This window comes from Aphelocoma coerulescens, chromosome 1, assembly GCF_041296385.1.
Source record: "Aphelocoma coerulescens isolate FSJ_1873_10779 chromosome 1, UR_Acoe_1.0, whole genome shotgun sequence".
In the NCBI taxonomy this organism is placed as follows: Eukaryota; Metazoa; Chordata; class Aves; order Passeriformes; family Corvidae; genus Aphelocoma; species Aphelocoma coerulescens.
Window position 1 is genome coordinate 7,529,236 of NC_091013.1, and position 288,358 is coordinate 7,817,593.

Consider the following 288,358-nt stretch of genomic DNA (forward strand, 5'->3'; position numbering starts at 1 on the left):
GGAAAGGGGAAAGGTAGATGCTGCTTTGCATGTCTGGGCTGGTGTGAATTCATCACGCTCTGGGTTTGAACGGGAGCCAGGTACAGCGCACAAGTAACTCCTGTTTGCTGTGCATGACCTAAATCCAAGTGTTGCTTTGTCAGGTTTTAACCAACACGTGTTCTGTTTCCCTCCTGTGTGGTAATGCTGCTGGAGACTGGGTGTTAGCACTGGGAACCTGATGATTCAATCACAAAGTATGAGGGCTGTATTGCAGCAACAGGGAGGAAGCGGGGACATGGAGCCTTGCTGTGTATTTTGTGGTGGTCAAAGGTTTCAGTTCACATCAAGAGAATTCTTACCTAGAATGTTTCAAAGGACTAAATATAGAGCTCACATGCTAGATGGCAGTGAGGCTCTGCAAGCAACCCACTTCCCTGCTAACAATGCTCGTGGGGATATCATGCCTTGTTTGTTTGTTTGTTTGTTTATTAAATAATCGTTTTTCAGGATAGACATCAGTCAGAGCCTGCAACTCCCCTGTTTCCCATTCCTTGGCAATGGGCCCACCAGCAAGAATGCACAGCCAGCACAAGTCCTGGAGCTGCCCCTGAAGCCTTCATCCTCACTCTCACTGGCCTGGGGGAAGACAGGAGTATTACACAAGAGGTCTTGGAATGATAAGATAAACATCTGCTATTTGAGACTCTGCCTTAAACCACCACAATGCCATGAATGACATGTTTTCAGTAGCAGGAAGCCAGGAATTACTCAATAGGAAGACCGAAGACTGCCAGCACTTGTGTGATTCCTGCCTCTGGCTGGGGCATGAGGGAAGTCCTCCTGGTTGGATGTCTGTGTGAACACCAGATCTCACTCACTGCAGATACCCATTTCAAGGCTGGACAAAGCAAATGCACTCTTGCAGATGATCCCAACGTCCTTTACCCAGTGGAAGAACAGCAGGTGAGCTTGGTGTTGAAGGCAGAGAGGGTGAAGGTGTCATCAGTGAGAGATGAGAAGACTACAGCAAATTGAGATTGTTGCTGTATAAGTCCACCAGGGCCCCAACCATTGGAGGTGAGATTTTTCCAGGCAGTGAAGACAATTTCAAAGATCCATATTTGAACTCTAACCAAACAAGCAATTAAATAAAAAATAAGCAGCAATGGAAGGGAAAAGAAAAATCTGCTTACAGGAGATTTCAAGAGGACATGGCAAAAGTGAATTTGTGAGAACATAGAATAGTCTACACCTATAAGCAGTTTTCAGCTTTAATTAGGACAACACTGCTGTCCTGCTGGAATTTTCCAGGGACCTGAGTGCATAATAGCCCTTAGGAGCCCAATCTGGGACCCCCATCCCAGCACCTGCTGGCCTGGGAGTGCCATGCCTGGCTCTGGACTGTGGCAGGAAGGGCAGTGCCCATCTGCTGTGCAGAGCACCCTGCTCCCACTGCTCCCTGACATGCATCTAAAGGAATAAAACCAGAACCATCTCAAAAGCAGAGACTCTATGAATGCTGTCATACTTTCAAAGCAAAATTAAAATTAGTGCTGCTGCAGAATGACAGACGTGGAATAATACACCAAAAACTAATTCTTGAAAGAAAGGAGGTATGTGCCTGCAGTACCTGAATCAAGAGCTCAGTGTACAATGGCACAGGCAGAGAGGCTGTCCAAAATCTTTAGAGATTTAACCACTTGTGAGTGTTCCTGTGGGAAGGGAAATGACAGATTCGCTTTCCTGTGGAGGATTCATTAGTATGCTGTGATTGGTGAGTCAGTATTTTTAGCTTAGTGAGCTCAAGATGTATTGTGATTTAGGCCTCAGAAGTTACCAACTCTGGGTAACGAATTAAAACAAACAAAAAAAAAAGGGAGTGTGTTAGGAACAGTAGAATGATTTTCCAAGTTCTTTCATGAACGATCCTCCTCACTTGTTTAGCATTAAGTGCCTATTAACTCCATTTCGGGAAGGTGGTGATTAAACTGGGTCAAATGGAAGTGATTAGCTTGGATTATCCCTGTCATGGAAAAATTCACTGGAAGATCTAAGAGGAAGGAAATTGCCACACAGATCCCAGCAAGTTCTGCTGGAAGGTAGATGGATTTGCTTTTTTCCCTGCAAAAGAGCTTTGGCCCACACAGGATCCCTCTAAATACCTCAGACTTGCTTTGAATTGAGTTGTTTTAATCTTGGAAAGTTCCTCAGGACTGGTAGGAAAGCAGTTGTCCCAGCATTGCTCCCACTTGGGTGTGTCACCCCAGGTCCACCTTTGCTGAATTTTAGAAGCATTCCTGGAGACACTGAAGCTATCTTTCCTCAGGAGTCTTTAAGGGAAAAAAAACCCTTTCATTTCTGGTGCTAAAAATTACTAAGGAAATGTTCAGATGGACAAGGCATAATAACAATAATAACAATAGTACCACCATGCATATTGGGAGAGCAAACTGCAAGGCCGGCACCAGGGCCCAAAATGGAGAAAATAAACCTTGTACTTGAAACTGGGTTGGGAATTGGGAAGAGACATACCCTGGCAAGCCTCTGTCTCAGCACAGCTCCAGTTTAAGGCCACCCTCCATTGTGTGATCCTGCCACAGAGAAACAAGTATTTTGTGACTGCCGTGATTACTAAGAAATAAGCAGTATTTTATTGCAGGGACTGATACGCAGAGTTTCCTGCTGGCCCAGGGGTTGCTTCCTCCTGATGACATGCTCCCTGCATGCCTGGCTCTGCTGCTCTGATTTAATGAGGTTTTCAGCTGACACCATTTAATCGACCCCTCTGCCATAACCCTTCACCTCTCATGCTGTCACAGAACTGCCCTGGGGAAACGGGGCCGAGTCCTCTGTGTGTGCACAAACAAACGTGTCTGTGCACCAACATGTGCCTGTGCTCATAGCTGTGTTTATTTTATGTTGCATATAGAAGAAAAGAGGATTATTTATGATCTAATCGTGATGTGTTCCCCAAGCAAAACATTTTCTGCTCTGATTTATTGCTCACTTTAGGCCTGCCCCCAAGCATTGTTCTTATATTTGGAGTCAGTCGCATTTTTTTCCCATTTGGAAATGGAAATCCTAAATGTAATGGCATATTAAATGAAAGAAACCCTGACAGTTACTTGGAGGGAGGAGGAATTTTACTTCCCTATTTTCCCATTTTATGTTTGTTTTCTTTCTTACCTCTTTCCTTTTATTCTTTCTCTTATCTCTGAAAAAAGGAAGGAAAACCAGTATTTGGAGACAAGGCAGGAGCAGTATTTTGTCCTCATTTTCAGTTAAGAGATTAGAAAAGTTCAAAAGTTTTACTCAGAAAAAGTCCACATGAAAAGTACCTGTCATTTTCTGATTAGCACTGTGATACTATTGATCAAAAGTATCCAGCCAACAAACCCGTGTAAATTAAACATGCTTGTGCACTATATGGTGCCAGCATTTCTTGGTAACTACAAAAGAAATGCTTTTTCTTGTTTAATTCAGAGAGCTTTACAAAGCTTATGCAAGTGGCCTTAGAGCTTGGGTTTCTTTTTATCTCACAAATATCAAAAAAGAGAGGTTCCCCACCCCTCCCAGCCTTCTCTTGCTGAAGGACTTCTCAGAGGACCAACAAAATCAAATTAGTTTTGTAGGCTGCACTTAGAAGATAGAGGAGAATGCAGATCTTTAACAAATTGAGCTTTTCTCCCATGTGTTTCACAGGAGTTTTGATTCAATCAATCTCAGTTCTGAGTTTTTACACAGTCTGAATAAAAATTATTTTAAAATCCTTTTTTAAACCTTTCTCCCTTCCTCCATTTTTAATTCCCCTCAGTAGCTCAGGATTCCTTTCTGTTTTGAGGCATGAAATCCCTTTAGCTCTATTGCCTTCACAGCAAAGGAGAAGAACAAAGCAAGAGAATATGAAAAAAAAACCACCCCCAAGAAAATAATTAAATTTTCTTTTTTTTTTCAAAAAGCTTATCCATCATTATGCCATGAGAAAAAAACAACAACAACAAAATACCAAAACATATACTTTTTCCCTCTTCTATGGGTCACATCTATGAAGCAAGAGAGAATCCTGTGCTATTGTGTTTGGTTTCTAAGATGGATGCACAAACTGCCCTGGCTGTAGCCTCCAGTAATGTTGTCACCAAACAAATGTTGCTATTAAAGTGTTGGTAAGAGGTCCATTAGGAAATGCAAAGAGAAAAACTTTTTGGTTTTTTTGGGGGGGTGTTGCGTAGGAAAAGCAACTAATAACTAAATCTGGAAGTACAGCTGGGTGCTCCTAAATTAGAAATCTTTAGGAGGTCTCCCACACATCCCTGCAAGTTTGCTAAAGAGTTTTATGAGCTGTGCGTTGCTGCAGATATGTTTCACCTCCTCCAGCTTTTCTATCTGTTTCTTGCTAAGCTTCTCCATGGCTTTTAGCCTTCTCTCAGTTAACTCCCCAATGTCTCTCTGGCCAGGGTCTCACTTCTCTTCCATCTCTCCTTCCAGTTCTCCTAGTTCCTTGGTATGGTTTCAATCTTATATCTCAGCTGTTCAAGAGGACAGAAAATTGGCTCAGTGGATTTCTCCCCTTCTCCATCAGCTGCCCCTGTTGTTTATTTCATTAAGAAAAAAATAAGCTGATCCAGATGTATAAGTAAAAAACCACTTATTTTCTTATCCATTTTCTTGCATCACTCTTCCCTGCAGGCAATTTTATTGTTGTTTTACAATACAGGCAGAAGGTAATTTTCCTAAATATAGTGTTGCTTGGCCCTGAATCTGGTGGATTGTTATTTTTTTTCCCTGTTTGCAGCTGAGAATAATTTTTCAGGAAAGATCATACTCTGAGACAACCAGCACAGGGTTTGAGCTCTGCCTTGCAAGGACCTGTGCACAAAGGCTGTGTTCTACAAAGACTCTTTAAGTCACCCCTAACGCCTGGATCTTAAACCCACACAATTTAGATACTTGTAAGCAACGGGATTATCTCACCAGAGAGGTGGGCAGTTTTTCCAGGATCAGTGATTAGATTAATATATCGTTTGAGATAAGGGAAAGAAGTAGTTCCTCTCTTACTGACGATGCACAAAGCAAATTTCTTTTAAAATGTGAATACCTACCACAGTTACTGTGCAGGCTTTGAGGCTGCTGCACACAGGGAATTATTATTACCACGTTTAGTGGGAGGAAAAGAATAACAAGAAAAGAATAATAATCAATTACTGTTCCTCAGTGCCTTGCTCGCTAAGGCTAAAATGAATCTTGGTTTGAAACTAAAATAAAGCAGAATTCTCGTGCTCATTGTTTCAGGAAAGATCCGCAGAAATCAGGTGCTTTGGGCTCAGGGCCTCTAGAGGTCACCAGAACCTAATTAATGAGCAGTGCTAAACCCGTCTGTGAAGTGCAAATTGCTTTGTTTTGATTGGGATTTTCCACCTCTGCGGCTCCGGGTCTCCCCTCTCCCGCAGAACCCAGACTGTCATCAGCCGGCGAATAACAGGAAACGCCTGCGAAGCCATTCCCTGCTGGAGAGCCTGGGCTGCGCAGGAGGCAGCTCCCTTGCAGGGGCGAAGGCAGAGACACCTAATTGGCTTTTTCCCTCTGCACACTGTTCCGATTTTATCCCGTGCTTCTGTGATAAATCCTGCCCTGGCACAGCCGGGGTCCCGTGTGCCCCCGGGCAATGTCTTTGCCACACCTCTGCAAGCCCAGGGAATTCCAGGGGTATTACCAAAGGCAGGGACTGCCGGCTCTTTCTCCTGTGCAGATGCATGAAAACAATAACAGCGAGCACAACCTGAGCGTGCAGACTGGGGACTTGGCAAGGGCTCTTCTACCTAAATTCTTGCCTAGCAAATTACGATCTGCAAGCAGAGGACACCCTGTAAAGAGCATGGTTTCCTTCCAGATCACCCCGTGCTGTATTTACAGGGAAGGTTTAGAGGAGAGCTGCAATTATGATGGAGTGGTTGTCATGTGGTCAGGGACCTCATGTGCTTCATGCAAGAGCAGAAGGGAAAGCTCAAGTAATTTTCCTGGAACTCCCTCTGGGGTTTAGGAATGAGACAGGCTAGGGAACTTGGTACAGTCAAAGGAAACTGTTTATTTCAAGGCAGCAAACAGAAGCTGATCCTTTCAGGAGAAATTCCTCTCCTCTGGAGAGAGCCAGGATATTTATTTTGGGAGCAGTCAGCAGAATGGAGGCCTGTGGTGTCTCTGGAGAGGGATTTTTCTCTCTGGAAAGCCAGGAGTGTCAAATGCAGACAAGTGGCCTTTGCCCTGCCAAGATGCTGAGGGTGGTAGGGGGGGGCTGCTGCAAGGGCATCCTCACAAAGGGCTCCTTTGCTTTTAGATACAGGATGCTGCAGGCCCAGGACCTTTCCCTGGAGTCCAAGGAGTTTTTCTGGATGCAGAGCAGGAGACAAGGCTTTGCCCCTTTAGCAGTCTGTACAGTAGCTCCTGTGTATGGCCCTTCCCTTGCCTCAGTGGCAGCAGGTGACTCCCCTGTGCCGTGCTCTGGAGCAGCAGTAATAGGATCTCCCCGAGGGTGTTTGCTGGGATTAGCAGGTGTGTTATTTTTGCAGACTGGAACTCTGACGCTGCAGCTTGGCTGGAGTCCACATGTCAGTTCCTAATCCCAGGCAAAGCCCCTGAGAGGTCAGTAAGATCATAAACAGGGCTAAGTGCCCATCTAAAGGAGGTCAGGATTATTTTTTTTTGTAGCATACCATTCCCAGAGAGAAAACACTCGTATGAATCTTATAGCCATCCTTTATTTCTTTCCCTTTCAAAAGATGCACAGAGGTAAGGGCTTCCCTTCTCAGTTCCCTCTCAAGGCAGGGTCCTGGAGAAACCTTGTTGTTTCTTCCCCCTTTCCAAACAGCAGTCTCATCAAAATTTCTTGGTGGCTGCCATCTGTTGCAAGCAGAACACCACCCCTTTTGCTATTTACAGTGCAATTAACCTTCAGCAAATTAGCTTGTGACTGTCACGAAAGGATTAATTAAGGCAACACACCCTTGACTTGTTCCCACCGTGCATTTGCAGCAGTGTACCCACGGCTCTGCCAAAGCCCTTCCAGAATTGGGGGAGTAGTTTTTATCCTTTCTCTATTATCCCAGCAAATTTGCCAGCCAGGGGAGATGTGTGAGGATGGGCTCCAGCAGCCACAGTCCCATGGAAGTAGCTGTGGAGATAGAAGACCTGGCCTTGCCCAGCAGTGCGGGTGCCTCCCCGCTGCCGAGTGTTGATGCCCTGGAATCAGGATGTGGGGCCATGACTCAGCCAGCTCAGCTCAGTGCTGTAGTTGAAGCAGCCAAAGGACGAAGCTGCTGCCAAAATCTCAGGCTGTGATGTGCTGCAGCCATGCTTTGGAAGCACACCCTATTTTGCCTAGCACCATCAGACTTCCATCCGGATTCCGGTGCCTGGGAGGCATGTGAGGCCAAGGCTTCCTGAGAGCCCCAGACCCCTGATCTGTGCACATGTGCAGGATGTGTCTGGGTTATCCAGACAATCCTGTGCTTGCTCCAGGCTTGGAGAACCCTCAGAGAAATAAGCAAATTCCCCCAGCTCCAGTGCAGCCTGAGTACTGGTGGAAAAATAGGCTTTCGCCAGAGAATTCCAGCACAGTGGCCCTGCCTCTGCTCCTCTTCCCACAGGCTGTAACTCGTGGCAGAGAGGCAGCGAGACTGGTAACAGCTGTAATGTCTTTCAGCAAAGCAGCTTCTTGTTGTTTAATCCCAGATGGCAACTAAGTACCTGCAGCTGCTCACTCACTCGCCCACCTCCCGCTTCTGTGGGATGGGGAGGGGAATTGAAAAAAGGTAAAACTCATGGGTTGAGATAAGAACAGTTCCATTGTTGAAATAAACAACAACAACAACAACAATAATAATAATAATGATAATAAGAGAGAGAAGTAAACCCCACGTGAGACAAGTGACAGTACAGCTCACCACCTGCAGACGGCTGCCCAGCCTGTCCCTGAGCAGTGGTCAGCCCCTCCTGGCCAGCTCCCCCCAGTTGATATACTGGGAATGACACTCTATGGTATGGAATATCCCTCTGGCCAGCTTGGATCAGCTGTCCTGGCCATGCTCCCTCACAGCTCCTCACTGGCCGAGCATGAGGCACTGGAAAGTCCTGGATTTAGAGTAAGCACTACTTAACACACTGATGTTTTAGTTGTTGCTGTCAAAGTTGTTCTCATACTGAATCCAAAACACAGAACTGTACCAGCTACTGGGAAGAAAATTAACTCTATTCCAGCCAAAAGCAGGATACAACTGTGAGAGAGGATGTCCTGAAGGCAAAAATCTCAGGGCTCAAAGCTGCACGAGAGCAGCTGCTGCACAGCAGTGCAGATGGTAGGCAGTGCCAGGGAATACCTGTATTGCTGGGAGATGCTTTTGTTCTGCCATCAGTACCCCATGGCTCACCCAGCATGGGCTTGTCCTGCTCTGGCACTGCCACCTCCTCCTCACACTGAGAAATATCCCACAGATCGGATCTGGGAGACAACATCAGCCCAGGGAATGGCGGCCTCTTTTCAAACCACAGCACCACCTCCACTCCTCAATGTTTAAGAGAATAAAGACCACTGGTAGTGTTCAACACTTGTATTTCCTTGTCACTGAGATTCTTAGGGCACAACCCACAGCCACACTGTTCGGACAAACCTGGGCAGTATTTTTAAATTGCCATCCAATGTAAACCACTTGCTTGCATTTCTTTGGATCCATGAATTTTGAAGGCACAGCTAAAGTAAATAATTAACCTTATTTTGAGCTCAGTCTGTGCTTGGATGGGCCAGGTAATACAATGTTGTTATGAAAGTGTTAACTAATGTTTTCTCTTAAAAAAGAAGAAATCAATTATAAAATTACACCATCATTAATGAAGTCCTGTTATCTATTTGCACGTCTTCTCTGATTTCTAAATGCCATCAAGTCAAGAAAACTTGGAGGCTTTCAGGGTTTTGCATCCATGTGTGCATCCTAAGGAAGCTTGAGTGCATAGAGACCTAGATGCATACTATTCCCAGCCTCCTCCTGGTTTTCTCTGATGGAAAAATACTTAAGATCAGCTGGGATGATACCAGCACTGGAGCCCTGGGCAGCAGCATGCTCTGATCCTGAGGTGTGCATAAACACAGCCTGTGGTGACACAAATAGGTGACAACCACTCAGCACTGCTGGGAGGAAAGGCTGAAACAGCCTCTGATGTGGTGATGGTGAACTCAGAACTCTTCACACTCTTATGGAACAGACATTTCTAACCATATTTAGGACACCAAAAAAACTGACAAGGATGAACAGCTAAGGATGATCCCAGTTCCAGCCTTACCCTGCTGTGTTGCAGCAGTACCTGGGCAGGGAGGCAGCTGGCCAAGCCTATGACAGAACCAAGAGGCTGCAGCTTCACAGATGATGACAGCAGTGTGGAGGCTGCACCATGAATTAAATAACAATAAAATGAAAACAAAGTATAGTTGATACAGGATAATAACACCAATGAGTGTAGGAAATCATTACACAACTACTTCTTATGAATTGATTCCTAAGTCCTTACTAAGAACATGAAAGAACATGAAATTACCAATGTAATTTGCTGGTTTTATGGGCATTATTTGGAAATTCAGATAGTTCCTTAGAGATCTGTCTCTTGTCAGATTTAGTAGCAAAAACTAACCAGACTCCTGCTGCCACAGGAACCATAAATCAAAGTCTCGAGATGTTCCCACTCAGTGTGAACATAAACTCAGTGTAAACCAAAGTAAGTGTCAGTTTGCCACCCTGCACTGAGCTGTCACGTGGGGCCCAGGCTGAGCAGCTGTCACACTGTCTGTGTGAGGGACAGTGATCTCCAGCAGATGGGCAGGGGGGACTCCTGGTCATGCTAATCCCTTTACCTGTGCGGGCTGAATCCGACAAGGATCCCGGCTCAGAGCCCTTGGCACCAAGGGTTTTCGCATCTTACCAGAGGGTGAGTTCCACTAGTCCTGGGAAGGCTGTGGTGGGAAAGCTCATCTACCAAGACATGGTGGATGTGTAGGTCCTTCAGCTCAAGGTGAGGAGCAATGGCATGTGTGGGTCTGATGAACTTTTCCTCATTTCCAGTGAGTCAAATAAAGTCAAATAGTCCATCTTCAGTGAGGGTCATCAGCAGTGACCTGTTCTGGAAGAGTGGCCTCTGATGCAGAAAACCTGGAGCACTGTTAAAGAAGTTAAGGCACTTTTCATTTCCCCTTCCAGGGTGTAGTGCAAGTTGATTAGGAACACTGAGACAATTACCTCTGCTTTGCTGTATCTCTCAATTATGCCCTAATTAATATTGATTAAAATATGGCAAATGCAGCTTAAAGCAACTGCAGGGGTTTTATCTTCAGTTACTTCTTCACCCAAAAATTACAGCTCTTAAACTGCACAATACAGTCTGATTATTACAGATCCAGCTGTATCTGTGATGGCTGGAGCCTCACCCTGCAAACTGCATCTTTGGTCCAGCTAATTAGGAAAGGATTTGGCATGGCAGCTTTTGGCTCAGGGTCTCTAGTTGTTTATATGAGATCCCAAAACAACAGGCTGTCAGTCCCCCGGGGGTTTAAACTAAATGCCTCTCCCCCTGTACTGGGCATTGGTGAGACCACACTCACCTCAAGTGCTGTGTCCAGTTCTGGGCCTCTCAGTTCAGGAGGGACACTGAGGGGCAGGACTGAGCCCAGAGAAGGGCAGCAGAGCTGGGGAAGGGTCTGGCGCACGAGTCCTATGAGGAGAGGCTGAGAGAGTTGGGGGTGTTTAGCCTGGAGAAAAGGAGGCTCAGGGGTGACCTTATTGCTCTCCACAACTGCCTGACAGGAGGACATAGTCAGGTGAGGGTTTGTCTCTTCTCCCAGGTAACCAGTGACAGGAGGACAGGACATAAAGCTGCTCCAGGAGAGGTTCAGGTTGGACATTAGGAAGGATTTCTTCACAGAAGGTATGATTAGATATTGGAATGGGATGCCCAGGGAGTCACTGTCCCTGGAGGTGTTTAAGGAAAGCCTGGACATGGCACTCAGTGCCAAGGTCTGGTTGACACAGTGGTGTTTGGTCCTAAGATGGACTCGATGATCTCAGAGGTCTTTTCCCAGCATAATCCAATCTGTGATTGTGCAAAGAAAGCCCTGGAGAAGCAGAGCCGTGAACTCGGAGCCCCTCTCTGCCCCACTTCCTCCCTGGAGTGTGCCAAGCAGCGTCTGGAGACACAGAGAAACAGTCCTGGGACACCAGGGGGGCACTGCCCAGGGACGGGCACTGCCCAGGGACGGACACTGCCCCGGCTCCCACCTGGACCGGGACCTGCGGGTCTGGGGCGAGGGGAAAACAGCGCCGTTCCCCGCGGGGTTTCTCGTGGGATCACGCGGCCACGGAGACAGCAATGACTACTATGTAATATTTATAATTATCTATTTTCTGCATACATATATATATATATATAATGTATAGGTTTTGTTTCTATTATCCACTGAACCAGATGCTGGGTGTTTCAGACTGGGGTTAGTTTGTCGCTGCTTTTAATGTTGCAAAATCAGGCTGTCAGAATCTAGAAAAGCTCGCCAGCGCAGCCTTTGTTTTCCTTTATGCAGTGAATGTACCGACTTGCATTCCAAGGCACCATCCAGATTCCAGCCCCAGTCACTTGCACAGCCTGACCCTTCCTATCCCAATCTCTTGACTACTCCCCTTTGCCCATACCAGCTCCCAGGAACCTGGCTGTGCACGCTGCCCCTCTGCCCGCGTTCCCGGCCGTGCCCCCGCACTCCCGGGGCTCTCCCGCACTCCCGGGGCTCTCCCGCACTCCCGGGGCTCTCCCGGACCTCTCCCGCATTCCCGGGGCTCTCCCGGGGCTCTCCCGGGGCTCTCCCGCATTCCCGGGGCTCTCCCGCACTCCCGCGGCTCTCCGGGTGTCCCGGGGGTGTCCCGGGGGTGTCCCGGGGGTGTCCCGGGGGTGTCCCGGGGCTCTCCCGGGGCTCTCCCGGTGTCCCGGCCTCGGGCCCGAAGGAAATGGGCGGGCACCGCAGGCCCCCGCCCCTTCCCGCGTGACGTCACTGTGCCGGAAGAGCCTCGGCGCGCCGGTGACGTCAGCGCTTCCTTCTTTCCGGGGCAGGCCGGAGCGAGGTAGGAGCGGGGAGGCCGCGGTCCCGATCCCGATCCCGATCCGCCGCCATCCGCGCCCCGGCGGCCGCGGGAAGGGGCAGGGCGGGGCCGGGGCAGGGCCGGGGTGCCGCGGCTGTCGCTGAGCGTGTCCCCGGTGTCGCTGAGCCGTCCCCGTGTCCCCGCAGGGCGCCATGGGTCGCGTCATCCGCGGGCAGAGGAAAGGCGCGGGCTCCGTGTTCCGCGCCCACGTGAAGCACAGGAAGGGCCCGGCCAAGCTCCGCGCCGTGGACTTCGCCGAGCGGCACGGGTACATCAAGGGCATCGTCAAGGTACGGGCGGCTCCGGGTGCTTGCTCGGGGGGACGTTCGGCACCTCGTCCCCGGGGGTGCCCGACCCGCCGCTCCTCCTGGGCTGCCAGCAGTGCCCAAAGCCCTTCGGCTGTCCCTTATCTCGTCGGTTCCTTATTTGGGTTTCTCTGCTCTTAAATAAATCGTATGCCTTGAAAAGTTAAACTTCTTCAGGTTTGTGAGAACATCTCAAGAGAGAGGGCACCTTTAGCTAGCAGTTGGATTTTCTGGTGGAGCTTTGCTAAGTGTAGCCGTACCTGCGTGGTTTTATGTTGCCTAAGAATTGCCTGTGCTTTGGGAAACGTTGGCTGGGCAGTTTCCCATGTAGTTGAGTGCATATTTAAAAAAAAAAAAATCAGATCTTTGAAAATGCCAAGTGATATCCATCATTTTAGTCTTGAGCAGTGGGGGCAAGGCAGTTCCTGCATTTGGGATGTGATACGGTGGTTCAGGGGTGCTGCAGGTACTTTTTTGGGTGTCAGGGACTTCAGAATGCAAACAGTGCCAGTGGTTGGATGCTCGGAGCAGCCCTTCAGCATTTTACAGCACGGTCATGTTCACATTGTAGAGAGGATTTCCTTCACCCTCACCATAACTGAGTTGATGATAAAAGGTACCTAGCAAGGTTTGACTTGAACTTGAGTAATACACGGGGGATTTGGCCAACAGGGTTGGAAAACATCAGCAGTGGACACCAACAGCTTATGAGCTGTCCTAGAAAATAGACACGTCTTGGAAATGTGTCACAGTCACCTGTGTGTAGTCTGTAAATACACAGTTGGGTATTTCAGTCTCAGAGTGCTGCAGGAACAGAATGGACATGTTTCTCCAAGTGTAAAAGAAACAACAAGTCTGTGTTCCTTATGTAGGGGCTTCTGTAACTTTGTTGTACCTGATTTCAGAAGGTTAGAAATGCTTCAATCCCGAGGAAACGCACAGAGAAGTCACTGCCTGTGCCCAGCTCTGTCTCTGCCCAAAGGTGGCTGGGAAAGTGAAAGTGGATTTCTTTGAATGGAGAAATGGATACCTGCAGAATGTCAGGAGTAAGACTGTTCAGACAGGATGAGCTACAAGCAGCACACTTAACCAGGCATTATTTTCTGATCAGTGATTGATTTGGGTTGGAAGGGACCTTAAAGCTCATGCAGTTCAACACCTTCCATGTGACCAGGTTGCTCAAAGCCCTGTTCAGCCTGGCTGTGAACACTTCCAGGGATGGGGCTTCCACAGCTTCTCTGGGTAACCTGTGCCAGTGCCTCACCACCCTCACAGGGAAGACTTTTTCCCTGATGGGATGTGATGTAGGTACTGGAGCTTGTATTCTTACAAATGTGAATCTTCAGCTCGCTCACGCTGGGGGAAACCCAGATCCCCCTGAGAAGTGTCCTGGTGAGAATCAGCCCAGAGTAACCATCCCCAGTTCTCCTAGCTCTTGGATTCCTGCAGAACCCCTGGCAGAGGCTGTGTCCCACCCTAAAGCAGCTCTGCATTCCCACAGGACATCATCCATGACCCCGGCCGGGGCGCCCCGCTGGCCAAGATCGCCTTCCGTGACCCGTACCGCTTCAAGAAGCGCACGGAGCTGTTCATCGCCGCCGAGGGCATCCACACCGGGCAGTTCGTGTACTGCGGCAAGAAAGGTGGGGCTGGGCTGGGCTGGGCTGGGCTGGGCTGGGCTGGGCACTGGGTGTCCCAGCACCTGGAGCTTGGGGTGCTGCAGTGCAGGACCCTGCTGCCACAGGGTCTGTGGTGCCGCCGTCCCAGGTTCAGTAGGGCTGTAACCCCGGCCCGGGGCCCGAGTGACGCTGTGGCTGCTCTCCTTGCTCTTTGCAGCTCAGCTGAACATCGGGAATGTCCTGCCCGTGGGCACCATGCCCGAGGGCACCATCGTGTGCTGCCTGGAGGAGAAGCCGGGTGACCGCGGGAAGCTGGCGCGTGCCTCTGGGAACTACGCCACCGTCATCTCCCACAACCCCGAAACCAAGAAAACCAGAGTGAAGCTGCCTTCCGGCTCCAAGAAAGTCATTTCTTCTGCAAACAGGGCTGTTGTGGGTAAGGAGCAATCACTGTGGACTTGTCACCGAATTTTCCAAACAGGGCCCCACTTTTAATAACCATCTTGAAAACAGTGTCATGTGCAGGCTGGCCTTGGGGTTACACACCAGGACAGCCTGTGCTCAGGTGCCTGACTTGTATTTCCCACCTGCATTACTTTTAGGTGTTGATAACCTAAGTTTGGAGGTGATTTGACCTAGTGAGAGGACAGAAAAGTAGATGCTCCTTGTCCTCAGGCTGTAGTGGAATTGCTCAGCCTGTAAAATCTGCAGTCCTTGGAGAAGGACTTAACATGGAAAATGCCATTTTGATTTCCTGCCTTCAGTACACTGAGGGAGCCTGGCGGTGGTGTCAGGTGGGTGGGGTGTCCTGGGAGGTCTGACAGGGAATGACAAAGCCACTGCCAAGAAGCAGAGGCTGTACCAGGTTTGTTGTGCACCTGACTGGCAGCTGAGGTGGCTGCTGGTGACACTCGCCTGCTTCTGCCTGGAAGACAGCAAAGTGAGTAATCTGGTGTGTTATTCCAGTAAAGTTCACTCGGTAAATCATGAAGCAGGTAGGTCCTCAAAGTTCTTCACACTCCTATGAGCTCTTTCAATTCATACTTCAGTTGAAAAATTTGATGTTACCCAAGTATTTGTAGTAGTGAAACTGGCAGCGCTTGAGAAGGTGTTAAGCTCAGTCCTGTGTGTGTGGATCAAAAGGAAGGCTGTAGCTCAGCTCTGGTCTCACTGTTGGTGTTGGCTTTCCTTTGTGATCCTGTGCTCTGTTTGGGTGTCACCATTCCTGCCATTCCCTGCAGGAATCGTGGCTGGTGGAGGCCGTATTGACAAGCCCATCCTGAAGGCCGGCCGTGCCTACCACAAGTACAAGGCCAAGAGGAACTGCTGGCCACGTGTCCGTGGTGTGGCCATGAACGTGAGTCTCTCTGTGATTGGGGTCACCCCTGTCCCTTCTGACAGTGCAGAAAGGATTTGTGGGATATGGGGACAAGCATGGCATATATCTGGGAGGAAACCTTCCCAGATAAATGTGCAGTCACAGGGTAAATTAGCAGCACTTGATAGTTGCTGCACCACGTAAAAAGTGAAGCACTTACTCATTTTTCCTCTCAAATCAGTTTACTCTGTTGAGTATCAGTTTCTGTGGTTACATTGCTGTCTTGCTTTCCTCCTGCCCAGCCTGTGGAGCATCCCTTCGGAGGAGGCAACCACCAGCACATCGGGAAGCCCTCGACCATCCGCAGGGACGCTCCCGCGGGACGCAAGGTCGGGCTCATCGCCGCGCGCCGCACGGGGCGGCTGCGGGGCACAAAGACTGTGCAGGAGAAGGAGAACTGAGCTCCCACCCTGGGTGCCACACAATAAATTTGTACAACAGAGCTCGTGTGAAGGTCGTGGTATCTGCCGCTGCAGTGGGGAGAAAACTGGGATAATGTTCAACATGGGAAGTTGTGAGTGGAGATCTGGGGTTTTTTCCCCTTGCCTTGAAGAGCAGGGATCCTCTGAGCCAGCACTCGCAGTCTGTAAGCTGATCCTTCCTACAGGCTGGGGTAACACTGGTGTGGCTGCTCGTGTGCCCTGGTGTGGTGTTCATGTTGGCCTGGTTGTGTGGAAGCTGAGGCCTGACAAAGCAGGACAAACCTATCAAGGAATCCATTGGTCACCTGGTTAATTTGGGAATCAGGCTGAAAGGATGCTCAGTTTTCTAAGTTCATAACCTCTAACCCCTCTTGGAGGGATAAGCTTGAGAGTTGTAGAACTTACAAAGTATTTCAGCTGCTCTCACTGCAAGGTTTGGGCTTCCTTTTGGAACTGTCAGGTTCCAACCAAATGAAAGGTGCCAGAAATTTGAGGTATCACACAGACTGCCCCCTCTACTCATCCGTGTTAGGGAAGGGCAAGCAGCTTCAAAAATACCTGCTTTGTAGGTTGGTCATGATGGGATATTCCAGGGTGCTGCAGTAGCGTGGGCAATAGCACTCATGTCCACTAGGAAGCTGTGTTCTCATAGGAACAGCTGTCCTGTGAAAAGCCAACGTTTTGTAGAGGGATGAGAGAAAAGTCATGGGGTTTAGTGCAAAATGGCTTTCTCTACAGCTTTTCTGAACTGGCCTTTGGAGGGAAAAATCGATGAAAGCAGATGGGGCTCAGCTTTGCGTTTGAGCACTTGCAAACCCAGGGCTCCTGTGGATCTGCAGCAGCTCTGGCTGTGCTGGAGGCGTCTGTGCTGAGGGCCAGACTTCCATGGATGGGTATGACTTCCACTGATGGAAATCCAGTGGAATGCAAAGCAGGAAAAGTTGTTTCTACACCCACCCACAAAACCAGTACTGCAGCTGGCTGTGTGTGTCTGGGGAGGGAAAAGTGCTTTAAGAAACCCAAACCACACCTTGAGGAAAGGCATCAGATCCCATTGGGGAGAAACAAAGCAAAGCAGTGGCAAGTTTTGTTTCTGTTCCTATTGCTTGAATTCCAGCGAAGTCTGAAGTTCACATCTCTTTTTGCCATGAGGTCAGAAGCTCTTCTGTGCTCTCCTGACAGGGACCAAAGTGTAACACTCCTCCCAAACACCCTCAGAAGAGCAGCTGACGTTTCACAACAGTTTGCACCTAAAATCGATGTTTTCTGTCATGTATTTCAGTCTCCAACAGTTTCCAGCCACGTTTGGGTCTGTTGACCCCATCTGTTTTCTCGGGAAGGGGGAGATGGTTACTCACTCTTGGCTGCCTCTGCTGCTGTTCCAGGTGCTGACAGTGCCCACAGGTGTTCGCAGCCACAGGGTCAGTGCACCAAGTCTGTAGGGAGTAAACCAGGAGTAGGGAATAATTAATACAAATTACTACAAATAAATAAATGCCATATTACAGTGCTTAATGCAGCTACAAACACATTTAGTGTAAACATACAGGATGCAATGCCAGAAGTCTCTAAATTCACACAGTAGTATGAGGCTTTCAAAGATTCTTCTCCCTTCACCAAACTCCAGTTGCAGTTACTATTCCAGTACAGTCTCCTGTTACCAACACGGAACACGGAACTTAAAAAGCCACAGTGATACTGGCAAATGACCACAAGACAAACATTCTCCAGGGGCAAAATGCTCCTCCAGCCCCAACACCTCCAGTGCTAAAAATCTGTGAAAAATATGAGGGAAGAGGGAGTAAGATAAAGCGAATAAAAAGGAGAGGCTCTTAAAGAAACCAACCTTGAATGAAAAATTCAAGTAAACAGAAATACATTTTCCAAACAGAAGGTCTAATTTAAGCTGTAGAATAGAGGTGAACTCCAGCAGTTTACCTGACAGGGGAAGTTAAGACAACTAACAATGCAATAAGAATAAAAAAAAATACCCATAAAAATATACAAGTGAGTTCCTAACAAGCTTAACTTCAGGCTGGGAGGCTCTGTGAAAGCAGTGAACAGAAAACAAAAATGGGGCTGAACTTAAACCAGTCCCTGTCCTCTGTGTGGGCCGAGCATCAGGCAGGAGGTTCAGCTGAGCAGGGCAGAGGCTCCCTCTGAATCCGCACTGAGAAATCAGAAATTAAACAGGACAGGGCCACTGCAGAGGAGCAGGAGCTGAGGGGCTGCTGACCACAGGAAAGCACAAACCTGGCTGTGAGGTGGGCGAGTGTCCTGGCTCGACTGAAGCAGCTCCAACACAAAAGCACAAATGTAAATGAAGCAAACCACATTCAATAGAAAGCACGCGGTTCCTTCTGTGGCCTTGCACTTCTGCTGCCCCACAACTCATTGTATGGAAACATGAGATGGTTTGGGGTTGAAGGGACCTTAAAGATCATCTAGTTCCAACCACCCTGCTGTGGGAGTAATTATGTAATGTGTTGTAATTATGCTTTAATTGTGTACCATAATCAGCAACCTCCTGCTCAAACTGACTGTTTTAGCAGCATGACAGAATACCCAGTTGATTTCTTATATGGCTCATATCCAGGATACTTCACTTCATGGAGGAGCATCTCAATTCCCAAGCCTAATACTGCACAGAAGACATGAGCTACTATAGATACAGTCAAACTTAAAAAGCTACAGCCATGCTTGTTAGTAATATAATAATAATTATAATAATTATGATAATAATAAGTATCATTATTGTTATTAAATCCCCTCACATAAAGATTAGCACAGTTACAAGGACTGTAAATCTTGAAATGAAGCAAACTCTTTTAAAGAAAGGTGTTAAGTGTTCCTGCAGTATTCTCAGAGGTTATTTCCAGTATAAGCTTTTTTTTGCTAAAATAAAAAAAGAAATTAAAAATAAAAAAAAGAAATACGTACCAGAGAAGCACTAAAGTCTTCCTTTAGAAGGGCTTCAAATTTCCATCTACTGAAAGACCAAAAAGCATTTTCTTTATACATTTTTAAGGGTGTGTTGAGGAGCACCAAGTGCTACCTAAACATCGACAGGCATCACAAATTCCTTCACAGTAACAGAACCCTCATTAACATCATTATCCCCTTCCAGCACCTCCGTAGCTGCTGCACGGACCAAACAATTCAGCCTTGCGCTGAGCCAGCCACAGGAGAAGCAGGACTTCACCCAGAGAGGTCACTGCCCCAGGGCTTCCCAGGGCTCCATCTCCCATCCTGACTGCCCAGCCCGGAGAAAGCAGAAAGGGGGAGCAGGAGGATCCACAACGTGCTACACACCGGAGGCAGGGAGGAACTGCAGAGGGAGATGCAAGGAAACAGTGGGAGGTAGAAAGAGGCCAGAGCAAACCCCTCTGGGGAGTTTCCACAAAAAGATGAGCAGGAAATAAACTCCAGCAGCAAGAAAATGATCCTGGCTGTTATGCTGAAGTTACCAGGTAAGTATCTATCAAATCCAAGGGAAATGCTTTGGGCTGTATTTTCAGCTAATGTAAAAACCATAGGAGCCCAAATTCTAAAAGGTTTCAGGGAGTTGGGTGATCAATAAATCATTACAGCCTCCACAGAAGTTAAATTTAAAAAAAGGCTTTTTTTGTCCTGTGGCATTAACAAATTCTCAGAAATGTGAGAACAGAAACATTCGTGGGAGTTGTTTTACATTTTTGCTGTCTTCTTCGAAAGCTTTCTTCTCCCAGTTTACAGCACCCCCCACCTGGCAATGCTCTGCTGGGATACATCCAAAGTGTATCCTGAAGTCTCATGTTTTGCCAACATGTCAATGTCCAGAGAATTCACTCATGTCCACTCAGATGGGCGACATCAACTGAACTGACCAAGGATAAACTCAGGTGCTACAGAATTGTCTGGGTTGGAGGCACCTCTGGAGATCACCCAGTCCAAGCCCCTGCCAAGGCAGGGTCACCTGGAGCAGTGACACAAGGACACGTCCAGGTGGGTTTGGAATGTCTCCAGGGAGGGAGACTCCACACCCTCCCTGGGCAGCTGTTCCAGAGCTCTGCCACCTTCACTGTAAAGAAGTTCTTCCTCATGCCAAGGTGGAACCTCTTGTGTCACCTGCTTCCATGATGTCTTCTAAAATTTTTTTAAATTTAATGTTAGTATCACAATTTGCCACTGTTTTCCAGTTTCATTTGTGTATCTTCAAGAGCAAACTTGGGGAACCAGAGGTTTCCAGCAGCTCTCCATTACACCCACCTCACATTCCTTTGGGTGATGGGCCTTGCTGTGGCAGAGCAAAGCAAGGGGCACGTGGCAGGCACAGGGGTCACAGCAGCTTCCCAACAGCTGCAGCGGCTCCTCTTGGCCTGGAATGTGACAGGACACTGTCCCTGGAGCAGGCAGCCACTCGCTCCGAGAGGCAGCTGCCACTCCCAGAGCCTCTGGCCCTCACAGGCACGAAGGTGATGCCAGGAGCAGTCCCAGCCCCTTTCCAGCCACTGCAGCTGGTCTGTGGGTGCTACAGGAGGTGCAAAGGCAGCAGCAAACCTGGCTCAACTGGAGGATGCCCCAGCTTTATTTCCCTGTCTTCATCAGAACGAGTCTCCTCCAACAACTTCATTATATTGTATTTTAATAAATTCAACACAAGAGGCCTCCACTAGCCCGTTCTTCAATTAAGTCCACATTTTATTTATGGTTTGCTGTTGGTACTTCAATCAGATTTATATATACATAATCTAAAACCTACATCAAAACCATGTTGACTGCTCTGAAGACCGAGAGAAGTGACACGATTGAAGTTTTCTTCCACAGCTCTATGGTAAGTCTACATTCCCACAGCAGGTTTTTGGTTCAGGTTGCAGAAGTGTTCAGAAAGCCAATGCCAGGTCTCTCTCAGACTCGGAGTGGGAGGGTTACAGTTCTCTTTCATCATTTCAGTCTTACACACAACCACAGTAGCAATCAGTAACATTTCTTTGTTCTAGATAAACACCTGGGTTGATCTGCAGAATCCTGGCTTTTCACATTCCCACATCTCTCCCTTTCTAAACCCTCACTGACACAGCTGGAAAACCAAGTCCCTTCCTGCGGTTGCTGCGTTATTTGAACATTAATTGTGAGAGGATTTGATGCTGCTTCACACAGGAGGCAGCACGAGAGGCTGAGAAAGTGTTTGTGAGTCCTCGCGGAGCCACCTGAGAAACGCCAGTTCCTTCACCTGGATGCAAACATAGGTACCTCGAACGCTTCCATTTATCCCCAGGGAGGCGGGGACTGCCCACGCCTGCCCAGCAAACAGCCCCACCAGGAATTTGTGCACCTCGGCCTGGCCCAGGGCAGCTCTCACACGGCTGGAGCCACTCCCGGCGGAGCCGCCGGCAGTGAACGACAAGAGGTAGAAAGTATTCACAGAAGCAGCTTGCGAAGGCCCTCGCTCAGCCCACTCCCTGTCTGTATTTGCTCAGAGGATTAGACTCGGTACAGATCTTAGAGAAGAAGAAGAATAGAAAATGCTTTACATGCTACTTAGTCTGAAGTTCCTGCTCGGAACAGTTCCTGGTGCCCAGGGAGGCCCCTGTGGTTCAGGACAGGTCACACCGGGAAGGCTCACGAGCTGCTGCCAGAGGGGTGTGTGGGGCCAGGCAAAGCCCATTTCCAGTTCCCCAGGGATTTCACACAGCATGACCTCTCCCTTCAGCAAAATATTCTCATTTCTGCTATTTCACCAGTCCTTAAGTCACTCACAGGGCAGGCAGATAAAATTGGTGAGTTATCAGTAAGTCCTAAGAACTAATCTTCACATTTCTAAGCTTTGGAATTTCCTTCCAGAAGATCTTTCAAGGACTTTAAAGCACCTACCAGATATTTAAATACAATCAAGTATATTAAGTGTCCAAGTTTTCAATCAGCCTTCTTTTCCAGAGTAGATTCCAGCAAAACCTACTGTTTTTATTCACCTGTAGAATAATGGTTCAAGATAGAAAATGAAGGGAAAAAATACCCCGAACAACAAGCAACCAATGAAACCCAATAATCTACAAGCTATTAGAATTCCAGACTGCCATCAGTAGCACAAACTCTCCTATCCCATGTAAATGATGAGAAGATTTAAGAGATGACGAAGCCCACCCGGTCAAGGCTGTGGCTGCTGCTACTGCACTGTGAAAAGCTCCAGGCTGCCTGGCAAACATGGGGGTTTTTGGGGGGTTTTCTTGCAGTAGCAAACAGCAAGATGGCAGGTGTAGGTAAAAAACAGGAGGTAAACAACCATCATGGAAAGTGAAGGGATTTGATTCCAAGAAAATACAAAAATATTGACTATAAAAATGATCCTTGCAATCCAGAGTGAAAAACTCTGTAAGAAAGAATCACAAGAAATGATGGACAGGAATTTAAGAGTGAGGGACAAGAACTGAGCAGCATTTCAATAAATAAAGCTACAAAAAAGGCCAATACCTTTAAAAGCTGCACCTACAGAGGTATCACTACAGCAAAGGAACAGAACTGCTCACTTAATGGCTCAGGTGAAACCACACTTGGAAAGCATTCATCCAGCCCTGGGCATTGTTTGAAAACATGAACAGCACATCACCACAACAGAAATGTGGATTGGGGAATGGCTTATGGGGGAAAAACAAACATTTAAGGATTTTGCTCTGGTACAGACTAAAGGGGACGTCACTGCAAACCCACACGGAAGCTGCAGACTGTGCAGCTCACACCACTTTGGGCAAAATACACCAACTCCCTGGAATAGCAGTGGCAAATTAAGGAAGAAAATTATCAGACATTTTAAATACTACAGAAACAGAGAAGGGGATGATCTTATTTTCCTGCACTGGATGTTTTTCTATGGTCAGATTGTGGGTGAAGTCATAGAACCTTTTTCCTCTTGTTTTCATTACTCAAGGTTTTCTCATGGTTAAAAACTAGAAGACATTTTTTGCACATTATTTTGACCAGTGAACAATGACCCTGTCATTTCAGAATTGTGCTGATGTGATTTAAGGCTATATTAAATTCTTCCAAGGAAACAGCCTGTAGGTCAGTTTTATTATCAAAAAGTGGCTTCAAGAAGTTCTAAAGCTAAAAAATACAGAGTTGGGTATTTAAAAATCTGATGAGAAGTTAGCCCTTATTCAGGAGTGTTTTCCTCCTTCAGAAACTGGTTCCCCCGTGCTTGATTTTGATTTGTCTGCAAACAAGAGCTGTCTTCTGTGCCACCTGCTGACTGAGCTGGCTTGACCCCCACCACACGTCACCAACTTCCACTCTTACAGTGCTGAAATCAACTGAACTCGTGCAAATGCTGCCGAAATCCATGGACCCACCACAACTTGCATTAGAAAATCAGAGCGAAGGACGAGGATGTCTGAATTTAATGGCTGGAATCTCTGTCAACACACTTCCAGGGACAGCCTACCCTAACAGACACTGCAGGGGTGGGGCTGTGCACTTGCTCTTGTAAAAAAAGACACAGGTATGGTTATTGGACACTTTAAAACAGCCCGGGGGAGACTTTTATACCTTCGAAATAAAAGGAAATTTACGGTATGAACCTTAGAAGTTCCACAGTGTGAAAAGTGACAGTGCTCGGGTTGGGTTAAAGCCCTTCCTCCAGTCTGGAATGGAGGGCAAGTCTCAGCCAAGTGACTGTGCTGACACAGCAATCCCCAAAGACCACTGGAAGGCAGGGACAGGACACCCTGGAATGGCACAGAGGGCACACAGAGATTACTCTGACCCCAGCTGCCAGCCCGGAGAAAATGCACTGAGTTCTAAAGAGTGGTTTGGTGTCATGTTCCTCAGACCACCTGCAAGGGGAGCAGGAATCTGCCGCAGGAAGCAGCTGGGATCCTTTCACTTTGCTTTCTGCCACTGCAGCACCACTGTGCAGCACAGGGTTTGTACAAGACACTTCCTACTGCTCCCAGAACACCTCTTTTTCCTGGCTCTAGGCAAGGCAGGTGCAGACTTTATTCCCAAGACCTCATGGCTGTGAGAAAGTGGTGTCATGAACATGATGGAGAGCATGGAAAGACAGGGAGCCAAAACTACTGTTTGTCCTGATTATGCTGTGCTGGAGCAGAGCTACAAATGGGAAACTCCCACACCTGCCCTAAGAAATGTGAGGTTGGCATCAGCATCTAACCCTACCAAAAATTAAGGTGTGTCTTTCATCACAGGGGAGAAGAATTTGCTTTCAATGTGGATTTGAAAGTGTGGGCTAACCAGGTTTAACTAAGATATTTAAACGCTTAATTGGTTACTCTGCAAATTTCCTAACATGCCACTTCTTCCTCTAATTCACGAAGTCAGACTTTAGCTTTCATTTTTAGTTAAATCCATTGCACTGAAAGCTTCCCTGCAATGCCCAGTAACTGGAACTCATGCCAACAAAAACATGGAGCCACTTTGCCCTGACACAGTTTATCAGCCTATTCATTTCTGGCAAAAGACTTAAGAGGTAGACAAAATTTATTGAAACCAAAAATGAAGTAAATTGCTACAGCAGCCAATTTTTGCCCATTTTAGCTTTGGCAGAATGGCTAATCTCATTCTCTCCTGGATCTCAGGAAATATACAGGAAGTTTTGGAACCATAAGTGCTTTTTCATGATACATATGCTAAAACACAAGCTAGGCACAACAGAGTGGCTGAGAAGGCATAACAGCAAATACGGTAACACAAATCTCTCATGTTGTCTAAAGTTTCACTCAGAAAAAAAAAAAGTCAATGGGGAATTTAATTTCTTTCTGGCTTGATTTCAGCAAGATACGCAAACCTGAAAAACAGAGAACTCAAATTTTCAGAGCTGGTAGTCAGCAGGGAAAATAACGTGAAAAATTCCAAGTCAAGCAGAGTCCTGTTCTGCTTGTCCATCCCCACAAGTTCAGGTCCTGCAGGATAAACAAGCTAAGACTGAACCCTGAGCCATCTCCTTCTTGTCAAAGGGGTAACACAGGTGCAGGTGACCAGCTCTGTGACCAAAACGTAGTACATTTACTGATACACAAACAGTGACTGAAGTCTTTTCATATATGGCTGTACTATTTTTAACACTGACAGTAGCAAGTGTTAAAAGCTTATTTTAGTCACTAAACAACCACAATCCAAATGTACAAGAGGGAGAAATTCTGCTCAGTAAGGTTATGGATTTCCCCCAAGGTCAAACTACACGCTAACCCCGACTCAACATCACCTATGGATTTTCAGTTTCTATGTATTCCACGTTACATGGCCAGGAACATGAGGAATTGCTTTACTATTTATTGGCTCATTTTATGGAAGACCAGAGATTCCTTAGAAACTGTTCTAAACAGAAAACAGGACTGAAATCAGTGATGGGGGAATTAAATCTTTAGGCACTTTGAGGGCTACTGCTTTAAAGTGTGCCATCACCAACGAGGTATTGCCAGGTGCATCGCCTGAAAGTCACCTGCCAAAATGCTGCGACAGAAATGTGCATATCAAACTTTTTGCTTGTACAATATTTGTTAAGAAGTACAATTCAAAATGGTTTTGCCCAGAGTGAAGAAAACATTGCACCTTATACTGGAGCTACCTGTTTAAAAAGCAACAGCTGCAGCAAACAATATGGGTTTATCCTTCTTCATGTCACAAAGATGCACAATATCCTCAATTTGCGGCCTGGAAAACAACTGCCACTGCAGCCATTCCCAGTTCTGGGGCAGGGGTGGGTATGGCTGAAGAAAGCCACAGGTTAAAGTGTCACAGGTTTGACATGTCTCTACAATCATTGCACTATTGAAAGCAAACACATTTGGCAAGGCTGAACTAGCACATTATATATTTTACCTATATAGTACAAAATACGTAATAATTGCCTCTGAGATAGCTTGTAACAATTACTGGTCCAAATAAATATTTCAACTTGAGAACTCAGGGTAGAATTTTTTTAGTTAAAACCTCCAACAAGCATCCCCAAACATAAATGGGAACACGTTATCCAAATTTACTAAATCCAGGTAAAATGGTATTACTAAAAAACTATGAAAAAAATCTGAATTAACTTGAGCACTAGGAAAAACATGGAAGCATAAAAGTGATCATTGCTACACAGCATATTCAAAAATCTTCTGTGTCCCTCCCTTGTTACACTAAATGCCTAAGAATGCACTTGGACTGAATTTTCCATTGTTCATTTCAAAACTACAGACCTTTAATTTGATAAGCAGCTTTGTTTCTATCAACTCATTTGTAAAAAACACCATCAAGCTTGTGCTCTTAAATATATATATGTATATATAAAAACATACAAAAAGTACAAGATAAATCACATTAAGAAACTTTTACAGTGTAATTGTCCTGATTATTTTATTCTTAAGGGCCAATTTTTTTTTTTGTGCACAGAATCTCAATGTGACTGTTGTTCCAGAATTCAGCATAGTGCCACTGCACAGAATTCACCTTCCTGTGCAGTCCATTAAAAAACAAAACCCCAAAAAACAACACACACCACAGGACAAAACATTCTTCTTAAATCAAATTCTATTTGTGAATTCAGCAAAATAATTTCTATAAAATAAAACAGCAAAATATTTAAATAGTATAGGGTGGGCTGTATCTGTTTTGCAGGGGTATTTGGTTTTTAGACAGGTTCCAAAAAAATTACACACATTCAAGTTACCAATTTTCATTTAAATACAGTATTTACTGATGTGTTTCTTTAAGTCTTTAAACAAATGTTTATTCTGGAATAGAGATACCTCAGAATTGTATTTGACTAACCAGTAGTTTCTTTTATATTTAAACCCTGCTTCTAATGTTAAGATTTTCTGTATAATGGATAAAGAGCTAAGACAATTCTCGCTTTCAAGTAGAACTGTGAACGAGCAGAAAACCAGCAAGTTAACTTGGTGCAGTGGCACTCACAAGTACTCTGTGATTTTGTTGACTTCCACTTCACTGGGATGCAGTAGAAGGAAAGTGTTAGAAGTTTATCTAATAAGCTCTACCAAAGAAACAAAACAAGCACACCAAATACAGTCTATTATGCTCCAGGCATCCTGGCATAGCAAATTTTTGCATATTTGTTTTAAATCTTTTAAATTCCTATTACTGAAAACTAAGTGTTCTTTATCCCACCCAGAGAGAGAACTGTCAAACATCAGATGTGAGGAACATATGTGAAACTGAAAACCACTTGTTTGTCACATTTTCCCTCCCCATTTTATAGTCTAGGTGTAAGAAGAAAAAGTTCTGAGCAATACAGTTGTCACATTGGGACAACTGCTGTCACGTTTGTTTTTATTTTTTTTTCCCCTCATTGGCTACACTAACTTGGTGTGAAGCCATGCTAAATGTTACAGCATAACTATAGCTTCAAAGTGATTAACCTAATACCAGAATGAAAAAGGCAATGAAAAAAGATCTAGAAACAATGTTACATCACCAATTTTCCACATCAACCAAATAATTAAAAGGTTACCAGCCATTATGTTGCTCATAGTAAAATCGACTCCAGTGGCAAAGAATTAACATGAAACTATTTTTGTGGTTGACATGGATAGGCTTTTTTGTAAAGGAGTTGATCCAACTGCCATGAGGCAGGCAACACTGGTTGCAGAGCGCAGCAGATATATCAAGAAATTATTTTTTTGTTTTTGTAGATCTGTGAGTCTCATCAAGACAAAAAAAATGCTTCTTGCTCAAGAATTAACAGTCAAACATTAATATACTATATACACCTTTGCCATTTACACATTAGCATCAGGCCATTTATTACAAAACACTATACACTTTCCACTGCAGGCGGGTTATATATTGACAGCAATTTTCTGCAGATAAGACAGTGAATAGACTCTCCACTCCATGTTGATTAGGAATAGTTTTTCTAGTTTTAAATATTAGCCAGACACAGAGAAAGGTTGGACTGTAAGGCCTGGGTGCACAGTCTTGATGGAGCAAGTTAATTGATTATGTGCATTTCACTAATCTTTTGTCTGAGGCGGGGAAACTTCTTCACTGCCTTCGTAGTTTTCTTGTGCTCGTTGGCCAGTTCGCTGAGGGTTGTTCATATGATGTGCTGCCGGGCCCGTATATGGCTGTCCATGCACGTGGTTATTCTGCAACAAAGCACACACATTTCAAAGGGATTTAACCTGTGGGCTGCCTCCTGACTTCCTGCCTTCCCCCTTTCCACTCAGACCACTGCAAAGTATCCTCAAGGACACCAACTTCTCATGTACCTACATCTCTGTGAACATACATCCCAGTTGGTTCTCTGATTCACACCTTTCACTTACCTTGCCGATTTACACACAAGGGAAACAAACTTTCAACTTGTAAAGATAAAAGGATCAGTTGAAACAGTAGTCTCATCTTTTGAATCACAAACAGTTACATGCAAAGCAAAAGCAGCAAGAAAGGAAAAAAGGAGACCAAGAGAAGTTGCCTATGTGCTGTCACATTAAACCGTGCACACATTTTATTAACAGATTCAACCAGCTTGATTTTTTTCCCTAAAACAATGGAAAAAGCAAACCTGTGTTTATGCAGCATACTTTAATTTTTAAGGGGGAAACCTCAGTGTTACAGAACTGAATGAAATATAGACCAGCAGTTTTCTGCAAATGCTCTGCCCCAATTAAAAAAGTCACACACAGATCTGGCAAACGAAAACACCTGATTTATCTACTGTTTTGCAGAATTTGTGGAGAAACTAAGAGTATGAGGACTGTGTGTGTGTTAGTGAGAAATGCCATCTCTTGCAGGAAAGTGAACACATGACAAAGGCAATGGTGAGGTTACGGAATGTGTCTGAGCTCGGGAGTTCAGGAAGGAGTGGGAAAATCTGCATGACTTACCAACTGCTCTGCTGAGAACATCAAGTAAGGAAAGCAAGATGGAGGGGAAAATGGATTTGGGCAGGAAAGGAAATTAAATTAGCAGATTTGGAATATACAAAATGAATTGGAACAAAAAATGGCAACTAAGTGAGGGATCTAAAATTTAGTCAATTCAATAAGAAGATCCTAGTTATGATTTCTTCCAGATCTGGCTTTCCACTAGAAAGTATTAACAAAACAGCCATTTAACATAAAAAAACCAATCTGGATTTCATATGCACTTAAGATTTAGAGATCAGTGTTTATAGCACGAGTTACATGGCAACAAAGCCATCTGCTTTTTTCCAAAAGCCTTCCAGTTATCCAAATTCAGGCCTTGAGACTTGATCTTATACTTGAAAACAAGAAAGCAACTCACAAAATATTATCAATACCAGTAGATACAACAGAATCCAATTCAGTATGCACTAGGCTGTGATAGCATCAATCTCTCTGCTCTTTCTGTGGATGATTAATCCCTAATCTGTTAAAATTGTCACCTGAAGCTCTGATGGTGAAACTGCTCCTGGTGAAATGGAGGTGTACCTTTATTCCTCCAAATATGGTATTTGACAATAACATGCTTCTGGCTAAATGTTATAATTTAGGTCACCATAAATGCTAGAAAAAGCAAACCTGAAACTCTGAATAAATAGTTTAACTCAGAGCTTTTACCTGTTGATACTGGGAACCAGGTGAATGGGGATACAGAGGGGCATCTTCAGGTGGAGAAGACTCATGTTCATCTGGGGCATCAGGATCATCTGGTTCCTAAAGTTTGAAAAAGCCCATTTAATCTCCTTCGGTAAAACATATTACAATTACTCTAGCCAGAACCAATCCTATGTGGAAGTGATTGTTTCAGACATGCCAGTCATGTTTTAGACATTTAGAGAAAAAATCCACCCCACTCTGTCACCTACAGCTTGTATTGTACTGAATAAAAATTTCCTCTATCAACGTATTACTGGAAATATACACCCATTCAATCTACTTTAAAGGGTCAATTTCAATTCTGTAGTGCTAATTCTGTAAGTGACAGATGCCTATGGGAACAGTAATAAAAACTGAAAAATAAAAATATAAATCCATATTTATAAAATACTTATGAAATGTTTTATCTCTTTAATGAGTGGAGACTGTTGCCAAGGCTAATTATTTACAGGAGCACTTTACTCAATTTTTTAATTGAAAGTCAAATTAATTCTTTACCTCCTCTGGACAGAGTTCACAAGCCTTTGCAAGAGTCATTCTAGCACTGTGTGACCTCTCTAGGAAGTAGCCATTTGATGTTTCATTGCTCTGTATTGGTGGAGACCAATTATTGTAGGTGTATTGGGGATTGCCAGTGTATGGTCTACGCTCCAGCTCATCTCCAAGCCATTCCACTGCCCAGGTCCATTTTCTCTTCAAATCGCCATTGCTCTGCAGATGAAATGTGAACAATTCACAATTATTTCCTCTATTATTGAAAACAGAAGTATTTTTCCTTTCCTATACATCAGCTGTCAGAGAAAAGACCACCAACCTATCAGCTGCTGTTTAAAAGAGCTGCTGTTTATTTTTTCCCCAAAGAAAACTTCAATTTTGAAATGAAGTCTGCAGATTTGCAGCTGCATCACAGCTGCAAATGAGTGTGAATTTAACCAAACTGCTTTCAATCCCATATAATGACTTTCTGATACAGGAGGTTCAAATGAGTTGTACCTGGAAGGTGTAATTTAATCAAGGTGCTAAAAACTATAGAATGGTGGGGTTTGATTTCGGCTTTTTTTGAAACATAGAACTGGGAGAAAAGCAGCAAGAAACAGAATAAAATGTATCACCTGAAGGATCTGGTAAGCTACAGGGCAGTTGCTGAAGAGAGCTACCATGCACTTTATACACTGGTAAGCTCTTTTCTGATAATGATTCTTCGAGCGCTGAATGGTGTCGAAGAGTCCATCCCTGTCATCTGGGATTCCCTTAAGTGCATTGTGAATCCTAGAAAAAAACAAACCAAAACAACGACAAAACTTTAAGTGTTAAAGAGTTTTAGGATTTGAATTAAGGCTCTATATACAATGTAATTATAAAAGGGACAGTTGATGTTCTGACTTCTGGTGCTAGTCAAGATGTTTTTTTAAAATCAGAAAATTAACCTGGCATGTCACATATATATAACTTAGTTTAAATATTACCAAACATGCTAAAACTATAACTGAACAAGATATATAAAAAATGCAAGTATGATTAATTCTAGTCACAGTAATCAACTTTAACAGTTTCATTTTTATTACTAAGTATCTACTGCATTTACAGACCAGCCCTGTTAACCCAGTAGGTCCTTACAGAATTGGAACACTTAAATCCACAACAGAATGATTAATTACACTCGATTATGCTTCTCAAAGACACCCTTTACAGGCAGCTCCTCTGAAGGGGAATGAATGGTACATACTTGTGCATGGGGATAAGGGAGTTGGGCATCCCTAGAACTAAGCCCAGTTTCTGTGCCTTCTGCTCTTGAACAGGACAGAGGAATTATTTACTACCCTGAAACTGTGCAAAAACCCAGAACTGACATACTTTTGGCTTTGAGAAAAAGTCAGAGGGGGCACAGAAATTATACTGATGTCTCAAAGAGCTACACGCATGACAGGGAAAGTAACTGCCCTCTTTCCTCATAGCCTTGGCAGCAGTCAGCCCAGGCTCCATCTGTAAAGCAGTGATGAGCTTTACTTCAGTTAATTTAATTTAATGGTACTTGTACCATTATTATTCCAACCTTGGCACTTGAATTTGTCAAATCAAGAGAAGTTTAAGAGAGTGGGTCTGAAGCCAAGGGCCAGCAGCAGTGATCTTGCAGTACCAGAAGACAAGTTGCCCCAAGGGATGCACCCTGCCCAAGGTCAGATCAGGCTTGTTTTCCAGGAGTTATGGGACACCATTTACCATGCACAATTTCACTGTTTGGTGGGGTTTTGTTTGTTTGTTTTTTAAAGAGAAGACAAAGATCATTAAAACTCTCTGATGATCACAGCAAAACCAAGAACAGGGCAGAGACAAGTACTTCAAGCTACGGCCAGAAGTGGCAGCAAGAAGTCAGTGGATGACTGGAGCTGGCCATTTAATACCCTCTGCAGAAGCCTAACACAATTCCATACAGCAGTGCTACTCCTGACACTGCAATGGAACATGGAGTGATGTACTTCTCCAGGGAAGCCATATCACAACATTCCACCTCCATCATACCCTGTTATTCCAAATATAGCATTATCCCCAACAACCACTTCCATTATTTCTCACTTCCAGTTCAACCCTAAAAATCCATTATTTTACTTCATTTCTGTTAAACTATGCCCATCCTCCAACATTCTGTGGACTTATTTTATGGAATTATTTGTTTATGCAGAAGAAAAAGTTAAGATAACTGCATTATTTATGCATAGCAATTCCCATAAAGAAAATTAAGAAATCCCTACAACTCAGTCACCATGTTTTGGAGTGTGGTTAAGCCAGACCACCATCTCCTTTGAGTCCCTCCTAAAATAAGGCCAGGCAATTGCTAACATCCTAAAAGAGCAGCCTCCTTCCACAGCTAAGGACAGGAGTGCACATACCCAACAAGTGTGCTCTCACTTAAAGTATTTGAAATGTCCTATGAGACACAGTTGGAAATGATTCAGTAAATGCCATACTACCTATAACTGCTTATTATGAAACAGTGACATTCTGGAACACTGACAGGTAGCATATTGGTGACATTTGTGTTATCTCACCTACTACTTCTATAATAAAATTCTGAAAAATTGATAACTTTCAAAAGCTTTATTTTGTAGACATATAAAAATTAGGTTTTAAACTGAATTAATGTGTAATATGCTGAAGTTACAATTCTCTTGAAATGTGATCATATAGAGAATACTTATGTGTGAAATATACTTTTCTGCATGTCTTGGCACCACTCCTACAACTGATGTGCTCCTGAGCAAGCCCAGGCTGTCACTGACCCACCTGAAGGGGATGTTTCTAAGAATCAATCTGAGCCCCTCACAGGGAGACCACTGAGGTTAACCTAAACAGCACATTCTCTTGTATGTGAGAAGTCCTGGCTTTATAACAAATTTCTCAATAGTAAGGAAAGTGAAAAATTGTACTTATCTCAGAATTTCAGATAAAAGAATGAAAAAATGCTTTATTTGTGAATTTTTATTTAATACCTATTAAAAACAAACCTATGTAAAGATAAAAGGATCATTTGAAAGGATTAGCAACAGAACCACTGGAAAAACAATCTGCACAGAACAATATTGAACTATAAAAAGACAGGTAAATACTGACCTGTGAGTTTGCCAAGAGTCCTCAATTAACAGGATTTGCAGAAGCAGATCCAAATAAGGTCGAAGCTCGTATGTGTATGAATATGCAACCTAAAAAGTGAAAATGCAGAAAACATAAGAAAGCATTCCTGGAGGCATGCAGCTTACACAGTGAAATACAAGTACACAATTCATTTGAAGTCTACTCTAATTCAAAGGATATCTCAAGCTACAATACTTATTTTCTAGAAAGTGTTGGTTGTGTCAGGAATTTTGCGGGTTGCAATTTTGTTTTGTTTTGAAATATAGTAGTTATGTAAAAGCCAAAATGTTTCTTTGTGACACAGGGAAGCCCCACATCTGAAGCCCCAAGCACGATATGCTGAATAAAGTACCTTAAAAAATACCTTCAGAAAAGGAAAATTACAAAATGGCATTATGCACTGGTATTGCTGCTTTTAGGCAGTGTTCACAGGTTATCTTCAAAGGTTATTCTAAAATGTGAAATACATGGCTAGCAAAATATCAGTAAAGTGATTTTTATGATTCTTTCAAGTGTCAAACAAAGGGACATAGAAAAATGTGATGTTACATGAAAATAAATGTGCAAATATACACAGAAGTATATATATAAATAATAAGTAATATAAATAATAAGTAAATATATAACAGAAGTAAAAAATTTTATTTGCAGTGGAGAAGTGTAACTGACCTTACAGAGATTACAATGGAAATATAAGACAGTATCAAAGATTATTTGCTGGGTCTGAAACCAAGTATGTTCTGCAGACTTGTTAAAAGAACCTTATGAACATACTTGACATAAATACAAGGGAGTTTTTAGGAAATTATTTCAACTTCCCATGCCATCTACGAATCTCTTTTATGGATAATGACAGAAAGCTTTAACAGATGCTGTTGAAATACACAACCACCACCTCGGTCTACTCTCCACACTTAACACATCATTCCTGACTTGTTAAAGGTTGATTGCTTCCCATAACTCATAAAGCACTTCCCACAGTACTCCAATGTGATGCACAGACCCAAGACTGTAAATACTGACAGAGGATGCCATCTTGAGGAAAGTTTATAGATCAAGCACCTGTTCAGTATTTAATACAACATTCTTACACATAAATGCAGAATCATACACATTTTTAATCCCATCTTTCTCATAGCTTTTTACTTTTACCTGCCAAAGTAGTTCACTGAGGACTGTGGAAGAGAACTGAGGATTCTCCCAACAGCAGAAACGAAGCAACTTGATGGTCTCCTCAGAGTTGCTGCAATCTTCAATAATTTTCTTTACATAACTAGTTCTCACAAACAGAATGTCTGCTACATTCTGCTGAAGTGCCATTATAGGTTGAGATAAATTAGGATCACCATAAGGGTTGGCAAGTGGGGGATTACCTGGAACAAACAGTTGTCAGAGATTAAAAAGTGCTGAAGTACTTTTAGTGTAGACACTTCAAAATACAAACTGGTGTAACTTATCAAAAAACATAGGTGGAGAAAAAACACAAACACTCTCTTAACAGCTGACTTTCTTTGAAAAAAAAATGGTATGAAATAACTTATTTTTATGTTTGTGAAGCTTGACACTTGCTGCCTGAGAGAGCTACTTCTCCCTCTCTGATAAGATTATGCAGTGACAATCAAAGCAGAACAGCTGGAGACATGTTCATATGCAAGAGGAGAAATCACTGAGATTCCTCAGAGAAATCCTCTTATCTCCCAAATTTATCTATTTCACTGCTTGTGTAATACAGCCCAAGTAATATTTTAAGTGTCTGTTTACTTCACAAGACAATGCAAAAGTGTTCAGAGGAATATCTATGTTAAAACGGTCCCATCTGAATCTCTGGAACGTAGAGAATAAATACACTTTTGTAATTAATATATCTTTTTAATCAGCTTCATTTTGTGTAGTGAAAGAATGCTGATTTGCTCCTGATGTTTCTAAATTTAGCAGTGTTTTGAGTTATTGTTTGAAGATGCCCAGAAGTCCAAGGGAGAACTTTTCCAGCTTAGTAAGCTGAAGCAAAAAATAACTTTATTATGCAAATAGTAATCATAATTAGTAGTCAAAGTAAAGTTCATACAAGTAATCTTTTTTAGTACAATATCATGACTACAGTGAATATACAACTATTTTTCACAGGTAGAATATCTTTTCAGTTTAAGCTTCAAGTAATGCACTGGAAAAAAACACAACCAAAATTGCCACATGATTCTGAAGCTTATTACAGCACAGTAAAGTTTTCAGTTCATTAATCTCACTATAGCATAGTCTAGCCTATTGACTTTATAGCCTGACACATCAAGCTGTAATGAGTTTGCCATTAAATAGCTTCTCTACAGATTTCTAATTAGGTTTTCTAAAATATGCTTAGCGGAACGTGTACAGATACAGGCTATAAAGTCCACATGGCCCAATATTCTGTCACCATTTCTCAAAAATAACTCCACTCTATTCAGCTACTGGAAATGTTAATGCTTTACACTCTGGTTAATCAATTTCTAGCTGATTCTTTATCTTTTATAAATTGAAGCGCTGGCTTCTGTTCGCTGTCTTGAGTTTAAATGAGCACCAAATCATAATCAAGAGCTACCTAAAACAATGCAACATCTCTTCACTGGTAAGCACTATTAGTTATCTCAAAACCTGCTATGGTGATTTTCCTGTACATATTATTTCTGTAGTCTATTTTTTTATCGCCTACACAGGATAAAAGCATCTTTGGACAACTCTTTACAATGGGCTTAAACTATTCTAAAAGCATTACTACTTTGTAATGAGCAACCTCATACTTCACAAAATATTTCCCAGTATTTTTAAGGAATAAGCCAAGCAGCACAAAATACAGAACAGATTTCTGTCTTGGTCTTTTTAGTATAACAAATCAGTTTTGCTTCTGGCAAGCAGATTTGTGTCTTTAAATGAAAGATGCTGCTACACATAAAAGCAAAACATTTTTCCAGCTAATCCACTTTATAAATAATTGCTAAACATGCACAAAAAGACGTTTACTGATATAGCCAATGGATCTAAAGCAAACTTAAAATTTACTGTACCATTGATAGAAGACTGCATCCGTGATGAGACATTGCAACAGCGGATCAGTTGTGACACGACAGTGTACAGCTTCCCCAGCTCAGCATACTGGTATTTAATTGGAGGGCCTGGACCTTCATCCAGAGCCACCAGCATGAAGGTTGCAGGAACATTTAGTTTCAGAAGTTGTGTCTTCTCTGCTACACCTTTATGGGGCAGGGAGGGGAAAAAAAAATCTTGTTTCTGGCACTGAAAATACATTATTTTTAGAATTTTTAAAAAGAAAAATAACAAGAGTTTACATGACTTGCAACTTTTTAGTTCTATTAAACCCTCATTCATACTTTCTGGGGAAAAATAACCAAATCAATAAAGATGCACAACATAACTATATACAGCTGAAAAACCACACTGAAGGAGAGTTGTAAATTACTAGTTTCAGAAGTCTCGTGGACAATGAATTGTCCTTTTGTTGTGAGGCCCAGCATATGAAAAACACCCACCACACCCCCCCCCCGTGTATTTTGCTATTTTTCTATCATGTCCTAGATACATCAATTACAAACTTAAGACATTTCTAACTGTGGCATACAATGTAATAAATGCAAATTACATTACAAAATCAGTAAGAAAACCTCCAAAATTCCAACCAACCAAAAAATCCAAACCTACACCTGGTTTTACTGCAAGAAGAATATCTTGCACATAATACACAAGTACTTACCAGGAAATTCACTATGTCCCTTCTTGCATTGTGTTTCTTATTTTGGTTAAAAGTAATAATTTTTCATACATTTCCAAGTCTTTTCTTATTCTGAAACACAACTGGACCTTACCTTCCATCTTTCTGATAAGAAGAAGTGTAAGTGCTTTTTTTATGGCATTTTTTCTGATTATGCTAGATAGTTTTGTAGTTGCATCCTGTGTAGAACTGATCTCTCACTTGCTTTGATGTGAACAGTTTACTATTTGATTTCTCAAAATGTCAGACAATTTAATCTTTTTCACAGAATGCAGGAATGATGCTACTGTGGTTTTTGATGAATGAACTCTACATCCATACAGAAGCCTTCAGGTAACAGTAGTAAGACAAGGACAACAGCTTATTGTATTAGTATTTCCAGGTTTATCTCTGCAGGGTAGATTGTGACAATGATCAGACCCACAAATAAAATTGTATTTTCCTATCTAGTCCTGAGTGCTCTCCTACTCAGAGGCCTGAACTGCACTGACTATGAAAAGCTAGTGAAGAAGAAAAGAGAAGTTGGAGTAGAAGATTTGCATCTCTCTTCTCTGCAATAACATTAATTCTACTCTGGGGGTCATGGCAGAAACCTGCCAGACAGATAATACTTTGGTAGGCAAAGTATATGAAAGCAACAGACATTACAGGTGTAATTAAATTAACACAATTGTCTAGATTAATTTTAGAGACAGGAAATTAAATTCCTTTAAAATGGTCCACTTCCTGCATGAGCTGATAAACAGCAATGGTCAAATATTTTACAAAATTTCACCCCCACCCTCTATCAGCAGGACACTGTCTTACTGCTTCAAGCTTCTCATGTTTATCTTCCAAGGATGATAGGGAGACTGAAGCCCCACACTCCAAAGAGGAGGAACACAGATGCTAGGGAGCATTTATATGACATGTAATGATAACAATCTCCCTAAGGATGGAAAACTGGATTCTCCTGCTGTTACCTCTGCAACTGGATCATTAATAAAGCCTCAGTTTATTATAGTTTCATCAGTTAAAGCAATATGCTTACCTAGATTGGCATACATCACAAACAGATTGAAATACTGCTGCAAGTGGCGCCCGTGTTCGGATACTTCCCTTCTTAGAAGATTTAGTACCGCCCTCAGTAAGTGATCACTTAAACTTAAGTTATCATAAGCCTACAGAAAGAAAAAAATTCTACTGTTAGTGACTGAACCTATCATATCTTTATTTAGTTTATACTTTTTACTATGATAGAGAACAGAACTGGTTAAAAGGTATGGGATTCATACAAGCTCCATACAAGTACCAGCAGCTGGTTAGTCTTCTGTGTCTCACACAGAGAAAAAGACAGACAGGGAGTAAGACTCCCATTACTCAATACCATGTAAATCCAAGAAATTAGGCAGCTATAAAAACTTCTAACTGGGCTTTTTTTTCCAATAGCAGACAGGCCTAAATACTCAAGAAACACACATGCAATTCCATTGTTAACTTCATAGACTAAGACAACCAAATCACCTCTACAGGTGTATCTCAAATACCCTGTGATACAAAATACTTCCTAAGCCTGTGTAACTTTAATTTTACACAAATTCTTTTGCTGGACACAGTAATGAAAACATTCTGAGAAGGTGAGTAAAACCATGTAAGCAAAAAGTGCCTCACCACAGACATTACAAACATGACAAAGCAAAGGCTCAAAAAGGTTATCTTTTTTAACAGAGTCCAAACAAAGCCATTGTTATCACAAGTATTACAGTAAGATATAGGCGTTTTTTTTTGTTTGTCAGTTCTAGGTGTGTAAAATCAGGCAATTCACTGTCTACTCCTACACCAAGTTACAATTTTTGACAATTTCACTGTTGCAAGATACATGGGATTAAACTTACTGAACTCCTGCAGATTTTCAGGTTAGTGTTAGCTTGTTTGCGGGGGCTTGTTTGTTTGTTTTGAAGTTCTAAATAAAAACAAGGGTTCACTTCCCTACACATTACTTCACTAAAATAGCCACTGCTTTTATTTTGCAGGTTTCACACTCCCAACTCAAAGCTCCCACTGAGCCTTCACAGAGATTTACAAATGAGGGGAAACTGAAGCCCTCTGACAGCAACTCTCTCACTAACTGGTTGAGTTATATCCTGTTTTGTAGTGCAAAATGGGCTGTACAGCTTTCCAGCCAACACTGATGCATCTACTCCAGAGTTTACTTCACACTAAATGCTTATGATGAAGAAAGAGTAAGTTTCAAAAGCTTTTCGTTAGAAAATTAAATACCTGACTGGAAGGTCCAGGAGAGGCAAAAGGTGATTGACATGGTCCGTCTTGCAATGAAAAATGTGCAATAAATACTATAAGTTTTGCAAATGCACCCCTCACTTCTGCACTGGGGCATTCCAGGAGATACTCAGAGAAGCGGTTTGAAACATTAAAAAGGACGTTGTGTGCAAACCAGAAGCGTACATTCTTGCTGTGACGGAGGAGGATGCACAGGGCATCATACCTGAAACAGGAGATGGCACCATTATGACCAAATGCAGACATCAGTGAATTCTGGCAGACATGTTCTTTTGCAGAGTTTGAAGAAAATACATGTTACAGGTGATCCGCAAACATTTTTGTTCACAAAATGATTCTAATCAGATAATTTGTAGTTCTTATAGTGATACTCTTATGAGCAATCACAAATGGAAGATAACCTTCAATTAAAAACCTAACACTTAACTGTAGCATTTTACTTCTATCACCTGTAAGAATTAAGACAGCATTACACCCCCTAAACTACTCCTCAAAGCAGGTCCTATTTTGCAGCCACCATTCTCTCTGTACTGCAACTGGGGAAGAGGGTGAGCAGCAGAGAACACAGGTGGATTTCATAAGCTGTGTATACAACACATAATTAAATATGTAACCTAACAAGAATTTATAGTCTCATTTACAGATCTTAAAAAACCCCACAAAATGAAAAACCAATACCCAAAGACTAAAATATATTTCAGAGAGGGTCTTGCATTACTCTGTCCTTCCAGCAGGAATATTTCAACTATTTTTGATCTCTTAAAATAAAAGGAGTAACTTAAGCTACTCTAGAAGTTGCTACTGGAGGTACAAATTTGCCATGTATTACACAACTACTTACTAGTAACTAGCTGGTAAACTACCAGCCAGGAATAATAGATTTTCTCTCCAATTTGACCAGTAGTAAGGCATACTCCTTTCCCCAGCAGAGAATAACCCAGCTTAAGGACTAAAATGACTAAGATAGGACTGTTTGTCACAGTGTGGATTTGAATTACAGGCCCTGTAGCAATGTACATAAAATACCCTGCCAACAGTGTCTCAGACACTATATACATGTTTCACAAACAGAATACAAATATACGCTGCAACAATGGGCTGTAAAGAGCATTGTTAAGAACTACTCAAACAATGTAAAAACCATTCTGAATTTGTCAGAAAACATAACCTGTTAGTTCTGTGCTAGTGACAGCTTCCATTCTTTTATTCTTTTTAAAAGACAGACAAAAAGACACATTTAAGCTCTGTTGGAAAATTAGATTTGAAGCTGTTCAGATCAGCCGGATGTTTTAAGGCTCCAATTCTTCCCAGTATCTTCTACTCAAATTTTCCCCCTTTACATGTGCACCTTCACCATGTATCTAAATGGGATCTTTTAAGAGACATCAAACTTCCAAAATTGTAATTATTGTTAAAAGACAAAATACCAATCACTAGCAGGGCCACGGACTATTTTCTTTGTATGAAATCCTGTGGTGAAGAGAAATCTAGCAGCAAGCTGAATACTAATCATAGTTATTTCTTCTGCTTCAGGCAACAGATGATCTTGTCCTAAAGAAAAATCAGAATACTCACATGTAGACAAAGTAAAAGCAACTTTTAATAATTTAACTGATTTCAGATTACTGTTTTGTCTGACATGGTGTCCCAATTTTAGAAGAAACTGGATCAAAATAGCCTCTAGCTTCTATAATGTATCATTTGAAAATGTAAGCTTTAATACAGGTACCTGGAGGCTAACATGTCTGACTTTTATAAATTCAGCATCTCACCTTTGAGAACTGTTTTCAACAAAAGAGCCCTCAAACTTGAGTATTTTAACTTGATTTAGTACAGCAACTGAGTAATAGCTGATAGTTCATCAAAGTATTTTGTGCTAAATATGCTGGCAAGTTTATCACTGAGGAACAACTGAACAGCAAGTGTCTAACTGCAGAAGTCCATAAGGACAAGAGTATTCAAAGCAGGACACACCAAATTTTCACTGGCTAGATAAATCCTTGGCCACACAAACCAAAATTCTTCTTGCAAGAAATGAATCCATAATTATCACACTACCATACTAACCTGGAGGAGGATTTAGGTAGACACTATTACAAGTAAGCAACTTCTTTATGAACTGGAAATATTCCAGGCTGTACTGCATCCGATTGTGCATGAACTGCACGTTCTGCTTCCGCACGCTTCGCTCAATGGCTGAGGGCATTTTAATCTGGTGGGGTTTAGTGGTGATAGCGATTTCTGAAATATATTTTATTAGTTCATTGTCTTTGTCTATCGTGTCCATGCGTTCATAAAAAAGAATGTAAGCATTCCACCACCTCTTCTGGCGCCTGTAGGACATTCGTTTCATCATGTGGTCAAACACTTCGCCCATGTACTCTCCCCCAAAACACTGGTTTTTCATTTCTTCATCGTCATCCATTTTACACTCTGTCACATCTCCATCATCAAATTTGTACCACCGATTCTTCTCACCATCTCCACCATTCCTCTGGATAATGTAGGAGTAGTAATGTCCACCGCTGGCCTGGCCGCTGTGCACAAGTACACCCACAAGTCTGTACTTTGTGCTCCCAGAGTGTTCATTTTCTGACTGCTCATTTTGTATTATCTGATTTTCAGGATTCACATCATCCCCTTCCAATTTTGCTACACCTGCCACCGTGTAAGGTTCCATGTCCAGTTCTCGTGGAAATTCAAAATAATCATTGAATTTGATTGCACATTCCCTTTCCCAGTCATAATCAAATCGTTTCAACTGGATTGCAAGAACTGGAGGCAACTTCTTAATCAACAAGCGTTTCACTGTATCCACCTAAAAAAGGACGTGAACAGTTACCAGCTCTCAAATTTCCATTCATTTACTCTCACCAAATACCAAACTGAGTAATGAAAAGACGACTTTTCTTCCCTGAACGTGAACTAAGGCTGAACATAGTACAGCTGTAACATCACAGTTGCATACAAATTAAATATATAAGGAAGCATTACCTTTTTGTTGCATTTTTCACAATGATATGCATTTGCACCTTCCAATAAATCTCCTTTGACGTACTGTTCCAAAGAATCAAGAAGGTTTTGGTGATTCCTTATATCTACATTCAGAGTTGTGAAGGATTCCTCACATTCATACCTAGGAATGAATAGGTAAATGCATGAGAAAGGTAGGAACGTGTTCAACTTCTTATGTTTTACAGGTGCTACAGTGCGTAAGCAGTACAAGAACGGAACTCTTTTTTACTGCAGTTTTCCTACAGTTACATTACAGTAGCTGCACACCACATTTTTATGGTCAGGAATTAGACTGATAAACACAAATACTGTATCACACCTAAAGACAACAGTTCAAAACAGATGCCAATTCAGCAAAAAACCAAACAAAAAGTCTTTTTATTTTCTATGTAAAAATCTCTGAACCGCCATCTTTATAAAATCTTTTTGCATGTTTATGACTGGCTTTCACACTGTGTTCTAAATATAATCCACAAACAGATCTCTAGCAATGAACTAGCAATGCTTGAGAGACAACCAGCTGATACATCCTGGAAACAACTTTTTGTTTTTAAAGATAAAGAAGTGATGAATAAATTTAAAAAGCTGCATCTATTCCAGTGTAACCCTGAAGGGCTTGTTTTCCTGATATGCAATCAAGCCTTCAAAGACTGAATAAATAAATATTTAGAAACACTTCAACCAACAGCAATATTCATTCATCCATTAAATAACTTACAAAATATAGAAAGGCTGTCAATTTGCCATATACAAATACACAGTTTAGTTATCATGAGTTTTCTCCTCCCTAAACTACAATCAGGGTAACATTTTTATTAATAAGCACAACTACGCAAATCCAGTAGAGCTCCAAAAACACAGAAAATACTTCAGGATAGTACATAATATCAGGAATGAATGGTAATTCATGTTGCTTCTCCTCTGCATCTGCCATTTAATTACCCATTGCATATAAAGTAAAATCAGTGCTATCATTTTACCTTGCAGTATTTCAATGCACTTCTAGTCACTCATTGTAGCCCACGAAACCTAAGATGTTCACTTTACAAATTCTTCTTATTCATACATTAGCTCAATTGAAGTTGAAAGATTATCTCAATAAAATCCTTTTGTATCATTTTCCCCTGTCTTTTAATTGCTAACTGAAGGCTAAAGGAAATGGTCAGCTTTCAAAATAGAGACTATTTGCAATGGCAATATACAGAGATCTGTATTGTTAAAGAATCACGCATGATCTGAACAGTAGGAAGGCCAACTGATAGTGACAGAAATTAAATACAATAATAAAACAAAGCCAGATGTAAAAAAGCATAAGTTGATCATTAGGCCATCCTGAATCTTGCATGCAATTTTAACCATCCATCTCAAAAAGAGAGATAGATTAAAAAGTCTAGGGAATCACAACTTTACAATGCCTAGTTCTATTCCTTCATTAACAACCATCATCAAAACAGTGAGCTACAGACCTGCAGTTTGATTTGGCATGGGTGATTTCTTACACACCTTCTACAAAGCTGAGTTTCAGTATTCACATTTAAAGCTAACTACAAATACAGCAGGAACCTTAAGACAAAGATGAACCTCCTATACCACTGTCCTTAATTAGAGGTTAAGTAAGTGAGTATGTGAGTATGTTCATAGTGAGCATGAAGAGTTTTACTCACTGGAACTCAAGATTCCTACTTGGCTCAGCTCTAAACACACACTATGGAAAACCAAAGACAGAAACAATTTTTGGCCAGGTATTAAAATTTTCTACATTGCATTTGGCCTCTATAATTGTTTTCACTTTTAACATGAAAAAGCTTTTTTTTTCCTGCCTTGATCAATACACAATGCTTCACATACTATCTGTGAAGTAGAAGCAATAATGACTAAGTAAGTGCCTGTAGACAAATGAATGTTCATCTGCAGAAAAAAATAAGGTAGCAAAATCTATTAGCTTAAAAAACCCACTCTTTGACTTTAATTGCTTTTATAGGGATACAAACATGGGCTGTTTTTCTGTAAAAAGGATTAAAATCTTCAACACTTACCGATGTGGGCATCCTTGACAAATCTTCTGATCAGCAAAGGACCCTCCTAAAACTTTACTTAACATTGCTGGATGGCCCAAAGCTTTTAAAGCTTCATCTAAGCTGTCCACCAAGGAATTAAAAAATTCTAAAGCATCGTGTTGTTCACGTAGATTTACAGGTTCACCCCAAAGTCTGAAAATGAAAGCACATTTTGTCAAAATTTTTTTGTTTTGTTCACCAATAATTTCTTTTAGGAAAAAAAAAAATTATTCAAGCTACTAATCCCTCCTCCTTAAAGAGCCAAACTACTGGTTTTTGATGTACTATACGCCCTGTTGTTCTGTCCCCGACACTTTCTGGTAAGTACAAAAACATGGTCTTGTGTATAACTTTATACTTAATTCAGTGTCTCACTATCAAAAACTGCTAAAATTCAAAATAACCATCCTGCTGTAAACCTAAATGTATTAATAGACTTCTACAGAATGGTGAAAAAGCATATGAAGTTGCACAACTTCTGCTAATTTACACTTTACATCACTGCCATTCTACTATGATTAGTTTTGTTGTACTTAGTGGTCCAGTGAACAAACATCAATACTCAATTTTCTACTTACCTAAACTGTTTCCAAAATCCTCTTGGTACATAGTACTGTAGCCTGGAAGCTGCTAAATGGCCAAAAATTACTTGGAGATGCCTCAAAACTCCAATATTGTACTCTTTTCTGTCTTCAGTTTTGCTCAGTGCTGGTTTGTCTTCATACTGATGTGGATAACCAAACACATCATCTCGCGGGTCAACATTGCTCTGAAAAGCAGAAGAAAATTTGTGCAATTCACTTTCATATGTAGCTGTCCCATAGTTAGTTGCATCCTTTGTTTAATTCGACAATCTGAGGTGTTTCACACTCTCAGCTGAAAATGCAAATACTGTCTTTGTTTGCATTAACAGAGTTGCGGTGGCAGAAATAAGGTGCAGTGCTCTCCAGTACAAAACCACGAGGAGGAATTCTGGAAACACTGCTACCTGGATCTTCTCAAGTGCCCCTCTGACAGTGAACCTATTCAAGTATGAAATATTATCCTATTTTCCCCATGGATATCAGTGGAAATCAAAGTAATTGATTGGCAACAGAAATTCATTATGACCTTTTCATAAAAAAAAAAAAATTACAATTTAAAGATTAGGTAATTCTATCTAATTAAATTTACCTCGTTGTCCTGCTTTTCATCCCCAGACATATCATCATCTACATCACTGCCTGTGCCTTCAATTGCAAGAATCCCATTCCTGATGGCTGGAATCATGTACAGCTGCTGAATGACAGAATTCATGTAACAAGTGGCACCAGCATTTTTCAGTCCCACAAATCCCTTTGGCGGTCGAGGCCCAACAGGTGGCAGATATTCCCATTCTGTGAGCGCTTCACAGGCTAAGAGAAAACAGCAGAATGTGGTCAAAGAACTGTTTTGTTATAAAATAAAGAGGACATTAATGCAGTACAAAGGGCAGTTGCATAAAATTATTTTTAGTCTGTATCACACTGCAATTTAATAAAAAACAATGTTCCATCAGAAAACTTAATTGCTAAAATTAACCCAACTTCTATGAAGGACAGTTCTATATGTAATCTTAACATTGTAGCATTTTCTTCTACTGCAATAACTAAAGAGGTGGCCAGACAAAAATTTAGTCTATTTATATGTGAAACAGAAGTCTTTCCTCAATATCAGCAAGTTTTTTAGCTGAACAATTCAGCTGAATGAATACAGAATATATAACCAGTTTATAAGCCTTTCAAAAATTATAATACTCTCAAAAATTTATAATCCTTAAAAAATTTACATTATTTCACTTAAGCCCCACTTCTACTTGCCAGGATGGGAAACAATTTTAGCAAATGCTATCTATATAACTTGATACATATTTTTTCCTCTTGAGTCTTCTCTCTCAGGTTCCTGACATCTCTTCAAGAACATTTACAATCACAGGTTTCCTATGCTGCTGTTCTGCAGTTTTAACACAAGAAGTTCTGATATAAGAGAGCATGCATATTTACAAGCAGACTTGGTATATGAATCACAGAGCATGCACAGTTCATACATGTGTTCTCTCTTCTGTCTGACATACCACAGAGATCTGCTGTTCTATTGTGCTTATCAAATACTTGAGTGGAACGAAATGCCATGAAATCCTTCTAATTGTGAGGTGATAAGAAATATACTACTTCCCAGCAGAAAAAAAGGGTGAAGAAGAAAGGATGAGGCAGAGGGGAAAACCATAAAGCTATGCTTTTAATTTATTCATCTGAGATGGAACCAAACAGAAGAAGATTGAAAAACCTCAAACAACTCATTGATAGCACCATCCAAGCAAGTAGCACTGCCATTCGGAGAGGTAGTGGACAACTTCCACCTTGGGATACTATTTTTAATTGCTTAGGGTTTTGGTAAATGTTATGAGTTTAAACCTTCTGTTAAATCACACAGTGGTTTGGGTTGGAAGGTCCTTTAAAGATCATCCAGTCCAACCCCCTCCCATGGGTCAGGACATCTTCCACTAAACCAGATTGCTCAGGGCCCCATCCAACCTGGGCTTGAATACTTCCAGGGATGGGGAATCCACAATGGGGCAACCTGTTCAGCATTCTCATAGTGAAGAACTTCTTCCTTGTGTTCAGTCTAAATCTACTCTCAGTTTAAAATCATTACCTTGTCCTCTATAACTACAGACCCTGGTACGAAAGTTTTCCTCCATCTTTTTTATAAGCCATGTTTAAGTAATGAAGGTCACAATAAGGTACCCCCAGAGGCTTCTCCAGGCTGAACAACCCCAACTCTCCCTGCCTTTCTCACCATATGAGCTTGGGTTTTCTTGGTTTGATGGTGTTTGGATTTTGTTTGGTTGGTGGTGGTGGTTTTTTTCTGTTTTCTCTTTCCCTGCTAGTATTACAGCAAAACATTTTTGCTACACCATATAGAGCTGGAGAAAATATGCTCCTGCTTGTTCATTTTTAAAAAAGTCTTACATGATTTTAGTGATAACAACAATCTATGCTAAAGATGAGCCTTTTGCCATCCTTGTGAAAATTAGCCCAAGTCTCACTTGACTATTGGGTTTTGAAGCACTAACAGACTGCAATCACTACAATCTTCCTCCACTGAGGGAGAAGGTTCTTTCAGTGCAGGGCTGTGCTGAGACAAGGCCAAAATGGAGCCTGAAAAAGGACTATGACAAGCAGAGAATGACTTCAGAACTAAAAAGAGAAACAGAACAGTGGACCTGTGCCTGTGTGTGGACAATGACGACAAATCAGGTGAGCAATCAAGAAATTGGCACTAAAACTAAGCTGAAGATACCTGGTGAGGCTCTGGGATTGGTTAGGAAGAGCCTGAAATGATGAGACAGAAGTAGAAGATACAGATAGAAAGAAGTTCCTGGGAGCTGTTATGGACAAAGGGGAGTAGTCAGAGACCGAAATAGGAAGGGTCAGACTGTGCAAGTGACTGGGGCTGGAATTTGGATGGGACCATGGAATGCAAGTCGGTACATTCACTGCATAAAGAAAAACAAAGGCTACACTGGCAAATTTTTCTAGATTTTCATAGCCTGATTTTGCAACATTAAAAGCAGCCACAAACAAACCATGAACTAAAAAACCCAGCATTTGGTTCACTGGATAATATAAACAAAACCTACACATGACATATACATTAAAGAGTAGAAAATAGATAATTAAAAGTATTACATACTAGTGATTGCTGTACCTATGTAATACATTTCAGTCAACGTGTCTACTATCTGTTTGAGATTTCGCACACATCCAACTGCTAGTGCAACTAGGAGCTCAAAGCCAGCATTAATAGTAGCTGGTGAACTACAGACTGGTATGGCCTGCTCAGCAGGCAATTCTCCATTTCTCATGTATTGTAGATAAACATTGGATGCTGGAAAGATGAAATCATCTATCAACTCCTGAAAAAAAAAGACAATAAATCACCTGTTACCATGGAAATTATTTTACAACAGAGTAAGGGCTATTACATAAATGAATGTCTGAGAACCAGAGGGGTACTTAAAAACAAAGTAAGAGTAAAAACTGAGACCAACACCACAATGAGCTTTTAAATTCAGAACAGAAGAACTCCATTCTAAAGTGGTTCCCTGCAAACCACCTCCCCACTTAAAGTTAAAAATAAATCTGTACTATTCTTGATGGATAAAAAAATTCTTTTGCAAAACCAGTATTATCTACAAAGCTCTTTATCAATTAGTGCTGAAAAACCAACACTCCTGTTCTATAATATCAGAGGTACAAACGAAACAAGTCTGATTAAAGAGATGCTCAGATGTGATGCATTTGTTCAAACCTGCCCTAAGCATTAATAGCACTAATTAGGAACGTGTGCGGGAAAGACATTACAGGGGTAATGAAGGAAAGCAGTCCTGTACAGGACTACCCTGTATCTATCTATCTCTGTGTGATGTTTGTCAAATACTGGAATACAGTAAGAATGAGAATGTTAAGTACACTTTATGAATGAAACACGGAATTTTAAAAATTATTTTTGAAGAAAACATTAAACTTCAATTAAAAGTATTTTTATGGATACAGACCATGAGATGTGAAGCTTCTTTTTACTTATTTACAGGTAAAAACAAACAACAAAAACCCCCCAAACATCCACCCCCCAAAAACCCCCCTAAAACGTCACAAAGACAAAAATTCCCCTCCATAGGTCAAAAAACTTGAACTTACTTTAATGAGATTAGCACCTCCTTTTTCACAACCAATATGGTATTTCTTCTCAGGTGTCTGGAATGCTAACAACTCTTTTGTTACTCCAAGGTGACCCTCTAAGATAGTTTCTTCAACACCTGTCTCCCCTGTTCTTTTTACTTCATCCTGCCATTTAAGAGAAAGTTAGGATACTCCAAACAGCAAATATTTACCAAGCTCAGAACTGTACTTTACAATAAAGCAGCAAAAACCTAATTATCAGGAATAAACTGATCCTAAAACTTACCCTAATCCTCTTAAGCCAGTCAATTTCATTATTGAGAAGAACTTCAGCATTGGGTACATTAATATTACTGTTGTAAGCATAGTTAAGAAGATGTCTTAAGAGGGTGAAGTAGTCTCCAGAATGCTTAGCTCTCTCTCTTGCAGTGCTCTGTGTAAACCAAAAGCAAATGAGAATTTATACACGCTTCTACTTACAGTGCAACACCAACATATTTCCCCTAAATCTGGCAATAAACATAAAAGAAAACAAGTGTAAGGTAATTTTTAACCTTTTAGAAGTTTACAATAGTATTTAGCTGTTAATGAATGACTTCTCAACTATTTTAGTAGCAATTTCTATACCTGAATGGGAGAAAGAAAACCAAATCAAAACTTATAATCAAACATTCAAGAGAGGCATGAGCATGGAGAACTGAAAAGCCCTGGCAGGACCAGTAGGAGAAGGCACTAACTGTAGGTATCTCTCTAAGCTGCTAATGTTTTTACTTAAAGGTTAGCAATCACCAAAGATCAAATGCAGACATTAAAGCCTCTTGTTCATGTTCTTATCAGAAAATACAAGAGAGTCCCTTTTCCCCTGATCTAGCTCAAATGGAAATCATCTGTGCTGCTTGCCTGTAGGTCAGAAGGAATCTATATTTCAGTGACTGTTGTTAATAGCAATTTGTCTTTTCTTGCAGGTATTTTGCCCTATTACTTTTTACAGACACTCCCATACTGAAGACTTTACCTCTGAAAACTTACCCCTAGAACAGTAAACAGCAGGGTAATGAAGAAAAGAAGAGGTCTCTGTCCCATGCAACACCTGGTAGCCATTAAAAAGAATTGCTCCTGTGCCATCTGACGAACGGTTCTGGAAATAATTTAATAGAAACATTAAATTCAATCTCCCTATCCAAACAGGACATTAATTAAATTTGTGTTTATCTGCTTAATGCCATTTTCTAAAACTGAACGTAATGTAAGAAACAGGAATAGTTTAATTATTCACTACCCATCACATTGTTTCTCCTTGCAGTGAAATTTCAGATGCATTAATTATATTACAAAACCTGTTCCACAAATCAAATATTTAAAGAAAAAGAAACTTAGAAACACCTAACACCACTACACCTTCACAACTGCCAGCAAATATTGCATAACACAACCATTTGCAATCCCAAATCATTTTTTTTTCTAATCAAGCACCAGTTGTACTTGGTAAGACAAACCAGAACTATTCCAGTAAAACTGCTTTTATGTGTCGCTGCAGCAGTTTGCTGAGTATCTTTGAAGTGATCAAAATTTATCATTAGTAAGATGTGAGAGATGATGACCTTCCTGAAAATTCAAGTGGCTATAATTAAAGGAAATTTTCCACCTCAGAATCTAATCTAATCACTGGAGCAATGCGGGAATGGATAAGGTTCAGTAAAAAAAAAAACTTAAGGCAAATCCCAAATCCTGTTCTTTCAAGTTGTAGGATTAATTGTCTGAGCAGTATGCCTTGTAAAAACTGTTAGGAAGAACTTTGTTTGTGTGGGAAGAGACTACAAATGAATGCTGAATTAATGATTTTATCAAAGTATCTCAGCATATGAAAAACTGAGTTTTGCAGAGTCTGGTTGGTGGGGCTGTCTTTGTTTTGTGGCCATGGAGTCAGGGTGGAAAGCACACCAAAGAATCCTATTCCCTTCCGAGTTTTTTCATGTGTGGTTAACTGTGGTTTCAAAGCCACATAAGGATGACCTTGAGGTCAGAGCAAAGACGCACCTGGCTGAGCACCCCATCTCTGGTACCATGCACAAAGGGAAGTGCACAAGAAGAAGGAATCATGCAGTGACACTTCTCCAGAATGTTCTCTCAGCTTCTAACAATCTGTGGTTCAGGAAGATTACCAAGAGCAGTATTTTATAGCCCTCACTGGACAAGTTCACAAAAGAACCCCTCAAACCATTTCCAAACTGAAGGGTTGCACTGCTTAAGTGTTATGCTCAAGAAGGTCTTACACAAAGAAACACAGTTCTCCCTTTGTTCTCCCTTTGCTACTTCTGATTTTAAGGGGTCTCTGTGGTATTCTCCTCCCACCATTCATCTCTCCTCCAATATGAAGTGCCCCCAGCTATTCAGCTGTTCCTCAGATGGAAGTCATTGAAGAGCTTTGATCTCCCTTGTCACCCTTCTCTGATCTTTGCAAGTTCTCCTACTCTGCTCTGAGTTGCAGCAGACCGTGTGGCAGGGCTGGTCTGTTTTGTTCTTAACAATAATTGACATTTTACGAGGTCTGATTGCTGAGCTGACATTTTTGTAGAACATCTCACAAAAAGCTATTTTAAGATACAATCCGTCAGCTGCTTGGGACACATCACACAGACACTCCTCAAGTCCGTGCATTTAAAGGCAGAATGAAATAGATAGAGGTGATATTTTCCTAATGTGAGAAATGTAACCAAGCGAACACGTGCCTCACACTGTTATGTTTCTGAGGAGCATGCAATGTTTGAACACAAGTATTATATTTTTGTGAAGCTGTAACAATCTAAGAGCTCTTAAGGAGTCATGAGAGGGATGCAGCTGCCTAAGCACAGGCATCTTGTGCTGTTTTAGACACATGATGACAGCACAGAGCTGGCACACAGGACATGAGCTGCATGATGAACTCGCACTCAGCAGGTGGAACAGTTGGAGGTCAAGCACCTCCCTTAGAGCTGCCAACCTGAATCCTGCCCTGTTGAGTGCTCCAGGACACAGGTTTCTGTATAGTTAACAGACAACAGTCTCTTCAGTGGGTATAAGTGCCATTGCTTTACACCAGCACAAAGAATTTTATTTATTTGGGCCACATACATGTGGCCACCAAACACTTTGCAGAAATCAGCAAAATACTTCTGGGTTCCAGGATTATTTAGGACTAGCTGTTCAGCTATCTCCTCTTAACTAAGGAGATACTGCTACAAAATCAATTACCTTGCACTCAGGGGACACCACTACAAAATCAATTATCTTGGAGGGGAAAAACTGCCCTAGCACTTAGTATTAAACATTTTGCATTCTGTTTCTCAATTTAGAGGTAGCATGGTTATGCTCTGAGGAAACAGAAGTCCCAATCTCAAACTCTGAAAAACAAACAATCCATCTGATCTTTTCTAGAAAGATCCTATTTGTGAGATCTGAACTTGATCATCTTCCTTGTCTTTTATGGTGCACCAAAAATATTTTCTCACATGCATATTTTTGCTCACATTGTTCTCTGATTGAATGTAGGAGATTAGAGAACAATTGTCATGGAAGGATATTCAGTTCTGTCTGGTATTTGCTAAACCTCCTCTGCATTACAAACACTGATTTGTTTCCACATTAATCCAGAAGAGGAACTTTTTAGCACCTTAGTTCAACTTCACCATCTTCTTTTACAAAGCAGTCTTCTGTTTCTACTCATGTTTATGCTATTCTATCATGTAACAATTAACAGCTGCACCATTCTAAGTGAGATTATCATACATATCACAAGTTTTACAGGCATATGAGAGAAAAGAGCTCAGAGCTAGCTTCTTGTACTGACAGTATAAATTATTTTTCCATACAACGCGTGATACAAGCAAGCTTCAGTGAAACTGAAAATTCAATACCCTTTTCCACAGGCTGCAAACTAATAAAGCTTGTGGTATTTCTGGTAACCTTCCACAGTTTCACCAGTGTGTGCAAAGAGTTCACTGTAACGAGATGCTCTGACGATACCATTGATCCTTTTGTTACGGCAAATATTCCTAAATGTAAGACTTTTCAACCTGTTTATCTAGAAAAGTCAAAAACTCCAAAACACAGTGCTCAAATTCACAGTGCTCAAATTCTGACCCCATTCATCTGAGAGCACCACAATCTGAATCCCTTTAAAACGTACCGAAAGGCTTAAGACACTACTAATTTCTGATCTCTCGCAATGAAAAGTTAGAATATTCATGAAACAACAGTAAATTAAAATTAACTCTTTAGTCACAGATAAAGCACCAGCAACCAAATTTAATAACATATAACAACTTTCCACCTGGATGGTTTCTGTAAACATCCACCCCAATGCTTCACGTGACAACTTCAGATGGGCTGAAGCCACTGCTCTGCATTTAGGCTTTATACTCATTATGAATTGTCAAATAATAGATGTGATACAAAAAAGAAAATAAAAGAACACCACCAAAACTTACTTGCTGTGACAGTGCAATAGTAAATCAATGATAAACGTCTGCCATGCCTTCTCTTTACTGAGTGCGTCCAGTGCCGTTGGAATCAAAGCAAAACACAGGGTCATCACCTCCAGTGCTTCACAGCAAACTTGTTCATCTTCCATGTCTGGTTCATTTCCTGCATTTGTCTGTGAAAACAAACAAGAGTGCACAAAATGGGTACAGCAAACAATCCCAAGAAACCCAACTGGCTCCAAGGTATATCACTAAAAACAAACACAAACCACAGCTTTGTGATTAGTGACTTAGTGATACTAAGTGATTATCAGTGCCAATTATTTATGCACTCCACTTAGATCCAAGCCAAAGCACTATGTGGGATGACTCGAACTTCCAGAACTGTGCTTCTCAAAGGAGGATTCCAAGCGTGAACTTATGGAGACAGAAGTTAAATAGGAAGCTTGTAGGCAACAATTACATCAGTTAGTACTGTTGGGAGTTTTTTCTTGGTTTGCATCTGGGTTTTTTTTTGTTTGGGATTTTTTTGTTTTGTTTTGTTTTTCTTTACTACTCAAAACATGGAGTTTAAAGCTTGGAAAACTCTTACTACTCAAACAGAGGAAGGCGCAGTGCTGTAAAATTCATCAATCCAGTTTTACAAGGCTTTGACACTCACAACTTATTTGACCAAAAGCTTTTTAATACTTTTAGAATTTATTAATCACTTTGCTATTTTTCAGAAACATGAAAGAGCTGTTTAAGTTTTAAACACAGCTGCTGTGGTGATTTTTGAAATAGAAAATAATATTACTGCTAATTGGTGCATAGGTTACTTCTTCAACTAAACACTTGAATTAATTGAGTTGATTTTGGCACATTTTTTCAAAATAAAAAGGAGAGGCAAGCCCTCTCCTCCATCTAGAAGTAATTACCTTCATGAAGTTCTGAAGAAACTGAATGTGAGCAGGTCTCAATTCATCATTTATAAATCATGAGTGCAGGTTTGCAACATTAACTAGAGGCATTTAATATTTGTTTTATATGTGGAAAGGTATCAAGATTAATTAGGCAGAAAGAAGGGATTACAATGCAGAGGAGAGAATTAATTGTGAACAGGCCAAAATATGCCTCACTCTGGCAACAAACACTATTTTGTCCATGCACAACAACTGAAAAATCAGAGGCAGTCACTGCACTGCAGCAGGAGGATGTGGCAGTTCTGACACAACTCAAGATCAGAAAGCAAATGCAGAATGCCTTCAACAAGTCCAGAACTGCACCTGCTCTGCACTGAAGCCCTGGTTAGAAAGGAAAATTATTTCTGCACAGCTGCAGGGATCCAGGAGAAAGGCAAAGAACATTTTATATTCAATGAAGTACTTCCCTGCACTCAGGCACCCAGAGCTGGGGGGTCTGTACATCATTATATTTAATCTTTATAAAGCTATCATAAAATTATTTCCTCTCATCTATAACCAGATACAGTTCTCTTAAACTGTGTCCTTTCTTCCACAATATTCCTCTATTTCTCGGATACTTTCCTCTCTTTTAATGTTATATTAACAAAGAGTACTTTATTTTCCCTGCTTATTTCTGCAATTCCTTCCTCTTTTGAATTTCCAATTTTTCCCCTTCAAATTTTATTTTCCTTTTGCACAGTATAAACCAAATGCAGCTGCCATTTATTACAAATGTCCATACAGGTGTCAGTAAGAATTAAAAAAAAAACCAAAAAAAACCACAAAATCCTTTGAAGGATGACTGATAATGCACAGCTTAAATTTCACCTTTTTAAAAACTCCAATTATTTTAAAGTATTTTTACAGAACTAAAATGTACAATTATTACCCAGAAAAAAGTTCAAAAAGTACATTTAGGTATGTTTTCTTTTAGGTATATCTTCTCTTGTGCACTACTGCTCTTAAAGCATCCTATGTATAGATACAAGCGCTTTTCTTTGTGTGCCTGGACTGTCACATGAACTAAACCATGTTTTATATGCAAGTATCAGCTAAAAAAACCCCCAATCCCAACTTTATTTCATGAAGAAGTCATGCTCACAGCAATAGAAGCAGATGCCATTAAAACACTATGAAAGCTAATGGAGAGGTGTTGCATTTTGCTGAAGTAAATATCCTTTCAATTGATCATTCAAGCACAACAGTGAATACACCAAGAATTAACCCTCCCTACATATTCCTTTTCCTTTTACTCTCAGGCAAGTATTGATGAGTACTAAACCTGATTTTGTAAGACAGAAAAAGGAAGATGCTTTTTTAAAATCACTGTCAAAATACAGATTATTATTTCCTGTAACTGTAAGCAACACTACTTAAACACAAGGTGTGTGATAATGTACTGATATAAAACTCCCAACTCCAAACTATTTGTGTAAACCACATGTGAAACAATGATTAAAAGAAAAAAGCTATACAGAATTAGCAATTATATGGTTTTTTCCAATTCTTCTCACATCATTTTGCTCTTCTTTCTCATTCTAGACTGCACATATGCCTTGAATCACTTCTGTAGAACAGACCTTTTAAGTTTAAAGAGTGGACAAATCAGCACTGCAGGAAATGCTTATTCCTTATTTAAATGCAGAACTAACTGGGCTGAAAACATGTTACAGCAGTTACAGAACTGGTGCATTTTTGAACTGACACCATATTCAAGTTACAATTCAACAATTACCAAGAAAAGGAATTTGGAATAGAAAATTAAGCTGTGTTATGAAAATGACGTGTACTAGATTCTGAAATACATCATTGTATCCACCTAAAAGCTCATCACACTGTAAGCCTGACCAGGTCAACATTCCCTTTGGTACACAAACAAACAGTTATTTAGGAAAGTAGTTGTTCAGGAGTTCTTACCTTTTCATAGATTTTACTAATTTCCTCATTTGAGCTGAAAACCAGCTGAACTGACCCACAACCTGATGCCCAAACAATTTTTTGTACTGCCCTGATAACACAGATGTCAGGGATGTATTTTGAAGCCTGAAAAAAAAGAGAAATTAACTAAAGCAACATTAAAATGCAGCTGCAAATAACACTACAATGGATTCTAATTTCCCACAAATGTATTTCATATAAAATTTAGGATTTAAAATGTTAAAACAAAGAATTTTTCCTTAAATAGGAAACAGGTGACATATCTTGAAGAGTAATTATACTTCAGTCATGTAAAATTTCATTTTTTAAAGTAGGATGTATGCAACTCTGATTCTAAGGCTTAGCAGAAACTACCAACTTCAATGCTAAAACCTTCTTTATTTAGGAAAAAAACCCAAGAAACTGCCAAGCATTCATCTGGAAGGCAGCCAGCCTCTTAAGCAATGTAAACTCTGATTCTAAGGCTTAGCAGAAACTACCAACTTCAATGCTAAAACCTTCTTTATTTAGGAAAAAAACCCAAGAAACCGCCAAGCATTCGTCTGGAAAGCAGCCAGCCTCTTAAGCAATGTAAAAAGTTGAACTTATTTTAGGGTTTCTCCCCATGCTGTGCTAGCTGATAGCCAGCTTGACAAACGGATGCTTATCAAGTATGTGATCATTATATAAAGGGATTGCTTCATGTCCAAGATACAGAGGTTTGAACATGAGTAAGAACACAGCTCATGTATCTTAGGAATGCAGAGTCACTCTTCAGTGTTTTGTGCATGGTCTGAGTTAACATCCAATGGTTTCTACTGATAAACACACATTACAAAACATACTACAACTGCTATTCTTTATAGTTCACATCAACTTTCAAAAAAAATACAAAACTTATCTGAAGTCTATATTCAAAATAGAATGTCCAAAAAATAGGTAATCTCTAAAAGCAGATGGCAGACTGTTCCCAAGGATTTCAAGTTTCATTTTTCTAAAGCTCAGACAATAAAAAAACGTGACTTTAAGAAGCTGAGCCAGTGAGGTATCTGCATCAGGAAACCTGAACAATGTGCATTCTTGTACTGATATGGAGTTTAACAGTCGTTGAAAGAAAAATAAAAGACATTTTATCTTTATTACAAGCAAAGCAACCTTACAGCAACAGTGCCACGAGAAAAATGATGGGGTTTTTTTAATCTCATTGTAGTTTCCAACTTTAAGTAGCAACATTTTTTAAAAAGGTGTAAGATTCCTCTGTGTGCTAAAGTCTTCTCTCTGGCCTATGGAAACTGTGTCAGATTAATTTTTTAAAATTGTGAGATCTGTTGAAAAGTGTTTTTGACCATTGAAACATGAAAAGGAAAAAAAAAACCTTTCAAAGGCAAACTACAATACGTAAGAAATTTAGATCTACAGCAGTATTCATAATTTCAGAAAATTACAGACAAAACTTCCACAGCAATACTGTTAAAGACATTCAGATTTTGTTTGCTTTGATGTGCTTGGTGAAAGAAAAATAGTATGTATTTATTAGCAGGCCTCTAAGAAAGACAAAGGCAGAATTCAAAAACCTTTCCTCACATCTCACCTCAAAAGACATTTCTTCTATGGAAGAAATTTAATTAAATCAGAGTTCAATTGGCTGATTTTACACCTATGGATGCAAAACCACCACTGACAGAAGGCAGATGGCTCAGTCCTGCAGTGCAGCACTTTGTGCTTTCTTTAGACACTGTCCTTGGTTCTCAAGAGACAGTGCACTTGTCAACACCAGGATGATAATACAATAATATCTTCTATCTAGACACCTCAGAAACATTTTGGACAGAGTTTTGCAGATATGCTATATGGTACAGAAAACCTGTATTTATGGCTTCCACTTTGGAAACTGAGGGATCCTGATGCACATGGAAGAGGAAGCTCAAGCAGTTGTGATTTTAGCTCCTGCTGCATTCAGCCGAATTCACTGATGTGTTCACTAACATGACTCATGATTCCAGATCCAAATGAGCTTTGGCCACACCACACAGATAAGACCACTACGTTTGCAAAGCATATTCTTTAGCCTTACTGAGGTTTTCATTTGAATCATTAATGTATCTTCAATATATAAAGATACACTGGCAATGATTTGAGACTTTTCTCTTTCATATGAAGATTACCTAAAACATTTCACGACATTTTAAAAGGAAAATCCATGTCTTACAGAGCATTAAATTTAAGGATTAAAAATATAGAAAAGATGCTATAAGGAAAAAGGTGATACAGAAAGGAATTCACCAACCTCATCAGATATTTGCTGTGCAAGACGTATTGCTACATTTCTCAGCATGCATTCTGAAGTTGGATTAGGAATGTTTTGTAGGGCATTTTGTAGCACCACTGCCTGGTCATGCGTAGCCTGGTTTATCTGGAAGAAAGTATTTCTCATACTTACTTTTACATGAGAAAAAAAAGCAAGAAGATATGAAGATCTAAAGTAACTAGGAAAGATTTGGTAGAAGTAGGTAAGATGTTGGAAGGAAAACTACTTAGTGCAAATGCCAACAGAAATAAACCTTCTCATTTTCAAACAGATACCATCACACCTGAAGACACTATGCTGCAGTGTAGGATCACAGAGTACAAGCAGTTAAGAGAAAAGGCACTTGCACCAAACTTATTAGGTCTGGGGGCTTGTTTATTGATCAGATTATTTTAAGTTAACAGAATTTTTTTCTGTTACAATGCCTCCTTCCCTTTCAGTTGATGTGGGAAAGAAAGGGTTTGGCAATACACTGGGCCTCCCTCTAGATTAGATAATAGTGTCCAGACAGAACATGGCTGAAGTTTTTATTATACTGAAATACATTTTAAAGCATTTGAGTTAGTTTACTCTTGAAGAATTCTGTTTGAAATTATCCCTCCTGTTTTCGATAACAGTTTCAAAACAGAAACAGCAAGACAAGTTTTTATCTTTTCTGTATTGGTTTGAGCATAGATCCCTCTCTCCTTAGTCTGCCAGAGCTTCGTAGTTTTGACAGTTCAAATCTGAAATGGTTGTTTCCTTGTCACAGACAAACAAAAGATGGTTTGCTGTGGTTTCAAGTTAAAACAAAAGAGTTTCTTCATTTTCCTGTACCAGTTAATTCAAAAAGCCCATCTCAAATGCTGCCCAAAAGACACACTGTGAGGTTGCTGTGTAAGGTCTGGTGTTGGTCACATCCCTTGTTTTGTCAGCTTCACTATGACACTTGATTCAGGGAGCAAAGTTACAGAACCTCCACTGAAGACTAACAGAGCTTCCACAGTCAATCAGCTATTGGATGCTACTGGAACTGATCGACAGCAATATATGGGGCAAATCAGGTTCTGTGTACCATAACACTGAATTTAACAACATTAGTAATTAAACGTTCTATGAAAACAAGGAAGAAAGTAAAAATTTTAAAGGTATTACTGACAGCAAAAGACCAATAACTGAAAGATACAGACACATAACCTTGGCTGCCTCCTCCTCTTAAATACTGATGGAAAGCCAAGAGAGAAAGTTACGCTTTGGGGCTTATGCGTTAGGTAAGAGAAATGAAAGGCTTTAACAAATCTCACCTGCATCCCAGGGGAATAAAAAATACCAAAGTCCTTCAAAGAGGATGATGGTGACAAGAAGAATAACCATGCTTTTCCCAACAAATCAGTTATTATTAAATCAGATGTTTGCAACTCTAAATAGTGAAAGTCAGCAATTGTGGACAAATGTTGCCTCTTCCTAAGAAGTCAGCCTAAGTCTGTTTCAAACAATACTTCAAAACTCAAGTGATGTTATGTCTGATGCACTTTACATAAGTGTTGTAAGAAAGCAGGGCAGTAAAATTTACTCATTTAAAATAGATGAGATACAGGGTGGCAAACATGTCTGCCTTAATACACTCCTATTATACTGTAACATGAGACATAAAAAGGGATCTTCACTTCTTTGTAATCATTAAGAGTTATGATTTACTTGAAAAAGAATTAATTATATCTCTTCCAATAGATGCAGCTAACCAGCACAGGTATTTATTTTTGATGTTTAAGGGGAATGTACTTCTCTGATTCAGAGATGGATCTTAGTCAATATTGTGGAACAAAGGGCTCTGAAGTGGGGCACTCTGTGTATTATTGAGTACAGGTTGATAGATCAAGAAACTACTTGGGATGGAAACTCACAAATGGGGGATTCACATTTATCACAGAATATGCTGAGCTGGAAGGGACTCACAAGGATCATCCAGTCCCACTCCGGGCCCTGCACAGAACCATCCCCAGGAGTCACACCATGTGCCTGAGAGTATTGTCCAAACACTTCCTGGTGCTGTGACCACTGCCCTGGGGAGCCTGTTCCATGCCCAGCCACCCTCTGGGGGAAGAACTTTTTTCTAACCTCCCCCGACACAACCTCAGGCCATTCCCTTGGGTCCTGTCACTGTCACCACAGAGAAGAGATCAGTGCCTGCCCTTCCTCTTCCCCTCACCAGGAAATTGTTAACTGCAGTGAGGTCTCCCCTCAGCCTCCTCCAGGCTGAACACACCAAGAGCCCTCAGCTGGTCCTCACACAGCTTCCCCTCAAGGCCCTTCACCATCTTCGTTGCCCTCCCTTACATGCTCTCTAAGAGCTTCGTATCTTTCTTATATTGTGGTGTTCAAAACTGCCCCCAGCACTCGAGGTGAGCCCCCCGCCCCAGAGCAGAGCAGAGCAGAGCAGAGCAGAGCAGAGCAGGACAATCCCCTCCCTTGGCCGGCTGGCGACGCTGTGCCTGATGTCCCTCAGGACACAGATGTCCCTCCTGGCTGCCAGGGCACTGCTGACTCATATTCAACTGGGCATCAAGCAGGACACCCAGGTCCCTTTCTGTGTCACTGTTTTCCAGCATCAAATTCCTCAGTCTGTCCACATATCCAGGGTTGCCCCATCCCAGGTGCAGAATATGGCACTAGCCCTTGTTGAACCTCATATGGTTGGTAATTGCCCAGTCCTCTCACTTTTTGAGGTTTCTCTTCAGGGTCTCCCTGCCCTTCACTATAACCCCTTGTGCCTGACCTGTGAACCAGCTGCTCACCCACCACATGATGTGTTTATCCTGCTGTGTGCTGGACATTTTGTCCAGAAGGATAAATATAATTAAAAATGAGAAGTTACCTGTACTAACAATCATGCAAACCATTGAATATCATATACAGAGCAAGTACATCTCACACCTAACTTTTTACAGTCACCAAGAAATAGGATTTGTTTAGTAAGTTGATCTCTTTTTTAGAATTGCAAGACAACATTATCTGAAAGTACTCTGAGTTCTTGACATGCAACGCACTCAAAGAATAGACTGTCAATGAAAAGTAGAGATGTTACTGCAGACATTATAAAACACAGAGCACATTCCTATTTGCTGCAAGGAAGATTTATATTACCGGTGAAATTGTACTTGTGCCTTCCACAACTGGCTGACAAGCTTCTGCCACAGCTCGAACATGGCCATATCCAATTGCTGTTAGCAATAATTTGGCTATTTTTAGAGCGTTAAGGTAGGCACCCCTTCGAGTTTCCATATCTGCATTTGGCAGGAAGTTATTTCTGGTCAGCATGCTCAACACAAGAGGCAAACCACCACTTTTCAAGAAGTTGTATTGGAAATCACTGGCATCTTCTCCCAGAGGTGCACTGGCAGGCATTAACAAGGCATAAACTACCTGTAGAACAAAATACAGAGTTAACTAATGGAAATGCACCAGCTTGGATATAGATGACTTAACACGAGAATTTGTAGCAATACTACATATGCAGTGTTTTGACAGCACTGGCCATACATATGTTTATTCCAGTAAATTGTTAAGTATTTTCAATTGTTAATTTCAAACCAGAATTTGATCTTAGGCTTCCATAATGTTACAGAGAGGATTGCCACAGACAGAATTGACAATTTTTAAACAACAGGCAAAGCATCACAAACCTCTGTTAGGTACAGCACTTGTGAGGCAGAAGGACCAAAGAATAGAGAATCAAGGGATGGACTAAGGCTGCTTTCCCCAAGCTTTGCATGATCTAAACAAATTGCTCTTAGTTTCTCAACTGTAGTGTTATCTGCAATAAAAAAACAACTTATAAGCATTTTGCAGCAAAACTACTCCACAACAAGTCAGTTATGTATCTGTTATATACAGATATATACAGTTATATATCTGAAAAATTTTAAGTGTATCAGAATAGTTGCAAAAAGTTACAGACAAAATCAACTATGAAATGTTCTGCAATGACTATTACCATCAAAACTGATCCCATTAAAGCAGAGCTGCAAAACCACTTTAAAATACAATACTTCTCCCCATTTTCACTGCACTGTGGCACTGAACCCCAGTACCAACTGCAAACTACACAACTTTATATAGCAGACAAGAAATTATTACTTGGGAAATCTTTTACAGTCCTAATCAGGATAACAGTAATGAATTACAGTACCAATAAATTACCAGAAAGTAGAAAATACTCCCTATCTTCATTTTTATATATCAGGTGAGAAATTATTATACAGGATATTACAAGATAAAGAACAGGATAAAGTTAAGTTTTACCTGGTGGCATGAGCTTCATAAGAACACGAGCTCCATCTCTAAGAGGTGGCATATTTAGACTACTGCCCAAGTCTGCAACTTGCCAAAGAAAAGAGATGTATCGAGGATGCAGTGACATGATCTTAAAATAAGCAAATTTAAAAAAACCATAAAAATTGTCAGCCAAATACAAAGTGTAAGAAAAAACATGCTTGAACTGTTAATTTCAGAAAATGCTTACCACTCCAGGCAAACAGCTTTCAACTTCTGGATTTGGACCATCACTGTAGTGATTGCCATGGTTGCCCGGAGAACCAGTTGAAGAGTCAGAAGAACTATCTGGACTTGAGGGCATATTAGAATTTATCTGTGTAAGCTTAGCTGTAATTAGCTGAAAAACACAATCATAGTTTTAATACTCTGCAAAAATGAAGATTCTTTACCAAATAAGCATCTGATACAATGTTAATTGCATAATATAAGGAGGAAAAATGGAACTATTTCATAAAAATAAATGATCCCATGCATGGTATTTTTCAAGCATTTACAAAAAGGAAACAGTATCTGAATTGATGTAAATACCCAGCCTGCAACACTTACCGTTTTATCTTTGAGATTCAGCTGCCCAATTAATTTTCTGTCATCTGCAGGGTCCACCAGCTCACCCCCAATGAACAGCTCTACTTTTGTGTGTGCACTGTTGGCTTTAATGCGATTGAGGATGCAACGGCGCACTTGGCCAATTGTGTCGTTTGTGTGAGACCAAATATCCAAATCTTCCACCTGCCGGCCTTGGTTTGGAAAACGAACTACAAGTGTGATATGTTTACCACGGAAAGCTCTGAAAATAAACAAACCAGCAGAAGTTACTTCTGGCCTCATGAAATAAATTCTTTTCCCTGCTGCAATTTTTGCTGCAGGTATTTCAACATCAAATCTTTACATGGTATTTTCCAGTGTTAAGATTTGTGAAAGCTCCAGCAACTATGGCAACGATATCCACAGAATCTTTCAAGAAGCCACACTCAGAACAAATGCATTACTCATATGGTCAAATTTACAGTCTGGTTAGGAATTCTTATAAAATTTTAGATCTTTTCTCTGTCTTGTAATTTCCTGATAAAAATGTGCACACAGAGCTTAATCAGACTGGCAATGTTTTGCTCTTTTAGCAAAGCAACTCAGCTTTAAATACACCAAAATCAGGAAAAGCCATCAGGTCACCGAGCCTTAATACCCTCTGTCAAAAGCTGTTATGAGTTTTATATCAGAATTCCAGGTTTTAAAATCACAACCCTTTAAAAGAAATTTTTAAGTGGTCATAAAAGGAAGAAACGGTTTCACATTAGCAGTGATCACACTCCCCACAATGGCAGGGAGCTCATTAGGAAAGATGTGCCCAGATAAGCCCAACAAACTAATCCCATGCAACAAAAGGCAAAAACTCCTCATAAAGCTCCTTGCTAACAAGGCCTGTGAAAGATTAGTCTAATCAAATAAGCAGCCCATATAAAAAAAAGATGTACCCACAATCAACAAGAGAACTTCATTAGGACTAATCAATCAATATATACAATAAAAAAAGCTGTAGGAACACTGCAAATTACTGACACACCATAAAAAACCCGCAATTGCTTCAATTTTTTTGACAAAAAGTGCATTTAAAATAAGTGGACGAGAAACCTCCACCATGTTTAAAAATATGTTAGCTGCATCATAAATCCATAGAGAGAGATAGGATTTAAGTTTTCACTCAAGGACAAGTATAAGAAGAGTGAACGTATACAGAAAATAAATATATTTCAAAGCATAGTTCTCTTATTCCCTTTATTATGAGGAACTTACAGAATATTTCACTTAGAGATAATTAAAAATTTAATCTTGCAAAGTACAATTATGATCTCTGTAAACAATTCCGGAAGGTGAATATATACATTTACAACATGTTTTTGTATAGTAAGACCATGAAAAACAAAAAAGCTTTGCCCATGCTAATGTAAAGAACAGTACTGCTTTTAAGTCATTATCTGAAATAAAGAACTATATCCAGAACAACTGAACCTCAAGGTACGTTGCACTTGTTATAGAAAAAACCACCAAGTTTATTCTTAGGTCTGCTGTCCCTTTCATATATACCTGTATTTGCCTGATCTTTCAAAATATTTTTTTTTTAATAGGGTTTCACATATTAGCAAAGAAAATGGAATTCTGAAACACAGTGAAACCACTTCCTGCATAGAAACCATTTAGAATGTAAGAATCCTGAGAATATTAATACTATTTTAGTTTAACAGAAATCCAAATCACAATACTGCTTTTCCACACATACCTTGACATAGGTAGAATAGTTCTCTCTTCGTGGTAATCACTGTCACATTCATTTATATACTCTCTTAAAACAGTCAACACTCTCACCATCCTTATTGCTTCTTGTCTTGCACAATTGATACTGTCTTTATCTCCATCCAACACACATAAAGTATCATAGGAGGCTTTTAGACGATCGAAACAGGACTGAATGAAGTCTTCATGAATCACTACCTAATTACATTAAGAAAGTGGTGCAATTACAAGACATATTAAAATCCAGTTTTTCAGAAGGATAACTGAATGGTAGAAGAAAAAAAATCCCCCAAACCAAAATAGGTAAGTTAAAAAAAGCTCAATAAAGCCGTTTTATTTCAGCAACTCCCATCAATAAATAGTTGTAATTTAGTGTGCACTTCAATAATCTCACATCAGCAGCTATAACCATACTGTAAGTAAATGGAAAAAGTGAAAGTTTGGACAGAGAACACTAAACTGGACTTTCACTTTCTCTTTTTCTCAGACTACGTTAAAGAATTCTTGTATGCATGTAAATCCAACACTTCTGCAAGTATCAGAGCTAAGCATGGGCAGATGGACAGATCGAAGTGTGCTTAGTAAGCCCAGACCTACAGCAAGACAGAAGCCTCCAGCCATCTGCCACTGCAGTAAGATACAGCTTGAATGGCTGTAAATTCACCACCTAGAGCAGCTGTGCTGGATCTGGCAGACTGGCAGCTCTGAAGATTATGAAAGTGTTTTTGAAGACAAGTAGAATATTGGAGTTTTAAGAAATACACCTGGCAAGTTATCAACTGGAGATTGTCCAAAGGACAATATTCCTCCACTAAATTTGTGCAGTCACATAATTACAGAATGGTTTGGGTTGGAAGGGGCCTTAAAGATCATCCAGTTCCAACCTCCATGCCATGGGCAAGGACATGTTCCACTAGACCAGGCTGCTCAGAGTCCCATCCAACCTGGCCTGGAACACTTCCAGCAGTAGGACACCTACAGCTTCTCTGGCAACCTGTGCCAGTGACACAACACCCTCATAGGAATAATTTCTTCCTAATATCCAATTGAAATCTACCCTCTTTCAGTTTAAAGCTTTCCCCTTGTCCTGTCACTACATGCCTTTGTCAAAAGTCCCTCTCCAGCTTTCTTGCAGCCCCCTTTTAAGTACTAGAAGACTGCTCTATGGTCTCCTCAAAGTCTTCTCTTCTCCATGTCTACACAGCAGAAGTGCTTCAGCCTCTTGATTATTTTCATGGCCTCCTCTGGACTCACTCCAGTAGGTCCATATCCTTCCTGTGTTGGGGACCCCAAAGCTGGATGCAGCACTGCAGGTGGGGTCTCACCAGAGCAGAGAAGAGGGGCAGAATCCCCTTCCTGGACCTGCTGTCCACGCTGCTGATGGAGCCCAGGAAACAGGTGGCTTTCTGGGCTGCCAGTGCATGTTGGGCTTCATGTCAACCAGTAACCTTAAGTCTTTCTCTGCAGGGCTGCTCTCAATCTGTCAATTTCCCAGCCTGTATTTGTGCCACGGATTGTCCCAACCCAGCTGCAGGACCTTGCACTGGGCTTTGTTGAACTACACAAGGTTCTCAAGGGCCCACTTCTCAGCCTGTCAAGGACCTGTGGGTGACATCCCTTCCCCATACCTTACAGAAACCCAGTATCTCTTCTCTGTCCACTGAACCACAGCTCCCAGCAAATATTAATGCAGGGAGATAATATCTGATTTGCTAGACTTCAGCTTGACCATTACATGGAAACTCAGTGACCCTTTGTAAGGAGCACGACAGAAAAAAGAGATTATGTTAGCTTGTGACAACACCCCACAGACCCAGCCACTGAACATACCAGTATGAGTAAGTGCCACAATTCAAAGTGCAACAAACAGCTTTCCTCACAGGGCATTAACTGTTTTCTGAGCAGAAAGAGCAAATACAGCAGATGAACTTACTATGAAAAATGAATGAGAGTTCAGTCTGCAAATATGAGAAAAAACTTTAGTTCTGCATCTGCCCAGAATCTGATGGCTGTCCTCACCCTCCAAAACATGGAAACTATTTTCTGATTTCAAATCTTTCAACAATAAAAATAGAATCAAACTGCTTTTTAAGACTATTTTTCTAGTATATTCCAGATTTCTTGTTGCTTTTTCTTACCTGATTAACTTGTAACCTTGGGCCAAGATTAGTATAGATCTCTTTAAGAAGGTCTATTGCTCTGTTTGCAATGTCATCATTTCCCTGAATCACAACCTAGCAAAATTTAAAAAAAAGCATTAGCTTATCTTAAAACTTGCTGGTATAAAAATGAAAACCAAAACCACTACATAAGTATCTCAACACAATAGTATGTCTAATTATCTTATGAGGTAAAAGGGACTAAAATGCTTAGTAACAAAACAGAATCAATACAACTTACACTTAAGGTGATTACATGGGCAAAAATTAACTAATTTTGAAGTTCAGAGTTGGCAAAAAAGATGTTTTATAAATAGTAAGAGTAGTTTTTATATATTCATGTTCACATAATATTCCAAATTTTCTCTTGTTTCAGAGAGTAAGAAAACAACTTCTTCAGATGCTTCAACAATTTGCATCACCAGACAGAATTTTCAAGTATTTAAATGGCTGTGAACAGGTGGAAGGGAGACAAGCAAATGAATTCTGCTTCTAATCTGAGAATCTAAATTTTAATTACTAGTCACCAGGTCTGACAGCAGGTTTTACAGACAACCCTTGCAGGGTACTGAGCTGAAGCTTCCTGAGTTTTGTCATGCTGATTAGAGTAAGTTGATTCCCAAAACTAGAACATGCTAACCTTCTGCAGGGACTCTGTTCACAAACACTGTGTGAACTTATTTGTATAAAAAACTAGGGTCTACTTTGGTTTTAACTACTATCACCAGGATTAAAATACCTAACCCTTCAACAAGCCACAACCAAAATTACTGAAGACTGCTGCTCTATACATTTTACAAACACACAGCCATGATAATCATGTCACAGTGCACCACTGTGGGCTCTAATGCAGCTCTTGAGAACTAGAAATAGTCTGAAAAAATTAAGCTACAGTTTAGATACTGATGTTTTTCACCAATAGATCTGGCAAAATTCAGAAAGCTTCAACCTTCCTATTGAAAAGGAACATTTCATATATAAAGAATCAGTGGTTATATGGAATCCACAGATCCTAGAAAACCACCATGTTTAGCCAAAAGGTTGTGGTTAGAAGAAGAATAATCAGACCAGCAATCACTTGGTCTGATCTAGAATCACTCCAGTTTACCACTTTGGAAGGAATGCTCTGAAATATCTTATGAAGTGCATGAAACAAAGTTTAATTATAATGTGCATGTGGACAAAAAGATAAATCTACAGATAATTCACCTGGAAGGACCTTTTCTTCTTCAACAGTATAGGCAAATTTTTAATTTCATGTGCATACATAAATATACTTATGTTTCAAATAACTTTCCGTTAAACATCAGTCTGCAAAGTTATCAACTTGCATACTCGCTGGGAAGACAGTGGAGTCAAAAGCCATGCATTTAGTTTGAAGCAGTAGATTTTTGTAATTTCAGTCCATTACTAATAAATTACACATTCCTAAAAACATAGAGACTGAGAAAGTCTTAGCAGTTAACCTTTCAGATGCTTCCTTCAATTAACTCACCCTCCAAAGGTAGTCTAGTCCTATTAATTCCAGATCATCCATCATATAGGCTCGTCTCTTTGCTACTAGCTTTCCTTCTCGACAGTTCACAGCTTTGAAGAAACGTTCAAAACATTTCATTCCATTTTCTGTTAATAGGGAAGGATCCAGCTGAAGCACATTATTTTCAAAGAAGTCCTTATTAATGTCAGGGTCTAAGTCTGGTTCATCCCCCATTAGTTTGGAATACCATTTAAAACAGGCTTCGCGATCACAAAGATAAACCGCATTTTCAGCTAAACACTTCCATATTTGCTTCGCCTGAGGGGCACAGAGCCACAGCTGACCATCCTTCAATAAAAATCTTGAGCAAAACAAAGAGACAATTAACAGCACTGTCTAATAGACATCCAGAGTTACAATTCAGTAAAAAGTACAGGCACAAAGGTGGATATGCACATTATACATGTATGTATAACAAGTATGAAAACTTTATTTATATCATCAGTCCACTCATAATTAGCACCATGATTTCTTAGTAAGTTTGAATGGATCAAGAACTTATATTCTAAACAAAAAAAGAACACAATTCAGTAAAAAAGTGCCTTATACAAAACTACCAAGCATTGTTTACATTTTATATGAAAAGAAATGTACATTTCCTAGTATAAACTATTTAGTTTAAAAGTCAGGTGACAACATATGATAATAAATTAATTTTGCAATCATTGACTATGGTTTAGCACTTGCTTTAACAAAACTGCAAAAAAGGTATCAATGCCATGGAGCAGAGCCAGAAGCAGAAGTCAATGAACTGGAAATTTTTCCTTTTATTTAAGCAAGTCTTTCATTTGTGTTCAATTATTATGAAACAATTATTAAGAACTTCAGTTCTGAGAACTAACACTAAGAATGCTTCAGGAGGAACAAATGATAATCAAAGTTCTTTAAAATAATTTTTCTGATTCAAAATTTTTTTATGTGAAAGAAATCAGGGACTAAGTTACGGCACTGCTTTTCAGCAATTGCTACATACATATTCTACATCAGACATCTGTGGGACTTCATAAATTTCTGTACATTAACAAATAGTGAATTTAAGTCTAAAGAAGTTACAATTCTTAACATGCAGGAATGATGAATTAAGTGTGCTATCCATACGCTATTGTATAATTTCATTAAACAGTTAACACTTTAGCTTAATTAATGAAAATTCTTGTTAAATTTTAAAAAGTAAAAGAACATCTCCATTTGCAAACAAGGAAAAAATAGTTCAGAACTTGACGGTTCAAGTATTTTTACTCATCTAAAAAAAGGTTAAAACCAAGCAGGAAAAAGCTAAGAGAGACTTAAAAAGCACCAACATTCTGCAGCTCTATGCTGAGCAGAGATCTTTTGTTTTCTTATTTTATTCAAACAGGAGCTGGCCAAAACAATCCAAATAATTTTTTTATTGCACTTTCTTTCTAGGGCTCAGTTGCTGCCACCAAAACATCAGTGACTGACAAAAGTATATGTCAGTTTATGATCATGGATTTAAATCTGGTGTGATACAAGCAAGGACACATGGCCATATCCCCACTTGAAATACTTTAAATTTTAAACTAAGTTACCCAAATAGGAATGTAACTGTATCCAGTGCACATTGTATTCAAGTCAGTAAGATTCTGCACATAGACAGGAAAAAAGCCATACAAATCTAAGTGCAGAATCAGAACCTTGAATTCCAAAGGTCCTAATAAACTTTACTTGAATACTCCAACAGTAGCATAAAAGCCCTCCAGAAAAAAAAAACCAAACCAAACCAAAAACATTCAGTGTATATCTGCATCTGAGTTTTGGAAGAGTTAACAAAACAAATTACAGCTATAGAAGAGAAAGAAATGCAAAGGGTTTCTTGTTTTAAAAAGTATGAGAAGTATTCTTACAGAAGTTAAACAATGTTCAAGCTCAAACTCACCGTAAGAAGTTCAGTCGCTCCTGTACTTCCTGCACGTGACTGTATCGGCTTCCCGGTCTCACAGTTTGAGGATCATATTCACCATGCTCTGCAAATCAAAAGTTTTATTAGACAAGACATTCAGAAAAGTGATGCTAACTCCAGAAGACAGGATGTACTTGAAGACTTGTTACTCTGAATAGAATCCAAACCCACTACATTTTCAGTGAGGTATATGAAAAGAGTTTTCAGCAGTCAGCTACCAGTTAATGCTTCCTCCTAAGCTGAGCATAGGCAAAGACTACTGAGGTCTATAATCAAATCAACAAACAATTATGTGCAGATACGTGTGCTCATTGCTCAGTATAATGAAAGTGTTACTGAACAATTAAGAACTTGCACTCTACTAAATCAAATCAATTTTTCCTAATTTCAAGTAGTCAGTTCGAAGTCAGAAGTCAGTTGAAAACAGAAGCATACCACGCATATAACTCAATTATCCAGTGCTTTTTTGCTGATGATGCTTTAGTTTTGTTACACAGCATCTTTTCCCAAATTTCATTTTTCTGTTTTTTAGACTTTTTTCCTCTCCAGAGGAAATCATGACTCCATTTCCCTACCACCTTTATACACAGTTACATACACAACAACACTCAGATGAAGAAAGTATAAGACAACTTTATATACTGCAAGTTTCCAAATATAAGCCCCAAATGCCTGTAATACTGAAAAGCTTGAAATGGAAGAAGTAACTTGAAAGCAAGGCAAGAAGTCAAACTTTTCCCTGCATTTTGTCAAATCTCAGTATAATATATTCTTAACAAACAGCAATTTTGTTTATAGGAACATGGTTTTGGTGCGGTTTTGCTTGGGGTTTGGTTGGCTGTTTTGTTGTTTAGATTTTTTTTTAATTAAAGTGATACAATCTAGATCTGCACTTGCATTACCTTCATCTGTACTAGCAGTATTTCATCATCACACATATTCATTATGACAGCTCCATTATGAACTAATTAATGCTGTACTTCTAATTTGCAAAGGCGTACAGATTGCCTTTAACTAAGGTGACCCAGCCATGGTAGACTATCTCATGACAGGACTAATACTAAAATTTATCTTCAGAGCTGAAAATCAGTACCTCCTATTACATCAGGGAGAGGGGAACATAAAAATGCATCAGTGTTTCAAAATAAAGAGAAAAATAATTGTCATAAATCCTGTTCTCTATATCCAAGTGTAAAAGGTACATTAACTTAAAAATCAAGTAACAGGGGAAACAGAAGACCAGTAGTTAACTGACGTCTGCAAAACTGGAGACATTATGTTCATCATAAATCCTTAAAAATTTTGAATTACAACCTTCATGAAGTGATCATAAATGGGCAATTAGCAAAAGGAGAAATGTGAAAAAAAAATCTGAAGAAATAATATAAAAGTATCTGAACAAAAATTCTTCAAGAATTAGAAATAGAAAACCAGTAAAATATGCTGTGGCTCCAGCAGAAAAAACCCAATTAGGGTAGATAAGCATATTGCAGAGAAATTAAAACTGATTACTTGAAGTGTTGGGTGTTCTGGGTGGGTTTTTTGTTTGATTTTGATTTGTTGAGGGGGAGGTGGTGGTGTTCATTTATTTTCACTGTGGGGACCATCTCAGCTGTTTCTTCCTGACTGGAGTTTAATTCACAGACACAACATCAATAGAGGCAATGACAGGCGAACTCAAGTATTCAAAGCCAGGCAGCTGCACAAAGGCAGTGTGGATGTACTTCAGAAATCCGAAAAACTCCGAACTACAGAAAAATTCCACTTTCCTAAATATTTTCTAGATCACATTCTTTCTACATCTCCCAGATTTATTTTCTACTCTGTGCATCCCACATCAAGTCAAAGCATGATCTCCTTAAAAATTCTTTTTACGTACTGGAGCAGAGAACAACTGGTTGAACATTTAAGTATAATTAGTGATAAACACACAGACTATTATATGGCACAATTTCTACAAATAACTACATTTCACTAACACTTTGGATTTTTTAAGGCTTCAGAAAAACAGAAGATAAAGGAGAATTGATAGCAATCTTCTAAAATTTTCAAATGGTCTTTGATAAATCATCAAAAATATGAAACTGTGACCTTCTTCAAAACTACAAAATGCAAGAGCAGTTGTCTCATGTCATGGAGGATTTTGCAGAGCCGGAGGAAAGGATGAGTTTAGTAGAAGGCCAAATCATAGAGCGTGGGAAAAAATTCAGAAACATCGATTAGGCTTCTCTTCAACCTCAAGAAGGCAAATATATAAAGGGGAGTATCCCAGAAAACACTATGCATTAGTGAGTAACAGGACAATAGGAACACTGTTCTCCATCACTGAACGTAACTAGGGAAGACTTCAAGGGAAACAAAAATATGGCAAATTCAATAATAATTTTAAAATATCCAAATTACATAGTAATTGCAAGGTTAACTGCCAAGCATATCTGTGGACAACAGGATTTTTTATTTCTATGGCATTTGTTTGACCTGTGCTGTTTGGATATTTGCCTTGAAATTTCTCCCTCTGTCTCATTCACCTTCTCCAGCCAAGCTTAATTCTACAGCTTCCAGATCTTTCTGTCCTCACATGCATAATCTTTTTTTCTTCTCCTTTCATTTATCCCCTTTCACTTATATGGCCCCTTGGCATATTTTCTCCCCCTCCATGAAGGCACAGAAGACAAAATTTCACAGTACCCTATGTTCTGCTCTATTTAGTATATAAAACTGAAAATTAAAGAGCTGGTGCATAAGAACAGTCTTAGCACAATATCTGGAACATGAGGAATATTTCCTGGTTGCCCTTAATAATGTAATAAAGCACCTAATAAAAAACCCCACACTATTATTCATCTGTTTTTGTACTCTGATACAAATGAGAAGTTCTGCAGTAGCTTCATATGAAGAAAGAGCAATTTAATTGCTTTGTAATTAGATTAAATTTAAACCCTTTACATACTTGTAATTCCTATACACTGAAGATGTTTTTATTACTGCTTAACTGAGTTACTAGTGTTGGGGAGGGGCAGGGCAATGGGATGTGGGTTTTTGGCAAAAGAAAAGAATCATTCAAGACATCAGCCTAATTCTTCTGCCCTCAACAATTTGATAGGTAAACAATGTTTTCAAAAACGACCTTTTGGCTTGAGAGTTAAAAAATAATCAAAATTAACGACAAACAGTTCCTATACTGATAGTATGTGTATCCTAAGACAGCAAAGCATTAGAATACAGCTGTTGATTCTGTTTCCTTCCTAACTCTGAGGTCAAATCCCAGATTTCACAGCTGGCCAAAGCCCAAGAGAAAGAAGAATAGAATCATAGATTATACACCATCAATATAGTTAAAAAGTAATGTTCAGTACAATTAAAATTTCATTTCTGCCTCATTTTAGCAAACTTAAAGAGCACTCCAAGAGATTACAGAAGTTACATGACGTAAGACTTGTTCTATTCCATCTTTCAGTGAAGACAAAGCCTAAGACACCATAGTTTAAGAACAGACCAACAATTTGGTATTATTTTAACATTAATTAGTGCAACACTACCATTAGTTAAGGAACTTACATTAGGGTAACCCCCCACCATGTATTCCTGAACAGAGAAATACAGCTGCAGTATCTGAATTTAACTGAATATTATTATCACTGACCTACACCTTGCTGAAATGACCATCTTCACAGAGCAGCACTATTCACACAAGTCCTCAAGGATGTATTTTGGATATCTTTTATATAGAATATGTATATTTAATACTCCAACACACACAAATTCCAAAAGGCAACTTTCCTGTGCACTGGCCGATACAAGCTTTCCAACACGCAAATATCCTGCTCTCTCTGAGCGACCTACATTGAATCCCTCCAGAACACACTGTGTCATTTTTGAGATGCAACAGAGAGGTTGGCAGGCTGTTAGGAGGCCAGGGTAGAACAGTCCCTAGTTCCAGTCAGTAAAGTCAGTGGTGGGAAAGAAGGGGTGTCAATCTCCTCCTTTCACTTCTGTAGGCTTAATTTTATATTTAAAGAACTGTGGTCCAGTGTAAGGATGGTTCACCATTCTCCTTCACTTACCACGTTTCTACCCCAGTAGTTTGAAGTTAATCCAGAGTAAGAGGGTAAAGTCATCAGCAATGGGCTGGATTTAGCCTAAACATATAAAAATACTAACACAATGTGCTGCCCAAGTGCTGCTAATAACAAACGCAGTGAGAAAGCCTGAACAGAAGTGGGAGGCACATGGGAAAAAGAAACGGTATGCCTGTGGTTTGAAGTCCTTCTCCCTGACAAATTCCAAATACTGGCTGCAAACTGAGGTGACTAAAAAACTTCTCAAAGGAGCCTTCAAAATTCAAAACTAGAAGTTTTACTACCAGGACTTTCCACAGAAATAACTACCCTAGTCTAAGTAGGGCAAGATAATTTTTATCAATCCACAGATAAGCAACGGCTGCCACTTTCTCGTATTCTGCTGCAAAACACACATTTTCAATTATAAAAAAGAAAAAATAAGTATTTTAAGCTTTTCTTACCCAAGCAGTCACCACAAAGGCTATTAACCCCACAGATGCTTGAAAATTAAACAAATAAACTTAATAGTTATTTTATTATGGGAATTTGCTTCTAGCTCCATTTTTGACTGGAGTTCTCATACACGCCATGAAGCAACTTTGATGTTAAAACTCACCTTTAGCATACTGCCTCATGCTTTCCATATAGGCAGAGAGGTTTTCTGCAACCAGTGTAACTAGGGCGTGATTGTGCTGAAGTTGATTGATTAAGTCATGTCGGTAAAACACATGAGGACTTCGCTGAGTTTGACTGAAATTAAAATACAAGTGTTAGAGGAAAAGAAAGAAGCTTTGCACCAAATAGCTCAGAAATCAAATTAAGAAACCCATCTTTGATGCAAGATCCAAGTTTTCCTACAACATCTCGAACAGAACACAGATTAAGTTTCTGACAATATTTTTCTATCTTCTGACATATCAACAGTTCCTACCAGTTACTAAAAGCAGCTAATTTATGAGGATTACACAGTTACAATATATATGGGAAACATCAAAGCAATGTGATGTCCCTCAGTGTGCTGGAGGGAGAGTATCTGCAGCAAGACAGAAGATAAATAAATACCTGCCCAAAATGCACAGTAGAGACCCTCAACTACAGTGTAACTACAATACACATAACTGCGGTTTCTTCCACAGCCATCTGATATTCTTTTCTATATTTAACATTAAAACACCAAGTAAAACTCAAGACCGTAGTGAAAGTACACTAGCCAATAATCACACTAATTATTTCAGTACTTAAAAAAACTAAAAACAGTACTGATTTTTTCCTAACAATAACTATGTGAAAAATGTTGGTACAAGCAAAAAAAGCTGTTACACACAGCATACAACCTAAAAAACCCCAGAGAAGTTCAAGAAAGGAAATATCACAAATAAATAATCAGACTAAGTTATTATCAAGACCTGACCAAAAATGCTGCTCTTAAACAACACTAGAAATATTCAGATGACAAAAGTAAACTGCAAAAGAAAACACAGAACTTGTGTCCAAGACCCACATGCCAAGAACACTATCAGGTTCTAGAGCTTGGGGACTTATCACCTCTGCAGAACACTCTCAAAATGTCTCAGCTGCTGTAGCTGTAGATCAAAGCAATGATCTTGACTGCATAAACCAGGCAAACAAGTGCTGCTCTTCCATGGTAAAGTGAGAAAAAAAGAAAACAAGTGGGTGTCAGGGGGAAGAGCAGCATTCCTCATTGCCACTCAGCTGATCCCATAGCCTGCCCTGAAGAAAGAAAAATGTAATTTCAGGATTGTTCTCCTTTCCTCCAACACTTAAAAAAGCAGACCTCAGAATTAGCTGAATGGATTACAGGTAGGAATTCCCATCCTTCCTGGGAAGCAGGGACTCCATACCATGTGGCCTACAGCACTCCACAGTGCTGCCAGAGCTTTAGAGAACAGTGGGGAAGGCAAGAAATCCCAGTTCCAGCATCAGCTGACAGTGATCTGCAGCTGATAACCAAATTTCACTGTAGACGTAACAGCAACAGATAAATTGATTCACTGGCCAAAGATCGGTGTCCATCTGGGTTTAAAGGACAGAAGCCATCAACACTCTGCAATAACTTTGTTATCTGCAACCACCAGAATTTGGCCTGCTAAGCACTGCGGGTTTCTGAAGATTAAATTTCATAACATGCATAATTTTCTAAAACGGTCTGAAAGGGGCACTTCAAACACAAATAGTGTTAAAAACACCCAAATACCCAGACATTTGTCAGAGAGAAAACAAAATGGATGGAAGCATGAAAAAAGAAAACATATAGGACTTCATATATTCAGAACATTCTCTGTTTTCACTTTAAGAAACTTTCTAATTATGTTTCATTCCATCTCCACCAACCTCCTTACTCAGAATAAAACCGCAGCAAATCTAGCAAAAGACTGGATGTCTATTTTAGTGGCTACCCAAGATGTTACCTGTAGACAGAGAACTGCATTCACAAAGGGTAACAGTAAATAAGAACACGGATTATTTGGGAAATACATATTATCAAACAACTAAAGACACAAACAGAACCAAGATGGGGTGTTTTGTGGAATCAAAGACACTGGAGTGTGTATTTATATTCACAATATTATGCATTTGTACCAATCTCACACAGTACAGCAAAACCAAAGCTATATCAGCAGAAGGCTACAATGTTTTGTGCTAGGTATTTTTTACTTCTCTCCTTTCTCAATCATGTGCACAAACAGTACATTTGCACACAGATTCATCTTGGTTAGCAACAACTTCTAAAAGCTTAATAATTGAAATAACTAGAGTTATGAGCTATGAGTTATAACAGTGATTGTGAGCAACACTTCCGATGTTGTTTTGATCCACTGCTAGGATGGGCTTAAAGGCAAAATGATTGTCTTTAAGCACAGGAAAAAAAAAAAAGTTGATCTGATGTTTTCTAGTATTAAGGCAAAGTCTACATGCAACTGAAATTTTCTTTAAGCATCTAAGGTTACACTAATATGATGTTGCCATTGGGACACAATCATTTAACTGCTAAAATTATTACACACTGGTTACTAGACACTCACTAATGTGCAGTAACTGAGGAGCTTGAAAAATTAAGTTAACACCAAAACTCATATTTTCATTGTGTTTATTCTAAATGGATACCAAAAGTCAATGTATAAAAAGAAAAAATAGCATTTTGAAAGGGATAAGAAAGTATTCTGGATTATGAAAAAGGACATAGCTAGAATGCCTATTTGTTAGAAAAATACTGGTAAACTAGCAAAGGCAAAATTCCAAACTTAATTTAAATGGATTAAAAAGAATTATTTATCTGCACATATAACTCATCCAATATAATACTACACATGTAACTCAGCTTTTGAAGATGACAGTTGTGCTACCTGAATAAATGCTATGTACCACTAAAAGAGTGCAGATTATTTGGATTAACAATCCAAATCGCAGCGACCAATCCCCACAAATTCTACTACTTCGGCTAAAAGCGACTTGAAGAATCATTGTTGCCTTAAAGCACTAATGAAACCCCTGAACTCTCAGTGATCAGTTAATTCTTCTGGGCAAGTAATTTAAGAGACTGATCTTGTCCTGCTCAGGTAGGTACAGGTCAAACTTAAGATTTGATACTGGTCTACAGGAGGCTCTACCATCCAACACAGACAGAATTAAGATGATTCGTTATCTGTAAACTAAAGGTCAGTATTTTGAGTAATGAAGTTGACTATTCCTAAGTATTAATAACCATCCGTGCACCCGTAAGAGTCCTTGTACTTACATAAATATTATTGTCTGTTACAATTCTGGTTAAGCTGAACTTCCTGACACATGTAGCATTTCTTTGTGGTCAGGGAGCTAAATTTTGCCACAGCAATTGTATAACCAATTCATCACTTTGTTCAACTGCATGAATAACTAGCAACAATTAAAACCTCCCCCTCAAAAGAATTTCTACAGTGCCAATGGCATAAGATAATTTATACATATTTTTGCCAAGAATCAGCAGCGTTTGCTGATCTGGACTGAACTTTCCATTGCCAGTGCCAATCAGCTGACCCACCTCAAACAAGTAGCGTAAAGAATATGTGCTCTGTGCCATGTTTTTGAGGCAATTGTCACAAACATTGGTTTGGACCTATTTTCACTCCAAATTCTAGAAGGATGCTAGAAATTAAAGGTTTTAGTCAGATAAGATAAGCTGACAGTAAGAGGTATTGTATGCATGCATTGCAGTTTCCAAATTTTATCAATATTAAGAGTTATGAGAAAATTCAGAGACTGGAGAGTCACTAATTATTTCAAAATGATGTTTTCACTTAGCAGGTTTCCCAGCCACCTGGGCAGTAATACCACCTGACTAAAACAACTCCCTCAACAGTTATCTTGCTAATAAAGGGTCCTCCACAGGAGGAAGTCTTTTTAAGTTACTTGATTAAAACTTCCAATTCCAAGTTCACTTTCCTGCCATATTTGTTTTCAAATTCTGCATAAAAAATGAGGTGCTATTACATACTGCAATGCAGACTGCCCTGAAATCTGAGGAAGAGATGGCCAGACAAAAAAAGAGAAGAGACATTCAAGCCATCTAACTGTATACAGACCATATGGGAAACCTACACTTCCACAATCAAAAGAAGTTTGGTTCCTCCCAAAATTATTTCAGAGCAGAAACCTAAATCAGTGCCTTGAATGAGCTCTGCTTCAGTAATTACTTAAAGCAAAGCATCTTTGTTAAGGCACTGTGCTAGAAGCATTCAACTTGAGTAACCAGGTAGCTTGATTTGCCTGGATCTTACAGCATGAAAAAGGTTAAGGATTCCAAGACACAGGAAACAGATTTTTCTGTGAATTAGCAAGTAACTTTGTGACCTTGTTGGATAAACCTCAATCAATCATTAATGTAAAACTGTAAAGGATTAAAATATACTGAAATTTTGAGAAGTATGTTGCAAACTAAATGAATAAAGAAAACTCCAAAAGCCAGGAATGTTTTCTCACAGCTCCTGAAAATGGTATCAGTAAGAAGACAGTGTTGTGCAAACTGTGGCTTCTTTTCCTCAGCTTTCCCTGATTTGATCCTTCTTGTGAGCCGACTGTAACAGCAACACTGATTTGAATACTTTATCTGCTTACAAGAATTAAAACAAAGCAATGGTCCAACACTGATAAGCCAACGATATTTTTCAGGAGTTTGTAAAAATTCTGACATGGATACAAATACTGTTAGGGGCTCAGTCTCAGCTATTTCTTACTAAGAAGACATTTAAAATAATTAAAATAATCATGTATACTTTAACAAGTCCAAACTGATAATGACTTCTCATTATTTCTTCCTTTTAAAAACAAACATCAAATGAACCCCCCACAAAACAAACAAAACCCTTCACCCCAATAAAAGAAATTCCACACATTTCTAATCTATTCCATTCAGGAGAGAAAATCACTAGAGAAATTCTCCCAGACTACAAAGTCACCTTTGATTTCAAGCATATGAACTAGATGACCTGCAAGAATTTATCATCAAAGAACAAGGATGGGTGGGTGTGTTTGTGTGCATACGTGCATGCATACAGCCATATATGCACGTAAAACATATTTATGCTTTGTAAGCTAATTCCATTGTTAGGCAGGGAAGTCCATGAATAACTGAAAAAGTAACTCAGATTTTCTACTAGACTACTGTTATAAAAATTATTAAAAACATGTTCAAAGAAGTAGTTAACACTCTCTTACTGAACTTAGGTGTCTGAATTTTTGGAGATCATTTAAACACACTAAAATAAACTAAAGAACATCTTCCAACCCAGGTTACGGTTTTACCTAGAGTTTCCTGACCTCTTGTAAAAAAAAATTTACATTTGCCGCATTCCAACCCATCCAACTTTTAACAGACAAAATTTTATCTCAATTCCATTCTTACCTCAAGTTCTGTGGTGCTTCACCAAACAAACTGCAAATTTCTCTAATTTGTTTCAGTGCAGGAATGACCCATTTGTCATTTGTGCGAAGTTCTTCTATAAAACGATCTATCCACTGGATCTTTTGTGTATCTCGATCCTTAAAGAACAGCAGTTTATCATCAAAATCAAGTATAGTGCAGTGCTATCAGAATTCCCTTTCTTTGTTTCCAACACAGAACATACAAAGTCAAACAAATACTAGATCACCTGAGTTCTGAAGCATAAAAGCATAACAAGTATCTGAGCAGCAGCACTACATGCTGAAAGAAGCTACCAGGGTGTTACAAACTCAAGACTCAGTACTTATTTAAGAAGTGTTTAATTGCTCTCTCTTCTTTCATTTATTTCTACTCTCTGTTATAAAATATCAAGAAACAATGAGAAACTGTTTCTTGACTTAACAAGATGGAAAATGGATTCATTTCAAACCATAACAAATTACTACTCTGGCAGCCTTCCACAGAAGTTTGGGTGGGGAAGGAGAATGTCCAATATCTGAAAAGGATCATGCTAGGTCCTTTCTAAAATTGTACAAAATAGATAAGGACTTACTGGCACAAAAAAACTCAACAAAACCCACTGAAACAAACTAACATGATTGAGTTTGGGAAAAAGCAAAGGGCGGAAGGCGCTGCTTTTCCTTTCTCCCTATTTATTTTGGTAGGGTTCTTTTCCAATTCTTCCAGTATGCTAGTTACAGTATGTCACCGTGTCCTGTAACATTTCAAAAGTACCAGGATGTTGGTAGAACCATAAAAATTTATGTAAGTAACACTTTTGTTAAATTACCCAATACCTTGAAGTTTTCGTGGGGAATGGAAGGAAACTCAGTGACTGATTTCATACTGGATTACTCACCTGTGAACAGCTGTAATCTAAGATTTTAATATGGGCACTAAGAGCCTGGTCCATGATATCAACTGGCACATCATCACTGTGAGCCAAATTCCATAGAAGATTCAGCACTTTGTGTGCCATCACACCATCCTTGTCATCCTCTGCAAGGCGACGAATTAACTCAAGCAGTTTCTCACGCTGTTTCTTGCTTGCATTCGTCCAACTTGCCTACAGCAGTATTTTTAAAAATATTATAGAAGTCTTTTTTTAAAAATTCCACACATAACCTGCACTGTTAACAAACAATGCAACAATGAAGTGATGCAACTACATAAAGAACTTCCACATTAATTCCTGTCATTAATAATAAAGAGCAAATAAGAGCAATACATAAGCCAGACACAACTGAAGAGCTCTTCTAGTATTTACAACTACACCATATTCAACTTGAGGCTTAAAAAAAGATGGCTCTTTGTTTTAAAGATCACAGATGGGCTTGTAAGAGTTAACATTATTACCACTGACAATTTCACCAACAGTCAGACTGGACTCAGCTGTTTCTTTCAAATGCTTTCACAAAACTCTGGTGCTTACACTTAAAAATATTTCTTAAGTAACTTATAATCACTACATAAGTAAAACTTTAGTATCACTCGTGCCTCTGCATCTGACTGAAACAAGCCACCTGCATTTAATTAACCTTTTCCTATATAGCAATATAGGAAATATATATTCAAGATAACATCACTTCATATTCAACTCTCAAGGTCAGACACAGCAGTTTAAACACAGAATTTATGAGCACTACACTCAGTATCTGAACTACAGAACGTTAGACCCACGTTCACCAAACTGCAGGACCACACAAAACAAAGCACAAGTTGCATATAAGCCAAAATATGACTACAATGCATTTATCTAGAAGAAGAAAACAAGAGTCTACAAAGCTGGCTTGCATTTTCTAGTAGAGCAGACCATGTCCTGAAAGTGAAACGGTGAAACAAGCCAGAGAGCACCACTATTGGAAGCTGCAAATGTTACATGCTATACATAAAAGCCAGTGAGTAACATAAACTTTCAGAAACTAGTTGTTTTGTCATTTCAAACAAATCACTATGTGTTTATAAACATTCAACTTTATCTTCCTGAGACTGTTTCATTTCGTATGTAAGCTAAACAGAGAAAAGTTATTACATGATAAAGAGGAAGCTGGGGGAGCAGGGAACGGAAGTCCTTGATCTCCTCTACTTAAAACATCAAAAGTAGCACTGCCCAGTAAACCTGACAAAACCTACTCTAGTGCCAGGAGAAAAAACATAATTTACTAAATTACCAACACTTCTTAATTTGGAACAAACGCAAAAAGGTATTTAAGATAAATAACTTATTTTATTTGGAAAATTCAATATTCCTGGCATTGCTAAATGTAACTAATACTACAGGCTCCAACAGACCTGCATTATCCTGAAGTGTTCAAACCAAAAAACAAAACTGTCTACTACTAAACAAACTTAAGCAGCCTTTGTTTTAGACAGGAAGTAAACAGAAAATCTCGCAAGGAGTGCTCACTAAAGAACAGCCTTTCTAGAATTAAGTATTACAGACTTGCTACACATTAAGAAGTCTTTTAACACAGAGAAACTGAGCAAATCTAAAAGAAGTAGGAAGTAAGACTGAAAAAGCCACAGATTAACACACTTCCTCACAGCCCATTTCCTGAATACAGTCAAAACACATAATTACCTTAAAACAATCAAACAGGTGATCAAGCTGTTCAGGAGAGAAATCCCAAGCTAATTTTGCGAGGAGATCATGTACATTTTTTACAATGGCTTCATGTTTTCCTGCCTGTCAGGAAGAAAAAAAAAGAATCCACCAATAATTCATATTAAGTCCAGCAGCAAGACATTCTACATCATTTTTACAGGAAGACTGTTAGAGGTGGCCAGCTGAAAATCTGATGCTGTGGGAGCAGCACAGCACACTGAATACTTCACTGGGAATTCAAAATATTTAGATTTTCCCTTTAAGTGTAAGTATCTAAGTGTGCTTTGTGTGTGTCAGCACACAAGTATTTATTTAGAATATAAATACTGCAGCATCAAAATATTTATTTTCTTGTTCCTGCTACAAAATCAAGCTGGGATAGCTGACAATAAAATCTAAAAGGATATTGTAACTTACAAACTGGTATTTTAATGTTTTGTGTGGGTTTTTATGGTTTGGGTTTTTTTTAATAAGAAATTACTCAAAATCCACTTCTAAATTTCACTGAGGTGTTTTAAGGTGGAAACCAATTTTAAGTATTTCCACAATTTCTCAGGCTGAAGTACTTCCTTTGTGTTAGTGGATTCACAGACAACTAAAGCCTTCTATTACAAGCAACTTCTTACCAGACAAAATTTTGAAGTCCAGCAGCTTTTAAACTTACAAACCCAGCAATGAAACAACTACGAACAAGATGCTGAGTTTTATATTTTAACTGAAAGTTTGGTGTACATCCCAATTTTGACATTTAAGGAGGAAGACAATAAGGGGGGGAAGCTAGTTCCATTTAACTCTGAGCATGAAGAAAATTTTCTGTCCAGGCTGGAAAACACATCCTGTACTTTACATCTGCACTCAAAACCAAAAAATTGGGACTATGTGTATCAATAGCTGATTTACTGCAGAAAACTTTTCTCTAAGTGAGGAATAAAAAAAGCAAAACATATACCTAGAATACATATTCTGATGTAATTAATCTTGTACACTATTAAAAATACATGTATAAGCACTTTTGAAATTCAATTCCTACTAAAAATTTTCATAAGTAATTTAAAACCAAAACTAAAAACCCAAATCAGACTAATAGCTTTGTTACATGCTATGCCTTAAATTCTTTATAGGGTGCCATAAATTTTTGTTTAAAAAAAAGTCATTTTAAGTAGTAATGTTTGTTTTCACATTATGGGCGAGATTGCAAGAGGAGGAATTACTAAACCCCTTTTCCACTTGACTTTGGAAAACATCATGTAATTTTTTTCCTCTTACCAGACCATTTCCTGGATAGAAAGAAAAACTGAGAGCATGCAGGGCAGAAAGAGTATCTATAATATAACAAATAAAATGAGAAGTATGGCCAGTTCCTGGGGAGAGCAAGAAGAGCAAGAATAAAGTATATAACAACCTTGGTTTGGGAGGTTTTTAACAGATATGGGGAAGCCTTTAAGCACTGAAGAGTTTGGGGAAGCAGAACCAGACAGTGGGAGGAGGTAAGGAACCTGGTGTGTGACCAGCTTGCTGTGTGGAAACAGGGAAATGCCTGTAAAGTACCAATTAAATACCCCAGAATGTAAGTCATGAGACCTCAACCTCTGCCATTTTGCATCTTGTACAGCTGGATCTTTCCCTGCAACTCCAGAGGCTGCAACTTAATGCTTGCATTTAGAGACTTCCAACATTATTCTTTGAATCAAATACACCCCTATATTGTGAGCACTGGCTTTGTAAGACATGAAAACACTTCAAAAAATTAAAACTTAGGTCATCTTCTAAAGGCAAAAGCAGAATGATTACATTACCTTTAGTAATACTAAGAGTCTTAGGTGCATGCTCACCCTCTAAACCCAGGCAGAAACACAAGTGCTCGAGCCTGAAAGCAAAACCCCCCCACTGCTGCACTGAGGCTGAGCTAAAATAGCCTGTTATATAAAACTACACAGTAAATCAACTCCTCACTACTGAATTTCATGCCCCAGCTGCTCTTAGGAGCAGTCATTTAATAAGAACTTCTAAAAACTACTATACACAGGGAGTAGTGAAGTAGGTGAAAATCATTCTGTATTAGCAGATTTTGGTATTTTCAATTTTTAGTCCATTATAATCCCATGGTTAAAGCCACAGTGAAACCATCTGCCTGAATAAGTTACTTTCACACAAAAAAAGTACAGGACAAAACTATAGCAAGAGCAGTGCAGTAGCCACCTACTTGAAAGCATAAGAAGTGAGCAGAGCAAATTGGGTATTTAAGAACATGGAACATTTCTTCTGAAATTACTCCTATTTATGCCTAATTTTTTTTTCAACTGTTGGGGTGGACCCATTTTTTAAGGGTTGCATCACATATTCACATTTTTCTGGAAGGGTAGAAAGTTTGACTTACTCTAGCTTATCCATATATCCTGTTTCCAAGCACTAGGAGCAAGGTAATTGCTTGGAATACTTTCTTCCCCCCAAATTTCAGATTTTTTTATCCTCCTGTTAAAAGTGAGGCTCTAAAATAGGTAAAATAAGCCTACTAACAGCAAACTGACCTCTCAAAATCTTTCCCCATCCCCCCCCCGCCCCCAGGTATCTTGCAGTCTGGAAAGATCTACAGACCACAAGCTGAAAACCAACAGTATGATTCCAGACCTTAATTCAAGTAATATTCAAGTGTATTCCTGTGCTACATGATGAAATTTTCTTAACAAGACTTTGGGATAATAAGAAAAAACTGTATTGACTTTCAGTCTGTGCAGTTACTGCCACGCTGGAATTGAAGTCTGGACACGATAAAGTTATTTACAACACCAGAGATCTCAAGTCAACCCTCCCCTACATTACCTGCAGTCCCAAGTGTTTTAAATGTAACCTGAAGATAAGTCCACTTAAGCAAAACTGTTACAGTCTCAGAACAGCATGAACACATGTAAACTGTGTTACCCTATTAGCCCTTGCCCTGCTATAACCCAGCTGGCAACTGAGCACCACAGAGCTGCTCACTCACTCTCCACGCCACAGTGGGATGGGGGAAGAGAGTCAGGCCAGAAAAAGTGAGAAAACCCATGGGTTGAGATAACATAGTTACTACAGAAGCTACTATGAAGAAATTAAACTCTATCGCTGACCAAACCAGTACAGCCCTCCCTCCCTGTCTTGGAAACCAGAGTTAGCCTTCCCACACTTGAAAGACTGGCCCCTGAGGACTTACTTGTACAATCAGAGTTTCACTACCCATTACTTATGTTTCTATCCTAATTTTTATTTGCTATATACTCAGTAGTTCTTAATGATTTCGTCTCTCCAGCTGCCCATTCTGTGTGTTAAACTCATGCAGCCCACAACTAGGAAGCCCAGCCCCCCCAGTCATGTAAGTAAAAAAGTCAATATTGCACAATTTGTAATTTTTCAAACGTAATTATTGCAACACAAAGGAAAGAACTTGCAGTTAAACAACTTCTATAACAGCCATTATTATAAGTCTTACTAATCACACTCTGCCCAGGAAAAATTTACACAACTGTGGGGAGCTCAGAGACTACCAACACATATTTCTTAATGCATTTTAAAACACTATGCTATCACATATCATGTCTTTGCTCCATGTTGAAGGTTCCTTAATACTTAAAAATTATCATCTCTGCACCGTGTTCTCAACTGTTCCCTCAGGCTTTACATATACATGTAGCTGACCCCTTCAACTGAAGACATTTGAGATGACAATTTTGAGCTCCAGGACCCCAAAAAGGCACACCATTTCATCTAAATTTTTTCTTTAGCTTTGTCTAACACAGAGCAGAAGCAGCCCAGGTTCTCTTCTAAACATGACATACAAGGAGATGCCTCCTGTGCAGCAGCAGACAAGCAGCTGAATTATTTACCTGTGCAGCCCAAATGTTGTCAAGATCCTGCAAAGTGAGAGCTTTCTCTTTGATGACAAACCGGAGGATTTTCTCTAGTTTTTCTACATATTGAGGTTGATGAAGACTATCTCTTAATACAATTGATAAAATGTTGTTCTGCTGGATCCATTCCTGAATATAAAAAGAAAGTAGTGTCATCTCAAATTATTCAGGCGCTATCATTAATATTTAAACTACAAAACAAAAATCTAACCTGTTACAGATTTAAAAAGATGAAGCACAAGAGGAAGGTTTTTATCGCTAACTTTAATTTCCTCTCAAAAAAAAAAAAAATCACCATTTAAAATAATCCAATATATTATTGGATTATTACTGGAATCCTCTTCACTGTGATATCTTAGGGGGAATTTTTTTTCAGGCATATTAAGATAATGAACTCAGAGCATAAAGATTTTCAAACAATTTCAAACATAAGAAGCCAATGTGAAGAAGAGTTAACTCTTCTATTGAAGAAACAAAATTTTTATCTTCCAATTCAGAGTCATTAAGTATCAAAACCAAGTTGTTTAAGACAATTCTAACTTTGCTGGTACACCTACTGCATATCCCATAAAAAGGACCCTAAGCAAGGACTGAAATATGAAGAAGATTAGATTACTTAAGTACTGCCACTAATAGGGGTTTTGAAATGCTTCTAACTGAATCAGAGGCAAATATTCAAGCCATATTTAAGGAGATGCAATTTTCTCAGTGGTGTCACAGACACGGTCAGACCGCTTTGTTCCAAGTGAAGCAAAGCAGGATGTGCTCTGAGCACTAAAAGAGAAAACAAACATCCACAGCATCATAATTTCCAACTATGTCCTTGATTAGACTTACAATATTCAAGCTGGTCTCATGAAATAATGAAATCTAGAAGTTTTCAACTAAAAACACAGGTCTTGTATGAGATGCCAAACTGTAGGGAACATGTAAAAAGGAGACCTATTTCCTCCTATTGCTTTAAAAAGTCAAAACTGCGGTTATTCTTTCTTGTCAGATGTCCTTTTGTCTTACAAATTTCACAACAGGTGGCCAGTCAGAAAGACAGGACAGAACAATGTAAAAATCACTTAACACAACTAGATTTCACAAAGATTAAGAGAAAATAGTTCTTATTTTAATTTTATAATTGCTCATTTTCATAGTTCCCTATACATACATTCAAGAAACAGTATTCAATACAAAAATATTAAAACAAAAATGTGGTATCTAGAACTTTCTGTACCAAAGCTTTCAGTTTCTGAAATGTGAGAAGCAGAGTGGACACTTAGAACTCTCGTAAGAAAAAGCTGAAGCGCAAAACTCAGACAAAATCCTTATTTAAATGACCATTAAATTTCTAGTTACTGTGGCACTGAAGTTGCAAATGAATCAGACTTGTTTTATCTAGGTTTCTCTGGGTTTTTTAAAACACTATATAAAACCCACACTATTCAAGGATCCATTTTTGAGTCATGTTTTTAGCAGCACTGAAAAGTAATTCTCAACAGCAGCTTTGACACAAATACAGCATTTTTTCACAGAAAGGCTACTATTAAAATGCTTTATTACCACTACATGATACCTAATGCTTCTAACACTATATGAAAATAAACAGTGTGTGCTGGATCCACGATATAGAGCTACTTCTCCAGTTAGAGTACTAAGGAGAAACAAAATCTATGCAATGAACTTCACTGAAAAGGAGCACTTACTGCCATTCTTTCAGCTGTGAGCCACTCTTCCTCTTCAGGATTACCATGTCGATGAGTGTAGTATGACACACTGGATATTACTTTGTTAACTTCATTTAGTGCATTCATTTTACCATTGAAAGAGGAAATTTGTAACAACCTGTGAGAAAAACTGAATGTAAGAAGTGTGGAAAAAAATGTCACCAGTGGCATACTGTATTAGGAGTAGCATCTTACCTAAGTATCATTTTTAACCTAAATATTTCTAAATTTTTTACAGTTTCTTCTTGTCCTGGAACTCTTGAAGCTAAGTTCTTTAGAGATTTGATTATCATTGACAGAGCATCATTTTTGGCTTCATTCTTTGCTTCTTTTTTCAGTTCATCATCTGTTAAATTTTCTAAAAACTGTGGAACCATTTCTATAATTGGAAGGAAGTATTTCTTCACTGTATGTAATGTTAAAAATTCAAAACATTGTCCAAATGGCCTAAAAAAAAAAGGAAAAGTGTCATAATCAGTAGACATGCATATAATAAGGTGCAATTAATTCAAGAAACTCATATCTACTTAGAAGCACATGATATGGTGAAGGTAGACACAACCAGCTAAGAGATGCAGTGAAAGGAAGTGCTTCAATGAAAGTCCAAGCTTTGTGCTAACATAGTATTTTACACTGAGTCCAACTTTTCCAAATGCATAAATCATTATTTAGAAGAAAAACTTACTTGATGAGAGCTGCAATGATCTGAACATTCAATGCTGATCCACTCATGAATCGATCATGCAAGATCTGAAATCCATTTAATGTGCCAAACTTGTTGATAAGATCTACTAGCCAACCCTGCAATAAAAAAAAGTTATTTTCTGATATTTACAATGTACCATCCAGAAATAGTTTCAAGTACCTGTTAATAACAAAATTTGCTTTTAAAAAGTCTTTACACAATAGCTTACATACTCAGTTTTAAGGAAATGCTCAGAAACAGGCAACAAGATCTCTTCTGTTATCATGTCAAAGAGCCGATGCTGTATATGAGCTACTCAAAGAAATTTATCAAATATATAGGAATAAAATTGACTATAATTTAGGTCCAGCTTTGGCTGCTATATTATTACAGAAAGTCTGACAGTTCTGGTATTTTTTCTTTGCTCTGGATGCAATAATGCCAAATATAAAAACATTAAGAATGCAAAGTAACATTCTTCTAAACACAACTAGCAATGCAAGGGGAGTCCTTTTTTTATCTTTGGTTCTTTTAAGTCAATAGTCAGCAGTTCTACTAAAGAAAAAGAAAACTTTAAAAAACTAAAATACGTATATAAATAATTCAGTTAGCTCCTGAAGTCTTATCAATACTATTTGGAGATCAATTCTGAAAACTTCAGACTCAAGAACCAGAATGGAATACTAATCTTCACTTCCAGTTAAAAAAATAAAACAACAACAAAACCAAAAGCCCAAGAAACCACAACTACAAAAACAAACAACAAAAAAACCCAAACAAACAAAAAACCAAAACCAAACCTTCAACATCCCCCCAGAACCAAACCAAACCAAAACCACCAGAAAAACCACACTGACAGTAGTATCTCATGACCAATTAAAAACATCTCTTCGACCATTGGAAACTGGAAGGAAGAGAAAATTCCTACTTTATCACATAATCCCCTCCTCAAAATGTGTCACCTACAAAATCATGTTAAGTGAGAAGGTAAATCCATCAACTGGCAAATGCAAGCAAGCCAATTAACACAGTAGGAATGGCATTCCAACAGAGTTGTGCCAGTTTACCACAGAAACACATGACACAGTTTGATAGTGGACCAAAGACAGGAATAGTTAGAAGGGGAAATGCACATTTCTCCTTCTAATCCAGGGGAAATCAGGAGTCTAAGCAGGAGTCTCTAATCAGGAGTCATAAGCGGCAGAACACCTTAGTGATAGAGAGAATGAAGAGGGCTTTTTCTCCATGCTCTAAAAAACACTTCTCTACAGCTCCTGTGTCATTATGTAACACTGCACAGAATAAAATACACAGGTCTGAAAAGGTTTTCATACCTTTGGTGATCGTGGGTCAGGAGGACGGGCATAAAGTTCATCTTCAGCGAGCTGGACTCCTGCAGGAACTGTTTCTGAGGGACGAGTACCATTGTATAGATGGAATTTGCAGTGAGGATTTAAGGCCATGGCAAGAAGTTCAAGAAGGGGAAACCAATCTTGGGACAGCTTGGCCACACAGAGTTCCACTAGTCGATGAGTGTTGTTAATAATACATCTCTGTTAAGAAAGAAAACAAACAAGTAAGAACGTGGCAGGGGACTGTACAATGAATATGAACCACAGACTCGGAACATACATGGTTCCCGTCCTCCTCAAATCATCTCTCAAGTTTTATTTCCTTCCAAAACACTGCAGGCAATAAAGTCAAAAAATGACAGAAAGATGTTTCCCCACTGCCCATCCAGATCCATGTATACAAGAGTTTTCTCACAGCTCACTACTGAGTTTCAAAGATTAGATCCAGCTCTTACAGTCTCCCCCTAATGACAAAGGCAGTCTCCTTCCTTATTTAAATAACTATGCTCTTCAGAAACACAACTTTAAAAACTCACATGAATCTCAAACTTCCAGCCGCTCACTGCCTCGTCTGTAAGGATTTTTGTGAAGGATATTGTTAACCCATCTCGAAAAAATCGCTGGCATGCTTCACTTTTGACATCAAGGCCTATTTAAAATAAGAAAGAACAACAAAGCATTAGACATGGAATTTCATTAGTTGTTACATGAACATTTTAAATGCTGAAAGCAGATTTGGTGTGCTGGTGTTGGTTTCTTCTCAGTAGCTCATACAGGGCTGTGTTTTGATTTGGGCTGGAAACAGTGTTGGTTAACACAGGGATGTTTTTTTTTTACTGCTGAGCAGCACTTACAGATCCGAGGTTTTCCTGCTTCTCACACCACCCTGCCAGGAAGTAAGCTGGGGGTGCACAATGATTTGGGAGGGGACACAGTCAGGATAGCTGAGCCCAAAGAACCACAGGGGTATCCCAGACCATATGGTGTCATGTCAGCCTATAGAGCTGAGGAAGAAGGAAGAGGGAGATATTTGAAGTTGTTTGTCTCCCCAAGCCACCGTGTGATGGAGCCCTGCTGTCCTGGGGATGGCTGAACACCTGCCTGCCCATGGGAAGTGGTGCATGAATTCCTTGGTTTGCTCTGCTGGCACACAAGGCCTTTGCTTTACCTGTTCAACTGTCTTTATCCCAACCCACGAGTTTTTTAACTTATGCCCTTCTGATTCTCTCCCCAATCCCAGCAGAAGGGCACTGAGCTGTGTGGTCCTTAGCTGCTGGCTGGGGTTAAACCACAACATTTGGACTTCAAAGGTTTTTTGTTTAAAGTTTCAGAATTGACTTTAAACAAGTCTTGGATGAAAACAAACTTACATAAGCTTAAATGGACAAAAAATTTGATGGATTAATATTCTAGTAAAGCCATCTCAAAAAATTACACTCCTTTACACAATTTTTGAATTGTTTTTTAAAAAGTGTGATCTAGATTGCGTTTTTCCCCCCATGTTTACAACAGGCTTTGATAGATACACTAGCAAAAATAACAATAAATACAATCTTTATCTTCCATTCTTCTTTATGTTCTCTCTTATCTACTTGCTAACAGCAAAACCAGTGAGTGAAGAGGGGTAAAAATAACCATTTCCAAAAAATGCAGAAGATACAGCTTCAGTAAGGAACTCAGTAGTGGTCCCATAGAAATGCAGACAAATCATCTTGAGAGAAATGGAGATGGTCTTTGAGGGTACTGGAAACAACTCCCATAACTGGGCTGCCTAACTTTTGGATGCATATGTGCCCATGCACATACAAATTTAATTTTTTTTGTCACTAGGGCCTACCTCTCTTTCCCACTCAGTGCAATTCATCAAAAACACAGATCTGGGATCGAGTCTGAAGGTTTATATTGTGTAGTGAAATCTCATTTCAGTTTAAGTAAGGTATAAATTCCAAAAGTTGCCTTGTATCTTGCTTGTGTGTGTCACATTGGAAAGTTCTGGCAGCATGTTAAAAACTGAGTGTAAATATTAGGAGCAATAAAATCCTTTTGAAATAAAGACTGGAGAATATTCTTGCCTATAAAAAAAACAAAACCCTAAAATAAATCATTTTTTTATCTTTTAAATTTATAGCATCCAATTCACTATGACATTTATTTCTGGAGCAAATCTCATTACTGAAAATACTCCATAAGTATTAAAGAATTATTGTGAAGATAAACATGAGTCTAGCTATTAAATGCTATTTTTCAAATAGGTTTTCTTCTATTAGCAAGTAACTCCACACTATCTGTTGATAGTTGCATGGCTCATTGTTTAACAAAGAATAATGGATCGATGCCTACACATAAAAAGAGAATTTTCCATAAATGAATGCATCTGCCAGGAATAATGCAAGTCACAGTCTAACAGGATTCACACTACTCTGTCAAATTTGCTCCCTTCACTTGAAGGTGGTAATGTTGACATTTCCTTCTCATATGTACCTTCAATTAGTTCAGTTATGTCCCTTTCAATTGTAGTCCCTGAAGAGATTTAAAGATGATGCAAGTATCACTCTTATTTTATAGCGAGGGTCACAAAGAAGCTGTTACCCTGCAGTCACTCCACAATGCTGATGGCCATTGGCCATGTGAGGAATAAAAGCTATTTAAGAGCCCTCGTCACAAGAAAATGGTGCTTGACAAAAACATGTAGTGGGGTCTTTCTAGGTTTTGTTGCTTCACAATTTAAATAAGATACAGTGAGAAATACAGAATTTATGCAATTCAAATGCTGGTTATTTTTCAATTTATCCTTTCAGTTCCTCCTTTTGGAAACAGATCTTGTCAGAATATGAAAAATTCCCATAGACAGGTAGCAAGGAGTCCAATTCTGGATGTTACTGACATAATGGAGCACAGTTTAATCTATTAAGAAATGTACACAACAGAACCATTTCTATTACTTCTCTATATATACCCCACTCTCAAACAGTGTCTGCCAAGCTCTGATCTACCAAAACAGTGTCAGTTACACCAAGTTACACCCTATCATATTCCCTGGGAACTGGAAGTTATTGAAAAGGAACCATGGTAGCCATCATGTAACTTCAAGTTGCAAAAAAAACCCCAAAAACTAGGATGTAGCTGTAAAGGTAACACATAAGAGCTTTCCTTGTTTTCTCCTTATTCAATAATCCTTGCATACACACATGGGAATTAATCTAGAGGGCAGGAGGAAACATAACTAAGTAGCAACGCAGAAGTACTTTTTAGAATTGCACATCACCAACTTAAAAATCAAAATGCAAAAGCATATGAATACATTTCCACTGTTTTTCACAACTTCAAGAGGAAAAATAAGCTTTTTGTGGGGGGGAGAACTTTCAACTAAGCCTGATGCTTTGGGGAAGTACATTGATGTCAGGAGTAGCTAAATATCTTCATTCTACTCTTATTACTTCACTGCATTGATAGCTTTTAGGTTTTGGGTTTTTTGGGGTTTTTTAAAGATGACTTAACAGCTGGCAGAACATACATCTCCTCTCTCACAAATCACAAGCAGATAATTCCTTTTTACTGCACTGTTCCAACAATGCAGACACAAAGGTGGCTACATTTTCTTTTGAAAAGATGGCATTTTTTTTTTTTTGCTTCAGAACAGATGTGATCCCTTCAACATCCTACACTTGCCTGAGGATTCCTGCCAGACCAAGCTACACACAAAGCCACCAATTCCAAGCACAACTACAGCTGATAAATCAGTGTTGGCAACAGTATATCATTATCCTATGCCAGATCACAAGGATGCACCCTAACTTTGGTTCTCCACAGAGTGCTCCAAAGCAAAAAACACTTAACAATCAAAATAACCCAGAATATCAGGACCACAATCATCTTTTTAGTCTTAAAGCTGCCTAAGAATAACATTTATTAACATGGAAATGAAATTGTCCTGGGCCAGCACCTATGCAGAACAAAGAGCAGGCACTTTGTATGACACTGTATTTGAAACACAACGAGCTTGTAAGTGCAGATATCGAAAAAAATTATTTTGATGTGACTTCCACTATTACTCAAGCACAAGGAACCTCCCAGGAGAACAGAACTTTCCAGAACAGATGACAAACTTGTCAGTCTGACCAGTACAAATTAACAAACACATACACAGTCCTGATAGGGAACCCTCCTACTCCCAAGTCAGACACAGCAAGCACTGGTGGGACTATTAGTCTAAGCCATGCTGTTTAAAATGCTAACTTTTCTCTGATACTCTTAGAAGTATACGTGTGCCAAATCTGAAGAAAAATTTATGGCAAGATATTTGAAAACTAGACTAGAAACTTAGTTAAAAACAAATAGAATTCTTTGAGTTTTAGTATCTGCTATAAAGACCAAACCCACTAGGTCTGATATCAAAGTGAATACAGAAAACAGGTATGACAGGAATGACAGGATTTTTATGTCTGTGAGCTTATTCGACTTCCCTACTCAGGCTAAGGCACCTATTTCTAACTACATTAATGGCTTTTTTAAGGTTCTTATCTGTGAAGATTTGGCATAGCACTCTGACACAATCTTCAAAACCAGGGCTGTAACAGAAATTATTAACAATTTTTAAGCCTTCCCCAGGGATTCTAAAGAAGAAGAAAAAGTTTTACACACCAATCCAATAATGAAATGTCTTTCAGCTTACCTTTTTTACTTAGGTCAATAGCAGCTTCTAGAAGAACTTCTAATTCCCCCTTCGGCAATACAGGAACAACCCATCGAGGCCTATATTGAGAAACAAACCAACCCAATTTCAGTTGTGCTTCTGAAAAATCAAGAACTCTTGCCCCATTGTAATGCTTTTAATATAGGCTCAGGAAACAGATTTTTAAATGCCTTAATGAGTATTACACTGACCAACCCAAACAAAAACTCATTCTGCTTGAAGCCTCTTTCTCTTTACAACTTTAACCCAACAAAAAAAGCATTTCAAGAAGTCCAGTGAAACAAAGATACAAAAATTCTGATTCCACTATCAAGATGTTTGCATAAATCATCTACACCTTGTCAAAAAAGTGTGAAAATACCTGTTGATCATGTCATCCAACTTTGCCAGGTCTGTGTGTGGAAATGCAGGCTCCTCATCTTCAAGCTGGGGTGGAGCATCAGCTTGGCCCTGCTCATCAGGCGGGGTAGCTGGGGAGTTCTCATTGGAAGAATCAGGTGAAGAAGTCTAAAATTGGGATGGAAAATACTTTAAATACTGCCTGTACTTGTGTGCCACTTGTTTTGGCATTTTTCCTTCCTAATGTATGCCAAAGAATTATCTCAAGTACATATCAATATAAAATAATTTGATTTCAGATTTATTAACAAAAAACAGAGCACAAAATGTGCTATATTCTTTCTATGTTGGCAGTTTAAAAATCAAGCTACTTTCCCAGCGAGGGAAGTGGGGTTTTTTTGGTAACAGCTTCTACTGTCAGCAGACCATGTTTCCAGACCGTGAAATAAATACACTAAAGCTCCAGTTTTTACAAATCTTGTCCACAGAAGTTGATTATTAGAGACATAGTTTTCAACAAAAGCACAGAAGAAAACAATCGTGGAAAACATTTTCTTAAAGAGTTTGCTAAAAATGAGTGACCTACTACGTTAACCATCTACTAATCAACCTTGAAGAACATGATTGTTAAATCCATTTTGATGGGCCATGCAAAACACAACACATTTTTCATATGCCACTTATTATTCATATACAGAAATAGTATGAACCAACAATAATAATGGCTCAAATTGGAAGAGCAAGACTTAGGAAGACAAAACCTCAAGAACGTTTTTCACCTGCTGTACCAAATCTGTCTTGGCAAGGAGTGTTATTTTCTTCACAGCAGCCTGTAGGGTGCTGGGTTTTGGATTTGTGACCAAAACAGCACTGGTAACACACCAGTGTTTTGTCTGTTGGTTAACAGGCACAGATTCAAGGCCTGTTTTTCTCTTTGGTATCTCCTGTCAAAACTCAGACATAGGCAGGAGATACCATGAGCTGGAAGCAAGGAAAAGCCACCTGGGATGTTGTCAGAGTATGAAGAAATGCAGTGAGGAAGGCCAAGGCTCACCTGGAATTAAACCTGGCTAAGGATGTCAAGGCTAACAACAAGGACTTCTTCAAATACATCACAACCAAAATAAATGCATGGGAAAATGTGGTCCTGCTGCTGCTTCAGCCAGGAGACTGGGGAGGAGATCTAGAGGAAGGAAGTTTCCTTTGGTTGGGAAGACTGGGTAGAGACCATGTAATTAAACTTCGTATCCACAGGCCCTGGTGGGATGCACCCACAAGTGCTGAGAGAAGTGCTGGAACCATAGTGAGGCAGGAGAGGTGCCTGAGGACTGGAAGAAAGCAAATGTCACCCCAGTCTTTAATAAGGGCAAAAGGAGGACCCAGGGAACTACTGGACAGTCAGCCTCACTTCAACCCCTGGAAAGGCGATAGAACAGCTCACTCTGGAGGCCACCTCCACTCACATGGAAGACAACATGATGTCAGGAGAGGTCAGCATGGATTCACTGAAGGTAAATCATGCTTGGCCACCCTGATTACCTTCTACGATGAAACAAGTTCAGTAGTCTGAAAGAACTACCTGGATGGATGAGGGGAGAGCAGGGGATGTTGTCTGCCTTGATTTCAGCAGGGTTCTGACACTCTCTCTCACAGCATCCTCATTCACAAACTCAGGAAGTGTGGATGGGATGAGTGGACAGTGAGGTGGATTGAGAACTGGCTGAATGGCAGATCTCAGAGGTTGGTAATCAGTGGCACAGGGTCCAGCTGGAGGTCTGTCACCAGTGCTGTCCCCCAAGGTTCAACACTGGGCCCAGCAGTGTTTACCTTACTCATCAATGACCTGGGTGAGGGGCAGATGCCTCCTCAGCGAGTTCTCTGGTAACACAAGGCTGGGAGGAGGGGCCAACACCCCAGAGAGCCGTGCAGCCCTCCAGAAGGACCTCGACAGGACGGAGAGATGGGCAGAGAACCTCCTGAAATCCAGCAAAGGCAAATGCAGGGTCCTGCATGGGGAAAAACAACCCCAGGCACCAGGATGGGCTGGGGCTGACCTGCTGGCAAACAGCTCTGGGGAGAAGGACCTGGGGGTCCTGGTGGACAATGAGCTGTCCCTGAGCCAGCACCGCGTCCCTGTGGCCAGGTGGCCAATGGGATCCTGGGGGGCATTAGGAAGAGCACTGCCAGCAGGTCAGGGACGTGATCCTGCTGCTCTGCTCAGCCCTGGTGAGGATCACCTGGAGTGCTGTGTCCAGTTTGGGGCTCATAAGTACAGGAGAGACATGGAACTCCTGGAGCAGGTCCAGCAGAGAGCGGCAAAGAAGATGAAGAAACTGGAGCATCTCACTGAGGAAAGGCTGAGGGAGCTGGGCCTGTTTAACCTGGAGATGGCTTAGAGAGGACCTCATCAATATCTGCAGGAAGGTGTCAGAGGATGGACCAGGCTCTGCCCGGTGATGCCCAGCAACAGGCAAGAGACAATGGGCAAAAACTGAAACACAGAAGTTCCACTTGAACATGAGGAAGAACTTAACAGTGAGGCTGATTAAGCACTGGAACTGATTGCCCTGAGAGATTGTGGAGTCTCCTTCTCTGGAGATTGTCTGGTCACCATCCTCATTAAGGTGGTCTAGGGAACCCTGCTTGAGCAGGGAAACTGCATTGGATGACCACCAGCTGTCCCTTAGAACCTTACCCATCCTGTGATTCTCACTTTGCCCCCAGCAGTTAATAGGGCAAGAGGCTGGGAGGGGACACAGCCGGGAGAGCTGACCTGAAATGACCCAAAAGATACTCCATGCCACAGAGCATCACACTTGGCAATAAAACAATGAGGTTTTTTTTTCCCAAGGCAGCTGTTGCTTGGGGAGTAGTTGGGCATCCATCAGCTGGTAGTGAGTGATGGCACTTGCATCACTTGTTTCCCCCTACCCCTTCATTTATTAAACTGCATTTATCTCAGCCCAAACAGCTTCTCACTTTTTTCTTCCAATTCTCTTCCCCATCCCACTGAGGCAATGGGAGTCAGCAACAGTGGAGACTTCCTTGGCAGTTCAGGGTCAGCCCACCACACATTTCAAAGTACAGCTCATTCTCAGGAAGGAGCAATCACTAAACCTTCTAGTATTAAAAAAATATCATCTTCATTCTTTAATATTAATTAAATGACAAAGTGTGGCTCTTCTCTTAAATGGTTTTGGCTTTAAATGGTATTGTTTAAAAGCATTTTCTCTGGTATTTTTTCCCCCAACAAAAAAGAATCATTACACCATGATGTAGTATATGAAAGCTTTTGCTTGTCTTCTGAAAGCAAGAAACATGTGAAGCTGTTCAGGAAGTCTAGTACAATGAACGGAGACCCAGACACAGCTGCTCTGAAAGAGCTGATACCTGGGTAAGCTGTTTTATCCAAGAAGTGCTTTTGCAGAACTGAGCAGGAACCGAACTCACAGATGTAGCACGGTTTCACCGATCTGTAGCAGGTAAGTCTACAATGTGGTTTTGAGGAAGCTTCTGGTATTATTCCAAGAAGGCTTCTTATCCAAAATAGGTATGCTTGAAACAATTATGCCACTGCCTGAAAAGGGAGCATTTTTTGCTATGCAGTGCTCTCCAACCACATTTACTTTGCCAATAGCATTGCCTTCAACCCTCAAAATATTGTTGTACTTCCAGACACACACACAAAAATGTCTAACTTAACTAGAGATCTCCACAAATACACAAATTCAAACAATTCAGGAACACTACTTCTACAGAACAAATTCCTTTATTTTTAGATGAACTGATTGTTAATATCATACCTGATTCTGCTGGAGGGGAGGCTGGGACTGTCCATCAGGAGCCTGGCCCTGGCTATCATTCCCTCCTACCGGAGAGCCACGAGTCGTGGCTGTCATACTCGACACAGGGCAGATCTTTGCAATTTTGTCTGCTTATGTAGTTGATGTAAGAGAAGAAATTATAGTCCACTTAGTAAAGTTGAAGTACCAGCATATGCTTGCCTTAAAAAGCTCCAACTCAAGAACATAACATCTTGCAGAGACCATTGCATAACCTGGAGGGGAATAAAAAGACAGTATCCTGTATTAACACGTGCATGGAAACACAATCCACACTGGGAAAAGAACATTACAGAAACAAATACAGTGCTATAGAGAATCTTCTATATTATACTTAGTGTTTCATTTTATTGAATACAACTGACCAAGTCACATTTGAAATATTTAACATGATTTTAATGTTCTAAGTAAAAATTACACTTATAATCACCTTTATACCATTGAGAAACTGACACACATCCAAAATGGGTGGCTATTTACTCTGTGTTCAGAATAAATGCATGCAGCGGTTTACTCTCTTTTGTGTCTGAATTGCCACAGTAAATTCTCCATCTGAATTCATGGTGCTGCTCAAGGTCTATGTAGTAATGACCTGATTAAGAGCCTAAAAAGCCAAATTTGTAATCTTTTCCAATACTCTCCACCTGACACTGTCTTAACTGCAGATGTCAGACAGAATTAAGAGACTGATTCTATCTCAGCTGAGGCTAACAGAGACCCTGCAGCCAAACTATTAGCACATCAGTATTCACCCAGGGAATTTGATCTGTATTCCCTTTATCCAGCACGTGCCTATGAAAGCCTGGGTCCACTGGCCTTTTGGCCCCACTATGAAGCTGATCCCACCCCCAACAAGTGGTTTAGCAGATTATATGAAGAAAATTGTGACATCAGATTTGTTGAAATTGTAATGGTATACCAACAGTTCAATATTCACTGTGTTTCAACTTCACTGTATCATATACAGACAAAAACAGTTGCATTAAGTTAAAACAGCAATTCCACATTGTATAACCACAGAAGCTGAAATGTAATTTCCCAGAGCAACTCAGACTTCCAAGCACCATGTAAAAGAAAAACAGTTCTCAGAAAGTTAAAAAGACAAGTAAGGTGATAGAGTTGTATGAGCTTCCAGCAAGATGCATTTGGCAGTGCTGTGCTCCTGATCCAATCACCAAAACCTCAAGTTAACAACTGGAGTGAAATCTCTGTTGTAACACTATGCATATTCCTAAGTGTTTTATTATGATGTCTCATCTCAAGTTTCAATGCTGTTATCTTTCTCCAAGACACTTTAAAATCTTTTCTTATATTGTGTGAATTTGCAAGGCATTACATATACAATAAAAACTGACTGAATACAGTCCAACTCCTCTGCCCAGTCTCCAATATTAACAGCACCAACAAACTTGGAGATCTTTAATAATGTCACTAAAATAATGTTCGCTTCTGAATAAAACTGTATTGTTTCAAAACACTCAACTGCAATCCATCTGTAGCTTTCATAATTCACATTCATAGGGCTTAGTAAGCCTAAGTCCAGAAAAAATGCATTACCAACTCAAAACTTTCTTTAGGAAGACACTGATTTTTGAAATGCAATTTTTAAAATTAATATATTTGGTATTTAATTTGTGGTTTTTTTAAATGCCCTCCTGAGTATTTGTTTTCTACTGATGTTTATAAAGATCACTAAGTAGAAAGTACTAGCAAGAGTAAGTTTCCTGCCACATATATATATACACATACACACACTGCAGTCTACTGCAGTTCAATGCAGTCAGTTCCCCTGCACTACCTGATGGAGATTTCGAGGTACCAGTGAAATCAAACTGCTGCCAATGTACACTGCACTCTTCTGCAGCCCTAAGCCAACCACCATCACCACCACAATAAACCTTCTTTAATCGCCACTATTCTTCCTTAACAGGGCTGGTTCACGAAATGGCCACATAAAAAACTTGTGCTGGCACAAGGAGTAAGGTAGCATAGAAGCAGGAAAGGGGTAAAAGAGCTCATTTCAACAGCAATCCTGGTCCAGGCTGGCTTAAACTGCAGGCAGAAGTGTCCACCGGCAGCTGCAGTTCCACAATAGCTGACACCAAGGACAAGCTGCTTGATCTCATCCTTTCCGTATTCTAATGCTTTGGGCTGACTTATCATGAAGTGAGCTGGTTCGGAGTACTAAAGGAAACAACAACAAAACCCCACCAAATGTACAAAGACTGATTATTTTTCAGTTTCTTTAATTATCTGAAGTGGAGCACTGCAAGGCCAGAGAGTATCACCCTAACGCCAGCAGGAAGCCAGGACAAACTGCAGCTCTCCTGTCACACTGACTGACACTAGTGTGAATTTACCCTCAGATTTTGTCTCTGTGCTTAGCTGAAGGATGTGGGCAAAGCATTCTTGTAAATTCCATTCTGCTCAAGGCAAGTAACACGATTTAACCAGGAGATACAAGAAAGCTAATACTGAAATAGCCAACCTACTCAAAATCTTGCAAATTCACAGAATGAAACAAAATCTAAGAAAAATATTATGAATTTTGTAGATACTAGTAAATACAAAACATTTACATGAAGGACTAATCTGGTTTTTTCTTCCTCTTAATTTAGGGATTGTTTGCTTAAGAGTCTAATCATGATTCTCTATGCATATTGCTTAAATTACATTCCCAGGAAAGCGTAGTGCAGGGCTTCCACAATTTCACTTGTCTTAGCCATGTGCATTAGACAAGGCAAACTGCTTAAGTGAGTTCATCGCCTCTCCCTCCAAATTTGTGTGATGTCCTCAGACAGACAATAGTAACTTCAAGTTATGCTGCAGCTAACTAAAAACACTCCATATCCAATAAATCATCTGACTGCTTCTTGTAGTATCTGCACATTCTCAATTGCAGGGATATTCTTGTTCAGGTATTTTCCTTTTAATTACAGAATATACAAACATACTTTTGTAAATGCAATCATTATCTAATTCATGCAATTTAAACAGTATTAGAAGGAAGTGGTTTACCAGTCCTGTTTTCAGCCATTCATTTACCATTTATGTTTCAGAGAAAACAGCAAACTGCAAGCCCACGGAGAACACACCATTGCTTGAGTCTCTCTAGAACTAATTAACCATGAAATTTTGAATTCCCATCACTTCTTTAATTCAGACTATTCAATTTCAATTTTTTAGAGTTACAATGCACCAAGGCACAGTTTGGCTCAGCTCAAGAATAGCCTTTTTACCTATTTATAATTAATTTGATAATTTATAAACAAATGTAAACTGATGCAGCGACATAATTGGTTTTAAGTGTACAGACAGCCCAACATAAACAATTCAAATTACCTGTATCCAGCTGAATTCTAATGGATACTCTATGTTAGTTTTTATATACATCTCATTTCTACTATTTCTGATTTTGGATTCAGCATACTATCACAAAATACACCGAATTGGAAGGGCCTCACAAGGATCATCAAGTTCAACTCCTGGCCCTGCACAGAACCATCCCCAGGAATCACACCATCGACCAGGACTCCCAGGTCCCTTTCTGCAGCACTGCCTTCCAGCACCTCATTCCCCAGTCTGTCCATACAGCCAGGGTTGCCCCATCCCAGGAGCAAGCCACATTGAAAAAAATTATCACCTTTATCCAAAGCTTTGAATGGACACAGGGTCAAGATGCAGATAGATCCCTGTTAAGTGACAAACTAACTCCTTCACTGCTAATCAAGCAGTGTATGAGGCTATGAAGCCTGAGTCAAATGAATCCCACTGACATTTGCTTCTGATGCCAACTGAGAAAATTCCTATTTGCCATGTTTTTGCCATCTCCTTACGTCAACCTGATCCACCAATAAACTGAACGTGAAAGCCAGCTTTTGCTCCACCTGACTCCTTGGAATTTCAGCAGCACCAGAAAAAGACAACTATAGACTTTTTGACTCCATATGGCCCCCTTTAGAAGGCACCATCCGGTGGGAGCAGCATTCCGACAGAGCCCCAGCTGCCCAGATGGAGGACACCAGGCACGGCACTGGCCTCCAGGAAGGAGCGGTCTCTGCTTCCAGGCTCAACCACCCATTACAGCTGCACACCTGAACCTCACCCCAGCTTCCACAGTCTGCAATCTCATGCCTATGTGGCAGAATAGGTTAATTTTGTTTTGGGGAGAAATCAAGAACCTTTTCAAAAGTCAGGGGAAAAAAAATTAGAGGTAGGTTCCTAGATAAGTAGTAAGTAAGAAGCAAGTATGTACACAATAGTCTGTTACAGGATAACATGTCACAGCAAACACAAAGGATGGCATGTTACCATATAATGATAAAGGAACAAACACAATTTTCCAATACAGCTGACTTCCCAAACAGCCTTCATTTGAGTTTCTCCAAGTCTCCTCTTCAAAAGTAACTGAAATACCCCAACACATACAGCCCTTTTCCCTAAATTAGTTACTTATAATACAGAATCTCAGCAAAAAGCAAATGCAAGGTGCCAGATGACACGAGGCAGACCTCAAAATACACTTTATTATTCACGAGCATTACTTAAGCCCTATCTAGGGGGACAGACCTATTTTTCCTTTAACTAAAGTATTCTGGTTATATATAAGTGACGACATATGTCACAAAATCTACTTTGCCATGTGGTAACAATGAATGCCAGAGTTAAGAGTCTGCTTAACATGTAACAACAGAGCTTTCTAACAACCATAAAGCAATTTATTTACAGAATGATGTTCCTATGAAATGGGAGCTCACAGATGTGCTGCTCCTTCATCACAAGCGCTGTACTGCAAAAAGACTTAACAGCAGCAATACAAATTTGGGGCTGAAAGGTATCACTGATTTGTTTCATACAGGATTCTAGGAACTGCATTCTTAAAACCTCAGTAAGTACTGAATCATCACAAGGATTATGATATGATTCTAGTTTAAAAATTCTAGACTTCTACCCCATTCCTTTATTTCAACCAGAAGGATTTCTCAACTAGAAACACCTCCCCCAAATCTGTAACACTGACCTAATTCAGTAGTTACAATCTATACACACCCCCACACATTTTCCATTTTCTTTCCTCCCTGTGCCTTGTATCTTTCAGAAAGGAGGAAATTATTAACATAATCAGAATAGAGAACTGGAGGTCGCAGCATTTGCTCATTAGCACTGACATGCACTGAGAGTGGCATGCATTCGATGATTAATGCAAAACCTGTCATTAAGCTACTATTCAATAGAGCAAGAAGTATCTTTCAACATTTAAAAAATACCTGATAAGCAGCAATCAGAAAATGTTATCTCAAATAGCACATATTACAAAAAAAAAACCCCTTTGAATTCCTTCTCCTCCTAAACAAATGAGTGTATATGAGACTTAGTCAACTGCATCAGGTTCCAACATTAGTTCAAAGCAATAAATGTCTTAACATCACAGTACAAAGACAGAATTTGAGTAACTGTAATGGTTACAAACTGAAACTATTCTCTCTGAAAAATATGTTACTTCAAGTAACTTTTTTCAGTCATCGTTCTACATCATATACCTGAAATTAAGACAACTGGGAGCAGAAGTTTCTGGAACACTGAGAACATCTATGTAAACATAGAATTCTATTTGCCCTCAAATTCATATAACAAAATAAAGGGAGATTGCTCTGAAACATACTTCAGTTCTTTGAGGATTCTTTTCTTCTTAATTTCAAAACTTGGTGTTGAGACTAAGCTTAGTCTCAACATCTATTTAACAGTACCCAACTTCACCTCGTACAAGATGCTCCTACACGGAGCACTCACATGAGTTTAAGCAAGAGGAAGAGCATAGAAAGTGAACTTCCAAACTGGGAGCCCAAGAAATCATGATCAGAACAAACTGTATTCAAGCCAAGGCTGACAACAGTATTTGGCTCTGCATATCAAGGCAACAAAGCTGACATACTCAAAACATACTAACTTCTTGTTTTATAGCATCTCAAAATGGTTTGGGTTGGAATGGACCGCAGCGATCATCCAGTTCCAGCCCCCTGCCATAGACAGGGACACCTTCCACTAGACCAGGTTGCTCCTTTGATCCAACCTGGCCTTGAACACTTCCAGGGATGGCGCATCCACAACTTCTCTGGGCAACCTGTGCCAGTGCTTCACGACAGGAAATCATTTCTTCCTAACATCTAATCCAAGCCTACTCTCAGTTTAAAGCCATTCTCCTTGTCCTGTCACTACATGCCCTTGCTGTTAAGTCCCCCTCCAGCTTTCCTTTAAGCTCCCTCTCAATACTAGAAGCGGTTCTATGGTCTCCCTAGAGCCTGCTCTTCTTCAGGCTGAACAGCCCCAACCCTCTCAGTGTGCCCTCACAGCAGAGGTGTTTCCACATGGAATAACTTCCCAAAAGACTTAAATAAGAAAGGAAACACTTTACATCAAAGAACTACCTTACTTCATCCAATTCATCCAATTACACCTCTGCAAGCTATGGTGCGAAGTTCACCATCCAATACACTTGAGCACAAAACATTCCCAGTGTTCTGGGAATGCATTCAGCATCCTCCCTTTTCACTTGGTACACAGAACACTTTTACTGAGTATGTTACTCTTTATCATTTGTGCTTTAGGAGTTATGTTTAAAGATGGTTTCTCTGTATGTACACTACTTTTAATTGAAAGTGTATCTATATATAGGTGGTAGTGGTATCAGCTGCTTTTCTTAGCTCTGTGCGCTAATTCAAGCAGTCAAGAAATGTTTTATTGCATCACAAGCTAAAAGACCTGCAAAACACACATTTTAGATGTATTGGTTCTGTTCTTGAAGTCTACAGCTTAAAAGCTCCTAGCACAAAATAATGCCTTACTGTATTTATAATTTGGGGCTTCAGAAGTAAGGAGGAGATACTATGTCATGTCTAGGAAATGGTGTACCTCTTCTAAAAAGCTGGAGGAAAAAGTAGGTTCTCCCTGCTCTTCCTGATTTTGTTTGTATGCCTGACCAGCAGTTCTGATTTTTTTAAAGAAAAAGTGCCAGTTAAAAGTACAGATTGTGTTGCTGTCTGCTGATTTCTCAATTCTTTTTCTTGTTTGACAAGCCCAAAAGTCAAACAGAATAGAAACAGCAATCTTAAAAGGACATCTTTATTCCCTAACTGCAAGGGAGTAGACAAATAGTTGCAAACCCCAGAACAGCGAGGCTGCCTTGGCAATGGATGGTCTCTCATGTTCTATAATGGGCTCAGATACTTGATTCCTCCCACTGCGTTCTCATCTCACTGGGGTAGCTAATTTGTGAGGAGGGTTAACTTTTTGGCTACTTACTATTTTTCTAGATGTAAAAGTCTGTAATTCACAAGTTTCTTATCAGTTCTGTGACCAAAATGATATGTTTCTATTAAAAAGACAGAAGTGCTGAGAGTTACTCTTGCTGCAAGCATACAATTGTGGTGTTCACTGGCAGTTGCTTTTGTAAAGTAACTGTGCTTTTTGTCATGTTCACTAATATATACAAAGTTTTCAGTATGCCCCTTTTTCTAGGTAAATGACCTGACACTTGGCTGTGTTAGTGCACATTTTATTGTGCCAAGCTTACCAGATACCCCACATTACTCTGTGATGTGTTCTCACTGTCTGTCACCCCATTAGTTTGGGTGCCATGTGCAAGATTATTAGTAATTTTATGGTTTTATCTGTGTAATTGGTAATATATTAATAGTATGAAATTGTGAATTGCTAGGTGAAGGGTTTGGCTAGGAATATGTTCCTATTTGTTAAAATCATGTTAATAATTCTGGTTTCACTCACTAAAGATTCATTTTTTTTAACCTTTTTTTTTTTTCCTGTAAATTTAATCAGACAAGCATGTTAAAATGTAGTACAGAAATTCAGGTAGTCTCTAACATCTTTCAATTCTCCTCCTCTACTCTGCTCTGGTGAGACCCCACTAGGGAGTGCTGTGCACAGTTGTGGTGTCCCCAATATCAGGGTATGGAACTGTTGGAGCAAGTCCAGAGGAGGCCACAAAGCTGGTAAGAGCATTGGAGCATCTCCCTAATGAAGACAGGCTGAGAAAGTTGGGGCTGTTCAGCCTGGAGAAGAGAAGGTTGAGTGGAGACCTCACAGCAACTTTCCAGTGTCTGAAGGGGGCTTGCAGGGAAACTGGAGAGCAGCTCTTCATCAGGAATGCTGGTGACAGAAAAAGGAGTAATGGGCATAAACTGAAAGAGGGGAAATTCAGGTTAAATATTAGGGAAAATTTTTTAGTTTGAGGATGGTGAGACACTGGAACACGTTGCCCAGGGAGGTTGTAAATGCCCAACCCTGGGCAACGGCACCAGTGTTCAAGGCTCCTTTCTTCATTATCAAATCCTTGGATCTTTACCTTGGTAAAAATGTTGAGGTTTGTATGAAATATTGTGAGAGAAGTGGTGAAGACATCCCAAACTTCAGTTCTGCAATTTATGCAGGAAGGCTTTATTGTTATTTTAGGTTGCATTGGAGACTACAATGTCTAAGTCAGGTCCTACTTTTAACTAAAGAATATGAGTTTTGTAAATTCCAAAAAACATCCACAGAGTATCTCACTTCTTTTCATGAGTGGGGCTCAAACCCTTAATAATTGTTAAGAACTTTTGTACCCTAACTCTAGCAGAGGATAAACAGAAGATAAACCTCTGAAATTTCCTTAGATGTTGTTTTCTTCTTTTGCTGCAAAAAGGAAGAAATCTCAGGGTTTTTTAAACACAATTTCATAGGCAGGACTGATGAAGCTAAAACTATGAGATATCTTCTTCCTCCTCCAATTACAGGAATACTGAGGAATAGAATTATTTTGTTCATCTGCAAGGGACCTCCAACGATCATCTAGTCCAACTGCCTCAGGATTACAGATAAGACTAAGTGCAGACAAAAATCTAAAAAAATTAACTAGGAAAGTTTAAATCAAAACACTCCCTCTGAGGTAACTAAAGCCATTTGAACTTCAATTCTTCCTGTGGAAGGAAGGAGACGAACCTACGGTAAAAAAGGAAATAACCCTTCAACATTTTATCCTTGGAAGACGGTGCCGAGCCACACTGAGGTCCAAATCCTCACTGATGTTCAGTGGCATCCCTAGCCTTGGTTTCTTCCTGAGATACACAAACACATTGTGGCTTCTGTGATTTCTGATGAGGTTCATGCATTCTACCAGGCCACTGGTAAGTGCTGAATGGCTTTTGCTACCTTCATTCTTTCTCAAGTACCTGTAAGGAAGGATAATGGCATCTTGCAGATTTGTCCCACTTGCAGCTTTAAAACATGGCCTTATTTATAGTATATATACTGCACTTAAGGCTTTGCAAAACTCAGGACTATAAATATTTGAAATGTTAGCTAAAGTCATTCAGCCAGTGAATTACGGATGTTACTACAATGTTATTTTTACATGTTACCTACATGCCCCTGACGTGTCACTGTAGTGTGCAGCACCTGAAGCCAATACTGCAACTGGACTGTAAGGATTCCAGTAGAAAAGTGGAGTTTAAAACTGGCCTGCAAAAACCAGGCTCAGCCCCTCTGGCTCCCTTCATGTTCCCTATCAAAAACTTAATGGCTTCTCTAAACTATGCTAAACACTGCACTAAAGAAAATTAATTATTAATTAGTAGTAGTCTTCATGTCTAATATTCTGTGGCATTATCAACACATTATGGAAATTTTCACACAAAGTATAAAATCAACCCAACTTACTGCTTGTTAATTGTAAATAATTAAAGCATGATACAGCACCTAACAGAGATATTAAGCTGGAAGCAGATTACATTCTTGAATCGTGACAAAAATGACTTTGTGAAATACCTAGATATTTTGAAATGCAAGCATTCCCATTACTGTACTAGTTTTAATTTCACTTTTTTTTTAGCTCTGCTTTTCATGTAATGTTCAATCAGCACAAACTAAGCACAGGAACCCAAACTCTACCATCAACATTGTCAAGTGTCATTTAAATGTCTCTAATACAGAAGAAAGTGATACCAGCATTAAAATTCATGTTTCAATAAGCTTCTTCACAACTGTTTAACAAACTCATCCAAACTTCCAACTAGTTTCAACATATCAACTGCCTACTCAGGCTGGCGATTTTGTACTGTTCCATGCCAGATAACTGCAAGTAAACATTTTGACATTTTCTGCTGCCTTACAACCATTTCAGTAAGAAGATACTTGTCTGAAAAATCAAGCTTGCACAAGCTCCCTAGAGGGGCTACAAGATGATAGCTAATTTCTTTTAATATTGTCTGCATTAAACATGCTTCATTCCAACCCAATTCATACAAGCCCATCCTCCTAAGCAGACTGAATGCTCCAGAAATCCCTGAAAACTAGCTACCTGCTCCAGAGAACTTGTGTAACAACTCCCCTTAAAAATCTTGGTCTCTCTACAGGGAAGCAAGAAGTGGCAACAGAACAGAAGTTTTGTCTTTTGTCTTTATGTTCATTCTGCCAACTCAATGAAGGCTGAGGTTTAATATAAAAGCAAAAAGATAAATAGCAGAGGAGGTTGGAAAGGAACAAGAAGCCCCTAGAAAGTACACTAAGAACAAAGCAGGGCTGGAAACAGAAGAATTATTTCCACTATATCCTCTCCCCCCCCCCCTAGAACCAAGAAGTGCCACCACTGCCCCAGAAATACACTATTCCTGGATCCATAAAGCCTATCAAAAGGCATGTCATGACCTTTTTTACTGAGAAATGCAGGAGGAAACAATCGACTACTACCACATCCTAAGGACTGAGGATGGGTTTAAGAACTCTGTTGCAGCTATCTGAAAACCAGAAAGTCATTCAAAAAAAACCACAACCCACCATACACAAAACAAAAAAATCCACAACACACACTACTGCTGTTCTCCCTGCACTGAAATAATCCCATAAACTGCCAAACCCATAAGCCCCCTTGCTAAAGAGCCCTCCCTTCAGTCACAAAACCACAGTGCATGTGTGTGTGTGTGTGTGTGTGTGGATCGCTACTGCTTCTATTGTTGGAATCTCAGTGTGAAACAGCAATCTCATCCACCAGTACAAGTATTGTAGCCTGATAAATTTAGAAAGTAAGTCTCACTGTACTTCTGCATGTGGACAAGCCTAAGCTCAATGTAAAGCCTCTCAGTCTACTTGAAATCAGGGAACTCTCCACTGGACAAGAAGGGAAGGACGGTGATCCTGCTGGCTTCCATCCTAACCGCTTTTTCACCACTATGGAATTAGCCCTTGCATCACCACATCACCAGCCAGATCAAGAAGCCAATCTGGCTGAAAAGTAACTGGAGGAATAAAATCATTTTAGTTTTCAGCTGCATCACATGCCATATGAACACTCACAATGGCAGGAGAAACAGGAAGAACACATAACCACAAACAGAACCAACTCTTTCAGCATCACTGCAAATCTCACATGAAATACACCCTAGAAGAGCAGGGAAAGGGAAGGAAACAATACAGATCATTACAATTAACACATATTTAACTAATATATAACCAAGGTTCACATACATTATAGCACAAATGAATCTTTACAACATAGCAAAGTCAGAAAGACCAAAATTTTTCCCAAGCATGATGGATATCACAGGAAAACGCACACAGAGAAAGCTTTTTAGTAGATGATAAATGCCAGGAATGTCAGTTCACCAACAGCACAAGTTCAGTCATGAAAGAAATATTAAGCAGCCACAGCAAATAACGCCAAGTGCAAGAAGTCTCAGAAAGTGAAGACAACAAACTGTCCTGGAAATTATGATAAAGGCAGTGAAATACTCAGCAGATCGCAATGAGTCAGGAAAATTATTTGGCAGTAATACTTTGAATAATCTCACTACAAGAAGACAACTTAAAGCTACAGCAAGTAATACAGAAGTTGCAAAACACAGAAAGCTGGCAAAAATTTTACTTTTGATGACAAAAAAAGAAAAAAAAAAGGCCAGAGTTATAAAACTGTAAGCAAAACTCTACAATTCAAACATTACCTGGAAACTCAGGTTAAAAAAAATGGAGCTAGAGATGACAGAGCATGAGTAGCTGAATACAATAGCTGCATGCACTGTGACAGTCAGCATCTTACGACTTTTTCACAAGTTTTCATTTAACAAAATTTTGAGTCTGCATGAGAGACAGACACAACATGCTCTCTGTATTTGTCAAGGGCTCAGTTTGTCATTTTTCTCCAACCTAATTGGAATTTTCAGAGTAATCTGGTTTCCACTGTAATTTCATTTCCATCAAACTGAGTCCCCTGGGTAAACAGTAATCAACTGAGGCACCAGGAAGAAAAATTGTCCGTACCTTATTTGTCACAGAAGTTAAATTAAGTTTTATAAGGAAAGAAATATAACTTCAGAAATAAAAGGGAAATCTCTGGCTTATAAGGCAGCTATACAGAACTACCAAAAAGTTAATTCTGTGTCTTGTTCACAAACATTGCTGGAAAACACACAGGTCTTTTTCAGATTAACCTTTTCATCCTCCTCTCATTCTTCTGGGTATTGAGAGAAAGAGAAAACTGAGGGAAGAGTGAGGATGTACAACAGCAACTTAAGCCAACAAAACTCTGTAACACCTGACTATCTAACAAAAACCCACTGAAAAGTTATGACAAGAGGTAGGTTTGAAGTTTACAGCCTCTATGTCTCAGTTCTTCATCAACAACACAAAGACAATGCAAGCTTTTTGATTATGTTTGGGCAACGTACAGGATGAGAATGGAAAGAACCTAAAGAATCTATCAAGCGTATTAACAGAGGAATAATTCTACTCAGTATTTAGACTGATGTCACACATGCATTTACAGAAAGAATTCCAAAGATAAAATACTGAATGACAATCCAATCTATCTGACTGAATGAGTCAAGGATCCAATGGGAGTAATAGTTCCTAATTAAATGGGGGGGTGGGGGAAACACTAGTTTAATGACAAGCTTCATTCTCCTATTTCTCCATTTTCCATGTTTATGTAAACTCAGAGGAACCTGAAGTTCAAGACCTAGTGCAAGGTCCTACACATGGTTCAGAGCAATCCCAAACACAAGAACAGGCCAGGTGAAGGATGAAATGAGCAGCTCTGAGGACAAGGAGTTGGGCGTGTTGGGGGACAAGAAGCTCAACATGACCCAGGCAATGTGTACTCAGAGCCCAGAAAGCCAAACATGTCGTGGGCTGCATTCAAAGCTGTGTGGGCAGCAGGGTGAAGGAGGGGATTCTGTCTGCCTACTCTGCTCTGGTGACATCCCACCCACAGTGCAGTCCCCAGCACAAGAAAGATACAGACCTGCTGGAGCAGGTCCAGAGGAGATCAGGAAAAGGACCAGAGGGCCAGAGCAACTCTGCCATGAAGACAGGCTGAGAGAACTGGGGTTGTTCAGCCCAGAGAAGAGAAGGCTCTAGGCAGACCTTAGAGCACCTTCCCATACATAAAGGGGACTTAGAAAAAAGCTGGAGAGGGACTTATGACAAGGGCATGTAGAGACAGGACAAGGGGGAATGGCTTTAAGCTGAAAGAGGACAGGTTTAGATGAGCTGTTAGGAAAAAAATCTTTACTGTTAAGGTGGTGAAACACTCAAACAGGTTGCCCAGGGTTGTGGATGTCACATTCTTGGAAGTTTTCGATGCCAGGTTGGATCACAGGATTCATTACCATAACCCTAAATGGTAAAATATAACAGACCATGATCCTCAATCTTTTCTCAAGGCTCTTTGCATCATTTGTTTTTAACCACACACAATTTCAAAGCAACTTCACTGAGCCATCTGACAATTTGACTAAAAAACTAATAATAGAGGCACTTTTAAAAATAAGCTTTTAGTTCTGTTGAGAAATCCACCCTGAAATACAAATCTCATGTCTTGATGAAATAATATGGAAAAAACAAACTTTTCACTTCCATTTATCAAGAATCTGCTCAAGAACAAGGCACCTCAAACATCAATCTCATATGTACAAATGCAGCAAGGCAAAGAAAAAACCCAACTGATTATATGCAGCCTGTGACAAGCTGTTGTTTGTCGACACTTTCTCAGCTAGAAAGTGTCTCCAAAGTATACACCCAGCATCACCAAGTCTGGGGAAACAGAACATTAGCTATTCAGTACAGACAAGACAACTCTCCCTGAAAGCAGATTACTAACACGTAACCAAGTAGGCAAGTAGGAGCAAACTACAAAAATGTTAACAAATTTTTTTTATTAAGAGAATATCACCACAAAAATCATGAAAGTATCTTAAGAGTAAACAAACACTTCCACAGCCTGTGTAAGAGACAAAGTTTTTTATACCTACAGAAATGTATCCCCAAAGTAATGTCTTCACAATTCCTATCAAAGGAAAATCATTACAACTGAACTGTTTAAATGTCAACATGGTTGCTCAGGCTTCTCCCCCTCCCCTCCATTTCTGGAAAGAAGTTCTAAGACAAGAATTTAAATTGATCAAACACACTAGAGAAAATGATTATGTCAAACACATGGAATAAAGAATTCTAGTGGACAGCTGCAATTCAGAACTTAAATGACACACAATGATAAACTCACATTTAAAGCAAATTTTGCTGTCAGGCTAACTTAAAGTAGAACTAAAGGGTTAGTCTTCATTTTAAGTGTGACCTACTACTTATTTATTATTTTCACACCCACAAAGAACTGCAATGACTCATCAACACAGCCAAATCCTCAAACTGTATTTCAGGTGTAGCACAGTGTAAGCACTGTTACAGAACTCATTTAGTAGCAGTGTTTTAAAACACTGTTAAAGACGGAAGAGCCGATTTGCATCTCTGGTATCCACCAAGGTTCAGATAAATTACCCTCATAGTTGTTTGTGTCTTTCTGTTTTCACCTTTCTCTGAAAGTAATCCCAAAAGAAAAGAGCCAGACTAAGGGTTTTTCTGACCTTTGGAAGAGTGTACTGAAGAGAAAGACTTTAATAACTTTAGTGCTGCTGCTCAGACTGAGGAAGTGGAGAACTCAGACCTTAGAGAAGTTACTACACAGATACTTTGATTTAGTTTGTGCTTCCAAAAGCTGGACATGCACTGTTCTAAACAAATCCTTTGCTGTTTAAAGAGCTTTTCAGTATAATTTAATACCTCAAACTAATTCAGTGCCTCTGAAATTGTTAGTTCTATGTATAAATTGTTAATGTTACCTCGGGAGGAAAGAGGTGGAAAGTAAAGACCTAAAATGTCACAGAGGAAAAGATCAGATCAGCATGAAGCAGGAGAGATTTTGATTCTCTGCTCTCAACTGTTGAGTCACTCACTGCTGGCCTAGATAATGCCCATAACCTGCAAAACACCTCAGCCTTCAGTGTGATCCTTGTACCTGAGTAAGTGTGACACATATAAACAAACAATGCATTGAGTAGAGGTACAATTTCAACTTCAGAAAAAGATGATCTTCTGAAGTACCATCTAAGGATCAACCAACACAGTGCACTGCAATCTCCAATTAAACTCTTGTATCAGCCCTTAGTTGCCAACAATGAAACTAAACTAACCACTATCCTCCTCCAGCTGCCTCCAGGCAACATATCCAGAGTTCTGCTGGTCCTAAATATTCATATCATTATCAGGAAAGTGATAGAAAATAAAAGGAACATTCATGACAGGATGAATTACCAAAGCCTCCTTCATCTAGCCAAAAATCTCAGAGTGGTGCAGGTACGTAGAAAATTCCAGTCAGACACCTGCTAACCAGAATCTGGGACTGATTGGGATTTTTTCATGGCTGAAAACACATTAGGTTATAACAAGGTTTCAGTACCACTGAACTCACCTTGCTGCAACCTCCATCCCCATATTCAAAAAACCAAGCAAAAAAAAACCCTCATTTTTCCACTCCTATACATGGAAGGAAAGGGAAAAAAAATAATGGCTTCCCAAATGGCAACAAGGGGAACTAACATTTTCAGCTACATCTCACTAGACATGTAACAAACTGTCACCCACAGCAACCTGGCTGAACTGCTACAAGAACACAAACTGGAAGCATTTTCAGGTTGTGTTCCAGCCTAATTACCAAAACTATCATGAAGACATCACGACACAGCAAGAGAGCTATTAGGCACTTTACAGATCTGACATTACCACTTCACCTAGGGAAAAAAGTAAGTACGTCACCCTAGAAAAAGTCCCATTGCATGAGTGTGTGCACACCCACCATTATAAGCATTCAAGGAGAAGCACATGGGATTTTAAGGTCCCACTGTGGCTAATCAAACACTGTCTGAAAGACAGGTCAAGACATATGGAGGGCTGTGCAAAACTGGAGCCTGAAACTGTAGAACCAGCCACTTGAGTTATATCTTCAAGCTCCAGAGAATTTATGTCACAATTTAAGATTCCAAAAAAAAAAAAAAAAAAAAAAAAAAAAAGGAATCCTCACAGCTAAAGGATTCAGGAAAACACATTAAAAGGAAACATCAGAAATCATCAAACAATTAACATTCTATTTCTAAATCAGAGCTCTACAAAGTCTAAAATTTAGTTTAAACTATAGTTTAAGGTTTTAGTTTATCAAAATTTTAGTCTTTCACCAGCCTATTCACCTAAAAATGAAGGTAAATGGATACATCTTTCTTATTTAACTTTCAAATTCATGGACTTGTCCTGTTGAAATTTACTAAAAAACACACTGAAGTATTCTATTGCTAAAACAACAGAAAAACAAAAACCACAGATGACTCAAGGCTCATTTACCAAGATGCCAGTATGTTTTGACAACAATGTTCATTCTCATCTTATATTAAAAAAGAGACTTTTCCTCCCCTCACTGTCAAATTTATTTCTGGACAAGAAAACTCAAGTTCCACCCACAGCCAACATGGGCCTGTCCCCACTATCCCACACCACAGTGTCACCAAGCACACGCCCCTCCAACCAAAAAAGCCTCTCTGGTAAGAGAGAGATCATAATTGATGCACATCACTGCTGATTTTTCTTACTCAATGCACTTCTAAACAATCTTTTTTTCCTTCATGTTGTTACAGCTAAGACCACCCTAACACAAAATCAAACCTTTTCCTCCTCCCATACCCAGTCCTGCTGAAGCTCGAGAAAAGGTTAAGCAGCAATTAAATGACTTAAGGATTGAACCCTATGGAATTTGGAACATACGTTTTTCTGTCATTCCGTGTTGCCATTCAATTGTTAGAAAAAAGTGCTACTTGTCTTAAAGGGTCTTCTAGGGACAATTTTCTATTACTTGAGTTTTGGGTATTTTACATGAAAGCTTAATGAAAAGACAGCCCTGAAATTCCCTCTGCATACTTTTCATTACTTTGAAGCAGTAATTTGAACACTCCTGTTAAAAAAAAGTCTTTTGCAATTTATAGCAGAGAGGACATGAGCAAACTCAAGCCACAAGGATGTCTTGCCTTCAACACAGTCTTGAGTCTCAGCTTAAAAACGGAATTTGGAAAAAAAAGCACATATCTAAAGAATGATGCAATGTGGAATTCCCCTCTTCTGACTGAATCCACAGCTAAATGCTAACTACCAAACAGCAGGATTTGCTGAGATGTTCATGCAAAGATCTACATGCAAGAAAATCGTATTTTTCTGTTGGCAGCTACATGTGTAAGGAAAACTAAATTACTAAATAGGGTTACATAGTGATTTTGTAAGCAGATCAAGGACGCTACAAATAAAAGCTTCCCACAGTTACTTTTCTGATAGTTATCCATTACTTCTAAAACAATCTTCAATTTGACTTCATGAGAAAGAGTTGCTAACAGCAGCGTTCAAAATACACCTAGATCTTAAACCAATATGCCATGGATCTCATTTCATGCATCTCTTTTTTTCTTGTGTGTACTAACACAAGGTTAACCAAAAGCAAGTAATCATTCTCATAGTCAATAATAACTAATCCTTTCAGAAAACTATACATCAACAATGTTCTTTTAAAAAGCAAGCTTGGGAACATACCTGTGTCCCAGTGGTTTTCATCCCCAGCATTATAATTTTTATTTGAAAACACATCAACAACTGGCAAACAAAAAGCCTTGATAATAAGCAGACTGAATTCAACTCTCAAATAAAATGAATAGCTAATGGCTTCTTATAAAACAAAGCAAATACTAGAAAAGTCACAACAGAAAATGCAAAAGAAATTGGTTGTGCTGTCAAGCTCCCTTAAGAAAAAAAACACAAAAACCAAAAGAGAAGCAAAAAGATTTCATATTAAGTCACAACTGGCTACTCTAAGACCTTATTTACTTTCCTCCTATCCTCTACAGTGCAGACAGTTATTAACAGCTCTCCTGTAAGGTTACCAACACCCCATTTTAAATTACTTTACCAACCCAGATCTACAGAATGTGCTCAATGCACTGATGGGCTCAGGTGGACACTGCAATGTATCAGAAAGGCAGCAGTTGACATTTTGAGGGTGCAAAGTCATGACAGAACAGCTTTCTGCCCTGCCTATCTACTGAAGACTCTAACCAAATACCTAAATCACCAAGGGCAGGAGAAACCTCTGTTAACCATTCTCAAGTCATGTTCTAGCCTGAAGCATACGAGAGCCAGCCAATACAACATAACTGTTCTAAAAAGGGAACTTATAATGAATTACAGTTTCATAATAACAGTGGGAGAACTTTCAGACATTCCTACATTAGTAACAGAACAAAACCTAGATTTAATACATGGAAAAAAGTCACTGCGTTTTTCTAACACGTGAATGCAAAGTAGCTCAAACTTCCCAGGTAGAAAAATTCAAGTCTCACTGCATGCAAGTACCTGCTTATAGAAGACCTTTCCCTCCTTCACCTCTGCTATGGAATACCAGAACAACATTTGGTAATGTAAAAAATAATGTTGTGTGTTTACAGATCACAGATATCACGTGTGATGTAAGACAAGTCTACAGGAACAGCACACAACATTGCCAGCTTTGCAAAAGACAAGGACTACAATGCAAGACAGACATTACCAAGTTGTGTTTCCAAAACACACCTCGAAGTACAGCTTTAAATTTAGAATTCTGATTTTAAACAGGGGTGATCCAGATAATAAAACTGGGTGCAGCTACACAGAGGTTGAAGGGAAGACACATCCATGTAAGAAAAACTTAAGATACCTGCACAAGAGAAATCATGTCCACGTGTTCAGATTACGATTAAGGCTACCATCCAGGAAACAACTGTCTACAGGACACAAAAGCCTTCACATTTACAACTTTTCAAAGGAACGAAAAATCCAGCGAAGTTTCTTACATCTTCAGATAACCACTTCACAGTGGTCTCTGCAAGTGCTGGATAAGCAAGGCTCTTGTGATTATAAGAGAAAGAATTAAAGTAAGTGCTACAGCTTCAGGGGTTTTGAAGGGTTAGGACTGTCTTCAAAAAAAAATCCTGATTTAAATCAAAAACAGTAAGGGATGCCTTTAATTAATCTACTTCACAAATGAGGCTATCCTGATCCAAATGTTTTCAACATATACTTATTGTTGATCTCTTAGAATAGATAAAACAGTATTTCTTAAAAAAAAAAAATGAGTAAATACATACACATGCATGTACTTATATATTTATATACATATATATAGATATATCTCTACACTCAGAGTATTGCCCAACACAAAAGTACTTTCCATTCAAATATCTGAAATAAGTTCTGAACTTGTCTAAAACAGAGCAGGAAGGGCAGAAACACTTTCCATGGAATTTAATATATTTTCAATATGCGCCTGACAGAAACAGAACTTCAAAGCCATTTAAAAATGAATTGTTCAAAATAATAAATAAATTAATTCCTATCCATTCCTACCCAAGACTGTATTCATACTGGAAGGTCCTAAACTAATTTTAATTTCAAATATAAGATGTCTTGGAACAAAGATATTAAAGGTACCTTTATTTCTTAAAAGTCTATTTAATTTTACAAAATAGCCACTAATCACTATTTTAGTTTATTTTGAGTGTCTCATCTATGAATTTCATATTATTAATAAAACGCATAAACATAAACATGTGCCTTTAGAACACAGAGTAGTTGCACTGGTCTGTTTCTGAGTACAAATGCACCACAATGTGGGGAATATAAACGTTTATGTAAGGGTGACAGTGTTCCACAGAGACAGAAAACAGTTTTGCTACCACTGTCTTTATTGATTATCACCTCCAGATGCAGTCTTCCTGTCAATTCCATGGGCAGAGAAATTGCCACAAGGGCAAATTCTGCAAGACATGAAGCAGCAGCCAGGCAAGATTAAGACAAAAGCTTCCCAAACGTAACATCCTGAAGACAAACTACACTAAAGTAAAGTACAAGACCCACTGGAGAGGGAAAAGTTACTATGGTACAATCTTACATTTATTTCTGGTTAATTCCCTCCCCAAAAACATGCTGATAATTTGAGTTTCTTCCACTGCAGCTTTATGATTATGTTTTTGGGTTCTGTACACAGCTATCATTAAGCATCACTGTTGCCCAGGGTATTGCAACAGAATAATCAATACATGTTCTTCGTATTAGCTACTGTAGTTTGCTGGTTCAAAGAATAAACATTATTTCAACTCCAAGAATCAAAAGCATTATTTTAGAAATCAAAACAAAAGAAGCCCAAGCAAACAAACAAAAAAAACCCCAACTCCCTCGTGTATGACTTGGCTTTTGCAGAAATAAATATGCAACTTGATCAGCAACATTTTCAGTGGGGAGGCCTGACAATTTCTCAAGTAAAATATGAAAAAAAAATTTCCAAGTATAATATGAATAATAAAGTTAGCTGCCTGCAGCTTTCAGTCACCCCTAAATCTTTCTTACTAGGCACACTGTTTCAATTTCATAATCAATAAAGGTCAATCCCCCAAACACCCATCAACAGCTCCTTCCTAAACGTAACAATTTTACCACCCATTTGTCATTCATCTGAGAAGCTGCTGAAAAACACAGGTTACGTGGTCTGCCTGTCATAGCAAGTGTTGCCACAAGTATACTGAAGAATGCATAATAGTATCCCAATTCAACAACTTTTTATAAAAATACAGGCCCCAGTTCTGCAAGTAGGTCAGCAAAAGCAGGCCTTGTGCTGGCTTTGAGCCTGCGACTTCAGAGGGTCTTTGGACTGATACAAACGTCCAGTTATATGAACACAACTGCAGAACTGTGAGTATAAACCGAGTTGTACTGATAACATGAAGACAGCTGAGACAGACACAATATGTCTGCAGTGAGCCTGGGAGTCCCTTGAACATTTAATTAGAACAACTCTTTTCTGAAAGGTTCTTTTTTTCCTGTACAGTTGCAAGCTACTGCAAATCTTCAAAATACCTAACTGGACTTCTGAAAAAGCAACCTGAAAATGAAATATGGCATCTTAAAAACTACCCCAACATTTTTGGATGCTTCTACAAGAAAAAAAAAAATATCACTTAACAAAACAAATAATTTTCAAAAGCTATTCCCACTGTATACAAACAAAGCTGCACGAAGTGGGACGGCACATGTTAACACGGTGGTAACTAACACACAAAAAACCCCAACAACCCATCCAACTGCTGAAATCCCGTTTTCTCGAAGACAATAACAGAGAGTATCTACGGCCAAACTACACGCAACTACCCCTGCCGCACACGTCGGGCAAGGGGAGAGGGCTGTACCGCCTAAAATAAATCGCTACAGACAAGCCCTAAGACACAACTCCGAGGAGAAGCAGCGCGGTGAACTAGAGGAATTAGATGAAAAGCCACGAACGTTTTTCGTACATGGAAGCCGGGCCGCTGGAAGCCGAGGCCAGAGGAGTGGCCTACGTGTTAACAGTGTTTACAGCGGGCGTGAACGAGCTGGTGCTGGTGGATTTCATTGAGACCGTCGGGAAAGCGCCTCGGCAGGGCCTGATTTCCAGGCGTCGCCCGGGCCTACGCGGCCCCAATCACTCCACCTCAGTAATGGCGTTCGGGGCGAAGGGAAGCGAGAACCAGGGGAGGCGATGCCGGTGCAGCGCTGTGGAGACGCACCGGGCCCTCCTCACCGGGGGGGCCCGGCCAGAGGGGCCCCGGCGGGGCGGTCAGAGCCCCCCGAGGGCGCCGGGCGCTCCCCCCCGCCGGCAGCCAGGGATGAGGAGCCGTCAGCCATTTTCCCTCGCCCTCCAAAACACGGCGGTGCGGGGCCGACACGCCGGGGCTGCGAGGGAGGCGCTGCCGCCGCCTTACGCCCCGCGGCTCCCGGGGAGCTCCGTCCTTCCCCCCCGCCGCGCCCCGGCCCGCGGAGCCCCATCCCCGGGGAGCACAAACAGCTGCCCGGCCCCGCCCGGGCACCGCTCCGCACTCACCCCCGCACCGCTTCCCCTCGTCCCGCGGCGGCTGCTGCGGCGGCCCAGAGCCCTCCTGGGCGCTGCCTCATGCCCGGCGGCCGGCGGGGCACGGTCTCATGCCAGGCCGCGGCTCTGAGGGGGCGGCTCCGCTTTCCCCGGTTCCCACTCGGTTGCGCTGCGGCGGGAAGCGGGAGGGCAAATCCGGCGCCGCTGCCCGCGCTCCGGGTACCGGCCCTGAGCGCTTCTCTCTCTCTGGGGCGTTTTTCCTGCGTCACCAGCTGCTGCCCGGCGGCGGCGGCGGCGGCGGCCCTGCCTGGGCTCGGGCTGGGGCTGGGCCGGGGCCTGCGCGTTCCGCTCCGCCCCGTCCGGGCACCGGGCGCACGCGAGGGGGGGGTGGGCGGACGCGCGCCCGGGGCTCGGCCGGGCGGGGGCGGCCGGGCCGGGCCGGGCGGCGGGAGCTCCGCGCTCAGGGCTCGGCGGTGCGGGGGAGGCAGCGCGGAGGGAGGCTGCGGCGGCGGCTCCTCGCGCTCCCGGCGGCGGCGGCGCAGCCGCGTCTGGCGGGGCCCCGTGGGCAAGATGGCGGCGCCGGCAGCGCCTTCCGCACCCGGCCCAGCGCGGCGGCGGCGGCGGTTCGGCCACCCGAGCGCGGCGGTGACGCGCTGCCCGTGTGCCCGCCCGGGGCTGCCGCTCACGGCCGGCTCCCCTGTGTGTGCGTGTGCGGGGCGGGGGCGGCGGTGAGGGGATGGACAAGGACTGTGGGGGCACACACACGCACAGACACACACACGGCCGGCGGCGCGCGGGCGCGCGCGGGGCCTGTCTCGCGTCGGTTGGGCGCGCGCGCGCTCTCCATTGTGGCCCGCGCCGCCGGGCGCGCGCGGGGGCCCGGATGATGACGTCAGGACGGTGACGGTGATGACGTCAGCGAGGCCGCCTCCCGCAGCGCTGGGGACGGGACGGGACCGGGACGGGACCGGGACGGGACCGGGATGGGACCCCGGGGGTGCCGCGGCGGCGGCTCCGTCCGTCACCGCCAGCAGAACTGGCGCCCGGTTCGGGGACATCGGCGCTTTTTAAAAGCCAAACGGAGCTTTTGTTCCTCTTCCAGGCTGCCCAGGGCAGCGGTCACAGCACGGAGCCTGGCGGAGCCGAGGATGCGTTTGGACAACGCGCTCAGGCACGTGCGGTGACTCCTGGCGTGCCCTGCGCAGAGCCAGGAGCTGGGCGCGATGATCTCGATGGGTCCCTTGCAACTCTCAGTATTCTGTGGTTCTTTGGTTCTTTTTCCTTTTTTTGACACATCTGCATTTACATGGGCACGGTGTGAGATCAGTAGAACCCCAGCCTATGTACGTGCTTTGTATAGTGTCTCGGAGGAGTTTAAACCTGGATTTAAAACCTGAAAAAACGGGGAAGGATGCGTTGTGGAAGGACAGAAGTTTGGCAGATATGGGGAACTCGGACTTCAGGAGTACCTGAAGTGGTGTTTAAAGTTATCTTAGTCCGTATTCCAAGGTCAAAGTATTATTTTAACAACATCATTCAAGAATTTTGGAGAAGGAAGTGAAAGATACGGTACTGAGCTGAAAACACAGGAGGAATTTAGGCTCCGTGGGTTGAAATTTGCTCAAGAGGCTCAGGCCAACAACCATAACTCTTGTGCAAAATGTTTTATCTTTTGGACCATGCAGCGACAAAAGACTAAAAGAACGATTGCTCATTGCAGGAGTTAGAACAACATTGGAACTGGGTGGGTGTTTTTCAGTAAAAAGCTAGAGCTCAAAACCAAGTGGTGATAACTTCTGATATTTCCTAATTTAGCAGAGTTACTAATCTTTTTTGCTGATCATTAGATGGTATTATTTGGGAAGGAAATCTGAAGTATTTTTCTGCATTAGCCACTCAGTAAACAAAACGAGGGATGCAGCTGCTTCATCACTGTACAAATGCAACAGTTTGTTTACTGAAGGAATAGCTTTATGTGCATTTTCATCAACAATAAAAACAAGCCATAACCATGGTGAAAGTCTGCAAGTGTGAGCCTTTCGTGTTTGGGTTAGAAATACATGTAATCATATCAAAACAGCCCTTTTCATCTCCCTGATTTTCATGCTTCTGGGCATGTTATTGTGGCTTCCTTTTCTGTCCCTTATCAACTACCTTCAGCTTTTCCTCCTATTTCCCATTTATCCAGTTGGTTTACCAGGGAAAGCATTTTAAATTACTGCACCTATAATGCTTTTACCTTGCCTTGCTCCACCACAGTATTCTTCCTCAAGCCCTTCACTGTTTATGATCACCTACAGACCCCTCAAACAATTGTCGTTGTCTATATTTTGACACTTATCTTTAAAAATAAACTGCTGTGTTTGTTGATGGTCATTTCTTTTTATTGTTAAGTAGACCTTTGTTTTAATGACAGGCCAAATACTGTGTTCCTTCTAACTACCATGGCTTTTTTTGGCAGAGCCCAAGAGTGACACATTGGTGGATTTTTATAATGTGGGCAATTGTCCACCAAGAAATTGACTGTCAGTTCATGTAACAGTCTACAACAACAACAACAACAAGATATGAACAATAGTTGTGGAAACAACGGTGGTACAACTTGTGGCAAGTATTCCCTCTTGTGAAGAAGCATTCCTTCAGCCAAGAGAAAGAGTGGAAGCTTTGGTTATTTTAATTGAAACCTTAGGCTTGGAACAGATGAAGAACCGATTCACCTTCAACTCCCTGGGACCTTGGTGGTATTTTTCAGGTTTTTAGATTCTACTTCATGTACATTTTGCAGGAGTACAGCAATACTAGAGGAATTTTGCATTTGCATGGGAAAAAAACCAAAACTAGTGGTGTTTATATTTGACCTCCTGCCTGGTCTAAGGGTGTATTCTGGAGTGCCTTGACAGACCAGCAGCTGCTTGAAGCCATGCTAATCAAAGGTCACAATAGGCTGAAGCACACAGCTATTTATGGCACCAAATAAAAGAAGATACTGGGTCTGCAATGACACTGTGTGGTTCCTGAACCAGTGAATTGCACACTGACTTCTGGCTGGGGAATTCTTCCTGCTCCCCCAAACAAGAATCCATGCCAGCCCCTCTTTGCTCAGGCTTCTGCTGTTCTGTGGGGGCATTGCTGTGGCTCACCTTGTGCTACACTCTTCTGCCTGAAAAGGTTCACACACCCCAACACTGCAAGTAAACGTTACTGGTTTGTCTTTGTGCAGCAGCTGTGGAAACAAAAGGATACAAGTGAGATAAATTGCTGATTAAAGAACACCCCTGAGATGGGGACAGAAGTCAGTAGGCATTCACAAATCTCACTAAGTGCTCCAAAGTAAGCATCCACACAGAGAACTGTGACAGAATTCTGGTTAATTCCCCGCTGTACACATCTGTTGGTATGACTAGAAATTGTTGGTATGATTAGAAATGCTTTTCTGACATCTTTAATTCAGTGTGAAAATGTGGGGAAGGAAAACATTTCCCTGCAGGCTTCCCTGCTCCAGCACTGCAGCCAGTCCATTAAACAAAAAGTGAAACCAGTGGTGAACTAGCTGAAAATGAAAAACAAAACATTCTGGTGAGGGAATTACTCAGAATTTAGAAAATCTCTGTTAATGGGTGTGTTTATCCCCAGTTCTTAAACTCTGGTTGACGCTGCACTGCTCTATGAGTAGACAAAAATGAAACTTATAACGCTGCTGATGCAGAGTAAAGCTGTGGAGCTTTGCAGTGGGGAAGCAAAAGGGGGAATAACAGATAAGAGAAAGCAGACTTTTTCCACAGCCCCACAAAAGATCATTTTTTTCTCCTGGTTCAGCCCCTTGGATGCTGCATCACACACTGTCCACCAATGCTCAGGAAACAACAGGTTGTGTGGCAGTACTTACCCTGCATATAAATTAACATTTAAAATTAGGGGGAAAAAATTCCCGTGATAATGACATATCAAAAAGTTGCAAATACTCTTCTGAAGTCATGCTCTATCTCTTTTCTGCTGCAAATAAAGGTCAAGTACAGACATTTCATTTTAGTTTCTCCTGAGGTGACTGCTTTTAATTACCATTCCTCACATCAGTGTAAGACTCCTCTTCATAGTGGTAACTTTCCATCTTTCAACTTCTGTTTCCTGACTGTAAGAGATATTAACAGTGATGCTGGAGTGGGCATAATGTCACTCTTGAAAAACTCATAGAAGCAGTTAAATCTCTGTAAGTTTGTGCTCCATACTTACAGGTACAAGAGAATGATTGCTTAGGTAGAAATCACAGAAATTTTGTAAGAAAAAGATTTTGTGTGGACCCGTGGTCTCTCACATTGAGGAAAGGATGGTATCTGATTAGGAGCAATTCTTGTGATAAGAGAAACATGGTGTGGCATTTTCATGTTATTCATTTAGTTGTGCACGTATGGGTTAAATGAACAGCACAAACAGAAATTCTCAGTGTGACTACCACATGCTCAGATGTTGCAGAGACCATTTGTCCAAAAGTCTGTTTACAGGCCTAAAAGAGTATCTCGTCTATCTTTTGGAGAGGGAGAAATTCAAAATATTTTTCCTGTCTAGTTCGTTCCTAGCTGAACTGTCCTCAGATAAACCATGTGGTGTCCATGTGAAAAGCATCCATCTTGTAGGACTTGGACAGAGTTCAAAAAATTGATTTGACAACCATATGGTGCTCTTCATCCACATGAACCTTGAAGAAGTTTGACTTCCTTCCATCCTTAAGAGTAGAGTGAGGGAAGAAGGGAAACTGTTCTTAAAACTTGTCAATGTTGTTCCTAAATATGCTAGATGAGGACATTGTCCAAAAAAAAGGCAAGAAATTCTGTAGATTTGTGAATTACTGCAATTTCCTCCATTTTTCTGCATGCCTCTCTGCACACAGAGTGTTTGTCATTGCATGGGTAGGGATTTGAGGGAGCCTGTTGTGCACAAACCCCATCCATCACACGTTATACGATGGCCATTTTCTCCTCAGTAGGGTTTGTAAACACGAGCATTGCTATGGGCACAGCAGAACAGCAGCAGCTGGTTTTCCCAAGGCTGAGCATCCTACATCCTTCCAACCCTGATCTCCCTCCAACCCTGAATTACATCTCTCATGTGCTGGAGTGCCTGGTTTATGTTGAATATGCTGGGCTAGTCAGGATCTTAACTATCTAATAGCAAGCAGGAGGAATAATAACTGAGTCGTACTTCCCTTTCCAACAGTGGGCATTTCTTTGGCATTTCTTCCTCCTCTTGCTAGCAGTCTTCCTAAAATTTTGTAGGAGTTAGTATCTCTTTGAAAGCCCTTTTTCCTCATTCAGGGTTTACTGAAATTGGCTGAAAGGATCAAGGGCAAGTGATAGGCAGAGGCACAGGCAGGCAATGGGATCACATGAAACCACTGTCATTAAGAAACCATGAGAAGTTTCAAAACTTCAAAAGAGGGTAGTCTGATAGAAGGGTTACCACTACACTTTTGGAATGGAAAAAGAAAAAAAAGGTGTGATCAGAAACAATAGGAAAGTATTATTTAAGAGTAAACCACAATTTTGAAACAAACATGCTAACATGATTTGAACTAAAACAGAGATCCATTTCAGATCTTGTATCAATGGTTTTATCTCAGCTTTAAAAATAGCTTCTGAGAAAGGCTTAAATCTAAAAATATTTACAGAAAGGAAGTTTGCAATTTTGTAAAGCCAGGGTTTTTTTCTTTCATGTGACTAAAGATGTTCTTTTTTCAGTCTAAAGAGGGATTTCATAGAGGAGCATGCAGACTAGCAGGATTTTGGAACCTTTAGTGATGGGTGTTCACTCCATTCTTCCCTGTTTTTCTTTGTTCAGAAGTTTTTCTCAACTATCTATATTTTATTGCCAGTTACCTGCAAGAACAATTCCCATTGTCAAAAAAAAAAAAAAATCATTATTTCTCATTTGATGAAGGGCTACAGTAAGCAAATGTCAGTTGACATGGATGATTTGTAAAGACTGAATTTTGATAACTGCTATTGCTATTCCATTATCTCTCTGTGACAGGTCACTTCAGAACACAATGCAAATTAACTGCATGCCATGCTGTATTTTACATAGCCCTGTAGCCTTTCTGAGAGATTGCATTAAAGTACATTGGATAAATGTGAAGTAACTCATACTAGGACTTTTGCAGCAGTAGTGTTATTTCAGCTGGAAGGTTCACAGTAGTAATAATGTTTGAGCAATAGCTCTGTCTTTGTAGCCAGAATGGTATAAGGCAGTAAGCAAGCCAGAACTTGTAAAGAGGGGCAATATCTTTTATTAGATCTGAAAACAGGCTTGTATGCATCAAAGCTTGTCTGTTTTTACTAGACATATCAGTTGGTCTACTGAAACAATATTTAAATAGATCCTTTATCATCCAGAGGCAATCTGCTTTTTCTCAGCACACTAGTTCTTTTCCATTTATTTTTTTCTATCCCATTATTTTGAGAAGGTAAATGTAATTCAGAATCTAAATATGTGGAAATAACATCAACGGACAAAAGCTGAAGTCTATGCTGTAAACAGAGGTTTATTTCTGTGGTTTGACTGTCTTTGAATAAGAAGCAAAACGCTCTTTAGAAGTCCAATTGACTTGTCACTACTTCTGTAGTTTGCACTGCTCTCAGTTACAAATTGAGACCAAATGGACAAATCTGATATCTACAAGTTAATTTTCTTTTTGAAGTCTAAACTACTATAATTCTGGAGTTGTTCTGCTTTTAAACTTATTGCTGGTTATTTCCTAGGTTAAAATGAGAATCAAATTTCATATCATAACATCCCTTTAATTATTTGCTTTTTCCTTGTGTTTGTACTTTTGCATGCACATGTAGTAAGGCATGGTTAGACGTACTTCTGGTTTTTTAAATCTGTAACAGAAAATCTTAACATCTTTAACAAAAATATAAAATAAAACAAAAATGGACAAAATAATGTGTTTTAACTTCCCAGAGACAAGGTAATTATTCCTTTATTTTCTGAAATGACAGAAAAAATCTGAAGTCATCCATATTTTGTGCTCTTCTTTTTTTTTTTTCCCCTCTGAATAAGATGGACCAAATTGCCAGCAGCTCTTAAGGATTTTAATTTGTGACTATACATCATTACAAAAGACTAATTCCTTATTCTTCTCAGGTGGAGAATGCAACTGAAGTCCACAGATCAATGCCACTAATAGTATTAATTTCACCAAGTAATAGTAGACTTTGTAGTTTTCCTTGAACCTTAATTTGAGGAATGTTACGAGTATCAAAACCATATGGCTGAAAGACTGTGTCCAACTGCACAGCTCTAGCCTCTACTTAGTGAGCTAAATCCATCATAAGTCTGTCTGTATTTCAAAGGAGAGTGAGGCTCCTAACATGTTAAATAATACTCATTTCAGCTGGATGCATCTCGCTGGTTTGTAACCACCTACAAATGGGGCACCGTGTCAGCCGTGGCTCCCTGGCATCTCTGGGCAGACCATGGCAAAAGGCAGCATTCCCTGAGCACAGCTTGCCCCATTCCACCTTTTCCCTCCAGAGCTGCTTTTCTTTCTTCAGTAGCTGCAGAGAAAAAGTGAATGGCTACATAACTTTCAGCCTGGCTGTGTCAGGTGATACGAAATTTGGGTTCTCATCCAGTGGGGTGTCTGCCCAGAAGTGAGTTTGCAGCTGCAAGCAACATGAGCAATGGCCCATTAGCCAGCAGGAACCCTGTGTTGGGTTTGTGTGGCCAGGTTTGGTACTGAGGGGCTACAGGGGTGGCTTCTGTGAGGAGCTGATGGAAGCTTCCCCTGTGTCCTATGGAGCCAACACCACCCAGCTCTGAGACAGAGCAGCTGAGCCCGCCAGTGATGATGGGAGCACCTCTGGGATAACTTAAGAAAGGGAGAAAAACCTGTTGTTCAACAGCAGCCAAAGAGAGGAGTGAGGATATGTGAGAGCAACGGCCCTGCAGACACCAAGGTCAGTGAAGATGGAAGGGCAGGAGCTGCTCCAGGTGTTGGACCCAAGATTCCCCTGCAGCCATGGAGAGGGCACAGGGAGATTCCCCTGCATGGAGGGCACAGGGATACAGAGATCCACCTGCAGCTCGTGGAGGACCCCATGTTGGAGCAGGTGGATACCCAGAGGAGGCTGGGACCCCATAGGAAACTGCACTGGAGCAGGCTCCTGGCAGGAGCTGTGGCCCCATGGAGAGGGGAGTCCATGCTGGAGCAGGTTTGCTGGCAGGACTTGTGACCCCATGGGGGACCCAAGTTGGAGCAGTCTGTTCCCAGAGGACTGCACCCTGAGGGAGGGTCCCACACTGGAGCAGTTCATGAAGAACTGCACGGGAAGAACCCGTGTTGGAGCAGGGAAGAGTTTGAGAAGTCCTCCCCCTGAGGAGAAGGAAGTGGTAGAGACAATTTCCAGTGAACTGACCACAGTCCCCATTTCCCGTCCCTCTGCACTGCTTAGGGGAGGAGGTAGAGAAGATCAGGAGTGAAGCTGAGCCCAGGAAGAAGAGAGGGGTGGGGAAAAATGCTTTTTATTTGGGTTTATTTCACATTACCCTACTCTGATTTGATTGGTGATAAATTAATTTCCTGAAGTTGAGCCTGTTTTGCCTGTGACAGTAATTGTTGACTGATCTCTCCCTGTCCTCATCTCACACATGAACCTTCTGGTGTATTTTCTCTCCCCCATCCAGCTGAGGAGGGGAGTGACAGAGTGACTTTGGTGGGCACCTGGCACCCAGCCAGGGTCAACCCACCACAGTTTCCCTCACGCAGCACAGGGACAGCAAGTGGGTCACAAACTGCCTGGGCCACAGGAAGAGAAACGTGCTGCCCAGAGCATCTGAAGTGCTCAGGGAGCAGATACAATGGGTGCTGCATGTAGTGGGCTTGATGACAACCACTTATCTGTTTTACCAGACATCGATGAGGTGCCACAGCAGCCAATGGGAGAGAAAAATGGGGTGGTAAAGGAGATGCGATAATGGGAGTCTGACCACAAACAAGTCTTTCCAGGAATGGTTTCTTTAACTTATCCTAAACAATGGGCTACACTGTCCAAGTATTACCTACACAGTACTTGAAAACCCCCACTCTAATAGCAAGCAGCTGTTTGATTGAATCACATTTATGCCCTTTGCTTAGTGTTCCTGGACATTTGTGTGATTCCAGCTTTGGTCAGCTGTTCTTCTGGCTGATCCTCCAAGTGAGTGTCTGTCTTGCACATGAAGATCCTCACTGCTTGACTTCACTATTGCTCATTTCCCTCCTTGAAAGGCTTAATTCATTTTATCAGGGAGTAGAAATTACAAGACAACTATTGCTTGATGTGTTGATTGAAAATTTTGTGTCCAAACTGTTCTCTGGATTCACACATAAGTGTATTCTTCAAAGAATTGCTTTAAAATTTTCAAGTGGACTCAGGGAATGTGGGACTTACCACACTGCACGTATTTTTCAGGTGTAGATCTTGGAGTTGCCCTAAGAATGCTGAATTTAGATGCTGATGGTGCTTGCAAGAACAAATAAATTACAGACTGGCTCAGTCTCATACATATGAAGAATTCATCAAGATCATACCTGGGTTTTTTTTCAATTTCTACATGAGGTTGATCGGTTTTTGCATATCTTTAATAGTGTGCAAAGATCATCTTTCAAAGTTATACAGATGCCCTCAATGGCAAAATTTAGTATCAAGTATTTTAACTCATGTCAGTCTATCTTACTATCTGGGATAAGCACCTGATTAATTCAAAACCCTCTGGAAAAGAGTTTTCTCAAGCTCTGTTCTTTATTTTTTCGAAGGAATATTGTTTCCTCACTATTTAATCTCAAAAAGAGACCAAAAAGAGAGATGAGAAGTTGAAGATTGGTATTTTAACACTACTGAAGTTAACTTGGAGCACATTTACAGACTTCATGTTGTCTTCATGTTATACAGAGACATGGCAACAGAAGCAGAGAAACAGGAAGAAATGCATTGTTGCCTTCCTCATTTCCCTTTCTTGTGTTCAGGAAGGACCATCTTAATTCCTGATTAATGATATTTACACTCATATTGGCTGGATACAAAAATTTGAAGTAAGAAAAAGTTGCCGGTTTTCAATGAATATTGTTTGGAATATCTCCAATTCCATACATCAGGACAAAACATGCTGAATTTTGAACATGCTAGAAAGCTCTGTTATTCTTGCTAAGTCCCTTCTTTCTTTATCTGATTAAAGAAAAATTCAAGTTAAAAGTTGTAGCTAATATAAAATCTGAAGCTTAATACATATTACAATTACCTACATAACTGTTTCCCACATAGCTGTAATACACCAGCATTTTTTCCTCTGTTCTGACACATCTCTTAAGGAAGTTTCTCTCACTAAACCCTACTGGACAGTAAAGGGAAAGAAATTACTTACCATTAAGTGCATTACTCAGCTTCTATGAATGCAAAATTTTAAAGCCAACAGTCTTGTACACACACAAAAAATAAAGAGTATTATTCTTGCCTAAGTAAACACCACACATTCACTTAGGGAACAACTGCATCCTAGTGTGGAAATATCATTTAAAACACATTGCAAATGAAAGTGTACCATCCACATTGCAGCTTGTCACACAGCACTCACTGCCTGATCAGCTCACCCAAGATGTAGAAAATTTCAAAGACAGGAAGCAACTTCTCCTCCCAGATTCTCATTGCATTAATTAGCTTTGACTTGTCATTCCTTCCATGTATGCAGAGAACTTTAACTTCGCAGAGATCCCTAGCACTGCAAGATGAAATAATCTGTAAATTCTGGGGGTTTTGTACAGCAAAAATGGGTTATGTATTCAACACAGGCAAATTACAGTTAAAAGACCTATCCTATGGTAATCAAAATATGAGCTATCAGTGTCAATTTTATTAGAAGTACTAAATAAATATATAGAAGTGTTTAATGCAGTGGTACAACTACACAGCTGTTCACACAGGAATAAATGTGAAAAAACCCACACAGCCTTCAGTCCCTCCCTGTCATACATGTGTATGCAATGTATTGTTAAGTGATGGACAAATTGTTCATGCTTAATTAAAAACTAAGAAATAATTACAAAATTTAGTACGGCTTTTCTAGCACCTTAACAAGGCATAGATATATTGATTGTGGAACATCAGATAGTGTGGATTATTTTGCTGCAGCTATGAGGCTTGTAGGAAGAGGGAATAATTTTCTAACATGCTCTCATAGTTGAAGAATTGAGAGATGATCTCAGACACACAAAGCCATTGTTCTGAAATAAAAAGCAAGAGATTTCAAAGATCTGTGGGTTGGACTGGGTGATCTTTAAAGACTCCTTCCAACACAAACTATTCCATGATTCTCTGAGTCAGTAAGATAAAGATGAATGGGGGATGATGGCTCAGAGCTTAGCTGGGTATGTACCAATTCGATTATTTGGGTTAGTTGTGCTGCTTAATAGTGCAGGTGATGGGTCCCTGTGGAGAATGGGGCTCCTCACTGCAGGAGAGAGGAGGATGCATGGAGAAATGTCAGGTTTACTTCCTCCTGGGGCAATAAAAGAGAGAGACTTGTACTTTATAACCTGTACAGCAGGGAGAGGTTAGCAGTGGACAAGAGAGTTTATAAAATGTCAAAAATATGTCCCTGTCAAGCCTCTTATTTCTGGGATTGTGCAGAGTATAGATGAGTCCATAGTTACTAGGCTCATCCTCAGAAGGTTTCCCCTCAGGGTCCAGACTGAGGATTAGGATGAAATGACCCTTTTGAGAAACGGCCACTGACTGCCAAGTAGGTGTTTCTTCCCCTATGGGCATTTTGTGTGAATTCTTCCTGAGTCACAATGGTTATTTACTTAACTTTCTTGCAGTCATGCACTGGAGGAAGCATATCACGTTCCTGGACACTCAGGGATAGGATCCAGGATTGTTCTGCTGTAGTTGGTATTTCCTCTGCTGTGGTGATGGGCAAGAGTTGCTGAGTTTCACATTGTTTAACTGGGTTCAGTCTAGATGTGATTGGTTTTCTTTAGACTGAGTTTTGTTCTGCTCACACACTTGGTGGGACTGGAGAATGGTTTGGAGGCAAGGATGGACAGGTCTGTCCATCTTTCCAAGTAAAAGCTCCTCCTCTGTGGAATGTTACACCTTTATGATTTTCTGCATAGATTACTGGGCAAGGTATGCAATAGTCAGAAGTGTATCACCAACTGGAACTCCTCACATTGAGTGTCTCTTTAAAATGAAACTTACTACTTTAAAGAGCTATTTCTGCTTGAGAGTGAAAGTAAAACAAAGGGGTTTGCTTAAAACCACCAGCTTCACTCCTGCTGTATTTTTGTCAACAGTAAAACTTATAAGAACAGTATGTAACATGAAAAAAGTTTGTATTTCCAATAAGAACTGAGATAATGAAGGAGAAATAAGTAACAAATGCAAAAAATAAATCTCTCTAATGCAACCAGCAAGAAAGTTTGTTTCATTTTTCTTTGTCCTGGAGAATTCATTCCAAGATCATAAAAGGAAATGTATTTTATTTTATTTTATTTTATTTTATTTTATTTTATTTTATTTTATTTTATTAACAAAAGCATTAAAAAAGCATAATGTGATGGACTTGCAGATGACAAAATTGCCTCTCTTAAAACATAAAAGATCAAAATGTTTGGTACTAGGGAGGAACTGAACAACAACCAAACAAACAAAAAGAAGTAATTTGTTCTAAAATTTCTTTGACTCTTGCTAACATAGGAAAAGATGAAAGAAAAGCATGAGTAATTAAGATTTTCATTAAGGTGTTATTTTATTATGTGAAAAGGAGCACTTCAAGACAGCTGGAGGTGTCTTGTATTTTGGGATCAGGAAGATCCCTTGCTCCCACAGGTATGAATGACTGGGTAGAAGAGAGTGTCCAGCTCAGCATCCTGGTGGGAGGCAGGAGCAAGTTGTCACCACGCCAGGCTTGAGGCACCACCAGTCCCAGTGCCCAGCTGGCAGTCCCTGGGGAGTCTCTTTAGGAGAGGTGTAAACCAGGGGACAACCTGCCTGAGTTTATCTCAGTGAGAGAGGAGGACACAAACACAAAGGAAATCAAATTGCCTTAATTCTCCCAGTTATTGCACAAACTGCACACTACAACAAGAAGACAACAGCTCATTGCCTCTGCATGGTGGAGCAGGACTAGCAGTCTCTAAGAGTCATGGTTTGAAAGGGGGTGAACACTTGAAAGATCTAAGAAATTGTCTTGACAGGTGGGATCTGGCTTGGAAAGAGGAATAGTATTATGAAAATATAAATGTTTAATATTTTATGCTGTGTTAGGAGTGCATTCCAGATTAAACAAAAATTCAAATTTTCTTCAACATATGTACAACAAACAGATCATGAAATCAAACTCAAATAATAGTTACAATTTTTTTTAAAAATCACTCTCTGGATTCATTTATTGCCTCTAGGAAGGCTGTTTTATACATGAAGCTGTTTCTCATCCTTAAAGGCTGGTTTAAAATGTTACATTGGGAAAAGCAGCAAAATAAAGAAAAAATACTAGAAAAGAAAGGGTTCATTTCTTTCTTCTGTGTTAACAAGGAGGATACCATATCAAGAACATTGTCTAAGACTTAGCAAATTGAATTTCTGAGAGTCTGACTGCTAAGATTGTTCAGTCCCCAAAGACTGTGGGAAGATTATTCAGCCATGAGTAGACTGTGTCACTGTTTTCATATCTTATCTGTGAGGAGCCAGCTCGACTCATGAGCATTTGCAAAAACTGGAATGTGCTACAGAGATGCCAGAGTGACTCTTGAGTCTGCAATAGTTCTGCCACTGGGTTTTCCTGTCTATAGTGTCGGGCTCAGGCTGTCCTAGGTAGTGGAGACCTGGTGGCATAAGGAATATATCATGTGGATAAGGTTGGTGCTATTACTCCTCTTTTTATTCTAACCTAAACCCCATATTATTACCTGACAAGTGGTGCATGATTCCTAATCTGTTAATCTAACATGATTTAAAGGGATGATAAAAATAATGTCTTGCTTTACAGGCATTTGTTTATAAAAGTAAACTTTATCTAATGCACAAAAATTAGTGTGGATAATTCCAGGCTTACATTTCATACATCCCAGTTCTTAGAATTGATGTTTTTTAAAATAAAATATTAAGATGATGTGTTTCTGTAACATGTCTTATTTAGCAGTTTTACTGAATCATTGCAGTAAATATTGATTTAGGCAACCAAGTCTCCTGAGAGAAATTAGGCACCGAGGAACAAACTCTGCCTACAAAAACAAAATCAGATGTATTTAGAGGTGAGTAGTGCTTGTATTAGAGACTTAGAATGGCAGTTTTCTGATGTCTTATTGAATATTTTTATTCTATTTGGAGGCTGGACGTTTCAGAAGTTTTTGTAGGAAGCTCAGCACTGCAATGATGGCTGAGCTAAGTCACTGGCTCTTCAGGAGTTCAACTGCTTTGATCTGTTCAGATGTGAATTCTTGGGTACAATCTGGAGGACAAAGGTTTGGATTCTGCATCAGGATCACGCTGCCCATCACATCTACCAGCCACGTCCAGGACATTTCTGAGAACATGATTAACAAAAAACAGAGGAAAGATTGTTATAACTTGTTCTAGAGGATCTACTTTTCATCCACTGACACATAAATGAATGGATATTTTAAATTTTCATAGGTGAGCACTTAAACACATTATTGGGCTTTTGCTGAATAATTTTACTAGTGATATTTAATATTCTCTGTTCTGAGCAATATAAGTATGATTTTTTTGCTTATGAAAAAGGTCTTTTCTTCAAGAATAACCATCTTCAGCATATGTTAGAAATGGGGTGACAAGTTAGGATAAGAACCAACAATTCTCAGTTTCTGTATGTAGTGAAATACTCCTAACAGGCATCTTTGCTTTTAGCCTACTTTTGTCTGCCTACAAAGAACTTTGCTTGTCAAGAATTGTAGGTACCTACTCTTCAAGTGGAAAGAATAGCTGGCCTCCAGCCTCCCACTGGGAGAGCTGAGAATTAAAAAGCTCTTTTAGAGAACCTAAGAATGGCTTTAGCCCCTTCAGCAGCTGAATAAGGTTTTATAATAGAAGTGCAAACGCACATTCTGCAACTCTCAGTGAAAAGCTGTCATGATACCACAGTATTTGCAATCTAAACCTCAGCTTTTCTAGGCATTCTCCTGCACTTTATAAGTGCTTCTTATGTACAAATAATTTCTGGCATGGCTCTTGATAGTTCTTGATAAATATTTGAAAATTATAATCTCCTGTTACAAATGTGAATTAAACGGGTGTGCTGGGAGCTTTCTCCTCAGTACACAGTGTACAGCAGAACGGGCAGGGGCTGTCTCAAATGAGCTACAGAATTGTTAGCAGTGAACATCACACACCATAGGCAGGTGTGCACCTGGCTGCCTCAGCTCAGTGGAGCTCCTGGCATGCTTGGGTACTGCTGTGGGTGGGGACCTTTATAAATGCACATGACAACAGCTCCTGCCAGTGCCAAACTCCTCAGCATGAGCAGCAAGAACTTCTGAGCTTCTTTGATGCCTAGAAGAAATAGTCACTACTCAGGACACAAAGGTTTGTACATCCAAGGCAGCATCAGCTGCTGCATGAGAGTGCAAGTCATGGAGCTGTAAATCCCTCCCAGAGGGCTGTGAAAGCCACTACCCCAACCCCACTCATCTTTCCAGGGAGATCTCATTGCCCAATTCTTCCTGCATATTCTCCCCTTCCTTCAGTCCTGCTGGCTTCTCTTTGCACTTGTCCTTTTCTTCTCTGACCTTCAATGACACAATACCACACCATCCATCATAACTTTATCTCCCATTCTCCCCCTTGCCCCTTCCCTTGCACCCTTCTGCCTCTGCTCCTTGTGGCTCACTGGGAGATGCCTTTTCTCTCTTTGGTTTCCCTTTCTTCACTCCAGCTGCCCTGGACCTTTAGTTTCTGATGTCCTTCTGTCCCTCTGTGCCAAGGGAGGGACAGTGCTGGAAAGGTGTGCCTGTTTAAGAGGACAAGGGATAGTTTGCTTTCAGAATGCTGTGTTTTTAGGTCTGAGGCATTTAAGACATATGTATTTTATAGAGTCAGGAGTACATCTAACCCCATTGCATGCTCCTACCTTGTCTTCTGTCCTGACAGTTTAAAATGGGTGACATTTCCATTTATCCACACTGTATCATCCCATATGTTCTCTGCCTGGTCTAGCTGCAGTCTCTCCTTGGGCATGTGCACATGCAGCCAGAAGTTGAGGGAGCATAACCCAGTTTCTTGCTGTCCACCCCAGGGGGAAGAGAGGAGAAGCTGAGACCAGAGTGACTGCACAGAGGATTCAGTCAATTCCCAGCCTCACGCCTTCCCACTCCTCCCCTGTTCTAGGAACTCTCCAGCTGTCTCTGTGTTTACTTCTGCCTTCCCTGTGGCATCTTCTTAGAGCCTCTGTTCCTCTTTTGTATGCCGGAGAGAATGTCATCTGCAGCCCTCTTTTTTTCTCTTCTGCTGGACTGGGCATGCCTGGGCTCCTCCAGAGCTCTTATCCTGCCAAGGCAATGAAAGACAATGCATTCATTGCTTCCCCTCGTTCATGCCATCCTTAACAACAGCAACAACAACAAAATCCTTTCCATCCCAGCCTGGTTCCTCTGTGCAGTTCTCAGCTGACTTTTTAGTAGGCCTGTGTTTGTCATTCTGAGATTGACTGCACAAAAACTGTAGGTGTAAATTTAATAAAAATACATCTGTAAACATTACAGCACTCAGCACCATGGTTTTAAAAAATGTAAAGTAAAGCTGGCTGTCCATATCATAGGTTTAGGGTGGTAGCTAGCTTGGCTCTATTTCAAGGTTATGTTCCTTGATCCTTTTCCAGGTGAGACACTAAAGAAAAATACTCATAACATTTCTGAAAGGAAAAGAAGAAGCATCTCAGACTGGTGTGGTGCCCTATTGTAGCACTCAGGATTTTTTAGAGCTAGATGAAAGCAGGAGAAATTGGTGACAGGAAGGGTCAGTCAGTTGCAGGGGGAAAAAACCCACAAAGGTTGCCCTCCTGGCTACATTCATGGACTGGATGACATTCCTGCTGCACGACAAATGTGCAGGCATCATCTTCCCAAGCTGGAAGGAGATACAGCAAGAATGTGGGAGAAACCAGATGAAGCCAAGAGCATGATGGAAGGATTTAGGAAATTAACCCCTTCTTTAGGGAAGGAACTAGGCTAGTGATAAATATCCGTAAGGGGAGGGGTGGTGAGGGAACAAAGATGGGAAACGTGTCAGGCATGCTGAGAGGAGGCAGGACAGCAAGACATGGGATGCAGACCCCCTAAAAACTTGTGCAAGTTGGTCTCTAAAGGCTTATGTGACCTTTTACAAGCCTTTAACCTAGACATTGCTGAATCCTCATTGCTCAAGTCTCCATGCTCTTGGTTTTGTCCTCTTTCTGTCTTTTCTGGGCTGTCTGTGATGCTTTGGTGTTAGAGCAGGAAAGCAGCCCAGTTTATGGCTTCTACCTTGCAGCATTGCTGCCCAGCATATTTACTCCTCTAACAGTGCTGACAGTTTGTCCTATCAATAGTCTGAGGTGCCATTTCTGGCACAATAATGGTGAACAACTGTAGTGGTGCGACAAAAAATGAGGTTCCTGGAGCCTTTATTCCATGCACCCTTGCAAACCTCTGCATGGCCTCCTGACCATCTGCCTGCATGAGCTTGGCAGAGCCCAGGTGGGTTGTGGTGTTGAGGACCACATAGAGTGAAATAAAGCATCCCAGCTCCCAAGAAGTAGAGCCTAAGGGGGAGCATACAGCAGATATAAAGAGTGATGAAGTAACTGCATTTGAGCCTATTCTACTTCCAAAGTATATAGTGGATAAGTGGGAAGGCAGCTTACAGTGGATATGGAGTCATCATTAAAGCAAGGCTGCAAGTTCAGCTTGTGTACATCTCCAAACAAGGGAGGGCAGCAGCTTTTTTCATAGCTGGGTTCAGCTGTCTCACACATCCCTGTCTCACCCCTCCTCCCACTCCTGCATCCTGAGAAACACAGAGCTGTGCACCTCCAGATGAAGCTGGGAAAGGAGGGAGGTTGATCATTAGGCTTTCTAGATTCCTTACTGCCAGACCCTCCAGAATCTGCCTTGAGCAGCAGTGCCCCCCAAGCAGCCTTTCTGCAAGATATCTTGGGAAAGCTTGAGGTGTGGAAGCAAAGCTATGGGCATGCATGGAAACAATCCAGGTTATGCCATCTCAGCTAAAGGATCCCTCAGGATGCTCCAGAGCTTGGTAATTTCAGAATCATGGCTGTATTTGACAAAGCAAGCCTGGAAAGGTATCATCAGCTTTGTCTGTGTCTTCTCTGAGAGGCTCAGTCCACTGTGGCAAGGCCAGTGTGTGATGTTCCCTGCGGCTCTGAACAAGTCCAGCATGCACATGCAAATGGCTTCTACTTTCAGTCTGATGTAAACTCTGGATAATGTCTACCCAAGTAATAGGCAACTGAATAATGGACAGTTTCAGGCAGTCGTAATGTAAATGTCTATACTACTTGGCATATATCTACAAATAACATTTATCTTCATTGTAAGCTTACTGAATCAAAGTGCCTACTGGAAAAAAGCTTGGAAACATGCAAGGAGCCCCTGAGATCTGCACCAAGCTGGACCAGTGGAACAACAGAAGGTTTTCTTAAGCTTATTGGCAGTTGACCCTAAAATAAAAAGCTACAGTTTTAACAGTTTACAGACCACGATAGAAAAATAAGCAAAACTTTCATGGCTATGTGCTCGATTTCCTTGTTTACCACAAGGCTGTATCTTGAACAGTCACATTTCAGCTCTATTTTTAGGCAACATTCATGGAGAGGAACCACAAGATCCAGAGCTCGTATGGGCTGTGTGTTTCCCAGGGAGACCTCAGGGAGCAGCTGATGTCTTGTTTGCTCTTCCAAAGCGGGGGGGCTCTTTCCTGCCACAACTCTTTCCTGCTCCCTCTTTCCTGCCACAGCCTTCTGAGAAGGGCAAAGGAGGCCATTTCTTCCTCACACCCCATGGGATGTGGCAGGGGCATCCCCACAGACGGACAGTGCTGCCAGCACTGACTCTGTGCCACATAATCCCAAAAACAACCTGCCAAGAGTTGCTGGATGAAGCAGAAATTGCATGTTGCAAACTAAGCCCAAAGTTTAATCATTCCTGAGGTAATGTACATAAGAAGGAAATGAAACTCCTCTCTAGAAGAGTGATATATTTGCTTATTGTCTGAGGAACTAAATACTGTGAAAAGGAAAACAGAGTCTGTAAAGTGTTTTAGCCGTTTTTTGTGCAGCTCAGAGGGCAAAACCTTGCTTTTACTGACTATAGGCATAGTGGTAGAAACCATCCCCTGGTGAAAGACTGAATTTAAAGTAGAAGAGTTGATATGATTATACCATAAAATTCAGTCATACTGAAAATGAAAGCAAAACCCATGAAGGATTTACATGAATCCTTAAAGTGACATTAACTTCATGAAAAACCCACTTCACTTTGTCTGCAAGCATCTCGGAGCAGGAGGATTTAGTGCTGAGGAAGCACACAGTTTATTTAAACTTACCCTTCAGCAGCTGCAGAGGGAGTTGAAACATCCCCACATCCCCTCAGGGGCTCCTGGATGAAGGTGATGGGTTTGGTTCAGGACCATAGGGGAGGTGCAGCTCTCATCGCTCTGTTAAGAGAAATAATCTGGGAATAACTGCTGGGATGCTTATATGGCATAGCTAACACAAATAAATCAATTTAGCAAATGCTGCTTTTCCCTTTCCCCCTAAATGTGTTCATGGATCCTGTGCAGCACTTACAGAGGTCAGGCAGAGCAGCAGTTTCCCTCATAATTCCCCCTTTTTAGTCACATTTGACAAAACTGTGGTTTTTCTCTCTTCTTGGAAAGACAAATGTCTGATGTCTGCTCAAATTTACTGGGTAAATAAAACATCGGGTGGTGTCCCTGTGTGCATTTAGGAGTGTAAAAAGCGGCAAAATAGGTTTGTTTGGGCTGCTCTAGACTAAGGGCAGTCATTCCCACAGCACCCACCTCTGTGCTGCCTAAAGGCAGCCAAAGGGCCTCTCTCTGAAAAGGCCACACATTTACCTTTGGACAAGCAAATCTCCCACCTTTTAGCTTTTATTCCATTTGCCCCCTTCAAAGATAGACCAAATATGATGATTTGCTGATAAGATTCGATTATAATTTTAACCTGTTAAATAAAATTTGTACAAGCACAATATAATGGTTATAATTATAAAATATAATTTAGTATCATTATTATCAATATCTGAAAACAGAGCTGGAATAATACCAGTATGACCAGCAGCAGAGAACCCATGTCTCAATGCTGAGTCTTTCTAATGAAGATAAATTGCATTTAGATACTTTCATGCATGCTTCAGCCTAGTCAAGGCAATTTGTTGTTTTTTTTCTCTTTGAAATAATAAATTTCTGTCTGTACCTCTTACCTCCAAACCAAGTAAATATAATATGGTTGTCAAAGAAACCTTGGGAATTACATAACAATCAAAGTTTGGTGACTACAGATTAGCATTTGTTTAATTCTTTTTGCATTGAGGTTTATCATTTAATGTAAACTCCTGGTAATCCCAAAATAATTCACAGCTTTTTAGTGGTTTCAATAGGGCATCAAAGCAGACACATCCCAGAGAAATGAGGAAAAAACACCTCACAGTAAAATAAAACAACCACTTTGCCACAAGAAAAATGCTATCAACTACAGTTAAACTTTGTATGATGTATGTAGATGTAATTTTTTGCAAAAATATGGGCAGCCCCTACCTATTTTTATACCTATTTGGTTATAATACTTTTATAACTGGTATAGACCCACAAATGTATTTTCCCTTTCCTGGTGGTGCTGCAGCTTGTCTGGTTTTGCACCTGACAAGCTGAAAGCATCTACATTCTAACCTTGTCCAGAAAGAAGATTGTACCAATTTATCTCAATCTTTTCTAAATTGGAGTAGTTAAATTGATACGTGTGTGTGTGTGCAGCTGATGGTGTTGATCTACACTTCTCTTCCAATTAATCTCTCTGGCAGCTGCAGCACATCCTGCCTACCAACCAGTCCCTGAGTGCGCTTGGGAGAAGTTCAAAGACTGCAACTAGAAAAGGACTGGGCTGCAAATGAGCCAAAGCAGAACTGAAACTGAAGTCCCAATGTGTTTTGCTTATTGCTCAGACCTTCTTTGTAGCGCGACGTCTCACCCTGCCCCAGATTAGGAGGTTTGTCACCAGGGACTGTTTGAAGCCTGTTTGATAGACCACATTTTCTAATGCTGTTGAAATACATTGCCCTTTTTAGAGGTGCAGTGTAGAAATAATTATTTGTCTTTATAGGACTCAAGCTTAATAACCACCTTTAAACTTAGTCATTCTCGCCTTTCTCCTTAGGATTTAATGTGACCAACATTTAAACAGACAGATTCTGATGCTCCCATCACTCTTAAGTGGTTCCTCTCACCACCAGCATCTTGTCCCTGTCCCTGGGCTCCCTGTTTCACCACATTATTGTAAATATTTGTGCAGTTCCTTGAGGCAAAAAAGGGAAAGAAGAAGAAAGGGTTGCCTTTAATTGTATCAGCCTCCTGACACTACTTTGCCTGTGGATATAGAACCTATTTTGCAAGAGAGGGGAGCAGGCAGCATGGCTGAGAATGATGGCTGGGAGCAAGGGGAGAGGAGGGTACCACCTTTCAGTGGCTGTGCTGACTTGGAGCATTTGTCAAGCTGTACACCCTTCAGATCAACCTTTTATTTCACATGATGCCTCCTCCTAAGGAATTCTCCACTGGCATTTGTCATGTTGACTAAGTATATCTAGTGGTGTCTCATGCTGGGAGCTGAGCCTGTTTGGGGCTGACTCTCACTGCCTGGGATGCCACGTAGGAGTCCTGGCCACTGGGGTTCAACCCTCAATTAGTGTCAGGCATTCAGTGATAACAAGTGGGCACAAAGACTTTGCTGTGGCCTATCTGAAAGATGGGAGTAAACCCAAACCTTATTTGCTTACCTGGGCCTGTAATTAAACCACTAGGGCACTAAAGTCTTAATCCAATTGAAAGTTCTTTGATTACAGCATTTAAAAATGTGCCTTCATTACAAACTCAGCAGGCCCAATTATTTTGCAATTATAAACATTAATAAGTGGTATAGGAAAATCAGGACAGCCTGGAGGATTTGAGGATGGCAACTGCTCCTGAGAAGGATGTGGATGTGTTGCTCAGGAGTGATCAGAAGCTGCTGCCAGGCAACGAGGGACCTGAGAGGAGCCTCCTGGGATGAGGGGCAGGACCTAGATCATCTCATCTTCCAGAGGGAGATGAGACTTGTGAGGGCCTCCCCACCACTGCAGAGAGCAGCTCCAGGGAAGCAGAGCAAGGACAGGTGCTCTTTTCCTCAGGGCTGCCAGAGAACCAAGCACTGGCAAATTACTTTGGTTAAAACTCCTTCAAACTGGCTTTATCATATCTGTAGCTGTGAGATAAATGGGAACATCTCGTTTGGCAAGAAAAGGACCCAGCCCTGGCCTTGTGTTGGTCTTTTTGGATCAGGGCAGAGAAATCATGGTGGTCATGAAAATGACCATGACAAAAGAAGCTTTTCTAACTCAGCATGGTCTTTGTTCCCACACTTGCCTTTTTGTTGAAGCCTTGTTTGAGATCCTCAGGGCTACATGGCAGGGGAGGGACCCCAACAGGTTATGACTTAGGCTTGACTTAACTAAGCTCTGGCTCTTTAATGTAGTTTTCTCACCAGCTGCTGTGCTGGTCCATTGTTGGAGAAACAAGAAACAGGAGATGAAAAGAGACCACAGACTGGTGACCATTTCAAATTACATGAAATAATCAAACTAATCTCCTTTTATAATGCCAAGAATGAAGAAATGGTAATAAAAAGACAGTTACTTGAAAAGGTTATGGATTCATAAATTAGTGTTAAGGGCATTCAGAAAACCACGACCTATTTTGGTTGAAGAAAGTTTTGGTGATCACTGCTGCTTCGTGGCTCACCTGCTGACTCTACTGTATTGCTATTTTGGAGCCAGGTGGACTTTGAGGTGACAGCCTAAGCAAGGTTTGAAGGCCCTGTCTCCTGCCAGTGCAAGCTCTGAAGCAGAAGAGGCAGTAGATGAGCAGGTAACAGTCTCAGGGTTTTGAACTCTACCTGTTATCTCTGCCTTAGAGAAGAAGGCTCCCCATGCTTGATGGAAGCACACCCAGCACAAGAACAAGCAGCATCTCAAATGAAATGCTCTCATGTTTTAGGAAGCTGGGAAGCAGAAGTTCGAGGTAAATATAAAGTAACTGAACATGTTACTTCTTATCACCCAAGGTAAGGTAACTTGTTCTGAGCAAGCTTCAACCGAAAGGTATTGAGCCTTGACAGAAAACCTCTCCCTGGAGGTTCAGCCAGGACAGTCCCTGTCCTTTTCCATCCTTATGGCCTCATCTGTGCCTTCCTGCCCTCCTCACCAGCATTCCTTAGATACTGCTGTGAGCCAGACCAGGGAGACAAAAGGAGAGAAAGAAAATCCCTTCTTCTGAAGGGTGAGTTTAACTGGCTCCCAGGAGAATTCCCAGTGCCAGCAAGGAGGAGGATGAGGAGGAGGAAGGGTGGAAACAGGTGTTGGGCACAGCAGAGGGGGAGTTTTCAGCTGCAGCAAGTGGTTAGACAGGCTTTTTGCTGTAATGTCAAACCACACCTGGAGTTACACCAGCGCAGAGCCGGGAGCTGTGAGCACATGGGACGGGCGACATGGCCTTCTGGCACTGCTCCATTTTATTGTCACACTGTTAGAGCAATGGCCTTCCCATCCAAGGCTGGCACTCCCTGCAGCCTTACAGGAAGTGTTCAATTACCAGGTGAGTCCCATTAGCTGCAGGAGTGGCCCTGAAGAGCTGAGGCCTCTGTGTGCTGGACAGACAGCACCTGAGTTCTTGTCAAACACAGCCAGGGATGTCAGATAAGAATTACAGAAATATGGTAGTGATGAAAGAAGGAACTGCATTCCATTCTCTGAAAACCAAAAAGCTGTTGAAAGAAGAAGAAAACTGCCACAAATTCAGCTTTGTTTTGGACTGGGGCAGATATTTCTATGCAGTGTGATGCTGACAATACAGCTGCCCCTTTGCAGCTAAGCCTTGACGCCTGTAATGAAGGTTGTTTTGCTTTCTTTTACCATTAGCATCTTCAGATGTATTCTTTTGTTTAGCAAAATGTTATTTGGCTCCCTCTAAAGCCAAAGGTAGATGCAACTCGATTTTTCTCCTGAACATCAATCTATATTTAGGGCTGTGTAAACCCTCAAGGCAATAATTGCTCAGAAATAGACTGTACTGTTCAGTGTGGGAGCCCAGGCCGCTGCTACAGAGTTTTGCCAGCTGTGAGGAACTGCCAACACACCTCCATCTCCTGGGGGTATAAAGAGGCAGAGCTGCCTCTCTGCTGCCAGAAGAAACCCCTTGTGCAGTCACGCTGGCAACACTGGCAGCACTCCTTCCCTCCAGGGGCTGGATCTCTGCTGCAGCAGAGAGACACAAAAGTTTGTCCATTTTCCTGCAGCAGGGACGTTTTGTCAACAGAGTGCACAGGTTGGACTTTTGTGCAGCAGAAGTGGTACCTGGCGTGCTTGACCTTGATGTCTGCACATTTTATTTCTTTCAGCAAAAGGTTTTGGCTTCTGATTTCACTTCACACATTTTGGGACTACTGGCGATGGGCTATTTAGCATATTAATGGAATAAACACTCCTCATTGAGTCATACTTCATCACAGATTGCTTAACTTCCCTTGCATTATGTTATGAAACAGTGTGCATCTATTCAAATTACATTTACTCTTAATATGTCTGAGATGCTCATGGAAGTGTAAAATAGATGTTTAACAAAAAGTTCTTCTCCTTCCTTAAATTTTTGCTTCATTTGCTGTTTTATTTAAATGAGGGGTCACAGCTGGCCATTGAATAACAACATTTACTTGGTTTTGTAAAAACCATGCCCTCCTGTAACATCTTTGAAAGGAGGTAGGCATACACTGACAGCTCCCTTCTCTTTAAGAAGAGGGCACATCCATTTGCCTCAATGAGAAAACATGCAAAACAATGCTGTCATTTAAACCAGGCTGCTAAGACCTGATCCTGCAAGGGTTAAATGGTGTCATTGCAGTTTCACTTCCTCTCAGACAGAGAGAACCACACTGTAAGAAAAAATTTGTTTATATTCCTTTCCTGTTCCAGACAGAGTTACCAAGCCCATTAATATGACTACTGCATCAAACACTTGCATTCCTTTCACACGAGGCAATTTAAGAGTAATTTTTTGAGCGAGTTTTCTTCTCTTGACCTCTAAATAAAAGTGATCCTCAGAAAATTTTGCATTAGGTAAGTAATTGGCCTGGATAAAAGCCTTTGCTCTCTAGAAGCATTTTCAAGTGTTTGGAGTGATAAACTCCATCTTTAGGGACCAGTAATCCAGCAGACTGTTGTGATTCTGTAAGTGGCAGATACAATAGATGTGCAAGCTCAGGTATGCATTTCAAGAGAATACATCTTGGCTGCTATTAAACAATCACTGGATAATGCAAAGTAAAATGCTTTTGAAAAGAAGTTTTATGAAGTCTGTGAGCCTGTTGGATCATAGATAAATGAGTGCTAAAAGAAAAGCTCATTGACAGCAGCATGTGAGACCAAGCTATAGATAAATTCAGTATGAAGCACCTGAATGGGGACAAGGTGGGGACAAGGTGGGGACAAGAGGGGAAATCCAGGATGTACAAGGCTAATTCCAAACTCTGCTGTACGATGCTCAGCTTTCTTGCTCAGGCTGTACTCTTTACTCAGTTGCACAAGAAATGGTGACAAGATTAGTGTCAAGCTACCAGAACTTTTTTTAGGTTACTCTAAGGAATGAAAGCAGGACAGAAGAGTCTGGGGAAAGGTATGGGAAGGGAAACGATATGCTGGGAGCAGAAAGAAGAATTTCTTCTACTATACTAACTTTTTCTCCTCTGTAGTCTTCTTTGGGCAGCCTACTCTTGCTCCAGGGACAGCTGTACAAGCTGTAATTTTACAAAGGTCCTTTTGCCTGACACTTTTGTATTCCCTGCTACCTTATTTCCTGTAGTCAAAACAAGCAGGAAGCATGTCTGCAAGGACTGCATGTGTATTTAAATGGTGTAGAGGATCATCCTGTGGAGAAAATGGCCTTGTTTCTTGATTCCACTCTTCTCCTTTGCCATGGTAGGTCATTTCCATGTGCCCCTTCAATGCTGCTCCTCTCCCATATTTTTTCCTCGGCCTGCCTTGAAATTAAATCAGATAGCACCCTAGCCCAGGACAGCAGGCTGCAATTCAGTCTTTTCTAGCAGGAGTTTCAATGGAAGGTGGGAATTCATTGTGTGGCAGGACTGGAAAAGGCTCTTCAAGTAGAGCAGTGCTGCTGCACTAAAAATTTCTTGCAATGGAGAAACACTCAAATATTCTTAATTTCAAGGAAACTGTTGGTAGTTTGCGTGTTTACCAAAGATTTATCATGCATGTGTATTTAAATAAAGGCCATGATATTTGCTTAGCAGCAGGAGGGCATTAGTGTGTGACAATGCCCCCCTGCATCTGTTCCCCAGGATCTGGCCAAAGCAACCTTCCCATGCACTGTATGAAAAAAAGTCCTCTGAGTTGACTTCTCTTAAAGATGTCAACCCAAAACTTTCTTCTGTAGTTTTCTCTAATGCTGTTACTGACCTTCATGCTCATTTTCTTAACTCATTTGCAACAGTCTGCCTTTCACGTGCACGACCTCAGCCTCTGAGGCTGAGGCAAGTAGGAGTAGAGACTCTTTCACATGGCATGAGCTCGGTTCCTCCATCCCAGGAAGTTGCCTCCATGCTTTGTAGGCACAGACTAAAACTACTGAAGGAAGGAAAAGTTTACTCAGTGCTGGATGGGGAGTAAATATTAAAGTCCATTTCACATGATGATTCAAAGGATGAGAGAAACTCTGAGAGCTTAGAGAGACCCTGCAAAGGAGAAAACAGAGTCACGGAAGACTGATGATTTACACTCAGTATTTGAAAGACATATACACAAATCCTAGTTAAGTCCCTCTGATAAGTGAATCACCGCCACCAGTTTTAAAATGTCAAATGATCCTAATGTTCAAAATGATTGCTGAGATGGCAGTTCTTTTCTAAATCCCTGTTTTCAGTTGCTCCATATCTTACCTTTGGAAGTGAAATTTTTCCATTAGCCTTGACTTGGAAATGAAAAATTGTGCACCTTGAAAACTCAATTTCAAACAATGCTACCCAGCATAAAGTAGACTCTGTTCTTCGGAAAAATATGTGGCTGCCTGACATTTTCTAGCAAAGCTGTTTGCTTTATAATTTTCACTCTTATGATTCTGACAGGTTGGGAAAAATGTGGAAGGAGAAATACTACGCAGATATTAGGGCTTAGGAAAAATTGCTCTCTATTTGGCAAAAGTTGATTTTCATTTTTTATGTTCAGAAAAAAAGGAATTACTGGTGACACAGATACCCTTACAGAGTTTTGAAACCTTACAGAGTTTTGAAACAAATCACTATCTGATTTTATTAAAGGGATTATTTGGAAGCATCATGCAGCTCCTGTATAGGTGCAATAATACAAGTCTTGTATTCTGCATGAGCTCTACTCCCACGAAGCCCAAAGCCCACCCGACCCACCACCTGTGGTCGGGTTTGTGGCACTGGAGCCAGGGGAAGGCAAATACTCGGGGTGTGGTGGAGACAGGACCGCAGCCCGAGCAGAATTAATTGCAGGCCTTGTGGTGATCAAGGCTCCAGAGAATGTGCTCACCATAGCCTGGATAAAAGAGCTCCCAATGGAATTTTTAAAAATCAGGATTTCTTAAGGTCCACCGAACATTTGGGTGGGGGAGAGGAAGCACTCTGGCTCTGTGCCTCTGCAGTGGGAACGGCTGCTTGTGGATGGTGACTCCACAGAGTGACATTTTTGCCTGCAAACACAGCTCAAGGTCGTCAGCTGAACTGTGGCTACCAGAAAAGCAGAACTTTTGTAACAAAGCAGGTATCCTGTGTCTGGAGCAGGGGTTGTCTTTCCATGCCCTGCAGGCTCACTGAGCAGGGTAAGGTGAGGGTGAACACTCGCTCCCTGCTCTGCTGAACCTGATCAAAGCATTTCCAACTAACAGCTTCAAATAACAGGGGGGCTGAGAGAGACTGTAAAGGCTGACAGGGGTCCACTTTTAAAAATCAGGAAACATTGCTCTCGCAGCAGAGGGGTGTCTTTTCGCTATGTTTTATACAAATCCCTTTAATAAATGGTTAAGGACATGCAAACGACCCGTTCCCACCTAGGCAGCAACCTCCCTCTGGCACAGATCCATTTCATTTCTGCAAAGTCTTAAGTACATGCTTAACTTTAACCACCTGAACTGTCCCACTGGAGCCACGGGGATGACTCATGAACTAAAGTTAGGCCCCTGCTTGCGTATCCTGCTGACTGTGGGCTTCTGCAGTATCTACTGCCAGATGTTTGGGAGAGGAAATGAAAGAAACTCTGTAGTGGACAGTTAAGGGAGTAATTAACTAACAGAGGAAACTTTGCATTGCTTCCAAATATCTGAAAAGTGATCTAACATGACAGTTGATATTTTGGTAGTCCAGACATAGGTTTAAACCATATTTAGTCCTATTCAGGTCTTGATCTTTTATGTTTAGTCTCCTGGATTCTTCTCTAATGCTCCAGTCTGTCCACACTGGGCTTTATCAACTTTGTGGTTTTTTCCTAATTTAAATATGCATTAATATTCTTCAGGCACTTACCATTAAATGCAAAATTGCTGGGTAAGAAGGAAAAAAAATGCTATGCTCAATGGATGTAATGCTTCACTGTAGAAAGGCTAGAGTAGAAGATGGTGGGGTTTCCAGCATACCTCTACTTTTGCAACCCATATGCTGGTATTCTTTTCTTTTTTCCTTTCCAGCATTTCCTTTTCATCTTTCACTTGGACTGTCTTCCAAAAGCTCTTTAAGGGAGCACAGCACAATCGCTGCACAAACAGCACAGTGCTGGGATAGTGTTAACAGGAGACTTCAGCCTGAAAATCTCACAACAATTTCCTATGCCATAAGCAGCACCCACCACAATAAGGTCTTTCATTCGGATTATACAACCCCGCACAATGCCCCACACCGGGCAGCTCCCACTGCCAGAGCCCAGTGTTCAAGGCAACCCTTCCCACAAATCCCACACAGCGGGATCCCTCCAGTGTGCTCCCCGTAGGATGGATCAGGCAACTGTCACTTGCAGGAACTCGTGCATTTAGTGGAAATGCTATTTTTCCAGCTCTGGGTTGTGTGGAGTTCTAGAGAAAAGTGTTGCAGACTTGTGACAGGCTGTCACAATCTGAGAGAGACAGTGAGAGATTTATTAGGGGAATCTCCTTCGCCTCAAACACAGCCTTCTTTGAGGGCTGATGCTTCATTTCTTCCTGGTGCCACCTCTGAGGGCTCTAATTTCCCAAGTGACAGCAACAGAATAAAACTCACTATCTTAGTCTCACTGTCTTTGTCACCAGTGTGGACTTAGCCCATTGCTTCCTGAAATTGCCCTGGGTTGCTCATACACAGATGATCACCTCAAATCCTACTTGAGCTGCTTTCACTGGGCCATGCTGGCTGAGCTGCTGTTCCATTTGCTGGCAGTTCCTTGCAGAAGTCAATCCCTGGCTGGGTCTCCCACTTCCTTTAAAAGCAGGCTGCTCCAGCACGGGCCCGACAGGCTAGAAGGGGACTGAGCAGGAAGCCTTGTCTTGCTAATGCCTGGTGGGGTGGCTTTATTCTGGAATAAATTCCTCTGGAATGAAGGCATGCAGGACAATCCTTTCTGCAATCACCAGATTAGTTTTGAAAAGCAGCGGAGAAACAGCACACAAGAGGCCACACTCGAAATGAAACTGACTACTTCAAATTCCTTCGGTGTGAGTCCTGCCTTTCCTTAACATCCATGGGAACTCTGCCAGTAATTGCCGTTGTGCTACAGTTTCTCCCTTTGTATCAGTGTCCAGCAAAGCCTGATCTCCGCAGCAGTGCAGAAGATGGCACAGCACTGATTTCTAGTCTGAAAGAGCAGACAGAGGTATTGTGAATATGTACCTTATTCTTAACTTTTATCCTATATGACAGCTACTTTTACTTATGTCATATCCTGTACAGCAGACCTCTCTTCCTTGCTAACACTGGAAAGGAAGCAAAGGCTTGTTGTTTCTCTGAAGTACTAGAGCTACTCTTAATTTCCATCCAAAAAATCCCTTCCCACTATTTATTCTGTCCAGAAAAAAATCATAGATGGCAGTGGGTGAAACGCTGACTGATATTTTAGAAAATTCCTCCAGTGCTCTTCTAGCAGAGGGGCCAGGAAGGAAATACATAGCTACAGTTCTTCAGTCCCACTAGGTACCCCTAAAGCCTAAAAAGTCCTTAGGGTGTATCTTTTTTAGAATTATTACTCAGCTTTCAGTCTACTCATGTGCCTATTTAACAAGCACAGCCACCATCAATGCTGCTCCATACTGAGTTTAGAAAATAATTCAGCACAAAAATCACTCAGCTGGGCAACGGCATTCAAGAAGGTCATAGGCTGCTTTCTCCGGTGGGGAAGGAGGGTTTCTGCAGTAGGTAGTTCCTCTCTTTGGTGTTTTTTGAGCAGGGTTTGAGCAAGGAGCCGTCCATCTGGGGAATTCTCGCCTCCCCCTGGGCAGCTGCTGTCAGGGCTGGCAGCGCTTGCACAGCAGCTTCTCCATCTGGGAAAGCAGAGTCCCCACCCTTGGTGCCCAGCTGTCAGTCTGCTCGGAGTTTTGCAGTCTGGGTTCACACTCCCAGGCAGGTGGGTCAACACTAAGATCTTCATGAAAAAAATAGATGTAGGCTCATCAATACAGACCAATATAAAATTGTTTCAGGGCACATGACCATTCACAATGTATCAGCTTGCATTCAGCACTGCCTTAGCTTCCAGTCTATGGAAGTGCCTACGAAACCTGCAGAGCGACCATCGAGGTTACTTGTACTGGACCAGCAGCTCTCAGCCTGCCGTGAATGAGGAGGAAGGAAAGGGAAAGAACATGCAATTCCCTTGCTCCTTGTGCAAAGAGCAGCTGCAGCCCAGCTCCTGGCCTGGGTGTGTGGGTCTCCCCGGATGAGGCTCCTGTCCATTATGGTTTTCCATGTATTGCAGCAGGAGAGTTCTCACTCTGATCTATCTCACTGCTTGGTAAGAAGTGAGAATGCCTTCATAAGAAAAGCTGCAGCTTTCTAAATAATGTTACAGCTCCTATTCTGGACTGCATCCTAAACCTTGCTAGGAGGTGGGTCCAGGGCAGCTGCTGCCCCTGTACCAGGTCCTGATGCCAGCTGAGTCCCTGGCACTGAGGTCTCAAGGCACCTCCCCAGCCTTGGGACATCCCATGCCAGGGGAGTAGGTGGCATCATTTTGGGAACCTCCCCTTCATCTCAATTCCACATATTGTGACAGGGAGTTTAACTAACATTCGCCACTGTGGTTTGACTGAAAAACCAAAATATTTCCAGTGGTCCCTCACCTTTAAGGAGGATTGGAAGAGTGATGCAGGGAGTTTGGGCTGCAGTCAGCCCCTTTCATCCTTTCAAAAAGGGGATTCTGGATTTGGATGGCAGATACTTGACCTGCAGGTAGGTTTAACCACAATATCTTCCCAACTCCAGTTCTTTGCTGTAGGCATCAGATAATGTGACTTTGTTACTCTTTTCAGGCTCGCTCTGTTTTGATTATTTAATATTACCGTGTACATTTCTGGCTGACTTGTTTCATATATATTTCTGAGAAGAAATTTTGTTTTTATAAATGCATAGATGAATATAGCAAATTAAACTGGTAAATTAAAATTAGCATCATCTCATCCAAGTAAAGAGACTATACTACAAGACAGCTGTACTGCAAAAGTGCCTTGTAATACCCATTTCATTCTTGTAAACAATGCATCTCTTTAAACGTGGACTGCAAAAATCTCACACAATACTTTGGTTCAGGAATCCGCTGGCTGATTTTCTGAATCACTGTTTTTAATATAGGGGATGTGGGCGTTTAAAAAGCCTTCTATATATAATTCTGAAGAGCCATCTCATTCTGTTTCTGCAACTTATTTTACCAGTTTCTCCTGATTCATTTTTTAGTGAATGCTGAGAATTTTTAAGAATAGAGACTGAGCAAAAATGCTCTACATAGATCATTACAGTTTGCAGCTCCATGACTTCCCAAGAGGTTATTATATCTCAAGCAGTGAGAAACAGCTCTCACTGAGTAAAAAACTATTCCATTGTGTAGTATTATTCAAGCAATTAGAAATCATACTGTGTACAAAATACCGTATCTCTAGGTAGCAATTTTGGATGTTGTATCATGCCTACTTAAGTGTGTAGCTACAGCAAAAGAAGTACTATGTTAACAATACAACCATTTCTAAATCAAAAGACTAACAAATTCATAAAAACAATAATATACTGTAATTCAAATGCACCATTTTATTTGCTTTAGATGTCAAAATTCCCACTTCCAGAGTCTCCTGGATTCTTGATTTCCCTGCCATTTATAAATTCATCTGGCTAAGGAGAGTGAGCAATATTTTATAGCATGGAGAAGATGTTCACAGGAAGCAAGAGGTAACTTCCCTTTCCTTCCACAGTACTCCTGACTCTTAACTGCTCAAAAACACCCAAAACCTGGTCTTGCATTTTTCTTGGCTAGTATGAAAGACTGCCATAAGACTAAGCAGAACATTTTAAAGAATTTCTGAAGACCTGTAGTCAGCCTTTTTCTTTAGAAAATTATATTGTGTCAGCATATTAACTTGAAGCATCGTGTTAAACCCAGCTTTGCAAATTATATAGATGTGGGCTTAAGAGGGCCAGAGCTTACCAATTACCCAGCTCTTAGGGTAGATCTCTTTTATAGACAGAAGCAGAGGACTAATTTATTTTTGAAGTCAGCTTTGATTGCTGACTCGTTTCATTTGATAAGCTTCCAGGCACATTACAGTGACATTGATGAAAAAAAGTGGCACGACATGCCAGTGAGGTATGGAGGTGCAAAAGCATGATTACTACCTACCTAAAATTCACACAGTCAGTGCCAGATGTGACCACAGGAGGAAGAGCTCCCATCCTGAATGATCCTGGCATGTGGCTGCTTAAAGAGAAAGTGTTTTGTGTAAGTAACAGGGGATCCACAGTGGATGCTGGTCCAGAGCTTGGAAACCACTCTCAGCTCCTGGCAGACAGCCCACCACCAAACTCTGAGCTCAGGACCTCCCACCCCATGGCTGCCATTCCCTGCATCCCTGGGGAAGCAGGAAGCATGCTGTGAGTTAAGCCTTGGCAATCCTTTTCCACAGCTACGACCTTCAGATATTGCTGAAGAACTTCCCCCCACCACTCCCTGAAGTGGCCAGGCACACTTGAGGGGCTTGGGAGCACCTATGACTGGTGGATCACCGCAGGACTGGAGGATCCAATGCTGAAGGCACGCTCCAGGAGGCACTGGACCAGTCTAGCCCAGGGATCCCAAGGTTTTGGGAGTCCATGCAAGTTGTTGGCTGACACTGGGCCTCCTTGCTATAAAAGCATCCATAAAAGCCCTGGGGTTGGGGGAAAGGAAAGAGTGAGTGTGAGAGAGGCAGGAAAGCACAAACACCTCTGTATGTAATGTCTGCATTTCATAAGACTTTCTGTTACCATGGCAATGAGCATGGTATAAATACCCACACAGATCTCCCCTGTGGCAGTGCGTTCTGGTGCTCCCATGCTGCAGGGCCAGTCTGTGTACAGACATTTTGATGGGCATCTGCAAACCCTCTCTGGTAAAACTGTCTTTTGTTTTGAACTGATTTTGTTCAATCTCAAGCCTATAGTTCACTGGGCAAAAGTGCTCTTTCCACTTCATTCACCTCAGCTCACTTTCTGGCTCCTACCAAACAAACAAATAAATTCTTTAAAAAGATAAATGTGGAGGATTGCGTCCTTATTAATTTGTATTCAGGCTAAATAATCAATAGGAAGAGCTACATTTTAGTTGCTTTCATTATATTTGGATTCAGACCCAGCACAAGCAATTCCAGTAACAATTCAGTGTGATGAAAACTGCTAATGCTGTTGAATTTTGAGTTGTAATGGAGTTATAACAGATCCAGGTTAGCCAGCCACAGAGGAGCATAGCCTTAAGCTGGGTGCAATAATTAAAAAAGAAGTGCCTATGTTTCATAACACAGAAACCCTTCAATTGATTTTTCTAGGATGGGCGCAGTCTTGCATGAGATGCAGACAGAAATAGGTGGATTTTGTTATAAAAGTCAAACATGATCCTATGTACAGACTCTAAACATCGTATTTTAAAAGGTTCACTTCCCCGTAATTCATTTGATAGGTATGGTAATGGCAGTGACCAGATTTGCAAGGACATCTCCTTTCCATTCACCCCCTACTTTTTGAGCACACAATTGAAAAGAGGAAAATGAAACAGCAGAAGGATATATATGTTCCTTCATGTTACATCTATGTAGGAAGACAGACTACTTCAGAAGGAGGAAAAGCACGTCTTCATTTGGAAATGAGGTTTGTTTTTATGCTGAGGAAACTCAGGCAAACTCAAATCCAAGCTAGGGCAAGAGAGCAGGTATTTTCCACATAAGTTAGCTGGGTAAATTACATATGGGAATCCGTATTTAACCCAACCTGTTGTGTGGAGAACACAATAAAAATGTCAAGCTGCCTGATTTTATCTTATGACAGTTAACAGAAGATCAAGCCACAATGGGAATGAGAGAAATGTGCCTTGAAAGAAATCCATACTAGGATTAATTTCTTCCTGTAGTCTTCCTGGTAACAAGCATGTAATATGGAAACAAATGGGGCTGGGAGCAGGAGGAGAGTCATGGAAAAGCCAGGCCATGGGATGAAAGAACCCTTCCTGCTACCAACACTGCGTCACTTCTGACAAGTCGAAATTTTCCAGAGCAGCACTTATTCTCCCTTTAGGTTCTGAATAATACAGGGAAGAGGGCAGTAGAGCCCAAATGTGAGGGAGAAGCAAAAAGAGAGTGAATGTCCCCCTTAGCCTAACTGGGATGGATTTGCAGTTGAAACCACGAAGAGTAATTCTTTGTTAATCCCAAATTTTCACCCTCTTAAAATGAGGTTATGCTTCTTCCTCCAGCAAAAGTGTAGTTTCCTCCATCTCCTCACTCTTTATTTCTAAGCCAAACAATTAAAAATAACAAGGAAGAGCAAGAGAGAGCACCAAATGAGTTTGGAAAAGGAAAATCTGCATTGGCAGTGAGAGCTAGTCAAGATGTATGTTTATCACACAGTGTAATTGAGACAGTTCTAAGAGAATTGTACTGTAACCCCATGCTAAAACTGAGTAAGAGCTCATACAACTCTTCATACTAAATAATGTCATGATCCTGCAGTACTTTTAAATTGAAAACCCTTCCAAGAACTGAGAAATTGGTTTGACCTTTCCTTGGACACAGGTGAGGTGATTCATGTAATGACTGGAGGGGGACGGGGGCATTGCATGAGTCACTTCTGTTTGTTATATGACAAGAACCTTCTCCTAACTGTTTATTTCACCAGTTTTCATTTTCATCTGCTGCCCTGTGACCATGACAGAACATGTCATCCCCAATATGTGCCTTATACTTGCTTCTTAGTGCTGAAATAGATTACAGAGGCTATTCAGTGGACCCAACCAACTTGAACACAACAGAAAATTCTTGCTTGTACTGAAAAAATGCTTCTCAGCCACTGGCTGATTCTGACCTGGGACCCATAATTGTGGCTGAAGCCAATGGAGATGCAAAAAATGCATGAAAAATGGTTTCCTGATCACCTGGTTCTTTCAAGCATTAACCACTTCTAATAAAAAATATCCCAAAATAACAAATACCACCACTTCTAATAACAAATATCCCACTCAGTTAGACCTATAGTCTATCTAGCTCAACAACTCTCTATCCCATAATGGAAAAACCAGGATGCCTAGAAGAGTTTAGAAGTAGAAGGCAAGTATATATTCCCTTATTTCCCTGTTTCTAGAAGTCTATAGCTCAAGGACTTGCCTGTTCTAAGATTCCTGGGACAGATTTCCTGTGCCATGAGGATGTTTTTTTTACAGGGACAAATACCTGCCTGCAAGGAGTAGAATGCCCTGTATGCACTTTCCCATGGTGTCCTGAAGATAAAGACAGCTCTTGCCAAAGGTGAATGCTGCTCTGTAACTCCAAATGCTCAAGGAGTGCTCCCAAGGGACTTGTGGGGACTTTCCCAAGTCGTTTGCCTGATGGCAGAGATAGGGCTAATGGAGAAAAACCCCAAAACCCAACACTTCAGAAAAATCTTAGGCAAGTATCATAATTAAAAATGTGTACATTTGGTGAATGAAAATACTAGGAATGGGCTGAAGGGTTATTTTTTAACATTTCCCTTCCACATGAGCAGAATGATGATTGTGTCCTTGATGTTCCAATATCAGTTATACACCGAGAGAATTTGTTTAAGATGGTTTTATAAACTTAAATCAGAACACATACACCAAGGTGAACATGCTGTTGAAGGAGGAACACCGTCACTTCCCTAAGAGTGACAGCACCATCACTCTCTATCAGTGACACACTCTGTAAAAAGGTACGATCTTCCATAAAAGCCTTTCAGGAATTTTTGGAAGCTGCAGGCAGGAAATCCTTTGATGTCACATATTTTGATGTGCCACTATCAAGAGCATAACCCCCAGGATGTCCCAGATATGGCTCTGTGTTAGCTTGGAAGCTGGACAAAGTTACCCTCTGCAGGCTTTTGCACATCTATCAGAAATGGAGCATGGAGCCCTGGAGTGTGTTACAGACAGGTTTATAAACAAGGAGAGAGAGATGCAAGTCTTTCCGTTTCTCCATTTGATTCCAGGACTGTGAGTGAGTTGGGCATGCCTTGCCATGTTCTTTACAGTGAATAAAGGCATTTTTTCTTCTGCTGTTATCACCAAGAGGTGATATCCATGTGACTGCTCTGCATTCAGCTGGCACCTCTGACAGTCTCGCCTGCACTCTGTCCAGCAGCACTTGAAAGTGGCCTGTAACCTCAGATTAAAGGGATGACTCTGAGTGCCTGTGCATGCTGCTGCCCATGGATAGCTGCTCCTCGAGTCATACCCTCAGTAAGGGTGTGGTAGCCTAGGAGAGAATTCCTACAGGTAGATAAGCACATTCAGAATAAGAGGGCATGGTGATGTTCAGGGGGAAAGTCAGGACACCTGAGAATCTGAGAATCACCTGCTGAGAATCTGCAGCAAACTAGGACTATGGCAATGGGGACTAATAAGAGAAACATTTTGCCTAATGCCAGAGGAAATTTTAAATTGGACAGAGAGAAAAAAAAAGAGATATTTTTGCAAGACACTAAAACCTCAAAAAAAAATAGCCATGATGCTTTTGCAACTGGATCCATAAAAATATACTCCATAATCCAAGGTGATTTAGTACAGTTCTCTGTTTACTGTGGCATTACATCCCTTGGTATTAACTAGAAAGGCAACTGTGTATGTGTGCATACGAGTGAGTGTGACTGCACTTAGGAGGATGAGAATGGAGTTTTTTTCCTTTTTGACTGCCTTTTGATGAATGAAAAATGAAAAATTCAAAGCCTTGCCGTGTGATTCTGATCTCCACATTTGGCATCTGGGATTAATTCAGCAGGCCAGCTGCATGTGGATCCCCCTCCACATCTCCAACAGAGAGACTGGAAGTGCAACATCCAGCCCAAGGTGCTGCTGTGTCCCTGCTTCCTGGGGAGATTGTCTCATCACAGCCAGGAAGAAAAACAAAACAAAAATCCAAGCACACAGCTGCAGAATTGGCTTACAGACTTAACATTCAGAATAGGTTACAGCAACACCTGACTACCAAACTATTGCATTTGCTAAAAATTGAAGCAGACAATGCAAATAATTGCAGCTAAAACCATTTCTTTCTGAGAAAAGAATATGGAGCAACAGGGCAGGATCCTGTTTGGCTTATGTTAGACATATTAAATTAATCATAGCTGGTGTTGATAAGTCTGTCAATCCACAAGAGGGGGAAAAATGCCTTAAAGGAAATAAGCAGAGCAGGAAGAAGAAAATCTGTATTCAGGACAGTGCTCTGGGTACTGGATTGCAGCAGTGATGGAGAGAGTGGAAGCGAAAGGGAGAAGCACACACTATTCCATATGCTGTCCTGATTATCAGGCAAGGTGGATGAAGCACTGTGAGTTATTTGACTTGGAATAGGTGTGTAAATAGCAAATAAATGTTAGCTCTGATCCTTTTAAGATTTTTAATAGCTTTTTTAGATTCAAATGTTGAGAAATATACAAGGAAGTTGACAATGGTATACCTGGAAAAGAGTGAAGAGCAGCCACCTCTGTAGTTTCCCATGGATGCTGACTTCAACAGGGACAATCCTTACCCAAAGGGGTGGAGGGCACTGACAGAGTGGTGAGCTAACACCACTTCTTTTGCTCTAGCTGAATAAGGAAGCAATTTTAAAAGTATCCAAGTGCAGTTCTGGTTGACAAGACAAATGTCTGCGTTAGATCCAGTTGGTCCAGACTTAATATCCCCTGCTGAGAGGCAGGGCCATGTTTGCATGACTGTACAGGCTTCTGCACTGGAGCTGGACAGAAAAACTGATTTCAGACTTACTAAGTGCCACACAAAGGTAAATATTTAGATACCTATGCATACAAATGCACGCTTGATAGGTTTATAAATGTGCTTATGTAGTTAGGCACCTGCTCTTAAATCAGTGTGAACCTTATTAAGTAACGAAATCCTCCTGGAAATCCCACCAAGCATGGTGTTTTGTATTCCACCTTCCCTTCTATAGGACCCAGCCCACTGACTGTCACTGAGGCCTTGTGTGGCTCAATTCCCTCTGAAGATGGCATGGAGGCTTCTGCATCATGTAAATACCTCTTAATTTCTATTGTTTTCAGCCACCTGAAAAAGAGATCAAACAGAAGATAAGGCACAGAATCTCTAACAGGGCACCACTTGTCTGGCTGCCCACACCAGCCTATGGCTGTGACTCCCTTCCTCATCTGTTGCTTCAAGACTTTATGCTGTGAGGATGGACAGAAGACATCCAAAGCAAGGAAGGATCCAGAAAGGTGGTGGCATTTCCAGGGCAACAAGGAGCAAAGTTCCTGCATCAGTCCTGGCCATGGCCCACAGTCACAGGCTTGAAGCCACTTGGAAGGGCTGGCCATGCTCCTGCACAGCCCTGGCACAAAGGAAGCTCATGCAGTTTGCCAGTGATGTTGACCCACCAGGTCCTACAGAGAGCAGTATTTTCTGTAGGAATGGGGGACAATAACATTTGACTTGGCAGGGATGTTCACAAGTCACTCTGGATGTTCCCAGATTCATGATAATGAGTTTTCTGGTGCAACTGCCCAAATATTCCTTTTAATTTTCTCCTTCTGCTTGAGTTAACTTAGGTAACCTTGGACTCACACATATGCAATAAGCTCTAGACTCAGGCAGTGGACTGGCTGTCAACCACAGTCAGGTGACATCCTGGCCTACTTTATATGTGAACAGCATCTTGCAGCTGAATAAATGGTTGATTATGAGCAATCTCTGTAGAGCAATCTGTGGAGACTGTTCTACCTGTGACTGATAGGCACACTGTGCCCCTTCCTCACCACCTGAGGGATTTGCACTTGACCAGAGCTATAAGTGTATTTATGAATTCTGAACTTTGTTATTGTAATTCCCTAGTCCTGCATGTACAATTGCCAAGTTTAAAGAGAAAATCCATTCAGAACATCACATCTTCTCAAAAGCACAGCAACCAACAATACCTCATCCTCTATATCCTATTCTCAATTCTGCTGCTCCCTGAATACTGAAAAAAAATTGAAAAATCCTATTTTCCTTTCCAGTGCTCTTCAGGGGAGTGCATAATGTACCTAAGGGCTGGCTGCACTGTGTGTCATTTGGATCTCCCACAACACCACCAATGGTCAAAGTTTGTGCCAGGGCAAACTTTTAGAAGAGAACAGGAACAAGCCACACATGTTTTGAATGGAAATTCAAGACAATTTCTGTAGTTCTAATCCAGCTACTTACAATTTATGAGGGATACCTAGACTCCTGTGATGAGTGCTAAAGAGCCACGTTTTTAGAAAAGGTGAGATGAAACTGTACATACACAAAACCCACAAGTATGGACACATATTTCCAAGCATTCTTTGAAAAGCTGCTTAATCTACCTCATAAAATAACACAACTTTATCCTCTGGACATATCACACAAAGGTTTGAACTACTTGGAAAACAAAAAGGGAGGATTTCTGCAAGGTCAGGAGCACCAACTACTTACTGTAAACACCACTGATAATTAAACCACTTTTTCTTTTTTTTTTTTGGTCAAAATTTGTCCATTTAATAATTTATATGCCTTTCTGCAATCAGCTGAATTCCAGCTGTATATGCCTCATCCTGAAGAGCACAGCTGTCAGCATAATGGGCACGTTTCATCTCTGGGGGGAGATGTGGCAAATCTCAAAAGAGCATCAAAATCCTACCTCAACTGTAGAGTTCACCTCATGCTCCCATACAGAAAAGTCCCAGGGTTCAGTGATGTGGTAAGGGGCCAGTGGCTCAGCGAGTGTCTTCCATGGAGGAAAGGTCATACTTGAGATGATGCAACCACTATAAACTCTGAAATTACACTTCCAGACTTGCTCTTGCAAAAGGGAAGTTTCTCCTGCCTCACATTATCTGAAAGCCAGAAACTCAGTTGCACAGGCCATTGAGGGTCCATTGATTGTTTTAAAAGGCTCCATGAAAGGTAATTATGAAAAGATTAATTATGGGGGAAAAAATCCTCAGGGATATGAAAACTGGAAAAACAAAGGATAAAAATCACAGGTTTAATCTTCTGTCTTCTTCCTTCCTTGAAGCCTCTACTGGCAAGGTCTGGAAACGCTTTTGATTATCTCCAAAAGTGATGGAAGATGAAGGCACTCGGCACCTTGCACAATCAGGCACCTAATGTCCTTACCCTCCCTGGGGCTCTGCTGCTGACAGCAAATGAACTGATAGCTCCTGCTGCTCCCACCAGCCTGGTTCTCTGTGTCATCCACCTACACACTCACACATTCATTCTCTCCCTCATGATTTATTCATTCAATTTACTTATTTATGTAGGTCATTTTCAGTAGTAGTTTTACAAATAATGGTGGAAGGGAAAAAAGAGCAAGACAGAAACAAAGTTAAGGAGAGAGCTGGTGGCACGCAGGGAATGGCAGGGGCAACTCCGCTGAAAACAAGAGGTACACTAGAGGACTGTTCCTGATTTTCTCTTCAGGCAGAGCCTGAGCAAATTCCAAGTGACATCAGCTTCACCAGCCTTTGCTCCACACTGACTTCACACAGCCAATTCACTTGGTGCTCATGCCCTGTTCCCTGGGCTTGCATGGTCTTTCTGATTGCACTTGAGGACTTTTGGAGCTCTCTGAAGGCTGCTTCTGCATTTAGAGATCATTGTTTTGGTTTTCCAGGCATTTATTCATTAACTGTGTTCTGAAGCTTTAATCACAGGGGTCTTTGCAGTTAAGAACAGGCCTATTTACATTGCCTAACCTATGTGTCTAAACTAGATTACTTCCCTTTATTTCCTTTTTAGCCACCCTCTGAAAACTCCCTTTTCTACACTCAACCCACAGGAACTCTGGGGAAATCACCTTCTCAAGGATATAATCAGACATGGTAAGCTGATTTTAAGGCTTTCTGTCACTGAAAGAAGCAGTCTCGTCCCTTCACCTTGCGTGCTTTTTCCTGTCTTTTTCCTCTTCCTTTCCCTAATTCCACTAGTTTCCCACCCATGCTTCCTTACCTTTGACACTTACCTGACCCCTCGCTGAGCTGATTCAGCTCATTGAACTGACAGAAAATAAATCCAGAGAAGTAAAAAAAAAAGACCGTTTTCTGAGGGGTTAATGAGCTGCATCAGCTCAGTGAATATGAAAGTCAGCCCAAGGGTGAGTCAGGATCATGTAGGAGGAAGTGTGAAGAGCAAGGAGTATTGACCCTTTTCACAGCAGAAAGTGATCAAAAGAGCTCAGTTTGTCTCCACTAATGGTATCCTTAGTTGGGAATATAAAGTAGATGCCTGGAAACAGACAGAATTTATCCTTGCTGTTCTGGCTCTGCAGTAATGAATTTATATTTCATTTTCTTTCCCTTCTATGCTCAGCTGGCATGTTCTAGCACAATTCATAGCCTGAGAGTGTTATAGAGCCTCCCTTCAAGCACAGCATCTCTACGCTGCTAAGAAATTCTGTCTCTCAGATGTTTCACAAATACATGAAACACTGAAAACCATTAGGTATCAACTATAACCTGCCCTGTTATGGAGTCTAGTGGAGAAGCACATAAGGGGAGCTAAGAGCAGCACAGTTGTCAAACTGTGAAAGTCAAACTGTGACAGTGAAATGAAACCTTGGCTGCTCCATTTTTTGATACCTTCAGACCAAGACTGGGCACTTTCTTCACGATACACTGTGCCAAGCACAAGGTTCATAACCTGTTATGCTCAGCAACACGGTTAGTTCAGTGAAACTGAAGGTTCTGTGATATATTGGAGGTCAAAGAAAATAATCTTATGTTCCATAAATCTGTAAAGCACTGATTACACAAAGGAAAAAAAATATACCAAAGCAAGACTTTTTAGTTAATGAGCAAAACCAACTCCCATTGTTCTTCCAAAACAAAGAGGACTTCTCCCTATGTCCTTCACTTTGGATTAGTAGTCCTTACCTAACAGGAGGAGAGCTCCTTTTATTTTGATCTGTGGACATGAACACCAAACCAGCAATTACAGAAAGGTGTCCTCTCTGTTTTCAGAAAAGTAATTTTTGAATGCACATGTGGCATCTCAGCATTCTCCTAGCAATGTTCTGGCAATGCTTTTGTAACTTCTGCTTCTCCCATGGTGTTATGTGCTCTGCCCCAGACTTTCCTGCTCAGGCTGTGATGGAAGCACAGGCAGAGTGTGCACTCCAAAGGGTTACATACCACATGGAGACCTTCAAGGCCCTCAAAATGTAATCTCTATTCTGATTGCAAAATCTGTGGAAGATATTTTATTTCAACAAGGCTCTCATCCTCTCTTCATGGGTTAAGGAGAAATATTTTCATTTCCTATCTTCACTGTCACTTTTTACATTCAGAACACATGCAGACAAATCCAGTCAGAACTACAAATATTAAAGTGGTAGGTGCCTGCTCTGGCAATAGTCTGTTTGTAAGTCTTATTTTAAGGAGTCTTTTTGTAAGACTCCTTGAATCAGAGTCCCCCAGTAGTCTAACCAGTATCCTAGTTAGCTTTCATTCCCATCAGTCATGACAAGTCATGATTGCATTTCTCCTGCCTCAATTTAAAACTAGTCTGGCATCCTACAGTTTCTTCATTTCTCTAACTTTTTTTTTTTTTTTTTTTTTTTTTTTTTTTTTTTTTGAGTTAAAATTTCTACCCATGGTCCAGGACTAGTGTAAATAGTGACTCTGGTTCTGTAGCAAGCTGGTTTCCTGTTGCAACACCACCTACACTAAGGAAACCACAACTGTTCAGAGATGGACCCATTTTAAGAACAGTTATTTTTAGGCTGTAGAAGATTATCGGTCATTGAGACAAAGGTGGCTCAGGTGACTCCTTTAAAAAAATAGGAGTCGGTAAAGTCTTCTGACATATTGGGATACTGGAGTCAAGATGGGAGAAATACAATTTGCAGGTTGCTCTGCTTAGGGGAATTAAACATTTTAAACAATTAAACAGTTCAAAAGTTTTCATGTTTGAAAATGAAACAGTTCTCTGAAGGGAAGGACTAAACAGATTAATGAGTGAAATTATTATGGGCTACAAGACAGGCTTTTCTACTTCACGTGGGCAGGGAGGATGACATCCCCCATCTTCAGTGCTCTTTGCTACTTCTCCTGCATGTTCTGAATATTGTGATTTATGGCTCTTATCACAGGAGAGATTAATGCCCTGGTCACGTTGAGCCCTCCCTGCTGCTCTGTGCTGTGAACACAGACGGACACCTCCACTGCCTGTGTGTGTGCACATGCACAGGGGCTCCAGTCACATCTGCCCCTTCGGGCACCCAGGCTGGGTGCAGCTCAGAGCATGAGAAGAGTCCGAGTCCTCCCATGTAAAATACTCAGAGCTGATAAACACCTGCCGTGTCAGTCACTTGTCCTTTCTCATCCCTCTCCAAGATGTGAGGATACAATTCGCCAGCACAGTGAAGCCCTGGACACAATTTCCTCGTGCAATGTAATGTTACGAACAAGGAAGGGATACCATACAAACCTAAGTTGGGAACCTCTTCAACAGAGAAACTTTGGGGTGAAATGAAGGAACAGGTCCAGACAGGAGTTCAGACTCAGCACTCTCTGGGGAAATCTTCATTGTTTTCCTGTCACGTTTTAGACAGATAAATACCTCTTGTGCATAGAGATTTGTTGCTCTTTTCTGACTGGATTAACTGCAATTAAGATAGAACTTTGCATGGAGAAAAGGGTCTGACCAGCTATTCTGGCAGCAGACATTTTGCACTCCAGGACTACGTGGTCTCTTTTTACCTTCCACAAAACAGATTAAGCCACACTGCAGAAGGACACTATTTGTACAGTATGAAAGGATCTATGCATGGAGAGGTGCAGAATAATCAGCTTTTATGTATTTATTTCACTGATTTTCAGCAGCTTTCCCATGAATGCAAACCCATCCCCAGAAATTTAGGGGTTTTATCTACATTTAGCAAGTCAAATGAACAGGAACTGGTTTGAGTTTCCATTCCTTGTTTTATTCCAGAAAATGTTCAGTTCTTGTCTCTTGATGTACTGGTATTTTATGTCCTGTACCTCTGTCTAGTGCTCTACAAGATGCTGAAGAGAAGAAGGATTTTTTGTGTACATCTTTTTAAGAAAACATATTATACATTTATGGAAAAAAAAAAACCAAACAAAAAACCAACCCGCTCTGTATTTCTCTCTGCTCCACAGCAGCCTTAACACAAACTACTGATAAGTCTAGTTCATATGCTTGTGCAGGGAACAGGTTTCCAAAGGCCTGTTCCAGAGAGCCCTGATTAGATAATACATAACAGAGAGAAACCATGGGCTAGAGGACTTTGTTTTCATTTGCAGCTCATTAGAGGCAGCCCAGAGCTAACCTAAGCCTCCTGGCTGGGAGATACTGGATCAGGATAAAACCAGGCACAGACAAAATAGCACTGTTTACACTTGATACAGCTGTACCCTGAGTTCCCACACGATCAAATAATAATAAGCCACCAAAGGAAGAGGCACTGTCTTCAAAAGCCGCAAAATCCATGCATGCAAATTGCTGCAGTCCAGTGCTTGTGGGGGTTCTTGCACTGTAAAGTTGGCCAAGAAAAGCACCCTTAGTCTATAAAGGTGACTTTACCCTCCTACAGTTTCAGATAGGAAATTAGACCAAACTCTCCTCCTGCTGCAGAAAATGAGACAGGCAAGTGGTGGAGGCAGGTCTTTACCAGTTCCACCCAGACTAAGACAAAGGGCTCCCTTAAGCCAAATTAAGAAGGCCACCTTAGAGGGGGGAGAGAAAGAAGAGTGTCCATGTGTATCTAATTCCATTTCTAAATTAATTTAGTTAAATCAGTATGTGTTATGTGAGCAAGGCTTATTGTCAGAAAGCCAATTCTAAATTAAAATGAGAAATAGAGTGGTGTCATCCATTACAAAGGAGGCATGGGCTGAAACTACTGCTGAATTGCATGGGGCCTTCTAAAAATACCAGAATGCAAGGATTAGGTGCAAGTGAGTTAATAAGGTGTTGTACTGCATTCTGAAGGCTGCTTAAAATTAGCTGTGAGTGCGCTTTTGCTTGTCCTAAATGCACTGCAGAAACACTGAATTCTTTTTTTCTTCTCTCTCAGTCTTCCTTTGAGCTGTCATACTCTGAGAAGTCTGGGTCTGTAAGCACTAGAGGGAGAGAGATCGCTTTGCTGTTGCTCTTCTTTCCAATCCTGCTCTCAAGCCTGAAGGAATCTGTTCCAGTAAGGGACGTTCTGAGGTGAATCTCAGTCATTTCCCCACACAATTTGTTTTGTTTGCACTACAGCGCCATTGGGTAGTGCTGTGCTTTCTGGTGAAAGCACATTTTCACAAAAAGTGCCCACTTTCAGGATCAGATCATTTTCTATAAACCAACCAACCAAAAGACAGAAGGGGCTACAACTTTCCTGGCTGAACCCTGACTGAAAATAAAATGTTGCTAGGATTTACTGAGAGTCTACTGTGTCTTCTGCATTCTACAGCTGTGCAGAAAGATGACAATTTTTAGCATTTTGCACAGCACTGCAACAAGCCACAGGCTATTAATTACCTCTGCAATCAGTAGGGCTGGGAATCTTCCACGCTTAAGCTGCATGAACTGTGGGCTACACGCAGTTCTCAGGATGTGGTCTGTGCCCCACAGAACTCTCTAAACAACTCTTGGCCAGGTGCTGCCTGGCCCCACACAAAGCATTTCATGTCCCTCTGGCACAACAGGCTGTATTTAGTTAGGTGAAAGAGGTTGGTGCTTCCAGGTGAACTACAATCCTTTAAGAGAGGCGATTCCACCCTCAGCTTTCATGTTCTGAACTTCCAAAACTGGCATTGACCAGAATTTCTGCCTGCATGGAAGCCCCTATAGCATCTGAGAGCAACCTGCTCCTCTTGCCCATAAGCAAAATATCCTATAATCCACTAGAGGACCAGTATTCCTGCACCACTACAGATATGAGTCTGTTTTTTCACTGCACTCTTCAATTTTAAGGGACAGTGAGTAGTTGCTGGAGTTCACTAAGTCAACCAAGTTTGCAGTCACACAGCTAAACACACAATCAGCTCTTTAGCCTGGAGCCAAACCTGTTCTGGCATTCCCCTTTGTCAGAGCTGGCATCTTGGAGCTTTGTGACCCAGGCAGTGTTTAGGTAAGTTTCTAAATGCTACAAAAAAATGTTGGTTTATCCCTTCTGGGGGAAAAAAAAAAAAAAAAAAAAAAAAAACCAATCTAGAAGCTGTGCAAGAGGGAAGTTTCTTGGAAAGCATCTTAGCCCAGAAACTTCCTTCACATCCAAAGTCTGGGTGGAGCACGGCAGCTCAGACACAATTCTGTGTGCCCTTACTTCTGAGAGTGAGGGTCAGCATTTAAACCTAATGTGACCGCGGCTGAGATCTACAAAGAGTTTGCAATTAAGCATGTTCTGGTACCCACCTTTGTCTTTAGAGGAGCGTGAGAGTTTGCACTGTCTGAATGTATTAGCCAGCAGCAGTTAAATACAATCGAGCTGTCTACTTCTAAGGTCAGGACAGAATACAGGACAGAATACTTCACAGCTGCAGTCCTTCTCCCACTGGGTATGACTAATCACATCTACTTCCCTGATATTCTCTCCACCTCTTTAGGTGTTTGCACAGATAAATCCTTTTGGCCAAAAGTGCTTTCATGTTGAAATAAGGGTTCGCTTTGTATTTTTTCATCACACATGTATTTTTTTCAAATTCTGAGTAACACCCAGGGATGGTTAGACAGGGAGAAATCACAAGGTTTGGAGGGTATTGTCAAGTTGTTCAAGTCGATGACTGAACAGTGCAATTCATCACTTTACCCCCATGTGCCAGATTGCCAGATCAGGGGCTCTTTCTCCTTTGTTAGCTTTTCAAAGATGTGGGGTCCAGAAAGGATGTCACTGTTTTGCTCCCATTTCAGAATTACTTGTGAACAAAGCATTTCTTTACACACAGAAAAAAATGCAGCTTCTATGGTTAAAATAGTAAATTGAGTTGTTATTAACTTAATTGCAATAATAATGAAAATACATTATTATTTTGAGGATAGCAAGGCCTTTAGCTGGCTTTAGTTCCAGTCAGACAAAGACAAATCCATTTAAAATTTACACTGGATATCAGCATTGTTAGTAAACAAGCCCCAAAAGAAGCTCAGAGTAATACAGCTATGTTAAGTATTAAAAAAAATAATCCATTTTGCCTTATAATAAGAAAGGGGACTTTTGTAAATTCAAGTAAAATCAAAGATTCTATTTTATGACTCGGAGAATGTTGCTTTTCTCAAGTTGTTCACAACACATAATTAGAACTGGGGTGTACTTTACTATGTACCACACAAGAGATTCTCTGTCTCACTAACCAGAGTGACTGACAGAGAACTCTCAATCTGTTACTATAGGTCTCTTACCATTCAAAAAAATAGTTGTCAAACTTAATCCCACAGACAAAGCAGATAAAAAAAGAGACTTAAAATTATAATTTTAAATCTTATAAATTGGAGAGTTTTTCTTTTTTAATTGATTCCCTTTGTGGCCCTTTTAATAAACAGAAAAAAAGCAAAGCACGTGCAGTAACCAGCTACAAACCCTCTTCCTCTAACACACACACACAATTTTGCAAAGAATGTTCTATTTTAGGTGCAGTAAGCCCTGTACAATTCACAAACCAGTGGTTTATAGCTTGAAGTACTGGACTGTCAACAAATTCATTCAAAGTACTTTTAATTAAAAAAATAATAATGATACAGGACATAAAATCACTTGTGATTAAAAGGTCATTGATATTTTTCTACTGGACTTTCAGCACAACATGATAGAAAAAGTCTTATATTCATGCAAGTGCTACAATGGAAAAGTCTAATCTTTTTTGGATATTGGTATGTGTTTGATCTAATAGTGACACATGAAACCTCTTTAGAATTTAAATACATAACTTTTATTGAATTGTAAGCTCTATAAGTTTATAATATGCAGCACTCCAATTACTGATACTATATGTGGGGACTCTCCCACACTATAGTGGATTCTCTCATGTGTTCTGAGAAGAATGAAAGATATCAAACTCTTATTACTCATAATTTATACAGGTATTTGGATATAATATTGCTAAACATCGCAACACAGTATGAATTAAATGATTAACAAGAAATCTTTGCACTATATTTGCATGCTATTTCTTTCTATTATTAAATAAAATACTTAAATGTCAAATCCAGGAGGTGCCCGTGTGATTAAACATTTCTCTGACTAAAAAGCCTGACAGAGAAATGGAATGACCGAGCTCTAAGCGACACAAACCCAGGACAGCTCAGAGCCTGCCTTGGAGAGCACATGGTCTGCATCCCTCCCACTGAACATTCGCCCCAGGGTTCCAAGGAACAGTAAATGTTTAACTTCCCTGGAAACAGAAAGTCACCTGCTGTCCTTCCCATTAGGACTATAACCCTGTCAGCTCCACAGTTAATAGCAACAGGCTTTGATCGACCAACAAATCCCTACCTGAAGTCAGGCTTCTGGGCTCCCCAGTAGGGCTTTTTACATACAGAGGGATGCAATGACTAGAATAATGGAATCAAGGAATCATAGAATAAGCTGAGTTGGAAGACACCCATCAGGATCATTGAGTCCAACTCCTAGCCCAGGACACCCCAAGAGTCACACCCTGTGCATGAGAGCATTGTCCAAACACTTCTTGAGCTCTGTCAGGCTTGGTGCTGTGACCACTGCCCTGGGGAGCCTGTTCCAGTGCTCAACCAGTCACTTGGTGAAAAATGCTTTCCTGATATCCAACCTAAACCTCCCCTGACACAGCTTCAGGCCATTCCCTCAAGTCCTGTCACTGGTCATGAAAGAAAAGAGATCAGTGCCTGCCTCTCCTCATCCCCTCACCAGGAAGTGGTAACTGCAGTGAAACCTTCCCTCAGTCTCCTCTTCTCCAGGCTGAACAGACCAAGTGCCCTCAGCCGCTCCTCACATGGCATCTCCTCAAGGCCCTTCACCATGCTCACGTCATGCAGCGTGGCACACACTGCTCACAGCAGGAGCTGGCCAGGCTGATTCAGAGACCGGCTGCAATGCTGGGCCATCACCCCGATCCCCTGTATCCCTACCACATCCTGCTTCTCCTATGGCTCTAAGGCCCTGTCCATGCTCCATGACAAGATGAGCCAGGTAGAGCTGGTCATCAGACCAAAGATGGATACTTTACTGTGAGGCTGTGAGGATTGGCACAGGGTGACCAGAGAATCTGTGGATGCCCCATCCCTGGAAGCACTCAAAACCAAGCTGGATAGAGCTCTGAGCAACCTGTGCTAGTGGAAGGCGTCCCTGCCCATGGCAGAGGCCTTGGAACTGGATGTCCCTTCCAACCCAAGCCATTCTATGACTGTGTGTATGGACCAGCCATGCCTGCACATCGGTCACTCAGCTGGACAGGGCCCCAGTGCCACACTGAGTGTCTGTGTGAGGGACTGTCTGTGTGCAGGAAAGCCTGAGGTCAGAGCCAATGCTTGCACGACACTTACCAGGCCTGTTCTCTTCCCACTGCTACAAGAAAATTTATCACCAGGTTTAAATGGCAGAAGATTGAAACCTGCTGAATGAAGAGAATAAACACGACTGAAAATACAGTAGCTTTTTCAGGGAGCCCTCTCTACCCCTGAAGTCCTGTTACTCTTTCCAGCAACCCCAGTGGCCCAGCTTTCTCCCCCACATAGTTTTGCCTTTGCCACCCCAACAGATTCCTGGAACCTACTTCCAGTTCCTTCAAGGTGGGGTTTTGAATTTAGGCACAATGCTCACCCTTCCTAGAAGTACTTGTGTCAGAGAATGGTAGCACTGCCAACCATAGAAAGGCAACAAGAAGAAGGAAACTTAAATATTTCTTTTTCACTACTATCACGTAGGCCAGTCAATTGTTTTTGAACTCCTAACGCTTATCTCCAGCTTTCTGTTAAAACAACTGATCTTGCCAAGTCTTCCAACAGCACAATTGCTGTGGGCGCACAAATGTAAACCTTGAGCTTTTGACATTTCTCTGTAACTGCTCCTCCTTTCTTTGAAAACAGTATCAAGAGTTTCTTTCCTATGCAGCCATGTGAGAGGAGAGCTCAGCACAATCTGTGCCACAGCACTGATTACCTTCTCTCCAAGAGGAGTGGAGAAAGGCAGACAAGCTGAGGATATCCACCCCCCCCCAACCAATGCTGAAAAATTCACCAAGGCCAGAGCTTTTCTGAGGAAGAAATCCACAAGGGGCAAAGTTAAACTGCATCAGAATTTCCCACCTGCTTTTTCATCAACAAAGTCTGAGTTTGTGCCAGTGAAATCAATGGGAACTTTATTATGGACTAAATCGGAAGAAAAGAGATGGGAAGAAGGGGGAAAAGCAATTTAAAATCCTGTGTTTCCAAGTTATAGTTCTTATAAACAGCCTAATCAGGTTCCTGTGCATGTAAGCCAGTATTTTCTTCAACAGTGCAGCTAGCTGGCCATAAAATGAGCACATTGCATTTATTCATGCATCCAGAGTGAAAAAAAAATTTCTTACGTTTGAAAAAAACATCTTTGAAGTGGGCAGACAAGAACTTCAAATACATTAAGCCAATAACTTATATCACAATATGATCCAGAGAGTATTTATCATTCTATCCTTTATAGATCCTTTATAGATTAATGTATATAAACAGAACAAAGTAAATACTTCTTTCATCTGTATTGAGAAAAACACCCCTCTCAACTAACCTCAAAAAAACCCCAAAAGTTAGGTATAAACACATTTTAGTGATTTTAGCAGTAAAATTTCCCAGCCAACAACCATAATCCACCCCCAGCTCAAAGGTTCATCTTACTGTGACTGAAGCAGCCCACAAACCTGGCTCACAGCTGCAGCAATACTGCTCTTCCTACCTGGACAGGTTGTTGTTGTTATTATTAATAAATTGATTACACGCTTCTCAGGTTGAAAAATGTTTCCTTTAATATTTAACTTTGCTGGAAAGATATGAGTAAGAGGAAAGGTTTTCAAAGGACTGCACTTCATACAAAACAAATAGGACCTTTCCTTCCTTTTATTAAACCTGGAGGAGTTTGGGTATTTATTGTGTTTATTGAGGGGATTTCTTTGTAATCATAAAGCAAGAATTTATGATTTTACACTTGACTGAATCATGACACAAAACTCCCAGGATTTATAGTTTCCTTATACAGTCCCCTTTGGTAACCAGTACACGACACATCAATCTTCAGCTGTTTACAGACCTTCCCTCTCCCTCCCTTCAGGGGTGTCAGTTGATCTGTAAGACAGAAATACGAAAAAGTTCCCAATGTCTTCTGTTTGTCACCTGATCCCACTGGATGCTCTGCTGCTCATGGCTCCTTTTTCTCACTTTAGCAGTGACCTTGAAGGAGGATGTTCCGCTAGTGCTTCTCATCTCGACACCCCTCATGAATGCTCCACCAAGTCATTAGGAAGGGATTGGCCAGCCTGGTGCCCAACAGAGTCCGCTGTTCCTTGACAGCCCCAAGAGCTGTATCAAAGGCTCTTTTGAGGCGCCAAGTCCATAACCTGGTTCTACTTCACCCTGGATTTCAGTAACATGGGCAGATACAAGGGCAGGGATGTGATTCTGCCCCTCTGCTCAGCCCTGGTGAGGATCATCTGGAGTGCTGTGCTCAGTTCTGTGCTCCTCAGGACAGGAGAGACATGGAGCTCCTGGAGTGGCTTCAGTGGAGGGTGACAAAGATGATGAAGGGACTGGAGCATCTCTCTGAGGAAAGGCTGAGGGAGCTGGGCCTGTTCAGCCTCGAGAAGAGGCAGCTGAGAGGGCATCTCATCCCTGTCTGTCAGTGTCTGCAGGGAGGGGGCAGAGGATGGACCAGGCTCTGCTCCATAGTGCCCAGCAGTGGGACAGGAGGAACAGGCAAAAACTGATGGCCAGGAACCTCCACCTGGACACAAGGAAGAATTTCTTTCCTGTGCAGAGACGGAGCACTGGGACAGACTGCCCAGAGAAGCTGTAGAGCCCCCCTCACAGGAGATATTCCAGAACCGTCTGGGCACAATCCTGTGCCATGTGTTCTGGGATGGCCCTGCTTGAGCAGGGAGGTGGGAGCAGATGGCGCGCTGTGGTCGCTTCCAGCCTGACCCAGCGCGGGATCCAGTGGTCCCATAGCACAATAGCAGCTCCATCCCCTGTCCCGTGTGTGTCTCCCTGTGTCCCGTGTGTGTCCCTGTGTGTGTCCCTCTATCCTGTGTGTGACCCTGTATCCCGTGTGTGTCCCTGTGTGTGTCCCTGTATCCCGTGTGTGACCCTGTATCCCGTGTGTGTCCCTGTGTGTGTCCCTGTGTGTGTCCCTGTATCCCATGTGTGTCCCTGTGTCTGTCCCTGTATCCCGTGTGTGACCCTGTATCCCGTGTGTGTCCCTGTGTGTGTCCCTGTGTGTGTCCCTGTATCCCGTGTGTGACCCTGTATCCCGTGTGTGTCCCTGTGTGTGTCCCTGTGTGTGTCCCTGTATCCCGTGTGTGTCCCTGTGTGTGTCCCTGTATCCCATGTGTGTCCCCATGTGTGTCCGGTGTGTGTCCCTGTGTGTGTCCCTGCATCCCGTGTGTGTCCCTGTGTGTATCCTGTGTGTGTCCTGTGTGTGTCCCTGTGTGTGTCCCTGTATCCCGTGTGTGTCCCGTGTGTGTCCCATGTGTGTCCCGTGTGTGTCCCTGTGTGTGTCCCGTGTGTGTCCCGTGTGTGTCCCTGTGTGTGTCCCTGTATCCCGTGTGTGTCCCTGTGTCCCGTGTGTGTCCTGTGTGTGTCCTGTGTGTGTCCCTGTGTCCCGTGTGTGACCCTGTGTGTGTCCCTGTATCCCTGTGTGTGTCCCGTGTGTGTGTCCCTGTGTGTGTCCGGTGTGTGTCCCTGTATCCCGTGTGTGTCTCTGTGTGTGTCCCCGTGTGTGTCCCTGTATCCCGTGTGTGTCCCTGTGTGTGTCCCTGTGTCCCGTGTGTGTCCCCGTGTGTGTCCCTGTATCCTGTGTGTGTCCCTGTGTGTGTCCCTGTGTGTGTCCGGTGTGTGTCCCTGTATCCCGTGTGTGTCCCTGTGTGTGTCCCCGTGTGTGTCCCTGTATCCCTGTGTGTGTCCCTGCGTGTGTCTCTGTGTGTGTCCCTGCGTGTGTCCCTGTATCCCGTGTGTGTCCCTGTGTGTGTCCCCGTGTGTGTCTCGTGTGTGTCCCTGTATCCCGTGTGTGTCCCTGCGTGTGTCCCTGTATCCCGTGTGTGTCCCTGTGTGTGTCCCTGCGTGTGTCTCTGTGTGTGTCCCTGCGTGTGTCCCTGTATCCCGTGTGTGTCCCTGTGTGTGTCCCTGCGTGTGTCCCTGTGTGTGTCCCTGCGTGTGTCCCTGTATCCCGTGTGTGTCCCTGTGTGTGTCCCTGTGTGTGTCCCTGTATCCCGTGTGTGTCCCTGTGTCCCTGTATCCCGTGTGTGTCCCTGTGTGTGTCCCTGTGTGTCCCTGTATCCCGTGTGTGTCCCGTGTGTGTCCCTGTGTGTGTCCCCGTGTGTGTCCCTGTATCCCGTGTGTGTCCCTGTGTGTGTCCCTGTATCCCGTGTGTGTCCCTGTGTGTGTCCCTGTGTCCCGTGTGTGTCCCCGTGTGTGTCCCTGTATCCTGTGTGTGTCCCTGTGTGTGTCCGGTGTGTGTCCCTGTGTGTGTCCCTGTGTGTGTCCCTGTATCCCGTGTGTGTCCCTGTGTGTGTCCCCGTGTGTGTCCCTGTATCCCTGTGTGTGTCCCTGCGTGTGTCCCTGTATCCCGTGTGTGTCCCTGTGTGTGTCCCCGTGTGTGTCCCTGTATCCCTGTGTGTGTCCCTGCGTGTGTCCCTGTATCCCGTGTGTGTCTCTGTGTGTGTCCCTGCGTGTGTCCCTGTATCCCGTGCGCGCCCCGCGCCCCGCTGCCCCCGCCCCGCCCGCGCTTCCCGGAAAGGTTCCCCGTTCGCTTCCGGTTCCGTGCCCCATCATGGCGGCGGCCCCTGCGCCCGGCGGGCTCTGAGCGCTGCGGAGCCGCCCCGCTCCCGCCGCCCCTTCCCCGCTTCCTCCGTGCGGGGCGAGCCGGGCACGGTGCCGGCGCCACCGGGAGCCGTTCCCGGGCTGCCGCGCGGCTCCTGCCTGGGGCCGAGGCGCCGCCGCCGCCATGGCGCCGGTGCAGCTGGAGAGCGCCCAGCTGGTGCCGGCCGGCCCCGCGTCAGCCCCGGCCCCGCCGGCCCCCGGCGCCGTGACAGCCGCCGCCAGCCCCGGCTACCGCCTCAGCACCCTCATCGAGTTCCTCCTGCACCGCACCTACGCCGAGCTCACCGTGCTGGCCGACCTGTGAGTGCCGCAGATCTCTCCGTGCCCGGCTGGCGGTGCCGCCTCGCAGCATCCCGGGAGGATGCGGAGGCCTCGCCAGGGATCTGTCCCGGAGCTCATCCGGGGCTGGAGTGGGGGGAGGTGGTTGCGCTTTTCCATTCATAAAATGGTTTGGGTTGGAGGGGACCATAAAGATCATCTTGTTCCAACCCTCTGCCATGGACAGGGCCACCTTCCACTAGACCAGATTGCTCAGAGTCCCATCCAGCCTGGGCTTGAATGCTTCCAGGGATGCAGCACCTACAGCTTCTCTGGGCATCCTGTGCCAGTGCCTCACCAGCCTCACAGAGAAGAATTTTTTCCTGATACCTAATCTAAACTTACTTTCTTTCCCGTTCCCCGTTGTCTTGCTTTTGTAAGTACCCTTGCCCATTCTCCCATCCGGGGAGATGCCTGTGCAGGCAGGTTGGTCTCTGCATCAGGCTGTGTCCAGGGGCACAGCGAAAGCTGCTGAGTGATCTGTCATAAACAGAGAAGATGATTGTGAGAACTGAAAGCAGCTGCCGATTGGCTGCTTAAATGCTTAAGTTTGGCCCCAAGTTACTGCCAAAAAACCCCAACTGTAGTGCTGGTACTGATATCAAAATGTGTGAAACTGGAATGTCTGAAACTGAGGTATTTTCAGATGCTGCAACTCCTTGACTTGCCTCTGTAGTTTTAAAAATACTGTTTGATTATTTGGGGGAAATAAGTTATTTACGTTTACTTAATGATCTGCCATGCCGATGTTGTTGCGTTTGAAGTGGCAAAACAAAGGAATGTTTTTGGGCCAAGAAAAACTTTCCTGAAAGCATTTGGACTCTGAATAAACCTGTTTCCCTCTTAACGTTGTTTAACCGTAGAGGTTCTTGTGGGGAAGCTGTGTGTTTCAAGAAGCGACGTACAGAACAAATGGGAAGAAATAGGTATAGCTCTTGTACAGGACCACGTCTGGTAAGGGTGCAAATTGAAGTTTGCCTGACCTGAGTTAAAGAATATTCAAACTCTGGAAAGGACAAGGAATTTTAAGTTTTAGTTTGCTTTGAAAAAAATTCCAGAATATCAGTCAAGAAGTCCGTCCTTTGTGTTTACGGTGTGTGTAGAGTAATTGATTTCAGCACCCTTCATCAAACTTCTCAATTAATTTGTCCAGTTCCAGTTTGCCTGGTACAGAGTAGTGAAAGGTGACCCATGGGACTATTTTTTCTATACTTCCTAGTTGTGTAGAAGTTCCTGTGCTTGAAGGTTGCTAACTAAATTTCTAGTTGTCTGAAATATAATAGGACAATATATAATACATTTTTTTCCCCCCTCTTCTTTCATATAGATTACCAAGAAAGACTGATATGGAAAGGTGAGTTATGAGAAGAAAATCTGTAATACATGTTAAAATATGGAACTTGTTTAGGATGTTAATATTAATATACTGCTGTTTAAATAAAATCTTTTTCACGTAATTTTAGATTTTATGCAAGAAAATAAGCTTTGTCTGTCTTGCTGTCACTACATATTTTCAAGTTTTTTCTCAGCATCAGTGACAATATTGGGTTTTGTTGGTGTTTGGGTTTACAGTTGTTTTGGGCTTTTTTTTGTTGCTGTTACAGTAGGTGAACTCTGTTAAGGGGATTTTTCTCTTCGTGAATCTTGAAGCAATGAATTGACAGTAAAGCTGATGTGAAAGGGAACTGGAGATTCTAGTTAGTGTGATAAAGAAATGTTTTGTTCAGAACAAGGACAGCAAGGTAAAAACTTCTTTTCTGCATTTTTCCGTTTTACCTGATCTTTTTTATCCTGGGCACTGTTTTCTGCTCCTGTTCTATTTGGTTTTGAAGTGTGGAAATTAATAGAGAGCAAATGTAAGAGACCAGAACAGCACCCTGCTGAGATGAAAAAAATCCGTTTACTTTTTTGTTTCTCTTAATAAATGTCACGAAACTTGTCAGAATATTGTTCCCTTTGTGTTGACGTATTAATTGACCTAAATGTCTTTAGAGAGATATAGGAGCTATGATATTCCTAAGAATCTTAATAAAGAATTCTGTGTACCAGGATGATCATTAATTGTTATCTCAAACCTTCCAAAACTCTCATAACATGTGGAATTAATCCCATTTTCATGGAATCATAAACTGGAATGATTACTTGTACCCCTTTTCCTTCTGCATAGTATTTTATTAAGAGAAACAGTGTGGGCTTTGATTTGGTTTAGCTTGGGTTTTTAGTTATCACAGTATTTACTGAGGAAATTATGTCCAACTTGGGTCCAGAGCTCCCTTGTACTGTTGGGGGGGGGGTTTCCCATCTCAATACTTAGCATTTCTAGGTAAAGTTGGATTCTGCTTTGTTAGGCACATGGATCTGGGGCAGCAACTTAAATCCTAATGGATTACAGAGAAAACGAAATAAGACAGCCTTCAATGTGCAAAGAATGTCCTTGTTTTGAAATGGTCTTGAAATTAAATGTTCACATCTGTGCCGGTTTGGACAAATTTGGAGGAAAATATCCTCTGAGAGAAGGCAGGTTACAACCAGCCCTCCCCCACCAGGTTTGGGAAAAAATGAATTTTCCTTGAAGGAAAGTGAAAGAGATAAAACTATTTATTTAACAAACACACAGGAAAAGGGTAATAATGCTAAATAATAGAACCTCTCGCTGTGGAGAGAAAAACCTGGGAAAATTTCAGAGTCCTCTGTAGATAGCCTCTCCCCTCCTCCTCAGAGCTGGGACGGGGTGGGCCCACCTCCAGGGCCAAGGCCTCGGTGGAAAGCCCTCTCCCAATGTATTCTGATGTTGAAACAGTCCAGCAGAAAAGAAGGGAAAAATCGAAGTCCCAGGAAAACAAAAGTCCAGCTCTCCGGGGAAAAGGCCGAAAGCTGGCTGGAAAGCAAGCCGGGTGCTTCCCTCCGCTCTCGCTCTGCTGCCGCAGCTGAACGCAGAGAACCGTCTCTATCTGTGTCCTTGAAAACAAACTGTAAACTGCTTTGAAAGTTTTGCTGAGGGTTTTTTTTTTCTCTCCCCCCTCTCAGGCTCAGTTTAAAGGCACAGAAAAGGCAAAAAATTAATTTCTGGGCATAGAACAGCAATATGGGATACAACATCATAAAGTCACCCCAAAACAATGTCCTTGTTAACCTTGACTTACAACTCCTCTTGGTGAAATGGCTTTCCAGCTCTTGGAAGAGCTCATCTGTAGGAATGTAGCTTAACTAACCATATTTTCTCGAGCTTTGAGACTGTAGTGGCTTCAGTAGTTGGGCTTCAAGCTCTGTTTCTTGGAGCTAGAGCCTAGTGACATGGCATATATACTTTGGTGAAGGATGTGATGGTGTTGTCCTCTAATAAAGTTCACATAAAATATAAGTTCTGTACTACAGTGCCTATTCAAAAGATGCTGTGATAAGAAAAACCGATGAGAAATTATGCATCGTAGTATAATATGGTGCCTTTTTGTCAGGGTCGTTTATTAGTTGTCAATTGTAGGAATAAATAACTCTTACAATAAAGTGGTTGGATTAAAAAAAAACATTAGTTCTGTGGTGTAAAATTAGTTGTGCTGATTTGCTGGGGAAATCCAGGGGCTTTCTTTTTGGTAATGGAGACTGGGTTTTGCACAATATCATTATCTTTTTCTGGGTAACCTACTTCAGTCTTTGACCACATCACTGTGTTTCTTTGTTTTCCTGATGTCTAACTAGTTTTTCACTGGTTTAGTTTGTAGCTGTTGTACCTTGGCCTTCTGCACTTCTGAAGAGAGTCCAGTTCCATCTTCCCTACAATACCCTCTAGATATTTGAAGATAGCTGTAGGATCTTGCCTTCTTAAGCAGGGGCAAACTCAGCTTCCTCAGCCCATCCTTGTATGTCACATGTTTCCTGCGAATGTAAATCCATCTTCTGATCTCCCCTTGATCACATAGCAGTTCATCCTGTGGAAGGCAGTTTGTTGATCAGAGGTGGTTTGCCCTTGGCAAATTTCTGCTGGTAGTTTCCAGGCTAATTTCATGCTTGGTATTTATCTGGACGTAACTTAAAGAAAGATTTGTCCTGTGAATTTTTTCCTTAACTGAACTTAGGCCAACTGACCTATAGGTCCCTAGCTCCTCCGTTGCCTTCTTGAAGAAGGACATGGTGTTTGTCTTTTTGCTGTCATCAAGACCTTTGATCATGTGGGTTTTGAAAATGGTAGAGAGCAACTTTACAGTGGCATGGATCAGCTCCCTCAGAATCCTTGAAAGGCAACCCATCCACTCCAGTGGACTTTTGTATGTCAAGCTTGCTGAAGTGGTCCTTAACTTGATTTAATTCTACTGTAGCTAATGCTTCACACCCCCAGACTCAGCCATTAATTAGTCTGAAGAACCCAAAACCTGAGATCCAAACTTAGCAGTGAAGACCAGGGGTAAAAAATGCACTGAGCAACATGGTTGTTAGAAAGATTTTAAATTTTTGTTTCTTGTTTTGTTAATAAACTCTTTCCTGAAGTTTCATCTTCCTTGAATATTTATTTTTGTGTAGCGCAGAATAAGGTCATGTACCTATAATAAAAGACAGTGCAGCAAATTTTAAGGCCTTTATGTTTTATTAGAGAAGTCGATTCCCAATGCAGTTGTCATTTAAGGATGATGGTGGTGCTTCTGGAAGCAGGGTTCTGTCAAATCAAAGTAACAAGTCTTCTCTAACTTCATTTAAGTGGTATTAATGGAACAGTTACTGGAATACTCTGTCTAGATTTGTCAGTCGTTTTCATTATTAAATCGTTGTGCTTTTGGGGGGCTGTTTTTTAAAATTTATTTTTAGTCAGAATGTGAATTTGAATTTTTCCTGCTATCATGCAGTTTTCACCGTAGATGCTTGACATAACTACTGGATTTTAGCAACTTCTATGTGGAGTTTGTCTGAGAGATTGCTGGCTTTCTAAAGTCTCACTATAGTCATCTTTCAAATCTCATAAAGTTTTTCTGAATCTTTCAAAATTCTCCACATCTTGTTTTCGTAGTGTGGTTACTGTTAGAGCAGTGTGTACGTACAGCAGCTTGTCCACTGCTTGAAATCTTAATATCAGGCTGAATGCCATTCCCAACCATGTGCTCTAGAACACGGAGAAGTTATTGGCCTAATGCCCAAGTTCTTGGATGAGGTTCACAGTATGTAATGGAAGAAACAGGAACAGATGGTATTAGTTGTGCTTCTGGCCTTACATGTTCATCTGCTACAAGCAGATTATGCTTTACTTGCCCAGAAATTTAACCTCATTACACCAACACTCTCAGCAGAATCAGGCTCTTTCTGTGTTATGAGTTTGTGTTTTACAGATTGGGATCAGGAGGTGCAGCTTCTGTTTGGTAGAAGCCAGTATCTTATGCACTAATTAATGTTCTTTTTGTCCAAACGCTTCTGTTACTTTAGAAGACCTTATCAGGAAAACAGCTTAGGTTCGGGGTTTTTTCCAAACTAAGTAGAAAACCGTAGTGAAATTAGTAAATTGAACCCACAGAAAGGGAGGAAAACCTCTATAAACAGTTGTTGAAGTGGTATTTCAGATTGTATGGTATTACAGATCTACACTGTAGATCTTTGTGTCTGGTCTGATGCATCTACAGTGTAGATCTGTAATAAAGCATGAAAATCTGCCTATGCCTGTATTGCATTCTCTTTTACAAAAATTAACTCTGAAGACAGGCAGACATATACTCCTTCATTTTGACTAATACAAAGAATGGTGGGAGGAATACTGAGAGTCAGTAAGTCCTCATTTCCATTTCTTTGCAAGGCAGGAATGGAAAGGAAAGTTACAGGGTGGGTTTTTTGTGGTCTTCCCCACCAGCCCCCTATTTCCATATTGTAACATACTATGTAAAGATGTTGTAAAAATGCTAGAATGTATTTTGTTTAGTACCTAATTTATTTGTTTGTTTGTTTGTTTATTTCTTTATAGTGAAGGTAAGTGTAATGTTACTGTCAGGTCCTGTAATCCTTGGGTGTGTTGCCTACTTTAAACTTAATCTTAAGCCTTGGGGAAATCCTGTAAAAGCTGTAAAGATAATTTAGTTGAGTTCATGATGGAATTGTTTCTCTTACAGTCAGTGATTAATTCCTATGAATATGCTTTTTGTTTCCCCAGACAGTCATGATTTGTTAGAATCCATGTATATTGTTAGGTATTCACAACAGAGCTTTTTTCCCCCATGCTCTTAATCAAACAAGCCACATATTACTTATGCCTGTATTAACACAATTAGAAGTTATCATTACAGCTCTTTTTCTTTTTTAATTGGCACACAGTTAAATTACAGCTTTATTATATATCTGAGCACTGGCTTAATGTACATTTACTTTTTTTTGCAGGAAAATAGAGATAGTGCAATTTGCAAGTCGCACTCGTCAGCTGTTTGTTCGTTTGTTAGCCTTGGTCAAGTGGGCTAATAATGCTGGGAAGGTGGAAAAGTGTGCGGTAAGTTAGAGACAGAGTCTGGCATGAAACAGTCTCTGAGGGATATGGGATATTGCTGCACCCTGACTTCTTTTTACTACAGAAATTTAAAAAAAATATACCTGTTCAGAGATTGTATAATCTTGTTTTTTAACAGTTCATGTTCCCAAAAACTCATCAGTGGCATAAAATGAAAGGCTTGTCTGCACATAGTTTCAGGAATGCTTTGGGTTGAGATAACAGGACAGGGAAGATGGTGATCTGAGTGTGTTAGTTCTTATTATCACTTTCATCCTGATCTTGGATAAATAAGAATAAAGTCCAGAATGTTGCAGAAAAACAAGCCCCTACTGATTACAAACAAGTATGGTTGCATTCCAGTAGCAATCAGCAGATAAAGAGCTGTGAGGCTGCACAGATCCCCCACAGCACCAGGAATGGCATGTGGATTTTAGGTGTCCTTGCATGTGAATGTAAGAAGTGGCCAGAATATTCATTCTTTCTTTGTTTTGTAAATGTACTTGAATTGGAAGTGACAGATAAACTGACTATAAAGGGCCATTGATTTGTGCATTTTTTTAAATTGCCTTTTTTTTCAACTCCTTGTCCTTTACAGATGATATCGAGTTTCTTAGATCAGCAGGCCATCCTGTTTGTGGACACTGCTGATCGTCTGGCATCGCTGGCTCGAGATGCTTTGGTTCATGCTCGGCTGCCCAGCTTTGCCATCCCATATGCAATTGATGTTCTGACAACTGGATCCTACCCTCGGCTGCCCACCTGCATTAGGGTAAATAACTCTGCTGTGTCTGGGGGCTGTGGGAATCCCCTGTACAGCATCAAATGCACAGTAATCAAACTAATTGTCTGTGTGCAGATGGAACTAGCTCAGTATAGGCCTAGAGCCAAGTCTCTGCAGTGTCAGTTTCTCATGCAGAACACTTCCTGTTTGAACAAGTCACGCTTTCCCAGTAGAACGTTCCCTCCATTTATTTAGTTCCATCAAATTTAGTGATTTTTTTCAGTGGTCAGTCTTGGGTAAAATGTAATCAGCTGGAAAGCAAATCTGAGTGTGAGATATAAAACTTCACTGGGCAGTGACCTGTAGTATTTATATTTTCAGACTTCTGGTCTGGTTGGTTTTCACAATTGCTGCTGTCAATCTGTTTAAAGTGTTTGAGATGCATAGACTTGCTTGTGTTTATTGTAACAGGATAAAATAATCCCTCCTGACCCAATAACAAAGAGTGAGAAGCAAACCACACTTCATCAGCTAAACCAGATTCTTCGGCATCGACTCGTGACTACGGATCTTCCTCCACAGCTGGCAAATCTTACAGTTGGTAAGGACTGGGATTACTTTTTGAAGGATACATTATTGCAGGCTGATTTAAAATTGTTGTTTTAATGTTAAAGCAAAGCTAAATGATAGCTTGAGACCATTAAGGATGCTTCGTCTATTAAGACTAGGATCCTGTCTCTGTATGACATCAAAAGATGTGGTTTTATCCCCCTTTGAAAAATGAGGGCACTGATAATATTGCTGAAATATTGACTTTCAAGAGGAAATCCTGTGCAGGTAGTGCCAAAAGGTTTTAGACAGTGTCTTGCTCTTTCAGCAAATGTTTTGCAAAACGGTCTTTGGACTACTTCATCTTAATTTGGTTTTAAAATGCAGCTTAGTAAACCTGTTAGGTCTTTCTGCAGAAACTGTTTGAACTTGAGTTTAAACAAGTCACTCTAATGTTGCTTTTTAAAGCTGTTTTGATACTTATGTTCAGGCACAGAATTTGTTCATATTTATGCACGCCTTTTGTTCAGTGGCTCACCGCAGTGCCAGATCTCTTAAGCTGTTTTGAGCTCTGTTTTCATTTAGCCCAAATAGTGGTAAACATTAAAATAACCTTTTTTAGAGGAAAGATGGCTATAAACTGGACTAGGTTATTGCAGAATCACAGGGAATGGGGTGGGAATGGACCTAGTCCATGCTTTTAACCAAGACAGGGTTAGCCATTTGTAAACCATTCCCCACAGACCTAGATCAGAGAAGTTTCTAAAGAATCTCAGTGCAGGTTTTCTGTAGTCCCTGTGTGAGTGCTTGCAGTGTCAGTATTAGAGGTATTTTTGTCTAGTGGAAGAATATATGAATGATATATGGATAATATGGATATGTCTGAGTCTTGAGAGTTTTCAGTTAGCTAAACATTTCAATGACTATTATTTTCTATTTTAGAGTGTGGTTTGTTTTAAGAGGATGTCTGGGGTGCTCTTGAAAATGAAACTTCCTGAGTTAAAAGGTTAAAATTTTTGCAGGAATATTTCTATACGTCTTTAATTGTAAAGGTGTAGGACGTAGTTTGTTAAATGATTGAGAAGGTTGACCTGCAGGTTAGAGTAAGAACTTGCACTTACTTGTTTGCTCTGCCTCTCATTCCTTTATGACCTTGCTTGCATAGTTTTAGTCCTTGCTCCCAATTCTTGAAACAGCAGTGTTCACAGAGGTGTGAGGATGTACATATCAATTAGATAAATAGTGTGCATAAGCTTTGCTTGTTTTGTATATATAAATTCTGCAGAAGATTATCTTCCTCACATGAAAATGGATTTATAATATTCTAATATTAAATAAATCCTTTGCAGTGAGATGTGTTTTCAGGGCTGGATTTCAGCCTGGGCTGAGATCCATGTTCTGAATGTCATTTGAATATTGCTGAAAGTATTCATTGTTGATAGTAGCAAAGAATAGGAATATTTCAGCCAGATGTTTTGTTTGTCAGGCTGGTAGTCAGCTTAGTGTTACTCTGTATTACAGAAGCACAAGTGTTAACAAGTTATCAGATTTAACAAGTTAACTTCAGGACAGTTTGTACATCTGGCTGTGCTGCTTATTGACATTGGGTCTGTTGCAGACTGTAAAATCTTCAGAGTTGCACGGAAACATAAGCAACAGAGCAGAAATGGTAGGGAAGTAATCCATTATGAGTGCCAGGAGCTACCACGCTGTTATTTTGAGGCATCTTAGGAGACTGAGTGAAATAAAACATTCTTGTCTTCCTTAGCCAATGGCCGTGTGAAGTTCCGAGTTGAGGGTGAGTTTGAGGCCACCTTGACAGTGATGGGTGATGACCCTGACATCCCCTGGCGCCTTCTCAAGCTGGAAATTTTGGTTGAAGACAAGGAAACTGGTGGTAAGAAAAAAAAATTAAACCTTTACGCTTTGTTTTTAACATGATGTTCATCTCTGACACTGTATAAGTCTTGTTTATACTGGGTTTTCTGCATATCACAACTTAGGAGAATGAAGTTATATATACTTGTCCTGTTTTTACTTTGCTTTATAGGGTTTTAATACCTTAACAATGCTATACAGTGACAGTGTTGTAGAATGACTGAAATTTCCAGAGTAAACCACGGATTTTGTTGTTTTGTTATAAAACCTGGCATGGAAATTGCTCGGTACAGCTGTATCTTTTTCATTTTTAATTTATTAATTTACTGAATTATTTTAAATACCTAGTTTTCTGATGTCTAATATGACTTATTTTTCATTTGCAAAAGATGGTCGAGCCCTGGTTCACAGCATGCAGATCAACTTCATCCATCAGTTGGTCCAGTCCCGGCTGTTTGCTGATGAAAAGCCACTTCAGGACATGTACAACTGCTTGCGTATCCTTCTGAAAGGGGCTTCTGAATGAGGTGTTTAATGTAGCCTCGCTCTTCTTAGTAGCTGGAAGTCAAGAAGGATGGATTCCCTGTTAAGCTTGGGGGAAATGTCTGGGCATGAAGTTACAGTGGCCTTGAAGTAAATGATGGCCTTGGAAGCAGTAATTCTCAGGTGCCTGCATGTCAAATTTAATCCTACACACTAAATCAGCAAAGGTGAAGGTGAGGTATTCAAGGCAGCAGGTTGTGTGGTAAGTCAGTGCAGCAGCAGCAGCAGCAGGTAATTTTGGAGATGAAATACAGAGCTGACTTGGAAGTTCTGGGAGCCGACAGTTCTTGCTACCCAGAACTGCAGTAAAGTGCTGTTGATGAGGGTGTGTTAAGTCTATTGTATCTGTGTGAATAATGAGAGGAGATGCAGGATGTGCAGTGGTTTTCCACTTGCAAAGGGCAGATTGCTTGACAGTGTGAAATGGATTTCAGGGAAACTGTTTCTGCAAAAGAGTCATGTTGTTTTAGGGTGAAGGGGGGAGATGGGGTTAGTGGTAACTATAGGGTGAGTGGAATTTCTTTGTTAGTAATCATCTTTTCAGTTATAGATGATGACAACTAGAAATCTGTAAAACAAGGCTGTTGTGACTCTTGTTTAACAGCCTGTCCTAGTTTAGAGTTTAGAAAACCACAAAAAAAACCCCTTTGAGAAATATTTGGTGCTGTTTATATGTGTTTATCTCTGGATTAGTACATTAGTGTGTTTTCAGACAGCATCTTGTCTGACATAGGTGACAAATGGATTGATGTAGTGTACAGAAACAGGTTTATGTAGTGTACAGACTGTCTGGACATCTTATATTTTCTTAGCTCCATGCATTAGACTCCTTCTGCCTGGCTCTTCAGCTGGAAGTCTTGCATTCACAAACACTAATGCTGATCCGAGAGCGCTGGGGCGACCTTGTGCAAGTGGAGCGGTACCATGCAGGGAAATGTCTCTCACTCTCTGTTTGGAAGTAAGTTCATTTCAAAAAGATTGTTAACAAACAATAAATGAAATAAAAGGAGGGATTATATTTACCAAGCTTGAGCCATAATTTTCAGAATTGTACTTTCTTTTTGATGTGAGACTCCTAAATTCCTTTAATTAAGTACCTGCATGTGTTGCTTGATTTGTAAAGAAGTAAGGGTTGCATGTTAATGTACAGAAGAGGAGTGGATAGAGTTATAAATTAGTTTATAATTACAGAGATATCTAAAAATTAATTAGATCTCTGTCAGGCTTTTACTATATTTATTGCTTGACTCACACTAGATAAAATTTTGAAAAGCAATCCAAGTACACTTCTGACTGTGTTGAATTTGCAGTCATCTAAAATTCGTGTAGTTACAGTTAACCAACAGTTCTGCTTTAAAATGTCATCTAAAACAAATGCCTTTTTCAGTTCAGCTGACACAATGTTTTTAACCAGAACACACAGAATCAAGGTTTAGCTACTGAAAAACATATTTTCTGTTCTTCCAGTTGCATGGTTTAATTATTCCATTTGTTTTAAGTCAACAGGTACTTGGCAGGAAAACGGGGACTGCATCTGTCCATAAGGTCACTATAAAAATTGATGAAACTGATGTCTCAAAACCCTTACAAATATCTCATGAGCCTCCACTGCCAGCCTGTGATTCCAAACTGATGGAAAGAGCCATGAAGGTAAAGGTTTGCTTTTCAGGAGGCACCTGATTTTGTAAATCGAAAACTCAAGTGCTTTACACTGTCAGTTTGTTCCACTTTGATTCTATTTAAAGAGCTATTTCTAAGATTTCTAGTGAGTAGTTACTCTAGGTTGTGTAGTGTTTTTGTGGGGACCTCAAATTGTTGTTACAAATTACTGGCCTTGACTTCATCTTAAAAATTGCACCTACTTCACAGTGCATTATATAGCACTTGTGAGACAGAATGCTGAGGCTGGGGGAAATAACAGCAAAATATCAGTTATTATTAAGGTTTGGTTTGAAATAGAGAGACCATTCTTCCCTTTCCTGTCTTGGAGCTCCTCGAAAATCAGCTTCCCCTTGTCACTGGAGTTGGCTACCCAGCAGTGCTATCCACTTTAGAAAATCTTACGTTATGATTTGGAAATCTTGTGCTGAAGAACTCACGTGGTTTGCTTGTTACAAGTGTTAGGTGAAGCTTAGTTTTACATTATTGCTAACCAGATTATATCATGTGGCCTATTTGAATGTTCAAATTCCTGTATTTTAAAGGTGGGATTGTTGCAATGATCCAAAATGAGTAACTACAGTCAAGTTCCTACTTGGATCATGCTTCACTGGTGATAATTCTAGATCTTGGTTAAAGATATTTAAGAAAAACTGCATTCTGGGTATTGTAATAAATCCTCTGTAAGTCCCTCAGCAAATGTGGCTGTAATATATCAGGACATCTGTTTGTCATTATTTCTTTCAGTGTTTGGGTTTGGGAGAGTTAGTAACTGAAGTGAATGGTGTAGTCTTCACACTTCTGGTACAGTTTTTCCACAGGGAAAAGCTTCCCAGCTCAGATCTTTCACCTGCATCACAGAACTTTCTACTGATGGTAGCCTTCACCTCCTGTACATACTTCGTATTTCAGCCTCTTGGCCCATCATGTTACCAGTGCTGACAGAAAAGTCTACATGGTGAATTATAAGAACTACCAATGTTTCAGCTGCAGAGGGATGTGGGAAACCTAGTGAAGCATGGTAGCCTTCTACTCTACTTTTAGAGAAATTCTATTATCAATATAGTAAATATATACTACATTTTCTTATTTAATAGCCTAAATTAGCATATTTAGGCTACTAAATATAGAGTTGAATTAGTGAAGATGCTGTATTTATGTGTAAATCCAAGCAAATGCTCTTTATCTACAACATCTGCTGAAGGTCCACTGGAGGTGACACAGTCTAAGATCACTGAATCGAGTCTGCAGCCTGTAGGTTAAGATACAAGGCCACTGTAAATTTGAGATTTATCAAAGTTAAAGCTGACCTCCCTTTATAAGGACTTGCTCTGAGCTTAAAAAAATTATCAGCTGTGGTAAATACAATGCTGTTTTAGTGTTTGAATAATGATCTCAGCTGTAATGACGTAGATGGCACACTGGGTTTCTGTTTGTTTAAGGTACTGTATAAAACAGTGGCACAAACAAACATGTTTGTCTGAGAACGTTGTTCTGCATTAACCTACTGAAAATTGGATGTAGTCGCTTCTTAGAGAGGAAGATTTAACCCATTGCAGCTGCTGAGTTGAAATGCTCTTGTGGATGGATAAAGACTTGGTTTTTAAGGCCTTGTCTTGGAAAGCTTGTCTTTAGGGGAAGGTCATTCTGGAATGCAGAGGTATGCACTGTATACAGTATAATTCTGTGCTGTATGAACCTCTTCTGCATTTATCTCTTATGCTGGAATAAAATTTGAGTTTAATTCAGCTCAAACAGTATTCAGAGCAATGTGTGGTTACCTAGAAAAAAGGTTTTGCAGTAATCTGGAGCTTTGCTTATGCAAAATATGTAAATAATGTGACTGTAATGTGAATGAATGTAAATGCAAATGCTTTAATTTAGATTGCACAAGTAGATTACAGTGAATATAAGTGTTGGCATGAGCTTCAGCACTGGCAGTGCAACAGAATGTAGATGCAAGCCCCTAGATACTTCTGGGTTCAGTAGGGTTGCTCATACTCAATGCCTGTCACTGCCTTGTTACCCTGTTAGCAAGACTTAAACTTGTTGGATTTCATGTTACAGCTGCATGTATGTTTGTGTAGAGGCAACCCTATCCTAATGAAGTGTTGCTTTGGGGTGTTTTTTCTTTGGGGTCTTCTTTCTTTAGCTTAAGCTACTTACCAATGGCTGGGAAAAAAAAAACCACTAAGCTGAAAGTGGACCAAGCTTAATCAAGGACAAGTAGGTCTGCACAGGGGGTGGTAACAGCATAGTTTGTGAAACTTCTTTTACATCTTCTAATTTTAGCTTAAAACCTCTCCCACTGCCTGCTGCACAGGATCTTATGGTAGCTTGTTGTATTTTGTAGTGATCCAAATACTCGAGTTAATAGTCCATGTGTCTCACCACAGATCTAAGAAAATTATTTCTGAAGTGATTGTTTTATTAAGTACCTTTGTTTCAGTGTGCTAATGCAGAAAATCTACACATCAAATACGAGCTTACTTGAGTACATTTCTTTTTCACAGATTGACCACCTATCAATAGAAAAACTCCTAATAGACAGTGTCCATGCAAGATCTCATCAAAAACTCCAGGAGCTGAAAGCCATTCTTAAGAGCTACAATGTTAATGACAACTGTATGTGTTTTCTGCTGAAGTTTTTCTAGTTCATTTCCATTTGTGTCTAGGAATGGTTTCCTTTTCTCTTAATGTTTCTTGTTTTCATTAATTTAAATTAAAAAAAAAAAAAAGGGAAATGTGTTTAGAATTAACAAAACTTAGCTTTGACTTACTCTGCATTGAGAATGGTGAAATACCCATACATCTGAATGCAGTGTAATAGGTGAAGCTGGTAGAACATTGTAGTCTGGGTTGAAGGGTTAAAAGCTGCCTACTGTAAAGCTTGTTTGTGTTCAGAATTGAAAGCAAATCTTTCACTGTTTTGAACTAGTTTTGGATGAGATTTTCCTTAAACTGCTGTTGAAACTTTTGGGATTTAGATTGATCTTACAATTGTGAAGCAGTGAGTTGAAAGATAGTCAAGGATTAAGAATCTTCAAATTTGGTCTGCCTTTTCTCATTGATTTGTCACTGTTTCACAGAGAAATTCTTATATTCAGTTTTCTCTTTATGTTAACACTGTAATAATGTGCAAGTAGGGTTTGTTTCTCTAAAAACATGCAGGTTTTTTATTATAATTGGCTAAGTTTTAATATAAGCTTGACTTTTTTGTGAAATTATTAACATCATTTTTTGTTTAGCGTTCATTGAGACGGCTCTCCCAACTCTTGTAATTCCGATTTTGGAACCATGTGGTCGATCAGAGTGCCTGCATGTATTTGTTGATCTCCACTCTGGCATGTTCCAGCTGATGCTGTATGGTGTTGGTAAGTAGGCACAGAATCAGGAGGTACTTAATATCTTACAAGAATCCTGCGCTGTGAGGTAATTTTGTGGGAGCAATTCTGTCAGGTCTGCAAAGTTTTGTGAGCAAATGATCCCCACACTTGGGTCCTCATCTAGGTATTGGAGTTTGAGGAATAGAAAAGAGGATCTTTTTGCTTAAGTGCCACAGTTCAGTTAAGCTTATTTTAAGAGGGCAACAGAGTAATTATTTTTGGAGTCAATGCAATGCATATTCTTTATGACTCATGATTTCTGGCATGTGCTGTTAATGGATGAGGTCATTTCATATGGACCTCAGTGAGAATTATATTATGGGACCTTATACATCTTGAGTTACTACTGTTCAAGTCTTAACTTCAGGTTTCACAGTGCTTAAGAGAAGAAAGAAAGTTCTTTTAGTTTATTTGGTTAATAACATCCTGCTGTTCTCTTACAAGCATTATGTATCATCTGTTGGTACCTTAATATCTCTCTTCACAATAAGCCATGTGGAAGAAACAAGGAGCAACAATTACAAGCTGCACCAGGAGGAGTTTCATCTCGAAATCAAACAGTCCATAGAACAACCCCCTGAGAGTTTTGGTGGAGTCTCCACCACTGGATATGTTCAAGATGCTGTTGGACAGGGCATTAGATAGTCTCATCTATGCTTCCTTTCCCACAAAAGGCTGGACCAGGTGATCTTTCAAGGTCCCCTTTGAAGCCCAAACCCAGGTTGTTCCATGATTCTGAGATTAATTAGATGAGACACTTTCAATGAAAGTTTGAAGTTTTGTTTGAAGGACTGGTGCTAAGACCATTCACTCATCTGATGTTCTTGCAGATCAACTGACACTTGATGACATAGAGAAGTCTGTTAATGATGATATGAAGCGAATCATTCCTTGGCTCCAGCAGCTCAAGTAAGTGACTTGAACAATTCACTTAGTTTGCATGGAATGAATTACTACATTTGTATTCTGGATGATCACACTTGTATGGCTTTGTGTTTTACCACAGTAGGGGTTACACTTTCTCACTGTTGTAAGCAACTTTGAGTATTTGTTATCTCCTCTAAGCAGTCGAGGAAAGTCTGGTTTTATTTGGAATTTGTTCCATAGCCCTGCTTTAGTTTTCCTCCTTACATGTAGCCTCATGCATTGCTATGTGCACACTTTGCATGAAGTCTTTTCGCTTGAAGTCAGTAGCAGACCACTTGCTTCCTGAGAATCTCCTTTTCTATTCATGTTCATCTTCTATATCCTTTATTCCACTGTTTCTACAGCTGAACTCTGCTTGTTTCTCAGCAAAAATTATCTCCCTTCTCACAATGCAGAGGAAAAACCAGGAAGTGGCCTAGGATGATTTAAAACCTGTTTATCTTCTAGCACTTCAGCCCTTGCTGGTTTAAGCCTCTAATCTTCCTTCCATAAAGCCCTGAGATTTAAGCATGAGATACATTTGGCTTCCATAAGAGGTTGTAGCAAATAATACAAAACACAGTTTGCATCTGCATGAGAACTGAGTTCCACCTGCTCTGTCGTTTTGGAAATTCCCAGTGCTCTGACTTAATTGCAGGGTGAAATCTCTATTTGAGGAGTTCAGCTTCTAAAAGAAGCTTGATGATGCATGAAGCACTGGCACCCTGGAGAAACTAATCAACTTCCCTTTGTTATAAATAATGTACTTGAGATAATGGGTTGGGTAGTGCTGCAGTTTCTGAGGAAGCTCAGCAGTCCACAAAATGTCTTTTAGGACAGCTGTATCTGACATGTATCTGTGAGAATAAATACGGTGTGTTGTGATGGAGAGATGCTGAGCACCCACACTTTCCACTGCTGTTGTCAGTGGAAGTTTGACTAAATACCCAACCCATGCATTTCTGAGCCCCTTTCAAGCCTTGCTAGTCTTCCTGGCCTTGCCACTATGGCTAAAATCCATTGGAGTAGGACAAAGTTTAATTCCAATCATGAGACTAAATTTGGTGTCTCGCATGTAGCTCTTCATCTCCAAACTTACTCAGGTGAATGAGTTTGTTTATAACATAACCCACAGTGACATCCAGCTTCAGTGACTCTTTTTACTGTATTGCTTACCAGCATATGGGAACAAAGATTTTCCTTTCTATACCAAAACGTAATTGAAGATTCCAGATTGTCAAATAACTGCAATCTGCATGTTTTTTTAATGTTTCCCTTCTTTGTTTTATGTTGTAATTTCATATTGTGGTATATAAAAATTTATTCAGCAAATAATTTCAGGGCTTTTGTTCTTGAATTAACACCCGTCTGTTAAGCTGAAGACAAGATGTAAAGATAGTGATAAGGAAATACAAAGTAATGAAATTTTCTATGTGACTTTTCTTTATTTAACTTGTGCTGCAGTCATAGATGTTGGCTTAGAATATGACTGACTCTTAATTTGACACTAATGCTCTACACAGCAATATATGAGAGTCCTGTAAACCAGTCTCAGGGTACTAATACCTTTATTTCCATGCAAGGTTCTGGCTTGGACAGCAGCGCTGCAAACAGTCTATAAAACATCTGCCTACAGTGAGCAGTGAAACCCTTCAGCTAGCTAATTATGCCAGCCATCCAGTGGGAAACCTTTCCAAACACAAACTGTTCATCAAACTCACTCGCCTTCCCCAGTACTACATTGTAAGTAACAGAAAAATGCTTCTGTCTTTTGCTCCCTGTCATGGATATCCCAGGCAGTTTGTTGTACTGTTAACTCTTAACATTAGGAACCAGGTGATTGATGTAATGCTTGATTCTCTCCTCTCCCTCCTTTCTCCTGTGGGTTTGTTAAGCACTCAGGCTCATACAGGAGAGGGTACATACAGCTTTATTGCTCAGCAATCTTCCCATTCTCTGTTTTCCTGAAAGGCTTGGTCTTCTTCTCTTCTTGGATCCCTTTCCTAGCCACAGTATTAATATGTTGGAAAAGACTAATATCTGTTCTTTGAAAGGGAGAGGATAGGAACTGAGTTAGACTTAATCTTAGCTTGAGAATCTTCTCAATTTGTTGTTTTGTTTACATATAGGTTGTAGAGATGTTTGATGTTCCTGGCAACCCCACAGAACTAGAGTACAAGTACCATTTTCTGTCTGTGAGCTATGCTGAAGGAGATGACAGCCCTGCCACTGCACTTTTACTACAGCAGTTCAAACCAAACATTGAAGAGTTGGTACTGGACACAAAAAGTGGCAAACAAATGAAAAGTGGTGTCAAGCGCAAGGTACATGTTCCAAAAGCCATTGGGGTGGTTACAGTGCATGAAAGCTCAACACAGACTCTGAGCATCAATTCCAGTTTTAGTAGCCATGTTTCCAGGGTTTGTATGGCTGGCATCTTACTTGTATGAGTTCTCTGGGCTGCTTCCCTAGGGAGATGCTGGGAAACTGTTTTGGAACAGTTGTCCTTCAATGCATGCCAGGCCTTCTCCACTGCTCTCCCAAGCCAAGGCAGAGCTCTGTGCAGAGGAGTGTGTATATATTGGATATGCAGAGTGCTGGTATCTGTGAGATACACTTTGCACCATGTGTAGACTTTGAAAGACTTGCAGGGGCTGATAAGAGTTACTTCTTGGGACCAGGCTGACGTGGCTTAGTGATATTCAAGTACTGTTTTAAAAACAGTCTTCAACTGAATTGCTTTTGTCCTGAAGTGGATCCTTTCAGGAGTTTGTGCTCAGGGTGTGATTAATTTAACACTTTGATGAATTAGATTATTCTCTGACATCTCTTTGAAGTGTTTACTCCAAATATGCAAGTACATTTTTTTTATTTTATAAATTCTAGTTATCTGGAGATCCATGTTCCATAGAACCCAAGAAACCAAAACGGTCGGGAGAAATGTGTGCCTTCAATAAAGTGCTAGCTCATATTGTAGCCATGTGTGATACAAATATGCCATTTATAGGGCTTCGGATAGAGGTAGGTATTAAAAAATATTTTGTTTCTTTCTTCCCCTCCCCTACTCCTGATTCTGGTGTCTAGATGTGAGTGTTTGGCAAACTTGTGATCATGTGCTCACTCTGGAGTTGCCCTGCCAGCTGAGCCTGGGTGACTCAGTCTTCTGCACTGTGTTGCTCTAGTCTTGCTAGAGCTGCTTCTCTTAATACCAAGCACTGCAAAAAGCTTGAAAAGTTGAGGGAAAAGGGAAAATGAGGTTGAAAGATGCACTTGTGGGAAGGGTTGGGAGACAACTTTATACCAGATTGGAGCAGTGTGTTTTTTGGCTTTCCAGTGCTTGAGGACATGAAACATCTGTCACCCTCAAGGGAAAAAAGAAATCCTTGAAAATGTTTAAAGCTTTTTGCTTGACTTTTTGCTTGGAATAACATTTTTCTTGTTCATTCGTAGTTATCCAATATGGACATTCCTCACCAGGGAGTACAAGTAGAAGGAGATGGCTTCAGCCATGCAATACGTTTATTAAAGTAAGTGGATATTCTCTATGTTTTGTTTTATTATTGTACGTACACTTGAGAGAAAAAAAAGGCTTGTTTGGAGAGTAACAATATCAGGACAGGGGCAAGATTTTTGTTTTGGGGTTATTTTTCCTTTTGTTTGGAGGGGTGTTTATACTGTGTGTCTTGCACTTGTATGTGAAGCAGGGCTAGAGAAAGAGGAAAATAAGAGTAGACAGAGAGCCAACTACAATTTGTTTCCTTCATTAGCCTAAACCAAGGGGCTCTGAAAGCAGTTTGACAGTTCTCAATCCTTAAATCCAGGCAGTGCTAAGGAAGATGTGATGATGATTCATGAACATGCAGTTTTAGATCAGATCAGAGGCCTACATACTCCATATGTTATTTGACAATTATGTGAAACTGCAGAGGAAAATGCCAGGAATCCCAGAAAAGACAATTGCATGGTAAAGAGGTTGTAGAGGAAATATCTGAGAATCATACCGTATTTTAATAGGTTATTTAGGCCCAAGTGCAGGACTTTGCACTTGTTTTCATGGAACTTCATAAGGTTCCTGTTAACTTATTGCTCCAGCCATCTGTGATCTCTCTGAAGGGCAGCCCTGACCTCCAGCATGTTAAGTGCTCCCTTCAGTTTGGCATCATCTGCAAATTTTCTATTCTTTTGTAACATATAGGCTATTGAAATAGTTATATTGAAATTCTTAATAGGAGGCCAATAGTGTTGGCCTCTGTGCTAACCCTGAGAAATGCCAGCCACAACCAGCCACTAACTGGACCTGCAACAAATCAGTTTAAAGCAAAAAACCACAAACCCCAAAGACACGTCCTAGAGTAAAATCTTCATAACTCCTTTTATGCTGCAGAAATGTACAGTGACATAAAGGCACCAGTCTCTAAATGCATCAGGCCCTACCTTTTTAACTTTGCATATGAGCAGGGAACTTGTGAGCTGAAGTTAAGGGTGGAACATGAAATTTCTGGCTAGATCTTCAAGGAATTTGAAAAAGAGTTTGGCGTGTTTTTACTTCAGCTTTATTTAGTCTGTCCCTTGAGCTCGATTCACACATTGGGATACGAATAAATTAGTGAGTACTAAGGGAACTGCCAGGTTGTTCATTGCATGTAGAGCAAGCTTGTTCTAGAAGGCAAATGAATTCAGATTGCCACAGAACTTCCTTATTCTCATCTTTTTTGTCTTATTTCTCTGTATAAGAGCTTTATATTGGTGAGCTCTTAGTTCACCAGGAGATAAGGACAATTCAGCAGATCCTTTAATAGTCTGTAATTTGCAGGTGTTGAATCCATATAAAAATTGATCTTAGCTCAGAGTGCTTTTGTGACACACTTACTACAGTCCTTGAGGAGGAGTAGGTTATCTCACTGTGCAGTCCAGCTGCCTCTGCTGTTGATTAGTTCATTCTTTCATGTCCAGACTTGCGAGTCCTTCAGGAAATATTAGAAGGCGCTGTTGTTACTTGTGCAACTGTACTGTGTGTAATGGCAATTCTGGTTTTTGTGTTGTATAGAATTCCTCCCTGTAAAGGTGTAAATGAGGAAACGCAGAAGGCTCTGGACCGATCTCTTCTTGATTGCACTTTCCGACTACAAGGTAGAAATAATCGCACGTGGGTGGCCGAGCTGGTGTTTGCAAACTGCCCACTGAACAGCACTTCATCCAGGGAGCAAGGCAAGTTTCATTGAGGAGCACTGGTAAATTTTGTTTCTTTGTAGTTTACATTGTCAATTGCAGCAGTTTTCATGTCTTGGTGTAACTGGACAGCTGTCTGCTCCTGAGATTGCTAATAAACCACAGTGTACCTTTAATCAAAATTCTGACTGCTGAGTTGATGCATTTTTGTTACTTCAGTGTCCTTTCTGGTCACTTGCCACAGTTCACTCATAGTGTGCAAACCACAGCTCAGGAACCACTGGGTTGATCAGTATTTGCCATCTCCTCACACTGCAGGACCAACCCGTCACGTTTACCTGACGTATGAAAACCAGTTGTCTGAACCAGTTGGAGGTCGCAAGGTGGTCGAGATGTTCCTTAATGACTGGAACAGTATTGCTCGGCTGTACGAGTGTGTCCTGGAGTTTGCACGATCCCTACCAGGTACAGAAATCACTTTCTTTTTGTCAAAGTGCTGGGCTTACAGATCACTGTGATTTTCTCACTCTCTTCTCTCCCCTCTTCACAGACATCCCCAACCACTTAAACGTTTTTTCAGAAGTTCGGATCTACAACTACAGAAAACTTATTCTTTGTTATGGAACCACCAAGGGGAGCTCAGTAAGTAACTCCTAAATGGACTTTAAATGTATGATTGAAAACAGAATGGGTAGGCTTAGACTTCTCAGAATTTTACTACAGAAGTTTTGTTTTTAGTGGAATTAATATAGATGAATGTAGAAAAGACAGAGGGTGCTGCATTGCTGATTTGCTGGGTTCCTAGAAGTTCAGAATTTTTGACAATTTCTGTTAGATGCTTTATATTGTGGGAAGGACAGTTGTGTGCTTCTGACTGATGAAAGCTGGTGTAGCAGCATGTTTCTGAAAAACTTTGTGTAAATGTTGTTGCTGGTCACTGCTGTACTGGGATATATGGATATGTGTTAAGCTGAGTGCCTAATTCTGCCTTAAAAGAGAGTACTCTTAACAAAGTTTTAAATGTAGTGCTGTGCTTTAGAATGGGGTGGTCCTTAATTATTTTGTAGCAGTCCTGTTTTCTTGTTCAGAACTCTAGCTTCCTCTGTAGTATTTGAATTTACAACTTACTAATTACTTAAATAACTGAGTACTTGCTCACACCTTTGCCTTAAGTGCAAGGTAGAGGAGGAAGTGAGTGCATATTTATTTCAGATTTAGAATATAGTTTTTGTGTGCAACTGATGCAAAGTAGCTGATAAACTTGAAATTTGCTTCCTGGAATGCTTTTGTGTTCATTTTTCTAAGCTGAATTTTTAAGAGTATTTTTATGTGCATTTTATTGGGAAGTGTATGTGTGTGTATATATATGTATACGTATATACATATGTATGTTATATATATGTAAGTAGCCACAGCAGCAGTATGGATTTTGCATTTAACTTCCTTACATATTAACATATCCAGTTCTCATTTTTGTGTAATGTAACTTAAGAAAACCAGTCCACCTCCAGAACTCATTAATCAGTTTTCAACGGTGTGAATCTCTTGAGTTTACTTTTCCCTCTCTCACCTTTAGCATAAAAGACTCTTTTGCTTTTTGGCTGACTTGCTGATATAATTGCCCAGTTCTGTGGTTGCCAACAATCCAGGCAGCTAAGTGGGTGTTAAAGCTGACAGTGCTTTTTTTTTTTCTTCACAACCTCAGCAGCTTTTGAGGAAGGTGAATTGGGAATCTGTTGAGGTTTGATGAAAAATGGGGGAAAAAATTAAATCAGACCAACTTTCTTGTTATAATCTCTTGTTATAACCTTGTTATTACAACCTACTTGTTCTAGCTTCCAAGACCATTTTATGTTTGTGACATTGCAGATCAGCATTCAGTGGAACTCCATCCTCCAGAAGTTCCACATTTCACTGGGAACTGTTGGCCCAAACTCAGGTTGCAGTAACTGTCACAACACAATTCTGCACCAGCTCCAGGAGATGTTCAATAAAACACCAAACGTGGTGCAGTTGTTACAGGTAATGTTCTAAAAAACTTCTCTCAAGAAAATTGCAAGACACTTGGGAGATGAATTCTGATTAAACTGTTCTCTTCAAAATTACATGGGTATTACAATTGTTTATGGATCTCATGGCCAGAAGGCATCTAATTTTCCCTGCTATGCCCCATTTTCCCTGACCTTTCCTTCTGGATAAGTTACCTGACCTCTCAATATCCGCCCTCTCCCAGGTTTTGTTTGACACTCAGGCTCCATTAAACGCCATCAACAAACTCCCAACCGTGCCCATGCTGGGACTGACCCAACGCACCAACACTGCCTACCAGTGCTTCTCCATCCTGCCCCAGTCCCCCACGCACATCAGGCTGGCCTTCAGGAACATGTACTGCATCGACATCTACTGCCGCAGCCGCGGCGTGGTGGCCATTCGCGACGGCGCCTACAGCCTCTTCGACAACAGCAAAATAGTGGAGGGCTTCTACCCCGCGCCTGGGCTAAAGGTGACCACCCCACGTTTTTCTGGCAGGCTGTTAATAAATGAGCTTCTAACTTGGGAGTATGAATCTGATGTGAAGAGCTTGGTGAAGGTTTTCTTTGTGGAGAGCTGTGGTCCTTCCAAAATTCTGAGCGTAGAAGGAAGTTTTTGATTTATCAGTAGATCTGTTAAGTAGTTTGAATTAAAACATTTCCTTTTTAAAAAGTAATATCAAGTGCTGGGGTTTTTTTTCTTATCTGTGTATTCAGGCATCCTTTTGTTGTAACTTGCTTGAAGCTTTGTGACTAGGCTAGATGTCTGCTTCAGGATTAGCAGCAACTGCTCCTCACAAACTGTGTTGTGCGGCAGTACAGTGCTCATAAGTTGCAGGTGGGACAATGCTCCATGTCAGATGATTCTAGATAGAAACTTCCCTTTAAAATAGTTCCCATCAGTGTGTGGCAGGAGCCTGTGGCTTTGGTTCTAAATGCAGTGCGGGTACACTCTTCCTGAAAAATGAACCTGTGCACATTGACAGAATACCTGAGGGCAGCTTGTACCAGTGCTAGTTACACTGAAATACTGGAAAAATGCATCCTTTGAGAAACAAGTTGATCTGCTGATTTTTTTTTTCTGACAGTTGCAGCTGGATATTGATTCTCTGGCATTGCATTTAATTAATCCTGAACATCTGCCTCTTTCACAAATGCTAAATGAAAGGCTAATGGAAATAAGAAGGAGATTGTAGATACCAGTGTAAAGTGGTAGAAGAGAATGAAAATGGGAAGGTACAGGAGGAATTAATTCAAGAAAGTTGTCAGGCTCCTCTGGGTACAAGAGAATTCTGTGGAGGAGGTGACCCAGATGTTCTTAACCAAACAGGGCAGTTGTAGGTGTACAGCAGCCCTGTAGGTTCTGGATACTGATAAGTTGTTCTGGAACAGGTATTTCCAAATGTAGGCTTTTCCTTGTCTTTAAGGAGACAAGAAAAATGTTGGTATTTCAATTTACTGGAGATACTTCTTGTTATAGAGCCAGGTATCTCTGTTTATGAATTGATATATTTTGCAGACTAATTATACTGTAATTAATGAATGCCCACTAGTATTTAGTTCCAGAGACCTGTGTGCTGTAGCTGATAAAGGTAGTGTTACAGCTCAGCAAATACTGCCTTCTTTTGTGTAGTAAAATTTAAATGGGCCAATTGCTAACAAAACTGCTTTTTCCACAGACATTCCTGAACATGTTTGTTGACAGCAATCAGGATGCACGGAGACGATCTGTAAATGAAGATGATAACCCACCTTCTCCTATTGGAGGAGACATGATGGATTCTTTGATATCACAGCTCCAACCCCAGCAGCCGCCGCAGCAACCACAACAACAGGTACCCTTCAGGCAAAATAAATGTTTATTGTCTTCCACAACAGTAGATTTCTAAGAACTTCATGTTCTAAAGGGATTAGCAGTAGCAAAATGGAAAAGGAGGCTATAAACCCACTCTGCTGCAGAATTCCCCTTCAGGCAAAATGTATTAATTTATTTTGCCATTTCTCATTCCAGTGTAAATAGCCCATAGCATATGAACAGCAGCTTTGGAAGGTCACATGAGACTTGCTGCCTAGACGAAAAGGACAGAGGGAGGGAAAACAACTGTTAAAGATAAAAGATGGGAGGGAGAGTCAGGAGGTGTTGCTGTTACAGGGTGGCAGATAAGAGGTGTGAGGTACAGAGGTATTATGTCTTTAGAAGAAACTGAAAAAAACAGTGAGCACTGAACAAAATAATACAGAAAACCAAACAACTGTGTGGATGAACCTGTAAGACCAAACCCTCATTAGTATTCTGCACATACTTAACTTCTATTTTAGTACAAAATGATCAAAAATTTTCATTGTCCTGTGTTGACAATTTCAGCCGTTTGCAAAACAGACAGGAGCCTCGGGAGCATATCCTCTCACCTCACCACCCACCTCCTACCACAACACAGTGACACCCTCCCCGTCCATGATGCACACGCAGTCACCAGGTAGGATGGCTGGGAAGCTGGGAGCTGGTCCTGTCCTAGAAAAATAAGTCTTTGTGCATGCATGTTTTTTCTATTATTTGAGGTGTGTTTAGCCCCAGGTTAGCCAAGAGAATGCACCTTACATTGTGGGGAAAAAAAGAAAGTCCTACCATGTGTGTTTTGGAAAGTACATTTTGAGGCTAAAAAAAAACATTAAGTAAAACTGCCATCTTTAGCTATGTAATATTTGGGACTGTTTTCATTCTTACAGTTTATTACTTGCTAAGACAAAAACCTGGTAATTTTCAATACTTGCTTCTTCAGAAAAGCTTTTCATCACCAAAGCTCTGCTTTCTGCTCCCAGCTGTTGTAGAACAACAGCTGAAAATATTTAAATTTGGGGAAGGGCTGAGCAGGGGAGAAATGCCATTCTTCAAGCCAAATATCATGGGAAGTTTTTCGTTTGTGTTGCAAATCAACCTGAAAAATATAACAGTCATGCATGTACAAAATAAAGCCTTCGAGTGCAAAAGCAAATTCTCTTGAATCTTGTTTGCTGTTTCCCTGAAGGGAGCAGTTGATACAAAAAGTTAGAACAGAATTGTGTATGTCAAGTGATGTGATGTCTTTGATCAGGAAATTTGCATGCTGCAAGCTCACCTAGCGGGGCTTTAAGAGCACCATCACCAGCATCCTTTGGTCCAACTCCTTCACCTTCCTCTCTTGGAATCACAATGGGACAAACAGCTAACTTTGCCAGCCCACATGGTGAGTTCTTTACTGGCAGGTGTATATGTAGGGACAGGGAGGGCAGATATGCTTCTTGAAATTAAGTCTTCCAGAGCAGACCTAAGTTAACTGAGAAAAATTCATGTTTTGCAATTGGCTCAAGTAGCTGTTTTCATGTATGTGAGTGTTAACTCTTAACAGTAGTCAAAAGTAGCTGCATGGCATGTTGAGGCATTCCTAACATGTTAAAAATTGACTCTCAGTCACTCCTTTCTGCTTACTAATGTGGGGAAATTCAATGTGGTCTTGTAGCAGAACAGTGGCTGCAGCTTTTAATGAGCATTTTCTTTTGTTAGATTAGTTAGTGGATTTTCACTGCTTACATTTCCTGGAAAAATAGCAGGTACAGGTTAGAAATTCAGATACTTGCACTTTGAAAATGTTGTCAAAGTCTGGCTGGTTTGACATATCTGTACGTGAGCAACATGCCTTTTGATTGTTTCCTTTATTAATTTAGTTGGGTTTTTTGGAAAGCTGCCAAAACAATCCTTTGTGTAATCACAGGGTATTGGAAACTGTTGTATAGATCACAACAAATGAACAGTTCAGATGGTAATTTTCATACATCAGTTTGATTGTTGAGATGAATGAAGTAAGAGAGATGTACCACAGAGGGTTTAAGGAGCTTGTTCTGATCAGTCTGTACAGCAGAGATACTTTTGCAGAGAAAACTGTAAGATACTGAATAGATAAGGAACTGTCTGGCTGAGGCTTCCATTTGCTAAGGAGTAGTAGAAGTCCAAATCTGTAGGCAAGAGCTCCTTTTAGTTTAGAACCTGTTACTTGTTGAATATGACATTTTTTCTGAACATTCAATTTTACTTTTTTAAAAATACAACCTGGAAACCCTTGAAATCTGTATTTTGATTTTTCCTCTCTGCCCCCACTTGGTGTGTTTTATATGATTGTAAAAAGTAGTCTAAAAGCTTGCAGGCACTTTCATGCTTTACAGATTTTGGTAAGCCTCTTTTAGATTTCTCTATTAGAAAGCCTTTTACTTTTTAAAGAAATAATAATGGTCTTGTAACATCTGTAGGTACCATAGACCCAAGCTCACCATACACCATGATGTCACCCAGTCAGCGTGCAGGGAATTGGCCAGGATCTCCCCAGGTCTCTGGTCCATCACCAGCAGCACGGATGCCTGGAATGTCACCAGCCAACCCTTCCCTTCATTCACCTGTCCCTGATGCCTCTCATTCCCCACGAGCTGGAACAAGTAGGCTTCTTTATCAGTGTTATAACTGTGAAACACTCATGTTTAACATTTCCAGTTGTGTTCCTTTTGGTAGTTCTTGTGTTGGTCTAACAGTCCTTACTGCCCATGTGCAGTAAAATATCCAAGGAAATTAAGCCTTTATTCTGTCCTAGTTCAAGTCTTCAGTAACAAATTGTTAAAAATGAGCTAAAGCATACAGCATAAATGTCAGCAGGATTGATGATAGCTCTTGTTGTAGTGCAGAAATCAGTCTGAAACTATTGAACTCTGTGACTAAGAGAAAAGTCTTCAGAGTGAAAGCAATGATAGTCACATTTGCCAACCCAAATACTAACTTTTCACATCATAGATTTGTAATGCTGCTCTTGCACGACTGATTTAGCCATCTTTACGTCCCATTGAGTTTGTTGTGCAAACCTGCTGTCTGCTGGCATGCTGCAGAAAGAGGAAAAGGGAGGGGTGTTTTAATGTTACTGAGACTCTTTGCATGGGTGCAGGGTCAAAACTAATTCTTTGTCTGTCTGATGCCTATCACTAGGCAGGCAAATTCTTAAATAAGAAGGATTAAGCTTTGGCCCAGAGGACTTACTGATGAATAGTGACAAATAAAGTGAACACATACCTTGTTTCAGTGTAAATCCTCCCTTACTGCAAGTCCTTGTGTCCCCACAGGTTCCCAAGCCATGCCAACAAGCATGCCTCCACCTCGGAAACTACCTCAGCGCTCTTGGGCTGCATCCATTCCTACAATCCTCACCCACAGTGCCTTGAATATTCTGCTCTTGCCCTCTCCTACCCCTGGGCTTGTGCCAGGACTAGCTGGCAGCTATCTGTGCTCCCCTCTCGAGCGATTCCTTGGATCAGTGATTATGAGGAGGCATCTTCAGAGGATCATACAACAGGAAACGGTATGATTTAAGTGGGCCTGTGGGTATGTGACTGCTCCATGTCTCAAATGAGGCACAAACTGAAATGCTTCAGATAAAATAACTGCTTGCTGTTAGACTTGTGCTGTACTTCTGATTTTTGCCACCTAAAATGTCAAAATTTAGAGAAATCATTTAGTTCCACTTCCTTTCCATGCAAATTAGATGTGGAAAACCTGTTTGGTCAGGTGAAATTTGGTAACTGTTAAGATAGCAAGTCTAGGACCAGACTTTCAGATGCCGTGGGTTCCTTGGGTTTGTCACGTGCATTGGGAGTTTACTAGAACAGCCACGGGGTTACTGTGGATGCCACTACTTGGCAAGATTGCCAGAGAAGTGAGTTACTAGTTAATGGTAACTACTAGGTCAGAAATGTTACTTTAGGGTTTGGGACAGACAAATGTGCCTCTTCACTTCTGTGGCATGGATTCAGTGACAGAGAAAGAAGCCAAATCTGGCATAAGCTTAATTCTCAAGGCAATTTCACCTGTATTAAAATATCTTGTGTTTCTTTCTGGAAAGAGAGGTTGATCACTATGCTTTGTGGAGGGAGTGAGAGAGTGTGTGTATGTCTGTGTGTTCATGCTATTTAATGAATGACTAATTGACTGTGAATCTTCTTTTTATGCAGCTACAGTTAATAAACTCCAATGAACCAGGTGTCATTATGTTTAAGACAGAGGCACTGAAATGCAGGGTTGCTCTCAATCCCAAAACCAACCAGACCTTGCAGCTGAAAGTCACACCTGAAAATACAGGACAGTGGAAATCAGAGGAGTTACAGGTTTTGGAGAAGTTCTTTGAAACGAGGGTATGTACTGAAATCAAGAATGTTTACATTTTTGTGCATTGCTTTTAGTCTCTGGTGTTGTTTTGCGTGGTCCTGCTGGCTTTCATTGGCATGTGTAAGAGCTGCAAAATATAAAATTGGCAGCTGTGCATGCTGGTTGTGTATTAAATGATATATTTATTATCTAAATAGGCATTACTAAATAGTGTCTTTCTTTAGGTTGCAGGACCACCTTTTAAAGCAAACACCCTGATAGCCTTCACAAAGTTACTAGGGGCTCCCACGCACATCCTCAGGGACTGCGTGCACATCATGAAACTGGAGCTGGTAAGTCCACTCTTCTATTTATTTACTTCACCCAACTTTGGTTATTATATTTTTGAAAAAAAGCTGTTGTATCTTTATCTACAAACACACAAATTACTCTAAATCTATACATAAGTTATTTAATGTTACTGGAGAAGTTTTTGTTTTACTACCAGCTCTCCTGGAAACTCCCAAAATTTCTCATTTAAACTGATGATTTTAAAGAACTGCATACATGTTACTGCACAACAGGCACATGCATAGGCTGGCTGCAATCTTTCTGACTGTATTGTTGTGCTCAGTTCTTTCAGAGTTACTCGTATTTCTCTAAACCTGGCATCATCTGCAGGTTTAGGTAAAGAGACACATTCTACTTTGTGGTGCTTCCCTGTTTTATAGCTGTGTATGTCACTGACATGAGACCTGTGCTGTTCTCTGTGCTGCTCTCTCTGGACAGTTCCCTGACCAGGCAAGTCAGCTGAAATGGAACGTGCAGTTTTGTTTAACAATCCCTCCCAGCGCTCCACCAATTGCGCCTCCAGGAACACCTGCTGTTGTGCTGAAATCCAAAATGTTGTTTTTTGTAAGTAGAGCTATCTGTTTTAAAATTCTAACCCTGCATATCTCTGAGATCATCACGGGTTTGTAGCAAAACATAAGCCCACTGTACCTGACAGCTGTAATAGCTAAAAGTTTTGTACTGTTTGGAATACTGGATTTGCATGGATCTCTTGTAATGAGTTTAGTTCATATTCCTACTCTCCTTCTTACTAAAACACAGCAACTCCTCGTGTTTTGTGTTCTTGGAGAGATGTTGACAATATCTGAAGTTCAGCTCCCTCTGGGCTGCATCTTCAAGTGCTCAGCTTGTGGGTGTTTTGTTGTTTGAGGCACTAACCACCTAGACTGAGTGACGTGCACATTAGTGGTGCTGGGAGAGGAGAGCAGGGATGAGATGTTCGGAACAAATCTACATCGGTGTTGTGCCCGAGACAATGCTTATTGTGGGATGCTTTTGAGAAGAAAACAATCTCCACCTGATTGATAATTTCTCTGTTACAGAATTGATGTCTGAAAAGGGGGGTGGATGTACATGCTGTCTGTAGGCCTGGAGTGTTTAACTGTGTCAGAAGTTGCACTGAAGTAGAAGATCCTTCAATTTAACACAGTTTTTGGGTTTTTCCCCCACAGCTCCAGCTAACACAGAAAACAACAGTCCCACAGGAAGCTGTTAGTATTATTGTCCCAATTATTTATGATATGGCTTCGGGTACAACGCAACAGGCTGACATTCCCAGGCAGCAGAACTCTTCTGTTGCTGCTCCAATGATGGTTAGCAATATTCTAAAGAGGTTTGCTGAACTGAATTCACCACGACCAGGTACTGTACATGTCCAGTAGATATATTCTCTTCACCCAGACATCTGTGACAAATCTCCAGTGTAACACTAAACCTCTCTTAAGTCTGAATTCTTCTTGGTTTCTATCTTACTTCTTTAGTGATTACAAACTCCTGATGTGACAGGCAATACATAACTTAATAGGAAGTACTGGCAACACAGCAGAAGGTTGCACTGATGATTCAGGCTGGGTTTTGCTGTTCTGCCCGAGTGATAGGATGCACCCACCTCTTGTTGGCCCAGCTCTTGCTGCTCAGTAAGAGTCACACTTTTTGACAAATGGGCCCAGAATGAGTCACAAGAAATATACTATGGCCAAGTGTCAGTTTTCATGGTTAATTATGAAGTTACTCAGCTTAGCAGTAGAATATAAAGGGATGTTAAAATAGTTGTCAGAACTTGTCCACGTGCTGTGAATGATTAAAAAGTAATTGCAGTGGTTGTATACTCCTTTGTCAGTGTGTCCACTAGCAGAGGTGCATACAGTTCTGTCGACCAGACGTGCTGTGAAGTGTTTGAGCTAGGTTGTTCTGAGTGTTCATTGGCCTGTAGGTAGTGCACCGTGAGCAGCGTTGTGCTTTGCTTTCCCTCTTGTTTGTCATGCCTTTTTTGTTATTTTTTTAGTATCTAAAACATTGAAGAACAGTAGCAGGTTCTTTGGGCAGCATGTTGTCTGTAAGCAGTGGTTTGGGGTCCTAATACACAGATGGCTCAGAAGAACAATAACTTTCAGTTCTGACAAAGAACAAAATTTTTCCAGTAACCCAGTGAATAGATTGAAGTTGTGAATCCAGAGGTTGACTCTTACTTCTCTTTTGTATAATTATTCATCTCGTTGTTATGCAGTAATTTTAACTATGCTTGATGGATTATTTCAATTGCTAGAACATGAGCAATGTTTACCTTAAATTGGTGTGGGTATGCATACATTTCTGAAACTTGTGATGGGATTTAAATTAATATGCACTTTCTGTTTAACATGTAGTAATAGTGTAGGTAAATAGGAGAGAAAATAGCCTTGAGGGCATGTGGAGTTCCCTGTAGGAGTTCTGTATGTGGCAGAGAGCTGTTGTTTGTATAGCACTTCTGTTTCAAAATACATTAACTAAACTTCAGGTGTTGCTTTTGGAAGGTGCTTCCCCACAGAGTTCCTCTGGTGTGGGGAAGGGTAGGTTCTTGCTTTGCTGTTTGTTATTGCACTGAGTTGTGTTTTAAAGTAAACCCTCCACAAAATACCACAGCAGAGCAAGTAACTGTCAAAGCTGCTCTGGTGATGCCAGGTGAGATGTTTTCTGATGGTCACTAGATAGATCAGAATGGACAATTTTTGTTTGTCATGCAAGTTTGGAAGCAGTTTTCGAATCAGTACAGGGAGCAAAGTACAGACAGCCAGAAAAAAAGCATAGGAAAAGCATTGGAGCCACAAGCAGAACCTTATCCAGGCAAAGGAGAATGTAGCTGGCTGAGCAGAGGAAGTTTCTAGTAGTCCTTCCTCTGATTTCCAAAAGAAAGAATGAGTCTGTATGAATTCAGTTATTTCCACCACTATCTAGCCAAAGTAGGATCTTCCTGAAGACACTTGAAATGCAATTCCCTCTGTTCTTATTGTCAAGACATACATTATTATATCTGATCAAAGAGAACAAGAATACCTTCTTTTCTTCACCATTGAAAGGTGATAGGAGAGCCAACAGATGAAAGTAGATAGCTGGGAGACTTCTCTTATAACAGCAGTACATGGGAGATCCCAGATGTGTGTCCTTTCTCGTTTGATGCTCCTTTCTCTTCTGCTGCTCCTGTGCTGTACCCAGGATTTTCCTGATTTTCCTGCCTGTTAGCTCTCTGCTGCACTAACTGCAATCTGCCTGGTTAAGGGAATTTTTCACTGTTTGAGTCAGGAAGGACCAGGGCCTCCCATCGTGCACAGATGATGTTACTGGCACTGTCGTTGTAACCTGGAATTAGTGTTGCCTCGTTCTGGCTGTATCTTTTTTACCTTTCTCTCTTTGTGAGAAAGTATTTTGTATTCAGCTTAATTTTCCTCTTAATAAAATGGTAGTGCCTGAAAAGTAAGTTCTTTTGAAAGAGTTTTCTTTTCAGATCTGTGGGCAAACACATTCTGCTGTGTTTAACAGTAAAATGTTGACTCATTGTGAGTACACATTGTCTTTCTAAGACCACTTTACCTATGCCTCAGTGGGAGAAAATACTTTACTTTGGGGAAATACTTGTATGAACTGAGAAGAAATCAATGCCCTGGAATAGTAAGTTTAAACTTGAGCTGTAATTCCAAAACCTACAGTATGTAGTGGACATAAATCTGGTAAGGAAATTAAAGTCCCTATGGATGCTGGAGGTGACCCTTAGGGAGGAGCTCAAGGGACTCATGCTGATTCTTAAAGCACTTCACAACTAAACATTTTTCAGTGTCTGATTTTCAGTGATGCAGTGGATGGTATTTAGCCCAGATTGGTAGCTTTGATATGATAATGACTTGCCCAAAATAATCTTGGGAATCCCTAGTCTGGCAGTTAAGATTAATGCATCCCAACAGGCTCTGTGCTTATCTCTTTGGTCACACTGTTGCTCCTTCAGCAGCAAAATGCAATGTTTTCTAATTGACATTCCGTGAAATATGCAGGAAAAATTCAGCCCACAATGACCAGGTTACAACAGTGGCTATTAATTGTATTCTCTTCACCAGGAAACAGTAGATGAAAATCACAGCTGCCTGTTACTTCATCTTTTGTTGTTCTTATTTAACCCTTTCACTTCTGCTGGTTTTAACTTCTTTAAGCTATTCAGAATATGTGTGGTTTTGTCAACAAGTGCTGGTATTTAAAACTTGAGGTAGCTGTGGCTGGTTTTTCCTCTCAGTATTGAACCTCAGCTGTTGGAAACAGAAGTCCACCTGCTCTGTATTTTATTTTGCAGTTTAGATGTCAAGGGTAGAGCCAGAGCAATTTGGTTGAAAGAAACAGATTCCTGACCGTTGCTCAGTCTTGGAATTAGAAATGTTTCCAAGACTAAGCTTAGGACAGAAAACATCTATCAGCTGTTTCAGACTTGAAGTCATTTTGAGTCTTTCAAAATCTTTAGTTTCTACTTGTAATCAATAGAAATAAAACTTGAAAAAGTTGGGTTATTTTCTTTGTAAGATGTAGTGCTCTTAATTAATAACATACTGAAAAATTCGGACCACAGTCCATGGGCAATCAATTCTAGCATAGATTCAATCTGACATTCAAAAGCAATTAAAAATTAAGAGCTACTTGCAATTCCATCACCAACAAGAGCAGTCCTGCTGGGAAAGCTGGAGCTACTTCAGCTGGTAACTCCCACAAATCCCAACGTCCCTGGAGGTCGCTGGGTTTGGGGAGTCTCGGCCGCCGCGTGTCTGCGCCCTCGGCTCTGCCCTGGGGGGCTCAGGGGGGCACAGTGAGGAAGGGCTGTGGGGTGTGGGGCTAACCTGTCTCTTTTCCCTGCTCCAGAGCGAGGAAGGGCTGTCCGGGGCGCGGTGCTAACCTGTCTCTTTTCCCTGTTCCAGGTGAATGCACAATATTTGCAGCCGTTCGTGATTTGATGGTTAATCTTACGCTGCCCCCTGGGGGGCGTCCCTAGACACTTTTAAAAGAAGGCTGAAAGTGAGACAAAACAGCAAAAAAAAAAAAAAAAATTAAAAAAAAATTAAAATAAAGCCTTCGGTTAAAAGAGGACGTTTTAATTTTACCTTTTTTTCTAAGAGCTAACTATAAACTGGCAAACTTTCAGGGATGCACTTTCATCACATGAGTATCACCACGACTTTTGTATAGTGCTGTTGTATAGTGTGTTTTAATGGGAGACACTTCAGACTAGGTAATAGATTGAAGTATCAGCTTGCTGGTAATAGATTTAATATTCTGTTTTATACTATAAAGATTATGAAAATGCCAAACTTGTTTGTTTTTCTGTTTTTCTTATGTTTTGGTGTAATAGTCTTTTTTTAAGGCAGGTCTGTCATTTTTGAATACTGTAAAACTGTGACAAACTTTATATTGAAGCTGTATTTTAATATGACTGCTTTGAATCCTTAAACAATTTATTTGGGCTTGTTGTAAACATGTCCCCAAAAAGCAATATTTAATAAACTGGATTAAAAAATCTTGTACTGGATGTTGTATCATCTTAAACGTTATTCCTCTCCCCTGTAGCCACTGGTCAGATCTCTTGTGTTCACACTTGTTGCACTATCTCTTTTTGTGATCTTGGTTATACACACACACACACGTGCTGCTAAGTTAAAAACCCAAAAAAACCTGTGTTTATTTATCCTGTGGATTCAATTTGTCCAAAGTCAGAGTAGAACAGAGTTTGTTCATTTTTCTGGTTGTAAACATAACCAGTACTTACTTTAAATGGTTCTTCATTTCTTATACCAGGAACTACATCTTTTCTGTCCCAAAAGCAAAGTTTAGTGGAAGAAAGAACCTTTTGTCATCTGTCATGGAGTCTGTTGTTACGGATTTGTCTTGTTGTAGAGGCAGGTAAGGTAGGAGCTGGACCTGCATACCACAAAATTTGAGAGGCTGATCCAAAAAAGAAACAGCCTCACATTTAACTTCCTGGATTGGATGTATGTAGATAACTTTGTCAGTAATGACTGGAGGCTCTTGTAATTGAATAAAATGTTCATCCTTAGGAGTTATCTGTCATTTACCCATTTGTCCTTCTGGATCAGTATTCTCAAATTTCTATAGAGTTCAAGTTGGTTTCCAGACTTCCTACAATAGTGATTTTCAGCTACGCTTCTTCTTTCCCTTTGCAGAGCTCTGGCAGCTCCCTGCTCAGCTGAAGGACGTTTGAAACTAATTTTAAATATCTTTTAGTGAATGTATTCCAGCCTGTCTTACTGTCTTCAAGGCTGCCCATTGCCCTTATGATTGTCACAGTGCTTTTCTCTGAAGCTCTTGCCATTAGAGATCACCTTTTGGTTGGTGCCCACCTCAGATTTCAGCCTTGAACCTGTGGTTTGATTGTGGGTTCTGTGTCACTGCGGCTCTCACCCACGTGTATCTAACAGATGGTTATACAGCTTCTGCTTCTGAAAAACTAAACCCATCCCCTGGAGTGAAAACCTGCAGTTTTCAAATGCTGCTGCTGCTGCTGCTCAGTTGGAAAGAGCCCACATTTCTGCTGTTTTACAACTAAACCGATGTTTTAAAATTGAGAGGTGATACAAGGATGTCTGAAAAAGACTGGCTGTTGCACTGGTCACTGCTCTGGTTTCAAGGTGGGAGCATTCCCATGCCTAGAATCGGCTTCCTGATACGTGAGAAGTACCTGCTGCCCTTTGTGGGAAGGGGCAGGAGATGTGGAGTGTGGTGGGGGCAGAGCTTCAGCACTTGGAAGTAAAAGGAAGGGGAGAGGCCTCCCACAGGTCAGAGAAAATAAAACATGAAACTACTGACAGATGGTTATAGACTGACATTCCAAATCCCAGATGATGGGATGGTTGAATTTTGTTTTATATTATACACAGCACTCATAACATACACCACATTCTAAACATTTCTCCTAAATAATTAAATTCTTAAGGAAAACACTGCTAGTAAAAAGAAGCATTTCCCACTCACCAGAGACGCTTATTCCTTTCAAAGCAATGACTGTGACTTTACAACTGCAGTTTTAAGTTTTCTTTTTCATGTGTATTTACAAGTTCAGTTTTAAGTTTCATTTTCCATGTGTTCAGTCCCCTTTTCTGGCAGCCAGATGATGTGAGCACCTGCTGCATTGGGACTATTTGTAGATTTCTTCCTTATGGCAGATTTCTTTGTCCATTTATTTCACTGAAAGTGCTGCTGTGACTCCACATCCTGCAGGTTTTCTGGAGGTTTCTAAATTTCTGATCAACCCACCTGTGGGACAAGGATGAGGGAATTGAATTATACAGAGGAAAAATAGTTGTTCTGAGCTGATGCACAGTTCTGGCTTAGAAATGTTAGCCAGCATCAGATGGGAACACGTTTTAGGTGTCCAAAAAGCCGTTCCCAATGGCAGCCATAGACTGTGGCTTTCCAGATAACAAATGCTGATCCTGCTGAAGGTTTCCTCAAGATAGAAAACAGGGAAGAGGCTTTTTCAAGCCCTGCAAATATTCAGACAAGGAGCAGAATCAAGGTGAGGTTCTGGGGGGGTTTGGTTTGAAATTAAGTTTTAATTCTTTGTTATCTTTCCACGTTTGAGTGTTCTGCTGGTTGCCTTTGAGTCTGCAGATGTTTTAACTGAGTTTACAAAGGCTGCAGGGAAACAAGCTCTGATGATAAACTGGTGAGACAAAACAAAGCTCCATAAAACCTGAAGCTGTTTTTCTTTATGAGCTGCAGTTTGTCTTTAAGCATGTGCTCAGTTTCATCTGTCAGTAGAAAGTTACTCTGGTTTGCAGGCATTCTAAAGCAAAATCTTCTGTGTGAGAAATAGACGACTAGGAGAATATCTGGGTCATGTTAATCAGATTTATGATTAGTCTGTCAAAGGTGTCACTTCAGAAGTTGTGCTACACTGGCCATTTCAGCTCAGGTGGTAATAGTTATTGCCCTGGCTCAAATTTTCCATCTACCACAGAATTTCAGAGGTTTTTAAGGTAAGAATGTATTTCAATAAATTAACGTGTAACTGAAATGTATTAACCATATGTAGCATCGAGGCTGTAATTACCGAGCTGTGACTCTGTGTAACCCCATAATAGCGATGTAATTGAGACTTTCACATTTAGGTTAAATCACGCTGACTTCAAATATGCGACGCTTTTCGGGAGGTGCTCCAGCAGCCGCCGGGGGTTCGCTGCTCAGCGGGTGGATCATTATTTTGGAGAATGTTTTTAAGGCTGAACTTTGGCTCCGGGAGCATCGCACGGCCGGGAAGCAGGTGCTGAGCTGACCCCTCACTGCGTGACCTCCCCCGCGTACTCCCAGCTCCTCACGTTCCTCCAGAGCAGTAATGAATTCTTTGGGAAATGACCCCGCATGGAGGGAGCGGCAGGAAGCGTCCGGCCGCTGCTCCGGGAGATAAGGGATGCGGAGCGGGCAAGGGCTGCGCCCAGGCTGGGTGGAGGCTGTGCGGAGCAGCACGGATGCGGGAGGCTCCGGCAGCTTCAGCCTGAGCAGCGTCAGTTCCTGCCCTAGAAAAGGTTCGGAGGGGCCTCCGGAGGCGGTGGAGGCAGAGCCCCTGGGGCAGGGCTGTTCCCTCGCACTTGGCTGGAGAGCTGCTGCACACAGCCAGGAGCGACTGGCATCGGCAAGTGCTGGGAAAACGTGTCCCTGCTATGCGGGATAGGGTCCCACAGCGGGGAAAGCATCGTGTTCAGCCCTGTCATGGACTGGTTTTACGCCTCCGGTGATGCCCCACCTCCACCCGTGCCTTTGGGAGGCCGCCACTGAGGCTCCAGCTACCAGAGCACCGGAGTTTCACCTGCGACTCTTGGAGAGCAGCGGCTAAAGAGGAAGCATGTCAGAAAATACAAAAAACGAGGGTGTGAATGTTCCGGGGTGGGAAGGGGTTTGCTGCCATCCCTGCCCTGTGTTAGGGCAGGCAGCTCCCAGGACTCCGGGGGTTCAGGCAAGAAGGGGTCCCCTCCTTCTCCTCTGCCACACCTGGGGATGTGCCTCCCTCATGGGGTGTCTAAGCCCTCTCAGCGTCACTGCAGCTGATCCAGAACAAACGAGCGGTCCTACCCTACCCTCGGGAAATCTGCCCGCGGCCGTGAAGCACTCGAATCTCCACATTGTCATGAAGTGGTGTGTGCGAGCAGGGAACCCCCATCTCTCATCTGCAGCCCCCCGGGACCCGCAGGCCAGGACCAGCTCCCAACAGCCTGCCCAGGGCCCTCCTGGTGCTGCTGGCCCTGTCTGCTGCCCTGGATGCTGCTCCCTCAGCAGCGCACGCTCCTTTCTGCATCTTTATTTTTGAGGCTTCCTCCGTGACGAGTACGGTGTTGAAAGCAGCTGGCAAGCTGGCAAAGCAGCATTTAAAAGAGACAGAGAAAAGCACTCCTGTCCTTTGGAGCTGATTTTGCAGCAGAAGGAGGGAGGGGGCGGCTGGGGGGCTGCAGGCCTGGGCCTCGCTGTGCTTTTGGCACAGATCTCTGCAATGTCGATCCCAAAAAGCAGGGACAGAGCCAGCCTGGCACAGGGCTGGGAGCTGTGGTGGTGCCTCTGGTGCTGCTCTGCACGTGAGCTCCCACCTTGCTGCTGGAGGTTACAGAGGATAGGATAGGATAGGATAGGATAGGATAGGATAGGATAGGATAGGATAGGATAGGATAGGATAGGATAGGATAGGATAGGATAGGATAGGATAGGACTATTTCAGTTGGAGAGGACCTACAAGGATCACTTAGTTCAACTGCCTGAGCAATTCAGGGCTGACCAAAATTTAAATCACCTTGTTAAGGGCATAGTCTAAATGCCTCTTAAACACTGACAGGCTTGGGCCATCGACCACCTCTTTGGGAAGCCTATTCCAGTGTTTGACCATCCTCTCAGTAAAGAAATGCTTCCTAATGTCCAGTGGAAATGTCTCCTGACAATGCAGGTTTCAACCATCCCCATGCATCCTGTCCCTGGATCCCAGGGAGAAGAACTCAGCACCTCCCTCTCCTCCTCCCCTCCTCAGGAAGCTGCAGGGAGCAATGAGGTCACCTCTCAGCCTCCTCTTCTCCAAAGGAGGCAAGCCCAGAGTCCTCAACCACTCCTCACAGGACGCTCCTTCCAGCCTTTTCACCAGCTTTGTTGCCCTCCTCTGGACACAGTCAAGGATTTCAACATCCGTGTTAGACGGAGGGGCCCAGCAGAGTGCAGTGGGACAATCCCTGCTGACACCTGGCCGTGCCGTGCCTGGTGCACCCCGGGATGGGCTCTGCCCTCCCGGCTGCTGGAACAACACGGCTCCCCCCCAGTCCCTTTCTGCAGGGCTGCCTCCAGCCTCTCCTCTCCCCCTTATGAGGCCTCTGCTTGTGAAGTCCTGAGATGTTGGAACTTGTCATGGTTTCCACGCACAGCTGGGAAAGCCACGTTGTACACCGGGAATGTGCCCCCACAGAAGCTACTCCACAACCTGACACTGGGATCATCACACACTGGTGCTGTGAAATGAAAGCCAACACTTTGACTTGCTGATCTGTGTAAACATCACCCAGCAGGACAGATACATCTTGTTTATTTACATCTGTGCTCTGTCCTCCCATCAAAAGGAGGACAAGGACAAGGCAAAGAAAAGAGGTGTTTGCTTACATGTGCCACCAGTGATCTTGAGGAAAAAACAAGGAAAAATGGACGCATGCCTAAACTGCTTGGACAACCTGCAAAGCTGACTGATACCTGGGGATTTTATGTGAAAATAGCTATTTTGATGACAGTACTGTGTGAGAACTGAAGTGTAACTTCAAATACTACTGAGACATCCTCCCCCCACACTGAAGCAGCTGGTTGAGCCCAGCTCAGTCCTGCTTGGCTGTCACCTCAGTGCCCACAGGAGAGCTGCCAGCTCCAAGCTGAGACCTAACCTGTGTTTGAACCCAGCTCTACCCTTTCCACCTGCTCTGCACTCAGAGTTCAAATTTTCCAGTTCAGCTCTCAGTTAAGGTGTCAGGACACCTTAGCTGCTGAGTGGCTCTCCCAGCAGCACCCTCCCAGCAGCTGCTGCCATGGAGAAACACCCCTTGTGTTCTCCTCCATCACAGAGCTCCAGCAGCCGGGCAGGAGTCGGCTGGGAGCCCAAACTCAGACCTTGGCTTTTGCCAGGTGACTCTTGGCACCTGCACTGGTCCCACTGTTAAATTTTCTGCTTGGCAGGAGTCTCTGAAGGGGGCTCTGTTTGAGTGCGTTTTCCTCTGCTAAGGTGGGCCAGGTGGGGGACTCGGGCTTGCTGTGCAGGAGCTGCAGGAGAGCAAGGTCCCTGGCTCTGTGTGGGTTATGTGGGACTGCTCCAGTGAGATCCCTGCAAGCTGAACCGGCTCAGGGTGGGTGTGGAAGTGTTTGGCTGTGAGTCAGTCAGGGATGTGTGTCCCAAGGGCCCAGACTGGGTCCTGTCCCTCTCGTTTTGCAGTGCAGGCACAGTCCCTCCCTTTCACAAAACTCCATGCTGAATGTACTGGTGTAATATGCACATTCAGGGTAGCTCTGGATGTTTGGAAACAATAAATTCCTTTTGATTTCTGTGGGCTGGAATTTACCTTGGGAGCAACTGTTGAGCTGGATAGTGCCTTTCCTTTCATGGTATCTCGCAGACAGGGACCAGGGATCTTTAGAAATAAATTAATTCCTTTCTATGCTCTAGGTGCCCAGATCCATCCATAGCTGGTCACAGTCAACTTGAATTTATCTTAGATTTGAAAACACACTTGGTAGCCCTGGAATCAGGTTTTAAGTTGCTTTTCTCTATACACTTTTGCATTTGTTTTTCTGCTTTGTTTTGTTGCAGATGGGTGCCTTAAAAAGCCCAGAGTTTGCCTACACACCTCCTGCCTCTTGCTCGCTGCACAGCTTGGCACAGCGTGGTACCATCCATGTGCAACTCTTACCCAAGAGTCAGCTGCTCAAACAGGGAAAGATTTCTGAAGATTTTCAGGGATAATGCTGAAGGAATCAACCTTTTATTCAAACACACTGTTGTTTGCAGCATGCAAATAGCACATCCTGGGCATCCCGGGAGAGGATTATTCCAGGTTGTTTCATTTATTTCAAACCCCAGTGGCAGGCATGGTGGTGACTGCAGAGTTTGCTGTGGCCCGAGGTGACCCATCAGCCATGTGGGTTTTGTTGTGCAGATTTACTTGGCTTGTGGGCAGATGAAAGTTTTTGGGCCAGTTTGGTGGAGTACAGCAGCTCTCCTTCATCCTTTTAACTTTTAGGACTACTGACATCAGCAGAAAGTCACAGAGGTGACCCTGACCAGAGCATTTCCCAAGAGTCCTCTTTGCTTTCACATCACCCAGCACTGTACAGCCCCACACTGTGCAGGGTGCTTGTGGGCAGCAGTGCCAGAGCTGAGCACAGTGCAGTCATGGCCCTGCACGGGCACTGCTGCAGCTCTTCCCTTCTCCCTGGGGGATTGGAGACCTCAGTGAACTGCTGTCTTCCTCAGAAATGAGTTTCTTCTTCCTCATGGCCAAAGGGATTTGGGAGGGAGACACAAGATTCACTGTGTGCATTGCAGAAGGTGCCACTGCTCATGCACCTATAAAAAGAAAAGTAAAACAAGGGGTTCTGCTTGGCATCCCATGAGAAATGTGGGACTGGCAGTGCCCTCCTGTGTCTCCAAACCCAGATCCATTACAGGCAAATCCGCTGCAAAATGCTGCTTATAAACTTGGCAGGCACTGTCTTAATTATGTGCTCTTGCCTAAACTCCCAAGTCCTCCCAGTATCCCCAGGGAGGGAGGCTCTGGGAGATCCTCACTGCTCTGGGCTTTGTGGTGCACTACAAAGATTAAGACAGCCACAGAAATATGTGAGCATGAGGTGATATTTGTAAGAATCCAAGGAAAAAACTGCCCTTTTCCCATCTTGTTTCAGTCCCGCTGGGCAGAGTTAGGACCAGAGTCAGGCAGCTGCTCTTAGGTTGTGATTTTAGAAGCACTTTTCTTCTTTCTTTGGCACAAAGAACAACAGAATCCATGCAGCCACAGCTCTTTCGAAGACTGATCTAAAAGTTAAGGAAGAGTGGAGGGAGCAGAGGGAGGAGGGCAGCAGGGACTGGCCCAGAGGTGCCCAGTGTCCTGCAGAGGGCTGGAAGGAGGGACAGTCCCTGGCTGCTTCTTCCCTCTTTCCCCACGGCCTCCCTCCCAACCCTGGTGCTGAGACATCCTCCCTGCAACTGAGAGGGAGCCAGAAGGTCCTTCCTGTATCATCGTTTTCCTTCAGAGCTTTCCATACCTTCATTTTTAAGGAAAGACACCAAAATCTTACTCTGATTCTCTTTGCTTTCCCAAATTTTCCTTCCCATCTGAATAGCACAGGCATTCAAACAAACAAACAAACAAATAAATAAATGTAACCATCTCCATCCCATCCCAAATCTTTGCCAGGGTGTCCCATGTTGTCAATGCAGGCTCAGCCTGGTTCAGGGAGTGGCAGAGGGCAGCTTAAAGCTGATGAAATGAAGATCACCTGAGCTGTGCAGGAACAGCCCAGCCCTGCAGAATTCATTCACAAGTCCTCCTGAGGGAGGGATGTCCTGAGGAGTAATGTCCCATGTACTTAATTCCATCAGAACAGTCTTGTCCATTTGTGCTACTCCAGTGCTTGCAAGAGATGCAGATTATAGAGAACTTTTTGAAGGATTGGAATGCAGAGGCTACAATGCTTTGAAAACAGAAACATGACCAAAGCCAAATTTTAAGAGAGACCAGAGAGGAAGAGCTTGAGGAGAAAAAAAAATGGAGTTAAGAATGCAAATGTGTTTATTTTCCAGCTAAAATTAAGCTGCATGTTACAGGGAAATGCGTAAAGGAATTTGTCAGTATTTAAAGACTTCTGCTCTTTGGATTTTTTCCCCCTCTGCCAAATAGTTAATTTAGGCTACAGTAACCAATTATTCCTACACAGTGCTGGAAATGGTGGCAAGCAGGACTTGTTTCACCACTGCCAACAATCTGAATACTTCAGCAGCTGTGGAATTTTTAAAGAATCAGGTCTGTGGCATAAAAGTGACCAAACACAGGGTGGAAAGAAGAAATAAATGTGATTCCTGTGCTGGTGAATTCCTGGGAACCTCTGGGTTAACGGGAAAAAAACCAAAGAAACAAAACCAAAACAAAAAGAATTTAAAAAAATTTAAAAATTTTAAAAAATTAAAAAAAAAAAAAGGAAAAAGGGAGTGGAGGAGGAAGTAAAATGCAGACTGGTTGTTTGTGCTGTTCCAGTCTGGGCAGGAAGCTGGTCTCATGACAAGATCATGACTCCAGTTGTGACATGTAAGAGGCTGCTTTCCTGAGCACATTCCCAGGATGGAATGGTTTGCCTGGCAGTTATCACCTCGGCAGTAGCACAGGAGACTCCAGCTCTGCCCTGGGATGGCTGGGGAGGCAGACTTGGAGGGAGCACTGCCCTGAAACCACTTCCTAAAGTTTCAGGCTTTGCACTGCTGTTTGGGCCCTGGGAAAGTTTGAGGAGTCAGCCCCTCTGACTCCTTCTGTGTCCCCTTTAGTGCTGACTCTTCCATTCCCTTGGATAAAACACGGTAGTTAAAGGACAGAGGTAAAATGAAAGTGACCCCTGTGCTGCAGGGTGGCACTGGGGCCATTATGGACAGTGCTATTTGTGTCCTGCTTATTTTCTTAATTCACTTGCGCTTATTTTTGATGGCTTATTTTGTTTTTCTCCAGAAGTAACACACGTCAAAGACAGCTTTGGGTCAGCATCGCCTGTGGGATGATAGTGGTATGGGCACAGTTCTCCTGAAGATGTTTTTCCTGGACATCTTTTTTTAGGTGGATGTGTTCCTACTCATCTTCTGAGTTTACAAATCCTATTTTTTCAAGTTATTTAGCATACATTTTTTATAAAATCCCCTTTAAAATATGGAAAGAACTTAAAAATAATTTCACTTTCTATTAAAAGTACTGTTTTTAATTGGGGGAGAAAACAACTCCCAGGGTTTCATTTGTGAAGACCAACATAACACTGTGTGTGTGCATGAAAACAGGCAGGAAGGAGATCAAAACTATTTCATACAGAGAGAAAGCTTATCTTAGTTTGTGCTTTTTCCAGTTAAGCCTCCTCACCCCATCTGCTTCTCTGCATGATTGACAGCTGATTGCACTTCCTATTTCTAGCATGTTTTCCTGTCAGGTTATCCAGAACTGCTACCATTTGGGTGCCACCAGGCCTCCCTGGGGAAAACGACCCCATTCAGCCATAGGGCAGAGCCTCCCTGCTCCCAAGGAATCCATCAAAACCTAGGGCACAGCTCCCTGGAGATTTCCAGAGGGCAGAACTGCACATTCACCACCAGTGGGGCAGAGGTGGTTCAGGCTCACCTGGCTCCAAAGGAGTCAGAGCTGCTCTGGGCTTTGCAGCTCTGCCATGGGTAGCACTGGCAGCAGAATGTAGCTGCCTCCTCTTGGCTCTGCCAGCCTGCAGAAAAGTTGGGATGGGCCCACGTAAAATAATTGGTACAGCTGTTTTTACAGGTTTTCTCTTTTTTTCTTTTTTTCTTTTTTTTTTTTTTTTTTGCTACTGCAGAGACTAAAAGGGACAGAAATAGTTGAGAGCTGCTTTTTTCTTTCCAAGCTGATGCTGTACCACAGTCAAGATTTTACTCCTGCCATAGGGTGTGGTTGGAGCTCCCATTTAGCTCTCCAGCACTCCAAATGCTCTGGCTGATCACTCAGGTATTGCAGCAGACTTTTTATATCAATTGCATGGGTACTTGGACCATGGCATTGTAAAGAAGTATTTAAAATATGGGGTTGATCAGGTGAGTAGACTGACAGCACGGAAGTCCATGACTTGACAGTGCTGGCCATCAGCTACCAGCTAAAATACTGTGAATTTATTTATCTTAGCCACTGCTTCTATGCCCATGGCCTAATGAAAAGCATATGCTCACTAGATTAAGGACATGTAAATTTGCCATCACAAATTCATGCACTGGAGCCTAATTAAGTGGAATTTTACTGCCTTTGTAATTTTGTGCAGCCATCAGTTTTGTTCTCCTTATGAAACATTTTAAACATTTTATGATGTGTATTCATGCCAAGAACTGAGCTATGTATTTTTGTTGATGTTGGGTGACATCAACAATACTAAATTTGATTGCCAGGGTCCCTTTGTGTGAATCCATCCTTCAGCAACAGAGGAATCTCTCTGAACTCTGAAAGCACACTAGCAGGGCAAGTCCCTGTTTAAGGATGGGATTTATATTCTAGGTTCTGTCCTTGACCACTACAGAGTACAGATGCAGTACATGCCTTTTTGATCTATTCTAGAAAATAATTCCTGATAATTGTTACCGACATCCAGGAGAAAGAATCTCAACACTTCCAGAGCACTGGAAGTCCCGTGCATTTCCTGATTTTAGACAGCCCCATCTCCTGCCTGCCACACACAGACACCATCTGTAGCAGCTGCTTTTCCAGCAGCTCAGGTCGGAGTGCACTGGAGCAGACTGTTCGGATGCTTGGCTTTGTGCCATCCATCAGTTTCTGTTCTCTTTATCTGAGAGGAACGTGGCCACCTGGGCTTTCTGTCCCCTGGCCCTCAGCCCTGGGCGGGCAGGACACATTGCACAAGTCTGGGCAGAAACACCAGGGTGGTGATTTCACACCATGAGCTGTAGGAGCCCTTTACAGTTCAGTTCCTGCACAGCAATGCTCTGCATTAGTGGCACAACAGGACAGGAAATAAATTCTGGGTTCCCCATTTTTTCCAGTTTCTTCTGTTCTGACAGATTTGAAATCCAACAGTTCCACTTCTGTCTTCCTTGATCCGGCTCCTTTTCTGTCCTGCAATACTTATGTGGAAATGCTCTCTCCACTTCTACGAAGATGAAAATCCCTAAGAATATGGTTCAGGGCCTGCAGAGGGGAAAATAAAAAACGCAGGAGAGTCCCAAACCCTCGAGAGAAAAAATTTCTAGAGAACATTTGTGACTTTTAGCTCAAAGCCCCAATTTCACCACAGCCAAAAATTGTCAGTATAGGATTCAAAATGTTGCTGGTTTGGAGGGTTTTTGTTTTGTTTTGATAGAGATGCTTATCTCCTTACCTAGACTCTGGCACTGTGCTTCTTAGATCCGTGAAGGGTGACCTATAAATCCCAGCAATCACTTGCCAGGTTGCTCAACATTTGCATTTCAATGTCATTTCTTCATTTCCACTTCCTTTTTTAGATGTAACATTTACACATTTCAGATCTGCTTTAGGCTTCCCTTGCCTGTGTGTTGCTACAGCTGCAAGAACTCGGAAAGTTGCCATTCCTGCCACAGAGAAGTCTGGAAAGTTGAGGCAGGCACGAAGGCTGACTATATCTCCCTCTGCCAGTTTTAGACTTTAGAGCATTACCTAGAAAAAGCAGTATCCTGACTCTTAAAAGAACCCTTTAATTTATGGCTTATTTTCTCTTTTCAACCTAAGTATCAAAAGCAAAGCTCAGTCTTCAATTCTGACTCAGAATTCCCTCCTTCTTCAGAGATATCAGCACTTCTTGAGAACAGTTAAGGTCCTCCCCAAGCCAAATCTGGGCAATATAAGACCAAGGTCTGAAGAAGACCCAATCAAATACACCTCACCCTTTGTGCCAGAGGCCAAGTTCCCCCAGGAAAAACTCTCTTTGGTGATCAGATCACTACTCCTGCAGCAGTTGCATCCTAAGCCCTCTCTGGAGCCTATCCCTGCCCAGTGAAAGCTGCTTGCTACCAAATATTACAAAACAACCCTCCTGCCCTTCTCACTTTGAGCACACAGGATCCCAATACCAGCTGCTATTTTCCTTGCATCCCCTTCCTGCCTTGGCTTCTCACTGTTGTCTTCCTTCACAGAACTTCACCTGAAAGTTTTGCTGCTTTCCTCATAGCTCTGTACATAAAACCTGTGATTTCTGCCATACCACATAAACCTTTTTACAATTTATATTCTTGGGGTGATTTAAAGAGAACAATCAATGGCAGGGCTGGTGATGTTGATGGCACTTTCATTCTAATTAACTTAATTCTAAGTATGAAAAGGCTATTCCTGGCTCAGTGATCAGAGTTGTAGTTGCCTGTTTAATTAGCAGTTATGGACCAATATTGTTGTATAATAAAGTGTGTCTGGCTTTCCTAACTCAAACTAAGTACAGGGGCTCTGGAGTGGTTCAGAATGCAGTCTGTGCTGCACAAAGCATTTGGTATTTAAGACACAGCACACACGACCGTGCTCAAAAGCACCTTTAGTACCAGCTGGAGGCCTACAGCCGTGAGAAGGAACAAATGTGGTACTAACAGGAGAAGTGGGAATTGCAATTCGCCCTTCAAAGTACTCCAAGACCAGCTTTAAAGAGTAAAATTAGAGCCTACACCAGCAGCTGGGAGAGAGCTGACAGGCAGAGACTATCTCAATGGCAGGTCCTGCATTTGAACAAATTCTACACAGCCAACTTCAGACTGACTAAAATACAGCTGTTAAATACTTACCATTAATTACACAGTCCCTTTAAACAACTAGCTCCTGTGAAACTGTACCAGTATCTGAAGTGGACTGCTAATCTATCAAGCCTCTGAATCCACTGTTACAGATGATAGAATTCTTATTTAGATATTGCACTGGCAATATTTAGTGTATTAGCAATAAATTTAATCATAATCATTGACATAATCACTCTGTCCTACTTCTCACACCTAGCTGAGAGCCTTCCCTTGATTACTCTGTCATGGTATGTTACAGAATGTTCAATAATTACATTCCTGTCAGAGGAACTGCCAGAGCAACTCTTCCTTTCTATCTACTGATATCAATCATCCAGATTAACTTTAAATGCCATTAGAAGTAACTTCAAGTCATTGTAACATATACTGAACTGGATTTCTTGGACTCAGGCAAACATGCAATTTGCTCAATTCAGCCTGAATCACTGTCCAGGATCTCCAAGACATGAACAACTTCAATGCCACCAATTCAGACACTCCCAGTAAACGAGACTAATTCAGTGAGAACATCTTTTCTGGAAGTGGAACAATTATCTCCTAACAGTAAGGAAAGTTAAGCACATTAGAGGACAAGATGATAAAAAAAGTAGTTTCCATTCATGTTGCTGTAGTCTGGAAAATCTTTTACCACAAGAGCAATTGAGTTTCTAAGAAGGAGGTAGTTCAAAAAAAGACCCGAGCCAGAGATCAACCACTTGTTTTAACTACACTCACTATCTGGTTTAGGAAAATCCACACAAGACAATCTTTCTTTTGAAGGTGATGAAAACTAAACTGCTGCAGGCTTAGGGCCACTGTCACACATCAGATGCTGCCACACCTGCCCTGGTCAGCTGAACAAATCCTAAACAGAAGTAGCTATGTCTACAAAGGAATAAATTCATTCCACAACAAGTGTTCTTTGTTTTATTGAACAGGTGAAGCAGAACTATAATCCAGGTATACTTAAATCAATTGTTGGTCCACTCATCATCAAAAAGAACTGATTTTTTTTTTTATAATAACATCAACACAAATGGAAGGAACATGAAGTATCATAATAGGAACTTTCAACTGTACGTGACGTTAGACCATGACCAGACTGGGGCCACTTCAGGATTTACAGACTGGACTGTACAGATCAGCCACACCAGAATTATTCACCTCCCAATCAATAAAGTTCTGGGCAAAGGATCCTTCTGAGCCATCCACATGAGATCAAAATGCCATTTGTGCTACTAGAGTCCTAGGCTGATAGAAGTATTTCTATATTTAGTATTTTACTGAAGAATATTTACTATCCTCTCTGAAGTTACATATAACCATTATAAATATTTACATCAAACATATACAGCTGGTTCATAATATACAACACAACAATTTAGCTATAATTTTTAATCTTCCAGTGTAGAAGTTTCAAACAACATCTTGCTATTGTGATTTCAATTCATCTGGTTTGCACGGGCACAGGCAGTACAGGGCATTTCAAAAACTCATGTTACATGATAAAAAAATGGAATGATATCACTTTAATAACAATTACCCTGGGGAGTGTTGCTTTGGTTTTTTTAAGCAAGCAAATTTCAACTTCTAAATCCCATCTGGTGCTACTACTAACATTTAAAATAGTCTTGAGAGGGGGAAAAATACTTAGAAATAAATACACCTTTAGAAAACTTCCACAATTAACCATGTCAGAATATTTGTTTTCCACACAGGTTAAAGGAGACCTTGCTCTTCATCATCTTCCTGTGCTGAAATACAGTGCAGTTCAATCCATTCTTATCTTCTGATTTGTCATCCTATAAATAATGCTGTCATAGCCAGGATCCATGTTCCAGAGGTTGTAGGAGATAACTATCACAGCCAAAGCCAGCCCTATCATCATCCACAGAACAATGTTGAAGATTACAGAGTAGTCGTAGTTATATGGATAGGCAAGGTTATATGGATTTTCTTTTTTAGGCTGCAATAAAGAACGTATTTATTACTTTAAAGTGAGCTTGCACACCAAACATTTAGACTCCATCCAAAGTCTGAGCAACCTAAATAGGAAAGATGCATCTTTGTCTAGACAAATCTGATGCAAGGGCACAGAATGGAAAGAAGTGATTATGTGAGTGGCATCAGTGGAATCCAAAAGAAGAGGTTGACAGGAAAATGAAATTCAAAGTGCTGAACCTGGGGCAGAACAACCCTGGTGACAGCACAGGCTGGGGACTGAGCAGCTGGGCAGCTGCAGAGAGGGACTGGAGCTCCTGGTGGACAAGGGGAGTAGGAGCCAGCAGTGTGCCTCTGGAATGACACAGGGCAACTGCACCTTGGACTGTGTCTGGAGTCCAGCCAGCAAACCAAGGAAAACATGTATTCCCACAGCTGGGAGGCAGGACTTGCACCTCTGGGAGATAACACAGAAAGGCAAATTCTAACAAGGCATAAGGGGAAAAGTTTTCACCATGAAAGTGGTTAATGATTTGGAGCAAGAGAGGCTGTGGGACTTCCAGGGATGGACTTTTCAAGAACTTGGCTGGAGCAACCTGATCTAGCTCCTAAATTAGTCCTGCTTTGAGCAGTAGGTTGGACTGGATGACCTCCAGAGCCCTCCTCAAGTGAAGTTACTGGATGATTAAGTGAAGATCAAGACAAGTAAGTAAGCTGCACCCACATCTAAGTCATAATTAGTATGCTAGTACTTAAAAAAAGTTACACTCAGGTGAACTGATACAGTTTGGATCACATTTAATAAATGAGATGTAGAAAAATGTGGCTCTACTACCTGTGAAGCCTGGAGAATGGAGCGAGTCTTCCTTGAGAGGGGAGAGTTAAACTCCTTCACAGCCACCACTTCTACTACTGCATTCCCACCATACAGATTAAACATCTCATCTGCAAACTGGAAAAGAAAAGGTGGTTTAATTAAAAGCCTAGACTGTAGCCAGGAATTAAGCAGAGTTTTGTTAGCAAGATGTCTTAAAACATAAGATGGCAGCTTCAAGACTAATTCTGAAAAACTATAAAAGTTAACACTATTTTAGAATTTCACTAAGAAAGTGCCAGCTTTCACCTGGTCTTTCAAATCCCCAATCACTGTTCAGCAGACTGTAGCTTATGCCTGCTTTCTGGGCTGAAACTTACTCTTTTATCCCTTTTACAAAAGGCACATCCTCACATCATTTCCTAACTGCATCTCTGTCAGCTCCAACAAAATATTTAGGTTCGCAAACTTCCACTAAGAATCTATGAATCTGAATGTTTTAATCTGGTCTAAATGCTAATATGTCTAATATTTTAATATATTTACTTAAGGTCAAAGAGGCCAAAGAGCAGTGCTTAGAGAAAACAAGTATTTGGCTTAACAAACTGATGTTTTTGCACTTTTTCATCAAACTTTGGAAACTCTCAAAAGTGACCGATCTTAATAAAAATTTAAATAATGATTATGTAAGACCTGCTGAAGGATTACTTTCTTGCACTCACTGATGGATGAACAGCAGTTCTTTTAAAGTCTTAGAAATTTAAATTTACATAGCTTTGGGGGCAAGGATAAACTAACCACTGCACCCTGGGATAAAGATATTTCTGCATTTCTAAGAGCCTCTTTTTGCGAGACATTCTGGTGGGTTCAAAGGCAAGGTGTTTGTTTAAGAAAAACAAACGTATCAAATCATGTTGATATCTGGCTTCAATACACCTCTACTCCTTCATGCAAAATATCTAAACACATTGTAGAATCATGCCAACACTTTCCAGAGAGGCAAATTTTAACATTCAATTTTGTAACTAAACAACTGCATTTTAAAAACCAAACAACAACAAAAACAAGCATGAGACAAGCCATCACTAATGAAGGGATATCTCACTCCTTTGTAGTTAACACAAAAATTATTTTCTTAGTAGTACTGTGAGTTTTGTTCATTAGGTAGAAAATATACCTTTTGCAAAGAGTCTACAAGAATTTGAGAGGCATCCTTGAACTGCTGAGAGTCTTCCCCATATCGTTTTCCAACCTCTTCCAAACCAGACAGTTCCAGGGAATACAGGTCTGGAGAGTGATCTTTGGCTAAGTGCTTGTGTCGAGACAGCTTTGGCACACCATTGAGGGCAGGAAGAAATAAATTCATATACAGGTTACTTTAAAAACACATTGCACAGAATCAATTTACTTGGACTAATACAGCCTCACTTTCTACCATCATGTTCCATATTAATTAGGAAATGGAATTCTTGCCAACTTAAAGATGTCTGTAACTGTTTCTTTTTTTAATTCTACAGAAGAAAGCAGATGATCAGTACGTAGCATCTGTTCCTAACATGAGGTTACATACACATAATAGAGAGCTGGACTAAAAAGAAATAACATACTTATTGACATCAGAATCCTTCTTCTGTAACTGCCATGAAAAGAAAACTCAGAGACAACAAAAACACGTAACTATAAGACTTAAGATAGCAGCATTTCCTTGTCTGAAGCTGGCCCTTGCAAAGCTCAGTAGGTTGCAACTTCTACCTTGCTGCTGCCCATGTACAAAACTAATTTATTTGAAGAATATCATCCAATTGTCAGAAAATCCAATCAATACAATGCAGATTATCTCAAAGGAGAGTAGTGACATTCTTGCATTTCTACAGGTGAGAAGATGCAGCACTGATATTTGCCTGCACAAGACAACAGTCTCTGAACACAAGGAATTTAATACCATCTTCCCAACTACTTAACCTGCAGCCTTTCTAGCCTGCAAGACAAAACCAAGTTGTTCTACCTCATTTTCTCAAGAGCCCGATTTCTCTCCACTAGCCCTTCACCTAACGTGAATTTTTCAGTTTTTCCCTAACTCTTTCTTCTACTTCAGTAGTTAAGGGCTGCAGCTTAAAGGACTCACAGAAAAAAACAAACCAAACCAAAACAAAAAGATCCACCCACCACTGACCCACTAAAACAAACCCTAAACCACAGCAACAAGACAGCAGCTTCTTTGTAAAAAGATCCTCAGAATTAAAAGTTCACCCCTCCATTGGAGCATTTCTACCACCATCACTATTCATGGTACAAAAGTCACTCCAGTCTTTTCAGATAAAATGATATTTTGAAGTAAAATGGTGGACAGGGCAAAGAATATGCTCTTAACTACCATTACACTTCACAAGTAAGGCAACAAAGAAAGCCCCAACAAATTCTTCACTGAGTATTTCCCATGTCTTTGGCTATGGAGAAACAGCAGCTCAGATCTCCCCGTTCTGACCAAACACAATACAAAAGAAAACCATAAATTATTAAGGTTCTCATTCACAATTGCAGTGACGGGGCTGATATAAAAAGAATGCATTATTTAAACTGATGGAACCAGCTGATGACACACTGGTTGCCAAGCATCCTGGCTATGGCTTCTCTACCTTTAAAGATCTCTGAAGTTTGTGACACAAGACAGGGGAAAATGTTTCAAAAAACCTTACCAGGCTTGCAATATCATGCAGGACTTGAAGTTCTGACAGAAAAAGCAAGTCAACCTGGGGGAAGAGGCAGAAAGAGACAGGTATTTTCTTTGATGAAACCCAAGTTAGGGAAGTCTTGTTTTGTTGCAAGTATTTTATAACAGTTGTCTGCTACAACATCAGAACATGCTAGAAGAAAAGAACTCTTTCAATAAAGTTACTTAGAAAAAACAGTTTGAACTCCATTAATTCACTTAGAAAAAATTAGGAGTGGGCTCTCTTAGGCAAAGAAAGAGGGAAGAAAGAGTGAGGAAATGAGAAAAGCACACACTAACTAAGAACATTAGGAAAAACCCCATAGAAGTTCCCACTGATGGATGATTTTTTACCTCGTTGTTCCTGCTGAGGGAGTTGAGAGGGAGGGAGCTGAGGATGGAGTTGTCCTGGAAGAGACGGTTCCGCAGCTGGCGCAGTGTGACAGAGAGATCCTCAAACACGGCATTGGCCTTGCCCACCATGTACACCCTCTGCAGGAACAGCCACTGGTTACTGACAGCAGAGGCTCCTGCTCAGCTTCTCCAGTCACACACTAATAACCAATCATGCTTGCAATCTCCAATCCAGAATTTCACGGGATCAACTGGGTTTGCTCCAGCCACACAAGTGGAAAGAGGTTTCACTATCTGGAACATGTGGAACTGGGAGTGAAGCAATACTCACTTCCTCACTGGGGGCCAGCTGCAGCACCACCGGCGTCTCCTCAGAGAACAGAGTATGGATGGCATTTGCAACACCGTCCAGACTGAAAGGAACAGCCTGGAAGACAAAGTCTAGTTAGAGTTTTGGGTTAAACAGGGGCTACTGATCTTAACTAAAGTCTGGAAAAGTAAAGGGTATGCACATTTCCAAAGTGGTAATAAATAACAGGAACCTACGTGCAAAAACCCCCATCACCTGTGTTATCTATGAACAGATTTTATTTGTGTATGTGGCAGACACAACATATTCTTAAGAACTCCAAGGGACCATGACTGTGAATTAAGAGGCTTATTTATGCTTAGAGTATAACCTTGTTTATCAGTAAAACAAGACCAACAAATATAGAAGCAAAGCAAAAGGGGAAGCAATCTCACTGCAAATGGAAAGTTATGAACCACAGAAAACTGATGGGTGAAAATATACCAGCAGAAAGACAAACTGCAGAAACAAAAAAAGAGACATATAAAAAAACCTACTAAAAATAGAAGAAATGCTAGCACAGTATAGTGCCATTATTGGCAAGCTAACAGAACTGTTTGTAAACAGTTATTTGCGGGTTTTATCAAAAAAAGAAGCAGAATGGCACATTTTTGTTCTCTACTTAAAGTGTCCTACTACAGAAAAGGCAATGGCATAAATTTGAACCCAGGAAATTTTAACTTAACACAAGAACAAAGTTTTTTTCCTCCAAGGATGGTCAAATAGTGGCAGGGGTTGCCCAGAGGTCATGGAGGGGTTGCCCAGAGGTCCACTTGTGGAGATGCTCATATCCTGACTGAACACAGTGCTGGTCAGCCTGCTCTGGGCTGATCCTGCTTGAGCAGGGTGTTGGATGAGACGATTTCCAGAGCTCCCTTCCAATCTAAAGGATTCTGTGTTGCTGTAACAAGCCTGAGAAGCCTTAGCAAAGACAGACAGTGACAGGTAATGTAATGTCTGTTGATTTCTTCTTAATACAGTATAATGGAACGTTGTCTCTAAGTGGTGTATTTCACAGTAAAATACTTAAGGAAAACTCGAAAGACCACTTAGAGGGCAATACAGTACATCAAAAAATCAACACTATATAAAATGTTATCACACACTCAGCTGAAGCAAAAAACATAACAATTCTGATTTTGAAATATTAAGTTACCATGAGAAGAAGTGGATTGGTACAAACATTAAAATTAGCTGTCTTTCAAGGAGAACATGCTTTGGTCAAACAAGTTACTGAACTCAACACAGGAAGCCCCGGGTGATCTCAAAAGCCTCCTACCTTGTACAGAATCCTGACTACATATTTGATCTACACAGCCTGATCCATCATTTTAGGGGATATGCAAACTTCAAGTGAAGTAGGAAATAAGTGAACATTGGGGGCTACAGCAGAGAATCATGTACTTGCCATCAGACCACAGGAGTCCCAGGAATCGCAGGACAGTTCCAAATGGGGATACTCACATTCTCAATGGGGTAGGAAAACCCTTTCACAGGCAACTTGTCCACACCCTTCACTGTCACCAGTACAGTGGCTCTTGGTCGGTGAAACAGATCACCCACTGCCAGCCCAGGCCAGGGGAGGTCCTAGTACAAAATAGCAAAATAAGTTGTACTTCACAGGCAAAGAGAAGAGTTCTCCCCAGCAAAACAAACTTATTGTTTGTTTTTAATAAATATTATTTATTACAGCAAAACAACTTATTATCCTGTTAATGCCTCTGTGCAGGACAGCCTACTGGAAATTTCATGGGGAAGTAAGTTAATACTAGACTGCTTTCATCTTGAGTAGTACCTCAAGTCAACCATGAAGGAACAGTTAGTTTAAAAGCTGCCAGTAACTTCATAGCAAAGTCTACTAAGAAAACATGATATGTAATGGATACATAAAGAGTTATTTCCCATAATTAAATTATAAATACTTCAGTCTGTATTTAGTAAGTGAAAGCTGAACTTAAAAACCCCACTAACATCTTGACATTTTCAGTACAAGAAAGAAACAGGGTGGAAAGGAAGGGGAAGAGAGGGAAGTGTCAATCACAACAACAGGCAACTAAACTAAAATGTACAAATTTGCACAGAAATACAAAAAGATTTTTTAGTAGCTTACTACAATTACAAATGAGTAAGAGCACAGTGGCTACCTGACTGGTTTATTCAGGCACAAAATACAAATTCATCTGTCTGGAATAGAAGCAAACAGATTTCCCCATCTGCGTAAATGACGTAACTGCCCCTTTTTTTTGAAAGCCAATTTAATTGCGTTTTACAATTAAATGTCATTGACATTATGATTTGTATCACCTCACAGAAACAAAGGAAAAACCTTTTAAAGCATCATCAGGGACAAAAATGGGGTTTGGTTTTGTTTTCCTTTACCAAGGGAACGCTTTATGAGAATTCCCAATGTAATGCATTAAGAATTCCAAATTCTCTACAGCGGCCTTGCTGCACTGTTTCTGTTCCTGGACTAGTTTATGTTAGTTTATGTTCCCAGACTACAGCTTTGATGTGAGCTGCAAAAGGAGTGCCTGGGCCCTGCAGTACTCTCCGTACCAGGGCTGGAAGCTGCCACTGATCTCTGCCTTAGGGACAGCTTTCAGTAACTCTCAGTTCCAGCGCTGAACTGAATAATCATTCAAACATTTCCTTCCCTGCCTGCTTCCAGGATTGAATTAATATTAATAGAGAAAAATTTCTAAAGGATGCTGCAGACCCATCACAACAAATGAATCCCAAACAAATGAATGTGGCAAAGGCACAGAGTGAGTACTGAAACACTTTTTTCCATGATAACTATGATATATCTCAGGATGACCAGGATGCCAAATGGACAGATCAGGTCAAACCCCACTGTTTTTCTGGGTGTCTTTATATGCAACACACACAATACCATTCAATACATTGGGTTTTCTTGCCAAAATAACCAAAATTTACTCCTTAGTCATACTACTCATACCAGTTTGATACTAGTTTGATTACAAAAAAAGCAGAATTAGTTGACAGCATGGTATTTTCAAATTCCAAAACACAGGCTAAGCAACCTTGCATTCAAACCAGCCTTATCAGATCTCTTCCCTAGCTGATGTATGGAAGAAATGAGAACTGGCTGCCCTCACCAGCACTGTGAGAATGCCTCAGCCTGCAGATTTCAGTATCTGGCTGCACACAGACACTGCCAAAGATATCTGGCTATTAGACTTTAATCTACTGCTTCAACAGCTACTCATCCCTGCTGAAGCCCAGCAAAAAAATTCAAGGCAAGATGGAATCAATACAAGGGCTCCTGCTCACGTGCCCCACTTCGAACATTGCTAAAGTGGTATTCAAATACCTACTGGGGAGACACGCTAGCACAAATCATGTTTCCAAGGTTTTGGACTACTTCCTAAGTAACCAAACTACTTGTTCTAACTCTGCTCAGCAGACAGGCTTCCTGACCTGAAAAAATGCCTGCCTTGCCAAGCCATTTCTCACAATCTTCAGAGTACTCAGGAGCAGAGCCCTACAGAGAGCTTGTGTGCAAGAAGTGACAGTGGTTCCACAGATTCTCAGTTTGTGATCATGGATGGAGGGGATACAGCATGCAGCTGGGTCTCAGAAGAACTGAGGAACAGCACTGGAAAGTCTCTGCAGGCTTCCTTCTACAGCTGGTGACTCAAATGAGCCAGCTAGCACAGCCTCTGGCTACTCATATGACCCAGACGGCTCTATCTTGGAAACCACCTCTGACAAGTCATGCATTCCTCAAGAGAAACAGGGCAATATTTTATATATTCCAGCACATGACAGGAAGATTTGCATGTTGGGTGAGCAAGTCTGTAGCTTTAGAGGTGTTTCACAATCAAGACCTAGAACGTACTTCTTCAACAGAAAAGCCCATGGTCAACGCAGCAACATCCGGGATCCGCTCACCAGGAATTGGCCAACTTCCATCTCGGAAAACGACTGACTGCGGTGATCGTAAGATACTGAATTCACCACCACATACACCTAAAAAACAGACACAGAAAGCTGTCAGAGCTCCTGCAGTCTTTTCCTTTACATAACATGGGAAAAGAGCATATCTGAGCTTTCATTCCTTCCTCTCTCTCATGCCTATCAGTTTATGTAAAGCCAGGAATGAGAACTGATCATTTTAATGCTCTGGAATACAAAATAAGGTTTCTATACAGCAATGTCTAAGAATGAACAGATCCTTATTAACAAAAGCAGGACAATTACTCAAACAACAGCACAGCACAGTGCAACAAGCTGCAAGTAGTGCTACAGTTCAGACCAGGTAGAACGAACTCTCAGTGGAGCCAGGCAGACTCCAAAATCCTGTTAAGCTCACAATGCACCAGCACAGCTCTGTTTGCTTCCAGGACTGCTTGGCTCAACACCTCTGCTCATGCAGGCAACAGCCAGGGCCACTGAGCCCAGAGCCAGGAAGTCCAGTGGAATTTGTCAGTGCTGGCTTAAACCAGGCACTGCCAGGACAGCCTGGCTCCTGCAGAACAGCTCTGGTGTCCCTGGTCTGCATCCTCCACCTCACAACACTGGGATGCAGCGCTGGACCTGAGCTGATTGTGTGGAGCCACAATCTGCAACACTTCTCATGCCAGGTTTTTACTCATCTGGGATCCCCCTTCACTCTTTTCCCCATTACCTTGAGTAGAAAAGTTGACTAAATGCATATTTCTGAACTGTTTTATGATGACAGTAATTTACTGTGCAATAAGGTTAGAAAGGATTCCACAGAAATGAGAGAAGCGCTTGTTTCAACCTGACTTCCTATCTTAAAGTCACTTAGGCACAGCTGCAAAACTGTGTACACCAAAATTTATATAAATAAATTTTAAAACTTCTTTGGTGTATATAAACAATAACATGCACAATGCAAAATTTCAGGCATATGCTCCCCAATGAGCAATCTGAGTGAGCTTCCACTAGAAAACTGATTTGATACAACAAAATCAAGTATCAGAGTAATAAAAATTTGCAGGCCTCTATGTTCAAGTTCTAATTATACAAGTCTGACTGCACACTTCAAAATTACATGAACAAAGTAACTGTCTAAAGAAAATAAAAGCAATTATTCATATGATCACTGAAAATTGGTTATCAATCCAAGCAGTGATATACAATAGTTTTCCAGGGCATCTACAAATCCAAAGGCTACTTACAAAAACAATGCAACAGTAAACTGACATGTTGGGCAGCTAAAAACTTCCCTAACATTACTTTAACTAATGTGACCTTGAAGATGCTGTTTCAAAGCCTGGGTCATGATCATGCATACAAATGTTGACAGTAAATCTGAGCTATGTTATGATAAACACACCAAAGGACAAAGTTCTGAGATGCAGCTTGGGAAGGGGGCACAAAAGGAAGGAAAGAGGTCAAACCAAGGTACACGGAGCAGATTCAAGCACTTTTTAATTTAAATTGATGCGTTCCTTGGGTGGCCTGCTACAAATTTTAATGGTGGATCAACACACATTTTTGAAGGGCAGAAATGTTTCCAGACCAACTTCTTTAAGGATTTACAAAATGGCTACAAATCCAGAGGATTTCACATGCTGCTCTCCACAAGGCTGTAACGCAGTCACACGTCATTTAGGTCAAACTAGCTTATTTAGGGCAAGATTGCTCAGGTGGATTAAATCAGAGAATTAACTCCTTACAATTAGATTTCCCTCACTACACTTGTTCAAGATTTCAATGATTAAAACTGAATTTGGAGTTGGGAACACCAGCAGATTCTCTTCATTGCCTAGGAAATAGTTAAAAAATTCTTACCCTACATCATAGAAAATATACAATATATTATCTAAATTTATACAATAATTTAATGATATAATTATAAAAATAACTTTATACAACGAATTTAAACAATAAAATTACAGAAATTTGCAATTTAATACAAACCAGCCCTTGGATTGAAAGGGACAGGATAAAAGGGCTCCAGCACCGTCTCTGGAGGTGGATGGGAGGAGGTGGGGGCGGGGAGCTGCAGCACAATGACAGGCCCCGGCTCCCCTCCTCGGTCCTGAACCTGGCACACAGGGGCAAAGACAGCCCCCCTCACCTTCCCCCCTCTCCGGGCCCCCTCCCCAGCGCTGCGGCCCGGCCCCTTTCCCGCAGTCTCCCCGTGCAGCGGCCCGGCGGCTCTTCCCGGTTCCCTCGGCGCTCCCCCGCGACGGCCCGACCCCGCTCACTCACCGGCGACACAGGCCGCTGCCACCAGCGCCGCCAGCCCCAGGGCCCGGCAAGCCCCGCCGCGCCGTGCCATGGCCGCCATGAGCCGCCGCCGGGCCGCGCCGCCGGACCGACACCCTGAGCGCCCCGCCCACCAGCTGACGGACGGCCGCCGCAGCCAATCGGCGGGTGGTATTCAGAGCAGGTAGGCGGGACTAGGCAGAGCTGACCAATCGCCGGCGCAGCGCCGTCCCTGTCACGGGGCTGAGCGGTCAGCTGTCCCGCCGGGGGCGGAGTCTTCATTTGAGTGGTGTTCCCGCTTGGCCAATCAGATCTCTAGAGGCCTCTGCGCCATTTTCCTCCCCGCACTGTAAACCCGGAGGGGAGCGGCGAGGAGGCGGAGCCAACTGACAGCTGATTCAGCCAATCGGAGCGCGAAGCGTCGGTCTTTGCCCCGCCCATGGCAGGCAGTTCGGCATCGATGGGGCGGGGCGAAAATTTGATTGACAGCCGGGTGCACCATTCAGAGAGGGAGGCGCCGGCTCCACCCCATCGGCACCCGTGTGGCGAGGGCCTCTGTGCATCTGGGCGTGTGGGGCCGTGAGGGGCTGGCACAGTCCTTCTCCTCGTTCCCGTCCTCGTCCTTGGCCATGCCCCTGCCTCTGCCTTCAGTGGTTTCCTCCTTAAATTTTGTTGGGAGCATCCATAGTAACACGTGCAGTGACTGCCGCAGCCATGCTCATCTCACTTCAGCTGTCCCTGCCAGTAATAGGAACAGGCAGGAACAGGCAGGTGGTGCACGTTGTTCAGTGTATGTTTCATATTCCTGTAATATGCCATGATCATCACAATCAAGGGAGGTGATCCTGCTCCTCAGCCCCGGTGAGGATCACCCGGAGTGCTGTGCTCAGTTGGGCTCCTCAGGACAGGAGAGACATGGAGCTCCTGGAGCGGGTTCAGCAGAGGGTGATGATGATGGACTGGAGCATCTCTGTGAGGAAGGGCTGAGGGAGCTGGGCCTGTTCAGCCTCGGGAAGACATGACTGAGAGGAGACCTCATCCCTGTCTGTCAGTGTCTGCAAGGAAGGGGGACAAGATGACCCATGGTGGTCCCTTCCAGCCTAACCCATTCTGTGATTCTGTGACGTTGCGAGTATTTCTTGGGGTCCTTATACATTTTTAGGCTCCAGGATCTTGTTAAGGCAGAGAAAACCGGGCTTTATGGGGAATTGCTGTGTAGCGTGGGAGATTAAGACCTTCCAGTGTGTTGTAAGTAAAACTGTTATGAGCAGTTCAAATTAATACTCACTCATTCCTTACTCTGTACTGTGCATCACAAAACCAGCACCGCATAGTAGCTTCTGTAAAATAAATGCTTGAGATTACCTGAATACTGTAGCAAGGACTATGATCAAAATAGTTGTTTTCTGGTGGGCTTTTCTGTCCTGGATTCCTCAGGTGAGTGTGAGTTCACAGGAAATCCAGCCATGCTGGGGAGTGTTTTATCTGCTTTGGTGGCAGACAGCACCTGTGTCACACGTGGTAAGACTGTATTTATGTGCAGAACATGCCAAGGATTACTACCCATAGAACTATTTGGCTAGAGCTATTCTGCTGTGTGTTTAGAAATTCCAGCCAGCTGTAGAAATACTTCGAAAATGTGCCTGAGCACATTTTTCAGTACATTTCTGTACTGAAAAAAAAATAAGGTTGTCTAGAAGAATGAGTGAGTGGGCTTGGGGAGTGCAGGTAGTAAAATGAAAGTGTGTTTACAGCAAGCGGTATTTAAGATAGTAAAGTTATATCCCTGCCACTGCCACATGATAGTGTGTGACAATGGGCAAATCACTTAAACTCAGCTTTTCATAGGTGGCAATAACAGTCCCTCCCTTGTCTGTGAGTTGTTTTGCATAAATTAAGAGGAGCTCCTGCTCTTCCTGCTGCCAGGTGGAAACTACACTTTGACTATGAAAATCATGCCAGATGCATAAGGTACTCTAAAACTCAGCAGCCGATCAAGTTATGAGCACTTCAAATTAATACTCACTCATTTCTTACTCTGTATTGCGCATCACAAAACCTGCACTGCATAATAGGTTTTGTGAAATAAATGCAAATAAATGTTTGTGAGATTACCTGAATACTGTGGCAAAGATATGATCAAAATAGTTGTTTCCTGATTGGCTTTTCTGCTTTTAGAACAGGATTAGGAAAACACACGGGAGAAAAGGCCTGGATCAGTGAACAACAAAGATATTGAATGATTGCTTTTCAGTGAGCCCAGCAGGTTTGTGCAGTGAGCAAGGCATGATGATTTTAAAAAGATTGTTTTCTGTCTTGTAAGCTGATAATGCTACCACAACATGTAAACCCATGGGTCCTGGATTAAGGTTATGTGGGTTAGCTTATTTTTGGTACTTGCTGTCTGTTGGGCACTTGACTTTGCAAGTGTAGCGTGCCATTTACTGTGTGTATTTTAGCATAATTTCACAAAGTTTTGCCTATCTAGGAAAACATGGTTCCTGCACCTTGTAGTCTGAAGTACAGGTGAACTGCAGGTATGCTTTGTCCTCCAACTTACCCTCCCTTCCCTTCAGATTGTTTCTACACACAAAATGTGCATAGAAATAAGGCAAGAAGAATGACTCAAAGCAGTAAGATTGTGAAACTACTAGAGGGCATTGGGTGAATGTGATTGGGTCTTAGATGGGAAGGTAGTGGAAAGTGCAGAACAGGGAAAGGGCAGTATGAGGGAAGAAGTTTCTTCTTCTAAATTGAGGATTTCTTACAAATATGATGTGGAAAGAAAGTGCCAGAGTGAATAAGACTGTTTTGAAGAAGTTGTTTCTCTTAAAAGTGTTGCTATCTCTCTTTCATATCTGTGCGTATTAACAATCATTTCAAATTTTGTATGAATCTCTTGACGCTGTTTTCCATAAAGCATTCACTCTGAAAGTCATACCACAACAAAAGAGTATCATGTTATTTTTTTCACATTTGCAGAAGGAATTGTGTTTTTGAGACTTTAACATTCCCATTCCCATTTTCTTCTTCTGAACTCGTGGTACTAGGACTGCTATAATGTAATTCTAGAAATAGAAGTGAAATCAGAGTTCTGTATTTCAATATTCTTATATTCCTTCTCTGCTACTCAAATTGCTGTTCTTCTTGAAATCACAATACAAACATGGTTTCTGAAGAATTGTCTGTCTTATGTTTTCCTGTTCTCATCTTGGTTTCTTCTTTGGGAAAATAATAAATAGAAGCAATAAATTTTATTATGAAACAGTCAAGTCTCACAAACTCTGTCCTGGTTTCTAGTGCCCACTGGGTATATCTGGATGTCAGTGAAGCCCAATATAAGAGAATAATACCATCACTTTGTAGGCTGGCAGAGATCTAGCTATTTTCTCTAGGCTTAATTTAGATCCCAGCTGTGCTTTGAAGAGAGTGAGTTTTGTAATCCTGTAAGCAATACTTGTGACAAAATCTACGCGCAGTAAAATTATTCTATTAAACTGATTTCATTCTGAGCTTCTGCTCAGGGCAAGTGAAAAATTGAGACAACATGCACATTAGGTCAGAAATAATTTTTATAAAGCCATATACTGCTAGTGGCAGTCACAAAATCAAAGTGCCAGCTGTAGGCAAAATACCAGCATTCCCTGGCTCTTTTAGGAGTGTGCTGTGCAGAAATGTCTGCAGCAGGAATTGCTCACATGGCACTTGGATGCTGCCTTTGCCTCCAGCCCTGTCTGTACCAACAGTGTTATGGGTGAAATTATGGTAGAAGAGGGAATATGAGGAAAAGGTTGAGTCAAAGAGCCCACTGTTGGTTTAAACTGGACTGCTGTGTTATCACTGGATTTCATTGTGTCACTACTAAATCTAGACTGGTTGCTAGCAGAGTAATTGTCTCAACCATCATTTCCAAAATTATGCTTTAACTGGAAAATATTTGCCTGGCTGGTGTGATGACCAGGCCAGTTGTATTCTACTGGAAAGAATGAAATCCCAGTGCCAGGTGCCACTCGGAGTTACCAGCTCAGAAGCACGTGGGGTGAGCAATGCCCCTTTTGGTACGAGGCTTTACAGTCTCACAGGAAATTTATGCACAGAACTTGAGCATAAGATTCTAAAGTAAAATTGAGCAGACAAAACTCTCTTTTCTATGATGTTTTCTGACCTTAACACATTGATTGAACGTGAATAAACAGTACAGTTAGTTGGGCACCCCCTGTCCTGATGTGGTGGGGAAATGGGACGAGGGGACTGTGTTGGGCAGTTAGTTTTGGGGCTGCTGACATCCTGGGAGGTGAGAGATGAGACAGTTGTGCCTGGCTTGGTGATTTATACTGGGTGCAATTTACACAGGTCTCATGTCAGATGTTGTTGGTTCTTGCTGCTGAATTGCTTTGTGGTCTCCTCTCTCCTATCCCCATTTGCAGACTCCATCTATGTAAGCAGAAACAGTTGTTTTTGCAAATGTGGATACCAAGGCTAAATAAATCAAAGACAGCTCAAATAATTTCTAAGGGACTCAAAACCAACCCCCAAAACCAGTAAAAACCCACAGCAAACCCATTATTACTGAGCTAAATCTTAGGCTGTGTCAGAGCTGATTTCCTGAGGACTCACATAATAAGCAAAATGTGAGTTCTGCCCTCTCTGAAAGGTGGATTTGTCTTCCATGTCTTTGTGAAAGAAGTGCCTTTCTCTTTTACTTCTGTCAGTCAGTAGCTGTCTTAAAGAGGATTGCCAGCTTTCTCTCTGTAGAACTGAGCTACGGTTAAAGCCTCTAAATATGCACAAGAAGCCCATTTTATGGTTCTTTTTGCTAGGTTCTCTATGCACATCGTATAAAGAAGACTATACATCTCTTTTTGTCTATCAGTACAAATGTCACAACATCAAAATTGTGATGCGGCTCCTGCAGAACCCTTGAAATTGTGGAGACAAATCAAGAGAGGTGTGCGTGTGTGAGATGTGTATGAATGGTAATTGATTCGTGCGTTTCGTTTTCCTTCGCCTTTTCCCAATGATTTTGGCAGCGAGGGCTGGATCGGTCGCCCCGGCAGGTGGGAACGCGCATCCCCAAGCCTGGGCGCTTTGGCACCATCGCGTGGTCGAAGCTGCGGCTGCAGCCGCGCTGTGTTTGTGTCGCTTCCTCGGGCCGAAACTTAAAGGAAGCGCAGACTTTTGGGAGCACTTCATCTGCTGTCCCCTCCACAGATTCCCGTCCTAACAGTGAAACAGTGGCTAAAGAGCATCCACGGAGTGGGTGACAGAAATTGAATCAGAACTAGTGTGGAAGCCCTCAAGACAAGGGGCTAATGTGTATGTGTCAAACACTGGTAGCCAGATGGCTGTGGAGCCAGCCAGGGGTTGTTGGTAACAACAGACAAGAACTCTGTGAGAAAGAACAGGATGTGGTTGGAAAAGGGGCCCTGTGGAGGTAGGGCAGCACTTTTCTGGACAAACACCCTTGTTCTGGCTCCTGGAGATAAGCAGCAACACAGTGCAAGCACAGGAATGAGAAGCAGGTATGGACTATAGGGGGGATCAAGACCACTGAAGACCCCCGAAGCCTCTAATTCATTTCCAGAAAGGTCTAGAGGAGTGGGCAGTGATAATTAATTTGCATAGAAAGCTAGAAACTTCTCTCCAAGGCAATACCCCCCCCAAAGCTAGCAATAGGTACCCCCCCAAAGCCCGGTGCAATTGCTCTGCACCTGCACCCCAGGACCCTGGACACCACAGCTGGATCAGTGCTGGAGCCAGGACTGGGGATCTATCTCTTTTCTTTTCTTTTCTTTTCTTTTCTTTTCTTTTCTTTTCTTTTCTTTTCTTTTCTTTTCTTTTCTTTTCTTTTCTTTTCTTTTCTTTTCTTTTCTTTTCTTTTCTTTTCTTTTCTTTTCTTTTCTTTTCTTTTCTTTTCTTTTCTTTTCTTTTCTTTTCTTTTCTTTTCTTTTCTTTTCTTTTCTTTTCTTTTCTTTTCTTTTCTTTTCTTTCTCCCTGCCTTTAAATTGTCTCTCTCTTTCCCTCTTCCCTTTCACCTTATCCCTTAATCCAAAACCCACTGCTTATACTAGGAGGTCTGAGACTAACACACCAATTTCCATGCTGAGTGTGTAGTTTGCTAAAAAAACTTTGTAAGCTTTTGCAGACCCTCTGACTTATGCCATTCCTTTCAACCACGAGCATCTACAACTCTTGGGTGCTCCCTTTCCATTAAGGAAGGGACATCATAATGACGAAACACTAACTTTTGGTGGGAACTGGGATGAAACTGGCATTTACTGTTTCCTTCCAGGTCAACACAGAATTTAAGTTATTCTGTCCCACTTGTTTGAGCTTACATGGTTTCATAAGAGGTAAGAAGGCAATTCACTACAATTTATTAGCTTATTATGAGGGAACTTGCCTTCAGTAGTGCCAGGCTAAATCTTACAGACAATCTGCAAAACCTCATAATCTACACTGTGAGGAGATTAGCACACTTTAGCTGACAACACCTGAGGCATCTCTGTCCCTAATTCTTGTTAAAGACTGAAGCTGGTGCCTTAGTCATCCAAAAGTTAAAAGAAGAGCAAGAGCATTATCTCCTCTCTGGATGCAAGAGCAATACCAAGAACATTATCCCTTCTCTGGAACAACTGCTTAATATTAGCATCAAAACCCAGTTTGAGCTTGTAGGTGTAGGCCTGTCAGCCACTTGTCACACAGTAAGTGGGAGAGTGACTCTCCAGCAGGTCAGAAACTCAGCAGTAACTACCTGTGTCTGTACTCAAACACAGCTGTGACAGCGGGGCAGGGCTTTGGCTTCATTTCAGTGAAGGGTAGAGCTAATTTACTCTTTCTCCATAACTATTAGGTTTAAGAGTTGGCTTCTGAAATTTGCCTTCATCACTTCTCCAACTGAGAAGGACAAAGGTGGTCTTTTATACTTTGGTTAATGAGGCCCCTCTGCTGTGACCTTTTGTGTTTTGCAGCCCCACAAACCTAATATCCTGTTGTGACTACTCAGCCTTTCTGGAAATGCACTTCTTCTTCCAGTTTGAGAAGATTTAGGATATGGTGAGAAAGAGAGAGAGTTAAATTTTACATTCTTCCCCCTATGGTTGAAGAGATTTAATTGAAGTTCACCCAGGGGAGAAGTCACTGCCAGCGGATAAACACCTTAGCTTGCTGTTTCTACTAAAACGGTTAACAATGGGGTAGTTAAGACTTAAAATATAATTTGTTGCCATTAAGCTTTTATGTTATCTCCATCCTGAGCTCAATAGAAGCTCCTGTTGAAGGGTCCAGGTGCTTTAGATATGTCCTATATTCTGAAGGTAATCATTGCAACCATTAGTGTGAAGATTGCTGAGCTAATCTTACAGCTTCTTGCTTTTGAGAGGGGTGGTGGAGTTTCTATTCTCCCACAACTTTGGTTATCCCCCAAACCTCTGTACTGCATGGGCTGTGGGTCTCCTCTCAGTTTACTGCAAAAAAAAGCTCAAGCTGAGGGTCACTGCTCAGTGATGACAACTCTGTGAGCCAGGTTGTGGTGTGGCTGTAGGAACATTGATGTTGCTCTAAGTAGCGAGGCAGGAGCTGCTGGCTGGAGGAGGAACTGAATTATTATCTGAATTAAGTGATGATGTATCCATGGCTTTAAGCCATATTTTCTTTCCTGTGCCCTTCAAATTAGGCTTCCAGATGAGACACCTCAATACAAACATACTGATCATTCTCCTGTTAATCACACTTTCTTTAGTGGCAGTGCCAGTTCCACTCAAACACTGCCTCCTGAGTCTCGTTTGTTACTGATACTTGCTGTGGGAGGGCATTGCATGCTTGAGGGCTGAAGGAATGGCATTATAATAGTTAATATCTGTAAGGCCAAAGAGGGAACTTTAGGGAGATAGGAGAATGGTTTTGGTAATATACCATATGAGAAAATTACCCTTTTCCTGTTGCATCTTGCCATATGGAATTTGAAACCACAGTGTAGCTGCATACACCTTGGGGAGGATAAAGAAGCATTCAGCATTTCAGTTGCAAGATACAGAAAGGCTTTTTCTTTGTCTCATTTAACAGTTTCTCTAAGTATGTTTTGGTGCTTGCTTTGGGTACTTTCGCTAGTGGTCTCTCAAACTGATTGTAGACTTGCTCAGCTGATTTCCATCTCAGGGTTTTCTGTCTGTCATTGGGTTATTGGAGAGCTGTTGTCAGATTTAAAACAACCATTGTAAGGGTCCCCTACGTTTAAAAAAAAAAAATCTGTTCATAAAGTGAAAGAGAAACTGGTCAAAAGGGCTCTGAGCTGTGGGTGAGGAAGCAGCCTGAGCAATGGAAAACACAGGGCTTTGTCTGAGCAGTTTTGTGAAAGGGCTCTCCAAGCCAGCGTGGACTTGGGATGAGACAGATAACCTCAGTGGGGTTGAATGGAGTTTACCTTTCAGTGGCTTGAAATGCAATACAAAGGTGATGCATGAAATGTATTGTTCTCATAAGCGCTATGAAATGTCAAACAAAAATGTCTTTCATGTAATGGTGCAACAGAAGCTGAGAATTGTGCAGGAAGAAATAGAGCATTGAAGTAAACAATTCGGCTTCTGAAACTATTGGAATGGAAAAGAAAAAGGTGTAACCTGGAATGCTGAGGAAAGGGATAAGAAAAGAAAACCATCCAAAAAGCCATACAGCCTACTTTGTGGGTGGGTAAAAGATGCTTTTAGATTGGCCTCTCTGATTAAGTTTTGTTTTCTCTATTTCTTAAAAAATGCAAACAAATCCAAACAAAACCCAAAAGCTACAGTAAGACCTTGGAAAACAATAACCTTGCTGATAGGAAATTACGTTTTTGGGGACCCTACTTCTATTTTTATGTATACTTATCATGGATCTGAGACTCTGTTGTACATTTGCAGAACTCAGTGTCTTTTTTTTTCCTTGAATCTCTATACCATCCTTTCTTGGAGCACATTAAAAATATTTAACTCCTTATAAACCATTCAAAGTATAAATGAAACCCAAAGAACTGCTCCATCTAGTAGGAGCAGGGTAGAAATGTCATCAGCACTGTTAAGTCGTAAGAGACCCTTGCAGTATTTCCCTGAAGCAGCCCAGCTTCTCACTCCTGCTTGCCCCACCCAGTCAGCCTTGACTAAGAATCAGAAAAATCACTTTCTCTTGGCGTTGAACAAGGAACTTTGTTCAATTAAAGGTTGCCCCCAAAACTACACTGCCTCTTTCTCTGGAAAGCTTCTGCCCAGAACATTCTTGTGTCGATAAACACGACATTCCAGTGCAGTGATGCTGCGGTGACACTGCATGGCACTCTACTGAATCTGGCTCTTAAAAAGGGACATTGTAGTGTGAGTAAATCGTAGTACTTGTCCCAAACACAAGAGCTCATAAAATTCTTGCTAGGATGTCTTAGGTTAATGCTCTGGAACACTGTGGTGATTTTTAAAAGCTGTTGTGGTGTTAGTTAATCTACAAATTACTTGTTCTGAGATGGCATTTTTATAAAACTTATGTAATAAAAATTAAATAATGATAATGTTTTTTAAAGGAGAGATATTAAAAGTGCCCTATTCTGCAGACCAAAGCAATAATATGTTGGGCAGCATCAAAGCATTAAACAAGATGGTTTGCATCATTAACACTAAATGAAATGGCTTAACAAGTCAATAAATGATGAGAATAAACTAAATTATCACACAATAGAGTGTTTTAAAGTGCCAGAAACAAATTTTCTGAAGCAAATAAATTTCCAATAAAACTACGTGGAATTTAAAGGAACATGTTTTTCTTATTATTGAATGCAAGATCAGTTAAATACTACTTTGCATATTCAGTGTACTGTATGTATGGTTTTCATAACATCCCAGTGAAGCAGAAAGGAAGGGGGAGCAGTGCTTTATTTTGTAAATCAGGAAAATAAAGAAATTACATCAGGAAGACTGGAAAAATTTTTGCCTCATTCTGTAATCCATATGATAGTTAAATCTTTAAGTGCTGTTTTCCCTTTATTTTCTGTGTCTGCAGAAAGCCTTTGCACTCTGCATTCCATAAACAAAGCTATGAACAAAAGAGTGCATACTGAAGTGGGGGCCATTTTGGAACCTGCAGTGTTCCACTACAGAAATTTTAGTTTTTGCAGTGTGATACGTATGTGCGTTGGGCTTTACAGTAACAGACAAGGAGGTAAAATTCCTGCTTCCCAGAGCTTTGTCTAGGGCAAGGATAGGAGATATTTGCTGTTGGCTGGTTGTGACCTGTGACTTAATTTCATGTTGTGGGATTCTTTTCATTTTTAGGTAAGATAAGTGGTAATGGGTCTAGACAGGTCTCTCTGACCCTTAGCAAGGAAAAGCCAATCCCTGGGCTGACAGGAGGTTGGTCAGATTAACATGCTTCTCATTTCTACTTCCTATCTTCATGCATAGCTATAGTCCTGGGAGCTAAATATTTTTCAGATCCAAAATTTATTACTCTTGCTCCGGAAGATAATTTTCCCTGTGCTGCTGAAGAGTACAGGATGGCACAGATGAACCTGAGAGATTTTATCAGACTCATTACTGCAGAACCTGCATATAGCGTTCTCAGACGCTGAGAATATATCTCACTATACTAATTCTGTCCTTTTGACATTCTTGTGCTTTTAAAACAAACCCTTCACATATGTGAAGCCCAACCCAATTCAGCCATGGCAGTGCCAGGCCTTCTCCAGTGACTTCAGTAGGTTATATTTAGCATTTGACTGCTATATATACTGTTTTCTCTTCCAAACTCTGATCAAGGAAAACCCTTGTATAATTATGAGAATCTGTTAACATCCATGGTGTAACCCCACAACATCTTCTTCAGAAGCAGGACGGTGGGGAATATTTTTTTTTTTTTTTACTAATGTAATTTTCTGAGGGGAAAAAAAAAAATTGGCCCATTCCTAGAAGAGAAAAATGGGAATAGGTTGAGTATGGTGGTTTCTTGGGTCAAGTAAGCAATAAATCCATGCAAAGAAGTACCTGAAAAAAGTCTTGGGAAGTTTGTGGATTATGCTTGCTTGCGGTTAATTTTTATTTTATATTTAACTTTACATTAAGTACCCGTTTAATATTTTGCTGAACTGGTGTTCCCATCAGATATTATTTCTCTCACAACACATTGCATTGAAAGGAATTTTGAGACAAACCCCTCATAATTCCCAATACTCCTCCAAGCACTGTTCTTACGTGATTTGACTGATTTTGATTACTTATTTCTTCCTTTTCACAGCAAAAAAAAGCAAAACAAATACCTAAACCCTCCTTTTCTAATGGCCAGAAAATGCTCCAGAGTCCTTTCCCCTGACAGAAACAGGACTTGAAAATAATGAGTGAAAATTCTGCTCTCCCTCTAGCTGCTATGGTGTGGGGAAATGGGCTGCTTCAATCCTCTTCTGGCAGATGACTTTATCAGAAATCCAGTACGAATGGGGAGAGTTTGGAGTTATTTTTCTTGCTGCAGTGGAAATCCCCATGGTAGTGGTGACTTTCTTTGCAGAGAAGTCCCAGTAGAAACTACCTGTTTCCCATGGTTGTGTTCAGACCATAAATTTTTTTTCTTCCTAGTATCTTTCTCTGAACTGTCATCATGATGCCAAGCACTTTTTCCCTCTTCACTTACAAGATGAGGCTGCAGTCTTTCTCTGAGGGGCTTAAGAACCACAGAGATGGATTTGGGCAAGGCGGGGGCTTGTCTGTGATGGATGCTCCTTGCAGCTGAGTGTAATGATGCTCCATTCTCTAAGGTCATGGATGCAAGCAGCAGAATTTCAAACAAATAGAGAGGGCTAAAAGCAAAATTAAAACTAATATGAAAAATGAAGCTTTAGAAAACAGTTTCCCACATGAAATTTGGCCATTTATTGTGTTTTAGTATTTTAATTGATGTTTTCTCAAAGACACACCAGAGACCTACACCACCAACCCCTACAGCTATGGCATTTTTTTTCTGATTACAGGGGGAGCTTTGAGTCAGGTCCTAAAGGTTTGAACCTGCTCTTGCCTGTCTTGAAAACAAAATGATGGATGAAGAACAGAACAACTGGGACTTTTGGAGATCTCTTTCCATCCTGAGTTAATCTTCCAGAGGTGCTCAGCTCCTGCTGGTGCCTGCCCATTGCGGTCAATGCTTTCATTGCAGTGTCTGCACTCTCTTCATATTTTGGTGATTTGTTGAGTGCAGTTGAGCTTGATTTTGTAAATGCTTTTAGGATCTTGGAGCATTGCTGGACAGCCTTCAACAGCATGTATGTGACAGCATGAGCATCTGGAGGGTTTGTGTAGATGCAGATAAAGCATCTGTGATGTTGGGAAATCACTGCAGTGTTTTTGCCAAGCTGAAGTTGAAATGTCCATATCTAATTGAATGGCAGCTTTTGAATCACAAACTGAAACTTTCCATGCTACAAACACACACATGGATCTTATGGCAGAAAGAATAGTTTCCAAATCAACACAGGGAAATTATGCAGCTAACTCCCTAGCACAATTAGAGAGTACTAAAGGCATGTGAAAACAAAAGTCATTTTTAAAGCTAACAAAATAATCGCAGGTTGAGGTTTTCCACAGCTTTATAAAATGAAGCCAAGGATCGTTTCAGTGCCAGGTAAAAGTTTCAGTCCATAAAGAGCAGCTGTGTTGTGCTACTTTGCACAAAACAAATAAGCCAGTGAAGTTTTGCAGGACGTAGTTATACCAGACTCAACATGCCTAACAGAGAGGCTCTACTAAAGAAAAAAAATATATTTTCTTTCCTAAAAGAATCTCTGTGTGTTTCCGTGCTTTAGGAAAGATGATTTAAGGGTGGATGTCTTCTTGGTTATGCTGCAAGTTCAATGATCTGAGAGACAATCTAACTGGAGAGTCTGCAACTACCTGTCAGCTGATGGATGAAGCTGATGTAATTAAATTCAGGTCATCATAATGTAGAAAGAGTTTCATTGAGATAAATAGTGTCTGTGTACCTCAGCCTTGCAGATTGTTGATTATACATCCTCTAAAGTTCTAATCCCAGCCCTTGTTCTAGCTGGAGCTCTGTAGAGTGACTGAAAAGGCAATCATACTTAAAAATTGAACACTCTTGGTGAATTAGCAACGGTTCACTCATAAATCATCCTTATGAGCTTTCTGCAAAGTTCCTGGCCCTTTCCAACTTCAGTTCACAAAATACTGGAGTTTGAACCTGTTTGGTAGAAATGGGGAATGTGGGGAAGAGTTGAGGGAACTGTGCTTAAAGTCTGAGTTTACTTTAACTTCAGCACTTACAGTACTCCTGCATTTAGGATGGAAAAATGAGGAAACTCCAAGGTCTGTCTGGCTGTTGTGAGTGCTGAACAACCATCAGGGCTCGTTCTCAAGCTCCTCAGCGCATTTGGGCTGGTCAGTCTGGCAGTGGGGAATTCTCAACATGCCAAGGGAAATGAAGTTGGAGATGGAGAAACTCCAGTTTCTTGGCACTTAACTGGCTCCAGCCCTGCAGGGACCCTGTCCAGTTCTCGCAAGTTCAAGCACTCTGTGATGGGAGAGGCTGGGCGAGGGCCAGCATCGTCCGAGCATCAGCACAGGCTTACCAGCATCCCACCCCATCCCATCCCTTCTCCTGGGCCTAACATATCTTGGAACAGGGAGAAGTCTGGCCCCCTCCTCAGAAGGCTCATGTCACTTCTTCCATGTCCTGGGTTGGCTGAGTCCTTCCCGAGTGAGCAGGCGGGTCAGCTTCGCACACTGCAAGCCATTTTCTCCGGGTTTCTCAGAGACAGACTGTGTTTCAGCTGAATTCAAAGCAGCTGGATAGTAAGGAAAAAGCATTTCTTCTTGTCCCTTGTGTCTGACTAGATCTGGCAGTCAGTGTTTTAGCACATTATTATCTTTTAATTCCCATAGTTATTGGGCATTATCCAATTCATAAAAAGCAGACTTACTTGGATCTGGGGTAAATATGGTGAAAACATGAAGAAAGACAGCTGAGGGTAAAGGTTCTCATTTTTCCTGAACTGTAGGTAGTTATTTCAGGTTTAGAATAAGGGTTTCAGTTGATTCTGTTGTTATCCAAGTGTTGGGGGGGAGGGGGGAAGAGTTGTGTTAGGCCATTTCACAGAATTTATTTTATTGCAATTAATGTAAACTTCAAAGTCGTTATTCCAGTATTGAGAAATAAAGAAGATTTAAACTGGGGGACAATACCACTTCCCTCTGTAAAATCTCTCCTTCCCTGCTCCATCCCCAGTCCCCTTGCTGCACATCACACTTCAGCCCCTTGAAGAGACAATGGACATCACAGAAGAAGGTGGTCACTGTGTGGTTTTTCCTTTTCTTTCACGGCTCGTTGTTTCCCTACTCAAATGCTCTGATGAGGTTCCTGCATGGGCCACAGTCCCCACAGAGCTGTACCTGCTCCTGAGACTCCTCACCCCTGCTCCAGCCTTTTGTTTTCCTCTGCTCCTGCTTTGCCCTGGATCAGTCTCCTCTTGTTTCTCCTTTTTCTCCAGTGTCTCCCCTGCTCTGGTGTCTCTCTTGCCCCTGCTTGTTCTGTGCCAGCTCTGGCATCTCTCTTTCTCTGGCATCTCTTCTTGTTTAGTGGCTGCCACCTTTCTTAAATATGTTTTTGCAGAGGCACCATATGCTCTTCTCACTGGTTTGCTCTTGGGGCACCAGTGGGTCCATGTTGGCTGTTGCAAAGCCAGCTGGAAGTGTCTGTGACCAGCAGACAGGACAACCCCTCATCCCCCACACAGGTCACCCCTGCAGCCCCTTCTCCTGCCAAAACATTACAGTTATGCCCAATATAGCGAATCATTCCAATTATATCTGTATTTAATGTATATTACATTGATCTCTGTGAGCACATTAATTCTCTTGACTTCAAGTGCATCTGGCTATGGTGCTCAGCGCCTTTCAGAGTTGAGCCCTGAGTGAAAATTACGATGACTGTAGCAATTCTGTCTAATAATTTATCTTGCATGTGCACATACTTACACACTTTATTTTCTGGCAAAGAAACCTGGGAAGTATCCATAAATAAGAGCAAATAAATTAGAATATGTAGAGCAGTTTAACACAAATGTGAGTATTTTTGAGATTTGGGGAAGCATGGCTAATTTTCAACATTAATTTTTTGCAATCCTCTAAATTCTGCATCTTTTCAGGAATTTAAAAGGCTGTGAGCATCACTGACATTTCTAATTTAAATAACAATAAGTCATGTATCATATATGTGTTATTACACACATATGAAAGACCAGTTTATAAGGTGGAACTCTGGCTTATTTGATCAAATCAGCCTTGAATCTCTATGCTGAACACAAGCCAAATTGCTACGTCCATATGTAAATAAATACCTAAACTATTTCTGGGTGATGAGGTACCTGGATGCCAGACATGCATTCAGCAAACCTTGTGACTTGCTCTCATCTCCAGTTGCTGAAAGTCTGTTTATAAGCTCCAGTGATCCTCTCTGGTGTCCTCTTTTCTCCCTGCTGCTTGGGTTATGGTACAGTCTGGGGCACGGCTGTACCTGACAAGAAAAAACGAGTTTGTGAGACCTTAATGAAGGCAAAAAGTCATAAGCTGTGTGTGTGCCCCACATGCTCTTTATTTTATAGCTATATATTTCAAAGCTTTTATCTTTTATTGTTCCAAGGTGGGTATAAAAAGTTAGACCTACAGAAGGGCATAAGCCACCACAAGGCACTTTAGGTGATTAAGACTGGTATTTAGAGCCTCAGCCAGAAACTTACTGAAATGAGACAGTGTTACCACCATTGCTGCTCTTCACTGCACCACTCCTCTCCTGCACATGGCACTGGTGCTCACCTCACTGTCCTTGTCTGTGTGGGCAGCCAGGGAACAGCAGGCACCCCGGGCAGTCACCAAACCACTGTTCCCTTCCCTGGACATCAGCCTTAGAAGAACCAACTTGGTAATGCCGTAACTCCTGAGTTACCTGACGGCATTATCTATGCCACTGAAAAGGGGAGTTCAGTACCTGCCATAATTCCTGAATATTATCACCTGAGCAGTCTAAATCCTCAAACCATTTACCTTAGAAAGATAGTATAATATACATATATGAATACCTGGGGGGTTTAAACTCCTATAGATTTAAACTCCTATGCCCCTGCTCATTGAAGGGGGGTTGGATAACTTTTAAAGGTGCTTTTCAACCCAAACCATTTTCTGAGTCTGTGATTTCATATCTGCTGTGGTGGAAGCAGTTGCATGCAAAGCTAGCAGAGCTTTATTGTCTCAAAATAGCCCTATCCATGCTGTTACTTATTTTGGGAACACATATGGCCTCTCTTTCTTTGGCATCTCATCATCTCACAGTCCCTGTGAGACTTCTTTGCTATTGTCTCCCATTTTGCACATGGGGGACTGAGACACAGAGATGGGGTGACTTAAAATAGTGCGAGGCACTTTGCATTCCCAAGGAGGAGTTCTGCAGATAATACAAGTACTACTCTTGTGTCTCTGGTAGGATAAGGAATGGACCCTGGCCTTCCTGAGTCTGAACTTGCTGCTTAACTACTTGACCACACTTTGTCGTGAGAAGCCATTCTTTCATTTTAAACATACATTATGGCTAGCCAGCAGACACCTTCTGAGTAATTTTCACCTGTAGGAACAAAATTAGCTTTAACAGATGTATTGCAGGAAAAGCATCCCAGTTGCCCTGGTTAATTCCAGTAGTAGACCCTTCCTGACTAAGAAGTAATAGGAAAATCATTCCTCCCCTACTCCACATACATTTGCAGATGAATCCATATAAATATTTGAACTCCAGATGAAAAACCTTGATCCCATCTTGGGCCTCCTGTCTTCGGCCTTGCAGTGGAGTGTCAGCTCCAAAAATGGTGTTCTGCCTTAGGCAATCTGACTTGGGGAGCTATAGACCTAATGAAGCACAGGACCAGCCAGAATTTTTGACCTCCGCTTCCCCTTCCTTCAAAGTCCAAGGGGCCCCTGAGCTCTTGCAGAGCTCTCTGCCCATGTCTCCCATTCCTTTCCTAGCAGGACAGCTGCAGAACTCTCCATGGAGCAAGACCCCTGGGTGTGTGGCTGCACTTTCCTGTTAGCTTTCTATGAGAAAAGTGCAGCTCTGGTTGGCAAGTGCTGGCCAGGGGCCTGGTGCTCCAATTCCCTCCCTCTGTGCACCAGGGACCTGGACTGCAGCCACATTCTCACATTCCCCAGGAAAGGGAGGGCTACTGGCCTGGGAGAAGATGCTGGCCTCAGACCTGGCTTCCAATGCCTTTTCTATGAGAGAAGATCGCTTGAGGCAAGGTCAGTCCTATTCTTAATTAAAAATAAGACCTAGAAAGCATGGGCTTATTTATTTACAAATTGTCTAAAATAGAAGTCTTTGGATATGTGTAGCACTCCCATCTCTGTATCAGAAAGCACTTTGTAAAGCATTGAATTAATTAAGCTTAAGAAACACTCTAGGGATACAGAAGTATTATTACCCATATTTTAAAGATGAGGAAATGGAGACAGAAAGAGGATAAGGGACTGGTGTGTGAATGCAGGCTGAGTCACTTGTAAGCTCAGAAATTAAACTTAAATTCAAGTTTTTATATCCTTTCCCTCTAGCAACTAAAATTGGCTAGAAAATGGCAGTTTTCATCTGTAAAAACATATACCACTTTCTATTATAAATAAATTAAGTCAGAACATTTTATAGACTGGAATATACCTAAAATTGTCTGTTATGGTCTCCACAATCATCATTTAGTTCTTTGGTATCCATAAATCTGAAGTGCATATTCTTGTCTAGGTGGTGAGAAGAGAGTTAAGGTACAACTTACCCTGGTTCTAAATAAGAGCACCATGTTCCTCATAATAAAAACAAACCAGATAAAACTTTATGTAGGTCCAGCAAATTCAATTAACACCTGTCAGTGGTGAATATAAGAACAATGGATGCTTATTTCCTCTTATACCTTCAATTTCTAACTTGCTTACTTCTCAAGAGGTACCTTCTCCTAATGACTTTCCTTGCTCACGTTTCAAGAATTACACTAAGCTCTTTTTGACTTGCTTATCATTGCTCATAGTAAAAATCCCCAGGGGTGTATTAATTAAAGCTAGAAAATAGAATTAAGTTTCCAGTTATCCCAGTTGGGAGGTTCTGGAAAAGTGTCCCAGGAAGAGTGGTGGCAGCAAACAATTTCGCTTATTATTAGACTGTGCTTGGTAATTTTATGGAAGAGATTATGTGAGGAAGTTTCTACTATAAAGAACCTCAAATCCAATGACCCATGAGATCTTTTCTACTCCAATGATGTTAGCAGAAAATGTTGTTGCTAAAGCAGGACTTGGGATAGGAGTTAACTCATTTTCTCAGATCAGAGTTTTTTTCAGGTGTGTTGGGGTGTGGTGGTGAGCAGCTGCTCCTGTCTGTAAAGAGGATAGATACATCTAGACCATGGGAACCAAGGACAAGTCCTGAATTCTGGCTCTGAGTGTCCTGACACTGCCTTAACTATGTGTGGAGAGCAGATATGGAAGGTCCCCTCCCTCCCCGAGCCCTGCATGAGCCCCAGCTCCCATGGGCCATGGGGCAGGGATTCATTTGTGGTGATGTCCAAGAGGTCCCTTGGGAGTGGCAGTGGAATCGCAGTGTGCTGGTTTGGTGCATGAGGAATGAGAAAATTCCATTTTTGCACAGTCTCTGTTCTGTACTGCTTCTATACTTGAAGAGTTCTCAGGTTTTTGACACCCATAGAGAACACCAGTCAAATTAACACTGGGAGCATGAGCAATGTATGCATTGAGGGAGTTATGTTCAGTGTCCAAAAGGAAAACTTAAGACAAAAGAGAACAGTGTAAGGACCAATGATGTTTGAATTTTTAAAAATAATTATTGCCTTAGACATCTCCCTTTTCATTTTACTAATTAAGTGATGTCCTTCCACTAATGCATATATAGAAATAAACCACATATCAAAGTCAAGATTATGAGATTATTACCTGTTTTAACATCAGTGCTGAAAGTATTAATTTCAGCTAAAAACACTGCTCCTCACCTTCATTAGCTTTGTTCGTTTGATTTAGCCTAATGTTAGAATGAAGTTGGTCCATGCAAGTGACATCATTCTATAATCAGACTTTTACTGCTTTAAAATTAATTTCAATTAACTGTTGGAAAAAAGCTTTTTAGTGTCATCTTTAGCTGTGGAAGTATTTCATTCGTGTTGAACTAGATACCTCAATTAGAGGAGAAAACGTTGCCAAATGAGTTGGATTGTGGGCTAGACCCAACCTCTAAAATACAGATTTGAATCCAGATTTTAAATGCTAGAAAGTGTCACATTCCTGTCTTCATACAAAATCTATTAATTTGTGGCTCTTAAAGGGGAAAAAATGCTGCTTATTGTGAAAGCTATCAGAGTCTGACCCAAGTGGTCAGGCTTCAGAATTTGATCCAACATGTTAGAAAAATAGGTTCAGTGCAAAATGCAATGCCAGGTTTAAATGTACCAAAGGTTTGAAAGTTTTTGTGTAATGTTTGGGGTTTGAATCTAACCCTATGGGTCCATTAGTAAATGGTTTAACTTTACAGTTTCAGGACCATCTGTGTTGTGGTGAAGGGTAGCTAAAGGCAAAAAATGACCTGTATTAATCTAAAGTTCAAAGCCTGAAATCCACAAGTAGGGGAGAGGAAAGATGTCGTTTTCTCCATGGTAACATGGATGTGTACGCACCTTTTCATCTGTGAAACAGAGAATGGCTTTAAATGCTTTGGCAAATCCTCCCTACTTTGGGAACGTCAGGGCTTTCTTTTTGGAACAGTGGGCATGGATCCGTTGATTGAACCATCTTCCACCATTTCTCATTGTTAACCCTTCATAGCTTCGATTCATGTTGGGGGTGTAGAAGAATCTCCCTCTGAGTCACTTGACACTTTTTTCCCAGCTGGCAGCTGATGTAGCTGAATGCTCCAAAAGTAAATATAATTTGTCTAGCTAGCTGACCTTTCCCTGAGCGAGATCACAGGAGGGGCCGTGCTGTTACCCTGCATCCTGAAGCTCAGTGAAATATCCTTTTATCATATGGTGAGGACAGGATCACCAACACTTCATTTTATTTTGCAAATAATTCTGCCTCTTCTGTGCAACTTTCTCTGAAACTAAACCAGTTGTTGATGTGCAACTTGGCAATTTGCGCATGGAAAGCAATAAAGACTTATTCATAAATTTGGATGCAAAATTTGTTATATTTACTGTGTAGTGAAACAAACATCACAGTTTTTTATGCACTCTGTTTTATTATGTTCTGTAAGGTCTTGAGCCACAGTACTGCATGCTAAAGAAACCCAGTAGTTTGTGGGCACAATGTGTTTATTTACACTGGGTGGATGTGCTGGTGCTTTTGCAGTTACTTGTAGTTATTTTGTGTTTCTGTAAACCAAGGCATCTGTAAATATAGCAGCTCACCTACATCAAGCAAACTGGCAAGAGCAAGAAGATCTTCTATTCAGGGTATCTGATGGCTTTTTTGCTCAAATAACCCTGCAGTCTACTGGAATGTAAGCTTGGCTGGCATTTGTGCTCATTCCCAGCAGAGGAGATGCTATCACAAGCATTGTTTCCAGCAGCATTAGCTGGCAATGCCTTGTAATCTCTTCCCTGCGGCTCAGGCTCCCTTTCATCATGCCCCACCAGGTACCTTCTTGAAAATCCTGGTTGTGCTACTCTTGATTCCTTATTTGCAATGAGCTGGAGTGAAGCTGCTGGCCAAGGGGAAGCCTGTGCTCCTGGAGTCAGGAGTCTGGAGACCAAACATCCCAGCAGTGCCATAGAATAATGACAAGAGGCTTGGCATGGACACTGCCTTGGATTATTCCTCATTTATGCCAAATGTATTCCAAGAGATGGCTGGCTCCCCCACCACACTCTGGAGCCAGCCACTTGGAGAGTCATTTCAATAAAACCACATCATCTCTTTTGAGGGGAATATTCCAGCTCATTGGCTTTTTGGTTTGAGAATTCAGCTGTTACTTCTGGATTCTCTGCCTTTAAAGAGCTATGGGAGATGGGCTGGTGCATCACATATAGAGGCAAAAAAGGGGGCATTCATATTCTTCAGCTGTAAGTCTTTTAATAAACCACCATCACGTGTTTTCATATTACTTTGACGGTTTTGTCCTATTTCCTGCTTCTTATGCATGTAGCTACGTGCCAAACACCCAGAAATAATACTTCATTTATATCAAATCTGATCCTCCCATGTGCTGAGTACTTATTAGCTCACAGGCATTTTTCCAATATCACCAAAAGAGATTAATGTAGGAATATTAGTCTGAGCAACTATCACCATAATATCTGAGATCCCAATAATGAAGACATTACAGGTAAAGCAAGTAGTAATTTTTTCACTTAGGCTCACCTGACACTTCCCATTATGACTTTTTTTTAGCTCTTTTACCAAACTTTAATTGTTGGAGTTGTAATTTTCCATTCTACATAACCTAAGTTGATTGTAATTTTTTTTGTTTGGTTTTTTTTGGTAGAGGGGGACAGGGATGATGAGGTTTCATATAAGATAGCCATTTCTCAAAATCAGGCTGGCTATAAAACTTTGTTTTTTCTATGTCAAATAAGAACTTCAGCAGGAATGTGGTATTAAATGGGGAAGATCCTTTCTGTGGCAAGTTGCACTTTTTTATTTTGCTGTAACAAAGAGTCACATTTTGCAAACTTATGAGCATCTAAATATTTTGTATTTCTGCTCTGCGGTGTTCTAGAGTGTAAAAGGACATGCAAAACTGAATTTTTCACACAAAATGTTCAGTGAGATTGCTTTGCTTTTTCTATGTAAAATGTTTTTACTGCTTTCTGGAAACTTGGGCCTCCAATGTCCAGAAGATAAAATAGGCAAGAATGACAGGAGAATTTAGAATATGAAGACGTCCAATTTTTAACTTGTATCAAGATCAATGCTTGAAATCAGTGTTTGAATATATACCCCACTGAATTAGTGGTAGATGTGAAAAAATAAACCCAAAGATGGTATTATGATGAATTACAGTTTATCAAATAGCTGGGAAGAAAATGTTCAGGAGACTCAGCACTGACTGATCAACTAGAAAGATGGCTGCAGCTGAGTGTTTTAAGGACTAACTGGGGAGAAAGTAAAAGGGAGGAGCAGAGGTCAATAAAAATCCTTACACTTTAGTTGCTTCCTTTTCAAATACAAGTAAAACCCCAGGTTGCATCAGGCTTGCCTTTGTCCCATCTGTCCCCACGCTAAAGAGGATTTTGTGACACTCCTCTTGGGCACTGCAGCCAAAAAGAGATTTATTTCTGAATATATGCTGTTTCACTGCTTCTTCTACTGCTTTCCATCTCTGTTGGCAATCACATTTCCAAAATAAAGCTCAGTACCTTTAGCTGCCACAGTTAGGACTGTTTCTTCACCGTGAGAGAAGTTCCTGCCAGAGGCCAGGAGCTGCTTCTTCAGCTGCTGCCCAACATCTTCCACGTGCAACACGCCAGAGTTCATGCACGGTTGTCCAGCTGAAATCTGCCTAATGACTCAATCCTGTTTCTGGCAGAACTGGAAAACTGTCTTTGCAAATGTGCTGTATGAGTCTGTGTACTTGGCACAACTCAGGGCCACAGAGAGACACCCACAGTGGTTTCCAGTGGGGCTGGTTGGCCAGGTGGAACTTTGCAGTAGTGCAGCTCTGCTCCCCCTTGTCCCTCAGGCCACTGGATTAGCAAGAAAAGGTGCTTTAAAAGACTCATGACCTCCTGCAGAGCTGGGGAGTGCAAGGGGTACCTCTTCCTGTCAAAAAACTGTGGTTCTCTCCTGGCAGGCTTGACACGTGGGGGAAGAGTGAAAGTGCTGCCTGCCAAAGTCCTGTGCAGGTAGAGGCACTTTTTGTTCCTGCTGAGCATTCCAGAAGAGTCTGTCTGATAAAAGTCATTGAGGCAGGGAGAGTTGGGTATCCATGGGGAGCTGTTGTAGGCTCTCAGTGCATCTACTGGCCACCTTCAGGATGCCCTCCTCCTCCTTGTCTGGCAGGTGGGTGTTTGCCAGTCCCTTACTGGAGTCTAGAAGGCTGCTGGACTGGGATTCACATGGATGGAGAGCAGCCTAAGTGGGATTTCAGCACAAGGCCACTTGTTAGCACAGACATTGCAGTGGGGTGGGCTGGAAGGTAGCCTTCCTATTAATCTCCTGCACACTCTCACTGTGCTGTCTGAGGTCTGAGGCAACTAGTAGGCAAGATCCCCATTCCACATGGGGTTTACTCTTTTATTGTGAGAAAGAGTTGGTTTTCTGGCAATCAAATGCAGTCTGACATTTTCACTTCCTCTTTCACTGATTTATTTGCAAGAAGAGATCATTCTGGCTTTCAGAGCTGAAGTATACAGCATCAAAGAAAGTTGGAGTTGCACTCTCCCTATTTTTGCAGCCTAAAAGTTAAAAGTGAGCTATGGGATTCTTAAATAAAACAGATGTTACTGTAAGGTTGAAGACAGAAGCTGATTTAGAGGCTTGCTTCCTCAGATAATTAACTCCTCCTCTGTACATGTCTGTCTCTGGTACCTGAAGCTGGGACTCTCAGAAATCACATGGATTGGAAACTTGGAGAGGTAAAAGTAATGCTTCTCCTGCATTCCATAATCACAAATGGTGTTTTCAGTGCGTTGTGGCTTTTTGTTTTCAGTGTTTTTAAAACTGATTTGTTCATAATATTTTGTATCTCTTAAGCTATTACCCCTCCTTTAATTGCCCACGAATTGCTCTCCTGAAAACAAGAGAATGTAAAAGTCAACGCTGTGCTATGTAGAGAAGTGTTAACTGAGTGTTAATGAGCTGCCACATCGGCTCCAAGCCATCTCTGGAAGCCAGCACAGTAAAACAGAATTTAAAGGCTGTCGAGTCCATTTCATGGCTGCGAGTCCTGAGCATGTTTTGCAGGGAAGTGGATGTCCTTGTTATCTACATGCCAGTTAAACGCTGCCAGCTAAATGTGTGCACGGGAGAGCTGCTTTTCTGTGTCTGGAGCGATTCTGTTACTGAACACACCTCAGCTACGCACTGGTCCTCATCTGCACCACATCTGCAAACTGAAGAATGGTAAAAGCTTTTGGTTCAAGAGGACGCAGCAGGAAGTGCAGAGACCACTGGGTGCTTGATGTGAAGCAGCTACAGAACACAAGGAGAGAATGGCTGGCATGTGGTGGTGGCTAACAGCCTTCAAACACATCTAAAAAGCTCTTTTGTCTCAGTGTGGAAGAAACGTCTCTTCAACTGAAAGTGAGCCATGGAAATTCTGGAAACGATGATAGTGGAATTACAAAGAAGCCCCATTTACAAGCACTGTCCCCTGCACATTGTGCTGCTGCCGGCCCTGCTCACAACACGGCCAATCTGCAAAGCACTGTGGAAGGCAACCGTGTCTATATTCTTGTGAATATCCTTTCTCTTCGCTTTTTTATTAAAGTGGGAGGGGTGATAGTAGTAACTTCACCAGACAGTAGAAAAATAATGTAGGGAAAGGCAGTAATAGAAAGGAGGGACAAACAAGTTGCTGTTCCCAGCAGCAGGAATTAGGTAGTCATTGAGCAGGATGGTAGTAATTGCCCTTGAATATCTTTCCAACACCTGCTTTTCCTCTTTCTTTACAGTGCTTACCTGAGGTGTCGATAAACATGCTTGAAGAACCTACACAGGGTGAAATTCTCCCTCTTTCACTGCATGAGTTAAAAAAAGATGAAGAAGTCATCTCTCTGGACTCCTCTTTGGGGAAGAATAACACTTGGTTAAATTGATGTGCAGAGCCGTCAAATCTCAGTTTTGTTGTGGGCATCACTCATAGCAACATCACAGCATTCGGTGACCTGTGGGTCACATATTCAGTCTGCTACCACCCATGTCCATTCAGGTAAGGGAAGGTCACATGAAGGTGCCTGAGTAAGCTGAATCTCTGCCAGCTTGTGCCCAGAGATCATAGTGTCTTGCTGAGAGGTGAAGAGTATTTGCTTGGACTCAGCTGCATGAAAATACAACCGAGGTGGTTCTCTCTGTTAGGATACAACAAGATGTTATTTACACATCATACATCACATTTATACATCTCAGGTCTTTAGCATCCTGGAGTTTGATGTCCAGTGTTCTGTTGCACTGTTGAATAGGACTCTTCAAGTGCCAGGGGATGCCGAAGGGATTTGTTTGGAAGTTGGAAGGATCGAGAGCTGAGCTGTATCATGTGTGAGCTGACTTCTCCAACCCACTCTGAGTAAGCAGATGTGGGACGTCTGCCTGGGCTCCATGACTCTCTGAATAGCCTTCCTGGCTCCATGCCTAATTTAGTTGGCAAATTTTATTTAAGAGACAACTTGCCTCTTAGCATGCTTTTGCTGCTACATTGCTAGCAGGAATACTATTGCACAATTTTACGTCTCTTCTGTGAAGTAGTTAAGTGCAAATGTATCTGACATCGAATATTTAAATCTAAGTATGGTGCCTATTCAGACCTTGTTATTAAGCTTGTTGTATTGGGGGCTTTTTTTCACTTTCTTGCCATATATCCAGCAAGAAAATAATCTAGATTCAAACACTTCCAAGTAGAGGGAGCTTTGAAAAAAGGGTTGCGAAATCTGAGATGTAAAATCCTAGATAAATACAGTTGCTGAAATTCATCTTTTCCATTGGGAATGGATATGGTGCTTTACCAGTCTGGGTTGAGAAAACAACACCCTATTATGAAATCTCTCCAGAAAAGGAAGGATTAATCTTCTTTTCCCCTTTTAAGGAAAGAAATAATTCCAGCCTGAAGAACCAGTCTTTAATTCTGTGTCAATCAGATATTTCCTGCAGAAAACAATGATTGAAGATTGCTTGTACACACATGAAGAAATTGGTATCATCTGGAGGACAGCAAATGAAAAATATTTATCTGCCTTTTGGCCCTTTGGGCTATGATTTTTCCTTACCATCAAACTATAATTCTCAAATGATTTAAGAATATAAAGCAGTTAAAAGTGAGATTCAGGAATATATTTAAGTACCTGTATGCACCTTACTGAAAACAGCTGATTTCAAGGATATGATTTCAAGGAATTGTTTTATACCTATGCATGGACACAGTACTGAATTAGGACCTCAGGCTCATTTACATAGGACATTCAACTTAATTAGTCCAAATTCACTTAAATTAGAAATTGAAAAATGGGTTAAGCTTTATACAAAGCTGAATTAAGACTACTTTAATTTTGAGAAGTCTTTACAGGGTTAAATGCACTTTAACTAATCTGCTTTAAATTAAACCCTTAGTTAATTTGGATTAATTTTCCTGAATATCTTTGTGAATAACAGCTCAGAGTTAGGATCCAGTCCTGCAAATACTCACAGGAATGCCTCACATTATAGGAATTATTGCAACAGTAGAAGTTAAGAATGTGCATAATGTTAGGTATGCAGTAAGGTCAACACAGGCCTAAAGGGCTTGTCTGGAATCAGCAAAGAATATATAGTCAGATTACTTCTTTCTTAACTGCTTGAACACATGTACAAATACTTGGGCTCACAGCCTGTTTGGTATCATTTCCAATCTCACTGTAGTGGACCTGGAAAGCTAGACTAGAATATTTGCTGCATGTTAATTTGGTATTGCCTTCTGATGCTCTGATGTTTGTGAGAACAGAACATTTCATTTTCACATCCTTACTAGGGATGAGTTTAAGTAATTTTAGAAAAAAGCAGCCAACCTTTTGACCATGTTCGTGACATGATTGATGTGTTCTTGGCCTGTTTGCTGTGTTGGATGGAAAGGATGATGTCTGCTTCCATTCAAGTCAAACATGAAGTGTTTCTATAGAAAATGTCACAACAGAAGGATTCCCAAGAATAATTTTTGGTCCAGAGTTCATCAGTAAGGAGCTGATGGCAAAGAACTTGGTGCTGGTTAGTTTTGCTTTGAACATTAACATGACATTTTCATGCTTAGGCTTAATAGGTATATAAGTTCTACAGTCAGGTGTCCTAGGCAAAAAATTCTTTCCTACTTCCAACAGGTGACATAGGAGTATAGTAAACTGTGTTTTTCTAGAGCAGGGGGAAGCTTCTCTTCCCTTTTCCTACTTCAGGAACAGTGGGGAGCATGAGGACTCCTTCTCGGCACCCATCTGAAGACCCCCCTTGCCTTGAAAGGGAAGAATGTCTACCTGTTCTCAGAAGTGCATCTCCTTGGCTGTCAGATTTGGGCTTGCCAGTATTGTCCCATGTTCCTCACATGTGCTGGGAAAGTGGGAAGCTCACAGTAATCTTTAGGAATTCATTTTCCCTGCTCTTCAGGTGGCAAAGCTGCTGTACTAACCTCAAGGCAAGAGAGTTTGCCATCCCCTGCTTTTGGCTGCTCCTGATCTTTGTGGCAGAGCACATTCAAGGATATGATATTCTGAATGGGAATAATTTTATACCTGTGCTTGGGCATGGTACTGAATTAGGGCCTCGGGCTCATTGTCTTAAGACATTCAACTAAAGTACTCCAAATTCACTTAGTAATTGAAAAATGGATTAAGCTTTATACAAATCTGGGAAAGATGGGAAAGCAGGCTGTGCTCCTGGCTGGGCTTGAGGGTACCTCCAAGGGAGAGGTCCTACAGTCCCCAGGGAGGAGAGTGAAACACATCAGGCCTTGCAGACTAGTGGCTTCCTGCGGGTCCTGGCAGTGATGCTGCCGCAGTTTGCAGGCAGTGTTACAGGTTTTAGGTTGTCCTCGCAGTGAAAAGGGTAGAAGCACAATTAAAAGCTAAATGGAGATGCCAGAGCACAGTTGCATAGGAACGATTTTCACAGCTATGGGACTGCAGAATGTATATATATAACCCTCATTCTAGTGAAATTGTAGCTGGCTTTGTATCAGAAATTGTATCGGTTAAGCTGTCTGGAGTATTTAAAGTCCTGTTCTGGCTGACAAATGCAGTGCAACGCTGGCTCCCCAGCTCTTGATGCACTTGATGTGGGGCTCTTTCTGGAGCCTGCCATCCCTTTTGGTTGTTTGGGCAGTTCTTTGCTTTCCTGCCTGCAGTTTTAGGGAGTTCAGCACAGTATGGACAATACAGAGGTCATGTGCAGAGAAACCCACACAGGGTAGCCAGGAGCAAAGAAGACCAGAGAGAAGGAAAAGTCACCACCATCTGTTTGAGGTAGAAGAGAGGAGGATCTGTGGTACCTCGCTGCCTAGTAAGAGATGAGATTTGGCTCTGGTTGATGGTTGTGTGGCTGCCAATGCTGCACCAACTGTAACAGGAAGGATCTTTCCTCCGCTCCGGCAATGAAGAAACCTGCTCCTGATTCCGTGAAGTTCAGTATTTTCTCTCTGGATGAGGAGGGAATGGGGAGAGCAGAAAGCAGTGGCAGTGTCTCATGTGTGGCCTAGCTGCTGAGTATCAGCATCACCAGCATCTCCTTCTGTAACTGCTCACAGCTGCAGAAGCAAACAACCCCAATGATTACTGCTAATACCTGACAGATCACAGACCTACCCAAATATGCACAGGGTTCATAATAATTTTATAGGAATATGTTGGCAGGAAAGGTATTATGGGATGTTTCAATTTATGCTATCATGACAGAAAACATATATTTGTAAATGTAGTTCTGCTGCAGACTGATAAACAGCATGTGTTGTTTCTAAGTGAAGGTTTTCAGGGTAGGCAACAAAATCTGAAGCTCTTCTTTGAGAGTCTGTATTGATAAGCCACTTAGTGCTGAAAAAATATGGAGTGATATCCCACTTACAAGTGATAGTAAGGAGATTATAATGTTTCTGAGTTTCTAGAGCCTACCAAATTCCCACCCCACAACCTTGTAGGCCATATGTATTTAACTTGGCTTACTTAAATGGAATTACAGAAGCCTACAATTTGCTACATTACTTCCTTTATAAAACCTGAAATGCTCACACACTTTTTTCTTTGCTCTCTAAGTGAGAAACAGTTTTACTCTTGTGGATTTTGAAGGCTTTTTATGAAATTGATGATATAGGAGAAAAGATTATTTTTATAAAGCCAGGGTCCCTTGTGTTGCTCTGGTTTTGATTAGTATGTGAGCTTTGAGACAGACTTCATGGTGAGTGACTTGTTTAAATGCTACTTAGTTTTTAATATTACATTTGTTGCCTTTAGAGAAAGTGAGATGTCCATAGGAACTACGATTAACATTCTTTACTCTGTTCCCAAAGGTTTACTTCTGTAAGAGAGATTATTGATTGTGACTCTTTGAAGGAGAATTGGCCGAAAATAATCCTTCTTGACAGGATTTCTTCTTGGGATAGGACCTGAGAGGGGGCATTTTAACAAAAATAACAAACACAGTTACAAATGAAACAGAATTTGTTTCAATCTCATGAAGGAATTCTGTGGATTTTGCTAGTTCTAATAATACATCACCTTGCTGTGCAAAGTCTGCCTCTCACCACAGGGTGGTAGGGGAAAAGCTGCTTTTTACATACCAGGAGCCTTTTACATCAGCAAACACACAATATTCTATTCCTTAAGAATTAGTGTTTTGTTAGGTTGATAGAGGAAAGAGGGGAATTAAAGTTCTCTGTCTAAGGACAAGATCTACTTTCATGAATCACAAATTGTGGTAGATTGGCAGAACTGGCCTATGAAGCAGAGGCACAGTGTTCAGAGCATTCCACTCGTTTTCATGTGTCATTATGTGTCTGCACTGGAGATGGTCTTGAGGGGTCTGTTCAAGCTAGACAGAGTTCTTCTTTCAAAAATACACAATAAAATAGTGGCAGGTAGAAGAGGCTGGGTTTTGTTCTTCAAAAGACACAGAGGACTGGCAGAATGGTGAGCAAAGCCAAATCCTTTGAGACAAAAGGAGACACACCTTCCTAATTTCTTAACATGATGTGCATTTCTGAAACAGCAAAATCAGGAGAGACTGTGGAATTAAAATCCTGACCTCTGGGTCCAAGAGGTCCAGGTGGTCCTGAGCTAGGTTAGCACCATTATAAGGATTTCTTTAGACTTATGAATACTACCTCAGATACTAATCTTCCTCCCCCAACCTTTTCCAATTACCTACAATAGATAACACAGGAAAAGTGCTGAAATCTTAGGCTATTTTAAGCTTTTTGTGACACCCACAGGGAGGAAGAGAAGAGGAAATCCAGGCAAATGTGGAGGTGTAGTTTCCTCCAGCTGAGTTTATATAGCTTCTGTGAGAATCAAACACTGCTGTGGATAGAAGGACAACCCAAAACATCAGTTCTGTGGACTGGGCTCAGGCTCTGCATTGGACTCCACAATCCTACATAGAGGTGGACTTGAGCCCCATTGGAGCTGTGCTGCAGGAACTGCTGTTTTCTCAGAGCAGATCACAAAAGGTGCTAATAACAGTGGCAAGCCATAGATTGCAGGCTCTGAGCTTCACAGTTTTCAAGGATCATCCCCCCAGTGCAAAAGCCTCTGAGTGAAAAAGCTGTGCTGTGTGGGTTCCTCACACTGTCCTTCCCATGCAAGGATGGGTTTCTAGGAGTTGACTGAACATTATGAAGAAACCTATAATTCAGAGAGCTTGAGAGATAAAACAGGGAGCATCTTCTTCATAAGCCCTTTTTTATTAGGAGGACTGTACACTATTTTAGTCTATTGCAGTCCTACCTATTGCAGGCTCTGCTAAAGCAGGTTTTGTGATCAAAACCCATTTTTCTGAGCACACTGTTTAGGTAAGAAACTGTCCAGTGAACATCACTGGGTAGTTATGATAAAAATGAGTCACTCCCACATATCCAGTAAGTACAGTGATTTCCAAACCCAGGCTTGCAGAGATTTTTTTAAAGTAGGTATTTGCCTCTTGTTTGCATGGAGTTTGGTTAATGTTTACTCTCCTTTGGCATATGAGCACAATGGAGGGAAGCAGATGCTGTGCATGTACCTGAGGCCTTTTTATCCCAGGTACACCAAAGAGAAACAAACCATTACTGTTCAAAGGGACAGCTCACTTCCAGCAAAGGCTTCAGCATGCCATCATGTCTCTCCTCTTGCCCAGAAGTATTTGCTTCACCTGCCCTCACATAACCCATTTCTAAGTTGTTTCATGAAGTCCTGGATCCTATTTCTTTCTGATTCTTCACTATTACCCTCACTCATTCCCTCAGTAACTCCCAGTGCTTTTCATCCAGTCCACGTTGTTTATTTTGGATAAATAACATCCAGCTATTCTGCTCACAAAGCTCTGTTCCATTTAACCTTTTCTTTCTCCATTATAACTTCCCTCATTATGCTTTAAATTCCTCCCTGAATTCCGTGGAAAAGTCTATTGCAGGGAGGAAAAGGAATACTTTGTTCACCAAATCTGGGCTGTGGTGGGCAGGATGTAAAAGTTAAAAATCGTAGCAGCAGAAACTTCCTCCCAGCCTCATGCTAAGAGATCAAGACAGCAAGAATTACAGTAAATTACTTAGGGAGGTAGGTCTTAAAAGAGAGAAAAATAATAGTAATAATATATAAAGAAAGACGGAAATGTTTGTAATTCTGAGTCCTGGTCCAAGATCTCTTGTGGTCTTCTCTTCAGCCCTGTTTTCTGTAAATCCATAATTCATCCAGAAATCCTTTTCAAATTCTTCTCACCTGCAATGAATTCTTTTTGTGCATTTTCCCCAATACTGGCCTGTTCAGTGTATCTTTTGTGGCATTGACTGTATCTATATAGTTATATGGATCTATTATTATAAATCCTTGTATGAGACTAATACTTGCAATACAAAGCTTTTGTATCTGTGAGTAGTAGATCTTTGATTGATCAAGAAAATAGCAAGATATGTTGCAGACAGAAGAAAATCTGATGTTTGGTGGAGATATTTCTGGGATTTTTATAAAATATTTGAGACTTTCCATCAATGGCAATAAAATTCTGATCTACTTGTCTCTTAAAAAAAGCCTTTTAAAAAGACCAAATTAGCAAGATCCTTTTTCAGCTTCTGCTGACAGGACCCTTTACATACATTTTCCTTGAAATTTATTTCTTCAACATTCACCTAAAGCTACTTCAGAGTATTTAGGATTAAAATAATACTAGAATTATACTGAAGTATCAAAGAAGCAAGCAGTGACTATTTTATATGCATATATGCAATTTTTAAATTGTTATGTGTACATAGTAGCACGGGACTGTATGACAATATAGCATAATGATGTATTGTATAGCAGTTATTAAATGTACTGTATTTTGCCATGTTATTTTATTATATTTAAAGAACATTTGTGTAAAGGTGATAATATCTATTTGATCGTTGAATCTTGTCCCTGTTGTTGTTTATGCTTGGTATGAATATAATCCTTACTCTACTGAAAATAAGAATTTTTGCTCAGTTTTATTCAGATGTTTAAAGTCTATTTCCACTGGAACTCAGGAAGAAAAGTGAACTGAAATTAATTTTTCAGTGCATACTTGTTTGAAAACAAACCAGTGGGAGATCACAAGTCAGAATTATAATTTAATAGGAAAATTAAAATAAATGCAATAGTACAAGAACACTGACAGAGTCAGGATACACGCTGACACCCTGTTAGTCAGGGTGGTGGTAGCAGTCCAGATGAAGTGGTCCTCTTGAAGTGGTGATCCTATAGAAGGGTCTGGTCTTCCTCTGAAGGTCCAGTGGTGCTTACGTAGCTCTTGTCCTCTGGAAACCCAGTAGGTAAGGGCTGAGTGTGGTGTTCCAGACCTCAGATTATATCCAGGCAGGAATGCTCGGTTCCTCCCCCTGGGCGGAGCATCTCACAGTGGGATGATGTCATTTTATGAGTCATGCAGTGAGGTTTGGTGGCCCATTAACAGAAGATGTTCTCGGGAGGGAGTTATCAGGGATGTGTCATGGAAGAGACAAAGAACACTGCCCTACCTAGTTTTCACAGATGGTGATAGAATACATACTTTTGGTTACATCTTACATTGTAACCTAAGACACAGTGGGACAGAATGTCCTAAAGAATTCCAACTTGAAGTCCCTAATTTCAAAAAGTCCTCTTCAAGAGTTTGGATATTCCTGGTGTGAAATGCTTAGTTTGCCCTTGGTGAAGGAAGAGGACCTGTTGCCACTTAGTTCTCTGTGACATTGTCTCAGTCTGCCTGGCAAGCTGTGGGACCCCGTGGGACATGTGTTGAGTGTCAGAAGCTGAAGTTTTCTGTTCACTCTGAAGTTTTCTTTGGCTCTGGGCAGGACAGCCAGACCTCCTTGCAGTGCCTTGGATTCTGATGCAGTGAAAAACCAGCATCACATCTCATATTACCATGGGGAAGGTGCAACCTGGCCAACCTGTGGCAGTGTGATGTGTGGTGGCCTGGCTGGGTCAGGGAAGCATTCTTGGTTAAAAATGACTATTTTTGTTTTGCTTTGTTTTGTTGAATTGGTTATTTTTAACCCAAACCAGTTCTTCAGTCTGGTTCACAGCATAACCCCATGAGCTCTTCTGGCACAGTCAAGACACAGCCTGGTGTGGGAGAGAGCTGCACGGTGAGGGAGCTGCCTGCACTGGCACTGAGGCTGGAGGAAATGGTCATCAAACTATGGCAATGGTTCCTTATGCTTCCAGCAGGTTGTAGAATACGTAGGGGGATGAAGGGAGGTTAACTTGAATTTGAACAAAGGCTGGAGTGCTAAAAGTTGACAATAAAGAAATAAATGACAACTTCTGTGTCATGCCTAATCCTATCCCACGTCTTGAATGGACCTCGGAGCTAAGAGAGGATGTAGTGGTGGTCTTTGATCACATTTTTACATTCTTGACACCTTGCAGGACACATTCCCTGTCACCGAGTAAGAGGGTGGCATACACGCAGTATCAGTGGGCTTCTCAATCCCACGGTAGGTGTGATGAGATCAGAGTTTCCTTGCAGTCCATGTAGTGAACTAAGTGCATGAGAACAGCACAAACTATTGGCAGAGTGGCATTTCTCTCATCTTGCTTTCCTTTGGCTTCTCAGAGTTGGCCAACAGCTGTGGAGATGAGATGATCTTTGGAGCAGTGGGATCTGGAGAAAGAGGGTGTGCACCTAGTCCTTGCCTGTGTTCTTCCTGAAGGGTGCGAAGCAGAGAAAGAGAAAAGCCTCCCAGAGAAGCAGCAACAAGGAATTGCCTTAGAAAAGCCAACTCTGAAGTCTGGAAGTTTCGTAAATATTTGCTTTTGTACCTTGAGGCCAGTGATGTTTAAAATGTGAAAATGTTTTTTTTACCCTGAGGCCAAATAAGTTTGTGTTTTGATTTAAACATTCATTCTGGTATGTATTTAAGCCACCACAAAGTAAACTATCACACAAGCAGTGCTCTCAAAAACACTCATTGTGCATCCACCCTCTGGCTTCTATTTTATCACAAGTGATGAAGGATTGGAATTTAATAAGGGATAAGCTGTAGAGCTGGCCCAGAGGGTTAGCACAGCCACCTGGGCTCCGAGTGTCTGGTAAAGGACTTTCGCCCAGCAGGTTTCTCTGAGGTTTGGGAAGTCTACATCACTGTGCAGCAGTCAAGAAGCAGCACAGATAAGCTCCCTGGGGAGCCTCCTCCAGATCCTCACAGCCAAGGCAGATTGCTGTTGAGAGAAACCTTTGGGAAAAAGAAATCTTTTCCAGCCAAATGGATCCCATAAAATAGGAACGTGTTTGGCTGTTCCACTGAGTCCTCCTGCAAGCCTGAAAAGTGAGAGGATCCATTCCTCATGCACAGCCCATCTGCCTTTCTGAGGAGCTCCAGAGTAGTAAGTATGGGCTGCAGCCTCTGAGTTTCTCTGGGGTTTATTGACCTTAAAGAAATCCCTTTGACTTCAGCTGTGATGTCAAATGAGTGCAGTAATTTCAAAACTCTCTGTGAATGTACCTCTGCAGTTCTAAGACAGTAGCCCTGTCTAGTGGTTATAGTAATATTTGTGTGTCAAAACTGAAGTGTTTTGTAGGTCGTCTATCACCAGCAGCTGTGGGGCTGAGTCTCTTCCTCTATTGCAGCATGCCCATTTGTAAAGTGGGTAATGTTTAGTTACCTCAGGAATGGTTTTGAAGGGCTGATAAATGTCTGCAAAATCTTTAAAAAGAAAGATTGCTCTGTTTTGGATTAAGCTGTTTATCTGTTATTCCAGTTCTTTGTACACTGAAAAAAAAAAAGGAAAATAAAAAATCCCTTATCACTTCTCTACCATAGTTTTCAAAGCTTCAGTATAAAAGCAGGTCTCTTACATTAACTGGAGGATGTAGAAAGCAAGGAGAAGAACTTTACAGTGGTGAAGACTTTCACCATCATCAAGCTGAGATTAAGCACTACACTGGGTAATATTGGTGTTGTATCCCTTTTAAATCCATGCCACTGGGAAATCACAGCTGGTCTCATACCAATTGAAAGTAGGTGAAGATGAACCCTTCTTTTTTTTTTTTTTTTTAATTTGTAGTAATACATTTTTCAATCTAAGTGATTGCTGACTGAAGTTAAATGGATACCATCTATTCTTGAATTGGATTTGAAAGTGCCCATACTGGCTAGCAAAGCCAATGTTTAGCTTTCTTAGACCACTGATGAAGATTTGTTTGGGAACCACCATAAGACACAGTGCTTTTAGAAACCAGGCAGATACAGGTGTGGGATGTAGCCCCAACCACACTCAGGCTGAGCACTCAAAGCACCTGGGTAAACAAGAAGTTATTTCTGAGCATCACACCAGCTGTAGGCGTGTTGCTGTTGGTCTGCTGGATTTGGAGGCTGCTAACAAAGCCAGGAGAGAACAAAATACTGTTCTTTGGTGTCAGCTCACTAGGAACCAAAGAAAATGGAAAGGCACAGATTACACTACCTTACTTCACCAGTGACAGTTTTCAGTCTTTATAGATAAGCTTTATGAACTGTCATTTTGCAGATTTCTCTGGCTGCCTGTGCCCATGGCCATACTTTTCTTTTATGGTGTATTGTTCTGCTTCCCTTCTTTTTTCCTTGCTGTCCTGGAGCAATTCCAATGTGTGCTGTCACATGATTTGGAGGTTACATCTGCTGCCCGTGGAATTTTCAGCTCACAGGATCTGTCCTATATTGAAAGATTAATTTGGAAGGTAACTGGCCAACAGATTGATTGTTAAACAGTGTTCAAAAGCTGTACACACCATTTTAGGTCAGTGTTGAAATAGTCAAGTACCAATTTCTGTGGCTTTCCTTAGCCTCAGTCACTTATTTCAGTGCAGTTCAGAGGTACACCCAGTCTTCTAATGCTGATAACCCAGAGGTTCTGAATGTAAAGACGTCACTGCAGTCTCAAATACCAGCACATATTTATAGCATCTGTCTCAGCAGAGTTTCCTTTCTTCCCTGCAATTATTTGAAGGCTGTAAGCCAACTCCAACACCCACAGAGAACTAATTTAAATCAAGATTTAAATCACCAAGTAGGAAATCTTGGTTTAAATAATACATTTGATCTCTTTTTGCAGTAGTAAGTTATGCTAGATATTTTTTTGAAATAAAAGTTAGCTTTCATGGGTTGGTAACCAATAGAACACCTAAAGGGGGCCTACAAGAAAGCTGGAGAGTGGCTTTTTACAAGAGCATGTAGGGGATAGGACAAGAGGAAATGGCTTTAAACTGAAAGAGGGTAGATTTAGATCTGATAATAGGAAGAAATTCTTCCCTGTGAGGGTGGAGAGGCACTGGAACAGGTTGAAGCTGAGGATGCCCCATCCCTGGAAGTGTTCCAGGTCAGGTTGGAGCAAAGGAGTGACCTGGTCTAGTGGAAGGTGTCCCTGTCCATGGTGGGGGTGTTGGAACTGGATGATCTGTCCCCTCCAGCCCAAACCATTCTGAGATTCTATGATTTATAACAAAAGGTAGTACACACTGAGGTCTTTTTTCTTGTTAACCAAAAGTATTTCTCTATGAATATTTATTATGTTGATAAATTAATGATCACTTTATCATATTCTTAATTTTGTCATATTTTTAATTGGAAAATGAAGCATGGTCCATTTATTTCTAGATTTTTTCCTTGTTTTTATGAATCTATAATCGAATGAAAACTAGAATTCAATAAAAATGCCCCAAATAGCTTAATATTCTCTTTGTTACCTAAATAAAATATACTGTGATATCTTATAAGAAAATAAAAATCCACATTCTTTTCTTAGCTTAAAAGCAACTAACTGGTTTGTTACTATGAATAATTAAGTTATCAGTCACTGAAGTAAGTCAGGGCGAAGAAATTGCAGAACTTATTGTACTCATTTTTATTCATAGGTTGGAGAAGGGGAAAAAAGTCATTTTTTAAAAAATTCTCTGTGGATTCACAAGTTGAAATGAACTTGTTAAATAGAACTGATGGAATAAAATTAAATTAGTAAATATTTTGTGTGTGCAAGGGGGCTACTGCTTTCAAATCTGCTTCCAAATTTTCTACTTCAACATATTCTTGTCCCAGGGAACCCGCCTAGTTCACCTGACTAAAACCCACCTAGTACACCTAACTAGAACTTCAGCAGTAACAATATGTTATTTTAAGAAATTATATCATTTTAGGCCTTGATATGAATTGTATTAATTTCACATTTCATTTAAGTAAGTTTTTTAAAAAGTTTTTATTTCATGTAAAGTTGTTTAGGTTTTAAGTGATTGGGTGGGGTTTGTCCACTTTGTCAACTACCAGGGAGTGTAGAAAAGGCAGTGGCTTGTGTTCTGCATAGGCCCACTAATTTAAGTTGTGCAGGTTGTGAATTGGCACAAATTGTGTGCTCTAAAAACCAGAAAATGGCATGAAAATGACCTGGAAACCTCATTCTCCAGATGGAGGAAGGTATTTTGAGCTCCTGGCCTGGCCAGGAATTCCCTGGGCTGAGAAATACCCATCTCTGGCAGGAGCAGCATCTGGCATCATCCCTGCTCAGGATCTCTTTTTTCCTCTATATAACGTAGAAGGAAGGGGGTAGAGGTCACAGCAGCAAATAACAGGTGAGGCATAGGGCATTTCCCAGGGAATTCATGGCAGGCTTGGGTTAATGGTCTCCCAGCTCGCTTTGGGCTATCAACTCTCCCAGCTCCTCGTTAATCCCCAGGCAATGCCCTGTGACTCGGTTCTTATTGAGGGTGGTGTGAAATCAACAATATTCTGCATCTGCTCTGTGTAGTGAAGACAAGAATGGAAGGTAGTAAATTTCCCTTCATTATGAAAATCTGGCATATTTTCATCCAGAAACCTTTTGTTCTCCCTCTTAACGTTGATAAAATGTGCTGAAAAAGATTTCCTTATCCATGAAGCGATGCCAGAGGATACAGAAAAAATGTCTCATCCCTTCACTCCAAGGTCTTTTCACTTTAATTTTTCCAGCCCCAGCAGCCCATTTGCAGGTTGTTTTATACCTGAGTGGATTTTAGAACATGGTCAGTTCTTCACCTTAACTAGAAGGAAGTCATTTAGCAAGTAGCTGAGTGTTATGTTCTAGACAGGAGTTGCTGAGCAAGAGTCCCACTCACAACATCTGCTTTGCTGTTGGACGGGCACAGAAGTTTTAAAGTGAGAGCAGACAACTCCTCTGACACAAAAGGAAGATGAGGAGTGATGTGGCCCTCTGAACAAGTGTCTTTGCTGCAGGAATATATATAATCTGAATAGATACAATCAAGACTGAATTGTTTGTAGAGTAAGTCATATATAGGTAGAAGGACACAATACATTTGGTTGGGTGTAATGCTCTGTATTTTGGCTCTTCACCTGTCATTTATTTAGCACAATTTTGAGCTGTGCATTGCAGGTGTTAGACACAACACACCCTGAGCTCCACTGTAAAATGCAGTCCCTCTTGCCTGAGGTAAGCTGAATTCAAAACTTTATATGTGAGTGTTCTAATTTTGGCATGAACAGATTCTGTATATAGCTTACCGTGGTATGAAATTCCATAATGTTGCTATGGAAGAACTCTGATTTATACTAGCCATGCACATTGCAAAAGTCAGTTCCCCTCTCCCCCCCCTCCCCCATACTTTTTATTTATAAGGAGACAGGTTCTAGCTGGAACTGTATCCATCCTTTGTAAGGATGAGTCCCAATAAGTTCTGTGAGTTTGCTCAGGGACTGGGTATTTTGTCTTAGGCCTGGTGTCTGCAGGCATCCCCCTCAACCCTGAGCCAAATACCAGCACACCTCCAAAGAAAAGAACAGAACAGAACAGCAGAGTTGACTCACTCCCAGACTGGAGACTGACTGGTTTGTCTGAATGCATGTCAAAGAGTTCAGGGGAGGCTGGATATGCACAGATGGGTGCTGGAAAAAGTGCTCACAGACATGCTCTGAACCACCTCCAAAGTCCCATGCTGGGGTAGAAGACTGAGTGATACAAAGAGCTGCTAAGTAAGAGCAAAAGGCAGACACCATGTCTATCTCCTTTTGAAAAGGATTTGAAATATTTGTTCCTTCTTGTTTCCAGCACACTGGGAATGGTTGCCCGGTGTTGTTCTCTCCTGGCCAGTTGCTCTCCTGTCAGAACAATCTTCAGATAAATTTTTCTTTCTTTTTTTTTTCCACTTGGTTTGTGGGCTGATCTAGGAGAACAGCATGGCTCTCTGTCTCTTTTGGCAGAGGTTCCAAGCCAGGCTCTGACAACCTGGGTCTGTTTCAGACAGATCCTAAACCAAAGTGATCCCTGTCCAGTGCCACGTGCTGCTTCTTTGGAGGGGCTACAGGCCATCAGGGAATGTGGGAATGCTGTTTTTCAGGAGCTGCCTGCACATTATTACCTCCATCATGATTCAGTCTCCCTCCTCTAGCAGACCTAAGCACCCTTGTGGGTTTCAAAAGCCTCGTATGACTTCTCTGATACTTCGGCAGCCTACAGCAGATCAGGGAGATGGGAAAGAAGGAAAGTGAAGCCAGAAAAGTTACATATGTGGGAAGGAAGTTGAATTCTCATAGAAGAGATACTGGACATACATCTTCAGAGAATTTTTCTCAGATACCAGCAGCTTTGATAAAAGCCCATGGTCCCCTGAACTGTGGGGTTGTTTAAAAGGCCATGCATGACACATCCCTGTTACCACGTTTTTACACGGAGTGTTCATCCAAAGCAATGTGTGGTGGAGTCTAAGAAAACTGGAAATTTAGTACTGGTCTGGTCTGTGGTCAAAATTTTCTGCACAAGGATATGTTATTCATCACCCTATTGAGAGTCCAGTAGTACCTTTTTTCATTTTTTGGTATCACACTTTCTTAGTCGGTCCATACACAGAGGAAATTATGTTGTTGTAAAGGAAAATTTCACTTTAAAAGCAAAGCCAGCACCAATATCCTCAGCCAATGCTCAATGTTAGCTTCACCTTGTGTTTTGTGAAACTTGCTGTTGTGCTGGCAACATGAACAATGATCATCTGAAGAACTTTCTTACATGTGCCTTTGGAACTCATGTAGATTAAACAGCAAAACCCACATCAAGAGAGAAATGGTTTCTTCCTCTGTATTTCACTATGCTTTTTAGTGACTGTCTAAGAAATAACAACTTCTCTTTACCTTTTTCTTTTGAGGTTTGGACCTCTCATTCTGTTGCTGTCATCTCTCACTTGTAAATGCACCAGGGTCTTACAAACCTCTGTTGTTTTGGAAAGGAAGAACATTCTCTGTGTGCTACCCTAATAAAGCTGCATGAGCTGCTTGCCCTGCATTTGTCACAGGAGAATCTTTGGGGGAAGTATAGAGCTATGATACAGGCCAGGGCTTGACCTGTAAATAGGGAAGGAGCTGGAGCACTCAATGGCCAGCAAACAAAGTTTTCTTTGTCCCTGTTTCTTGGAAGGCAGCACAGATGCCTGTGATTTTGGGGATCCAGGAAGCAAAGGAAGAAGCTGGGATCTGTAGCTGGCTCCTGTTGGACATTTGGCAAGGTTCCCTCCCTGGCTCCCTGGACAGGCAATTGGAAGTCCTGGTGCATTCTCCCTCTCTTTCAAGACCATCATTTCCTCTTGAGGTGCAGGTGGAAGTAGAGCTGTGTTGTTTTCCCGGAGCTATTGCTCTGGGTAGGAGCATCTTCCTGCTCCAGACCCTCTGTCCATGAGGGTCTTGTGCTGGCATTTGCTCTATGGAATAACTATGAAATCCACAACATTTCTGCAGGCACAGCGGGCTCTTCCAGCCCACCTTGTATTTTTCTGCAATAATGTGGCTTCAGTAGTAAAAAATGTATGATGTATGTGTTTTGAGGAGGCAATTCCAGGACAAATCACAGAAGAAAGGCCCTGACTGTTAGCAGTTCTCAGAGCTTACCACTTTTCACCTCTGCTCCCTTGTATAAACAGCAAAGCTTTAGATTTTCTTTTATATCAGAACATAAGAATGCTTTCATTTTTAAAAAAATAAATTATTTAAAATTTCTCTGCAGTCAGCATTTTGAATACCTTAATGAAATACAATTTTTCCTCTGCAAGTCTCAAATCAAAAGCTGTTCCTTCCTCCTGTATTCCTGAGCTCTAAGTTTAAAATAAAAATGCACATATTGAATTTGCAGAACTGTGGAGCTGAATTTTACTACAAGGCTTAGACCAACGCATACATGATTTTAATATCTGGAAATGTGTGGTTTTATTTTATCAGTTATGTAATGGTGTGTTATTAGCTATTTTATTTCTGTGCTAGACTGGGATAAATTTATGAAATTCCTTAAGGTGAACTGAAAAAAAGAAAATGCAATGGACTAAAATGTTGTGGTTGTGTGCCATAAACAGCAAATTAGTACACAGAATCTGAGAGTTTTAAAACCCCCAGGCTATTTAGGGACACATTGAGGGGATATTGCTGTTGGGTTAAAAACGTATGCTCATTGCCCCAACTTTGCTGTCAGGCTCACAACACCCTCCAAACACGTGCTCTCAGATCCTCAGATTTTCGGCAGAAAGTCTTTCATGTGAAAGGAAAAAGAGTCAAGGAGACAGCTTTTGGTTTCTGTTTATTTTTTAAAAGCTACGAAAAGATGGTTCTATAGAAGCCATATGAATTTTATTCCTACACAGTCCCCTCCCGAGCATCGTCTGGGCTATAGACAAAGGGCTGTGTTGCTTAGCAACTCCCCTAAAGCTCATCAACACAGCCTTGGTATTAATATTTATCCCCCCCTTCCTTAAAAAAAAAGCCTTACTCTGGAATTTGAAACGGGATCTGTCCTCCCTCTCTTTTGTGCAATTAAAGCAATACTGCTCACTTTTTCCCATTGATGTTGCTGGCTAAACCAAACAATTTCTGCCAGGAGGGCCAAATACAGCTCTTGGGAGACTGACTGGAATAATTACGTCCGGGATGAATTTCTGTAGCCCAGTGTGTCTTCTGCTGTCAGTGTTTTGTAGTTTCTTTTTAGATCACTGAAATCCCTAATTTCCATCTTCCCACCCTTTTTTTTCTGAGTTCTCTCCTTCCATTCCCACACTGAGGAGCTCCCTCCTGGCTGCATCCTCCTCACTGCCTCGAGCAACTCTGGCTTCCTCAGCGGGGCACTGTGTGGGCAGGAGGGGTTTTCCTGCAGCCTCTGAGGGCACCCAAGACACCGGGACAGGTGCTGAACAAACCAGGCTGAAAAAAATTCAGTAAACACAACTAAAAGCTCAACTACCCACTGGGACTAACCAGGACACGGCTGTTCCTTGGCAGAATGATTCTCTGCACCAGCAAGAGCCCTTTGCACGACATGAGTCCCTTTACAGCCCATTTTTGAGAATTTCAGTGGAATGTAATTAGCACACAGACTGGAGAAAATGTCTCTGGAGGGAGCAAAGCAAATTATTCAATGCCAGGGAAATATTTGGAATTGGCTCTGGCTTTCTGTTTGTGTTAAATGGCCATGAGATCCAGGGATATTCACTTTTCTGCCCTTCAGCCTTTCCAGAGAAGCACCACCAGAAATTCAGATCTCAGTCTACCTGTACAGGCAGTGTATATTCATCATATAAACTTGTCATTGTATCAAAACACCGTGATTACATTGGGATTTGGTGTGAAAAAGAGAAGCAGGGTGGAAAGAAGTCAGCTGGAGCTACAACTTACTATGCACTGCTGAGAAAAGGGCCCTTAAACAAGTGCCTCAATAAGGGTTTGTTGCTTAAAGTTTTGGTCACATTTGCTTTCTCCAAAATCCTGGCCACAAAATGTGATTCTCTGCAAGGCACGGATTCTTTCTGGAGTAAGCTGGGATGTATGAAGCTGCTGGGAAAGACACTGAAGGATGAGAAAAGAACTCTGATTCTGGAAGCAATTTCTTCTCAAAATCATTTTCCTTTGGGGGTGAAGAGGAAATCATTCTAAGGTCAGAAGCAGATGTGTATGGAAAACTAATTGCAAATGTGATAAAGGAAGAGAGGTGCAGGGTCCTTCAAACAGAAGCAGCAACTCTGTAAACAGCAATATTGACTTCAGACTCCAGCAGTGTCTTAATACCATTTTTTTTTCCATAACTTCTACCCTTTCTGTCATGCCAAGCAATAGTAAGAACTCTTTACTAATATCAGTGAGACAGGAGGCCACAAAGACTTATGGCTGTTAGGCTACTCTGGAATGGAGAGAACATCTTGCAGGTGCCTCACAGCCAGTTCCAGTCTGCCCTTCCAAGCTGTGAATATGGAGCATATCTCAGGTCCACACTTTCCCTGGAAGGTTACACCAAGACCTGTCATGTGGACTTTTCTTGGCCTGTAAACTCAGTGCAGGGTTCTTTAGAACAATGTTAATTCTACTTGGCCAGATCCTCAGCTGGAGCCAGCCAATACACCCATTGCTTTCATCAGCTACACTCGCTGTGACAGCCAGGAAGGATCAGTTCTTTATACCTAAAAAAATTCTTTCTTAGAAATCCTGAAGTCTGAAAGCTTCTTACTTTTGATTGGATTAGCCTTCATTCGAAAGGAAATCAGCTTTCAGCCTCTATAAACTGGACCCCCTTTTGATTCCACTCATTTTTCACTGGTTTTGCCCTTGTGAATCTCCTTTAGAATTACTCCTGACTTACACTGATATAAGAATGAGAACATACAGCACCACTAAGTGGTTCTGGCATTTGGAGCCAAAGTGTGTGTGCCAATCTAGGTGCAGGTACATCTCAGCACAGGGGGTACAAACATGGGAGAGGAGAGAAGGGGAGTGGGCAGACATGAGCAAACTGAGTGGGAGCTGTGCACAGGGCTGAGCCACTTAGAGAACAATGGAAGCATCTCCTCTTTTTCCAGCTGTTGAGGATTCAGCCTCACCTTTGCTTGCTCTCACATCACTCAATTGTAAGCAGACACCATCTTTTGGATCCAGTCGTGTCAGTGAGCAAGTACTCTTTAGCACCTTGCTGGTAGACTTTAAATCCCTTCTGGACAGGTTTGGCAGGAAAACAGCTTTCATAAACTTCCCCTGTTTTACTTTGGGCAAAGAAACTCAGCCTAGTTGTGCCTGACCTTTCCTGCTGTGGGTTAGAAAGTGCACACAAGAGCTTCTCCTTCAGCCTGGCTGGAAAGACCTCAGTGCAGTGGGGAGGTGGGGGATGCCTGAGGGTAGTGATGCCTCCCAGACTTTGCTACATGCAGAAGAGACTGGCTGGTCGTTGCTGTAGATGCTCTGTTAGTGCTGCCTTATGCCAAATCAGCTACAGCATCTTGAGAAGTTGCAGGACAGCACTTCCAAGGGTAACTGGTTTAATTGGCTTTGTCCTGCTAAGGTTACCTCTTCAAATGGCACTTTAGGGGAGCTGCTGCTTCTCATTTACTTCCTTAGCCCTTTTTTTTTTTTTTTTTTTTTTTTCTGACAGGAGTTAGTGCTGCTGCTCATCCTGATCTCCTGAGCAGATTCTCATATTCTGTATGACAGGAGCTCCTTTTGTGCCCTGGGCATTTACTTTTGAATTATTTAATTTAAAATAATGCTGGTGAAAAGCAGGGGTAATAGCTCTGTGATCCTGCCTTTAGTGCAAAAGACTGGATCTAGCCTGAGCAGGGAAAGAGCATATTTCCTTACCTTTCGTTGGTCTCTCTCAAAACCACCTGAGGCAGCACTGAACTTGCTCATTCTTCTGTAAGTCCAACTGGGATAGTGTCTTTTCCACTGGGACCAGTAAGGCCCATGTTATACCTGTTGCCAGATTGACTGAATTCAGTGGCCATCACTCAGGACAGCTGGGCTTGAGCCAGTAACCAAGGAAGAGATCCTGTTTGACCACTACATGCTGCTCATTTTCACCTCATCTGGCATCCAAAGGGCTGAAAGGGTTTGTGTTTGCAAACCTCTCCCTCTTATGATCTCCCTTCCTCAGCATTCACTCATCCTGCTGGTTTTGAGTCAGCCAATACCCTCAGTTTTGGTTTTGTCTTTGGTTTCGAGTGTCTAAAATCACTTGTGCAAAGTAGAAGAAGGGTTTTCTTTTTGTCCCAAAGAAACAATACTTACCATGTGTAAAATGCTTTTCACCTAACAAAGTTAACTAATTAATCCTTGCAATATCCCTGGAAGGAAAGTAAACATTATCTCACTTTTACACACGGGGAAACTAAGGCAGAAAGGTGAAGTGAATTGCTCAAGGCTAATGAAAGATTTAGTGCTGCAGTCAGTTTTATAAACACAGGGGTTTTCTGGCTCCTGGTCCTGCATGAAGGCAATTAGACCAACTCTCCAATGGATAAAATTCGCTGCAAGGCATGACCTTCCCCTTGAAGCAATGGTGTTGCTCTGGGGTCTGTGGAAAGGCTGAGGCTCACAACTAGGGAGAGGTGAGGGAGGGGCAAGCACTGTCCTGGTTTGAGCCCAATCCTTTTCTAACTGTGCCCCACTGTCCCAAAGATAAAACAAGCTGCATAACATGTACAGCAAATGGGGCTGCAGAATGCTGCAGAAGTTCAAAGGAGTTTTGGGTCAGCTGTGGCAAATCAGTGTAATTTGGACGCAGTGTGGAAGACATGAGCGCTGCATCTCCCTCAAATGAGTCTCCGTGTGATGGAGATATGATTTGCTATGCCTGTCATCCAGGGGAATAAACAAGAATATTCATCTGCCTATCTTTTATGGGTATTCCAGCTCAGGAAAGGCTGTGAGCAAGTTTCCTGGTAAGTATTTTGTGCTGGCGCTGTGCTCGTTCTGCTTAAAACTGTTCCACTTGTTCCAGAATTAACACTGGGTGAGGGAGCAGCCTTATCACAGCATTAGACAAGTTCTGGAATCAGTGACAATGGTGTGAGCAGAGAAGTTGATTCAGCTTCAGAGCTGCTCGAGCTTTCTGCTGATGTATCTGAGCACGAGGCTGGCCAAAAATATCTGTCTCTGGACCAGCTGAGAGAGGAAAATTAGAACATCTGTGCAGCAAGAAAACTTTGCTGTGTCGTCAGCCAGCACTGTCAAAGGCACTGCTCTAGGGAAGGTTGTACCAGTGCTTCAGTCTTGCTATTAATAATGAGCATTCCTGCTCTTTCTGAGACAGAGAGGTGGTGACTGAGGAATCAACACTGCCCCTCCAAACTCACCAAACTGCTTTCATAGCTAGTGGGTCTATGCTTTAAAACAAAACAAAAGCAGCTCCAAAAATATGGCAAGTGAGTGCCAATAATTTTTATTTCTTCACTGAAGCAAATTGTTCCAAGCGTGTTTTGAGAGAAGGACAAGAGAGGACAATCCATCAGTGCAGAGTACATCAACATATTAAAAAAAAATGCAAGTAGTGGGGAAAGCTTTTAATTTGAATGATATCAGTGCCCACAAGCATGACAATAATTAAAGGTCTGCCAGCATGGCTATTATACATTCTGGTTTAGTGCATTTAATATCTCAGCTGCTTCAAATCACATCAGCCTGATGGCTGGCAAGCATGTTTCCACTCTGGATGCAAATCAAACTCTCACACACCGTTCTGAAGCCTCAGTCTAAAGGTAGGACTTTTTTGCATCAAGACAGGACAGGCTGTCCTTTGTCCTTGCAGTTCTGTAATGCTGATACCCTTCCACTGCCTGAGAAAAAGGAGAGTAAATTATTCTCCTTGCAGTTAGACTGAAGTGTTATCATACCCTACTTCAGGGCAATTTTTCCAGTTCTCAAAACTTTCTTTCTCCCTTGGCAGGTGTGTGTTCCGTGATCTGACAGGGATACTCCCTCCCTTTTGGGTTGTAATGAGGGTAAGGGAGGGGCTGCGGTCCCTCCCTCCTCTGCGGCCCTGCGCTGGTGCCTGACAGGGCACATTGTTCTCCATTTCATTCAGCTTGCCGTGCGTGGGCTGGCTGCCAGGCTACAGCCAGCTCTGATGGGCCAAGGGGGCAGCCAAGGGGTTTTACTTCATCTTCTGATGCTTCCGTGCTGCGTTATTCCCGCAGAGCCACAGGACCTCCTCAGGAAGCGCAGCCTGGAGCAGCGCTGGCACAGCACCAAGGGGGATGAGAACAGATGATCGCTTTTGCAAATAGTAATTTCCAACATTCCCAAAAACAAGCCAACAACTTATCTTATTTTCATTTGGGGGGGGGATAAAAATTAAAAAAAAACAACAAAGAGAGAGACTAACAGGCGATGTGACTTGCATCACCATGAATACTCCACTTCCATGTCCCCCACTCACTTTCGCTCTGCCTGCTTTCCCTTTCAGCCCATAACCTCAGGAGGGCAGGAGCTGTCTCTCACTGGGTGTTTATGCAGATCTGAGCACAATGGGGCCTTGATCCTCCCTGGGTCCTTCTGATGCTGCTGCAGTACAGCTGAGGAGGAGGTTTTAGACAGAGATGGCTGCTGGCTTCAACTTGTAAGAGACTGAAAGTGCCCTGGAGGTCAGGGGGGAGGTGACACATCCTGAGACCTTGGGAACATTAACAATTAGCTGGCTGAAGGTTGGCAGGGAGAGTGTTGGATCTGAAGCCACCAAGCAAAAGTGTGACCTTGCTAGGATTAAAAAATGGAGAGCTCAAGGGGGTACAGAAGGGAGAGTGGGAGGTCAAATGAAGGATATAGACAGACAGATACAAAGGTTAAAAAAATCCAATGGCAGTTTTCTTTGCCAGTTTCACATCTGCTGTTGTACTGGCTTGGTCCCTTAAAAATCACATTGGAGCAGTTTTTTCTCTTAAGAGACATGGTAAATGATGGTGTGTGTACTTCTAGACCATTGCAAATGCAAGGCAAAGTATGAAACCATGTCAAGCAAATGTGATTTGCAGTGGACCAGGAGAGAATGAACCACAGGTTTGTATCACATCAGATGAGGGGCAGAAACCCTCTCTTTTAGGGGTCAAATATTTCTTAAGCTGCACTCAGTGCAGCTTTGTTTTGAGGGTGCTGTCCTGTGTGGATTCATTCTGCTTGGAGGAGGTGTGAATTCATACTGCAGCCTTTCCTTCAGTGGGGACATTGGTACAGCTCTATCTGCCCCTTTGCATACACATTTTGGAGGCTGACTAATCTTAAAACTTTCTATACCCCATCAAATTGTTCAAGAGCTATTAGGAATAGGTGTCTACCTTAGCAATTTAGTGTGCTGGAGGGGTTCTCAGTGTAAATTCTCCTTGTGTCCTTACTTTGAATCTTGCAGTAGCACTCAGGCATCCCTCTGATCACAGCAGTGACCAGCTCAGGGCCATTTCCCACCTGTTGGAACCAAGGCTGGAGTCATGAGGTGCCACCCAGGGTGCTGCACTCGCAGAGCAGACAGAGCTGCCAGCTGCTGGTGCTCTGAATTTGTATGAGGGGTTGCACTGCAAGGCTGCCCAGGCTTCATGGCTGGGAGAGGTGTGATATGAACAAATGGGTTTGGAACTTTAATGGGAGCAAAATGAACCAGTCTTAATTCCAGTTGGTTATGTCGATGTGTTCACAGAGCATTTGAATCAGGTAAGCCTTGTCTCCAGAAGACACAAACCCACACCAGCCTTGATCAAGTGCTGGTGGCTGGATTCGGTCATCACCTATAATGAATAACTTGAAACAGCATCAGTTTTACTGACAGTGTTGTTAATTTTAAGAAGAATTTTGTTTTATGCTGATCCACGTAATGATTACTTTAAATATTGCTGTCTGCTATTAATTGGTGACTGTGCTGCCTGCCTGGCCACCTCCTGCCAGTGCAGAGTGTATGACAGAGCACCGGCTCCCCGCAGGACACCCGGCCAAACACACCCGAGAGGAGGCAGGTTTTAACAAACATCTACACTCTGAAAGAAAGCCAGATCAAACACTTCCATTTGTGTTTGCTCCTCACCCACAGAATCCTGTTACCCCAACTTGGGCAGTATTTGCAGTTACCACTGTTCTCAGGTGTGGTGTCACACTGGCCCAGACTCAGGATTCCTACTCCTTTCCATTCTTTACTTGCATCCATTGTGCTGGGAGCTGCCAGCACTAGAGCTACCCTGAGCCTGCTTTCCATGAGGCCCACTCCTTTTCTGCATCATCCAGCTCTGATGGGAGCTGCTTTCCCCCTGCACTGCTCGTGGGCTGTGGGATCACACCAGATTGCCAGTAAATGTCTGCAGAGAGAAAAGTGTGAAACTTTATTTGGGAAAATGCCTCCAAAACCAGCATCTGGATCAGAGCACCTGGAAGAAACTGCCTAGTAAAAACCCTCAAGCACAGGGAATGCTGGACACCAAGCTGGCCTGGCACCAGCAAGAGGATGCTGAAACGCTCCATCAGTGTCTCTCACAACCTCAGCCACATCACTTGGGTAGCCTGGGCCTCCAGAAGAGTTAGTGACCTCCAAAATCCCCCTCAACACAGGGTTTTTCACAGCAGACTTGGGAAGGGTGCAAAGGAGCCTCTGGCTTAGGCTGTGTGTGGGAAGCAATGGGTAAGGGAGGGGCTGGGGAGGAGCTGGAGTGTAAAGACAGATGGCCTGGGAAGGGATTTATCCCAAAAGGAGGGATGTATCAGAGCGGCCTGGGAGGGGATCACAGCAGCAAGAGCAATAACGCAGCTTTTTTGCAACAGAATATAAAAAGGGAGCTAGATTGACGTGCAGATATCACTGCTGGCAGATATGGTTCTCAGGCAGTTCACAGTAGCACTATTAATAAATGACAATTTTTATTATATACTTTGCACTTCAGAACCATCTGATTCTCATTGCTTGCTTCATTTTTTAAGAAACGCCACCACTAGAGTGCCACTTGGGCACCCATCTTTCTAATGCACAAATTTACCCTTGTATCCTCATATCTGCAGGTTACCAGTTCATTTTGGGGGTAATTTCTATATCTTTCAACATTTGGACATTGCATA

At 41.4% G+C, this 288,358-nt stretch overlaps 4 protein-coding genes across 5 annotated transcripts; 2 read left to right on the forward strand and 2 right to left on the reverse strand.

Moving 5' to 3' along the window:
* The first annotated feature begins 12,041 nt into the window (after nt 1-12,041).
* Nucleotides 12,042-15,884, forward strand: RPL8 (ribosomal protein L8). The gene is made up of 6 exons (XM_069027429.1): nt 12,042-12,122; nt 12,287-12,430; nt 13,947-14,088; nt 14,282-14,500; nt 15,306-15,421; nt 15,685-15,884. Exons 2-6 carry the CDS (start codon nt 12,293-12,295, stop codon nt 15,841-15,843), a joined length of 774 nt encoding a protein of 257 aa, XP_068883530.1. The 5' UTR covers nt 12,042-12,122; nt 12,287-12,292; the 3' UTR covers nt 15,844-15,884.
* Nucleotides 15,885-26,169: 10,285 nt separating this feature from the next.
* Nucleotides 26,170-122,439, reverse strand: USP9X (ubiquitin specific peptidase 9 X-linked). 2 transcript variants are annotated; one of them, XM_069027638.1, is made up of 45 exons: nt 122,117-122,439; nt 99,790-100,043; nt 96,009-96,154; nt 95,627-95,706; nt 91,491-91,603; nt 90,937-91,155; nt 89,603-89,718; nt 89,113-89,364; nt 88,897-89,035; nt 87,179-87,331; nt 83,298-83,402; nt 81,576-81,782; nt 80,678-80,814; nt 75,395-75,528; nt 70,694-70,781; nt 68,755-69,097; nt 67,239-67,334; nt 65,087-65,298; nt 63,358-63,598; nt 62,999-63,148; nt 62,779-62,899; nt 62,160-62,290; nt 61,621-61,899; nt 58,477-58,602; nt 56,190-56,315; nt 53,335-53,501; nt 49,898-50,006; nt 49,155-49,301; nt 48,887-49,033; nt 47,895-48,102; nt 45,339-45,559; nt 44,744-44,934; nt 44,145-44,318; nt 42,088-42,229; nt 41,161-41,911; nt 40,521-40,644; nt 39,073-39,298; nt 37,844-37,973; nt 36,092-36,277; nt 34,206-34,426; nt 33,033-33,121; nt 30,536-30,692; nt 29,922-30,134; nt 29,385-29,480; nt 26,170-27,947 (listed from the first exon to the last, which is right to left on the reverse strand). In XM_069027638.1, the coding sequence occupies exons 2-45, from the start codon at nt 99,883-99,885 to the stop codon at nt 27,813-27,815; spliced, it is 7,644 nt and encodes a 2,547-aa protein (XP_068883739.1). In that variant the 5' UTR covers nt 99,886-100,043; nt 122,117-122,439; the 3' UTR covers nt 26,170-27,812. The 2 variants fall into 2 exon arrangements, with proteins under 2 accessions (XP_068883739.1, XP_068883659.1); XM_069027558.1 differs by having other exon boundaries at nt 47,880-48,102.
* A 54,711-nt stretch (nt 122,440-177,150) lies between these two features.
* MED14 (mediator complex subunit 14) lies at nt 177,151-212,793 on the forward strand. The gene is made up of 31 exons (XM_069027750.1): nt 177,151-177,449; nt 178,795-178,821; nt 183,813-183,918; nt 184,514-184,687; nt 185,111-185,240; nt 186,957-187,085; nt 187,456-187,563; nt 188,435-188,567; nt 189,109-189,259; nt 191,782-191,893; nt 192,517-192,642; nt 193,485-193,563; nt 195,144-195,303; nt 195,690-195,884; nt 196,447-196,581; nt 197,011-197,087; nt 198,608-198,768; nt 199,048-199,194; nt 199,280-199,371; nt 200,599-200,751; nt 200,963-201,232; nt 202,439-202,594; nt 203,125-203,236; nt 203,852-203,983; nt 205,041-205,223; nt 205,896-206,131; nt 206,781-206,960; nt 207,159-207,266; nt 207,703-207,828; nt 208,437-208,626; nt 212,193-212,793. Exons 1-31 carry the CDS (start codon nt 177,274-177,276, stop codon nt 212,264-212,266), a joined length of 4,338 nt encoding a protein of 1,445 aa, XP_068883851.1. The 5' UTR covers nt 177,151-177,273; the 3' UTR covers nt 212,267-212,793.
* Nucleotides 212,794-226,700: 13,907 nt separating this feature from the next.
* ATP6AP2 (ATPase H+ transporting accessory protein 2) lies at nt 226,701-238,291 on the reverse strand. The gene is made up of 9 exons (XM_069027870.1): nt 238,163-238,291; nt 235,818-235,948; nt 233,420-233,542; nt 231,938-232,033; nt 231,607-231,744; nt 231,239-231,292; nt 229,720-229,869; nt 228,564-228,680; nt 226,701-227,753 (listed from the first exon to the last, which is right to left on the reverse strand). The coding sequence occupies exons 1-9, from the start codon at nt 238,239-238,241 to the stop codon at nt 227,559-227,561; spliced, it is 1,083 nt and encodes a 360-aa protein (XP_068883971.1). The 5' UTR covers nt 238,242-238,291; the 3' UTR covers nt 226,701-227,558.
* Nucleotides 238,292-288,358: the final 50,067 nt, after the last annotated feature.

Bases quoted from the DNA above. Each gene is read 5' to 3' on its own strand.
- ATP6AP2 (XM_069027870.1), bottom strand. From the start codon at position 238,241: ATGGCGGCCATGGCACGGCGCGGCGGGGCTTGCCGGGCCCTGGGGCTG. The intron at 231,745-231,937 runs GTGAGTATTGCT...CTGTTCCTGCAG, and splicing joins AGCTGGCCCCCAGTGAGGAA to AGGGTGTACATGGTGGGCAA. The intron at 231,293-231,606 runs GTAAAAAATCAT...CTCTTCCCCCAG, and splicing joins CCCTCAGCAGGAACAACGAG to GTTGACTTGCTTTTTCTGTC.
- MED14 (XM_069027750.1), top strand. From the start codon at position 177,274: ATGGCGCCGGTGCAGCTGGAGAGCGCCCAGCTGGTGCCGGCCGGCCCC. The intron at 187,086-187,455 runs GTAAGAAAAAAA...CATTTGCAAAAG, and splicing joins TGAAGACAAGGAAACTGGTG to ATGGTCGAGCCCTGGTTCAC. The intron at 195,885-196,446 runs GTACATGTTCCA...TATAAATTCTAG, and splicing joins AAAGTGGTGTCAAGCGCAAG to TTATCTGGAGATCCATGTTC.
- USP9X (XM_069027558.1), bottom strand. From the start codon at position 99,885: ATGACAGCCACGACTCGTGGCTCTCCGGTAGGAGGGAATGATAGCCAG. The intron at 75,529-80,677 runs GTAAGAATGGAA...TTTTAATTTCAG, and splicing joins GAAGCACCACAGAACTTGAG to TCAAACTCAGCGAAGTCCTC. The intron at 70,782-75,394 runs GTGAGTTTTAAC...TTTGATTTGCAG, and splicing joins CATGAGGCAGTATGCTAAAG to AGCATGGTGAATATGATCCT.
- RPL8 (XM_069027429.1), top strand. From the start codon at position 12,293: ATGGGTCGCGTCATCCGCGGGCAGAGGAAAGGCGCGGGCTCCGTGTTC. The intron at 12,431-13,946 runs GTACGGGCGGCT...GCATTCCCACAG, and splicing joins ACATCAAGGGCATCGTCAAG to GACATCATCCATGACCCCGG. The intron at 15,422-15,684 runs GTGAGTCTCTCT...CCTCCTGCCCAG, and splicing joins TCCGTGGTGTGGCCATGAAC to CCTGTGGAGCATCCCTTCGG.